The sequence below is a fragment of the Tachypleus tridentatus genome, chromosome 7 (genome assembly GCF_004210375.1).
Source record: "Tachypleus tridentatus isolate NWPU-2018 chromosome 7, ASM421037v1, whole genome shotgun sequence".
NCBI classification, from domain to species: domain Eukaryota; kingdom Metazoa; phylum Arthropoda; class Merostomata; order Xiphosura; family Limulidae; genus Tachypleus; species Tachypleus tridentatus.
In genome coordinates, this window is record NC_134831.1 from 77,833,383 (window position 1) to 78,060,039 (window position 226,657).

A 226,657-nucleotide genomic window follows, 5' to 3' on the forward strand; every position below is an offset into this window, starting at 1 on the left:
CATTTGACCTACTTACAAATTGTTTCACTTTCGATCCAAAATAGCCTCACGAAAAAGTTACTAAATAAAGAAGCATTAGAGTTGTATCGTAGCAGTTGAAATACTTGGCAGTCAACAGGTTAAACTCCCGTCTCTCACTCTGTTCTTTTAGTTTTCTGTCTCTTTTTTTTTTTTTCTTTCATGGTTTCCTTTAAATTGTTTCATCATCCTTACCCATATTGTCGTCATTTTAAACAAATTAAGTTCAAGTCTTGTTAGTCAAAGCTCTCTTATATCACTACCAAAATGATCCCACTTCTTACAACAGTTATTATATCGTTTTCTTTCATTGAGCTGTTTCTTTTGAATAATGCTTAAGTTCAGTCCGTGTTATAATAACACTTTAATTTATTTCTTCAATAAGCGTTTGCTACAGCCATGTTTACTTACAGGCCTAATTTCATAAATAAACTTTTCAACAGAAACTGCATAACTTCAAATACAAAAATTCTACATAAATTACGAGTTCCATACCCAACTAATTTAGCTTCAATATAAAAAGAAACATGAAACGCGCCAAATAACTGAATAGCAGATTATATATGGCAAGTTTTACCACTAACATTGAACTTTTTCACTAACACTGAACCTCACTCGACCATTAGCTACTTGTTTTTGTAGCAAACTATCACTTCTATCAAACACAGGAAGCTACTCATTCTAAAAATATTTTACGAACTTTATTGATATTATATTCGTGAGACCTCAAGCAAACAGCTAAAGTAAAATATTGAAAATAAAGCTTCAAATGCAATGTTGAAGTGGGCAGTTTTCTATATCGTATTCACTGATGTATAAGATCATAGTTTTTACTCTTAAAATCAATATCTCATTTTAACTCTCCTCTTATGTACAGGTCACAGACAGAATTCCAATAAGATTTCTATGGTTAAAAACATATTAAACCAAAACCAATTTGTTTCATTTTTCTTTTGTTTGCTTTTTTAAGTAAGTGCGTGGACATCATGTCACCTACATATCGGTAATTGTATCATTTATCTTCATTCTTCATAACAAGAAGTTACTTATCTCACATACCAGTCAAAAATAATCAAGACATTTTTATTTAAAATGACTGATCTCATCCATAATACCAAAATATTGCTAATATTATATCAGAAAATTTTGTTTCTGTAATTTACACTAATTATGTAAACATGATTTATAGTATAATACCATACATTTCTTAAAGTTTAGTTTTTTGTCACAGAAAAGAGGTTCAGTTGTGATGAAAATTATTGAGATGTACGTAGCTTTTGAAAAGCAGGAAAAAACCGCAGTTGTGGTTTTATTGATTACCTCAGAGTGCAGATCAACACTGCTTAAAAATAACTTCTAAGCATTTCTTTAAAAAACTAGCATCCTAAACTTACTTGACATTAGAAGTTGTCCTGTACACAACACCTCAAAGAAATACACTTAATTTGCTAAAAAATCCAAGGTCTTCTTATACACCAATAAATATACAACACATATTAATATTGCCAGTAAAATCTGATTCATCTATCCAGTTGCATTCTATCACTTCTCTATGATTTGTTTGTGTGTTTCCTTTTGAACTTCGCGCAAAGCTACACGAGAACTATCTGCGCTAGCCGTCCATACTTTAACAGTGTAAGACTAGAGGGAAGGCATCACCACCTACCGCCAACTCTTGGGTTACTCTTTTACCAACGAATAATGGGATTGACCGTCACTTTATAACACCCCTACGGCTGAAAGGGCGAGCATGATTGGTGCTACAGCAATTCGAACACCCGACCCTAAGATTACGAGTCGAACGCCTCAACCCACTTGGCCATGCCGAGCCTACTCTATGATTTACTCGTAACCCAGTCAGTAACAAGTTTGGACTATAGTGGGGAGATAGTACACCGTTAACTTTTCCCATTACTCAATGTAAATAATTAACTGATGTTACTTGCCACATTTGACTACATCTGACTTTTTCCTTTCCATTAGTGGTAGTTCGTCCCATATATAATTTCATATCCATATTTGTAATTTAGATTAAATTTGTTTGTTACTAGTTATGATTTTGTCGAGATGGCGTAATTAAACGTTACTAAAGCTCCAATCATAACTTACAATTTCTGCATAAGAATATTGTATTTGCCAAATGAAAATCTTGGGATACCGTATTTATTATGATGATATCTAAAACTTTCTCGGGATCTAGAACTGGTACGGCTGAGGGATAGGGGTAATGTAACAGTATTTAGAGAATTAGCTAACCTGAAAGTACAGTAGTTAGTTTATGAATGGTTTGTTACTGTTTTATCAACTGAATATCAAACTAACGGATGTGTTAGTGAGCCAATTTTAAGTTGTGTAGCAGAAATTAAAAGATATTTGACAATTAAGTGACTGTTAAGCTTTTTTTGTGAGTTAGGCCTATCAAAGAATTTTGCTTGTAATGTTTGTATAATACAATCGCAAAAATAAATCGCTTTCGTTATCGTTAAGTGCTCTGGATTTTGCATTATTTTTATCGAATAATTAAAAGAATCTACCCACAATAAAACTGTTCCAAGACTGATGTCAGGAGTGACATTTTGTTGGTGTGAATAGAATCTTCTAAATGTTACTTGTCATAAAACGTCGTGTTTAAAATTCCTTTCAGCAAACAAAAAAATGTAAATTAATTATTAAAAACACAGCTTGCAATAATATATTTTCGAATCACAATTTGATTTCCAATTTGTTCTTTCATAGTTTTAAATTATTTGTTTCTAGTTACATTCGAGGATGATGTTGCAAAGATTACCCCAGGTATTGAGACTAATGTGACCCCTTTCCAGTTATTGCGGTTGGTGAAGTTTTCTTAATTTTTTGACACTATTACCTATCTGCAGTGTTTTAGATTCTTTTATCCATTCCACATTCCGTTTAAAAATACAAATAAGGACAGTCTGAAGCGCTGTTTCATCACTTGCTTTAAGCACTTGTACAGCTTTATCACCCACTCTAGCAACTGTCTCATTTCAAAACTTTCTAATAGTTTTTGTAATTTTCTGCATTTTAGTATCTCTTAAAACGATAAAAAAGATGCAGATAGGCCTTCTGTGATATTCCAAATGATTAACTTGCACTCGATCTGTTTAAAACACCTAAGAAGTGGACTGTCTTTCTTTTTTCTTTTAGAGTAAAAGCATTTCCATTTGCATCTTTAATAGGGTCACCAGTACTGCTAAGCTTTCCTTTTAACTATCTGATTCGCTTATATATAGTTGTAAGATCACCTATTTGGCTAGTATCTTCTCGACATTTGCTATCAATATATGCCATTTTATGTTTTCTGAAACTTTTTTAAATCTCTGTTTAATGTTTTGTATTTTTCTTGCCACTTGATTGTCTTTATATATTTTTACTCATTAAATTCTTTACACTTCTCTTTTTCGTGTGTTATTTTAGAATCAAGTTTGCATATCTTGCATTTTTTTACAATGTGCAGTGCATACTTGATATATATAGAAATTTTGCCAATAAAGTTACAGAAACAAATACATTTACTTCACAGATAATATCTTCACACTAATGATTCAGAGATGAGTATGAAATAAAAATCCTATAACCCGAGCGCTTTCAAAAGCAGGACATTTCTTCTTCAGTTTGCCCCTGAAGAAGAAAGGTTCACTTTTCGAAAGCACTCGGGTTATAGGGTTTTTATATTATTTCTATCAAGTCTTCTTGAACCTACGTGTTTGTATAACAAGAGCAATAAGAATGATGGGTTATAACTCTAAATCCCGGCTTTTGATACCAGTGGTGGACTCAGTACAAATAGTAATTTATATAGCTTTGCACTTGACAAGAAACAAGCACGTTCCAAATAATACTATAATAGAATTAATGCTTGATGTGTAACCCCTAATTTCGCGAAATTTTTATCCTGTGTGCATATAAAATTTCAACAGGTGTAACGATTTTCCCGTTTTGCCTCCGTTTATTGTCATGGAGAACTTTATTTTTCTCCATTCTCAGGGTGCAGATATGACGTTATGGATAAATCACACGAAGATTTAATGCACTGGTACCATCTATATAAAGGTAATAGTACTATCTGTTTTATGTCCAAGTAAATATACTTCGCAGGGCGTAGATAGATCTTCACCAAAATTAGTATGCAGATTCGTTAGAATTCATGAGGAAATATACAGAAATTTTTAATTTTGCGGTTCTTTTTTTTAACCACTATTTCGTCCCCGTTGATGGATCTTCATCAAATTTGGCATGAAGGTTCGTTGGATCCACAAAGAATTAGATTCAAATTTATGGTTTCACATTTGATGTTTTGCTGTTTTATGAGTATTTTGGTTGTTTAAAAATTATATATTAAGTTGTTGTTATTTGTTGAATTTCGTGCAAAGCTACATGAGGTCTATCTACGCTAGCCGTCCCTAATTTAGTAGTGTAAGACTAGAGAGAAGACAGCTAGTTATCACCGCCCACCGCCAACTCTTGGGCTATAATTTTACCAACGAATAGCGGGATTGATTGTGCCATTAGAACAACCTTACGGCTGAATGGGCGAGCATGTTTGGTGTGACGGGGATTCGAGCTCAGGAACCTTGGATTATAAGTCGAGTGCCTTAACCAACTGGCAATGCATAAAGGAAACGATTTTTTATATCCTAAGATAACTTTTCATTAATTATGAATTTACATAACTTCCGTCCAGGATACGGGTACCCCAGTTAGTAATAGTAATAAACTTTATTTCATCTAATGTTTCACTCTTGTAGCTTTATCAAAACAAATGTTTCTTAAAATAAATACGTATCATCGTTATGCGTGTTGTTCTTTTTCACAATTAATTTGAATTTTAGCACACATTTTGCAGTATTAAAAATGTCAAGCATTTTCACACATCTTATAAACGGGTGTATATTTTGTAATATAACTTTACACTTAAATAAAAGTAATACTAATACTATAAATAAAAAATACTCTAAATACAGACTACCAGTGTTCCATATTTTTTTTTCCGGGTTGTTCCGACTTTCACCGATTGTTGCCGATAATTATATACCCTCCATCTTTGTTGTTTAAAAACAATCCAGAGATAAAGAAAGCAGAACTTCAGCGAAACTAAAGACATCTAAGTTTTTTATAGGGTAGTGACAGATGAAAATGCTCTGGCTGTGTTCATATAGGTAGAAATTTTCTTTTTAAATAAACCTTACATTTATTCTAAAAGTTTTAGTAGGCCTACCAGTACCCATTACACAGTAATTTGAGTAAGACTATCTCATTTTCAGTCCGACAGTAGCTAGCTCTTACTCTGAGTAACTGCTTCAGTGCTCGGTATTAATGTTATAATATTAATAATTAATAATATACTTTTATAAAACTGCTAATATAAACTTAGATAATTGAATTTGTAACGTTAGTACCTTTAGTGTGTGGGTCATACTTGGATTAGAAGTTTGAATTGGAAACAGAAATTATACAAAATTAAACTTAATTTTAATAAGAGTTAAAGAAAAAGAGTCCTGCTTTTAGTTAGGCTACGCAATTTTTAAATAACGCTTTTCCTAGTTTTAGTACTCTTTTCGGACATAGAAAAAGTTAGCAATAGTAATACATTAATTTGACATAAACTTGAAGAAACATAAAATGTCTGAATGTTAATGTTAGGCAAACTATTGCTATATATTATATAAGCAATAATATGTTAAATTTTTTGGCCTGATTCCAGAAACCTTATCTCCCATTGTCATTATACATTAACTCTCCTTTTATAACCTATTATTACTAATTCGTATTAAAATACTGCTTTATGAATGAGTTTTTATCAGATTTCCATTTACTAAAGCATAGAGTTGACATTGTTTTTAAATAACATAATTCTTCATTGTTTTGTGAATTATTTAGTAATATTAAGTGAGGAGAAAAATAACTTTTCATGGTTGATTTATAGCATAAAGCAATTAGTAATTATCTTACTGACCATTTTCTCATAAAATTTGCAAGTCTTTCCAAGTCCATGTTTTTTAAATGGTTATGTTCTTGTGGGATCTATTGGTAACTGATGCAGGGCTGAATTTAAGATCTACAGGAATTTCCCATAACTGTCCACCAGACAAGAATTAACTTATCTCATGATTGCAACTATATTTGTGACATCCAACACTGTTTCTTTTTCTTTGACTGCTAAATGGTTAAATCATTTATAGGAGTTTTTCAGATTGTATCATGCTTTTTTGCATTTGCTAACTAAAAATTGTAAAAATAAAATTATAACATTTTCAAGATAAGTAAGTATCTTGTAGAAAAGAAAAGGTGGTTATAAGTGAAAAATCAGATTGGCCTACAAAGAGTCCAAATAATGAAATGAAGCAAAAATTATAAAATAAAAAGTTTTTAAATTGATTGCAATGGTGGGAGATTTGGAGAGCTAAAAAGTCAAGAGAGTTGATCAGCTAGAAGCTTAGGAAATGAAAAATAAGAAAGCTATATGAAAGGAAGATGGATGAAAAACTATAAATCAGTTGCAAGTATTTTTCTAAATACATTAAGGGATAACCAGAATTTTAGAATCTTGGAAGGATTATACAGGAATGGTGATATGTGATTACCGTGGGATGGCTGTGTTATCAAATTCTACTTTTCTTTCAATTCTTACTTATGAAGATTAAAGCAGTATTCCTTATTCCTGAACAGTTACTAAACAGAAACAAATCACATTAATTATGGGTTTGTGAAGAACAAATTGGGATGTTTAATGAACGATAAAGCTTCTATGGTAGATAGTATTTTCCCAAGGGTTTTAAAGAAAGTTAAGGATTGTAAATCTAAACCACTTGCAATGCTACTGGGTTGTTTTTTTTTATGTTTGTGAATAGCAGATAGGTGCCAAAATGTTGCAGTTGGCTAATATTATCCCTCTTTTAAAAAAAAAAAAAAGAAAATTGTCTCGGTAATTATAGGCCTATTAGTTGTACAGCAGGACTAGAAAGGGTTTGTGAAAGTGTAATACAAATGCTTTGCAAATTCATTTAACAAGGTTTAAAGTTTTGTTGGATAGTCGACAGGGTTTCACTGTGGAAAAATCACTCCTTACTAACCTTTTGATATTGGTTGAAGAGATTACTGCTTGTGTACCAGAGGGTATGAATGTGGTGTATTTGGTAAGGTGTCACATAAAAAGTTTATAAGTAGTTACCTGAATATGTCCGTATGGAAAGTGGAAATGGGGTGGCTCATTGCATAGAAAACTGACTGGATGGAAGAAGGCAGAGGTTTGTTCTAAATTGGAGTTCAGTCAAATTAGATTAACAACATAGGTGGTGAACCTTGATGCTAAGTGTTAGAACCTTTGCTATTTTTAACTAACATCAATGACTTGAATGAAAGAATAGTCAAAGTATTCAAATGTGATGCTGATATTAAAATATTGGGTGTTGCTGGCTATTAAGAGGATGATGCTTCTTTATGAAAGGATTTGGATTATTTTGCGAGTTGGACAAATAAATGGTATATGAATTTTGGTTATGATAAATCCAAGATAATATGTTGGATATCACAATTTCAATTGTGAGCATAATTTTCATGGAAATAACCTTAACAGTGTTATGAAAGAAAAATATCTTGGTGTTCCAGTTAATCAATCACTTCAGCCATCCAAGCAATGTATTGTTGTTAGTGGTAGTGCAAATAGGAATTTATGTTGTTTCTATAGAAATATTAAATACAAGTTTAAAATGGTTATAATTTGGAGTAGTGTGTTTAGTCTTGGGCTTCTTAAGAAAGGACATCAAACTGTTGGAAAGGCTTCTAAGGAAGACTACTGTGATAATACCTGGGATAGAAAGCTTGTCATAAGAACATAGATTAAAAACTCTGAACTTATTTTCTTTTGAAAAAGAGAAGTTAGAGGTGATCTGAATGAGGAATTCAAGATTGTAAATGTAATTTGTAGTGTTGATGCATCATCTTGTTACGTATGTAATGGAAAAAATTATAATATTGGAGGAACATAAATTTTAGGAGTATAGAAGTCATCTTCAGGTAAGACTGCTTTACTTTATTTTTCTAACGAGGTTGTTGGTCTTTGGAATAAATTGCTTACAGTTGTGGTAGATGTAGATAATTTAAGAGCTGAGACCAATAGGGCAATCCACATTGGTCTCAGAATGGGTTAACTGTTAATGTACCTGTAATCTAATAAGGCAGGAAATCAAAGAAAACAAGATAAATGGGATGTAGACAGCCTCTGCTGTATAGGCTGCTAATGATTGAAGCAAAATTCTGTTCTGACAAAAGAAACTGTAAAATCAGTTGGTGTGTATATATATATATATATATAAAGCTACAACAAAAGAGAAAGCTTTCTTAATCTGCTCTTTCTCTTCTTTTTTTTATAAGGATATTACTCATTAAGATGTTACACATGGGATTAGCTAAGAAAATCTTATTAGTGGAGATTGGGCAGAAAGAGTAGTTAATTAGAATTAAAGTGAAGCTACATGAAAGGAAAAATTACTATCAAGAGCCTAGTTAAAGTGAACTGTTGTTATTAGTGATACACTCATGCTTTAGTGGCTGGTCCATTAATTTCTTAATTACATTAAAAACATTGATATTAGCATAATTATAAAATAGTAATTGAGTGATTTCATAAGCATACTGGTAATTGGAGCTTTTGTTTATATAAAGTTGTTCTACTGTGATAAGTGGCTTTGGGCAAACCCTGAGTTCTAATGCAATAAAACCTAAATGAACCTAAATTTGAAAAGTGTTGGCTTTAGTTGTAAGAGTAAATAGTATCTAATTGATCTGTCACTATATGGAGATCATTATGTAAAATGTTACTTCTTTATTTCTTACTTTTGAACTTTTTATTTTATTGTCTGTAGTTGATTTCACTTGAAAAGTACATTTTTAACATTTAAGATGTTTCAGAACATATTCAAATGAAGTATTTTTAAAGTATTTTTATTCTTAATATAAAATCCCTTGCATTCAGACTGGCTTAGTAGTAGCTTTGTAAATTTACAGAAAAATCTTTAGTAAAAACACTTTATTAAAACCTTGTGTGTGTGTACAACAGACTTGTAATGTTTACTAAAAGCTTGCCAAATTCTGTATGTGTATATATATATTGTACATTCACAGTTATATATAGTTTGGTGTGTAAATGGTGTTTACAAGTTGCAGAAGTTGTTGAGTACTACCAGCAACTATCCAATTCTCTTCAATCAGCAGTCCAATAACAACTACAAACAAATAAAACATTAGTGTTGGGTTTTGTCAGCCAGTTTCCTTCCTTTTAGTCAGCTGTTCATAATTAGTGGCAATGACACATAGCCTCAGTACATTTTCCATATCAAAGAAGAGGAGAACAAGCTAGGTTGTAATATTTTATTTGGATAGTTGGGATAATTGGAAACCCTAATTTTGGTTAATTTTTGTTGTTGTTGTTGTCAATCTAATTATAACTTAGGTTGGAAGACCCTAAAACTTTAATAATTGGTAACACTTATCTGATAATTGGAAAAACTAATTGTTAAAGTGATTTTAGGTAATTAATTAGGTTTAAATAACTGTGTTACATGAACTCTGTCTCCCACTCCAGCCACACCATTAAAAAGAAGTAAGGGAGTGAATGTACTTTCATAACTTGTTGCAACTACTCAGTTATTCAATTGCTTTTAACCAGTAAAGGAAAATGGATAACTATAGGATTTTATTTTTTAAGGAAACAAATATTTAGTTAAGATATGAACCCGATATTTTTTTGATATTCTTTACATAGTTTAAATTTAAAGTGACACAGCATAAATATTAGAATAGTATTTATTTTGTAAAATATATCCTAATTGTTATAAGGTTTGAAAACTAGAAAGTCTATTCAGGTAATATCAGATTAACTGTTAACACGTAACAGTATTCAAATTCTTCATACTAGCAACAGAAATGTTTCATTTTCACAGTAATACTGTGATAGCAGTTTTAGTTTTCATATGTAACACTGGTCAGATTTTCAGTATTTTTAAATGTGAGAAAAGACTTAATCAAAATATATATTATACTTTAACATTGACCATACAGTTCTGTAGGAACCTAAATAAATCAAAGTTTAAATAATGTAAATATGTATTGTAAATGATTAATTCAGTCAGGTTTTGATCCAGTAAATTCAAAGCTTATTCCTTTATTTCCAGTAATGTGATTGATATAAAAAATAAAAACATAAACAAATATTTCTAACTATTTGATTGGAATTGAATAATTATATTTATTTATAATATTTAGAAAAAATATATAGTACTTGTAAACAGGGTGCATTTCATTTTATTTATTTAAGTTCTACTTATACAGTCATGCCTTTTGTATTTTAACTTTATACAACAGGATAATACAACTTGTAACAATGAAAAAATCAATTCTGTAACAACTACAGTTATGAATAATACTAATTTTAATGAAAACAAAGTTCAAGTCCAGATGCATTGTTAGTATTTCTGGAAACATTCACAGAAACTTACCATGGCAACATTTAATTCCCCTCAATGGTACAGCAATACATCTGCAGTTTTATACTGCTAGAAATTGGGTTTTGATACCTGTAGTGAGCATCACAGAGAGCCCCTTGTGTAGCTTTGTGCTTAATAACAACAACAGCTACATTTAATTGACACTTGTTGTATCAGCTGAAAAACAATCAGTTATTGGCTAAGGTCTTGACTAGAGTGTTGTCAACTATGGCGTTATTGATTTTAGGAAAGCTTTTGTAGCAAGTAATAGACCAGTAAAGTAAAAACACTGACATGTGTTTCCTTTTGATACTGTATGAGATTTTAAGGGCATCTGGCTGGTGTTTTTCTTTAATTTCTGAAGGAAATAAAGATGGTTTTTGACCTCTTAGGTAAACATTTTATACCACATTAAATAATAGTTACTCATTTCTGAAGAAACAAAATGGATAGAAGTCCAGACACCTGAGAATCCTCTAATAAATCCATAGCTGTTTATGCAGCAGGAATACAATTAAACATTATAAATTAGAAGCATAATACAATTATTATAAAAGAGTAAATGTTCTCTATGTAACACTTAAGTAGCCAGAGGTTTGATGGTGGGTGCTGCCAGACAGTTGCCTTTCTTCTAATCAGCAGTTTAAAATTAGTGACAGCATCAGAGAGCCTTAGTATCTTTGCAATAACAAAAATAGGTTGAAAACATTTAGTGAAAATAGGAATCAAACCTGATTCCCCCAAATCCTGGAAACCCCTTTTACCTTCTTCCTCCAATTATGTAGCTTTTGTGCTCAAAACAAACTTAATGACAATATTTGAATCACTTGGACAGTTAAGATATCCAATGGAAGAGAATGGACTGTTTGTCTGTTCAAGGCCTTCCTTGTACACCCCTTTTTAGGAAAAGGAAAACTTTAAACCCATTTTCTGCTTTTTAGGAAACTATTGGTTCCTACTGTAATTTTTTATAAATTTCTGACATCCACTTCTTCACTGAAACCAATTTTCACTTCTTTATTTTGCATAACTGTTTTAAGACCTAGTGCTTTGTTAAAACCAAAAATTGTTCTTCAGTGCAATTTGAACATATTCAAAGTACTTATAATCCACTACTGATTTCTTTATTTTATTGTGAATTCTATTTCTTACTCAGTGACCAGTAATCATTCAATATTGTTGAATTCAAAACTTACTATTATGACTACTGATGATATCTGTGCTCAATAGGTACAGTATTATTGGCAGAGGAAATGTTGGCTATAGTTTGTCAGGAAATGACTTCTTTGCAGGCTGAGAGATTTCATAATCTATTAGCAGTTCTGCCACCACCTGAGGACCTTGTGGGTGTGGACAGCTACCTTCTCCCTTTTCCTTTGTTGTGCAAGCATATTCACAGCCTGTTGGAGTAACTACACCTCAGTCACCATTTTTTAAGACTCAATATCATGAGTATGTTGTGACCCATGTCATTTAATCCTTCCTATACCTTATTAAATACAGCACCTAATGCTGAATATTTTAATTTTCCTCCCTTTGCCTAATATTGGGGGCTCATGTTGAACATTTTGAAGGTCAGTGATGTTGAGAAAACCCACTTGTAGAGAAATATATATGCAAAATCGGCTCATTTGGGTTGAGAAAATATTTTATGTAGAAGAGCGAACAAAGTTATTTGTATTTTTTCAATCACATTAACTCTATACATCCCAACATTAACTTCACATGTGAACAGGAAGAAAGCAATCAAATATCACTTCTTAACCTCAAAATTACAAGAACCGACACACAATTTAAAACAGAAATCCACCGAAAAATCACCCATACTGGACTATACATTCCTTGGGACTCAGCACATGAAACAAAACAAAAACTCAACATACTAAGAAACCAAAGAAACACAGCCATAAAACTATGCTCACCAGATAAAATTAACGATGAATTAGACAAAATAAAACAATACTTCATCAACATCAATAAGTTTCCTCCACAAACCATAGAAAGCATTATATGCACACACCTAGACAGAAAGCAAAATCAACCAACAAAAGTAAATATATCTCACGAATCAAAAATCACGAAACCATATACTGCTGCATACCATATATTCCCAACATCAGCAGAAAAATAACCAACATTTGGCAAAAACTAATAACAAAATATGACATTCCAGTTAATACTAAATTTATTCAAAAACCAGGCACAAAACTGAGGTCTATATTATGTAAAAACTACACTGACAAACACCACACCAACATTATTTATAAAATACAATGTGATAACTGCCACGACTTCTATATTGGAGAAACAAGTAGAGAAATGGAAACCAGATTCAAAGAACATAAAAAGTCACCTTCACACATTTTCAAACACTGCAAGTCAAATAAACACAATATAATCATAGAAAACACTCAGATACTAAATAAAGAAACAAACATAAACAAATGCAAAATTAAAGAAGCCTTACTTATACAACAACTTAAACCCAAAATAAACCAATACAAAGGAATGCCTTTATACCTATATTAAATACAATAAAATAAATAATATAAAATTATATATTCAAACATCTAACACTGCCCTCTACATTTCAACACTCAGTTACACAACCCCTTCCAAACATGTGGTCAGCTTCCGGTCAGTTACCTTTTTCTTTGTGAACCTGACAATGACCAAAGAATGCCGAAACGTTATTTGTACCTCTACGTAAAATATTTTCTCAACCCAAACAAGCTGATTTTACACATGTATTTTGAAGATCATTTACATGTAAGGGTTAATATGCCATGCCCCCATACATACTACATAGGCTCTTGCTCTTGCATATCATCATTCAGCAAATCCTTGTGTCATTCAAGTTTTGTTGGAAGGACTTTCTATTCTTCATACTTCCAGTCTAATCATCTGCTCCAGTTTCTTCTCCCCTCAAGATCTCATTTCCTGAGCATCTTTCAGAAGGTTTCTCATGTGTTCTGTGATAATATTCCCCACATTTTGTTATCCTTAAGAAGACCAGGTACTGGCATCCTGCTCTTAGTCTCTACCATCTCAATTGCTTTCTCAATGTAACTCTTTTGACCATGGAATCCTACCTGTCTCTCAGATTGTCTTTCCTTCCAGTACTTTGAATGAAAGGACCCAATGTGACTTATGCTTATTTTCACATCCCTGTTCTCCAGGCTTTGTGTCATTGTATGTTTTGTCCACAATTATCACATTTATCAGTAACAAGCTCTTCCTTTCAGGCTGGCATTGGCACCATAGACTGTTTGTTGGGTGGTCCAGTCATCTGCACAATTCCTACATTTTTGTGGGCTCAACATCTTTATATGGACATCTAGTTTCTTCACACTCCACATTTCACAGAATGTTCCACACTCATCCAACTTGTCATCTGGAAAGCTGCTTGAGTGGGTCGGATTATCAAGGTGAAGTCTGGCACCAACCTGATGTGGATTCTCCCCATCCTCACCTACCCTTGTTCCGATATTTGATTTTTACGTGGCCCTTTAAGAGAAGTTTGTGCATTTCAAACATTGCATGCTTTTGGGTGGCCTTATCATTTGCTTTTCATTTTTTAAATTTTTTTCTCTCCAGTTACTTTCCTTTTATTTTAATCTGTGTGTCTACATCTTCCTCCCTGGACTGCTCAATTGCCAGACTTTAATCTCTTGTTCTCGATACCCTCTTCCTTCCTCTTATGAATTACTAGACTTATGTTATTTATATCACCTTTTCGTAAAGACATATTTTCTTCTACTTTTGGCTGGTGAACATCACCAGTCAGTCTTGTTTGCTATTGACAATCGCCATGTTTTACACCACAAAACGTATCCTTTTATATTCTGACTGTTCCTTCCTTTCCAAAACATCATCTACTCACAAAGGAGATATATTCACCTCCAATTCTTCCCTTCCTTCAATATCTCATATTTCTTCTTGCTCTGGCCCAGCTTGTCTTTCATGTGAACTGCATGCTTTACAGTGTTACGTATGACATGCAGTGCTTTTCTTTGGCTTTCACTCCCTTTCTCCTTATCTTTTCTTGTTCTGTGTTTTGTCATCAGATCCATCACATCCAAATATCCTTGGTTGTTCATTTCCTTCATTGTTTGGAGGAGGTTATCCAGGCTGGGATGTTGGCCACTCCTCACACCTTTGTGTCACTCTACTTGCATCATCTACCATTTCCTACTCAGTCAGATATTGTTTTTCACTTGTGGCTGTTTTACCTATCTTGGTACAACTGAGTGAATAAGTTTTTCTTTTTTTTCAAGTGCATACTTCACATTATAGATCTCAATGGCAAATTGTGCTTGGATAGGCATATTGATATCCAAAATATGCACTGTAGACCTATAAGGTCTATTACAGGTTCTTCCTTGTGGTATATTGTGTCATAAGTATACTCACACCAGACCAAACACTCATGCACTAGCATGAGTAAAGCAAAAATATATTTATGCTCATCTCCAGTGTTCCCTTGATTGCTGGAATTAGGAAAAATCTGTCTTTCAAAATAGAATTTCATGGTCACCCACTTCTCTTTCTCCAATTTGTTCTTTCCTCATCCTTCCAGTGAAGTATAGGAGTGCTTACCTCTTTTCAACTCCTAACTGCTTAGTTAGTGGATCATGGAGGAATCTTCATGAATATGTATAATTATACTCAGTAGATAGTAGGGCAGTGTTGTTCTGCCTGTGTGGAAAGTATGACTGCCCTCTGATGTTGTATTCCAGGTGATGCCAGTCTGAAATGGAATTTTTTGTCAATTTGCTGTTTGCTCCTTTAGCTGGGAATCCTTCTACCTCTGCCTGTATGTTGGTTCCTGGGTGACTCATTTTGGTTGGAGCTACACCAGCCAACATAATTCCTCACATGTGAGTGGGCTAGGAACTTCCTTCAACCTCAGGCTGGTTGTTACATACCTTAGTGCTGCTTGTTACTGGACTGGAATTTGACCCTCCACTTTGCATTTTTAACTTTCTGACATCTTCCAGATATACATTTCCAGGGCTTTTTGTTGCAAGTTGTGCTGGATTTGCACATATTATTGTTTAGGTTTTTGAGAAGGAGGCTTTTATTCCCTTAAGGTTTTTAGACCTGAAGTGAATGGTTGAGGATCTTTCTCCTACCATGAACAGGTCGACTTCTTTTAAGTGCCACTAGTCTGTACTGGAGTTATTTTCCAATGTGCTGTAACCACTTTACATACATACCTCTTCACTGTGGATTTGAAATTGTTACTGTATTCTGCCCATTCATTGTGAAACTACACTTGTTGGCTTCACCTGGGTGAAGGGTATACTTAGTTCAGATGTGATGGTGTTTCTCATGTGTATTCCCTCTTAATAGAAAGAGATTACTGCATGGGTACTCTTAAAACACTTTTGAAGAGTACTCATTTTGGGAAATTTACACTAGTCCCTGTAGCTGTAACTGTGAGAGAGGTAAGTACTTGTAGTAGAACTTAATATTTTCCTACACTGAAAATCTGTTTCCATTAGATACTTATTTCCACTTCTCACACTTCCCACCTGTTATACCCACTTTCTGTTGTTTTTTGTGATGAATGTGAAAGTGATAATTGGGTCCAACTACGTAGGAGAGGAGTTAACTGTGGTAAGAGGATTTGTTGTACACCTTTTGCATGCTTATATGCAGCTCAACCATGTGGTATACACAGAATTAGGTGGGAGTTTCAAACACAAATTTGTACACTAGAGTACAGACAAATTGAAAATAGTTGTAACTATGACAGGAGGTAAGTTTCTGTAAGAATTCTTTTCATTCTAGGAAAATATTAATTTTTGATTGATTCAAGGTTGTGCAGCTTAATTGATTAGTGTCATGACTCGCAAAGCAATCACAAATTGAAATTACTATCTCAGGTTATTACTATTTTTATTATATTGGCTATTCAAGTTTCATGTAAGAATAATTGATTAGTTGAATGTAGTTAGTTAGCTTGGCAATTAATCCATTGGCATATTCCACTATTTTTAAGTCATTTAGTTATAAGTGATATTGAAGATACTATGCTGTCAGTAAATTACAAAGTGTATAATATGTAATAAATATTGTTTATCTGATGAATTACCATTTACTCACCATTAAGATATTATTTTTTTCACTTTCAATATAAAATAATGATTTCCAAGTATTTACCAAGAAAATATCCAATTTTTACATTACCCCCTTTCTGATGCTTTTAATTAATTATGAAATTTACTAACTTTTAATTACATTTGACTGAGTACTCACTCAAGAATCAATATTAAATGTAATTTTATTCACAAGTTAAACAGTAAACTTTGTTCTTTCTGTACTTTGTGACAGTACCTCTTTTGTGATATACACTGTTTAGTCAAGATGTCCAGCTAGTAGCTGCAATTTGTGTAGGTTAAGAAATACTGTGCAGCAACATTAATAGATCAACATTCTTTGTGATAATATTAACCTGAATTAAAGTTTTATAACCAGGTTATTAAATGAATAGAATGCATCAATCACTTCATACATCAGTAACTCTTTCAAGTAAAGCTATGGGTTTGAAAGTTAATGGGTGATATTTTGTCAGTAATTTTCTATTTATGTATGATTTTTTTTCTTTAAATAGTTTTTAGCACTAAGTAACAGATTAATATTAAGTTATTACATTTAAAATAGAGTTGGTTATTAACCTACATGCTACATAAGTTCCTTAATATTCTGTAGGTAAAAGTCTTTTATTGTAAGATGAAAGTTACATTAAATCTGTTTATTTGGTTGTACATTTTCATGTTTTGTTTCTTATTTTATTAGCTAACAAGATGGAAAATGAGAAATGCGTAAAACTGTCTAATATACTACTTGGCACTTGTTTTATTAATATAAATTTGGATGATGCTATAAAAGCAATCAACTAATAAAAATTAGTGTTTCAGATTATTCTATCAAATTAACCAAAATATTGTCATTACGGTTTCTTAGTATTATTTTTGATTAATACAAGATTATCCACTTAATCAGTTAATGTCATGATTCATGAAAATATAATAAATTCATTGATATTCATGTTTTCCATTTTCTATTTTAGCTATTCCAGCTATTCAGATATTTTTGTTTATTTGATCTTAAGTGTATGCCACACAGTGGTTGTCTTTGTTATGCCCACCACAGTATGAAAATGTTCTTATCCACCTCATGATAACAGTTCAGTTTTTGGGTTTTTTGTTCTTGTTTTAAAGCTATCTGTTGATGATAATTGATTTGTTGAATGTTATTAATGAATAAGCCTAATGATAAATCAGTTATCACATATCACTAATTGTGGTATAACTTAAATGAATAAATATATTTTTTTGTATTTGTACTTAAAAATTGTAACTAGCTATGTTTGCTTTTTTTGTCTTCATATGTGAATAAAAAAAGAGATGCAATGTAGAATGGTTTTAATTGTTATAAATCTGTCTAAATTATATACTTTTGTTATAATTTTTATCTGCATTTTACTAATAATTGCCTTTCTTTCCACAGATAGTTATTCTGTGTGGTAACACCCAAGAGTGGGAATATTTTTACCACAAAAATTTCACTAGTTTCAATCTTGGATGTGTTCTCAACCACAGATAACCTGTCAGTTGAATTCAAGATGTAAGTGATCATTGTTTGTCACATATACTTGAACTAAGCTGAATATTTCATACACAAAAAAATGTTTGATAGGTACAACAGTTCACATAAAAATGTGTGGTTTTATATCACAAAACGAAGTCATTATAGAAACTAAAAGGGGTAATTTAAATTTATTTCAATTTTAGTTTAGGTGGTTATGAAGTTTTACTGAAAAAAAATATGTAATGTATTTAGGAAGTCTTAGAGATTACAGAAAATAAGTTTAAGATTTTTTAGATAAGGAAAACTATTTTTGATTTTAAGATGAAAAATAACTTTGCACATGGAATATTCAAAACAAATACTCAATACACTTATGGGAAAATCTTTATTTTATTATATCAGAAATACTTCACTAAAAATATATTTTGTATGTTAAAGAACATTAAGTGAAATACTGTCAACTTTTGCGAAGATATATATACAGTATATCTAAACTTTGAAGTATTAACCCTTTTGCTACAGATTTGGTAATGTATTTTTATACACGAGTTGATCTACACATTTGTACTCATTAAGTATTTATACTATAACTTTTGATACAGCATGTATGTCTTCACAAAGTATGGTGGACTTAGTAAAGATTACAAATATTTTGTATATAAATAATCAGATTTTTTAATGAAATATTTCTACTAAAGATTTGTTTGTGAAAATAGTCAATTTCATTACTAATCTGAGGGCAAAGTGGTTTCATGTTATGGTTAAAAAAAATATTCTTCATCCCAAAAATCTAATATTATTCACATAGTTTCAAAAACTTTCTAAATACATTTCAAATGTTTGTTTTCAGTAAGACTTTATATTTTATGCTAATTTCTATACTCTATGTAGGATCTGTCACTTGACAAACCTCGTAACCGTCATATATAAAAATTAGGAAATAAACACATTGTTTTGTTTTGTTCTAGAATGACAACATATTATAACACAAATAAAAATGTTTAGTTTAAGTAGCTTAAGTCTCATAACGCTATATATTTACATATATATAAATATTTTTTTTATTATATTGACTTTCCAGTAATGCCTACCTAACATTACACAATTTGCATTGATGTGGTGCACATACACTCTTTAAGTATTCAGTAATATTAAACTAACCTTCAGTCTTCCTTATCTTGGCTGTGTTTTAGTGAACTAATATTTTGTAATACAAAGTCCCATTTCAGTTATTCTACATTAATATGTATATAGATTATTACCATTTAGAAATAAATTAAGCTTATTTTTTATTAAAATATAAAACAATAAATCAAGGAGTTAAACAAACAATGATCTCTTCTCACTACAACTTTTTTACTTGGTTGATGCTAGACATAGGTTACTAAGTCTTAAAAATTTGCATGTGGAAGATGTGAAACAAAATTTTTTTTAGGCTTTACATAAACAGTAGAATAGCCAAAAAAATCATAATTAACCATACTGATACTGTAGAATTACACTATAATTTACTTAGCTTAGTAACTAAGATGTATTTAGATTTTAAAAAATATTAAACTTCAAGAAGACTAAAGACACAACTTGCCTCCATGAAATTGTGGATCAAAAGAATGTGATAGCATTTTCACAGATTAAAATTGCTGAGAAAAACCACTCTAGGGACATTATAAGCTGTTCATTGGTTATTCACGTGTTATATCTTGACAAAATAAAAAAAATATGAGGTTCTAATTTTATATTCTAGTGCAATAATATCAATATTTGAATTCCTAATTTATACGAAACTATAGTTTAGTATTTTGACATCATGGTCATCTCATTTTAAACACTGCTGCATTCAGCATACCAGCTATGATCATTTATTAATTTAAATGGAACATCTGTTGTCAGTGATGTATTCATATGAGGTAAAACTCTCTTCATTTAGAAGTATCTGCTGTATTCTGTTTTCTGATTTGGGTATTTGAGAAAGGACTTGTTTCTCCTATGGTGGCTTTACATAAGGCAGCCTTAGTCACTATTTTTAGGTATTTTGAATATTAAAAGGGTTTTGTATCCCCAGTTTTATCAGGTCTACTGAAACTATTTTGCATTTTTTGGCTCAAATAACCTTTTTAATTAACAAGTTGAAATTTTACTGTTGTTTTATGTGCATTGACTCATCCACCTTTTGAGTTCTTAGCTTCATGTTCTTTGTTTCATCTCTCTCTTAAATTATATATATATATTTTTTTGTTGACTTGTGGGCTTTGCTGATCAGAGTTTGGTTGCAATCCATCGGCATAGGACTCTTTTTATAATTCCATTTTAGTCTTGTTATTCCCTGATAGATCTTTTTCTTTTTTCCCCAAGGATCTAGCAGCCAGGGAAGGCAAAAGATCCTTCTCACCAATCCATTTGCCAGCTGTTTCTCAACTTTAGGACTATGATGATTATGGTGACTTGTTATGTCCTGTCAGGGCTTTCAAGTGTTATGTGGCTCATACGAGCTCCTTTCAAAGTACTGGGAACAGATTGCTAATTCATTGAGATCTTTATGTTTCCCATGACTTATCTCCCATCATCCTCACAAAGTGGCCGTGTAAATTGATTCACATGGCATATAATGAATTATCATTACAGAAGAGGAATCCTTTTCATGTCACAGCTTATTAGATTCATCATATCTGTATGTTATTAGCCACCTACTTTAATTACCCTCTGGAAGACATTATGCAGGCTAGTATGTGGACTACTAATACTTTCCTGTCTTATTACTTAAATGATCTTTTGAGGGTTTTCTACTACCCCATATAGCTGTTTTGACCACATTTGTTAGACTTTAATGAAGGTAGGTATTTTCTTCAATCATGTACTCTTGTTTTATTCTTTTATTCCCAAGGTCCATTTATTTTTTAGTAGATCCCACTCTGTGGTGAATGCTTCCCAGGCAGGTGTGCTTTCTTTTTTCAATTCTGCACTGCAAACTACTTTCATTATAATTACTACAGGTTGCAAAAGTCTCTGTTGAAATGGGATGTTCCATAAAACCATTCAGGTGTGTACTGAATGGTATTACCTTATTATGGATTGCCACTCATGGACAATCATGAGTGAAGCTAAAAGAGATCCTGCCCATTCCTGCCAATCTTCAGGTTGAATAAATTGGGATAAGTTAGCTTTTATAAATGTAGGAAACTTGCTTCACCTGTTACACAGTTTCCAAAGCACTGTTCCTCAGGACTCCCTAATGTGTTTTTAACCCTCTCTCAAACTCGATTAGTGAAGCTTGAGACTGCTTACTATACCATCAGTTTCCCATTGCTGGGCAGACCGAGGCTTTTTCTCCAGAGTGTTTGAGTGTGTTTTTCCACTCTTGGAGAAGGGGAAGTTTGAGGACCTCCTAATGGGGTGCCTGGTTATTTTTCCTAGATGTCAATAGGAGTGGCATCAGCTTTCTCAGGAGCCTACTTGTAATTCCAATTTAGATTTGACTCAAAGCAATCCAGTTGAGTAGTGCATGGTCTTTCTCTTTGATTAATGTTGTTTTAGTCTAGTGGTCATAGAAGGTAGTTCACTATCTTCTCTTAATTTCAAATGCAGTGTGGTTCCCTCTTAGGTCCTTGGTTGAGTACAGGTTCCTCATCCTCTCCATAATTCTAGGAAGCAAACAGAATATTCCTTGTTCACTTAATTGGGGTGTGAGGATCAATGCTCATAATTCCAGACCAGATAAGTTCTGTTTCTTTTGGTCAGTATGGCATGAATGATCCTATCATTCTGAGCCTTGAGTTTTGTCTTTTGGACTTCTGATGGAAGAGAAAGTTTGTCCACTAAGGTGTTGTTTACCTTTTTATCATGATTCTGGTGGTATGAAATGCATCACTCTGTAGCTACAGGTTGGGATCCAATCAAAGTATATATATCTGTATATAACATTGCAGTCCAAAAGCCCTAGTAATCAGTGTGGAATATAGGTACCAAAACACCTTAATTTCAACACCGAGTTGTGGAACCATGGCTGTATGGTTGGGGCTAGCCGATACCAATGATTGCTCATATTCTATTCCACCTTGGATATAGGACTTAGATTCCGTGTGAAAAACTTATCTTTTCTGGATGTAGTGTGGTTCCCCCCACTTTTGTATCTATTTTATGTTGATACACTTCTGTTCTATGCAGAACTTTCTGTGTGGATCATGCCTGCATCAGTTGCATAGGATTCTAGACACAGTGTCATTGGATGATAAGTATGTTTGGGAAGTTAACATTTTCCTAAACTGAAAATGTATTTCCAATAATATGTACCTCTGCTATGTGAAGGTTTCATCTTCCACTTATGGTCATACAACAGACTTTGATGTGGCTTTAACTTGTAAATTTTAATCATTTCCCTTTTTTTCAGAGCCTTTTTTTTCTGTTTTATCACACAGATCTTGAAGTGTTGTGAGTGGTGTCTAATCATATATTTTTTAATTTCAAATTTGTACTGTAAGCCATGTTGACTGACACCTGACAGCTTTGCGTGATCTCCTATTATAATTTGCATAACTGTGGAAGTAGATCCATTACTGTACTAGGTTATATGGTCTCTTTATACCATTTATAGTACTGGTTGTTGTTGCTTCCTACTGCTATTTTACACAAACAGTAGACTTGATCTGTCACCTTACTAGGTGATGAAGCCTCCTATTACACATTCAATACACACTGAACTGGTTGATGTGGTCTCCCATTTCTTAGTTTACACAAACAGTAGAGTTGATCTGTCACTTCTCAAGGTGATGAGGTAATCTGCTGCATGTTTGGTACATACTGGAGTTGAACTGATGCAAATGCAGTTCATCTCTTTGATTGGTAGCCCTTATCCTACCTTCATTAACGTAGGTTCCCATCGTTGAAGTTTTGGATTTGAGTGAACCAATCATCAGAGGTTCTCACAAGTTGATTCGATCCTCTCAATGCTGGATTGGGATTCCTGAATTGATGAAGACTGATGATCCTTGTGTCATACCCAGTAATCAGTGCAGGTTTTAATCCCTGATTCTTTGGTTTGAGTTGAGGATAATAAGGTCATCATCCTTCACTTGGATGAATGTTAGTATCCCACATGGAGATTTTGGAAGTAGTTGCTTTCTGAGTACAGTTTAACACACTGTAGCCATTCTACATCTCACAAGTTCCACCTTTGTGTTTTATGAGTTAAACACATGGGAGAATAGTATGTGTGGTTCAGAAGTGGTGCAGTTCCTCTTTTCTGATCTTCAGATCTATTTGTCTTATTATCAGGAATATCCTTTAGATGGTTTCAAGAGTGTCTTTGCTGTTTCCTTGCACTGCACTTCCTCCTTTTCACTGTACGATTCCAACTAATCTTGTGAGCAGAGATAAGTTTTGTATTAGAAGTTATAATTTTCCTACAGTATAGGAAAATTATATATTTAAGGTTTTGTGAGACAATAAAATGATTGTCTACTTAAATATTTGTATAACATGTATGTTTGTTAAAGTTTGTGTCTGTACTTATTTACTATATTATGTATAATGTTAAACATGAAATATTTGGTTCTACAAACAAAAGTGATCATTGTTTGATGACTGAAATACTATTATGATTCATAGCATTAAGTTTCCTACCATAAAAAAAAAACATTTCTCAAATACATCTGAATGTTCCATTTTATAAATTAGAAATTGGAAGCTAAATTAGTTGTAAATTAGATTATCCTTCAGAGTAATAGCAGCACAACCTTTTGTTTGGTTCCTCTAGATATACTATAAACTAAAAAATATAGGAGGAAATTTAAAATCTCAGTGTTCAGCTGATATCCTTTACTTGCTAGTACAACATACGCATGCTGTATATACAAGCTTGAGATTATCACTGATGCTATTGAGAAAGGTTAGAGAACATGCAACTAGCTATTTCAGTTTGAATTGTTCCTTTTTCATAGAAGGTAAAGATACGAATATTCAGTTTTTAATAAGTATATTTATTTAAACTGTACATACATGCAATTTTTTTTAACTATTATTGTGACCTGAAAGTTTAGGTAGATGTTTAAAATATGTAAATGCTACCATGACAGATCAGTTCACACTTACAAAAGAATGTACTTGTAAATCTTACACCCTAGGTGTTTCTTTGTTTTGCAAATTGGATTGAAAAAGAATAAGATGTTTCTTTAAAGTTTAAATTTGGCTTGGTATGAGTTATAAGACAGATCTTTCTCCACCTTTGCACTTTTATGTCCCTACTACTATAGGAACTTAGTGATGCCTTTAAATCAGTTACATTGCTGAATGCCAAAATATGTTAAAACATCAAAGATCATTAGGTGAGGATTTTTAATTAAAATTATGGCATGCTGTATACTTTTTTTAACATTATACTGAATTTCAAATCATGGTTGTATAAAAATACTGTTGAAAACCTGTCTTATCTGCCAAAAACCACTGGTCAGAAGATTTCTGTATTAGATCTTGATAGTAGGGAAACATTTGTTTGGTCTAGAAGTTATTTTCTCAATGTTCTGTTGGTTTTCACTGCTTCACCAGTTTTCAGTACTCAGTGTGGCAACACTGAAACTTTCATAAAAATGATTATATGTATGTATGTACATATAAAATGTGTTTGTCTGTGTGCATGCACACCCACAAAATTATTAAACAGTCTGTTGCATAATACTGAATAACGAATTTGAAATGTCATAACATTGTTCACATACTCAAATTAATGTAGGTTACTATATCATATGGTGAAATGAAACATTCAACACCTCCATAGAAAAGATATTTCTGTGATTTACTAACATATTTGATTCTATCGAATATTTGTAAATTTTGAATTTTTATACTGGAGATATAAATCTGTATGTATGTTTGTGTATCATGATTTCAGGTATTGAAAATATGGCCAGGCAAAAAATGGATCTGAAATGTTATTTTTACATACCTCTGATTTGAGGAAGGTGAATAAGTCATAAACAGTGAAACACAATTTTTGTGATGTATATTACGAAATATGGATATTTTTACTTTATAAGTAGAACATGCTCTGTGATAAAACTACATTTTTCACATGCATAGAGTGATAATACTATAGATACACATAGATAACCATTTTCATTATGTCCAATAGCTCGTGCTAGTAGAGAATGGTAATTTGATTCCTATATATTATTTTCTTTGCTGTATTTTTGTTGTAATTTGTTGTCTTCAGTCTACATATTTTTACATTTTTATTTTTTGTTCTCAAGATATTTAGTGTAAGGTTTTGCATTATTTGAAACATATTTGTATTCAGTGTGTAAATGAATGTTTTATTTATAACTAAGTAACTGTGGAAGTTACTGGCATGTTTGACTGGGATGAGGGGGATCGCTTTTCATTTGAAGACAGTGATCGCTTTGAAGAGGACTCTCTGTGCTCCTGGATAAGTGAACCAGAAAGCTTGTGCAACAACTGGAGAGGGTGGAAAAAGCCAAATGGGAACAATTATGGATACTATTATAATCATTCAGGTCATTTTTGTAACAAAGGTACGTAGATTGTCTTTAATCAATAGTTATAGAAGACTTTTTTTATTGAAACCAGAAATATTATCTGGTTGTATGTGAAAAATATAAGAACTTTCCATGTGTTACAAAAGATACAAAGATACGTGAACATAAAGTTTATTTTATCTACATCTGTTGATGTGAAATGGAGTATACTTTTTGTTGTTGAAGTGATACTAACATGGTTTGTGATATGGAAGTCCCACTAGTGTCTGAGGGTTATTGTGATTGTATTAATAATGCTGATTATTCAACTTCCCATGTGACTTGTATATTTTGTTTTTATTCTGCATCTATAATTTTTGGACATTCAATGTATATCATGGTATCACTGAAAAGGTTAAAAATTTAGTGTTTTATGCATTATGAATCAATTTAACTTAAATTCATTTTGACCTGATTTAAAGAAACGTAATTCTCTAACTTTATGTTCTTGCAAAATACTAAAGATAGCTGAGTGATCAGATTATTATTACTAAGAAAATAATTTGGCTTGATAAATAGTCTGATAAATACTCCTTGTAATCTAAAACAACATTGCAGTGCAAGTGACAAAGAAAACTGTAATTTTGCATAATTTATACCTTTTTGTTATTCAATTTATCATTATTAAGTAAGAATATAAGATAATTGTTTCTTTTTTTAGTTTCGTTATAAAACTCCTATGTACAGAATCATCAGTTTTGACAAGATTTTTTAGGATTAAAAAGTTACAAACCTGGTTTGACATTTTTTGTTAATTTTGATCATTTACTTCTTTTCATTGAGCCCTGAACCCAAATGCTTCTGATTAATCAGTGTGTGAATGGTGTCTGTAATCATCAGTATAACTCAGTTCCTGGTACTGTTTTTCATGGTCCAACTGCTAATACAACAGTTTTTTTAAACAAATCATCATTTGAAATAAAGAAAAAAATTAGTAAAAAGTTCAAATACTAGTTTCTGCACAGCTGTGACAAGTATTGCTTGTAAACAAAACATTCTTAAATTATTTTCAAATTTTTTAAAACATAAATGTTTTTAGTTGCTAAGAAATTATCATCCCTTGGAAATATAATGATTAATGTCTTGTTTTTCCACATGATTTTTCATTTCTGTCTATTGGTATTTTTTCATTGTTACAATCCAGTGCTGTCACTATGATTTCTCAGTACGTGGTCTGAATAATTACTAAGTTTAGTTTTGAACATAGTTAGAGCTAATGGCTAAAAATGATTGTGAAAAAGAGATTTTTGTTTATCTACATTGGTATAGGTTATACAGAATAGTTTTGTGGCCTTAGTTAATAACAAATTAGCTTCCATGAACTAACAATGGGTTGTATAAAGGATTCTAATATAAAACTTACAAATCGAAAATTTGAAACTTTTTGTTTTTTGAAGTTGTTTTTTTTCTTGAGGATGTTTTTCACTTTAATTTTGTCTGTTTGAAAACTACACGAACATTCTTCTATGTCAAATTAATGTTATTAGGCTTAGTGAGTTTGCTAAGTAACTGGTCTTTTATTTTTGATTATACGAAATTTCTTGTATTCAGACAGTACACAATAATAAAATAATGTATAATTAAAAAGTTGCTACAATAATTATCTATAAATTGGATTTGACAAAGAAAGAATACTGATGGCAAATGTAACAGTTAGATGAAGTCATAGGTCATCTGATAAATATTTTTGTAACAGGGAGTGTTTAGCAAAATATCAAAAGAAAAGCATAACTGATTACCAAACAACTTCACACTGATTGGATTTATCAAATGCAACTATCTGATTGATGATTAAAGCAACCACTAAAATTATAAGACAAAACAAACTACAATTTTGTTTTTCTCAAAACACTGTCTTTTAAAAATTTTATTTCCAGTGTAAAAAAGGTACAGTTCATAGGATATCAGTGACATGTATGTGGTCTAGAGTGTGTTAGAATTGAAATGGCCTTATTAGTACATAGCATCACACATTTATTAGTGTTTCACAGTACTAGCCTTTTTTTGTTTCAATTGATTTTTTTAATGATAAATTTAGTTCAACTAAATGTTTGACAATGACTTTTACAAACTTTTGTATGAAAATCTTTTATAATTTGAATTATGTACTTTCAAATCTTGAGCTAGTCACAAATCTACTTGCAGAAGGACAGCATTTGTCTCTGGTGGAACTAGCAGCAAAGGAAGTTGCTGCTAACATTCCCTTTGAAGTTGTAGAGAGAGTCTATCCTCCTGTACCTGAACAGTTGCAACTGCGTATAGCATTCTGGAGTTTTCCTGAAAACGAAGAAGACATTAGGTAAATTGAACTTTTTTTCTTTTTTTTGTGAACAAAAACTTATCATCAAGATGTGTGTTTGATGCTTTGGTATAGTATTAAATTTGTTCTAATACTGACCCGTTTAATAATTTATGTATATACTAGAGAATCTTTTAATAATTTTGGAACTAGATATTATTTTGAAAATATGAGACTGAAGATAACTTTTAAAGGTTATATATTGTATATTATTTAATCTTAATACTTTAATTATAGGATAGTAATATAACGAAAATCTAGTTAATTTGTTTTGTGTGACAATTAAGTGTCTATATGATGTAGTAAACACAAATAATGGTCATTAAATTGTGAAACCTAAATTTTAAACTCTAATAATAAATGTGGATGGATATATATGCAGAATATTACATATTGGAAGGTATGGTTTATTTTTAATTATTCAAAATTGTTTGGCGTTTCAGCATCTTCATGATATTTTATCATTATGTACAGGTTATATTCTTGTTTGGCAAATGGAAGTGCAGATGAATTTCAAAGAGGAGAGCATCTTTTCAAAGCAAGAGCTGTAAAAGAGTTACTACAAATAGGTATGTTTTACCATTCAGCTTTGTTTTGTAAAGTTTATTAATACATATTTATTACAAGATTATTAAAAATTAATTTGAAAATAGGGAATAGGGATCTTGAAACAAATTACTGAAACAAGATAGCTTAAAAGGAAAATCCAGTTGGAAAAAAGTAAACAGCAAAGCTTAAGTTTTGAGACAAGGTGTTGACATCATTTTCTCAAGCTACAAATCTATTTGTACTTCATATTTAAAGTTGTTGTGTCTAGGAGAGTCAAATTGGATGGCTATTGCTCCTGATATCACTGCCACAATGTTATTGTTAATAATGGTACTGAGTGTATGACAGCTGTGATGCATGGAGATACATATCACATATTATGTACATGTTTGTAAAATAGATGTGGCTACCATATTTATACCCTATAGCTATATGGGGAGTCTGTAAATATTGGATTGTAGGTACTACTGAATTGTACTGGAATGGTGCAGGGACTGGATTTTGTAACCGCATGAATTTTATTTATGCATGCACATACAATGGTGATGTATTAAAGGTGTGATAATACTGTGATGTGATACAAGTATAATGTCGTGATATGATTCTATCAGTACATCTGATACAACATGACTTGTGTTTCTTCACAAAATTTGGCAAGCTTTTGGTAAACCTTAATCTTTTTTACAGAAATAAATCAATTTTTAATGAAGTATTTTTGCTAAAAACTATTGATTCAATGAAGGAAGATGTTTTCTTCACTTCTTTTATCAAAACCATTACATGAAAATGACACAACAGATTAACAGTAGCAAACTAGATATTATTACTATTAACCTTTATTATTTTAATTCTCTTGCCAGTCAACATTTAGCTGATTAAACCAGATAATTTGAAAAAATACCACTGAAGTTAGAAGTACTTAAATAAAACAATATTAGTAATAAAGATAATAAATTAACAGACAAGACTGTCAAACTTTGTGACAAACTGTTGTAACTTCTGTATCTATATACATATATTGTAGTATGATATCTAGATGTATATCATATTGACTGCTATGATGTGATATGCACCCTTATATATATTCAGTATTAATAGTTTAAATTGCAAAACTATATGTATGGATAGCCATTTGAAGTTTTCAAATTGTATAGATGCATGTATGTACGAGGTCTGTTAAAAAAATATGCGGACTGTTTGAATTGCGCAGCTCCAGTTGGTTCCAGGGAAATTCGCTTGGTGTTGCTAGGTTCGCACAGATCAGCTGATTACGACGCCATTTCCCAATTGCAGAGATCTTCATTTGTGTATTAGCTACACGGTTTTAAGTGAAGTGCGATTTTTTTCGTTTGGCGGATTTCAGAATGAATGACCTGAAGGAGCAACGACTTGCTGTGAAATTTTGTGTTAAACTTGGAAAATCTGCGACTGAAACTTTTGCCATGCTTAACACGGCTTACAGTGATGTTGCTATGAAGCGTACGGCATGTTTCAAGTGGCATGAACGTTTTAAGGATGGTCGACAGTCCATTGAAGATGATGAGCATCCTGGACGTCCTTCCACGTCAACTGACGACCCACACGTCAACATAATCAACACCCTGGTGCAGGCAAATCGACATCTGACTGTCAAGGAGCTTGCTGAAGAGTGTGGGATATCAGTTGGATCTTGTTACGAGATTTTGACCGAAAAATTGAAGATGCACCACGTTGCTGCGATATTTGTGCCTCAGAACTCGTGAGTTTTTGGCCAAACACTCGATCACTGTTCTTCCCCACCCCCCTACTCACCTGACCTTGCTCCTTGCGATTTTTTCTTTTTCCCCAAACTCAAAAAAACCTTGAAAGGAAGAAGATTTGAGACGATTCCCAAGATTAAGGCAAATGCGACGAAGGAGCTGGAGGACATTACAAAAGAAGCGTACCAGGACTGTTTCAACAAGTGGAAACACCGTTGGGATAAGTGTGTGCGTTGGGGAGGAGAGTACTTTGAAGGGGTCCCAGACCTGTAACTTCTAAATAAAGGACATTTTGTTCATTGACATAAGTTCGCGTATTTTTTGAACAGCCCTCGTATATTCATTACAAATATAAATATTACGTGTATGTATAAATAATCATTTTTGGTATTTCTTATAGTTGTTATATTTCCTCTTGCTTGTTTACACTGGCCAAAGTAAGGCCAGTCATGGTTTTCCTTTAGCTGGCCAGATTTTCTATCAGAATAACATTCTTTGCATTCTATGAAGTCAAAAATATGTAAATTAACAATTATGAATTGATTAAATTTATATACCCCACTTCCCATTTCTGAAACAGTTTGGGTTGTGACACTTCTACACTTCTCTTCCACATACTTTATCAAAAACTAAATATTTTCTAATCAGAATATATTGCAACAAAGTTTCTGCCTCAGTTTCCTTTATAATCACCATAATTTTCACTGTCTCCTGATTTCATGATTCTTGCCACTCTTTATAGACAGTTCAAGCATGGCTACTCTGTCTGCACTATCTATAAAATTCACAGTCCTGCAGTTTTGGGTATAATTCAACATTTGCCATCACCCATCATCATGATTGCTGATATGTTGCTCGAAACTGAGCTTGTTGCTAACTTTTAAACTTTAGCTTAAAGATTTCTGTTGTGGAAGATATCCTAGACATTTGTATGATGTTTTAGACAATTCTGCATCATATCTGGTAAGGCAGGAACTCCTTTAAGTAAGCAAATGATAAGTGACATCAATAAACTTGCAACTGTAAGTTAATCACTATGGTATGTGTGTCATGCCTGCAATATAAACATTAAATTACATCCACAGCCTGCATACTTCTATGTAGTAGTAGATTAGAAGGCTTCATATAAACTATAGAGTATATTAAAATGATTGGATGCTAATGGATATATAGCCACTGTTATTTGCTAGGTAATCAAATAAACTTAACTGCTCTACACAAGGTGAAATGATAAAGTTAGTAACAATGCTCAGGTTTTATTACAATACTCGGCCATTTTTGCTGTAGACTGGCAGAACAAATTAAATAATATTAAGAAAGACAGATGAATAATGTGTATTTTTAACCATTACTATTGTTCATAATATTTTGTTTTTGTAATCTCTACTATTATGTTTATATCTATGACCAATTTGTTGAATATGACAAACTTGTATTTAAAACTTATTGCTCACTGTGTTATTTTTGATGATTAAATATTCATCTTTACAGAAATAAGTCTGTATTGAAGTTTTTCATTGCTATTCATTAATTATCCTTTATAAGGATTCAAAACAAGCTTATATTTAACTCAGCTGGCAGGCAGGAAATTATAGTTGTAATATGTTACTACTAAATGTAGTATATTGACAGCTCAAGTGTTTTACACTTTTAAATGGGAAAATCAAAGTCAAATCTTGATTTTTTTTAAGAGTCATATTTTAGAATTTTTATTAAATAACTTTATTTTCAATGTACCTTAATAAAATTAATATCAAAACATTGTCCTTCGAAATGGATTCCTGTAGTTGGTGAGGGGGAACTCTCAGGGAAGGTTCTGTGTGTTCAATTTACCTCCTCTGAACATTTACCCCTAGGTTTGCCATACATATCAACCTGTGAAGGGTAGAATATCCTGGTGGTTGAGTGGTGTCTTGGGTGCTGCAACACATCATGTTTTCTTTAAATTCCTTTATAGAGGTGGCTTTGGCTAGGGTCAACTGAGTACTAATGTTGGTAGTACTAATATTCTCAACAGTTGTTGTGGATATTGTGAATGAGGCTGTTTAGGTATGGTGCTCATAAAGCCCTGGTATTGCTTCAGTGTCCTTGTTTAGTATTGTACTGTCTCCTCTTAGGACTTTGTACTGGGTTGGTGTCAGTGGGCACTGAATCATTCTTCATTTATTTATTATAGATCTTCTAATCCACGAAAAAAAAAGTAAAACAGCTAATTGGTAGCTGTTGACACACAGACAACTTTATTATGCAATCACCACCACAGACAGAACTCATGCATCAGTTTTTAATTCTTCATGTGACAAATCCTTAGGGCAAATGTCTCCCCTTTTTCATTAACCTGTTCAGTGCCGTAGAGGAGATAACTCATCCAAGCCGATCAGTAACACAGTGCCACGGACGAGTGAATTTGTTCTCAGTAATATCTAACTTCAACGCTAGATGTCAGAACCATACATGCATTTGACCTACTTAAAAATTGTTTTTGATCATTGTGGATATACCCGTTGATGTTACTCCCCATACTACTTTGAATTCCTTCCAAGGAGTGGTCATTGGATCATTGAGAGGAATTTGAAGAACATTTCATTGTCAGACATTCTCACTGGTATATAAAATTAAGGCACTTCTGCTGTGCACCATATCTCCATTTGCAACGATGAAATTATGCTGCCAACAAATGTATTAATTTTTACATTTATATCACTGCATTTATCTGCCTCTCCTAAGGCAGGTTATCTGAAATGTAAGGTGAAGCCATACATTCCCAACCCTCTAACATGTTTTTAGTGTCAATAGTTTGGACGTTCAAGAGCATTTTATCATGATTCTCTGAAATATGCTCAATGTGGTGACAAAGACCATGATGCCTATGAGTGTTAGCTGGACCCTTGCTGCATTGGTTGTGGTGGTTTCCTTCCCTTTTAATACCAGTTTTGCCATAAGTGGATGGAGGAGAAAGAAGTGTAACGCTTATGTACTATTCATTACATGTCTTACTCCATGGCTCAGAAGTATGTTTGTTTGTTTTTGTATTTCATGCAAAGCTACAAGAGGGCTATCTGCACTAGCCGTCTCTAAGTTTGCAGTGTAAGGCTAGAGGGAAGGCAGCTAGTCATCACCGCCCACTGCCAACTTGTAAGCTACTCTCTTACCAACGAATAGTGGTATTGACCGTCACATTGTGACACCCCCACGGCTGAAAGGGTGAGCATGTTTGGTGTAATGGGGATTTGAACTCACGACCCTGGGATTACAAGTTGAACGCCTTAACCCATCTGGCCATGTCAGGCCTGGCTCAGAAGTTATTGTCTCCTACTCCATCTCAGTCATATGCTGCTGCACTATGTTTCACTACTACAATGAGGGTGCAGGCAGATCTTTCTGTGCTTCTAGTGGAGCTGTATTGTGTTAAGAGTATTTTGCCCTCAGTGTATGATAAACAAGTTGACGTTTGTTCCTATCTCTGTCCTCACCATTCCTTTCATTGACTGCTTGGGTTCATTTCCTTGTGCCCCAGTTTCCATTGTCTGCTCGGGTTCATCTTCTTTGGTCTTGAGATTATTCATTCACACTCTTAGTTGTTGGAATCTACATCTACTGACAGAGACCTGCCACTTGAGCTAGGACAGGATCCAATAAAGAGAAATAGTGTGTTTCATAACCAGAAAGGTCCTGCACCCAGTTATTTCCAACACATAAAAAATAGCCACTTTGATACAGTGGAACTGACAAAGTTTCCTTTCTAATCTGGATAACATTAAGGTCTTGTTTGATTCCTGTCATCTTATGTGTCGTTCCTCACAGGAAACGTTTCTGAAACCTGCAGATCCAGTCCCCCTTTGGCACTTTTCTTTGTATAGAAATGACAGGTTCTGTGTTGTATAAGTGCATGAAGGGGTGTCACTGCTGGTCGACCAGCATATGCCCATCTTGTCTGTGCCACTCGATACACCCTTGGAGGCTGTAGCTATCAATGTTTTATTTGGTTGTGCCATCAATGTTTGTTCTGTCTCCTGGAGAGACAATCAGTCAGACCTATATGCTCTCACAAAACAGTTGTCATCCCCTTTTGTAATCATGGGAGTCTTTAATGGGCATTATCTCCCCCTGGGGAGAGGTTGTTTTGTGGAATATATGCTCTTGGGTCATGACCTTTCTCTCTTCAATAGTTTTTTTTTTTTTCTTATCACACTGCAGTGATCATTTTCCTGTTGTTTTGAGAGAGATTGGCCACAGTCAAGGCTACCTGACTTGAGTGCCATGGTGAAAGTTGTACCAGGCCAACTGGCTCTCTTGATCCTGCTGTTGTCAGTCTTTCATCTGTTAGTAACTGTATGGAGGCAGGAACTGAGTGCATATTTCAAGCAGCTATTTGTTTTATACCTAAAACCTTGTCACATTTCTCACAGTTTGCCATGTCTTTCAGGTTTAACTACTAGTTTATTTTAAGTGTTAAAAATATTTTACACTATATTTAAACCAATAAATAAGATAAAACAAGTTTTAATTAATAGTAGAGGTAACATATAGTTAGTGGCAGCAGCTGGAATATATAAAGTTTGAATGTGTGTGTGTGAAAGCATTTATGTTGGACAGACAAAATGTACTTTAACATTTTTTTTAGCAGAACATAAGGAATGTGTAAGAAATAGAGATTGATAATTCCACCACAGCAGAGCATGTACAAGAAACAGTTATATTAGCACAGCCACAAGGTACAAGGGCCAATAATATCCCTGAATCTTTGGAAATAATAAAGTATAAAAATGATTGTTAAATAATAGAGATAAATATTCTATCCAGTAAATGTGGGAGTAAGTATTCGGCAGAAATGGTAAACCTACTCAAAGGTTTTATGGGAATCCTCATTAGCTGTAGCACTTGAAATTTTGTTAGGCAGTTTAAATGTATTCTCAAGATGGCTGATATGGGTATTAATGCTTTAATTAAAGTACAGGACAATGTTTCAACCTTTATTTTGATTGAAGTACTAACACCCATACCAGCCATCTTGAGAATACATTTTTACTTCAACTATGTTTTTCGTCATCATGAATCAGTTCGGCAGCATTTCAGTAACCTATAGTTCTTTTTTATTAGCTATATTTTGAGCATCAGTAATACCCAGGCATGAGGTGCATGTATATCTGATTAAATTTTACTACTCAACAGGATCTCTACCAGTCTACCTTTTAGTTGAAGATATTTTAGGCAGAAATAGAAATATTAATGTACAAGACCTTAGATGTGGTTATATACATCAATTGTGAAAAGATTTAACCTCCTGAGTTCAAAACTATAATTAGATTTTAAATTGAACAAGAGATGATGGAGCTATGAGCTAAAAGTTTGTATTTTAAAAGAAAAAAAATATAAACTCAGAGCTATTCTGTAAGCTGCTATGCCATGTCTAAAAACATATGTTTGACACTATTATGTTTTGCAATTTCTCTCTTGATCGTGACATTAAAAACACTGAAACATGAAGAGCCAATTTTTTTGAAGATCATAGACTGGCATGAATTAAAAATGGTTTTCATTATTTATCTGTTTTAACATTATCTTGTATATTATTTTATCATGTTATTAATTATTTTTTCAGGGTTTCATTTAAGTGCAACACTTCTCCCTTCTCAGAACCTACCAATTTGTAAAGGCTCATATAGTGTGGCTGTGACATTTGATCGCTGTCGAATTACATCTTGTACCTGCACATGTAATAGTGCAGCATCTTGGTGTTCCCATGTTGTTGCTGTTTGTCTTCAAAGAATACATCAAGTAAGTCATAAAGCTCATTCGTCCTTTTTTTTTTTTTTTTAACACAATTATTCTTAATGCATTAGCCATTAAGGTACCAGTAGAAATATATTTTTGTGGAGTGAGTGTGTTTCATGAACTTGATGTTCCATGATTATCATTTTGTACTTTGGTTTAGGGAAGTAATTAAATGTGTAATTAAAATTACATAGTAATTAACTTTTAATTTTTATTGACGATTAAGAAATTGAAATTCAGTACCACCTCATTCTAATTTTTTTTAATGTTTGTTGTACTTCACAAAAAACTACATAAGGACTATTTGTGTTACCCATCCCTATTTTTGATATGAACGACTAAAGAGAAGATAAGTAGTCAAATACACCAACTGCCAACTCTTACACTATTCTTGTGAAGCCTAACAAAAGGATTTAATCACCACTCTTATAATGCATATATCTAGCTAAATAGTTATGAACAACAAAATCTGTATTCTGAACTTAGATATTGGCATGATATAGTTTATTTGGCATACTGCTATCTTTCTAAAGTATTATTTCTGTGTAGTTTTGAATCAATGTATATTTCACAATTTGTAAGTAAATTAAAATTTGGAAGTTTTGACTCAATTTTTTATCCTAAAATTTTAGATATTAGGAAATCATGATATCTATGGTTACAAATTTTTTTTGTGTTACTTCCTATTCTTGCAACATGCTACCCAGATTACACACATACTGTAAATACATGTTTGTCAAAATATCTGTATATTTCACATGTATTGTAAAAGTTTTATTATAACTTATAATTATTGTGATAAAAGAATATTCTCAAAGACACAGGTGAATTGGCATGTCAAATATGTGATTTTTTTTTAAATATTTTTTATGAGCAACATATCAACCTTTGTACTGTTACTGTTGTCAGGTTTAAAATAATGTTGTGTAACACTAATTGATAAGTAATTTAAAGTTCTGTTATCTGTGTTGTAACTTGTTTTCATACAAGCATCTTTTCTGTGAAGGTCACAAGGTTTTACTGAGTTACATTTAAATTTTGATTCAACTGTTTTATTATCATGGTGAATAAATAAACATTGCATCAAAATATAGCTAATAATCCAAAGTTTATGTTATTTAAGCTTTAACTTCTTAATTTTATAAAGCAATATTAAATAAAAAACAAATCATCTGTTTCTCCTAATATGAGAATTGTACACATGATTTCTAGGTCTCTTCTCTAACTTGTTTACCATCCATTGCAGAAGTGTGGAATTTAATGTAAATTACTTATAATAATGTAGTTATTACTTAGACCAGTTGTAATTGTTATAGCTTTTAGTTTTGTTTTGTTGCAGAATCATAAACTAAAAATTATATCCCTCTTGCCATGACCATATCTTGCATCCTGTTTTTAACATATTGCCAGTAGTTGTTTTTTTACATTTAATGTTATTTATAACCAATAGAAAGACAGAGTTGCATTGTATCAAATCACATGTAATATTACATTGTTTTTTTTTCAACAAAGAATTATCTATTTCATATCCTGTTCAAAATTTATTACCACAGAATACACATTGATGAGCATAGCTCTTATTGTTGGAAAAAGTTAACTTGCTTTGTAAAACCTAATCAATATGCTTATAATAGGTGAAGTCCCAGTTACGTAGTTTCAAGGTACCATAGTATAAATTATAATTTATGTAATACATCTGAAACAATTTTAGTGAACATGCAAGATCTGGCATTCTTATACTAAAATTTACAAGTCTATTGTCCATAAGAAATCAAATTTTTCAGTAAAGTATTTTCACTAAATATTTTTCTGTGAACATAGAAGCCTTTACTAAGTCAGTCAGAGCGAAAGGCAGTCTTCATTCATAGAGTAAAATTTTTTATTTCGTTCTGCAATTTTTGTATTTCATTTGCTTAACCTCTAGAACCTCCTATATGAGAACAACAAAAGGTTTTTAGTAAAACTGTATATTGTACTTCTTATTTCTGTACCCCAACATTAACTTGACATTTCAGCAATATATGGTGAAAATGGCAAGTCTCAAATATATAATGAAATTAATAATACTTTTTTCTTTCTCCTCTACAGTAACAGCAATATTTACCAGAATTTTCTAACTTAATGATCTATTTATTATATTAACATTTCAACATCTACTTCCTTTTTAGTTTTTTTCTTTCCATGTTTGTACTACTGGTACATTTATTATCTGTTAAAAGCAATGAATTACAGTGAAAGACCATTATCTGTTTCTGTAGAGCTAAAGTAATGAGTTGGATTATGTTACACATAAGACTATTCTCATGGAATCTTGAACATTTTATTTTAATAACATCCTGTTAGGCTAAGCTGAGAAGTTACTAGCTTTTACGTTATTTACTTTTATTCAAATCATATATAGCAATAAATAAATTGTATACATAAAAACAAAGACTTGTTCTTATTGATTTGCTGCACTTACTGTGCAGTTCAGCTAGTTGGTTCCAAATAAAAATTCAAGATATGCTTTTATAAGCCTTCTTTTAATCTTGCATGTTTTTTAGTCTTAGAAAAGTATTTGTGTAGCTTTCAGATATGCATTTCAGAATACCAAAAATATATCATTCACTAGAATAGACCATTAAAAAATACTGTAATTTATCTGGCTTTTTAAATAACTTGTAAACCAGTTAAAAACAATGTCGTCAGATGTTTGCACACACACACACACAAACTATAACAAACTTATTTTGTGAACAAAGAACAAGGTTGTAATGAGCTCCTTTTCCTGTTGAACATAAATGTCAGTCAGACACAAAGTTGATTAACAAAGCAGTCTCGAAAGCAGAGAAAAATGTGAGTTAATAAATAAGTTATAAATTATCTTAGAAAAACAAAGAGGTGGGAGGCTCAACTTTTTAGATTCTTGCTTTTATGTAGTCATAGTTCTTATTTGTTATATATAATGTTTTAAATTACAATGCTAAGATTTGTATTATATACAAATTTGAATTATGAACTGTGTTTTCATGCTAAGGTTTTTAACATGCATTGATAACAAAATTGTTTAATTAAAATTTATATGTATTACCGAAAAGTCATGACAAGTGCAAAAGCACTAAGCCTAAATGTGATAGGTAAAAATTAGTTAAATTTTGCTAACTATTTTCTAAAGTACTTGTTCCTAATTAAATAAACTGAAATATGTTGATTTGTTTAGATTTAGTTGAAGTTTTCTGTTTATTGTTATTATTTTAGTTAGAAAAAAAATGTTATTATGCAGGTGTTATGTTTCAATTTACACTTGATTATGCCTTTATACTTTTATACGCTTGAAATTAAAGTCACAAATACCGTTGACAAAACTAGGAAAATTACAAATTAATTTTTAAATTAAAGTAAGATTTACCATTTTTACCTGCTAAAACATAAATGAAGTTATAAAGAAAGAAATAAGTTTATAGTTTTGAAAAGTAACCACATGGATGCAAGAAATGGGAATTTTGTGATTCATTCTGTTGTCATTGAGTCAGATCTTTAAGAGAGACTATATCATTTCTGTTTTTAGATGTTTCATCATGTTAGCTTATATTCTATCCAAATCCTTTTTATAATGTTAATTATTTTGTTTTAAAAAACATTTGTGTAAATACAGCCTCTCGAATATAATCAAGATTGATAGCTTATCAGTCAAATGACATTATTGATTTTTAATTTAGGCTTGAAGAAAATAATTTGTAGAATCACTGAAATAGACTTTCAATCAATTTTGTAATTTTATTAGATTTTGTTTATTATATTTACTGCTTCTGTAGAACATTTTTTCAAACTAGAAATACTAATGTAACAGATTCAAACTTAGTTTGGGTCTGATAAAAAAGTTTCCATTTTTGTAATTTTATTATTACTTACAGTATGATACAAATATCATAACATGACCTCATATATGTAACTGCTAATCTTGTAGCCAAACCAAGTACGGCTTCGAGCTCCAGTGTCAGAATCTCTATCTCGTCTCCACAGAGAGCAGCTTCAGAAGTTTGCTCAGTACCTGATCAGTGAACTCCCTCAACAGGTAAATAGAACCATAAAGTTTAAATAGATAACATGAACACTAAATTAATAAACAGGTTTTATAGATGTACTATATCTTACTTCTACAGATAATTAGAATTTTATACAGTGTACCTTCATCAGCAGTGTAAAATAATCGCAAATTTCAAAGATCATAAATATGCTGTATAACTCTGTGTAAGTAAGTAGGTCTGGTGTTTTTATAATATATTTATGGGAATGTAATTATGTATATTAAAACCAAGAAAAGCTATGCTACAACATCAGTGAGAAAACATGCAAGTTTCTGAAATTGTAGTCTTATGAGTTGTGTGTTTTTTTTTGTTTGAAAATAATATTTAACAGTGATGGAATTCTTTAATTTTTTGGCAGATGTTTATTATTTTCTGGCACTGTGAAGTTTAATTTTTTGGTTATTTGTTGGGTTTTGAACAAGCATGCCAAGAACTCTAAAAGTTCTGGACCAAATAAGCAGGAATTGTATTATATTCAAGACAGATATGATGCTGTTCTAGCAGCTTAAATAATCATTTAAAGAAATAAGTGTTCGATTACTGATATTGGTTCCTTATTAATATATATTATAAATGATATAAAATCATTTGTATACCATATTCAGTTTTGTTTTTGTACTAAGTGAATGTAGTTTTCAAGTTTATCTTTCTGAGGTCTTGTTCTTGTGAGTTATATTACCCATAATGCACTTCATGTCTTTAGGCTCACTATATCTTGCCTCTAATTGTATTTCAGTCATGCAAAAGCTGATGCAGTTTGCCATGGTTAATAAGAATAACTAACTTGTATGTTATAGTTCAATCTTGTTTAGTAATAAATATGATCATGAAATTGAAAACTAGGGATAAAACCTCAGAAAAGTAGCCAGTGCTGCTTTCACCAGAGTTTTAAAATACCAAATTTAAAATGTTTTTAATTAATATGCTGATGTGCTTTCACATGAGAAAAATTCTTATAAATCATTTTCTTCCTTTTGCTTGGGAAAATAATAGTGTACATTTGTATGCTTCTTAAAATGCAAGTAACATTTGGACTGCAGCTGATTTTAAATTTCTATTTCTATTTTATTAAAGCTATCAAAAGCATTTCTTTGCATGAAATATATAATGATAAAGCATCTGCTTTAGTTCTTTCTTTTTTTAACTTTTGTTTTGCTAAATAATTGCATAATGTTAAATTAGGGTCATGCAAGAGAATCACAAGTCAGATTCTTTACAGTAGGTGTCTTTAACTTTTTGCCAATAAAGAGATAGCACCCAGTCCACTTTTTTTTAATGTAATATATTTAAAACAATTCAAACATGTACAAACATTCTTTACACTAGGATATCACAGTTGTATTTAAAAGTGTATAATTTTCTTGTAAAAATTCTGGACCAGCAGTACAGTAACTTTAGAGCCCAATTGACAAGAAGAATTATTTCTTTTGTATTGTTGTATGATGATAGAATTGGTGATAGGTTCACTTATGTCACCCTTTGGGTCACCCCTGTTGTATCTAGAATTTTAAATAATTCTCTTTTTGTGGCAAAAGTCCACATAGGCTGATTTAGTTAGTTTAGAACTCCACTGACTAGATGAACTGTTCTTCTGTACTCTGTTATTACAATAATCTGTGAAACTTTCTCTTTAAAAATCACCACCGTAAGTGTTGATTACCATAGTTATATTCAGAGCTTTAAATAATTCTCTTTATTTGTCAAACTTTACACAGGTGGATTCAATAGTTTTAGAACTCCCTTTGACAAGACAGATCCTTCTTCTCGCCTCTTTTAAGCTGGGAAACTCTTTAAAATATTGCCCACTATTGCTAAATCAACAACTGTTTAGTCTAACTTCACTTTCACGAAGTTAACATTTCATGACATCATTTTACTGTTAGCTTCTATAGAAATCGCCCATCATGGCTAAACTGCAAAACACTCTTTCTAAATTTATTTAATTACTTCATGCTTAACTTCTTTCTCTTTTAGGCTTTGTATATGCAGGTATTTATAAAAAAACAAAATAATTAGCTCTCTAGTGACAACAGTATTACTATAACCTAGTACAACAATTAAGCTGTATGCACAATCTATGACTCGCACAGAGTTCCATAACAAAACTTATCACAACTGTAGCTTTTAAAATGATTAACTTTTAACACTCTTGTTAAGAAAACTAAATAATCATTAAATAAACCAAATACTAGCTCTTAAATTAAACTGTTTTGTATATCCAATAAGCACTATAAAATTCATCCGTACTCCATTTCACTAAAGTAGCATGGCTAATCACTCAGGAGCTTTATGTTCAGCAAATCTATACTTCACATTTCTCCACTTCCAGTAATTTTAATTCAATTAAATATGAAAGTTTATAAGAGGAAAGTTTTAATATATTGTTCTTTCAGCCACTCATTATAGTAGTCCCTCAGCACCAAAACCAAAGCAAGGGAACTAATGTATTTAAGATTTTTTGTACTTTCATCCATTCAATAGCTGGATTTTGTTGTTTTTCTCATCTACACACTTTTTAGCAATATAAAGATTAAAATAAGGTTCCTGGAAAGTGGTCAGTGTTTGAGGATCAGAGATAAAATTCTACATTATACCACAATAGTTATGTTAGTTGTAATTAATCAAGAAATTCTATAATGAAGGTTTTCTGGTATTTTTCATTTATTGCTGTATTGTGTGAGTTTCCAGTTTTTGTTGATAATGTAATAAAGCAAATACTTGACTTATCAGACTCACAACATTGGATGTAATGTTATTTTTTACAATTCCTAAATAATGTTTTGTTTTATTAAAATTTAGATTAGATTTAAAATATTTCAGTTTTAAAAGTTTCTTTATCATTTCAGATTTTGCCAACAGCTCAAAGGCTGTTAGATGAGCTTCTTTCAAATCAGCAAACTCCTATCAATAAATACTGTGGTGCACCAGGTAAAAACAAAACTTATAAATGTACTTTTTGTCGTAGAAGTCCATTGTGATTAACTACCTACGAAATGTATGTATTGTTTATTGTAATCTTACAATTTTTGGGCTTCTTTCTTAACTTGGAAAAAATTTTTAGTTTGCATTTTGTAGTTTAAAAAACCAAAAAACTTTTAATGTTAAAGAATACCTTCTTATGTTTCACCAGATCCTACTGCAGGAGCTTCTGCTAGTGAACTGACCACCTGGTGTCTAGATGAAGGAACTCTTCATGAAAACATTAAGAAAATCCTTATTAAATTGTGTGTTCCATCACCCATGGTTTTTAGTGATGTAAACTACTTGTCCTCTACAGCACCACCAGCTGCGGCTGAATGGTCCAGTTTACTCAGACCTTTACGAGGTCGTGAACCTGAAGGGATATGGAACTTGCTTCTTATCGTACGAGAAATGTTTTGCCGAAGTGATCGCAATGCAATTCCTTTATTACAGATTCTAACAGAAGAGGTTCTTGCTTGTGACCAGGTAAGTTTTAAGTTGTTAAAATAGTACTGCATGCTACTTGATGCGTTTCAAGTTGACAAAACATTAATGTATGTACTTTGCCTTTGATCAAGCAAGTTCCAAGTTTCTGAAGCACAAATGCATTTGTTTTGGCATGTGTTCATGTAAGTTTCTGTTTTAAAGAATACAATTGCAAATGTCTCAGTCTGTTATTAGTCATTTTTAGGAACATACTTTTAAAAGTAAGATGCTTGAAGTACCATGTGCCTGAAACTTAAAACATCTTACTTTTAAAAGTATGTTTTAAAATTGCTAAATATTTTTTAGCGTATTTTTGCACATAATAATACCAGGAGAACTATCTTAAAACCTAATTATGGATGGTTGAAGAAAAAATTGTGTTTCTGGACTTTCACATTTCTGAAACATGATTTTAGATTTAGGTTAAGACAGTTTGATTATAAAAGGTTGTCCTTTGACTTTCTTAAAAATTGGTACACATTCTAGTGTTATAATTGTGTTTTCCTGAACATTTTAACTGCATAAATTGGCTGTAAATCCATGGTTTATTTGAATCTTAATAACCAACAGACAATATGTATTTGCAAACTGTTACTGAATTTCAAATTATATTTACTGTGTACCTAACTTGTGTCTTGCTTAAGGATTATTTGAATAATAATTTTGCACCTCAGCTACATTTTAAGTTGTGAAAATATTTTATATGCTTTGTTGTAAGTTTAGATGATTACTGAATTTAGCTAATAATTTGCAAATACTTTTACTAAGACATTTTGTTTTCCCTATGAGGTGTATTTCAGTTTCTAAAGTAAGAGTAAGTTTAGCTTACAAAATCATGATGACCTTCATTCACAGATTTTGGTATGGTGGTTCAACACTAAAATGTCACTCCACATGGGTTGTGGTGGGCATGGCAGCCGAGGAAGTGTTCATAGTAACACACATGCTTCTCAACAAGCCTGTAGCAGTTTATGTGATGAAGTGGTGATTCTATGGAGACTTGCAGGTCTTAACCCTGCCTTGTCTCCACAAGAACGTCAGAATTTCTTTTGCCAGGTATATATTATAGCTCTTTAAAATCTCTTCATAACATATGACATCATCCTTTAATTCAACTTTGAGCGGGAGTGATAGCACATAGCCAAGTTTAATTTCCTTTCCTTAAATGTACACTTAATATTGAACAAACTAATTTAAAACAAAAACAGTTCTGCATTGTCAGTTTGTAGAAAATGATATTCAGAAGTAAGTATTAACATCTACCTTTTATAATTGTTCACAGAAGTATTGACACTAGAGAAAGTTATTAGTTCTATTTTCTCTGAAGTTTAAGTATTGAAAAGGATTTAATATATAATGAAATTAACACATGATTCTTTGTTACTTGATATTAAACAATTTTAAATTCTTCCAAAATAAAGTAAAATGAAGATGTCATAATCTTATAGTTCACAGAACAGCTTTTCTTTTAATTATAAATATTTACCATTAACTGGTAAGGGTGAGTAAATGAGTGATTTTAAAAGCATGAAGATGTGGGTGGATATAACAAACAAGCAAGAGTGAAGAAGATGGAAGATTTTTGTTTTAAATTTAGTCTTTAAATATGTATAGTCAATATTTATAATTGGTAAACATTCTGAATCACTGGTAGAGAGGTAATTCTTCTTTAGTATCATTACTGTGTATCTAAAATTAAGTTGAGCAGAATACAAACGTTCATAGAAGTAAGCTCAGATTATAAATGCCTTATGATAATTGTGTCTTCATCTGTTTGAGTCCCATTGGCTATTAGAAGCATGGTCATTTTGTTCAGTTTTCTCAAAAAACTTGAGTTATAATGAATTAGTGTAATTTACATCTTATGTTTACAAAAGATGTATTATAAATTACCCTTAATTTTGCAGCTATAACTAGATTACCTACTCTTCTTACTTCTATCCTGAGTTAAGAAATGATTGTTTCAGCTAGGGAAAATAATCTTGACTTTTAAAATGCATATGCTGCCACTAATGTAACTCCTTCATGAATAGTATGTTGTTTGTTTTATTTCTATTGTGATAGCAGCAGTAGCCCTTAATTTTTTGTACAATATTTAGTTTTAATATTATTGAAAATTATATGCCTTACATTACAACTGCAGCAAAAGTTTGACAGTTCATTTGTTGTGTTCCGTGAATATTTTTTCTTTCATGAAACCTAATAATTTTAAAGGTATAACAAAAGTATTTTCATGTTAAAGATTAGGTATATTTAACTCTCTCTTTTATTGTAATTACCTTGAGTTGCAGCAAAATTATATAACATTTCTGAATTTGTTTTATGTCCTTTTAACTAATAAGAGTATTTGTTTTTTCTAAGTTGCGTGAATGTCATCTAAAAACATTGGAAAGAGTGTGGAAGGTGAGAAACAACAGTGGTAGTGGAGCAAGTGGAATCAAACGGTCTGATATCGACGTCTTTACCGGCTTTAAACCAGCAATGGAAGCTTGTCTGTTAGACTGGAGTGACTATCCTATTGAAGGTGTCACTTACACAGGAAAAGGTGCAAGCCGTTGGTATGTTCCCTATACCCAAGGTCGTGGCTCTGATCACTCTGTTTCCTGCATGACTTCAAAACCATCAGATTTTTGTCATGTTAATAATCGAAGAGGGCGATCAGTAGATGTGAGTTCATGCATTGAAGGGCGTCTTCATAGCAGGTTGGCTCCTCCAGTTCATCGCTGTTCACAAAATTCTGGGAAAATATGCAGTGAGAGTAATCGAAGCTCCCTGAGCAGTGAAGGATTTTGTGAAAATGAAACGGAGCCAATAGAAAATTTCACTCAGTTTTCTGGACCCATACCATCTGAAACAAAGGTTCCAATCACTGTAAATATTCAACTACCTTATGGCGAGAACATGTCTAATGATTCAAGTGGTAACTTACAGCTTCACTTATGTGAGGATTCTTCTAGAAAAACAGAAGTTTTATGTACTGGTATTGTACCTAAAATCCATAGTGAGTTTTCAGATCTGACATTAAAGAGTAGTTGTATGGATGAAACTGGGGAATCTTCAAATCCTCCAGAAGTAGGCATAGCCAAAGAACTTGAAAAATCCTCTCCAGAAGAAGATTCTGACTGGTCAAATCCACCTGAAGACAACTGTCAAGCTGGAAAGTCAAGGTATTTATCTGTTAATGCAGAAAATATAGTTGGACTAATGAAAATTTGTTAAATAGATGGCAGTTGCCTGTTTTAGAAACAGAAGTGTAGAAGACTACATTTTGAAAGTTTTTTCCCCCTTTCATATTCAGGTGAACCTAAAGGCAGAAGACTTCCAAAACATTGTCCTTTACACTTACGTTTCTACAACATGCAGTTACTATCCTTTCAATTAAGTTTTATTATGAATACTCTGTCTAAACAACCTATCAAAAAATAGATGGACTGGTAACTTGCACCCTAATTGTATTTCCAAATTTTGAATGAAGTGGCTTTTGTATTTATTTTGATCTAAAAACTAGCAAAAATCATAATGTGAAAACTGCTTTTCACAGCATTGGTGTTTTTTGGGTGTGAAGATCATTACCAGTTTGACTTCTTTGTATCCAAAACATACTTGTGGTAATTTAGTGTAATATAATAAAACAAACTAAGAAATATGAGGGCTGTTCAAAAAATACGCGAACTGTTTGAATTGCGCAGCTCCAGTTGGTTCCAGGGGAATCCGCTTGGTGTTGCTAGGTTCGCACAGGTCAGCTGATTACGACGCCATTTCCCGATTGCAGATATCTTCATTTGTGTATTAGCTACGCAGTTTTAAGTGAAGTGCGATTTTTTCGTTTGGCGGATTTCAGAATGAATGACCTGAAGGAGCAACAACTTGCTGTGAAATTTTGTGTTAAACTTGGAAAATCTGCGACTGAAACTTTTGCTATGCTTAACACGGCTTACGGTGATGTTGCTATGAAGCGTGCGGCATGTTTCAAGTAACATGAACGTTTTAAGGATGGTCGACAGTCCATTGAAGATGATGAGCATCCTGGACATCCTTCCACGTCAACTGACGACCCACACGTCGACAAAATCAACACCCTGGTGCGGGCAAATCGACGTCTGACTGTCAGGGAGCTTGCTGAAGAGTGTGGGATATCAGTTGGATCTTGTTACGAGATTTTGACCGAAAAATTGAAGATGCACTGCGTTGCTGCAAAATTCAGCCCTCAGAACTCATGAGTTTTTGGCTAAACACTCGATCACTGTTCTTCCCCACCCCCCCTACTCACCTGACCTTGCTCCTTGCGATTTTTTCTTGTTCCCCAAACTCAAAAGACCCTTGAAAGGAAGATTTGAGACAATTCCCGAGATTAAGGCAAATGCGACGAAGGAGCTGGAGGACATTACAAAAGAAGCGTACCAGGACTGTTTCAACAAGTGGAAACACCGTTGGGATAAGTGTGTGTGTTGGGGAGGAGAGTACTTTGAAGGGGTCCCAGACCTGTAACTTCTAAATAAAGTACATTTTGTTTTATGAAGTCAGTCTGCGTATTTTTTGAACAGCCCTCGTAGTTATTCTGCAAATAAAATTCTAGAGACTTCTACTGATGCATTTATAGGTTAAAACCAGTACTTAAGTATAATGTTAAGCTCCACTGTATACCAATTTAAAAGACAAAAAATTTGCAGTTTCTTCTGTTAACTCTTTTCAGATCAGTTGGGTGTGATAAGTTCTTTGAGGAGATAGTTAATTAAACTTCATGAAACTTCATTCTAAATGCTTGCTTAAATACTAATTTGTAGGTAATATGTTTATTTTTTAATTTGATATATGAATTTATAATTTTGCCACTGAAAGGAATAATAACTGGATATTTTGAGACAGTGTATGGTTTGTTTGGTAGATTGTTTTATTTTTAAAAGTTTGCATGTTATAGAATGTAATTAGGGGGATAACCATAACTTTGTAGAATGTCATGAATTTTTGTGTAAAATCAGAACAGATATTATAGGCTCTGTTTAAAAGATTTGGAACAATTTTATGCTTGAAAGAATTTGATATGAAACTGTCAAAATGAGTGTGTAAGTCAGTAAATATTTTTTATTATTATTATAAATAGATTAGACAAAGAGATTGCTTATTTTGTTTATTTTAATGTCCATTTCAAGACTTAAAATAAAAATATATTTTTCAACTAACAATCTGCACAACTCGTACTAAAAGTTTCAGGGGTGCTTGTACTGGATATTGAGAGAAAAACAATCCTGGATTTCTTTACATCTCTAAAGTAAAATTTGAAATCATTTGTGTAGTGAGTTTTTCCTGTAATATTTACCTTGTCCTTTTATTTTTTAATTCATCAGATACATACTGAAAAGGACAGATTTAAAAGAATTTGTTTCCATGTTACTGTATGTGTTCACAGTTCTTTTGCCAAAGGCTCATAGTCTCAAACTGCTGGTTTTCTTGGAAAAGAATTGAAAAAAAAAATAATTTTAAAGGACTTTCTGCAAATTTTTTTTCAATATCATTGTTAAATTACAAATGTGTATTAGAAAAGTTTTTCTTCATATTAGTTCCCTGCTGGTACAGCGGTAAGTCTTTGGATTTACAATGCTAAAATCCGGAGTTTGATTCCCCTTTGTGAACTCAGCAGATAGCCCAATGTGGCTTTGCTATAAGAAAACACATGCACTCTTCGTATTAATATTTACTACACTATCTGTAGTTTGGTTTTATAATAACCATTCACTTCTACTTTTGATGTAACTGTATTTTTTGTGAAATCTAATTGTATATGATGTGATATTTGAAGTAAATTTTAATTTTGTAATTTGGAATGCTTATTGTGGATAAATAGAACTCAGGGTGATGAAAACAGTGAACAGAATGAATCTCAGCAGTCCAGTGATGAGTACCAAGTATACTACTACAGTCCTCAAGCCATCCTGCCAAGTCCTGAAAAGGTTTCAGAAACAAAGACAGAATCAGAGCGCTTCACTGTGTCAGTAAAAAAGATAGAAGATCCACTTGAAGTGAGTAAAAGATTCAGTAAACTTAGAGGTCTTTTGACAGTATAAAGTGCACATTGTTATTGTTTTACCAACATTATCATTAATGTCTAGTATCTTCTAATAATAATAATATGGAGGATATTATATGTGCTGCTTTTATTTCTCAGTATTTTAATGTGTTAGGCCAGGATATTCTTATGCATTTTTAGCTCAATGCACTTCTGAAAAAATTCCTTAAGAAGAATGAGGTTTGCATAATTTTTTTTTTTATATCGTGAACAGCTTTTCAGTGGAAATTGACTTTTAATTTCTTAAAATCCAAATGTTTTAGTCCATACAAGTGAATCATCTCCAAGCTGGTCATCCAATGTGATTTTCGTTTTGACCTCTCTATTCAATCACAAGTGTGTGATGATGGGGTGGGGCTTCTTTGATGATAATATTATTAAAACTCTTGCTCTGGGTATCCTTTACTGTGTGTGACACAAAATGTTAGTGTCTTAAATTCAAAATTGTCAGAAATGTAGCATAAAACTTTAACTAATAATTTATTTTAATATTATATAAGTTTTAAGTTCTTAATTCTACAAGACTATATTAAAAAATTTCTTAATTTCTCCTAGCATGATATGCAACTGTTTTCTTTAAGCATGTTCTCTGTTTTTCTACCACTCCTTCAAAAAAAAAAATGAAATGTGAATTACTAACTATAAAATTTTAATTGCTCAGACAAACTATAATTTTTTATAGCCTTCAATTTTGTTTGGTTACAGAGCTATCGAATAGACAATCAAACCCCTTCAGCTACACCCACCTGTCACATCCTCCCTTTCATGATTTGTTAATAGTTATCTTGCATATAATTATATATTATCTATAACCAATAGAAGGTTAAGATTTTCATCTGTCAAATGATGTGTATTGTATTGCATTGTGTTCTGAATAAACAAGTGTCAGTATTGTTAATAATACAACTTAGATTCCCACAGAAATCACAACGGTTAGCTTGAATGAATTTATAGCGGGTCTACTTTTTGCACATTTATTAGTCTACATTGGTGCAATGTTCTATTAAATAAAATATATCAAGTTCATTACTACCATTAGAATAAAAAAATGAGCTTAAGAGACCTTCACTGCAATGAAAGAGAAAACTGGGTTTAGTGTTTTTCATGTTTATTCTATTGGTATTATTATTTTAAAAGTAACTAAAATGTAAAAATAGTGATTTTTTTAGGTTAGTTTAATTTAGATTAGGTAAAATAAATACTGCAGTAGAAAGGTTTCATGAGGTATGCCTACAAGCAGTTCATAGTAGCTCATGGGAAATGTAATTTGATATTGTGAGCTGCATGTGTCTTGAGTTATTTACAACTTACAATGGCACAAATAATAGTTAGACACAAGTCAAAAGGCTATAAAAAAATAAACTTTAATTATAAATAGATTGTATGCTGTCACAAGCATAAAGCTTCTTAGGGTAAACAAATGTAATTTTATGTTATAATTCGAAGTCATTCTAGAAAGAAAAAGGGTATTTTATATTTGTTTTGAATTTTTTAGGGGTGGTTACAATGTTGATCAAATTAACCAATCCTATTTTGAGTTATGGCATAGAAAATAACAGATAAAATACAGCTTTACTGAAAAAATAAATGTTTGAAATGTATTTAGGAGGTTTTAGGGATTGAACAAAGGAAATTTGAGATTTTTGAAATGAGGAAAAGTATTTTTAATTTGAACATGAAAATTATTTTTAACACAGGTTATTCAAAACAAATACTCAGTATATTCATGAAGAAATATTTATTTTAGTTTATCAAAAATATAAAAAAATATCTTTTTTAGTGAAGTATGTGAAAGACATAATGTTAATTGAAATACTGCCAAAATTTGTGAAGATATGCTTGCACACTATATTAAAAATTACAAATATTAATTTTATAAAGACTTTAAATGAATACAAAGAAGGTTACATGCTCAGTTAAACTCGGCCCACATTGAGCGAGTTAAATCCAAGTATAGTCCAAATTAACCCTCTGGACATGGGTAGGTAAACATATGTCACAATTTTTTTGCAGTGTTGTATACAGAATTCAATGAAGCTAATATCAATAAATGTCATTAAACTTGGTATCAAAATGTGGGTAATGAGTGAAAAGTTGATCTTGTATAATGTTTAATTTCAAAAAGATATTTAGATGCACTCTCAGTCTTCCCTTCTCTATATCCCATGATCCTTTTTTGATCTGAAATCCTCAGTTTAGATATTTTTTCACCCCTATCTAAGGTTCGTGTTTTAATACAAGTTAAAAACTTATAGTATTGGTATTGCTAAAACAGAATGTAGACTTGACTTTAAATCATCTTCGTTTACAGATATATAAATTAGAAAAAAAAAGCTCATATTACACACTCTCTATCAATACTGTCTTTCAAAAAAAATCTCATTAAATCACCCTGACATTGGCTATTACATTATTTATAAGCAAGAAAGAGAGAAGATAGTAATATACTGAAGGTTAAGTCATTCAGATGACAACTTTTTAATTATTTGGCCTATAGATTAAAATTTGCTATGTCTGAATTCACCTTTACCAAATAAAAGAAATATTAACACTTATAGCTTAGCAATTAAATTATGTTTGTTATAGGTCACTTGTATTCTTTGTGTATTCAGTAAAGTGCTAATAATAACCCTTCCAAAACTTGAGGTTAACTTGTATCAAAAATTCATGACTTCAACTGCACAAAAAATACAAAACTTACATGTAAGTACTAATTTATTGTTTTTTATGTATATTGTTATAAAAGTAACTAAAAATGTAAACATTAGAATCCACCTCGGTTAGATAAGAAAATGAGATAAAAATCTCAATGAGCTATGAACACAAGTTTCACATGCATTACATTAATTGGTGTTTCACTTTGCCATAATTTGAGCTTTGGTAGCTTTCTTATGCATGTTTAATAGTTACACAGTTTAAAGAGTTATAAGACAATAAAATTAATAGAAAACAGATGTAAGTTGCTCTGAGCCTAAAGCTATATAGGATAAGTAACTGTTATTTTCTTCAACCTGCAGTCATTCTAGAAAGGCTAAAGAAAGGTAATTTAAATTTATTTTTTTTGTGGTGGTTACAAGATTGGTAAACTAGACTGAGCCCACATAGTTTATGGTGAAGGAAGTAATGGATACAGTATAGTTTAGGTAAACATTTAGGGAGGCTCTTGTGGCCATGTAAATAAAAATTGGAACTTTTAAGATAGAAAAAAAATTTTTTTTAATCTTAACATTAAAAAATCACCTTGCACTCAAAACACTCAAAGTCTTGGTGAGACTGGAATTCCTAACATTCACAGTCTAATCTTTAGTAAATATACTCAATTAAAATGTTGACTAACTGCTTGCCGAATTTCATGGAGATCCACTTACTACCTTAAAAGTTAGTGTGCATAGTTTCATGATTACTTGAATGTTAAAAGCCCAGGTGGTCGTGTTTATTGACTTGAATTCAAAATTTCATTGAACTACTATTTCATGAAGTTGTGTAGATTTGGTATCAAACTGTAGATGTATGATACTAAAATTTGAATTAAAATTATTCAATTTCATAATTTAAAGTAAATATTAAATGCAATTAAATGTAGATTTTTGCATGTCAGATGGTATGTTGAATGGGGTACTGCTTTGAATTAGATTTTTGTAATAGATAAATACTAAGTCTATAGTTTTGTATGAATTAGGAACTCAAATTGCCAGTATTCACAAGCTGTAATATAAAATAAGAACCTCGTATCTTTTTGTTTTGCTGAGATGTGACGTGCATACTCAAACACAGTGGCCCTGTTCACCACTTTCCATTTTTAGAAATGGAACTTTATATACACTTACATCAATATATGACATGATTAACATATTCACAGCTTATAATGTCCCCAGAGCAGTTTTCTCAGCCATTGTAATGTATTAGAAGTCCATCTCATTCTTTCAAACCAAGATTTCAAGCAGGTAGGTTGTCTTTTATTTGCTTGAAATTGTATCTTTTTTTCAGACCTGAGTACAGCTTAGTTACTTAGCTGGATGAATTGTAGTGGAATTCTGTAGTATCAGTACAGTAGTTCACTTCTTTTTTATTTTTTGTTATTTAACTGTATATATAAAACATGAAATAATTTTTTTTTCATATCCTCCATGTGGTAACTTTTAAAAGGCTAAGTGGCCTACATCAAAGCAGCAATTGAATACAAAGATCATAGCTAGAATAGGTAACTGTTCGCTTTACTCTTCTGAAAAATAAGTTTAATAACTTAGTAGTAGTACTAATTTATATACTCACATGTTATGTCTAAGTGAGAGGGTCACATTTTAAGGACTTAAAAGTTCAGTTTTATGTTATTGGATATGGTAGCATGAGTGCCATGTCATTGTAACTTCTGTATTGTTTGCCAGGAATGGATTAAAGGTTAGTATAATAAAAGATAATAAATGTATATAAATGTTTAATGTTATGTGATTTCAGCTACTTAAACTAAACATTTGTTTTCATTTTATAATCTGTAGTCATTCTAGAACGAAAACAACATAATTTATATTTATTTTCTAATTTTGTGTGGTGGTTTTGAGATCAGTCAATTCTACTAAAGATTATTTTTGTAGAACTGATCTTCTGAATGTGATTATTTGTGTGTGTGTGTGTATGAGGTACTTCATGAATTGAAAGAAATACTTGTCATACAATTTTTTTCTGAAATTTATACATGAGACATTTACATGTTATGTACTATGTTACATTTTTACAGAATGATTTCATAGAAACTAATTAATACTTTTGTGATGCTTTCTGTAGGTGTTGTTTGCTCGAGCAGAAGCTCTTCATGCACATGGTCATACACAGGAAGCTTGCAAGTTGGCAGTGAAACTAGCAGAGGAACTACTGGCCAACCCTCCAAATTTTGTGGTTGACATGCCTGCTCAACCAAACCGTGGGAAAAGAAATCGTCGTTTTAATCCTGCATGTCATCAGATCAGTCTACATGCATCTGCTACATTGTCCAAGGCTGCCTTTCTGTGCTCAGTCCTTGGAGAAAATCCTGACCATTCTCATCTAGCCTTTCGTGTTGGACTTTTTGGCTTAGAACTTGCAAGACCACCTGCTTCTACCAAGGCTTTGGAAGTAATACTGCTTATTTTTATCTGCTTTAATTTTAGACTATTTTGAATTATCTGAAACATTTTCTTTCCGTTCCTGAGTTCATGAACATGCAATAAAATATTTGTTGTCCTTCAGTGGCTCAACAGTATGTCTGCAGACTTACAACTCTAAAAACTGGGTTTCACTGCCTGTGGTGGGTAGAGCACAGATAGCCTATTGTGTAGCTTTGTGCTTAATTCAAAACAACAACAACAAAATATTTGTTTGTGTATAAATCTGAGTTTTTATGGTGTGTGTGTACCTTTATATATAGTGGTGTAATAATAGCTATAACAATATTCTTCAAAAAGTACTAGTCATAATTTAACTGTTTTGCAGTCACGTTTCTAATCAAGGATGATCGCACAATAAAATTAATCTGTACTATATGAATTGTCTCTGTTTATGTATGAAAAATGGTGAATTCCAAGGAAACAAGGCATAATTATTTTGAAATTGTGGCAAACAATTAAGGGAAAGAACAAATTTTGGAAAAATTGTTTGAATTTAAGGAGCACCTAATAATTCCATTGATAAGAATATATCTGAGTAAGCAATGCTGCTTCATTATTAAATTCTTCAGAGGTACATCTGATTTGACTTGACATTTTCTGTGATACTATCCTGCTGTGTAGTGTAAAAATACTTGTATAAGAGTACCTTATCACAATACCGTATTTTGGGCAATAGTCAGACCTATTATTGTAAGCTAACAACAATGATAACATCTGCCATTTAATTTTATTAGCATGAGTTGAGAAACTTTATCAGTTATCTGTTATTATAGTGTAAGTTACTCTAGTTAAATATATTAGCTGGCATATAACTATGCTACCTGTATCTGTTATTAATGTAGATTAAGAAACACCTGGATAAATGAGATTTGTATTTAGTTTGTCATTAAATTGTGTTTTAATACTGTGTTCAGTGATCTGCTGTTTATATGATTAGTTGATGCTGTAGATAAAAGTTATTTAATTTGTTACTTATTATTGGTTTGTACTAACTTATTTGATGACTTAGGTATTATTCATTTTAATATCAGTACAACTACTAAAAGCAAATTATCTGAATGACTTTCTGTGTAAGTTTTTGTATTTATTAGGCTATTAATGAGCACCTTGATGATGTATTTATTCTGTAGGTTAAAATGGCAAATCAAGAGCAAGAATTGGTTGGCTTGTTAAAACGTATCATGTTAACTGATGCTGAGCTGAAGGTGGTTAGAGAGCGGGCTGAACAGTTACGGTCCGGACTGCTTCAGTCAAGAGGGGAGGCACTTCTACCTCTAATGTTGTCCAGTTTCATATTTGATGCATTAGTTCTGTGTGGTATGAATAGATAAGCATTTTTGACATAAGATTGTAATAATTCATGGATAGTTTCGAAATTGGATTTTTTTTGTATAAAGTAATACAAGGTAAGTTTCAGGAAAGAGGAATACATTAATTACAATTGCTATAATGATTTTTGTCTTTTTGAAAATTTGTGCTTGCCTTTACAAGCATGCGAGATAGTGATTTTATAGGTTTATGAATAATTTTGTGTGTGTGTGTGTGTGTGTGTGTGTGTATATTCTAAGTATTTTCTTTTTTTAGGGCTTTTATATATTTCAAACATTTTGAGCTTAATAATATTTGAGTCCTATGTAAAAGTTTCAGACATTGTTTTTAAAATATTTGTAATGAAAATGAAATTATTTACCTAAAACAATTTTACTAGATTTATTTTTCTGTCATCTTTATATATGCATCAAACATTTTGTTGGGAAGTAATTGATTCTTTCCAGAACATGATTTTGTTAAATAAAGCATGTATGTATGTATGTATGTATGTATGTAAAGAAAGAAAGAAAAAAAAAAAGGAAAGTTTTATTATTATAATTCATTTACATATACCTGAAAGTGTATTTTTTTAATGATTTCTAATACATATTTTTATGTTTTCAAAGGTCCTTCATCAGGAGATGTAACTAGCATGTCAAATAAGTCTGTCAGTGATGAGGAGTTAGGATTTGAAGCAGCAGTAGCAGCTCTAGGTGTGTGCTGGTCAAACTTCACTCTTGGTGCCATGTAACCTAGGCCTAAAAGGAAAACATTGCCCAGTATATAAATATATAACACCTTCCAATCATTTTATGATTTTTGTGTCACCTAGATTAGTATGAAAGACATGGAAAATCTTGCATGAAATTGTTGTACGCAGAGGGAGATGTATTTTCATTATTAAATATGCACATTTTTCATTGTAACATTATATTTTAATAGTAAAATAATATTAACTAATGAAACTGTTTGGATAAGCCATTATTGCATAATACTTATTTTACGTTTAAATTAAATATGGAAAAAAATCTGAAATTTCTACTTGGTTCAACTGGAAACCATTGGCCCTAATGGCTTCAACAAGCAGTTTGGTTTATTACGAAATAATAAATCAACATACGCCTTTTTTTTTTCTTTTTTAAGTTAAAATAATATGCCCATGTTCTATACTTTTCCTGTATTCCTACATTTCTTATGATGTAATGATTTAAATATTTTAAATATAACACTTGTGTAGAATATCTACCTACAATTAAAAGGAATACAATGTGAAAAGTTACACAATAAATTGTTTTTAAAAATAAGGACTTGACAAAGAAAAACGTATAATATTTTGATGTCTTGTAACATCATCATCAGTAGTAATGGTAAAATCAAAGTTGTGATTTACATAATAAAATGCCAGCTAGACTGGTATTACCTAAAGTTACAACACATCTGTCCAGTACTCCATTATTTATATATCTGGACTAGCTTCAATGTATAATATAATATTTTTGTTTTTTCAGTTTCAGTAGTTTTTCTGATAATTATTTCTCTTTTAAATTATCAAGTTAATATTATTCCAGTCTATAAGATGAGATGTTTCTCCCACATGTTCTGCTAATACAATTTCATTTACTTTGTAATTTTCTACCACACTTTTGTATTCCATATGACTTTGGCTGGTGGTTGGACAAGAACAACACAACAGTAGGTGTCCCTCTACTTCCCTACATTCTAAGAAAAACCTTTCATAGGATGCTTCTTTCCAAGAATAGGACTTTAATATAGGTGATATGGAATGCAAGGGCCTCTGGATGGTAGAGATATCTTCTTACCACATCAATTTTGTGAGCCTCTAGCAGTTCATACGAGTTGTCTTGGAATTTCCCGTTGTTGTGAGGGAAGGATTTGATGCTTCACTTGGACAACACAATGGTGATCTCATACATTTGCAAGCAAGAGCACATTTAGAGGGTTCTTTGTTTTCAACATTGAATCTTCTCTTATGGTCCCACAACCATAAGATTGTTCTCCTTGCTCATCATGTTCACATTGTAATGTAATTAGTGGCCAATCACCTTCCAACAGATTTCTTTCTGTGGAATGGATACTTCAACCAAAAGTTTTGTTTGTTGCATCTGCTCTCATCTTGATGTGCCTCAGACCAATGCTTTGGCATGCCCAGCTCTCATACACCTCATTCTCAGGTTGTGGGCATAGATGCTGTCAGTTGTTATTGGATAAGTCTTCATTTCTATGCATTTTTTCAGATTCCATAGTTTTTGCACTGATTAATACCTTGCTAATCCTGTTGAGTTTTTCAGGTTGAGTCGCATTGGCTAACTCAGCCTTAGATTCCTCTCTTTTAGTATTTTCAGGAGTGCAAACCTTTTCCAGTTCATCTCTTATGTCAGCCTCAGTCAAACATTTTTTTTCAGCAATCACCATTTTTTGACTTCATGTGTGGCTTTTGTGCTGTCTTTTGTGCAATGTCTAGGATTAACCTCTTCTTTGGCGACATCTGTTAACATGGTTCGTTTGACGTTTAGATGTTTATCAACAGAAATGGTTTACTTATTCTCAGACATCGTTTTAATCCTTCTCATCCCATCATTCCACATGTTTCTCAGTTTTTGACAAGGTTATTTAACAAAGGTTTGGTGCCTTTATCCATTCCTTTGTATAAGACAGCTTTGTAAGCTTCTTTTAATTTTTTAGGAGAATAAAAATTTTTGAATCTACAGTCTTCCTTTTCTTTGAAATCTTTTTGGTATTAACTGTCCTTTATATCCTTTCCAGGTTCTTAATTGGGATATCTTAGTGATTCTCATTGCTTAATATGTCACATCAGAAACTAAATCAATGTATTTCTTATTTGTCCCAAGCTACCTGAATAATGTTGACATTAAACCCTAATATTTATTTTTTTCAGCTCATCTGGCTTTTTACCAAAACAATCTGTGTTTTTATTATTTTGGTTATTACAATACTGCAAATTTAACTGTATACACCTTATTAGTTCAGAGGGAATTAGATAGAAATGTCTTCATTCACCAAGGTATTTTTTCATGTGATCTAATGCACGTGATGAATGAAGTAAAAGTAAGTTTCTCTCTGAAATTGGTTACACACACGTTCAATGAAGTAGTGTTCTACAAAAAATACTGGCCAGTATATTTTTGTTACAGTCTTTTGTCCACAACTGTAAATAGGTGTTGTTTTGCTTGTTCTTAATATTACTCAAAGTTAAAAAAAAAAGGAACAAATGGCAAGGAATATATGACTATTTAATGAGAAATACATTTTGCATTAAGTATCTGATTTTATTTTATATTTGTCCAGTTTAGTGTCCACTATATCAGATTTCTTCATGGTGTTTTTGTTGGTCCATCATAATTTTGTATTGGATTCAATATTGGCACATACTTAACCTAAGATCCTTGAAATTTGGTCAGTGGTACTTAAAAAATTTGGGAAAATCATGAAATTTTTTGTCTTAAGTATATGAACTCTAATTATATACTGTTTAAATGCTGTGTTAGTAGTTGTTAATAGGATGAATGTGGAGTACAGAGAGACTGCTAATGATGAAAACCTTAATATCAGGTCATCTCTTAAGTAATGTTCGATTTTAGGTTCAGAAAAAGAGAAAGGACTTCAAACACTTTTAATGTTATTTAATCAATAATATATGTTCCATTATTATTAATTACTTCCTGCAAATGATTCACAAACTTCTGAATGCCACTTTTGTAAAATTCTTGGGGTTTGGAGGAGAAGAATGTGGACAGGGTAATTTTGACATCTACATGTGTTCCAAGTTTTTCTTCATCAAGATAGTTCTGCAAACTTCAGAATAGATGATAATCAGATGGGGCAAGGTATGGAGAATAAGGAGGATCTGGAAGTTTTTCCCAGTCTAGCTCTTCAGTCTTTGCAGGTGTGATCCTTGCTGTATGGGGTCGTGCATTATCCTGGTGTAACACAGTTGATCAAAGCAAGCCTCTTTTCTTGTAGTGCACCATTCAAGCTCTTTAAATGTTGATAGTAGAAGTCTGTTGTAATCGTTACATTGAATGGCAGCAACTGAAGGTGGATCACACTAACAGTATCTCACCAGATGCTTAACAAGACTTTTCTATGGTAGAGATCTTTTGGGCTGTGCATTAGTCAGAGTATCTGCACTAAGCCATTGTCTGCAGCACTTAACATTTTTATAATATATCCATATTTCATCTCCAGTTCCTAACCTGTCCAAAAAAGGTGAGGTACATTTACGAGAGTGCAGAGGAATGCAAAAGTCCACTCCTGCTCTAAGGTTGGCTTCTGTCAAATCATGGGGACCCATTTTCCAAGTTTTAACACCTTTCCAAGCTGTTGCAGATGAAAGTGAACTGTGAAATGGGTTGAATTAAGCTTCTGTGCTAGTTCTTCAACTGTAAGAGCACGTTCTTCATCAAGTGCAGCCAGCAGCAAGTCATCATTAAACTCAACAGGACAATTTGAACGTAGTGCATCACTGTAATCACCTGATGTGAACTTCTGAAACCACCTTTGACATTTTCTTTAATCGAGAGACTCTGCATCATAAATACCTTGAATGTTTTGTGTAGTTTCTGCTACACTATTGCTGTTTTTAAACTTATAAAGTATTATATGCCTAATGTGCTCCTCAGACACATCCATGTTCATAAGGGTTTATTTGATTAACGATCTGATAAAATGGAGTTGGGTTAGTTTCTTTTATTTGTCTGAAAACTTTTATACACGTCCTACTACATATTTTATTTATTAAAGCCTTCTACAAAGACAGAAATGATGATGCACTTTCTGTGTTAAATTTTTGGACATTACTTATGGGATGAACTTTCTGTGTTAAATTTTCGGACATTACTTATGGGATGAACTTTCTGTGTTAAATTTTCGGACATTACTTACGTGATGAACTTTCTGTGTTAAATTTTCGGACATAACTTGTGGGATGAACTGATAGTTTAAATGTTTAGTTCCAGATTTTTCTTTTCAGAAACTGATAATTTAAAACAATCCCTTTTTAAATTTTTCTTAAAGACTAAAAATACTAACACACAATGCTATTCTCTCTGTACATTTTGGTGTCGCACTTGGCAACATTTCTTATCAGTTGCCTTATACTTTAAAGAAAGTAATGATCACTTTGAATTATAGATGATTATTGTAGATGTTTTCTGTTTGTAGGATTAAAAGCCAATGTGTCTGAAGCTGACCATCCAATCCTATGCGAGGGAACACGTCGACAAAGGGGAGAACTGGCCCTTACTCTACTTGTTCATTATAAAGATGATCAGCAAAAACTTTCAAAGGTAATATAACAGTTGTAATAACTTATTTATTGACATTTCCTAACTAACTTCTAGTTGGTGAGTTTCTATGATAATACTGTGGATCAGAAATATTAGCAATTAGTGTTCTTGGAATGTTATAATCACTTGAATAGTGATTAATATTTCAATTTACCAACACTGTTGTATACCCCTTATTAGTTTGGAAAGAATTACTTAGAAATTTCTTCAATCACTATAGTATTTTCTCGTCTGATCAAATGCATATAGTGGAAGAAGTAAAAGTGAACTTTTCTCTGAAATTGGTTGCACATACGTTCATTCAAGTTGAACTCTACAAAAAGTACTAGCTATTTCATTTTTGTTTCAGTTATCTGAGACAAGGTTGATGTACTTTCACTATATTGGGAATGATTAGTGTAAATAGCTCTTGTCTAGCTTTGTGCAAAGTTCTATGAAAACTAAAAATTATTTCAAATAAAATATTAAATCTATGATTTGTAGTTTCTCTCTTTCTTGCACATAATCAGTTTCAGTGCAGTTAGTGAGTTAGTAAAGGTTTGTGTTTGAACTCCATTTAAGGAAAAGCTTATGGAAAATTTAGATTATTTTTAAATTTCAAATAACATCTTGTATTAGATTATGAACAAGCTTCTGGACAAGGAAGACTCCCAAAGCCATAAAAATCAAGCACAAAGTACTTATTACACACCAACATCATGTACAGATAGCACTACAACAGTTCAGGGATCTCATTCGTTGGAACATGGTGAAGGAGAAACTAATAAAACTGCAGTGCTCTTTGGTGAAAAAATTGAAGATGAGCAAGTACAAGAAGAAGCTGGAAATGTTGTGACACCAGAAGATATTGTTTCTCGAAGAAAGGCTACAAGTCACTTGGGCTTGCCAAAGAGCCATAATAAAACTAGTGGAGCTCGTGCAAAAGAGTCCCACCGTCACAGAAATCGGTACTTATTTTTTAATTACCTATTTTTATCCCTTCAAAGAAAAAAAAAGCAATAAATCTTGTTATTAAGTTAATGTTTAAAGGTCTGTTGAATAATAAAAAGTCAAAATAACGTTGTTAAAGTTATATTGCATTTTTGTGATATAGCTTGCCTTTAAGAATCACAATTTTATATAACCTGGTATTAGAAAAGTTTTAGAATTATGAAAACTTGCTTAAAGCTCAATTTAAGACATCATGAAGTGATATATCTTGGGTATTAGTGCTGATAGATGTAATGTGTTGAAATAAAAATACTGTTGAAATATTAGAATATTTTTAAACTTGTATATTTTTATTTACCAACTAGTGAACGTGGTGATAGTGAAGGGGCCTCTAGTCCAGGCTGGGAAGAGGATTATAAAGCATGGGAGGCAAAGTTCCGTTGCACTAATTTCCACACAAGTAAAAAACATTCTGCCGGTAAGTTTAAGATCAAGTTTTATGCAACTCTATACAAGCATGTTTGTAGTCTGATCAAAGTGACAAACTGATTGACTTACATACCTAGTAAGAGATGCTAGATCTATCAATGCTTTTGACTCAAGAGTCTTGAGCAAATGTATTAAAACATGGTGATATTGCTCCCAGGTCCTTACATAGTGGTACTATTACTCTTAAATATCTGTAACCAAATGAAGAAATTCATAAGTGGTAAAACTACTGTTTGAGATAGGGTTCTTTGGAATGACCAATCTGTTTTTCAAATATCTTTCCATTTGCAATGCATAGTACTGTCTTCACCCATCCCTTTCTTATGCATATGGTGATACCATCTGTACTTTCTTACTAATAATTTAATATTTGTAAATTTTAATGAAATTTTAAAAGCTTTCCTTGCATGTATGAATGTTACTCTCTTAATTATGTTAACTTTTGCACTATCAAGAAACTTAAATAGAATGAATTCAGACATTTCCATGGATCATGATTTTGTGAAGCTGTAGAACCACAATGCATATAATTAGGGACAAGGAGGGACCTGGAGGTCCATCTCGGCTGCCCTATCCTCAAAGCCAAACTAAAACTATAAGATAAATTTTAAAACATTTTAAAGCCAGCCCTTATCACTTGCATATCTCTCAAGATTTCTTTTAAATTCACTCAAATATACTGCCTCCACAACATCTGAAGGTAACCCATTCCATAGGACAGCCACCCTATTTGAAAAATGAAATTGTCTTAGCTGAAGACAGCTTTTACCTTGTGTGAATCTATATTTGTGTCAAAGTTCTATAATTCTTATTGTTAAGTATGAAGAATGTTGGTGCATCAGTTATCAGTTCCTTTTACAATATTAAACACTTCAGTGAGATCTTTAAAAACTTTTTTTTTTCAAGATAAAGCAATAAACATTTTGCATGCAGTGAATGATTGTTTTAGTTCATTACATTGCTGATAATATGAGAAATTAAGTAGCTGACTGAGAACATTATTGTTGCTTACTTCCAAAGGTATGGCCAGTATAGATAGCAGTGCTCCAGAAACTACTTCTAGTGACAACTCTCCAACAGTTGTGAGAAGAAGTACCTGGATAAAAACTGGAGGGCCTGGAAGTGACAGTGGCAGTAGTGGAGAAAGTAGTAATTCTTTTGTTTCCAGCTCTTCAGGTGACAAAGGAACTCGGAACAAAACCAGGGATTCTGAAAGGTTGGATGAAGCACTGTTTTTTTTCTATTTCTGTTGCTAATCATTTGTTTTCCTTCTCTCATAATATAGTGTAAACAATATCATCGGTTTGTTTTACTTCAAAAGAGCAAACAAGAATATAAGCACGTAAGTGTTGTTAAAAATGTACACGGTTTTCAAAACTTCTAAAAAAATTTTATTTCACATTTGTGTTTTGGTGTAAATAGCTTAATATTTATTAAATACAATCATCTATAGTTAAAGCAAGTGTTTGGACAGTTGGAAACATTTTTCTACATATCAAGTGATAAATAATTGTTAAAAAAAAGATAGGACATATTTTAATTTGGTCTGTGAGCTTATTTACCCAGTGAAAATTATTGGTTTGAGGATCAAATAAAATATTTGTGCTGTTCCAAATTTTAATTTTTTAAATAATGAAAGTTAACTCAAAATTAAAATTTAATATCAGCTGAATGAACACTGAATGAAAATGCCAACAAAAAGTTTTATTAACACATCAAAGAAAGATTTATTGTAAGATTACAAATAATTTGCTCATATGGAGTCCAGCTCTTATCACGCGGGATGCTTTTACTACACCATGTAGCTCTATAGAAGTGATAAAGAATTTCCAAAATGGTACAAAGGATGTTAAGAAGGTTTATTTTATGGTTACTGGAGACACATGTGGGATTAAATGTACATTAAAATTAGTGTTTAACAGGGTAAAGTAAATGTACAATAACATTTCACTGAATTGTGGAGAATGAAATTGGCATTCCAGCACCCTCCATTTTCTAATACATCTGTCAACTGTGAAGCCACAGATATATTTCACATTATCCAGTTTTAAAAAATGAAATGAGTGTGATATGCAAAATGCAAAGAGGTTACACATTGGCCAATTTAAATTACTAAAACAAATCTGGTTCTGAAATATAGTAGAGACTTGATGAGTTAGAAATAGCTTCTAGGTTTAGATGCAAGTATCAGTTCTGTGGTATATAACAATTTTTGTAGTTATGTTTATTAAAATTTATAAATATTGTTGTTATCAGCTAGATGTGGAAACTGAATGTGTTGTCTTGTTTCGTACCAATATAGCCCATCTCAAGTTAATCGTTTTGAAGGGGGTTTTCCTGCTGGAGACAGTTTAAATCGACACGTAACAACTACAGTGAAGCCAACAAGGTAGTTTTGTTTTTTATATGGTTTTGTAGATGTTTGTTGTTTTTTTTATTAGGAAACGTTTTGAGATGTTACAGAACTGTAACATGTTACAAATATTAATTTAGCCCTGAAACTGACTTGTAATACTATAAAAAATAAAAGATGGCAGTTAAACAAGTATTTTATATGCTGGTTCCAAAACACTGTAACTGGTATATTTCATATAGAGATTTCCTAACATTGGATGATTTTACTAAACCTTGTATGTTTAATAACAGATAAATTAAAGCATTTTCATTAATACATACTCAGAAAAATACATTGGCACTGATATTACATCTTGAAAAAGAAAATTTATTTTAAACTGACTGCTCTGAGGGATAACTATTGAATCTTCTCAGACAATTATGCATTTTTTTCATATTATGTATTGGCAGACATTTCCTTATTGTATGTCACTTTCCAGACATGTATCAGTAGGGAAGTTTGGACTTCTGAAAATCTCATAAGACAATATTTTGAAAAATCCTGAATTTCCCCTAGTATGTGAATGATAACATTTTCTTTTTAATTATTCTCTCTTCTTTATTTAACACCCCTTGAATAAGTATGAAATTTAATATAATTTATGTATAATAATGTTATCATTGCTCAGGTACAGCATAATTTTATAGCCTTCAATCCTATATAGTTATAACTATAACATAGAAAGTCACTTGTCTTCCCATACTCATCTATCACATTCTCTCTTTCAGGAGTTGTCAGTAGTTCTGTCTGATGTGTATTATTTAAACCCAATAACAAGCCAAGGTTTTAGTCTATCAAAGGACATATCACACTACTTTGTTTTCTGTAGAGAGAATTTTCTGTTTTGCTTTCAGCTCAAACTTTATTGCTACAGGAAATGCATCGACCAAGCATAGATGGATTTTTGACAGCTCTTGTTGCACAGTTAGAAAGCCAGTAAAATAGTGATAATTATAAAACATCCTCTGTTTTTTGCATGTTATTATTCTGTGTTTTTGGTGCATTATTTGATTGAATATAGAATTATTTGGTGCATTAATACCATGAGTGTAGGAGCTTAGGGTTAAGTATCATCAACAAGGAAAAGAAGGCCCAAGTAAACACTTTATTTCTTGTGTTTTACGTGTATTCATTATTTATTATTATAAAAGCAACTAAAATGTAAAAAATTAAGAAATTTGTTATATAAAGTTAGATTAGATAAAGAATAATTGGCTATTCACAAGCACACCTCATGACTTTTTTTACAATGTATTATTTAATTTTATAAGGTAATATGGGATTTATATTGAACAAAATTCACATGAAATGGCATGAAAATTAGTCATGGTTCAAAGGCAATAAAACAGTAAAAGCCAAGTGTAATCAGATAAGTTACGAGTTTAAAGGTAATTAGGGTAAACAAGTGTAATTTCATGTTACAGTTTGGAGTCATTCAGTAAAGGAAAAAAAATGTAATTTAGATTTATTTTGAAATTCATTTCAATGATTATGAGGTTAGATTAAACAACCTTGTATTTAGTTAGAGCAGTTAGAATAACAGATGAAAATTAAATTTTAGTGAAACAAAAGTTTTAGAAGTTATGCAAATGAAATTTGGTATTTTTTTTGTATTTTTTTTAGATGAAGAAAAGTATTTTTAACTCTTAACGTGAAAACCTCTTTGATTTTGGAGAAGTCAACACTGACTCCATATATTCATTTAGAAATTTTTATTAAACATTCTGATTTTCTCTCTACAATTGTAAAATGACTTGACTGTTGTGAGATTTCTTGAAGATACACAAAACATTATAATTTGTAGCATGGAAACTGTAACGGTCAATTTGTGATCACGTTCTTGGCCAATTCAACCAAGCCTGTAGCGAGAGAGATAACTAAGTTAACATTATATTTCAGATTCAAAGGTAAAAGAGCATATCCTAATGTTCCAAACCAACCAAGTGAAGCCTCGGCTCATTTCATGTTTGAACTGGCCAAGACTGTACTTACTAAAGCAGGAGGAAACAGTAGTACAGCTGTCCTATTTACACAACCATCTGCAGGTCAGAACCACAGAGGCCCACATCGTGCTCTTCACATATGTGCTTTTCAGATTGGGCTGTATGCTCTTAAACTACATAATGCTGTTTCTCCTAACTGGCTCTCCCGAACATACTCTTCACACGTATCGTGGATCACTGGTGTGTATTGTTACTTTACTGTTTGACTTTTTGCTGTGTATCTAATCCATTTTTATATATTTTCAAAGAAGAAATATACTTCCTTGTTGGTTTATTCAAGTTGACTGCTATAAAGATAAGTGTGGAAACACATCAGACATTCTACATATTCATCGTGACAAACAGTAAACATATCTGAGATTTTAGCTGAAAGTAAAATTTGATATTGTTAGTGATTTAGCTCACAAGTACAGGTAATAATCTTGTATTTTAATATTCAAGAGACTTCTGTATGTGGCTAACTGACTGTGAAACAGTAAAGGTTTTTTAGAAGATAATCAGTTTGCTTATTTGGGCCTATGTACTTTTACAACCTCACTCCTCTGAACTAAAGGAAAAATCAGGAATATAAATATTTTGCATGGATTTGATGACCTGCTTTATATGTAGACAAGTATTAACAATTTTTGAGGCAAATTTAAGTTTATTCTCTTGTTAAATTGGAATAAAGTATTTACAACCAGAAATTAAACATATATATTTTTCATGTTGTTACTGGTATGAAAGATACAATCACTTAACTCATCATTTATATATATATATATATATAAAAGTGAAGTTAAAATGAATTATAGTAAAATTTATCTGGAATTTTTATTTATTCATTTTTATAATTACTTTTTATTTTCTTTAATACAACATTCTTAGCCTGAAAATAATGATTTATTTAACAAGTAATAACCCTATAATCAAACTTTAAAATAAATAATGAGATTGTAGTAGTGTCACTTGGAAGCTTTATATTGAAGTATATTTTGCCTACTTTTTTATAAAGGTTTCTGTATGTAAAATGTTTTATATTTCTAGATGTACATTCACATTGCTACCATTTTATATTTAATTTCATTATGTTGAATATACATGTGTTGCTGATGTGTTTTTAGAACAACTGAAAAAATTTGTCAGTCACATTTTCAGTACTTTGGAATATACTTACACAATATACCACATAAGATTGTAGTTTTTGAAACATCCTTTACCACGAGATATTCTGAAATGTTTACAGCTGTTTTAAAAGTGATTGATGCATCAGGTTTGTTTCATGCATTCTGGACCCAGTCTTTTACAACACTGTAAAATTTCATGATAGAAAACCATTCATCACAATTTAAGAAAATACTCGTGATTAATTTCATATTACGTTACTTTTGTTTTCACCCTCTTCATGATAGGTCAGGCTATGGAGATAGGTAGCTTAGCCATCAAGGACATCCTCATTGACTCTTGGGAAGGTCATCTAACACCTCCTGAAGTAGCCTCCCTTGCAGACAGGGCATCGAGAGTCAGAGACCCAGCAATGGTTAGAGCTGCAGCTGAGCTAGCTCTGTCCTGCCTTCCTCATGCACATGCACTGAACCCTAACGAAATTCAGCGTGCTCTCATCCAATGTAAGGAACAGTGTGTTGAGATGCTGGAACGTGCATGTCTAGCGGTGGAGTCTGCAGCCAAGGGAGGAGGAGTGTATCCTGAGGTTTTATTTGATGTTGCTCACAGGTGGTAAGTCTGGGACTACTTCTGTTGTTTACTGATAAATCATTCACAAATACTTTTTGCTGTTGGTCAAAATACATTTATTAAACACTGGAAAATAGTTCTCTAACAAATTGTTTTGTCTGTAAAACAAGTTCTGGCCAATACGATATTGCATGTAGTGTAAACATTTTATCTTTTGTTTCTCTTTCTTGGTTACAGTTTATGGAATACGTTTATAAAGAATGTTTTTAAGACAAATGTACACCACCTACATAATATTAGAATTCTGTTTATAGAACAGTATAGTTTGGATAATTTTATATGTTTGCTAATTAATGAAGTTAGTATTAACTTTAAAAATATAAATGTTTCTTTGCTCTAGGTATGAACTTTATGAAGAAACGCTACAAGGCCAGCAAGATCACATCTCCGAACCCCATGGTTTTTCTGCTGACATGACTTTTGGACATTCGACTACAGAACAGTCTGGAACACCAGTGTCTTCAGCTGCAGAGACATTAGCCATGTTGACTACTTGCCAGGTTGAAGGAATGGTTACCACAACTCCCACTGTTCAGGTCTTTCCACAACTTAGTTGTCAGCCTGTCTCGTATTCCCTTCCATACCCTGCACCTCCTTATGGCTATATTCAAGGTGTCCCTAGTCCATTTCCTCATGGCCCTGTACCCCTTCACCCTGCATATCTTCCACCTCCCCCTACTTATGCTTATCCAGCACTGGCAAGTGCTTCTTACTATCCTTCAACCTACACATCAACAGTAGCAGGTGCAGTTCATGTACGACACACTACTCCGGGACTCTATACTGGGCAGCTGTTAGGTGTGCCAGTGACACAGGCAGCAATGACCCAACCACGGCCAGTCTTGCCTGTTAGTCCAAGTCCTCCACCTTCTGTCCCCCCACCTCAGCAGCCTCAAGTAAGTTATAAAATAACTTTTTTTTTTTTTTTTTTGAATAAGGAAGGTTACACGTTATACGTGAAACGTGTCGTAGGTATTGCAAGATCAGAGCTGTTATTATAGTACAAGTATAATTGTGTTTAATTTTCAACATAGTGTATCATTTTTAAGTGGAAATTCTGCCTGCATATTAGTGTAGTTTAATTTATGATATTTTATGCAATCCTAGTGGGCAGTTGGGCATATTTAATTATGCAAATGTGCACACTGTTGTGCATAAACAGCTTAAAATGTTTTAATAAAACAAATTACACAGTGTTATGAATACAAGACAATTGTTTTTCATATGTATGTGTATGTTTTAGAGAAGTGGTGTTTTTAGTTCATTGTTTTAATTAGTATTAAAGCCATCCTTAATTATGTACTATCTTGAATCTGATATTCATTAAGATAGATTTTTGATGAAACTTTGAAAAAATTGTGTAAAAGTTAAAATACAATAGAAATGTATTATTGTATTGTGTTTTGTTTGTTTTTGTTGTGGTAAGAAGCATTTTTTTTTCTCTAATCCAGTCACTAAAGTATGGTATTGTGTTTCAGTTATTCTTATATTTCTAATGCCTGTTAAGTTTAAATGAAACATTAAAAATTCATACAATAATAAAATATTTTGTTTATAGTTCAGTTGAAATCTAATCTCTATGTAAGGTAAAATGAAAAAAAAAATTAAATGGCCAGTTTTCACAGTTTTCAGAAGTGAACAAAATGCATAATAATTATTCTTTTTTTGTTATCCAGATTATAATTCTTTACACATTTATTTCTAAAATCTTAGATGTAGATTTCAAGTGAGGAAGTTGGGTAAACGAAATGAATGTTTAAAATCTTTTTATCCAAGGTTCACAACCCAATATCTCAGCTAAATCAACGACAGTTGAACTACTTGTTAGCAGCGTATCGTGTCGGAATGTTAGCTATGGAGACCTTAGCCCGTAGGGTACATGATGACAGACCACAGGCTAAATATGCACGCACACCTCCATATGGTGAAGATGTGAAATGGCTTCTTGGAGTTGCTAAAAAATTGGGTCAGTAAAAATTGTTTATTACTCTGCCTATATTGTTTTATTATATTTAATTCCTTGTTTAGAGATTTAGAAAGAAACTTAGAAGTACATGGTGTGCTATATTTCTTCCTTCCTGGTGATATGTATATATTTTTCACTGGTCATAAAATTATATGGGTCAAAGAAAATTAAAAATTGCAAAAGTTCTTAAATCAAAATATATATACATTTATTTTTTTTATTTCCACCTGATTAAGAAAAAAATTAGCTTCATGAAATTTTGATTAGTTTTTATCAGTTGATAATAACAATATTTAATAGTAAAATATATTTCTCAAATGAATAACAAAACTATTAACTTTAAAAAAGTGACCCAAGTGGTTTTCATTGTACTTCATTTTGTAGTTGGTATTCATAATGTGTTATAATTAAAACCATTTTTAAGACATCACTTTATATTCTTCTCTCTACAGGGACATCATACCTTCATGATTTCTGTATCTGCACAGTTAATAGTGTTACCAGCCCTTTTGTTCTTCATGACCTGGTTCTGGATGCAGCTCACTATCTCTCTCTGTCAAGTTCATCCCCTATGGCTCAAGGCCTAAGATCCCATCTCCTCACCCCCCTTATTCAGAAATGTCAACAGATGTGAGTTTATTTCTAATTGTTTTCAAAAGTTGTCTAAAATTTTATTACAAAATGTTTTCACAGAACAGACATGATAATGAATGAATATTTCTATATAAAGAATTGATATTTTTTTTATAGAATGTGAATAGTAGGTTTAACTGCCTTTGCATCTGGTGAAAGTAAACACATCACTTCCTTTTCCAGAAATACCTTCAAAATTTAACTAAAATTTATAATGAATATATGTATATATAAGAATGGCATCAGAATATAGTTGATAAATGAAACTGTGATATTACATAAGTGTTAATGTCTTGTTTACAAAAAGAAATATTTAAAAATCTGTCATTGCTTCTCTGTATCGCATGAAATTTCTTTGCTATGAATTACCCATTTTAGATTTTCTTTGCACCCCCAATGACCTTCTGAGTTTGACAGAAATATTTTTCGTTCTTCATGATTTACTAAGATATATGCAAGAAAGTCAAACTCTTACTTCCACACCCAGCCTTTCAGAAAATGTCAACATTTCCCTGGCATTTCTGTTAGATTACTTATAACAAACAGAAAGAGAAGGTCCCACTTTACTGAAGTTCCTATAAGACTAGCTCATTCTGGTGATAGTTTATGAATTATTCAACATAGTTTTATTGCAACTATCTTCAGTATTATCTTGACCAGCTAACAGAATTATTTTAACCCATCTATAAGTTAATTAGAAAGCCCAGTTACATTAGTTTTATATTTTATGTATGTGTTAATATATTTTGTTCTTAACTGCATACTTGAAATAAATTATTTTAAGTGCATCTGGAATCGGTACAAAAAAGTCTTGTTGGGGGCCTGAGAGCCAAGGAACTACCTCCAGAAATAAGAGATAAATTTATTTTGTTTTTTTTTACTAAAAATGTGTTTGACTAGATAAGAAAATTAAACAAGATAGTTGTAATAGTTTTCACAGAACACTAGTGTGATTGTGTAATTTGATGGTAACTTGGTTGTTTGGTTTATTTTAAGTTGTTCCACTATGATAATAGCCTTTGCCATTTTCTAATATAACTGTGCCTAATGAATGGAAAGCAACAAAATAAGTGAGCAAAAATTTTGAAAGTATTGGCTTGACTGCAAGAATAAATAGCCTGTTACAATGTGCAGCCATTCTAGAAAGAAAAAAACGTAGTTTAGATTTATTTTGCATTTTACAATACCTTGTTGATTTCCTTACACTTAGTGTTAGGTTTGAGAAAGTAACAAAGAAAGTATAAATTTTACTTGAAGAAAAGCTTTTGATATTCATGTAGGAGATGCTAGAGGTTATATAATTAAAGTTTAAACTGTAAGAAAGAGTTATTTTATTTTTGACGTGAAAATAATCTTGCACTCTAACTGACTCAGTAACGGCTTCATAAGTTCACAAACAAATCTTTAGTAGAAATGATTTTTTAAATCTACTCTCCCTACCCTAAAGAGACTTGTAATGCATACTAAACGCTTGTAAAATTTCATGAAGATAGATTCGATACATTAAAAGGTTTGTTTGACCTCTTTCTCCATATAATGTGTCCCTATCTTTGTCTTTTAAAAATTGTTAATAATTACCTGAAATTGTTATTGGATTGTTTGTAATCAACAGAAAGAGTAGCTTTTTCTTCATGATATTCCTTTTACTGTTAATTCATTTTTCTTCCCTTGAATGAACATTTAGCATCAGTTTCACTGTTTGTTTATTTTTGCTTCAAGTACCTAACAGAATGTTTAAACTCTGCTTAAAACTAAGTTAAAAAACAATTGAACTTTAATATTTATGAAAAACTAGTATTAAGGAAGTATGCTCTTGAGTGCAAGTTTCTGAAATAGGTTTTCAACTCTGCAAGCTTAAAAGTTTTTATTTTTAATGTATATTTTGTAATTACTGTTATCTAGCTTTTCAACAGACATAACTAAAATATGAAAATTACAAACTTATTAGGTGAGAAACAGTTAAACTTTCTTGAGGTCAGGATCAACTAACTGAATTACTGATGATTGTAATCTGATCAGTTGTTTATGCTAAGTTCTCCAGCTGCAGTTAATTTCCAGGACTCTTAAATATGCCTAAACAGCATTGTAAAGTATTAAAATTAAAAGCAAGTGGATGTGGAAAAATTAGCTGGCTGAGGATATTTGAATCAGTTATTGTATTTGTTTCTTACAGTCTGCCGTTGCTTTGCAAAAAGAGAAAGGCATTAGTTGTTTTGTATTTTTCAGATTTTGTGTTAATGATTTTGCTACAGTTAGTGTGTTAGGGTAGATAAAATGAGATTAAATATAAAAGTTTTACCAAATCACATCATTATGTGCAGGTAGGAGGTTCTAGTGATTTATTATGCAAATAAAATTGTAAGATGAAAATATTTATTCTGAGCAATTAATTCACTGTTTACTAAGAATTATTTAGTAAATGCTTTGTAAATTTAGTAAAAGTAATTTATTAAAACATCTGAAATCTTTGTGTACAACAGACTGGTAATCTTTACAAAAAATGTTTCTAAATTTCATAAAGATAAACTGAGTACATTCATAGTTATAATATGCATAGTGCCTTGATTACATGGCGATTGCAGTGTTTAACCCATGAGTGAAGATGTAAATGAACATTTTTAATGTAACTTTATAGAATGGGTGGCAACTGTGTTGTTGAGATGCAAATGTTAAGGATGATATTTGTATCTCAACAACAGGCAGTTGCCATCCATTCTACAAAGTTTCATCATGAATACTCTGCCTAAACAATCTATCAGAGAATATCTTTAATGTAATTGTTTTAGATTTCTCATTATGTTATCAAAATATTTTTATTGTGTGTTAAGTATTATAACCTTTTTTGAAAATATTTGTGGTTAAAGTTCATCACTGAAATTACAAATTTATGTATAGAAAAGTTTTGTACCTTCAGTATTCTGTGTATTGAGTTATTATAAACACACTTTGAAGCAATGAATATTTATTCTGAATTGTTTTGTTCCTGAATATGTATTTGGTATTAATATGTAGGTTTATAGCATGCACTCACTTCAAGATGTACCACATTACACCTGCTGAGTACGAAGAATTTGTGAACATCATTCGAAAAGCAAAGTCTGCTTTTCAACTCACCCCAGGAGGGATGGTTCAGTTTTCAGAGCTGTTGCAGAGTCTGCGTCGCTCCAAGTCTTGCAAAAAAGAACTGTGGCAGAAAATTTCAAGTGTTCTTGTTACATCAGCTATTTGATGATAAATAACATAGCATCAAAACATTTCTTTAAGATAGCATATGTTCTGAGCTATTTGTTGTCTATGTTTTAAAGCATGTTCTTTTCTGTTTCAAAAGCCACTGCAGTATCTGGATTTGCTGTCATTTTTAGGGTATTCGATTTTTCACATCCTCGTTTACCTCAAGAATGACTGTCCAGATACACCTGTTGGCTCAGGTCTCAACATGGTCATCAAAAAGTGCTCAAACTCATTATGAGAAAAGGTTTTAACTGTTTGTACATTCAGTTGGTTTGTGTTTTCTAATTTCTAACTGTACACCAATTACATTATTATTATTGTTGTGGAGTACTCTTAAAATGAAAACAAAACAATACATGTTGGTGGTTTGTTGTTATTAAATGCAGCTTATTCATAGAAGCATATCTGTAAATGTATGTTACCTACAAGAATCCACTATCACATTATTTTTCACTGACTAATACTGTTGGGTAAAATCCATCCATAAGATAATGTCCCACTGGAAATATTTTCAGCCTTTTTTAAAAAAAAAACTATTGTATTATTACAGGATTTTATTACAAATTCTTGGGTCCTGTTTGTTTGGTAAATAACATGTATGCAGTATCTTTAAAATATGGAAAATTCATTCATCAAAATTGTTGCTTTTTTAGAGAAAGTATAATCACTTCTTTAGAAACTGATTGACACTTAATTTCAATTTTTATCATATGAAGTTATCAAATGCAAATGAAAACTTCAGTGAGGATATTTCTATAGAAATTGAGAAAACTATAGAAGACTATGGGACTTTTTAATACTATTTATGATTTGGAATGGGATGTAGAAATATGACATGAGTAATCCTATATGAATCCCTTTATGTAGCTGAAAGAACAAGGTGCAAAAAAAAATCCCAACTTTTATGTTAGTTTACGAAAATTAAATAACGTTAGAATATTAGGTGGATGTACTTATCTTCACTGTCAAGGTGGTTATGCTGTGAAGCAAATATTGAATATTTTCATTGACATTTCACTCTTGACAAAAAATATGAGATGTGTTGTATTTTCTTCCATTTTTGCTTTATTTTTATGTACTAATGTAATGTAAACTAATTGTGAAAGGTTGTATCTGTTATGTAATGTTACTGTATCTAGTTTTGTTTTTTTCGTTCTTCATTTAGGCTTGTCAGTCACAATTGATAATGAAAGTTGTAATATAGGAGCCAGGAGCAGAATAATATCAGTTTATCAGGGTTTCAATCTAAGAGCAATCTGATTTAGTTTCATATTAAATCTAATAATTAAGTTAGGTATTAAACTGGCTGTTTCTTTATCATTAGACTTTTGTTTTAACCCAACTAACAGTCTTATAGTTTTTGTCCTCATTTTTGAGTAATCACTAAGTGTTTAGTATTTTTATGCATTAGCGTATGACATTGTTGAAAATCAGTAGACTTGTAGACATAGATGAAAAATCTGTAATGTTGACCTTGATGGTTTAAAAGTCCATTGTTGTTTCTAGAATACAAGTGAATTTATTATGACATTTAAGTGTCATTTAGCTTTCACTGTGCTAAAATATTATGCATGATGTGATTATATGTGTAGACATAAAAAGATACATGTTTCTTTGGTTTTATCAAGAGTCAGGGGTAGTTGATATACATGTTTTTATCTGGTAGATATTTATACTATTAACAGCATTGTGAAAACTATTTTATTACTTTCCCAAACTCTATTATTCAAATAAATACAGTCTCTGTTTGTCATCACACATTTGGTGATTGTTTAAAAACTGCACATGAAGTGAAAGAATCAGTCATTCTATTGAAGATTTATAAACAAAGCTGTTTTTTCATTTGTAAAAATCAAATATAAAAAGAAAAAAAAACACTCAAAGCTCCAGTTTTTATATTCCAGTTCTATGGTCTCCAACCTTTCCAGAAACATAGTTGTGATGTTTTATCTTAGACAGAATGTATGCTCTACAAACATTTTAAGTTGAAGAAACTAATGTTTGAGTGACATGTATATTGGTGGTGGTGTCTTAATTACTTATTGTAGTTTTGGTACATGTTGTCTTAATTACTTATTGTAGTTTTGGTATATGTTGTCTTTATTTCTTCAGGAAAAAAAAATAGTTCATCTGTTGCTTGCTCATTAAAAACTCTCAGAACAAAAGTTGTTTCAGCCATTGCAGAGAAAGTTGTGAGCCAAAGTACAAGACATGTTCTTCCTTGTCATTTTATCTAGTAACAACAAATTGTTTATGCACAAACTCCAAGCTTTCACGTGGTGGTGTTCTTCATAGAATAAAGAACTGAAACAAACAACAGTACAGGAGAATCGTTGTCAGTAGTTTTTCCTAACAAAACACTAACCATTGTTGAGGTTGTTAGTGTATACTAAAATGAAATGTTTTATTTTATGAATGTTGAGGGACCGTGCCAGAATAGCTCTGAATTTAATAGTGTCATAATAAAATAATTTATAATTTGCTCACTTTTAAAAAAATTATTGTATAATTAATCAGCCATATTTAAGACCATTCTACCTAGTATATCAGTTATATTAGAAGTGAAACATTGTTTATTAGTTTCAGTTGATTGCAATTTCAATTTGTAACTAAAACATTTAATTATAATATATTTAATATTTTGGACACTTCTAGCAAGGCTAAACATAAAAAAAAAAGCTTTAAAATGGTAAATTTCACAAAAATCTCACTAAAATGATAGCTCTCATTGTTTTACATTAAACGTGTTAATTACATTTTTGTAACTAAGATTTCATTTTAGAACATCTTTATCTGTTGTGGTAGGAATCTATGTATACTGTAGTTAATAGACGTGTTTAAAACCATTATGGATCAACAAACATGTGTGCATTTTCTGAAAGTATAGATGAACTGACTGACTCTTATCAAATAATTTTCTTTCACAAACGAGTCAAGTCTATTTCATAATTCTGCATATAATGAGTAACTTACATAGGTTCTCATAAACAGTAATTTGTGACATAAAAATGCAATAAATAGAATAGCTTTTTATAGGACTGTCACTTTTAAATAACATACAACAGACGCACTGGTAATTTTCGAATAAATTTATGGATATTTGAAAATTTTGGCAAAATCATTTTAAATTCATCAAAAATAGAACTTTGCATGGAACGAACATAATTAGAATAAATAAAATGATTTGCTACTATAATCCTTAATGTTACCGTATATTAACGATATTATAAAACATTCTCTATGGAACAGTAAATTTATTTTATTAGAAAAAACCGTTATTGGCATCGTTTCATAATCTTATCTCCAGTGGGTTTTAATTCAATATTTTGAGCTGAAAACAGTAGTTTTCTAATGTGAAAATACAGTATTCCAAATATTTTTGCATATGAATAACATACTTGCCAAAAGAATTTTGTTACCACATTTATTCTGTTCACCTATTAAACATGTACTGTTTTACATATCTTCTCAATATGATATTTAGATAAACCCAAAGTTCAGAAAAACAAATAATTTATTTTAGCAGTATGTTTATAAATTTACCCTTCTTTGAAAGTTATTTTAATAATTACTAAAACTATTGTGAGAATGTGAAAAGTATGGGCCCTTACGTACGATACTGATAGGTTTGATATTTAGTAAGTGTGTTCAGATGACAGGCTCCTACTCCTTTGTAAGTAACTACCACCCTCAGAAACAACTGTTATAAATTATTCGACTTTTATTTTGCGTACTTCGTCATTCTGCATGCTCTTTAAGTTGCATCACAGCATGATCATGTTTTCGACATGTCAGAGAAACCTAGTACAAGATTTTATTACTCTTAAAAGGAGGAAAGACATGTATATAAACACAACTATAATTTCTCAATATTAAGTTTTTGATTTGTATATTTCTTCATAGCTCCATTGGTGTTGAGGCCAGATAGTTTCACTATATGACTGTGTTGTGAAAACTAGATAAGGAATCGTATGTACAACAGTTTTCTTTTCTAAAAGTGTTCAGATGTTGAGAATCAAATACATTTACCCCAAAAATAAAACCTAAGTATATGATATTTTTAGTGAGACTACAACACTATGAGATGTATTTATAGTAACTGTAGTTGAGTGTCGGTGACGTCTACTGTAACAGTTGATTCAGTCTACATGTGATTTTGGTCCTTTTTATCAATAAAGTGTGATTCAGAAAATGCTGTTAGTTTATTAGTGTTTAGATGAACGTTTAGTAATGACTTAGCTACTGTAAGAAATAAAAGGTAAGTCATGATCTAGGATATATTCACACCAAAAAAATGAGTAGGGAGCAATATTATGTAATTGTTCAAAGTGTTAAAGATTTTTCAAAGTGGATTGCCCTAATTTAGATGTTGAGTTAGAATAAGTATGGCCGCTCTTCACATTTATATATATAGATTTTTTCTGTCGAATTACGGGATAGTTTGTGCCCCAAATCTGTTTTTCATCCATTTTTACAGCTTCCGTTACAAAAGACACTACATTTCTCTGATGAAAAACGAGTTGATGCAATTTCTTTGACAAACTTTTTCTGTCATAATGTATCACAAACCAAGAACTGAAGCCTGTTCATTGTTTAAAAGAAAACGAGCAGTAGTGCTATAATTCATACTGAGTTCAAAATAAATAGTTTTTTCCATGTACTTTATTTATATTTAATATAGCTTTAAAACTACTCGTATTTGGATTTCTTCATTTTTACCTTGCTAACTACTAAGATTTCTTAAGCAATAACATTACAGTAAATTGTATGAAGGCATGGTGTTAGGAAAGAGTTTTATTCAGTTATTGTGTCAAGATCGCCATTGTGTCAAAAGTATCGGTTTACTTTGTCATAACCTCACGATATTCAAATGAAATCCTAGGGGTGGTCCTGAGCAGTTAACACTTTGCAATTCTATATCTCGATTTAGATTATTCTAATTATTCAAAAAAAAAAAACAGAAACGAAAAAAATAGTAGATGTCTCAATAAATTATACATGAAAGAATAATAATTTGAAAATGTGTTTCATTGATAAATAGAAAATGGTACATTATTATTTTGTCTTCTCGACTTCTCATATAAGCATTATATATGTGTGTGTGTGTTTGTGAGGTATACAAGTTCTCACTTTGTATCTTTGACTAACAGGTTCTATTGTGATTTAAATTGGGTGCTCTGCTGCACTTAAGAACGTATTTTTATAGTGTTTGTAATAATAATAATACTTATCAAGTTGTTTGAGATAGATTCTGGAATCTGTTTCAAGCTGGGAAGTGTGTCTGTACTTGCATTGCTTCAAGAATTACAGATCCTAGAATAGCTTGACATGTAAGTGCTTACAATGTTTACCCATTGAATTCACTGACATAACTTGTAGATGTTGTCTGGAAACTTGGGGGAATCTTCCATAGCTGTTGCACTTGAAATTAATTTTGGCAGGATTATAGTAAATTATTTTTGTTTAAATTTCGCGCAAAGCTATAAGAGGGCTAGCCATCCCTAATTTAGCAGTGTAAGATCAGAGGGAAGGCAGCTAGTCATTACCAACCACCGACAACTCTTGGGCTACTAAAATATTTTATCAACGACTAGTGGAATTGGCCATGACATTATAGCGCCCCCACAACTGAAAGGGCGAGCATGTTTGGTGGGGTAGGGATTCGAACTCACAACCTTTAGATTACGACTCGAGTGCCTCAGCCGACTTGGAGTTACGTGTTATACATATTGGACGAGCCCGTGATGTATTATTTTACGTTTGTTACGTGTCACAATTTCAAATAGCCGGAAATTTTAACTTAGAAGCTAATGAAATGTTGATAAGTATTGAATTTATAATATTTGCCAACAAGATTGTCACACGCATTTTTTTTTATCAATACTTATATATATTTTTGTACATTAAAATATAACATAATAACGGTTATTACTAATAATTATTACAAATGATGGTTTATGTACAAGAGTTTTGGAAACTTGTAAAAAAAAAAAATTACTGAGATTTGTGTCTGGTCTGGAACTTGAGCCCAAAAGTGTGATTAGATATGAAATTAGTCAAGACATAAAGGGGGCTATGATCTAAACGTTTGTACTTGAAAACTCGGAACCACTCTACCGCGGCTAAAAAGAATAACCGACGAAAGTTAACAAACGTAATGTAATTATTTAGCATTAAGATTTTTAGTGCACAAGTTGACATTGAAAAGAAAGAATTTTTGTTTCTTTTCTCGATAAACGCTATAACTGCGGTATAAGATAGAAACAGTAACTACTAGTACTTATTTGTATGTGAATACACAAATAGCAATCATCAAACGATATTAATTGAATTCAGGTGTAGATATTAAGCGATATTTTAAATTACGTTTATTTTAATGATCAAATTTCTATTAATCAATCAGCACTACTGGTAAGTCCGGCCTCTTCTCATTTCAGTAAGTAAACCTGAATATGATGAAATACAATAATGCTTGAAAGTAAAATTTAACTAAAGAATAGTGTACAATGACAAATAAATAGTCTAAACTTTTAAAGGAATTGGAAAGCTGTAACTGTTCAATGAAAGAAAAACTGGAGAAAAAATCTCAATATATGTAAAATAAATTATCAAAACCCGAAACCATCAAACGTTTATTTAGAAAAAGTTGGAAAAGAGAATTGTTTGGTAAACAGAAACTCGCTACATATACTGAAATGTACTTAGAATGAGATTCCTTAATAATTTTAAATATGGTGGGGGGACCGTAATATTTGGACAACAAAGGAAACATTACTATTACCAAGAGAAAAAATGCAACTCTCGGAAGCAAGAGCAGAACAGCATTAGCGATAAATACAAACCTTCAACAATTAATGGGAAATAGTACAGCTCCAATCATTCTACGCAATTTCTTTGATGACCTGCAATAATCTGTAAAATAAATACAAAGTTGCAGGAAGAAATAAGTTACTGAAAGGAAACGGAACAGAAGTTTGCAGGCGTGCAGAAATGTTAAAGAAAAGTTTAAAATTATGCTAATAAACGTATAAAAGAAAAGGACTTGAAGATATTGAGGAATACACATAGAAATCTCAATTCCTGGAAGATGAAATTAAAAAAATAAATTGCTTGGAGAGAAAAACAAAAATGTTTTATAAATGATCAAAAAGCAGTTTTTGTAAGGTGAAACTGTGTTTAACCATTTTAATGCAAGCTGCGAAAAGTAGAATACAAAGAAACAAAACAAGAAAAATGTATTGGCTGTGGTATTTAGACAAATTGAAAAGTGTAAAACGAATATTCGAGCAGAGATTTTGCAGTCCGTAAAGAACGGCCTGGCATGGCCAGTTGGATTAAGGCGTTCGACTTGCAATCCGAGGGTTGCGGGTTCGAATCCCGTCGCACCAAATATGCTTGCCCTTTTCAGCCGTGGGAGCGTTATAATGTTACAGTCAATCCCACTATTCGTTGGTAAAAGAGTTGGCTGTGGGTGGTGATGAGTAGCTGTCTTCCCTCTAGTCTTACACTGTTAATTTAGGGACGGCTAGCGTAAGTAGCCCTCGTGTAGCTTTGCATGAAATTTAAAGAAAAAATAAGACACAAACTGTAAATAACACAAAAATATAGTATTGAATTCTAAGAAGCTGGGATTTGAAGAAAATAAATCTCAACGTCTTTAAACAAAATAGGTAGTCAATATGTAATATTTTAAAAAATGATCTCAACAGTCAAGTAGCTGGGTATAAAGCTCTTCACGTATTTGCTATACATATTAAGCCATACATACGGTTGCGGCAAGTGCCCTCTATTGAAGAAACTAGTATTCTTCGTAGACACATCTCTTAAAGGAGATGACCGATCGAGACCACACTCGACATGCTAGCTTTGTTATCCAAAAGCAAACCAATTTAATATCGAAATTTCCTATCATATCAAAATGTAAAAAAAGATGAATTTGAATAAAACTTACAACAACAATATTATAGAAGTCAAATATATTCTAAATATAATTTTCAGCGTTTTGATTTCTTTTTCACAGTAGACAAAATATGCAGCAATGAAATATCCACACCTACAAAGCGGAAAATAAAGATATTGGTAGGTGTTTTTAATTTTTTTCCTGATTCACACCATTTAACTTCTAGTTTACACAAAAGTTAAATAAGTTCTTAAGCATGAACTAGAGAAGAATTTCATGATTAAAATATTTTTTAGGATAGTTCATGCTTATTGATGTGAAATATAATTATTTATTGAAGCAGAATACGAGTTTATTATTAAAGTTAATGTACCAACTTCGGACAGTGTAAATCTTGACCACATTTTTACTGTAAAATAGGTTGCTTTAAACATGAAATGACACAACTGTTTTACCAGTTCTACTTATTTTCTCGACTCAACTGCTACATCTCATCATTTCTGATTTTGTCCCCCAGTGGATCAGCGGTGTGTCTGCGGACTTACAACGCTAAAAACCGGGTTTCGATGCCCGTGGTGGGCAGAGCACAGATAGCCCATTTTGTAGCTTTGTGCTTAATTCAAAACAACAACAATAACATTTCTGATTCGTTTCCCTTATTTTACGTTTTTCTTAGAAAATAAATGTTCACAGATATTTTATTCGCAAAGTTGTGCATGTTTTCTGCATTTTTAAAGAAAAAAGATGGAACGCAGTTTCATTTGAATAACATGCAAAGCTTTTAAGATAAAATATTTAACATGTGTGTGTTTTGTTTTTCTGCTGAGCCCACCGAGAGGAATCGAACGGCTGATCTTAGCGTTGTAAATGCGTAGACATACCACTGTACTAGCGGGAAACCCTTTTAATATGCATCACAAGAGCTTCAAAAACTCTCCCATTATAGGCTCAGTCCTATCCGAGAGTCAAAAATACTGTGAATTAAAAACTAAAAACTTAGAAATCGAACCTGAAAGCCACCAAAGAATTGTATTTTTTTCCTTGTTAAACTTTTTAGGATTATTATAGTAATTTTTAGGTTTATTATTTGTTGGTTTATTTTAAAGCAAAACCACCTCAGTCTAACTCTTGTTTTCACTATGAGGAACCAACCCTGACATTGTAAATCTAAAAGTTACCACTGATCCAAATGAGAAATACATTTATTAAAAGTGTAAAGTTAGCCATTAACAGTATCAATTATACTTTTTGACAGTTTAGATTATAATGCAGTGGAAATTATGTCTTCTAAATATGTGACGTTGTTACAGCCAGTGTTCTCAAAATAGGTTTTATTGGACGTATAACTTCGTAGAATATTAATTCAGATACTTAAGCCAGAATCAATTACAGTTCCTATTTTTATCCACGTACTTTACTCAGGTAACTGATTTTGATTAAAAATTGAAAGGTATTGTCGATATTTGTTTAACAATTTGACATTGATACCAATGTTGTGGAACTTAGATCTGAAGAACAGTGCCAAAGAAAACGTCCAACACCTTTCAGCTTATTACAAAGAAAATCAAAACATACTGCAGTTTAAATATTATCATCACTTATGGAAGAAGTCATTCAAGAGTAAAAACATAATATCATAACTCTAATGAAAATATATAGCAACTAGTTTTGGTAATTTTTATTCTTCTATTATGTAAAGCAAAGTCTGTTTCTGGAGGAAAAAATATCTTTTTTATGCGTTTCCACATTTTTTGATCAATCAGAACCAAAATTGACCGTGATATAGGATGTCACGAACAGAGTAAGGGTTTCCCCATCTTCTGTATAAATAAACGTCGATATTGTGTGTGTCTGTTCCTAATACGTATGCACGTTTCTTAATCTACGAACACCAAACTTGATATAGGATGACATGAGAGAGTTGGATTCCTCCTCCACAGCTAATTTCCGGAAACACTAAAAAATCAGAACAATTAGACAAAGTGATACAGAATGACACGAGAGGTCTCTGGATCCCCCATCTAATTTTTATTGACATAGTTCTTGAGAACCGTATTTATTTATTTTCATCACCTTTACTTATTTTATTGCACTTTGAATGTTTATTATTTTAAGGAATCAAATAACAATTTCCTCTCCTCTGTTGTAAATGAGTTTTAATTTCTCCTGTCCAACGGACAGGTACTCCAGTTAGTGTGGGGATATTTTTAAGTTTCTCAAAGTCACAATAACTCTAGTCAATGCAATTTTAAATAAAAATAAGATACGTATTTGTAGTAATGAAATGCAAGTACACATTTTCGGCTCTTCAACAAATAAATTTACTTATTTTGGCTGTTTTACACAGGTATACGTTTAAAGAGCAGATCTTTCGATTTCTCGCTCTCGCTGGCTAAGCGATGATTATGAAAATTTATAATGCTAAAAATTGAGTTTTCACGTTTACGATGTTCATAACCCAGACATTCCATTGTTTAGATTTTTGTTTGAAATATAACAAATATATCTTGCAAAACAGCAATTGATTTTGACACGTTCAATTTTTATGCATAAGTGCTGTGTGTCCATTTATTTTAAGTATACATATCGACTTGGTCCTTAGTTTTACTGTTTTGTATAGCACTGTGAGAGGCTTTCAGATTTAACATGTACTGAAATATACGTAATACTGTAATGACTCAAATAGTCATGAAATTCAACCCACCATGACTAGTTCAGAATATATTTTGACATATATGGCGATGACAATTTTGGTATATGTGCGCATAGGTACGAATTTGGATACATACGCGCTCAGCCACGAACCAGAGAACTATTTTATAATTAATATGTTTGTTAGGATACTTCCCTCTGTGATGTATTTAAGTTATACACTATGGCAACTGGTCGACCATCTCTAACTCTTTTTAAAAAACTACCAGCTGAGAAAAAATATATAATTTTACAATAAGAATATCAAAGGTACATTAGTAATATAGATATTAAAACATCTTATAAAATAGAACAGTAAGTTAAATCTGCACTTTAAGTGATAGATACTGTACAAGTAAACACTTAGATGTAAAAACTAAATAATCTGAACTATGTTTAAGTCAGAACAATAAGATTAATAAACGTTACAGGTATTTTAAAGATGGATAAACAATAGAATTAAAGCGATAAGTCTACAGATTCACAACGCTAAAATCAGGGGTTTGATTCCCCTCGGTGGTCTCAACAGATAGCTCGATGTGGCTTTGCTATAACAAAACACTTCCACACATAGTAGAATCAATAAGATATCATACAATAATATTAATATAAAAAGATTACAATATAATAACATTTTTGAAAAAAAAAACACGACAAGACATATATAAAAATATATATATGTTCAAGAAGTTACGAGAATACATAGGTTCGAATAGTTACTTTAGCACAAAGATACATAAAATTATAACCGTAACTCTTTCGAAAGATGAACGATTCTTCATCAGGGGCAAACTGGGAACTTCTGATAGCTTGTCGCTGATGGAGAAAGATCCATGTTTCGAAAGCTTTAGGGTTATATTATTCTGTAATTTGGTGCTAATATATCCAAAAATGAGCAACAGTTCAGTATCAGAATAGAAATCATACCAAGCAACATGGATCAGAGCTTAAAACAGTTGAGAAACATAATGGTGCTAAAATGAATAGAATAATTAAGATAAGAGTCCAGCTATAAATTGAGGGTAAATTTTAAAATAACATAATAGGCAGAAGCTCATTTAGGAATTTTCGAAAGCCTACATTTTAAGAAACACAGGCAAGAACATTCAACAACATTTAATGGAAAACTTTATTTACAACAAGACAGCAGAGGGCAAAACTTCTTTCAATAAAGAACACAAGCAACAATCGCTAATGCTTCCTTATTGTGACAGAAGATATGTGACAGTACCGCCTTACAAGCTCGAACATAAGGAGTTGATGCCTTATAGATCAGTTGGAAATTGGAATTTGAAGAAAAAAAAAGAAGTTGTCGCACGTAAGTACCAATTAAGTATATACAAATATCCATGGACTGTGGTTAAAAAGTGGGTGGATGGGGTGGAAAGTTGAGCAAAATTAAGTCAAAAACGGTTAGTTTTCAATGATTAACTTAGTTGCATGTGGAAAGGCAAGGCTTAGCTTTGAATATTAACTGAGAGTTGAGACGAGTAAGCATGTAAATAAAAACAAAACAGTAAGGTGAATCATCTGATTTTAAGAATTTTACTCTTAATTAACCAAAAGATTAATATTACTAGTCCGCCTATCATTTTATCAGTTTAACCATTTTACTGTTCGACTGTAGTGTACGTATTTTGTAGTGGTTGGCTCGTTTTTGGTATATCTGAGTCCGACTTTCCACTCTAATTTATAATAAAGTTCCACTGTAAAATGTTAAACAAATATTTAGGAGAAAGTTCGAACGTGTAACACAGACAGTCACTTACTGCACTTAGCTTCAGAATAATTGGTATTTGCTCAGTTGACAGCGGAACACGTCATCTTATTTTGAAATTCGGAATAGGTGGCTTAGATTAAGATAACAGAGCTGTATCATCTATGTAAGCTACACTAGGGCTATTTGCGCTAGCCGTCCTTAATTTAGCAGTGTAACAGTAGAGGGAAAGCAGCTAGTCATAACCACTCACCGCCAACTTTTGTTCTATTTTTTTTAACATTTGGTGGGAGGGAATTCGATCCCGTGACCCTCAAATTGTAAGTCAAACACCCTAACCACCTGGCATTGTTGGGCCTACTTAGTAACCAAACGCTCTTTTCATTAACGCTGTTCACTGGTGAGCAACTTGTTATCAGTGTTTAAGCGCAGATAGTCCTCGAGTAGCTTTGCGCGAAATTCAAAAGCAAACAAACAATTATCAGTGTTTACAGATGGGTCCTGAGCCTTCTTTAAGCAACACTGACCTAAACACCTAAGAGGATATATATATAATCCTTCCTGTGCAACTATCAGTAGCAATAAGACAACTTAGGCCACACGTATTTAAGTAATTATTTCAAATTAAATGTTATGTTTTGTTTGAAAGACCAGGCAGCTTGAAAACAGTTTTCAGGAGAGTAACATAACAAGCGAGAAGTGTGACATTATAGGGATGAAACTGAAATGTGTAACTTTAATTTGTAAACTGTAATTTTTATGGTTTTCCATGCATGTAGATTTAAATATATAGACAGGAATTGGACGTCGCGAACATTACGCTGCTACCCTGAACAAGTTCGACCTTGACTTGAGTCTCAGGTAATGTCCGGGAGTAGTGGGTGGCATTTTGTATATGTACTTGTTTGTTTGCAATTAAGCACAAAGCTGCACAATGGGCTATCTCTGCTCTGCCCACCACGGGTATCGAAACTAGGTTTCTAACGGTGTGAGTCCGCAGACATACCACTGTGCCACTGGAGGGGGCTTATATATAGACCTGCAATCTGTTCATTGCTATTTGCTGATGTGGATTGTTCAAATAGCTGTTGGGTTCTACTCTCGTTTGAACATCACTTCCTTCACTCCTCTGTTGAAAATAAAACGTTTTAAAATGATTGTAAGTTTTAGTTACATGTCTCACACTTAACTTATACAGCAAACATAGGGTATAGAAGTTTGGAAGTAAATCGAATACGAACGCAGGTTCATTTTATTCTTATATATAGATAACAAGAATGATGTTATTAAAAATGTACATTTATTATGATAAAATCGTTTATGAGTTTTGTATGTGTGTGTTATAATCATATTGTTTTCTTTCAATTTTTTTTTTCTGTTTCGAATATTGAAGTACATTCACGGATGCGTTGGCGTAAAGGAAGCTCTGCCTCGGACATCTAACACACATAAATCAATTTCAATTGAGTGTGGGCTTTGTTTTGTTTTCTTATAGCAAAGCCACATCGGGCTATCTGGTGTGTCCACCTAGGGAAATCGAACACTTGATTTTAGCGTTCTAAATCCGCATTTTGTATGTGCACTTGTTTGTTTGCAATTAAGCACAAAGCTACACAATTGGCTATCTGTGCTCTGCCCAAAATGGGTATCGAAATCCGGTTTTTAGCGACGTGAGTCCACAGACATACCGCTGCGCAACTATGGGGCAGATCATTCTGTGCCACATCTGCCTTCTGTGAACTGGGTATCTTTTAACTAAAATACAAAAAAACTAGTTAGGCATAAAACAACTAGCCATCACTACTGTTAGGGTATTAAGTATTAATAATACAATAATTCACTATCTATCACTAGCGTAGTTGAAACCAAAAAGCATGCTTAGGGATATCGGAATTACAATAGTAAAAACTATCTCTTATTGTCAGTACCCTAAAAAAGGTGAGTTCTATGAAAAAAAACCACTTTTCCATCTGAATGGATATCATTATTTATTTAGAAAGACGTTCCATCCCCATCAGAAAGTAAAGAAAACAAGAATATTTCGTATATTTATTAAGAAATAAAAACTACAGCGGCGGGTCCGAGTCCCAGTCACACAAACATACTCAACCTTTTAGTGGGGGCGTTAATATGACGATCATTCTCACTATTCGTTGGCAAGAGTAGACCAAGAGTTGACAGTGTTGACTACCTACCTTTTTTCTGCTCCCCAGTATGTCTGCAGACTTACAACACTAGAAATCAGGTTTCGACACCCGTGGTGGGCAAAACACAGATGGCCCATTGTGCAGCTTTGTGCTTAAATTCAAACAAACAAGTAAGATCTTTGTTCTACTTTATCACTGGCAAATTAGGAACGGTTAGAACAGCTAGCTCTCGTAAAAAATCAGGAAACAACCCTAAGAACACCTCTGAACACCATCAAAACCTCAAAGGAACATCAACACAAATGAACAATCTATAAAATATTCATATGTATAGACACCAAACACCCAACGTCAAGACACACCAAACCAAACGAAGAACACACGGATTAGGCGTACGTTCAAACACAACAAAATAAAACAATAAGTAAAGTAACAGAAGCATCCAAAAATATATTTTATGAAAACCTAGCACAATACAAAAACCATGCTGACAGCATCACACTGATCACACACTCAACGTGAAAACAGCTATAGAACACCTAACACCATTCTTACCACGTCATACAATCACCTGCTTCCGAAAACATTACAGAACACAATTTCGTAGAGAAATACATAACTTGATATCATAAAATGAACAATGGACATAGCCATGGAAATGGAAGTAGTAACAGTATAGACATTCAAACCAGCTTATCAAATCTCAAGTGTAGGACATCAAACAACAACAGCTTAGTTGTATACAGTTTTTACTAATGCACGTTCCTGAGAGTAACAAGAATGTGCGCTTATTTTAATGTTCACTTCATGAAATTAAAGTTTGTCACTATATGAAGAAGACGACACATTATAATAACATTTTCCTGTAGCATGTTGAAAAGTTCTTATTACCCTCGTAGTCGTTAGCCAATTGATTTTTTTTCACAGGTAATCAAGTACTTCATAGCTTTGTCCAACGCTACAACAATCTTCCAAAGTTTACCTGCACACTGTTTTTTTTTTGTCACATAATTTCTCTCTCTCTTCGCCGTGTTTTAGGGGTAACTTATTCTCACGTGGTTTAATTCATTAACAGTATTCATAAATTATCTTGTGTACATTTGACTGAGATATATATAACCATTAAAAAATCATTTTCAATAGGAGGTGAATTCGTGAGCGACAAGTTGGAGGTGCTGTTACATGTTACAGAGAATTGTCTTTGAAATCAATGTTCCCCTGGCTTTCAGTCTCTTTACGTTTTCTATATAAAGAATACTTCCTCGGAAAGGCTGTCACTAAATCTTTATTTATAGCTCTACTCAAGGTGGCACAGCAATATCAAACGGTCTTAAATTCGCCATGAGCCAATCACGTGACTTCCATCTGACAACCAAGAGTCAGTTGCAGATTAAATCCCTGTAGAGTTTGTCAAATTCATGTAGAGATGCAAATAAAGTCATCGGTGACTGTGTAACACAGACTATTAATAAATAAATAAACACTTCGTATATGTAAACGGTTCATATAAAGGCACACCAATTGGAATATTATCAAACGTTTTATTTACGACCATTATTTAACATAGATCCTTCTTTTCATATACTTCAACACATTGTTGAAGTGTGATATCTCTTCTTCACACCGACCTCGTTAAAACATGAATTTAATTTTTTAATAATCAGTTCGACGTTTCGTAAAATAAACTACCGAAAATATTGCATTTTATTTGGTAATATTAGGTTGGCATGTCCAGTCTAACGAACACGAATGTTAATCACACTGTGTTAAAACATCACATGAATTATGTGTTACGAATGTTTATGCAAAGGAACACATTGCATGTTTGTTTGCTATTGAATTTCGCACAAAGCTACTCGAGGGCTATCTGTGCTAGCCGTCCCTAATTTAGCAGTGTAAGACTAGAGGGAAGGCAGCTAGTCATCACCACCCACCGCCAACTCTTGGGCTACTCTTTTACCAACGAATAGTGAGATTGGCCGTCAGATTATAACGCCCCCACGGCTGAAAGGGCGAGCATGTTTGGTGCGACGGGGATGCGAACCCGCGACCCTCAGATTACGAGTCGCACGCCTTAACGGGCTTGGCCATGCTGGGCCCACATTGCATGTAGCATAACCTTTGATTTCTCTTTTCTAGGTTTGGTTAAAAGAGGAATAATAGAAAAAAGAGACTCATAATTCAATAATTTTCTTATTCAACACGAAAGGTTCGGTGTGAAAATGGTGTAAACATTTTTTTCTAGATCAAGGACACTCGTACGGATTTTTGTAATTCCACTTTTTATCTCTGCCCTGAACAACAATTTATATAATGAGAGTCGTGAGTTGGTTCTTATCATAAATGTTTATCTTATTACCAGCGAAAACTAAAAAAAAAGCCCTTAAAAATACAAAAGCTTGTAATATGCGTTAGTATTCAGGTATAAGTGCTTCATATACTGACAAGACACAGGTATTTATGGTTAGATTGAAATCATAAGCAAGTGATATCTTAAGCCTGTAGAAAAATATCAAAAGAACAGAGTCATGATGGATACAAGGAAAATGTGAAATGTAAAACATTTTGAAGAAAGTTTACAGCCCTCTGAGTAAACTAGTAGATAACCAAACTTTCTTCAACTTTCTTTTCCACAGAATTAACTAACGGAAATAATGAAACTAAAAGTCATTATTGAGATTGAAGTTTTGGTTGTTGTTTAACAAAGCAGCTGAGATCCATCGGGGAATACCATCCTCCATCACGATCCCTGAAAAATCATCATAAAATTTATTTCAATAGTGTAAATATTTCAAAAGTACTTTAGTTTTCCTTTACCTGAGAACAGTTTTAAAAACTCAGAGTGGAGTGGAAACTTTGCTTGTTTTATTACACAATTCATATTTATTTTTCAGACCTTGACATGTTCTTGTTTCTTTTTAAGGTCAAATCTGATAGGTTTTCTCAATCTATGTGTCGCTCCACTTCAACGAAGGCAAACGCGTTCCTTGCTTTGAAAGAATGTTCTCAAGTGCTATTTACTGTGTTGGGTTTTTAACTTATTGTAAGAAACATGTAAAAAAAATGACATTAGAGTGGTATTAATCCTCTCCATTTGACATATTGTCTTGCTTTTTATTTATTTACCAGTTCCTATCATTGGTCTGAAGAATCATCCAAAATTATTCTTTGTTTTACCTGTAAAACAGTTCAAATGAATTGGATGACCATATAAACTGTTCTGTTGGATAAGAAAAATGTTTCTTAACTTTGGATTCATCAAGTGGGCTCATTTTATTCCCAGATAGATATACATTAATAGTTTCTTTAATCCACTTACTACTTTAAATGTTTTGTTTACATATCAGTAGGTATGTGGATATATCTACATACAAATAGAGGATCTTTTAGTACCATATTACAGCAACTGTAATGTGTAGGAATGATAAATGTATTGACAAAAACAACAAAATATCGCATTCAGAAGTGAAAAACAAAGCATTTGTGTGATATCTAAACCACATTTTTTTTCAATCCATATGTACACATCTCACTAATTAGTATTGCTATAAAACCACAGGAAAGTTTTCGAATATAAACGGACAGAGCTCATGTGGCACAGTAAAGATTAAAAGGGCTTTAGACTCGTTTGTTTGGTCTTTAAGCAAAATAAGCTACAAAATGGGCTATCTGTGCTCTACCTACCAGGGTATCGAAATACGATTTTTAGCGTGGAAAGCTGTTAGACTGACCTCGGAGCCACCAGGGGTCACGAAGACCTTCCAACTAAAACTTCGACTCTTTTATGTAAGGCTGAACTTCGTAGTTCAACAAAGACAACATGGTTAAAATACTGTCGTATCTACTTTACACAAGTCAAGCATACACATGTGTAAATGGGCGCAATCCGGCCGCATGGCCTGGTGGATTAAGACGTTCGACTCGTAATCCGAGGGTCGCAGGTTCGAATCCCTGTCGCACCAAACATGCTCGCCCTTTCAGCTGTGGGGGCGTTATAATGTTTCGGTCGATCCTACTATTCGTTGGTAAAAGAGTGGCTCAAGAGTTGGCGGTGGGTAGTGATGACTAGCTGCCATCCCTCTAGTCTTACACTGCTAAATTAGGGACGGCTGGCGCAGATAGTCCTTGAGTAGCTTTGGGCGAAATTCAAAAAACAAACAAACAATGTGCGCAATCAGTAACGTTTTTTTTTTTCATTTTGTAAATTAAAGTTTATTTGTATTCAGTTTATTGTGCACTAAGTTTTCTTCGTAATCCAAATTATATGTCGCCATTTTATTAACCCTTACATTCCTGTCCTTATTAATTAAGTCTGTAAATATTTCTGTAAATACAGGGTGTATTTATAAAATCTTAACTGTTTGTTGTTCAGTATAATGGTTTGCATATTCTGAAGGTAGATATAATATATATACACATATATATGCCAATTTTTATATTTATTTAATACACTCTATCTTCTTTTATAAGTCAAAAAGTGTTTCAAAACCAAGTTCAGAGCTCAAAAATTCGCTTGATGAAGCTAATAGGATCACAGTAAACTGTTACGAACGATAGATGTTTCTTAATGCTAGACACCGAATGGCTATTAATGTAACACTATTTCTTTATTGGTTGCGCACACTCTGTATTGCAAATCTTTTTCTTTTCAAAGCCTACCTTCCATCTATAAAGTTTTATGATTTTCGTTTACCCATGAAGCTTACAAACCATATTAAATATGTAATTGGAAGATTAACAGAAAACAGACTAATCGGTAGACCGAAACCAAGTGCAGTAAAATTTCAGGACGAATTTATTTTGGTGCAGAGAGAAAATTTAAATTTTCTAAACTGAGTTCTCTGATGAAGATTCCACCCATTTGTTGTATATTCTTTATCCTGTCGAAACGGTTATTTGCATCGCCAAACGTTTTATTTAGTTATTTTGTAATATTTTCTTAAGTGGTTTCAACCTGTGTTGTTATATAGATATATTTATTTCGATGATATTTTATTAATTTAGCCTAAAAGTGTAAAGGATTTGATTGCTGTTAGGTGCATAGCTTTGTGATGGGCTATTTGTGTTGTGCCTATCGCAGGGATCGAACCGTGTGTTGCGGAGTTATACTGCATCATATTATTCAAAGCGATTGCTGGTCATGCGTGAAATTCCTAAGCAATTTGGGTCTCAGGGGGATAAGATTGTGTATCTTTCTCTACAGTGGAGGTGGTTGAAATGGAAGACAGCTTGCTGAACGTGGGGAATTCCCAGTGGACCATTCGAGGACAGCCCCTGTCGCTAGTCACGTTCTTCGTGCCTCAACTTAAACTATAAAAGTTACGAAACCTTTAGGTAAAGCATTCAAACGTTGGGCGTGAAGTCGCGTGGAACCCAAGTGAGTAACGTTTTATTTAGTTTTACTGTCATAGTTAGATATAGGCAATATTTAAATATATAGTTGCATTTTTTTTTCATCTTAATAACTTGCTCTCTCCTTCTTGAATTTTTTCTTTTCCATCGTAGACTTGATATAGCAAGAACAAACCAGGCATCACTAACTTTTCTCCACTGAAAATACCTCAGTTATCGCTGTCTCTTTAAAGTTGCTACAATGTTAACATCTATCATTTATTTACCATAACTTTACATCAATTTTTGAACCTTATAACTAAACGCATCTTCTTCCCATCATATTCAGTTTATTCCTTTAATGTCTTATTTGCGGCCAATATTTCTATTCTTTTTGCGCGAGAAAGAAGAAAAAATATTCATAATAACGAATTCAGTATTTATAAACCAAAGTTGCTTAAAGGGGTAAAATCCAAAGTGTATATTCCTTCAAGTTTTACGGTCCGGCATGACCGGGTGGTTAGGGCACTCGACTCGCAATCTGAGGGTCGCGGGTTTGAATTCTCGTCACACTAAACATGTTCGTCCTTTTAGCCTTGAGGGTGTTATAATGTGACGGCCAATCCCACTGTTCGTTGGTAAAAGAATAGTGGAAGAGGTAACGTAGTCCAAGAGTTGGCGGTGGGTGATGATGACTAGCTGCCTTCCATCTAGTCTTACACTGCTAAATTAGGGACTGCTAGCGCAGATAGCCCTCGTGTATCTTTGCGCGAAACTTACATACAAACTTTAAGTATCAAAATAGTACCTGCGTTACTACCTTCGCAAATGAATACTGAAAATACATTTATCTCAAATTGTGTTTTTTTCTGCATACAAAATTAAAGTAAGGAACTAATATAAATGTACACTACTTTACATGATTTATGACATTTCTCATAGTATTTAACATAAATACTGTTGTTAGAGCTTTACTTCTTAGTGATTTTGTTCATACTTCCAAAGAATATAAGAAACTGGAAACATATAAAGAACTCATTATTTATCTTGTCTGGAAAATAAGAATTGGAATAACCAGTTCCTGGAAAAAGTGGATAAGATTGTCGTAAGTCGAAAACTCAACAAGGGAATATTGAAATAATTATTTCAGAATATTTTTAATTCAGCGTGTAATTAAAAAAGTGGTGACTGTATGCTTTACACACAAAAAATAACGTTTACTTTCGTTCTATTTAATAAGAGCATTCTAGTCGACAAGTTAAAGATACTCCAATAATAAATCATAACTTGAAATTTGAAGATCACGTACAACTGCAGTTACATTTACTAAATGCCAGTAAATATTTTAAGATTATATTTTGCAAATTGGAGCTGTTGTTTCTGAAAGAAAAATAAAAACAAGTTAAATTTTTGGACAATCGAAATATCAGTATATTAAACGAACATGCTAATTTTAAGTTGTTTTGGAAAAAAACCAACAGTAGTAGTATGCAGTGATACGATTGGACATGTATTTATTTTTTTCAAATGTATAATTTCGTCTTTAGAAAATTTTAATTCTTCGTGAAGGAGTGGAAGCTAAAATCAGACGTTTGAGTTTCGTTCATTCTAACTTTTTAGCGCTCAAAGAAATATTTTCGATTATACGTAACGAATACGTCACATAAAATATATGTCAGGAATAAAAATAATAAATTATTTATATTATTTTATATTTAAACAATAAAATTATTATAAGAATGTATTTTATAATATACCTACATATATTTAAAAATATTTCGATTTTCAGCAGTCAGGATTTATATTTGCTAAAATCAAAGTGACTGCTTCAGTGATCTACATCTAGACTGAAGTCACGAATATTTAAATATTCTGCATGGCGCTTTACTCGCAATCTAGGGTCGCGGGTTAAAATTTACATCCTATCAAATATGCTTACCATTTCAGCCGTGAGAGGCACTATAGTATGACGGTCAATCCCACTATTCGTTGATAAAATAGTAGTTCAAGAGTTAGCGTTGGGTGGTGATGACCAGCTGCCTTCCCTCTAGTCTTACACTGCTAAATTAGGGACGGCTAGCGCAAATAGCTCTTTGTAGCTTTGCGCGAAATTCAAAAACAAACAAATAAAAAATAAAAATAATTCCGGAAGTAGTAGGCAATTTGAGGACATATTCTGAAAAACAAAAAAACAGTAAAGAAGCTAATATTATCTAATAAACTATATGTTGTGTACACGACACAGCTGTTTCAAATGCAGAATGAAAACTACCCTACTTTCTTTCCATACACTGTTAAAAATGTATGGTTCAGTTTGTTTACAGTTAAAAACAAAGCAACCTGTTCTCTGCCTCCAACGGGTATCGTAACTGGTTTTATAGCGTTTTAAGTTCACAGACGTATCAGTGTGCCACTGGGACCTTGGTTCAGTTAATATCAAGTGAAAATTGAAAGGTATTATTAAATGTTGGTTTTTGTTTGTTTTGTTTTTTTTAATTTCGCGCAAGGCAACTCGAGGGCTATCTGTGCTAGCCGTCCTTAATTTAGCAGTGTAAGACTAGAGGGAAGGCAGTTAGTCATCACCACCCACCGCCAACTCTTGGACTACTCTTTTACCAACGAATAGTGGGAATGACCGTCATATTATAACGCCCCCATGGCTGAAAGGGCAAGCATATTTGGTGCGTTCGGGACTCGAACCCGCAAAAATGTTAGCTTAAACAGAAAGTTGGGTAATTAAGTCAATGCACATTGTTTTATTTTTATAATTCCCTTAAGCACAAACAATATCTCTACTTTGGAAATTCTCGTCTTTCTAACTGGAATCTTTGAATATTTTGCATCCAAAAAGGCTCCACAGCGATTTATCTTCGGTGACGTCACGCTACCCATGAAATGTAGTTCTGATACAATCCTTTCCACCCTTATATAGTTTTGGCTATGATTGTCATGTGGCTCGCTATTTCTTATACTTTAAATCTTTTTCATATGAAAATCTCAGTCCTATAGTTTCTTTAATATCATTTTAATTTTGATGCTGTTCTTAATTCAGTAATGCTCATTCGGTGTTAATTTTATCATATGAGTTGCTCTCTATATTACCAATATTTTCCTCACTACAATTATGCTACCAAAATAGAGGCCCGACATAACCAGGTGATTAGAGTGCTTGACTCGTAATCCGAAGGTAAATTGTTTGATTTTTTTTTTTCACGTCAAACATGCTCAAGCTTTCAGCTAAGGGGGCGTTATAAAGTGACGATCAATCCCACTAGTCATTGGCAAAAGAGTAGCCCAAGAATTGACGGTGAGGACTAGCTGCCCTCCCTCTATCTACTCTTACACTACTAAATTAGGGACGGCTAGCGCAGATAGCCTTTGCGTCGCTTTGTGTGAAATTCAAAATCAAAGCTACCAAAAATTCACTGATAATTGGTGCGAAGTTCAAAATCAAAGCTGGTAACATTCCATGATAATTGGTGTGAAATTCAAAATCAAAGCTACCAAAAATTCCCTGATAATTGGTGCGAAATTCAAAATCAAAGCTACCAAAATTTCCTGATAATTGGTGTGAAACTCCTTCAACTTGAGTCCCTGAAAATGACTTGGAATCTGGTAAATGTATATTGTACTAGAAGTGAAAAATGATTATATTTTTTTAACTGTACAAATTTCCACTGAGGTCACAACATTACACGATTCAATATATCTGCGTATGTCTCATTTGTTGTGATAGATATTTGATATACATTATGTCTTTTGATTTTTAATTAGTAATTACAATATATCTCTCCACAGCGGGTAAAATTGAGTACGAACTGTCTACAGTTTACAATTTCATCGTATTAAAAGCCCGGCATGGCCAAGCAAGCGTGTTAAGGCGTTCGACTCGTAATCCGAGGGGCTCGGGTTCGAGTCCCAGTCGCGCCAACCATGCCCACCCTTTCAGCCGTGGGGGCGTTATAATGTGATGGTCAATCTCACTATTCGTTGGTAAAAGAGTAGCCCAAGAGTTGGCGGTGGGTGGTGATGACTAACTGCCTTCCCTCTAGTCTTACACTGCTAAATTAAGGACGGCTAGCACAGATAGCCCTCGAGTTGCCTTGCGCGAAATTAAAAAACAAACAAACAAACAAACAATCGTATTAAAATCCTTCAATAAACGCTTTCAGCTGACTTATAAAGAATTACTTAAAACTGACGAGAAACGCTTAAAGAGACTGTATTCTATAATATGTTGTCTTTAGAGACTAATTGATAAAATCAGAGATTTTATGTGAACATGGATTGTGTTGATCAACTTCAAAATGTACCTGTCAGTTTTCTTTTGTGCCGTCATTCAATAACTTTATCATAAATCATAAAAAATTTAATGTTTGCTATTGTAATGGTTTATAACTTGAATACAGAAAGAGAGGGTGAAGTCGGGACGTCTTCTAGTTATCTGGGGAAGTCCCCATCTTTAGAAAGATATGTTGTTTTTTATTCTTTATTGGAATATGTGACGTGGGTAATTTGATCGTTTTATTTATAATGTAAAAGCAAACTCGGCGTTTTATTTTTTCTAGTGCAAAGCTACGGAATGAGCTATCTGCAATCTTTACACTGTCAGAAATCGAACGCTGGATTTTAACGCTGAGAATCTGTAAATTTACCCGCTGACTCACCGGTGGGTTTGTGAAAACTTAGTTTCAATTTTGTCTGAAATGACTTGGTCATTTTGTTGTCTCCCATTGAAAGAGCAGTTAGTTTCTTTGGTTTGTTTTGAATTTTGCGCAAAGCTACACGAGTGCTATCTGCACCAGCCGTCCCTAATTTAGCAGTGTAAGGCAGTTAATCATCACCACCCACCGCCAACTCTTGGGCTTAATTTAGCAGTGTAAGACTAGAATGAGGGCAGCTAGTTATCGCCACCCATCGTCATCTATTGGGCTACTTTTTTACCAACGAATAGTGGGATTGACCGTCACATTATACGCCCCCACGGCTGGGAGGGCGAGGATGTTTAGCGCGACGCGGGCGCGAACCCGCGACCCTCGGATTACGAGTCGCACGCCAAACCAAAAGCAACTTAATACTTTGACAGAAATAAACAAACTCAGTAGACAATTATAAGAAAATTGTTTGACGTTTCGGAATTTAAGTTGGTAATAATTTATAAAGTTGTTTGGTTGTAGAGTCATCGCTAGGCACTGGCACACGATGCCCCTGCTCCAAATCCCCAGTCTGTCTCTCTCTCTGGTATTTGGGTATATTTATTTGTATACCCAGGAGGGTCAGGTACACTAGACCGCTTCCTCCAAATCCCCAGTTGATTCTTTGTTTTTGTTTTTTTGAATTTCGCGCAAAGCTACACGAGGAATATCTGCGCTAGCCGTTCCTAATTTAGAAGTGCAAGACTAGAGGGAAGGCAGATAGTCATCACCACCGATCAACAACTTTTGGGCCCCCAGTTAATGTCTTGAAAAGTCAGAAAACCATGACCGATATCATACTCTAACGCTTAAATTTCCCGCGCCCATAGGCCCAAGTCATGGGTCGTTTAATCCACCTAGATGCTTCTGTTTGTTTTTTCTAGAGCAAGGACATATTAGGCTATCTTCTGTGTCCACTGTGGGGAATTAAACCCTGGATTCTAGCTTTGTAAGTCCATATACTTTCCGCTGTTATACCTGGGAACAGTTTAGGAAGAATAATTACTAAAACAAGAAAACACGCAAACCGTTATAAGTTCTTGGCAATATTGTAAAATAGGAATTTACGTGTCACCGTTTTTATTGATTTCAAAACACAATAGGCACTCCATTCTTTGATACTGTGCTTAAATAAGTATGAAAAAAGATAACAATCTATCGTAAACAATTTCTGCTCTCTTGGACTCAGACATACTCGTATAAGCACAAACGTAATGGGCTATTAGGGTGTGCAGTTGGTATAAACACAGCAAGAATGAGTGTTTTGACACCATGCTGATGTGAGCTCAGTAATGTGGATGGACTTTGTTGTAAGAAGGCTTTATAACAGTATGGTGTTTCAACACATTCTTCCTCCACTGAAATTAATGTTTGTGTTTGTTTTCTGTATTTCGAGCAAAGCTACACTAGGACTATTTGCGCTAACCGTCCCTAATTTAGTAGCGTAAAATTAGAGGAAACGCTGCTAGTTACCATCACCCACCGCCAGCTCTTGGGCTACTCTTCTTAACCAATAAATAGTTGAATTGACCGTTACATTATAAAGCTCTCACGGTTTGAAAGGCAAATGTGTTTGGTGTGACGAGGATTCGAACCCGCGACCCTAACTATCTGGAGATGCCGGGCAAAACATTCATGTTTTGGTGAGAAAAGGAAAGTAGACGCCCTAATAGAGATGTCACGGTTTTCTAGTAAATATGTGAAGTACTTTAATGCTATACAACTACAGTGTGAATATTTATTATTGCTGAGAATTGATCTGACATTAACAAGATGTCCGACTGATATGATTCGAGTAACGGAACAAGTTGGTGTACATTTATTCTCAAGACGGCTGGTATAGGTATTAGCACTTTAATTAAAATAAAGTACTGAACAACGTTGTTCTGTACTTTATTTTCATTAAAGTGCTAATACCTGTACAAGCCGTCTTGCGAATATATTTTTACTTCAAGTGTGTTTCTCGTCATCATGGTGTACATTTATATACATTACCTAATTATATATATGTTTCTTCAATATACAAAACTGCAATTACCATGAACTGGTAGGTTCAAATTATACATCCAAATGACTTATCTAATTGATTTTACTCAGTCTCACTTAACCCATCGTCACAGAGTGTTAAATTCTGTTAGGTATCTGAGTCATTGTCATATGGAACTGATTAGAGCCATAAGTTTCAGAAATGGAACCAGAGACTATTATTATTTCGTTTTATCATCTTCTAATCCACTGCTAGTACAGCGGTAATTCTACGGATTTACAATGCTAAATTAAGTCTCGATTTCCCTCGTTGGACTCATCAGACAGCCAGATGTGGCTTTGTTCTTTATTGAAGGATTAGTACAAAACAAGATTAGTGAGAGACTGTTAAGGGAAAGCATTTGTACTGAGAGGCAAATGTTTATAGGAAATTATATTGAAAGAATGTTCTGTATTGAAGAATTGATACAAATACTGATCTGTGTTGAATGTTCGTACATATATTGATTTGTACTGAAGATTAATACAGATACTGATTAGTAGGTGACTATTAAATGGAAGCATTTGCACCGACAGACAGATATTTATAGGAATTTCTAAAGAAGTATTAATACAGATATTCATTTGTATAGAATGAAAAATGCACTTACTGACATACGTAGCAATGAATAAGTGTACTTGAATAGGTTTCGAAAAATGAATACAACGAATATTTTGGATATAATATTCGTACATTTTTATTAGCGCAGATAGCCCTCGTGTAGTTTTGCGCGAAATTCAAAAAACAAACAAAACAAAAACAAGCATTTTTATTTTCTGAAATGTTTATTTATTCAGTTTTGTTTATTTGCTTGTGGGAAATTTTTAACATCTAATAGTTCTGTTATTTCAAAAACTAGTATGAAGAAACGAAGGCTGGTGATAGGTGGTATACCAGTTTTCAGAGAAAGTAATACAATCGCTATCCTTATGGGAAAATTTCGAGGCCGAGAAGTAGCCGACGGACGTGACGTCCGGAAAACGTCGTGTTCCATTATCTCGGGCCAAGGCCGAAAGCTTTTGAAACAACATTTTTGATGTTAAAGAAATCTTATGCTTTTCACGTATGTAATTAGGCCAGTGAGTCAGTCTGCATTAAATTGTTCAACATTATTGGTACGTTATCACATGTGAGCCATTTAAAGGGATTCTGCAAGTTGAAAAAATGGTTCAATAGTGTTAGTACGTCAGTATATTCTTATATGGATTTTATAAGTTGAAACAAGGGTTAAACAATATTGGTTTGTTTGTTTTGAATTTCGCTCAAAGCTACACGAGGACTATCTGCGCTAGCCGTCCCTAATTTAGCAGTGTAAGACTAGAGGGAAGGCAGCCAATCATCACCACTCTTGGGTTACTCTTTTACCGACGGATATTAGGATTGACTGTCACATTATAACGCCCCCACGGCTGAAACGACGAGCATGTTTGGTGTGACATTTGTTCGAACCCGTGACCCTCAGATTACGAATCGAGTGTCTTTTCCACCTGGCCATGCCATTGAAACTCGTGAAAATGTCGCATTTTTAGTACTTCAAAAACTAAACTTAAAAACAGAAATAAATAAGGAATTCCTATTCAAAGTTTATCAAATGTTTCTGTCTAAGAACTATTATCGTGAACGACATCGAAGGCTCGGAGTTTTGTAATATGACTCAAGTTGCACTAGTGCGTTTGAAAATGAACATTGTGCGGCACTGTTCTTTTTAAGAACGTTGTTACAAATACACATTATATACTTGGCTCTTGGTGTTAAAATAAGCTACAGGTGATTAACAAGTGCGCAACAACACAATTGGTATAACACTGTAATTCATCAACACAGACTTTAAAAAGAAGCCGTTTGTCATTATTACGCTGCCAAACCAACGAAACGAAACTGCAACACGTTAAACTATTTATAAATGTTAAATGGTTTTATGGTGCATAACAGTAGCAAATAAAACATAAACAATAGAGGGAGTGGTGTGTGTGCCTTGAACAAGCCGACAAAGAATAATTACTGTTATGCTTATCACAAGACATTAGTACAAGGCCTATTACACTTTTAACCATACATTCTTAATGCAATCCCTTATACATTTTGAATAATTAGAATAATGTGTAACAATAGTGTTCCAACCACTGTTGTGTTTGTTGTTTCTCAGCCAGCATGAAGAGCTCTGGATTGAGCGGAATGCGACGTCGACAAAGAATAGAACAATTATAATGTGTGTGGAATAGTAATATTATAAACTCTTCTATTTCTTGTAAATCCCTAAGGGACGAGAGTATATTTTAGAAATGTAATAGATTTAATTATAACAAGTATGATAGAAGAAGTGACAGGTTGCACCTCCAAGTATCTCATAACAAGTGTAATAAGAGTGATACCTTGCACCTCCAAGCATCTTATAACAAATATAATAGAAGGAGTGATAGGTCGCAACTCCAAGTATCTCATGTTTATAACAGTAATAAGTATACATATTTATTTTCTGTTTTGTGCTGACTCACGCGGATTTCTAATAACGTTAACAGAACCAGCAGCTGGATTTATAAAGTTAGCTAAGAGAACAGCTACATAAACTAAGTAGGACTCAAACATCTTATTATATTTTAGGGCAGAAGGTGGTCTTTATAAAAATAATAACACAACTAAATATATTTTGATGGTTACATATTTAGGTGAAATTGTTTTTTTTCATAGATTTAAAGATCAATAGATAATACATCCTTTCTTTGAACAATGCTTAAGAAAGTGAAAAGAAATGTATTATTTTTAAGATGTTAACAGTGCCTTACTTTGTGAGAATCTGAGTTTTACTAAACCTAATCCTTTTCAACGTGTGTGCCTTATGTGAACGGGATTTAAGATTTTATAATCTAATTATAGGTTTCCTTGTCACACACGTATGTTTTTCGTAAATATAAACTGGTCCCTGAATTGTCAGATAGTAAAATAGTTTGTGTTTTTTATATGATTGTTTTTTATAGTGTGTTTTTTTTGCAAGTCGGAACCAAGAATGATGTTTGGCAGTCGGGCACGAGTTGACCTTCTTCTGGCTGTCTGCGGTTTTTTTACCATTTATAGCAGTACTTTCTCTGAACGACAAGAATGGTTTCGTTTCCTTCCCGCCCCTACAGGCCGACGGCCAGCATGTGCAGAATCTGGAAAAACGTACTGTGAACATGCAATCAACTACCCAACGTAGGACATTGAACATCTTATACGATAATGTTAAGATATTAGTTTAAATCATAAGACATCCTTTTAAGCTTCCTCTTATGAAGCCCCCGCTAGTACAGCGGTATGTCTACGGATTTACAACGCTGAAATCGGGGGTTGGATTCCCCTCGGTGGGCTCAGCCTTAAGAAAAACACAAACACCTGTTAAGAAATTATAAACTTTTCCATGATATTTGGTTTCTTTGAAATGGTAATGTTTTTATGTCGTTGTTTTTTTCTGAGATGTTTGAACATTGCTTTTAAATAATTTGTTTGCTTAGGATTAAACACAAAGCTATGCAATGCACTATCTGTGGTTTGCCCATCGCAGTTACCGAAATCTGGCTTTTAGCTGTGTGAGTCTGCAGATATACCGCTGTGCCACTGGGGGACTGTTTTTAAATAAATTTGTACAAAAATTACCTGACGAACACTTTGGTAGAATTTGGAGTTTACAACACTTCTTTCAAACTTAGTTCGTACAAACAAATATGTGTCTGTCTCATTTAATATAAATGTTCTAATATCTTGTTTGTTTCTTTTCTTATAGCAAAGCCACATCGGGCTATCTACTGAGTCTACCGTCGAATATCTTAATATTTATTGTTTTTATTTTATTTTTATTATAAATATATTTTTAAAAAATCAGGCAGTCATTTCAAAATATTTTCTTTTTTTTACTAAATAAAAAATTACACAAATGCTTTGCTCACGGCAGGTATCTTAACCCGATTTTTTACGTTATAAGTCCACAGGCTTACCACTGGGAATATTTAAACGTTTCAGGCTTATTTTATTTGCAATCATTGAAAAATATCACACCCATCTTGGGCCCAGCATGGCCAGGTGGTTAAGGCATTCAACTCGTAATCCGAGGGTCGCAGGTTCGAATCCCTATCGCACCAAACGTGCGTGCTCGACCTTTCAGCTGTGAGGGCGTTATAATTTGACGGACAATTCCACTATTCGTTGGTAAAAGAGTAGCCCAAGAGTTGGCGGTGGGTGGTGATGACTAGCTAGCTACCTTCCCTCTAGTCTTACACTGCTAAATTAGGGACGGCTAGCACGGATAGCCCTCATGCAGCTTTGGCGAGATTCAAAACAAACAAACAAACGATGGCAAAGTAGTTAGGGCGCTTCACTCGCAATATGAGGGTCGCGGGTTCGAATCTCCTTCCCGCTAAACATGCTTGCCGTTTCAGCCGTGGAGATGTCATTTTGTGATAGTCAGTTCTACTATTCGTTGGTAAAAGAGTAGCCTAAGAGTTGGCGGTGAGTTGTGATGACTAGCTTTCATTCTTCTAGTTTTTCACTGCTAACTTAGGGACAGCTAGAACGGGTAACCCTAATGTGGCTTAACGCGAAATTCAGAACAAACAAACAAATACACCCATCACACCTAAAATTACTGATAAAATATTAGGTTGAGGAATAATTCGTGAGCGTTTTTAAATAATTTCATTCAAGCATTACATGCAAGACTATACAATACTTCAATGCATGAACACATTACACCCAAAACATTTATTATGATACTTTATTTCATGTAATACCTAGGTATATAGTATGCATTGTTTTAAACGAAATTGCAAGAAATTAAATGCGAAAAGCAGATGGTGTCGAAAATGCTCGATTTTGTCCACTTGACATTCCATTTAATGAGCTGAAAATGAAAGCAAAAATTAAAGACATATGAAAATCAAACACACCATCTATTAGAGCAAAAAATTATCTACCAAATGACATGAAATATTTTGCGAAAGCGTTTCATTTATGAATATACTTTTTTAACTTGAAAAACGCTCACGAATTATTCCTCAACCCAATATAACATCCATTTAATTTACAATTACTGAAAAGTATGATACCCCTTTCACTTCTAATTATTAATAGGTACAGCACCTACATCAGGTGTCTTTTTAACCTAAACGGCCCATTAAGCCGGATCAAAGATCCAAGGTTTCGACATGGTTCTGCTAATAAAGAAAAGTCAACCAATCAGAGTGACTGTCGAGGTTACAATGCCCACAACTTCATAATAACTCAAACATTAGATCTTCCAATCCGCACTCGGCATACTATTAAACCACTCCTGGCTTTAATTGTCTTCAGACATGAAATTCAACTAATTTTTTCACTGAAGTCAATCTTCACTCCCGTACAAAAAAGACAACAATAACAATGCATATTAGTTGTAAAGTCACTTAAGTGACAAACCGTCCAGTTCGATAGACAGTTGCTAAATTTTAACATATATTAACACTTTCCTTACAGAGATGTCGTCACATCAGTGTTAAGAGGAATTTCGGGGAGAAGATTTAACGTGTCTTCCATTTTTGTGGACGAACGAGAAGGACTACAGGAACCACCAGAAGATCTTCTAGGTGGACCCCCGAGTAAACCTAAATCAAAAAGATCTCTCTCCATTGGCACGCAGGGATCGCAAGCTTCCTCGTGTTGCCAAAAGAACACGCTTTCTCCGAAAGTTGCATTAAACAAACGACATCAGTGGCGCTTTGTCGCGTCCCACGTTATAACAGCACGAGGTATTGTCGAACAGAAAGTATCTATTATGCCATGCCAGTGAGTATTTTTTTAAAATTTTGATCTGAAATTACTCAAGTTTTAGGTTTATTTGATTGTTGCCGAACACAAAACTAAGCAATCGGTTATCTGTGCTCTGCCCACCACGATTTGTTTCGTTACAAGTCTTCAAACGTACCACTGAAAAACTGGAGGAACGTGGTTTATGCTTTAAACTAAATAAGACCAGAATTTCTAAGTTTTAATATTCGAACTTTAGAAATTAATAAGGAAAGCTATGACATCAGACAGCTTAAATTTTAATGTTTTCTGACTCTAACTTCTGTTTAATCACACGATTCAAATCTAGAATTATCGTTGGGGCTGATATGAAAAAATCTCTGGGCTCATTAAAAACATTTTAAACATTACTTATGCATCAAAGTGCCTAGGGATCCATTACTTTCTTAACTACGGGATCCCTTATAACATAGAAGTTACACAAATATGATGTGTTTTACATAGAAAATGAGTGATTTTGTCCAAAAATTTGTTTGCGAAAAGAATAGACATGGAACTCCGTACCTTAAAATAATCGATACGCAGAATGTTAAAACTGGTACACAATTAAAATCGTTTTGAAATGTGTATCCATTTTAACGTTATGTATTATTTAATATCTTAACATATACAGAAGAGTTTTCGTTCCACACTGACTTTATAAACAGTGGCTTGTCACTTAAATTACAATGGTTTGTATTGTCATGAGCCAACCCTTTAAACTTAGGAATGCTGTAAGATTACTGGTCTTTTTTATAACTTAAAACAAAGTGTCATGAAATAATGATATGTGCAGAAAAACAACAAAAATGTGTGGACTGATAAACCTCGAATGATTGTGAAATAGTTAAATGTTATTTCTGTTATGAGCAACGGTTTGTCCTTGCTTTATGTAAAACTGTGGCTAGTGAGAAAAAAGTGCAGAGTGCCATACAAATGATTATGAAAAAGGGCGGAGTAGGTCAGGATGGGCGTGTACAATAAAGAATTGTAAAAACTTTACAGGTATTTGGGTGGGTAATGATTTATAGAAAAATAACATTTTTCTCAACGTTAGAAGATGCTTATCTTCCAGTTACGCTATTGGTCAGTATTAAATCAGCAGTTTTGTTGTTGTTTTTTTTAAATAATGCTATTGATTGGTGTCTAGATGTGGTTAAAAAATTTAATCTTTTAACAAGAAATATTGTCTACACGTAATTCGTATAGTAAGTAGCTGTTCGATTTTTTTTCACAGTAAACTTTTATAATCATTATTTTTACTCATTAAAATAGAAAATATTTTCATCCTTGAGCAGTTGATGATGTACGAATAAAGTATTTTTTTAGAATAAGCTTTGTTTCTCTCCATATTACTAAGGATGCTATAGTTTTGTGAAGAAAATCAGATTACTTTAACAAGACATCTAACGTTTTTGCTGTTTGAATAAGAAGTTGTTTCCTTGCTTAATAACCAGGGTACTCCTATAGGTCGAAGCTTGTGAACACGAAACGCTGATTCTATAAATGTATATACATGGGACGAGCTACCAACTTTTCATCAGTGTTACAGAAAATTATGGAACTCATTTTCTTTCATAATTCATGAAATATAGGTTTCAATAACAAATAGCAATGATAACAGTTTATATTATATGTTTTCCCAACACGAGAAACTGTGATTAATCTGTCGTAATTGTTCTTTTGAATTTTAGCAAAGAGTTACATTAAGGGCTATCTGTGATCTGCCCAACGCGGTATCTATTAATATAAGTAAGCAGGCATGCCGCTGCGCCACTAGGGGACAGAAACTAGGATATCTATCATTCAGTAATTGAACAATATGTGATAAGACAATGGAACTGATTTTTCTATTAATTTTTTAATATAAACCTCATGACTTTTAAATGTATATTTGTTTATAGTTGTGTATAAAATTTTTCCCCAAAGTCTTGCAAAGCAATTTGAAAATAAAAACAGGAAATTGACATATAGCATGAAACGTTTAACTGGCATGTGTAAATACAGATAGAAACGGTTAAGTGCTTTATGTAAAAAAAACAAAAAACACTTAAATAGGCAAATAAGTAAGTCTCGTAACAATTACAGCCGATATAAACTCGCTTTAGAACAGAATGTATTATAACTACATTTTGGCATTGTTTGGAGTTCGTAGGTAGCGTAATGTCACCGAATATTGATTACTGTGGAATCCTTTCTGACGTAAAATATTCAAACACTCAACTAATAAGTATGTATTCAAATCAGAGATTTGGAATTTTCAAGATCTGGATATCGTTTGTGTTTAATGGCATTGGAGAAGAAATAAATGTTGATGAATGTATGGTACCTGGGTCATCAAGGAAGAGATCTACAACAAGTCTTACCCTAACTGTGGTAACCTCTGTATTGCGTCTTGTAACAAATGAACATATAGATACAGATAGATCAGTGGAAAAAGCTGTTTATATGCTCCATAATAAAAAAAATAATCCCGCCCGTTAAACTGACATTAATCACATTTACACTAGCTGCTTTCATGATATATCCGTTCAGGTGTTGCATATCTCAAGAGGCTGGCGAATAAAACGTATATTCCTGCTACTCCATACTTGGTCAAATAACGAGATTAAACGCCTGTGGATTTTTGTGCAAGCAGGGCCCAGCGGTGTGCTTTAGACACGACAGTCTAAAACGGGACTTTTTGAAATGGACACAACATTGGAGGAATATTGCCAAGATGCACAGTCGTCATATAGAGTTTGACTGGACATGGCGACAACGACTGTAACAATTTGTTGAGACTCCAAAAGCGTTTAAATATAACGTACTCACCCCATGTGTATTATAAAGTTGAAAAAAGGTTAATGGGGAATCTTTATAAGAACGAGCCGTAATACCATGAAGCACATCTTTAGTACTCGCAGTATATATTCGCTTTACAGTGCGTGTGCACTCGATAGTAAAATGCCCCACAGGTAGGCATAGGGAAGTAGAAATATCACATCTCTTTTCGAGGATAGCGAGATTGTTAAATCATATCTAATGAATAAAAAAAGCGGACTATCTAACTAATGAATGAATATTTACTGTATAGTTAATACCAATGCTATATGTGTGCTTACCAGTCTTGAGTTCATTCATTTTCAATGCTTTTTTGGCCGCACTTAAGGTATTTGTGATTACATGTCATGACTCTAGTTTTCAACACACACCAACAAATCACAGCAAGTAAGAAAGTGACACTCGATAGCAACCAACATTAGCTTTAGACTCGTAGCTCTATTATTTGGACCAGTCCTATACTTTACAGAACCAGACCAGATTCTTTAAAATATACAGCGGTAATTGCCCTTTCTAAAACACCTTTCTTATCCAAATGACTAGAAACTAAATGCGATCGACTTTTAGCTTCAGATAAAACTGTGGTAAAAATGTCAGACTTATAGTTTACGCTAGGGGGTGCAAAAAAGTAGGTCGAAATTAAACTGTTTTTGTTGGAAAACTTTGCACGTATGGTTTACATTCAGACCAAATTTTACAGCTAATTGTATGTTATAAATATGTATCAGTGTACTAAGCTTGAAAAAAATCCATAAAAGTTAAGTATGATTTTATCAAATCATTTTTCGGTGTGACAGTTGCGAAGAACAAATATGTAAAGAAATTCAGTCAAACCTGGAGACGTTATATGTTGTGTGTTTTTTAATTGATTGTCTTGAAATTTGGCAAGTGAAGTAAGTGTCCAGTATAAGTGTTCTACACTTCTGGATTATCACATTGTGAACTAGAGAAAGTTGCTAAACTGTCCCTACTGTGTGTCTTGATTTAGGCGTTGCTTCATATATTTCAAGAATAAATATAAGTTAAAAGAGTTGATAACTTCTTTTATAGCAACGAAATGGAAACTATGGTAACAACTTCTTGTCGTCATCCGCATGCAGTCGGTGCAGTCGTATCAAGCATCGTTGTTTAGGCTAATCGCTTAAATAAATATTAAGCTCTTTAATTTGGATAATTTCATAAAATTTAACAATTTGTGCTTAAAAGTTAGCAATAACAAATAATCGTCCGCTCATATGATTCTTTTGAGAACTTGAACTAGAAACTGCTTATCTAGTTTGCTTAGTCAAACTAATATCTGCACGTGCTTTCAACTTATCGTAGTTTTTGCCCTAAATCAGCCATCTTTAACCTGAAAGACAAAAGCTAAAATTCATCCACTTTTAATGTTAGGTGAATCTGTGGTAACGATATTAAATCGATAGTTCATGTGACGTTTTGCATGGAGTGTGTAAAACGTTTGTTCAAATTGAGCTGTTTTTGTTGAATAACTTCTTACGTATAGCTTATATTGGGACCAAATTTTACAATTACTTGTAGGCTGTATGCGTATATCAATGTATCAAAGTTTAAAAAAAATTCATCGAACTTAAATATGTTTTTTATCAAATAAAGTTTCGGTGCGATTGGTGAGAATAAAACGGAAGAAATTTAAAATTGGAGATTTTAATGGAATTGACTTGAAATGAAAACTTGAAGTGTCCACTAAAACACTTCCAATGAAAATATGGAACAGTGTTATTTACCGCAGCCCGATATAAAGGAAGTGTAAAATTGCTGAACCATAAGTTCTGTTAATAACACACTTTGTTTTACGGATTGTTTTGGCCATATGATACACTACTGTGTGTCTTCAAAGAGCCAAAATGCACAGCACGTTAAAGAAAAGAAATTTTGTGTTATTTTTGGAAGTGGAAAGACTATCATAAATAGAGCGCTTAAACATAGCGGGATCCAAAACCACACCCAAAAACCTGCCCTAAAACAACACTATCTTTAGCAAAAAGAAGGCTATAATTTCTAAAGACAATGGAGTTGGACATATCTCCTTAATAAGACAATGAAACAGAAATCAAAGTTAATGAGAACTAGCAAACCAATAAGCTTCTAATCACAGCTCGAAATCAAAGAGGTTTTCATGGAAAAGTTGACTGGAATCACAACAATACCATTGTACAAGACCACACAGACGTTTTGTCACTTAATGTATCTCCGATTAGCATCTATGCTTCCGGACAGGAAGATTCATGGTAAGATGCGTATTTGATAATGTGTAATTATGACAGTGAGACTGAGAACAACGGAAGAAGTGCTTACACGGGCAACATTGAACCATAGTTTTATATATGGCTTTTTTAGTAGACGTTGGAATGTTTGAGATGATAATCCTCTAACTGGTTCCTTTTTGTTGCTGTTGTTTAATTAAGATGGTATTCGTTAATTAAGGGATCTTATTTGTTGTAGATTATCCTATAATCTCTACAAGACTGAATATCAACTGCTTTACACGTATTTTATTTTAGAGTAGAAACAAAAAGTTATAGTATCTCATTCCTATAGTTTTAAGAAAAGGTCCTAATTTTTTGGGGTTCAATCGTAAATAAGTAAGTGTATTTTCTGCAGTTTTTGTTATTTTTCCATCAACTCTAACAAATAGTTTTCTTTGTTCAATAAAAGATTTTTTGGACTGGGTAAGACATAAGTGGGAAAGGCGGTTTTACTGTTATGAATAAGAAAGTATAATTTTGTAACTGCTCTAGTTACCCGGCAGCTAAACTATATAAATTAGCTTGGATTGCATTCTGTTGGCTAAAATATATTGTTTCAAGTCGCGCTCAAAATAGCTGATTAATTATTAAATATATATATATACTAAATTACACAAAGTTATCTTATGATTTTGGCACATTTTTTCGCAGGTTTCTGTTCACGCAACATATTTTAATAAATTGCAGCACGGATTAACTAAGAGAGCACAATATATATAAAACTTTGATATCCAGCATCTCGCTTTCACAGACTAAAAGGCCCCCATTTAATCAAACAAAAATACAATTATTGGGTGACCCGGCATGACTAGGCGGGTTAAATCGTTCGACTCCTATTCTGAGGGTTGCGGGTTCGAATCCCCATTGTACCAAACACGCTCGCTCTTTAAGCCGTATGGGCATTATATAATGTGACGGTCAATCCCACTATTCGTTGGTAAAAGAGTAGCCCAAGAGTTGGCGTTGGGTGGTCATGATTAGTTGCCACATCTCTAGTCTTACACTGCTAAATTAGGGACGGCTAGCACAGATAGCCCTTGAGTAACTGCGCGAAATTCAAAACAAACAAACAATAAAATCGACGTAAACCTAAAGGCTAATAAGAGTGCTTATATCAGTAAATGTGCATGTTATCCAATTGAGATTTGAAGAAATACATTTTGTAGACAAGTAAAAGGAAAATGTTTATTTTTTGTTTGTTTTGAATTTCGCGAAAAGCTACATGAGAGCTATTCGCGCTAGCCGTCCCTAATTTAGCAGTGTAAGACGAGAGGGAAGGCAGTTAGTCATCACCACCCACCTCTAACTCTTGAGCTACTCTTTTTACCAAGGAATAGTGGGATTGACCGTCACATTATAACGCTCCCACACCTATAAGAGCGAGCATGTTTGGTGTGACGGGGATTCAAAGCCGCGACCCTCAGATTACGAGTCGAGGGGCCTAACCACCTGACCAATACATTTAAATATACATCTTCCGGTAAAACATTTACCTTTTACTTGCCATTAACAATCGAATGTTTTTACTAATCGTTTATGAAAAACAAAATGGAAATTTTGTTATTAAATTAAAATAGAGTAAACGTTAATTATATGATTCAAAGTATTGTCCAAATAATAAAAAAAATTTGGTATGTTATAAGTGAGACAATTACATGGTCAAGACAATCCTGACCAGCAGTTGCTAGCCCAAGTTACAATGTATGTTAGGAAGGTTGTAATACAACCTTTCAGGTGTTATATGGGCCAGTATGGGTGTTAGGTCGGTCGTAAGTATGAATACACACCTAAGACGTTAGTTAGGGTTAAACAAGTGTGTTAGGTAGTTCGTAACTATAGATAAAACCCATTAGATGTTGCTTGAATTAACATATGTATTATATATGTGAGGTTACTTACTGTATATATGGCTTCAAACACATTTTTCTATTATTAGTTGAACCTCAGGTTCATTTTCTTAGTGTATTTGACGAATATTGAAAAGAACATTTCCACATGTTTTGGTTACTTCTTTTTTTCAGGAAAGGATGCCACGAATGTGACAAAAAACTTGTCGATCGACAGTTAATCAGTCTGGATCCATTGGGACGGCTTGTGCCGGACTTATTCATGTTTCCCTTCTGCTGTCCATGTCTTTCTTAAGGTGTGTTAGCAAGCACAGCGTTGAGAAACATCACGTAAAATCACCATTGTTCTATATACAGTTAACCACTTGTTATTTTCGTTAGCAAGTTAAATAATCACAGGTAATAGCAACCAACAGTACCTCTTTGAACTTCAATATCAGTCTGCCATAACTGGTACCAATGTAATGTTCTGTACAAACATTTTATCAGTTTTTTTGTTTATTAAAAAATACTTTGTTACACAATTTGAAGATTCCTGAGAAACTGGATAATTCTGGTAAAGGAAGTTATGAAGGTATTAATACCACATTGGATATTTCAGTAAGGTTTATTAATAGTACCTCATCTTGTACCGAGTATTTCATGTTGTTTGTCTTAAGTATCAACTTTTTAATATTCGTACTGTTTCCAAACTGTTTACAGAACTGATAAAAGTGCTAGACACCAAACCTTTTATGTTTTATAATCACCAGATATCGTAAACCTAACATAATATTATGTATATTTTGCATAAGTATTGTAGCGGAAATTAATTTAAAACCTTTATTGGTTTTAATAACGATTTAAAGACAGACATTTCGCATTCATAATGTACCATTGAAATGTATATTCACTGGAGAAATAAGTACAAAAAACTGTATCTTTACTGAAACATAATTACTTACAGTGAAAACTTTGAAACTAAAATTAATAAAAACTAGTTTAATTTAAATATCACACTTCTTTAATTTATATTTAATTATATGGATTTTTACATTTTAACCTTGAATGACTGGGTATCCCACATTAATTCAGTTGATAAAATTCTGGATTATATGTATTACTTGTGTTATGTTTTACTGTACCTACAATACTTTGAAATTAAACAAAAGAACAGTTTCTAAGTCGTCAGTCAACTAGGATATTTTCAATAACTCTTTTTGGAAAAATATGTATCATGTTAGAAACTAAAACTTAGTGTATGGCTTGGTGATGAGGGCACTCGACTCGTAATTTGCGGGTCGCGGGTTCGAATCCCCGTCACACCAAACATGCTTGCCATTTAAGGTGTGGAGCGTTATAATGTGTCGGTCAATCCCACTATTCGTTGGTAAAAGAGTAGCCCAAGAGTCGGTGGTGGGTGGTGATGACTAGCTGCCCTCCCTCTAGTTTTACACTGCTAAATTAGGAAGGCTAGCGCAGATAGTCCTCGAGTAGCTTTGCGCGAAATTCAAAATAAACCAAACCTTTACTCTCCACTTTTATTTATGAATTATTGACTATAGAACCAAAGTGATTCAGGCAAAGCACAAATATTTAACATCTGTCAAAGGCCAAAATAATATTTTGTCCAAGTGTCGAAGAGAAAAAATAATATGTTTTAAATGTAAAGAAAAATTCTTTCATCAACGCTAGAGGGCTTTGTGTCTTTAAACAATAATTAATTAAGGTCAGAAAAAATAAATTATAAAATCTTGTATCTATTAATTATGTAAATTGTAGCTAACAGCAACATGACGTTAAAAGTAATTTTTTTCAAGTTTCTTTTTTTTCATATTTAAGATTTAAGTTGCTGGATACGTTAGAGTTTCAGAATGTTTTGTGAGAATTATAGCTTCCCAGTAAAGCCATTTTTCACCTTTTCACCTTTATTAGTCTCACAGTAGAATACAACTGCTACAATGTATTGAACATCTTAAAGTTTATTCCTTATCCACGTTTTTGTTCGTATCAATGCTTTAAGCAAGAAAGCTAAAAATTATTTTTATTGTATCTTTAAGGAACTTCTAAAAATTATTGAGATTTTCTTTTGTTAGCAATACATTTAGATTGGTTTAAAATAGTTACACAATATTTTAGAATTTTTTGTTAGATTCCTTTTTTAGAACAAAATCATATTCAAATAGCTACTGTGTCCACTGCGAAGGATCGAACGCCGGATCTTAGCTTTGTAAGTCCATAAATTTACCGTTGCCACACCAGGAACATCCTTTAAAAATCGTCGGCTATTATTTTGTGTTTGTTTAATGACGAAATCTAGAAAAATGTACTTCAGAAAGAAATATTACAAAAATGAGTTGTTGCTTTTTGTCTTTTTTCATTTGCTCGTTTGTTATCAAAATAATCGAAACCCAGCTTTCAGCGTTATAAGCTTTTTAGACTTACCGCTTAGCCACTGAGGTCGCTACTTGTAATGTGATTACTCACCTTCAGTTTTAGCTGTTATATATATTACTACGTAACGTGTCGGGAAACCTCTTGATTGTGCTTGTGAAACACATGGAAGAAAATCTTGTCGCTTTTTGTATCGTTTGGATCAACTTACAACAAATAAATTGCAAGCTAGTGTCAGGATTTAATAGTGTTATTATACAAGTGAGGAGGTACTATACTTATACAACGATGGATAAAAATCATATTAACAAAAAATATCTTATTACAGCAATTCTACTTATTGTTTCAGCCATCACTACTAAGGAAGTGGAAGTTCAAACGCTTTACTCGGTGCTTTTCTAAACAATTTAACCAAAGAAATATTTATTTCACACATACTGTAAGGAACGTGGACAACAAATGGATTTTCCTCAGAATAAATCTAGAATGCCTGGTGGTTAGAGCCCTCGGCTCACAATATGTGGATCACACGTTTGAATCTAATTACTAAACATGCTCGTCCTTTAATTCTGGGAGCATTATAATGTAATTATTCGATTAGAGTAGCTCATGAGTTGGCGATGGGTGGTGTTGACTGCCTGTTTTCCTTCTAATATATAACACCTAAATCAGGAATGGCTAGTGCAGATAACCCACGAGTAGCTAGCTGTGCGCGAAATTAAAAACAAAACAAATCGTCAAACTAGACTAAACTAAAACTTACGTGTGTATACATACATATATATGTGCCTTGCGTGGCTAAGTGGTTAGAGCGCCTGGTTCGCAATCTGAGAGTTGCAGGTTCGAACTTCAGTCCCACCACAAATGATCGCCATTCAGCTGTGGAGGCAGTAAAATATGACGGACGATCTTATTATTCGTTGGTAAAAATATAGCCCAAAAATTGGCGGTTGATAATAATGGCTAGCTGCTAAATTAGTGACGGCTTTGCGCGAAATTGAAATAAACAAAAATATATATAATATGTAGGTTAAACCTCGCATACTAAACCACAGGCGGACTTTTGCATTCATACAGCTTTAGAACTAGAAATATTACTAACCAGAAAAAAAAGTTAAACCACCACCGTTTTAAAGAAGCAAGAACTGAGAAAAATGGGATTCGAACCACATTAAACACAGGTGTGCAGAGCTATTTAAAACTTACAGAGAAGGTTTGATATCACATCCAGAAGGTACATTTTTAGAATATATTACAATGGACAAATAATTTTAAATTTTCCGAAATGCAAAATAACTGTGATTACAATACTGCGGCTCTACGATGTCTTCTGAACTCAAACAATGTCAACTCTGGTTAGACCAAAAATCATCTCTACTGAACTCAAATAATATCCACTTTGATTAGATCAAAAATCATCTCTACTGAACTCAAACAATGTAAACTCTAGTTAGACCAAAAATCATCTCTATTGAACTTAAACAATGTCAACTCTGGTTAGACGAAACATCATCTCAGCTAAGCTCATACAATGTCAACTCTGGTCAGACGAAACATCATCTCTGCTAAGCTCATACAATGTCAACTCTGGTCAGACGAAACATCATCTCTACTGAACTTATACAATGTCAACTCTGATTAGACTAAACATCATCTCTACTGAACTCGTACAATGTCAACTCTGATTAGACTAAACATCATCTCTACTGAACTTATACAATGTCAACTCTGATTAGACTAAACATCATCTCTACTGAACTCGTACAATGTCAACTCTGGTCAGACCAACACCACTAATGTTACTAAACATGCCCAATGTCAATTCTGGCTAGACCAACACTGTCACTAAGGTTTCAGAATGCTTAGTCATGTTAGTTACATAATTATTGTTATTATAGTAATGGGTTTACATTGCGTAAAAACAATTGTGATATAATGCACACGTTTCATAACATTTAAATTCAATACAAATTTACATATAAATTGTTGAAAATTTATCTCTTTGGTCACAATTGTTAGTTTGTAAAATAACCAAGCATGTCAACTAAATAACTATCGTTTACATAAATATCAATTTGTTTAATGTATTAAAAATTCTTCCACTTTAATCCGCCATGCTATCATATCATAAGCTTCACAAGTACTAAACCTTTTAGATAAATTGACAGTTGTTTAAAACAACAACTGTGTTAAGACCGTGGTCAATTTTTTTAATTGTGTAATAAAGCTCCACCTTGAGAACAAATACTTTTGCTTTCTTTGCCAAATCATACGTTAACATACAACACTGAGCTAGTAAAAAAACAACAACAGGTGAACCTTAGATACAGCTCCACCTCGAGAAAACATAGCCAGGTGGTTAAGGTGCTCGACTCGTAATCTAAGGGTAGCGTCACATCAAACATGCTCACCCTTTCAGCCGTAGAGGCGTTATAATGTGACAATGAATTCCATTCTCTGTTTGTAAAAGAATTAGAAACGACTACAGCAGATAGCCCTGTTTTAGCTTCGCGCAAAATTCAAAAACAAACATTGAAATTACAAAGTAGTTTAAGTCTTGTAGATAGATTAGCACCGTAATTACATTATTAAAGAGTATGCTGAACAAAAGCGAAACTTACAACAACATTGTGGTTTCATGTTAATATTACACCAAGTTCGTACTTGTTAAATTATACTGGTATGATGAGAACACCATAACAATTTTCGAGATTACAAAGTTACTGAAAACGTAACGCGTTGACTCTAACGTTTAAATATATCAAAACAAAATAATGTGATTTATAACATTAAAAATGATTAAATATGAGAGTTTCATGGCTACAACATTAGGTTTGTTCCATATTCAAACTAGTCACAACATCAATCGTTCCTTAGCCATACCTTTCTACAACGTCCAAATTTATCGTATAAAACAGCGTCGTATACTCACAAGTATTACAGTACGAAATTAAGATTTATTAAATTACAGCTTCAGGTACATCTTAACATTGACTTTTAGAAAGTCGCTGCAGTACTTACAACGTGTAATTCTGTATATTTTTATTAACAGCACCAGTTTTATCATTATGTTAAGCAAAAAACATTTCGGCCAAAATATTAAAACTAAACACTATTTTATGCTGTTAATATACTTAGTGTTACCTTATCCAATATTTGAATACAAAACTATAATCATGTATACCAATTCCTTCCTTCAGCCTAACTGTATCACCTTTGAAATTTCTCTGTTAATCTCTTCGTGGAATACTTGTTTGTGAGATTATTGTGTTCAATGAAAAAAGAAGGCAGAAGCAGTTGATGAAACAAATTAACTTATTATAATTAGACAATCTAAATTAGATACACATCATTGTAAACAAATAACGTAATGTGCTTTCATCACGTCTAAAAATGGCCATCCAAAGAGAAGAAGATATTGTACAAATAATTATAGAAATGATTTTCATGAGATCAGTTTAAAACAATGGAATTGTTATATTACAGTGTTTCTATAGTGCAGAAAAGAATTTGAAGAAAGGCTTAACAGTTTGTTCTTATATTTTTGGTCCATTTTCTGCTAGTTCTCCTTTTCAGTTGTATCTGATAAAAACTCAATATTCTGTTCTAGTTTGACTTAGGCAACTTGTAATTTATCTTTCTAGGAAAAATAGTTTTACCTTTAATCGTATAAGAAACTTGAGCAACTAAGAAAACCGATCCAATACAAATTAGTTAAATTCACCTTTAAAATAATTTTAGACAATACTGTCAAAACAACTATACATTCAGAATTTTTAGGATAAAACCGTATGACCTTCGAAACAGTTACATAAAATTATTCTGTTTTTGTTTGTTTTCCTTAATTTTATAAATAATTTTGAAGACTACTTGTTGCTGTCTAATGTGTGTTAGGAGAAAACGTAAAGTTTAATAATGGCTGATCGATCGACGTAATTAACTAGAGAACGTCCAACATTTTTTTATCCTGTCAGTTAGTCCTGACGTAGAAAGGGGATATACTAGAGCGTAGTGACTAGTTCCTATATAAAACGACCACTAAACCCAAAGATGTGGAAACTTTTATCAAGGATAACGTCAGGCTTGTAAAACGATGACCTAGGGTAAAAAAAAGGGTCTTGAAAAACTGCTGATAATATGAATAATAAAGTTCTTAGTTCTGCGTGATCAACATTAACTGACACACGCAGCAAGTAGGGACAAAGACCTGGTCTTGACTGGTTCCTTGACCATCGCCATCCAAGGTTACGAGTGACTTCTTGCTGTATTTCTGTTTACATTTACTTTCATACCCCGGGGGGAGCGAAATCTTGCTCGCGCATGCTTCTTCTGGGGAACTGAAAATAAATTGTAAAAGTTATAGATGAGCAATTTGTCGCAAAAACATTAATTTACATGAGAAAAAAACAAACTAAAGTTGAGTATAGGAATGTTGGCTTTGAGTTTCAGCCAGTTTTCATGTTTAAATTATATTATTAAAGGCCCTTTAATTATAATGTTAATTTATGCGACAGTAGTGTTTACGAAGTGCAAGTTCATTGTTGACCGAACAGGTTTTAAAAAATATTGACTTATAGATGATTCGTATTTTAACACAACGTGTCTATCTCCTTGTGATCAGATGTTAGTTAATACAAACAAACATTTTGACAATTTTACGCAATTTCGGGTTAGAATTAAGTGATTCAAGTTAATACAAGTTAACAGTGTGTTTATGCGGAATAGTACGCTATTATACCTTCATGCTTTAGGTCTATATTACAATTATCTTCCAAGACATATTTATAATACATTACAATTATTACAACACTACGACTACCCTACAGTATCGAACCTTTCTATCATGTGTGTACTGTCTGCGTTCTGTCATTTTATGTAGTAATCACTAAATTCTGAAACATAATTTAACAATTTCACGAAGTTTGATTGTTCAGGAAAATTTTAAGATATCAAAGTCAATAAACGGTAATGATACATTCGAAAGTATAATTACTTAATATTAGCACTAACTGATATCGTTAGACTGTTTGTTTGTTTTTTTGGAATTTCGCGCAAAGCTACACGAGGGCTATCTGTGCTAGCCGTCCCTAATTTAACAGTGTAAGACTAGAGGGAAGGCGAAACGCCTTAACCCACCTGGTCATGCCAGGCCGTAGGTGGTTAAGGTACCCAACTCGTAATCTGAGTGTCGCGGGTTCGAATCCCCGTCGCACCAAACATGCTCGCCCTCCCAGCCGTGGGGGCGTATAATGTGACGGTCAATCCCAGTATTCGTTGGCAAAAGAGTAGCTTAAGAGTTGGCGGTGGGTGGTGATGACCAGCTGCCTTCCCTTTAGTACTATATAACCCTCGAGTAGCTTTGCACGAAATTCAGAAACAAACAAACAGTTTAAGTTATACTTTCTTGTAAGCATTATGTTAGATCGATAAATCTCGGTCTATTTGTAAAAAAAAAAAAAAAAAAAAATACTGTTTTCACACAAACACACTCAAACGGACGTAACTTTATTTAATATAACTATACCTAAAGTAAATAATAATGCACTGATATTTATAATAGCATATCAAGTATTTAACAATTTTCATCATTTAGTGTATTACACCGTATTGCATGTTAAAAAATTAAACTCAAAAAACGTTTTTCGTACTAAAAAAACGTAGCTAAAAGTTGTTTATAGCAGTATATGAAACGAACCTAAGCTAAATTATTGTAAACTAAAGTAAATGTGTGGTTCTGATGATGGCAAATTTAGCTGATTTTGCAGAAACATTTGAATGTATGTACACAAAGTAATAAGCATATGGTTTTGAACGAAGTGCGCGTGTGTACTTTGGGCCTCAATAAGTCGGGAAAGCAAATATTGAAAACTCAGTATGTTACTAAAAATCCTCGGACAAACGCCTTTAAAACGATATGTGATCTGATTGATAAATGTGCGAGAAAAATTCCGGACAGACAAACGGAAGCGTATTATTTATATATGTGATATAAATATAACGTTGTGCGAAAAGTGAGCATAGCTTTTTCTATGTAATCGCCAGATATGCCAACCATTACGACTTGAGAAAATCATTACGATTTTGGTGCATACATTACGACTATACAGACAAATATTACGACTTGTTGCAACTCCCAAATTATTATATACTATATAGGCCTATACAGTAAAGTGATAAATTGTTCCCCAGGGCTTAAAAGGGGTGGAAAGAAAATTTCTAGTGAGATGCAAATAAATTTTGATAATAAATAAAAGACATAGTCCAAATGGCTACTTGCGATAATCATGTTTGTGCTTGAAATAATAAAAAATATTTGTATCTCCGACGTCTTCCAATAGTTTGAGTGCGGTGCTTCTCCATATGGATACGTGGGGGAATCCATAATTATGTCATCAGTGCTTGTCAGCCAATCAGCGCTCACGTAGATGGGTATTTCTCGTTTTCTAAGCGGCATAGAAACAGCAATGCGATCGTTCACAAGATGGAAAAAAAAGAGGCCTCGTTCACCAGATTCTCTTGTTTCTGACAAATCTAAAAGGACTAAAACTGTGAATCAAAAATTTAGGAAAGAGTATGGTGCAAAATATCCGGTCATCGCATCAAAAGTCAGTGACAGTCATGCGATTTGTACAGTTTGTCACATCGATTTTTCTGTGGCGCATGGCAAAATAAACGATTGTTCCAGACATACAAAATCGGCATCTCACCAATAAAAGGCTGAGGCGAAGACAAAAATGATGCAGATAATGACATTTATGAGTAAGAATTCAGAACATGAAACCATAAATGCAGAAGTGATGTTCACGCAATTCGTCATTGCTCATAATTTACCCCTAGCTGTAGCCGATCACGCAGAACATCTATTCAGAAAAATGTTCCCAGACTCTGATATAGCAAAAAAATATGGCTGTACTAAAATCAAAACTACAGCCATTGTACAAATATTGGGTTTTGAAGATGACAAAATGATTTCAAGCATATTTACTAACAGTGTTTACAGATCCACAGACATGGATGACTCAAAACTGTATCCAGTGGTTGTACGATATCTTGACCCTTTGCTTGGAAAAATTGTTTGTTCTCTTTTGACAATGGTGGAATGGAAAGAAGCTTCAACGGGAGAGAATATTTTCAAGCTTTTGGACCACGAACTGACAAAAAGGAAACTTCCATGGGAAAACTGTCTTAGTTTTTCTTCAGACAATGTCTGAGTTATGTCTGGTATAGGTAAAGGTTTGATGGGATACATCTCAAGACGACAAACTAGCATTTACTTCATGGGTTGTGCCTCTCACCTCATGAATATTGCTGGCCACAAAGATTCCAGGGAACTGCCCTGCCCAGTTTCTGATATGTTGATATATATCTACTATTTTCTGGACAAAAGTTCTAGCAGAAAACAACATTTCAAAGAGTTTCAAGGATTGCATGACAAAGAAACAAGAAAAATTCTACAACTTGTTAACACAAGATGGCTATCACTTGGGGTGTACCTCAACAGAATATTGGACGTGTGGAAGCCATTGAAAAAGTATTTTCACTGTGAAAAGGAAAAACTATATTCAAAAGGATCTAAACGTGCAGCTCAGTGAGGCAGCAAGACTTTAACAGTCAGGATATCCTCTCAGCCACACAGGGACACAAGACAACAGTTTCCAAAAGCAGACAAAGAAACATTTGATATAACTCAATATATGTTTAGGCAGTCTGACCTTGAACTAAAGAAGAGACAATCAATGAAAAAAAGAGAAGAAAACGAAAGCTAGCAAGGAAGTAACCAAGAAAAGTTATGCGCAAAGCAGGTTAGATAAGTTAATAGTTTTCTTGGACAACAAAATGAACTTGTTATTTTGTCTTTTTTCTTCAGTCTGCAATTCCTCTATTTGAGCAAGTCAATTTGACATTGCAAAGAGAGGGACCTTGCATAATGTGTAAGAATTCATGTTGCCTTCAAGATATTCTTACACAAATCTGATGAGACAGTTTCTATTGGAAATGCTGCCAAGGAATACATTGTTAAATATGAAAAGGATCTGGACCTGATCAGCTTCTACACCAGTGTCAAGAAATACTGTATTGCAGCTACAAATTACATGATGAAACATTTCCCTCTAAATGATGAACTTCTGATTCACACAGAGGTTGCTGATCCAAAACTGAAAGTCAGCAAAGATTTCTCTTCTCTACGCTTCTTCACAGACAGGAATCCTGTCCTTGTCAATACACATCAGCACGACACTATTGACAAGTTGGAAGGGCAATATTTGAACTATCAAACTGATACTTTCTCAGAAACTGTCCTTCAGTTGAATGTTGACAAGTGTTGGGTTCAGCTGTCTAAGTTGAGGATGGAAATGGCAACCAGAAGTATGACATTCTGTGTAGGGTTATGCTTGAAATTCTTACAATCTTCCATTCTAATGCTGACAGTGAAAGGATATTTAGTTTAGTGACTAAAAACAAAAGCAAATTCAGACCAAACTTGAGCACCTCAGTTTTGAGCAGTATTATCACACACAAGATATGTATACAGTCACATAGACAATGTTGTTATAACTCCCAACCATCCGGAGACATTCTCATGAAAGCAAAGGCTGCAACAGCTGCAAAACTATTACAATAAGCATCATAAACATGATATAAACTAGTCCTTACACAAAGGCTTTTTCTGGTTACTGTTTGTGCATGTTCAATGTTGTTTTACCAGTATGTTTGTTACTCTGAACTAAATAAGACATAATTTCAAAATACTTTTTTTAATTTATTTATTAAATACATAAAACACAGTCGTAAATGAGCTAGCTATAGCAGTAATAAATAATAATATTTAGTTATAATAACAATATAATAATAAACAGCTTGGAGCATTGGTTAGGCCTAGTAGCCGCAAATGATAACGGACTCTGTCTACAATCATTACGCTCGGTCATTTGAAATAGATAGCATCTCTGAATCGCTAAATGTGTGTCTGTCACGGTCTGTATCTCCGGAACAGTTAAAAATAGGAAACAAATGTACACATATATAAAAATACCTTTTTTCTGTTAAGAGTAAATTACATGATTTTTTTACAGTTTTTAAAATTTCACATCAGTAGCAAAATCTATCCGTCAATTTTTGTTCAAATGTGTTGAACGGTCAATCTGAGGAAAACGTACTGAGAACAAAACCAAAATGTTTCTTTCAGTGAAAGAGATTCACGACAAAAATAAAAACAGGACTGATTGAAATAAATATTTCGAAGATAAAAGCAAGAACTATTATATTCATTAAAAATGCTTAAAATAATTGGAATTGTCGACGTATCTTTCTCAAGCCAAATGTGCTTACTAAATCGAGTTTTCTTAGTATTTATACGCTCAGGCATCATAAAGTAATGGAACTCTTGCTTATATGATACTGGAAAAACTTTTTTTATTACGTGATATGCGACCCCCAACTTCGCGAAAGTTTCATCCTGCGTGCATGTAGATTAACAACAAGGATCACGAATTTCCTGTTTCACTTCTGTTTCTCGTCACGGAGAACGTTATTTTTCTCCATTTTTCAGCGTGCAGATAAGACATCAATGAATATGTCAAACGCGGATCTAATACGCTGGCGTCATCTGTATAAATATAACAATACTGTCTGTTGTATGGCCATGTAAATACTTCGCAGGGTGTGGTTGGATCTTCACCAAAATTGGAATGAAGATTCATTAAGTCCATGAAGAAATACCTTCAAATTTTCAATTTTGCATTTTGCTGTTTTTGCGGTTTTTTAACACCACTTTGCCCCTATTTATAGATCTTTACCATATTTATAGATCTTCTTTGGCATGAAGATTTGTTGGGTCTACGAGGAGACACATGCAAATTTAAGGTTTCGCATGTTGTGTTTTGCTGTTTTTATAGGCTTGGTTGGTTTTACATTATATTTAAGGGAAACAACTTTTCATGTCCCAAGATAATCTTTCATAAATCATAAATTTACATAACTTCCGTCCAGGATACAAGTACTCCAGCTAGTGTTCCATAATTAAGTTACTTGGTGTTTGACAAATGAATACGAAGATATACTTTCTTTTTTTGAGTTTCATGTATAACACTTAGTTTGTGTTTTCGCAAATAACTGAAAAAGATGGTGCTATTCTACAACTAAATAATCGTTTTTATTAGCTTTTTAATGGTTAGAAAAGAAAGGGTTAGCGAAGTGTTATGTATGCGGTAAATGTTACAATTGTGTTATTAGTGAATTATATAAATTGACGTTAGAGTGACCTAAACTTATTATGTGTAAGTCATGAACTAAATGTATTTAATATTCCAAATTTGGATGCTCTTAAAACCTGACTTTTATACAAAATTGTTTCTGTTTTAACCTCAAACTTCATGTGACTTTGTCAATTCTGACGTGTTTCTGCAAGTCGGACAATTAAAAGTGTGTGATTAACCCAATGTCAATGAATTCAAAAGGAGGCCTAACACTTTTCAGGTCTAATGAACAGAAAGTGGCTGTTCAATATAATGCAAATAAAATTTAGAATATCTTATGACTAACTAACAGGTCAAGTGGATGTGATATGATCGTTTAAAGATAACGTGGTCCTAGGTGAAAGACAGGTGAAGATCATGTCTTCATCAGTGATTAACTGAGCCTAGTGTAGTAGGAATACTATTTAACTTACTTACGGAACAAAGAAGCGCCTTTTTTTTTTTTTTTTTTTTTTTAGGAACCTGACATCAGTATACTCAGGACTTCATAGTCCGTCATAACAACACCTTGAACAAATGAAAGACATTACACAGCTCCAACAATGTAACTTCAGAGTAAATTTAAGTATAAGAGAAATATGTTACTATTTAGACTTGGATAGCAGGACAATACAGGTAATACACAAAAATTATATGTTTTTTGAAAATAGTGAATAATAATAAACAATTAATTAAACGAATAACAGAATTGTACAAAAGCGGCAAGAAATGTAATAAATATTCTAAACATTCTGTAAGATGTGTCTAAAACAATTAACCCAATATTAATACAAAACTCAGAACAACACAAGCACATAGAAAAGACCGTAACAACTACATACGACAATTCAAGCCGTTAACATCAATTAAAGTAACTTGTATAATGACTTAGCGTTTTGTAATAAAAAAGAAACTAACAACAGTGTATGACCATTCGAGCCATTAGGAACAAACAATATAACTTATCTAACGGCTTTGTATGCTATAATGTGTTTGTTTGTTTGTTTTGAATTTCACACAAAGCTACTCGAGGGCTATCTGTGCTAGCCGTCCCTAATTTAGCAGTGTAAGACTAGAGGGAAGGCAGCTAGTCATCACCACCCACCGCCAACTCTTGGGCTACTCTTTCACCAACGAATAGTGGGATTGACCGTCACATTATAACGTCCCCACTTCTGGGAGGACGAGCATATTTGGCGCGATGCGGGCGCGAACCCGTGACCCTCGGATTACGAGTCGCACGCCTTACGCGCTAGGCCATGCCAGGCCCCATTATGCTGTAATACCTATTGTATATCTAATAAATGAGTTATCCAACTTAACTAAATATTCTCAGTAGACACATTTACCGTGAGTGAATAGACTATATTGTATTATTTGAGATTATGTTTATAGATAGGTTAATTAATAGGTTATAATTGTGTTGAAGATACCCCACCCAATGATTACAATACTAAGTATGTCGCTTATGGTAACAGAGCAGATAAAATGCAATTAACTAATTGTATGTTTCTTTGGTGTCGTTTAAATCTGATCAACTGATTATTTCATTGTATTTGTATATAAAGTTACGGTATTTATTGTACTTAAGAAGTAGTTGAAATCAAGTTCTTGTATATTATTTATAACTGAATTATTGTGATCGTTAGTTATGTGCGACATAATACTTTATAACCATTGTTCCAACAGTTACCTTGAGAGTTTATAGTGCTAAATATCGGGGTTCGATCTCGACAGTTCAGTTAGAACAATAAGTAGTTTTGTGATTGAAAAAATAAAGAAAGAAATTACAGGTTTTCTTATTTGGGTTTATGGTGTTTATCCTTAACCCACACAACTAACTTAAGGTAACTGAAGAATAAGTAATGTTTATCACTGAATTTATTCATAAAAAATATTAACTAAAATGAAGGTTAGAATTATTTGTCATTCATATGGCGGAATTACTGGTTATGAAATTTAAAAAAAGGCCATTAAGTAACTAAATTACCTAACAAGATATTTTAGTAAAATTCCACCATTTACTAAATACATTTTAATACATATTAAGGGCCCGGCATGGCCAAGCGTGTTAAGGCGTTCGACTCATAATGCGACAGTCGCGGGCTCGAATCCCGTTCGCACCAAACATGCTCGCCCTTTCAGCCGTGGGGGCGTTATAACGTGACGATCAACCCCATTCGTTGGTAAAAGAGTAGCCCGAGAGCTAGCGGTGGGTGGTGATCACTGCCCTCCTCTAGTCTTACACTGCTTTATTAGGAACGGCTAGCGCAGATAGCCCTCGAGTAGCTTTGCGCGAGTTTCAAAAAACAAACAAACAATATACGTTTAATTGACTGCGTTAATGTTAGGGCCTGGCATGGCCTAGCGCGTTAAGGCGTGCGCTTCGTAATCTGAGGGTCGCGGGTCGCCAAACATGCTCGCCCTCCCAGCCGTGGGGGCGTTATAATGTATCGGTCAATCCCACTATTCGTTGATAAAAGAGTAGCCCAAGAGTTGGCGGTGGGTGGTGATGACTAGCTAGCTGCCTTCCCTCTAGTCTTACACTTCTAAATTAGGGACGGCTAGCACAGATAGCCCTCGAGTAGCTTTGTGCGAAATTCCAAAAAAACAAACCTTATTAAAACAAAGTATTGAACATTTTGTTGGAACAAGGGAATATTACAAGAGTTTGTATCTTATTTCTTTAAAAAAATACTTCTGTAATTAAAAACAGTTCATTGCTAAAAGAACTGTGTTGTTTAACTGATCACCATATAAAATTAAATATTTAATCAAGGAAGTTAAAAGTAAATGTGTAAATTGTTTGAAGTAAAAGTATTGGCTTCGGTAATTGCATCAAAGGAAACCGTGGCGCCATCTAATGAGAACAGCTTTTCTAACCACTACTCGTTATTTTTCAAGAAATAAATCAAAGTTTTGTTACGCAAAATAGCTCAGAATGACACACTTCTAAATATTTACAATAACCTGTTATGGATCTTTTCGAATTAAATATATTATACAATATAAAATCATATAAATTTCTTAAGAAGAAACTTTTTAGCACACGTTAAGAACATGTACTAACGTCCCAGTGTTTGAGTAAAATTTTCATAACGTCAAGTGTTGGGAATATTTTGGATTGCATCCGAATTCTCACGATTAGCTCATTTCGTATGTTGCACAACAAATCTCATTCCATAGATGAAACCAAAGGTTTTTATGTCAGTTTGGAGTAAACTTGAATGATGCTATAAGCTTAGTTCTGTAATGGCACTTATCTCAATCCTCTACTTATCGAAAGTTCTTATCGGTGACAAATATAATTCACTAAGAACTTATTCGCAGTTATTATTAGTGATAACTTCAAAGAGTCCTGCTTTGTGTCCATATAATTTTCTATAAGTCCAATATTTTCTCACCTGCAAACATCGACTCTGATGACCTGTTTAAATCGAGGATCTCTGTCGGGTACGTTAATTACAAACTTCCACTGTGACCGATCTGTTAGGCCAGCTTCTGGAAGAATGAACATTGTTCTAACTGCACACAATGGTTCTTCGTCTCTTTGTCTGCGACTTCTACAAGAATAAACAGTATTCTTGCAACACTTGTACTAGACAAAAGTATTCAATAACAAAATCATATAGTAATTATGTGCCGGTACATTAAATACAGTTAGCGAAAGGCTTTTGTAAACTAAAATTTTACCACATTATGCTACAATTTATTTAGAAGTTAAAATTTCTTAATGTAAAAAAATTACTTTAACAAAATCGGTCAACATTTTATAGCGGAATGATAATGCATTATTATATATTACTGTCATAGCCCTTAAATAAAATCTATGGAAATATTTCATTTCTATAATAGACAATAAACATTTTTCGCATTTAGATTTTTTATTTCTGTATTTAAGAATAAAAAAACTGTTTATTTCAAAACACTGCATTTGGTTTTGTAATTTGCTTTCAATAAAAGTAAATCTTACTTTATCACAGAAAACTATACATAAAAAAACAATCTTTTATTTCCAATATTCCATGTAACGTACTCCATTTCTTGGCTAAAAAAATCAAACAAGCCATGGTACCGAAAGAGACAGTACTGTCCGTCTTGAAATAAAAGAACACGCTGAGCCACATTTTCCTTAAATGAAAGCCAGTACATTAAATATCTGGTAGTCAACGCGACATTGCAACATGGTTTCGTTCATTTCGTCCTTTAGCTGTTATCCAATAAAAGAAATCATTGTCCGTCAACGGTATAGGATTATATTGCTTTATATTGCATGAGAACAGCCAATCAGTTTATATTATATAACAATCCATATACCACAAATAATTGCAAATCGATGCCCGTCATAAAGAATGTTACACAAAAAACTATTAGCGGAAGTATTTCTAGTTCATTTTGTCACACCTACCTTCATAAATACATTTATAAAATTATTTGACATTATCGAGCTTTCCCGTTAGAACTATTAATCTTAACGTACACTCATTATAATCATCGACTTAACCTTTTGCTAGCCTTTGTAAGGTCATTGATAATTGAAAGGTCAACACACTCCAGTCCGAGCTAGCAAACCTTCATTCAAAATTCATTCAAATTGAATTAATATTTCTAATTTTGTTGAAGTGAAATATTATTTAAAATAACATATCTTAGCTGATAATTTTAAATCAGGTTTGAGATACAATAGAATACTTACCACAACAGTATATAAAAGGTTGTTTGTCAGTCAGTATTTGATTCAGAGACCCTAGTGGCTCAGCGGTGAGTCTAAATGATTATACCTTTAAAAAACAGATTTCGATACCTGTAGTGGGCACAGCAGAGATAGCCCATTTTGTAACTGTGTGCTGGACAAACAAATACAAACAAACTTCATAGATAATTGAGTGAAAAACAAAAAGTCCATGCAGAGAGGGTTGACTAAACATTGATTAATATATAATTGAGGAAAACTTACCATGTCGTTATATCCATTCTCGTGTTGGATGTAGAGCTGAGAGTAAATTTCATTTATTAGAATTGACCGATTACGGTGTATGAGAGAAACAATATACCTTACTAGAGAGGACTGAGATAAACAGGATCAGTATATCCTAACTTATGTGAAGTCCGTTAATCAAAATAATTAAAGGACAATCACAATTTCTAATATTATAGTTAAGGCAAGAGAAAATTATTAATTCTTATTCAAACAAGATATACGAGTGTAAAATATGTGATCAGGAATGATAATGATTGGTCATTCAGTCCTACTGGCCATTTAGTAGATATAGTTTTACACGTTTAAAGTTGGCGCCATTACAATTCAATAAAATGTATGCTTACCACAAAAAGAACTCCTCTAAAATAATTCTTTCAGAGGCATATTTAGTGTCAGGAGCCACTATACGGAACGTGATGCATATTCCAAGAGCATCCCATCTTTAGTGTCAGTGATAACTAGATGGAACATGAGGCACATCCACAAAGCATCCCATGTTTATTGTCAGGAATCATTTCATGGAACACAATGAATGTCCCATGTTTAGTGTAAGGAATCACTAAATGGAATGCGATGCACGTATATAGATTCGATGGGAGTGATCCAGTGAACATAAAGACCTCTCCATTTGGTTAACGTTTAGCACGTGAGGATGGGTGTTATCACCAATTAGGATGACGTTAGGGCTAGTTGCACCAGAATATGGTAGTACAGAGGACCATGAGATATGCTCCCTAATACAAATGGTATTACTATGCCATTCTAAAGAATATAGAGATTAATACATTTACTAATGCTTACGGGCCCGGCATGGCCAAGAGTATTAAGGCGTGCGAATCGTGATCTGAGGGTCGCAGGTTCGCATCCCCGTCACGCCAAACATGCTCGCCCTTTCAGCTGTGCCTGTGATTGTTGATTGAATTCCTCACCTTACTTGATACAGAAATGTCTGCAGTGGTATAGCTGTCTCTGTGATTGTTGATTGAATTCCTCACCTTACTTGATACAGAAATGTCTGCAGTGGTATAGCTGTCTCTGTGATTGTTGAATGAATTCCTCATTTTACTTGATACAGTAATGTCTGCAGTGGAATAGCTGTGTCTGTGATTGTTGATTAAATTCCTCACCTTACTTGATACAGAAATGTCTGCAGTGGTATAGCTGTCTCTGTGATTGTTGATTAAATTCCTCACCTTACTTGATACAGAAATGTCTGCAGTGGTATAGCTGTGTCTGTGATTGTTGATTAAATTCCTCACTTTACTTGATACAGAAATGCCTACAGTGGTATAGCTGTGTCTGTGATTGTTGATTAAATTCCTCACCTTACTTGATAGAGAAATGTCTGCAGTGGTATAGCTGTGTCTGTGATTGTTGATTGAATTCTTCACCTTACTTGATACAGAAATGTCTGCAGTGGTATTGCTGTCTCTGTGATTGTTGATTGAATTCCTCACCTTACTTGATACAGAAATGTCTGCAGTAGAATAGCTGTGTTTGTGATTGTTGATTAAATTCCTCACCTTACTTGATACAAAAATGTCTGCAGTGGTATAGCTGTCTCTGTGATTGTTGATTGAATTCCTCACCTTACTTGATACAGAAATGTCTGCAGTGGTATAGCTGTGCTTGTAATTGTTGATTAAATTCCTCACCTTACTTGATACAGAAATGTCTGCAGTGGTATAGCTGTGTCTGTGATTGTTGATTAAATTCCTCACCTTACTTGATACAAAAATGTGTGCAGTGGTATAGCTGTCTCTGTGATTGTTGATTAAATTCCTCACCTTACTTGATACAAAAATGTCTGCAGTGGTATAGCTGTCTCTGTGATTGTTGATTGAATTCCTCACCTTACTTGATACAGAAATGTCTGCAGTGGTATAGCTGTGCTTGTAATTGTTGATTAAATTCCTCACCTTACTTGATACAGAAATGCCTGCAGTGGTATAGCTGTGTCTGTGATTGTTGATTAAATTCTCACCTTACTTGATACAGAAATGTGTGCAGTGGTATTACTGTCTCTGTGATTGTTGATTGAATTCCTCACCTTACTTGATACAGAAATGTCTGCAGTAGAATAGCTGTGTTTGTGATTGTTGATTAAATTCCTCACTTTACTTTATACAGAAATGCCTACAGTGGTATAGCTGTGTCTGTGATTGTTGATTAAATTCCTCACCTTACTTGATACAGAAATGTCTGCAGTGGTATAGCTGTCTCTGTGATTGTTGATTAAATTCCTCACCTTACTTGATACAAAAATGTCTGCAGTGGTATAGCTGTGTCTGTGATTGTTGATTAAATTCCTCACCTTACTTGATACAGAAATGCCTACAGTGGTATAGCTGTGTCTGTGATTGTTGATTAAATTCCTCACCTTACTTGATACAGAAATGTCTGCAGTGGTATAGCTGTCTCTGTGATTGTTGATTAAATTCCTCACCTTACTTGATACAGAAATGTCTGCAGTGGTATTGCTGTGTCTGTGATTGTTGATTAAATTCCTCACCTTACTTGATACAGAAATGTCTGCAGTGGAATAGCTGTGTTGGTGATTGTTGATTAAATTGCTCACCTAACTTGATACAGAAATGTCTGCAGTGGTATAGCTGTCTCTGTGATTGTTGATTAAATTCCTCACCTTACTTGATACAAAAATGTCTGCAGTGGTATAGCTGTCTCTGTGATTGTTGATTGAATTCTTCACCTTACTTGATACAGAAATGTCTGCAGTGGTATAGCTGTCTCTGTGATTGTTGATTAAATTCCTTACCTTACTTGATACAGAAATGCCTACAGTGGTATAGCTGTGTCTGTGATTGTTGATTAAATTCGTCACCTTACTTGATACAAAAATGTCTGCAGTGGTATAGCTGTCTCTGTGATTGTTGATTGAATTCCTCACCTTACTTGATACAGAAATGTCTGCAGTAGAATAGCTGTGTTTGTGATTGTTGATTAAATTCCTCACTTTACTTGATACAGAAATGCCTACAGTGGTATAGCTGTGTCTGTGATTGTTGATTAAATTCCTCACCTTACTTGATACAGAAATGTCTGCAGTGGTATAGCTGTGTCTGTGATTGTTGATTAAATTCCTCACCTTACTTGATACAGAAATGTCTGCAGTGGTATAGCTGTGTCTGTGATTGTTGATTAAATTCCTCACCTTACTTGATACAGAAATGCCTACAGTGGTATAGCTGTGTCTGTGATTGTTGATTAAATTCCTCACCTTACTTGATACAGAAATGTCTGCAGTGGTATAGCTGTCTCTGTAATTGTTGATTAAATTCCTCACCTTACTTGATACAGAAATGTCTGCAGTGGTATAGCTGTCTCTGTGATTGTTGATTGAATTCCTCACCTTACTTGATACAGAAATGTCTGCAGTGGTATAGCTGTGCTTGTAATTGTTGATTAAATTCCTCACCTTACTTGATACAGAAATGTCTGCAGTGGTATAGCTGTGTCTGTGATTGTTGATTAAATTCCTCACCTTACTTGATACAGAAATGTCTGCAGTGGTATAGCTGTGTCTGTGATTGTTGATTAAATTCCTCACTTTACTTGATACAGAAATGCCTACAGTGGTATAGCTGTGTCTGTGATTGTTGATTAAATTCCTCACCTTACTTGATACAGAAATGTCTGCAGTGGTATAGCTGTGTCTGTGATTGTTGATTGAATTCTTCACCTTACTTGATACAGAAATGTCTGCAGTGGTATAGCTGTGTCTGTGATTGTTGATTAAATTCCTCACCTTACTTGATAGAGAAATGTCTGCAGTGGTATAGCTGTGTCTGTGATTGTTGATTAAATTCCTCACCTTACTTGATACAGAAATGTCTGCAGTGGTATAGCTGTGTCTGTGATTGTTGATTAAATTCCATATCTCACATTATGTAGAAATGTCTTCAGTGATGTAGCTTGTGTAACTCTTGATTGAATTACAGTGAAGTACCTGATTATAATTGTTACAATGGTGTTCTATTGATTATTATGTTACTCATCATGTTTCAGTAGTAGTTAGAAGAAAAATTAAGAAAAACGTTTTGAATTAATCTGCAACAGAATTAACATTTGAAGTAACGTTTAATGTTATTGATAATATATATTGTGTAAAAATATAGTAAATTTATGCATCGTTGTCAAGTAATTATTGAAATAATCCATATCTTGTTTGTCTTACAAAAAAGACAAGTAAATTACATTTACTTTCTTATACGGTTTACGTCATTGTTTTGATGACATTTAAATGAGTATATGACGTTCCTTTTCTAGCTGCCCATATATTCAGTTTACTTAATGAATATAAAGTATTAATACAACTGTACAATGAATAGCTACGTATACTACAGCACCAACATGTCATCAGAGATGCAGGCCTTTATATCACAGGAGATCAAGTATAGCATCTGTAATTTGGTTTCAGGGCAAATTTCTATGCAAAGCTTTCACAGCTTGGCTTAAAGCTGGTAAATTTTACAAAAAGTATTTCCCCAGAGAATCATACATCGAGATCACTGGACACAGATCTTTAAAGAATGGAACCTTTATTGCTTTCTTTGAATGCGAAATATAACCCAGAGCAGCTTCCTCATCAAGCATTACAATTAAGAAAGGTACCATCACCATCATGTCAATAATTCATAAACAAAATCTTCTCGCATTTCCAGACAAACTTTAGAATCAAAGGATATTTTGTGGGCTATGTTCATCCCAATTATTCGATCACACTGCGATGAAAATGTGTGGTTGTTTCTGAAAGAACATATATAGTTTGGTAATATTAATTACATTGCTATGAGGGTGTGTGGTGCTACAGTAAAAAAACGTTTGTCACTTGATGTCCATTTTTAAGTGAATTATGCAATGTAATTTATATAGTTATAAATCAATGTTCATTTGGTTTTTCTGTTTGTACTTAGGTCCTAATGATCAGACTTTAAAATATTTATTAACTGAGACGTAAGTCTATTCTCTTAATTTTTCATGTTACAGGTGAGAGTCTCGCCACAGGTAACTACAAATCAGTCACACTGCTCATCACAGTAATGGTGAGATAGTGTGACTGTTTATCGAATTATAATCCTTAACTTAGTATCGAATCCACTGGAAGTGTCTGTCGCTGTGTGGCTGTTGACTGAAACAACAAACTAAATGTATTTTTACGGGAGTGCATAACTGAAGCACAAACAGTAAATCTGGCTTGAAAATATTAAAAACATTTTTACGAGCAAGTATAGGTGTTTCTAGAACAATATATGTGGTTTTGTAAATTTAATAACGTTGTTATAAAGATCCATAGCAGTTGATGAAACAATATACCTGGCTTTGTAAGATGAATTACACTGTTGGAAAGGTGGATGACTGTAACTAAAACAATGTATGAAGTTTGATAAAAATAATCAAATTATTACGAAAAGGTATGACTGAAACTGTAAATGTCTATCCTGGTAATATTAATACTTAATTAAGAGAGGCTTGAATGTTGTTGAAAGAACACATCTGGTTTATCACATTCAATTACATAGTTATGAAGTTGGATAGTTGTTGCGAAAACAGCATGTCTGACTTGGTCAAGTTAAATACATTATTATGAAGATGCACAGTTGTTGCTGAAATAGTAAACCATTGCTTAGTAAGATTAATTACTTTGTTATTGAACAAGCATACGCAGCTTGGTAAAACTAAATACACTGTTATGGACGTTGTTGTTTTTTTTCTCTTGTTGAAACAACATACTTGATATGGTAACATTAAACATATTGTTATTAAGGTGTATAGTTGTTGTTGAAAACTAAATACACTGTTATGGACGTTGTTGTTTTTTTTCTCTTGTTGAAACAACATACTTGATATGGTAACATTAAACATATTGTTATTAAAGTGTATAGTTGTTGTTGAAACAACACACTTGATATGGTAAAATTAAACATATTGTTATTAAAGTGTATAGTTGTTGTTGAAACAACATACTTGATATGGTAAAATTAAACATATTGTTATTAAGGTGTATAGTTGTTGTTGAAACAATATACTTGATATGGTAACATTAAACATATTGTTATTAAGGTGTATAGTTGTTGTTGAAACAATATACTTGATATGGTAACATTAAACATATTGTTATGAAAGTGTATAGTTGTTGTTGAAAGAACATACTTGATATGGTAACATTAAACATATTGTTATGAAAGTGTATAGTTGTTGTTGAAAGAACATACTTGATATGGTAAAATTAAACATATTGTTATTAAGGTGTATAGTTGTTGTTGAAACAACATACTTGATATGGTAACATTAAACATATTGTTATTAAACATATTGTTATATTGAGGTGTATAGTTGTTGTTGAAACAACATACTTGATATGGTAACATTAAACATATTGTTATTAAAGTGTATAGTTGTTGTTGAAACAATATACTTGATATGGTAACATTAAACATATTGTTATTAAGGTGTATAGTTGTTGTTGAAACAATATACTTGATATGGTAACATTAAACATATTGTTATTAAAGTGTATAGTTGTTGTTGAAACAACATACTTGATATGGTAAAATTAAACATATTGTTATTAAGGTGTATAGTTGTTGTTGAAACAACACACTTGATATGGTAAAATTAAACATATTGTTATTAAGGTGTATAGTTGTTGTTGAAACAATATACTTGATATGGTAACATTAAACATATTGTTATTAAGGTGTATAGTTGTTGTTGAAACAACACACTTGATATGGTAAAATTAAACATATTGTTATTAAAGTGTATAGTTGTTGTTGAAACAACACACTTGATATGGCTGATTGTTTATAATTAAGCACAAAGCTACATAATGTATCGGGTATCGAAAACTGGTTTCTAGCAGTGTGAGTCTGCAGACATACTGCTAAGCCTCTGAATTCACTTGGTATCGTAACATTAGCCATATTGTTGTGAGACTGTATGGCTGTTGTTGAAAGAATGTACTTGGTATGGCAACATTAAACATATTAATATGACAGTGTATAGCTATTGTTGAAACAATATACTTGGTGTGGTAACACAAAATATATTGTTATGAGAATGTATGGCTGTTGTTGAAACAATATACTTGGTGTGGTAACATTAAACATATTGCTATGAGAGTATATGGCTATTGTTGAAACAATATACTTGGTGTGGTAACATTAAACATATTGCTATGAGAGTATATGGCTATTGTTGAAACAATATACTTGGTGTGGTAGCATTAAAGTTACTGTTAATAGAGTTAATAGCTGTTGTTGAAACAATATATTTGAGGTGGTAACATTAAACATGATGTTATGAGAGTGCATGGCTCTTGTTGAAACAATAAATTTGTTATGGTAACATTAAACATATTGCTTTGAGGGTCTATGTCTGTTGTTTAAACAATATACCGAGCTCAGTGGAGTGAACAAGAGTGGCATGACGTTGGCTGTATGTTGACTGACGTACCTGTGTCGGTTATTAGGACGAGAGAATAACGATGATTGGCTGTTGGCTGAAACAACAGATCTGTGTCGGAAATATGGACGACAAGGGTATGACGATTCGTGGCGGTTGATCGACACAACATACCTGTGACGGTAATACGGATGAGCACGTGACGGTGCATAACCTTTACCATACCCTTGGTTATGACCATAGTAGTTCCAGGGGGGATGGGTTGACTTTGGGTTGTCATCGCTCATTTCGTCATTGTGTTCGTGTTCATCAGAGTCCGGTGGCTCATCAGGAAGAAGACTTGTATTCGGTTCAGCGTCCCCGTTTCGTTCGTCAAAGAAGACCGAAGTAAAATTGAAACGCTTTGCTTTCGTGCCTGCCACCACGTGAAATATGTAGTCACTAGGGAGAAAAGTAGTTGAGCAATTAGATGTGTTTCGTAGGCATCTTCCATTATAGCGTCTTTTATTGGAAAGACATACATTTGTAGTTTACCATCTTGAACACGTGTGCAAACTATTACTTAATAATTATCGTTGTAAAGAATTGTTTTTTATTACATTATTATATGGCTTCAAAGAAATAATACGTTTTTGTTGTATTGTTGTGATTGAATTTATTTTAAAAAAATCATAAAATTAGTTGAATAAATAAATGGATGGAATAACTTTTCTCAATTGGTAGTTTGCAATAAAACTCACATCAAAAGTTTGTTCACTCTTTGCATAGTCAAATTTTTCAATTATTTTCACAGAATTATCTAATATCCACATAGTACTAAAAATATTTAACATCCCAGTGACGAGTATATCATTGAACTTATGACTTTAAATGTACGGAACATCAGTTATAGTCCAAAGAGGTAAGAAAGAAGTAAAATATGCTCGCCCTTTCAACCATGGGGGCGTTATTATATGACGGTTAATTCCACTATTCGTTGGCAAAATAGTAGCTCAAGAATTGGCAGTGGGCGGTGATGACTAGCCGCCTTCTTTCTAGCCTTACACTACTAAATTAGGGACGGCTAGCGCAGATAGCCCTCATGTAGCTTTGCGCGAAATTTAAAAAGAAACCATACAAGAAAGAAACCAATGTTTGGTCAATCAGGGATTCCAACATCTTGATCATAAGATACATTATTAGAGTGAATTGTTGCTTTTTTGTTATTCGACCGCTTTTGGACATTACGATAATCCCTATCACTAAAAACAATTATAATACAATCTATGGAATACGTATGTGTTTTGCATAGCTTTTTGAGAATGGTGTATAAAAGACAGGAGTTCAACGAAAAAGAAAAAAGTCCTGGGAATGTAAGAGTGAAAAAATAATCCGAGAAAGAAACGAAGTTGAAAAGTAATGTGCTGTCAATAAGAAACATAGCTAGCTCTTAATCTCTGTGCTGCTGATTATAGTAATGAACATAAATTTGTTATTTCATATTGGAATCAGTAAATTCCTGACAGGGATAAGTGGAAACCAAATAAAGGGAAAGCGAAGCGCGAGTACAGCACGATCGTAGAAAATGATGTCAAAGCGATCTAGAACAGGGCTCATAGCATTTTAGCATATACTCAAATGACTTTGGAGACAGATTCATCCTTCAATTAATGTGCTAACTAGAGTAACTGTAGACAAAAACTTTCGTGTGTGTGTGTTTTATTCTGTGGTTATTGAGGTCAAAATATTTCAATTATTTTATTGTTTCTAATGATATTGTGGTTCATTAGTTAAACATTTTAAAACCAATTATTATTATTAACCAGGCATTATTAACCAATACCTCTGAGCAAGAAGTTTATATCAGTTGACCATCAGCTCTGATAAGTTGATAGACTTATAAGTTCCTCTATGAATATATTATGCGTTTTCGCGTTGATTATTCTCTTGGGATAAGATGTGATAAACTGATCACATACACAGTTTATGCTGACGACAAAAACTAAAATATGTGACAATTTGCTAGTATAGTTTACAGAGTGTTACACGTATCATTTTGATCAATTACAACTTATTTTTGTGTAAGTTCTCGCCGTGTCGTGCAGTAACTAACCACCCATTATATAAACTTCAATAAGTGACAAGACTTTACTGTTGCTCCAGTAACCTCTCTCTGAAAGCAGAACCAAGTAAACACAAAAAAAACCAACGCTAAGTTGAAGTCGTTACAATAACAAAATATTAGGATAAGAGAGCTTAGCAGATTCAAGACTTAAAGGAATGATACGCGCTAGTTATTACGGAAATAATCATTACACTGAAAAACCAAAGAAACGAAAACTAGTGCACATTGCTGAAAGGATGCAATAAAAAAAAACAATCACAACTTAAAACATCACATGTACGTACCCTGGGTAATAAGAAATATTTTGACAAACTGTTCGCCCTGTTTCTGGACAGTACTGTGGCTTTGGGAGGAACGTGGTCTTTGATGGAGACGTCTTTGGGTATATATAATCGGAGTGATAGTGGTCAGTACTAGTATGTGGGTGCCAGGGTTCTACATTTTGAGGATATGGTAATACCTGAGGAGGGAAGCCAATTAATCCCACCAGCAAAACATAAATCTGAAAGAGAAAATAAAATTACAATACATTTTGTGATTTACTTTTTAACACTATAATATTGAGAATGATCAATACTGATGGGGCATGTGGAAGAAATTTATGGTTCAATATGCTATAGGTTATTTCTTAAGTTTGGTGAAGAAGTCACTTACTATAGTTGGACGTAGGAAAAATCTAATTCAAAATATAAGATGATATACATATACGACTAGTCATGAGTATGTTACAAAGAAGCGCGAAAAAGCAAACAAAACTTTGCGAAGGAAAACGGGAAAAGGTGTGAATGGAGAAGATGTGAGCAAATGACATTGCATTACCAAGTTCATGTAGGCTTAATGTAAATTCTACCGACTCTAACTGCTTTATGATACACCATATACTTATGACCTATATTCATAATAGATCCATTAAAGCGAAATGAAATACATGCTAAATCGTTTCAAATGCCAGAAGCAAAACTTTCTCTTATGCATAAAAATCCGTGTTCTGTACATAAGTTGTTTGTATCAGCTGCACCATTTTATAAAATCGTGAACTATAGGTACATAATTATGTACTATAGGTGTCAGAGAAGTTTTTGCCTGTCTCAAACACATCAGTATTTTTAGTCTGTACCTGTTTTAAAACAAAACAAAATGAAACGGATTCTCCTAAAATGTAAAAACAAAACAAAAAGCACGCTCTTAATTTGAATTCATGTCTTTAATAATTGTTGGAATTTAGTTTTTACTTCTTCAAACAATGTATCACTAAAATCAAATCATGTATCGCCAACTTGTTTTTTCCCACCAGTCTACTTATTAGAAATATATTTCTATGAAATTATATTACATATATCGTTCTTTAAAACCAAATAAAATATATATTTACAAAAAACTGTGTTCATTTTCTTCAGCTGATAATTGGTTTACGTCAATACCAAAAAAAAAACTTGCTTTAAAAATTATTTTAAGAAATACGTACGATTAGATTGAATAATTTTATAGACTACATCTGTTTGACACGTGAGAATTATTCTTACAAACCATACACGCTAAAACCTTCGATTATTACTGCGATAAATTTTCTCCCATTATATGTCTCAACAACCGATTGTCAGTGTTAAGTAACATATTCTAAATATGTTTCATTTAAAAGCCGAATTTAATATCGAAAGCGTCTAACTAGTTCAAGAATGGTAAAAAACAAGGTAATATTTGGCGAATTGATTACATTGTTCTGATTATATAGGATTTCTAATTATGCTCTCTTAGCTACAACAATCAAAAGTTAAGGGTCGGCATGATCAAGTAGTTAAAGCACTCGACTCGTAACCTGAGAGTTGCAGGTTCGAATCCCCGTCGCGCCAAACATGCTCACCCTTTCGGCCGTGGGAGCGTTATAATGTGACGGTCAATCCTACTATTCGTTGGTAAAAGAGTAGCCCAAGAGTTGGCGGTGGGTGGTGATGACTAGCTGCCTTCCCTCTCGTCTTACACTACTAAATTAGGGACGGCTAGCACAGATAGCCCTCGAGTAGCTTTGTGCGAAATTCAAACAAACAAACAAACATTCTTCATCAGAAATATGCAACAAAATCTATTACTGTAATTCACGTCGTAAAGACACATGGTTTGATTAAAAAACAAACAAACAATCAAAAGTGAAATCCTTGTTCGAATTATTTAATTCTTACTGCTGATTAGCCCCCTGCTAGTACAGCGGTAAGTCTACGGATTTACAACGCTAAAATCAGGAGTTCGATTCCCCTCGGTGGGCTCAGCAGATAGCCCGATGTGGCTTTGCTATAAGAAAAAAACACACAACGCTTACCGCTTGTTCAGTCTTTTAAACATTTTTCTTGATCCAATTATTCACTATATGAGAAAATTTCGCATTTGCCGTTTTCTTTTTATGGAAGAAAATAAACTGAACAGATATCGATGTTGTTAGAAATATAAATGTAAAAAATATCTCTTCACGTAAATATACGGAATTTGTAATAAAATATATATTGTTTTATTTAAACTTTAAAAACTTACTTTAGGGACATTATCGACTGCAAATTATTTTACATAATATATACGAGGTCTGTTCAAAAAATACGCGGACAGTGTGAATTGCGCGGCTCCAGTTGGTTCCAGTGGAATCCGCTTGGTGTCGCTAGGTTCGCATAGATCAGCTGATTACGACGCCATTTCCCGATTGCAGATATCTTCATTTGTGTATTAGCTACGCGGTTTTAAGTGAAGTGCGATTTTTTCGTTTAGCGGATTTCAGAATGAATGACCTGAAGGAGCAATGACTTGCTGTGAAATTTTGTGTTAAACTTGGAAAATCTGCGACTGAAACTTTTGCCATGCTTAACACGGCTTACGGTGATGTTGCTATGAATCGTACGGCATGTTTCAAGTGGCATGAACGTTTTAAGGATGGTCGACAGTCCATTGAAGATGATGAGCGTCCTGGACGTCTTTCCACGTCAACTGACGACCCACACGTCGACAAAATCAACACCCTGGTGCGGGCAAATCGACGTCTGACTGTCAGGGAGCTTGCCGAAGAGTGTGGGATATCAGTTAAATCTTGTTACGAGATTTTGACCGAAAAATTTAAGATGCACCGCGTTGCTGCGAAATTTGTGCCTCAGAACTCGTGCGTTTTTGGCCAAACACTCGATCACTGTTCTTTCCTACCCCCCTACTCACCTGACCTTGCTCCTTGCCATGTTTTCTTGTTCCCCAAACTCAAAAGACCCTTGAAAGGAAGAAGATTTGAGACGATTCCCGAGATTAAGGCAAATGCGACGAAGGAGCTGGAGGACATTATAAAAGAAGCGTACCAGGACTGTTTCAACAAGTGGAAACACCGTTGGGATAAGTGTGTGCGTTGGGGAGGAGAGTACCTTGAAGGGGTTTCAGACATGTAACTTCTAAATAAAGTACATTTTGTTTTATGACGTCAGTCCGCGTATTTTTTGAACAGCCCTCGTACAGCTAACGTTTTAATATTTTTTTCCGGTTCTGTGAACAATACGAATGTTTTACAGCTGTAAATATTTTAAGCCAAAGTCGCTCTTATAAATTTGATATTTGGGTCACAGTTGGTAAATAAATTAGGTTTCTTATGTTTAAATATATACATATATATACTTAAGTGTAGGCGATGAAAATAATTTTAAGAAAAGCAAATACTGTAACCGGGTTGATGAAAAGAGTTATAAGTTTAATGAACCGTTTCAAAACAAACGGTGTTATATATATACATATACTTAAACGATAAGTACAATAAAAATGCAGTATTTTCGGATATACGTTATTTATAAGTCACTGCAAGTGCATTGTGTACATATAACGTCACAAAATTGTGCATTAAATAGATTATTATCTACTTAAACATAACAAAGTCACAAGTTATTTCAGGTCCCTTTTTATCTCGGTAAGTTACACTATAAAAACTTATTATAAGTATGAATACAGCTCAGTTGTTCTTATTGCTATAAGTATGAATACAGCTTACACTATAAGTATGAATACAGCTTACACTATAAGTATGAATACATTGTATATTTAAAAACGGCTGGTATTGGTACAGAAGGCACTAGTAGAGGAGAGAACAACGTTTCGACCTTCGGTCATCGTCAGTTTCACAAAGAAAGAAAGGGTTACTGACCGATAGCCGACCACATGTTTGAAGGCGGTTTTGTAATTGAGTGTAGGAATCTGGAGGGCGTGCTTAGATGTTGGATATATTTATTAATATAGGTATAAAGGTGTTCCTTTATACGGGTTTATTTTGGGCTTGAGTTGCTGTATAAGTAAGGCTTCTTTAATTTTGCTTTTGTTTACGTTTGATTCTTTATTTAGTATTTGAGTGTTTTCTATAGTTATGTTGTGTTTACTTGATTTGCAGTCTTCGAAAACGTGTTCTTTGAATCTGGATTCCATTTTTTTACTTGTTTTTCCAATATAGAAGTCGTGGCAGTTATCGCATTGTATTTTATAAATAATGTTGGTATGATGTTTGTCAGTGTAGTTTTTACACACTATAGACCTTAGTTTTGTGCCTGGTTTTTGAATAAATTTGCTACTAACTGGAATGTCATATTTTGTTATTAGTTTTTCCAAATGTTGGTTATTTTTCTGCTGATATCAGGAGTACATGGTACGCAGCAATATATGGTTTTGTGATTTTTAAATCGTGGGGTATATTTATTTTTGTTAGTTGATTTTGCTTTTTGTCTAGGTGTGTGAATATAATGTTTTATATGGTTTGTGGAGGAAACTTATTGATGTTGATGAAGTATTGTTTTATTTTGTCTAATTCATCGTTAATTTTATCTGGTGAGCATAGTTTTATGGCTGTGTTTATTTGGTTTCTTAGTATGTTGAGTTTTTGTTTTGTTTCATGTGCTGAGTCCCAAGGAATGTATAGTCCAGTATGGGTGATTTTCGGTGGATTTCTGTTTTGAATTGTGTGTCGGTTCTTGTAATTTTGAGGTTAAGAAATGATATTTGATTACTTTCTTCCTGTTCACATGTGAAGTTAATGTTGGGATGTATAGAGTTAATGTGATTGAAAAAATTAAGTGTGTGTTCTGTAGATGTGAATCCCGCAACCGTGTCATCTACATATCTGTACCAGTATAGTGGTGGATGTACGTAATGCTGTGTTAATTTCTTGTTTTCAATTTGTGTCATAAAAATATTGACTAAAGCTGGTGATACTGGGTTGCCCATGCTTAGGCCATTTGTTTGTATATAGTTGTGGTTGTTGAATATGAAGTTTGTTTTCATCGTGGTGAATTTTATGAGGGTTGCTAATTGGTTGCTGGGAGTGTCTATTGATGGGTTAGGGCCTCGGATATAGAGTTCTAAAGCTATCGTGCAGACTTCAATGGTTTGGACTTCTGTAAAGAGGGATATGAAATCGAAACTGGTCATTAAGGCTTTATGATTAAGTTGATTAAGGTTAGATTTGAAATTGAAGGAATACACACAATGTGATAACTGCCACGACTTCTATATTGGAGAAACAAGTAGAAAATGGAAACCAGATTCAAAGAACACAAAAAGTTACCTTCACACGTTTTCAAACACTACAAGTCAAATAAACACAACATAACCATAGAAAACACCCAAATACTAAATAAAAAAACAAACATAAACAAACGCAAAATTAAAGAAGCCTTACTTACACAACAACTCAAGCCCAAAATAACCAATACAAAGGAACACCTTTATACCTATATTAATAAATATATCCAACGTCTAAGCACGCCCTCTACATTCCTACACTCAATTACACAACCGCTTTCAAACACATGGTCAGCTACCGATCAGTAACCCTTTCTTTCTTTGTGAACCTGACGATGACCGAGGAAGGTCAAACGTTGTTCGCTCCTCTACATAGTACCTTCTCTATCTATACCAGCCGTTTATAAATATATAATTTTCTCTACAAGTGGGTTTTCTCGTCATCACGAAGTATGAATGCTGTTCAGTTGTTCTTGTTGCTATAAGTATGAATACAGTTCAGTTGTTCTTGTTGCTATAAGTGTGAATACAGTTCAGTTGTTCTGGAAGAGGAATAACACTTATACTCCGTGTATATATGTACCTCACAATTGTATTTTAGAATTTAAAGGTTCTCAAGTACAATAAAATGTCTTTTTGGACATTTTTAACCTAAAAACTTGAAACATATGCTTCGTGTGGAATACTTAAATACATAGATAAATGTTATTCCTTATTGAAATATTATGCAATCTTTTAGAATAATTAAAAATGCTGATATACAGGTCATCTTTATTATCAATAATCGCTTTTATTTAGTGTTGTTGTTAATAATAATAATACCTGTAATTAAGAAATAAGTGCTTGTAATTGTGTTAGTGCCGCTATACCGAGTTGCAACGAACAATAATAAACCTCCCACTTCATTATTTCGCTACTGACACGTACAGTTTTAAATTGGTACAATCAATGAGGTGACATTCTTTCTCGTCAACTAAAGTCGTGCTTTGTCTCTCTTTTCACCTTAAGGTGATTTATTTTTCTAAGTCTTTAAAAGAACCAGTTAGAAGTATTTATCCTCTGGTGCATACAATAAATACGACACTTGCATCAGTTAATTCATAGATCAGGTTTCATTCTCGTTTTTCGAATATGTGAATATGTGAATTACATCTATTTGTCTTTACCTTTGTTTAATTATTATAACATTATTTTCATTAATAAGCCATGACCGGACACGTAAAAGTACAATATTTGAAACCCTGAATGAAAATGCTGACTGCATCCAAATACCGTCGATAGCAAAATATCCTTAATATAAAAAATGAGTCACCGAAAGCTGGATTCTATAATAATGACCGTACTAAATGTCTGAATGATTTTATTTGGTGTATGCAAGATACGGGTGTTCTTGAGTTATACGGAGTCATGACATGGAGCGTCGTCAACAAGAAGTCTTAGGAATAGGGTTAGACGTACAGAGGAAACAAAGCAACAAAGCATCGCTCGTGTCATAAGACTGTTTACGACATACCGTAATATGATACTTTCGAAAGCAACCAACAACGCACACGTACAGGAGTAAGCCGACTGAACACCTTGCTCCAGTAATATATATGTGGCATTTATCAGTCTATGTATCTTACAGTGTTTACAATAAGAATTCTCCAGAGTAATAAGATTGCACTTTGAACCTGTTAAAAGGTTTATTACACTATATATATGATTCGGAGCCAATTTAATGAACATCGCGAGTGTTTGAATATTGGTCATCCTTCTGGGATGTTTTGGAATTTAGCAGTATACCATACAGGCATATAGAAGTAACTGTTCGCTTTATCAAAACCCAAATAGAGAACAAGACTGAAGACACTGTCCTTAATCCTGGATATTAAGGTACCCGTTGTTTGAAATATTTATTCTTGTTACAAATAGTGACAACAAAAAAAAAGGTCTGCCGCTAATGGCGCTGTGCTAATTAATCGAGATTCTACTGTAAAAATGAAAAACGGGAGAGACTCGATTTCCATTTACTATGATAAAAGTGTCTGAGTCGTCATAATTTTCTTATAGTTCACACGCTAAAAGCTTACTTTACATGAACCTTTACGCAATACAAGATTGACTTTAGTTACACTTCATAACACCTTTCCGCCTAAACAACCCCAATAGTTACATATTATATGTCCAAAATGGGAATTGTGAAACAAAGATAAATTTTTAAAGTGAAATTTTGGGCACGTGATGTTACTCATTCAAGAAATAATTGGGGGAGAAACAAGAGAGTACCTGTATAATAGCAAAACCCCCACAAAGGTACTAACTATTAAAAATAATGTTACTACGTCCTCTTTGTCATGCTGTCATTTGGGTAAGTAGGACTAAGCCTCAAAACTAAAATAAAACGATGTGTAACATTTGTGGTCACATTTGCCAACGTATCTTAAATGTACTCATGCGCCGTCTCACATAACGCTCCAAAGATGCTACATAAACATTTTATCCGTGTGTAGATAGCCTATAATACAGTTTATTAATTCAGTAGCTTTAGCAATTATCATCAGAATGAAAACATTTTTTAAAACTATAAAAGGAACTGAAAGTTTGGTGCCGTAGGCCTGAAAACGAATGAAAACGTGTAATCATATCTGCCATGTTCCTTACCAGGGATGCCCGGCATGGCCTAGCGCATAAGGCGTGCGACTCGTAATCCGCGGGTTCGCGCCCGCGTCGCGCTAAACATGCTCGCCCTCCCAGCCGTGGGGGTGTATAATGTGACGGTCAATTCCACTATTCGTTAGTAAAAGAGTAGCCCAAGAGTTGGGGGTGGGTGGTGATGACTAGCTGCCTTCCCTCTAGTCTTACACTGCTAAATTAGGGACGGCTAGCACAGATAGCCCTCGAGTAGCTTTGTGCGAAATTTCCAAACAAACAAACAAACAAATCCTTACCAGGTCTGCATTATAGTATATTTTTCATAACATAGATAAAATATGTAAGAGCATCATAGATCAAACTTAAATTTGGATTTTAAAATAATATTTGTACAACTAAAAAAGCAAAAGATGGATGTAAATTATTTATGAACACGTAGCATGCTTTGCGCAAACAAAAAAAGAAAGAAAATTCTCTTTGTGGCACATAACAAATTCTCCGATAAATTAATAAATCTAATTATTGTTATCATACTAGACTTATGAGCTAGCGCTTGAATATCTATAGGATTCTCGTGATTACTCTTACACTTAAATATCCAACAAATATAATGATATGTTCTGAAAAGCCAGTGATGAAAATTCAAAGTTATTGTCATCATGAACGTTCCTGAAAAGGTCAGTTTGAAAATTTTCATTTGCAATGTGTCAAGGAGAATCGATGGGAATTCTTTAAATAACTAAAGGGTTTTATGAGGTAGATAATACTAAGTAAAAGTGAGAAACAGGTATTCTAGTTTGTTCTATACAACCATGACAGAGCTGTAAATGTTAAATGTTAAAACAATATTGAGTTTCTTCTCATAAACCAGATGGCCTTTGTTTAAAGTTTGTTTTGTGTTTTTGCAAATATAAAAGCTTTTCTTATATCAAAATGTTACGAAACTTCCAAAAGTTTATGTTTCTTACATTTTGTTAATCGCAAATTTAATAGCTAAATTTCTTGTGGCAGCTAGTGTTCGTTTTGTTTTTTTTGGTGGGGGGAATTTTGCGCAAAGGGAAGACAGCTAGTCATTACCACCCACTGCCAACTCTTGGGCTACTCTTTTACCAACGAAAAGTGGGAATGACCGTGATATTATAACGCCCCCACGGCTGAAATGGTGAGCATGTTTGGTGTGACGGGGCTTCTAACTCGCGACCCTCAGATTACGAGTCGAACGCCTTAACCCATCTGGCTATGCCGGGCCTAGCTGGAGTGTTACGTTAATGTGCTCATGTTATTTTACTGTAAAATGGGACATATGATATAAGAAATCCATTCCTGGAATTCAGAAGATTTACCCAAAGTGCCTTGTGTAAATACAAACTAAATAGGGGATGCACCTTATAGTCTGAATTATCTGATATTTTCAACTTTTAATTTATTCTTTTCTTGGTAATTAAAAATAGTAGATAGAAATTACTGTAACGACTCCAACGTTTATTGTCTGAAATAGTTTCTCTGTGAATTCAGACAAAACCTCAATGAGTTCTTTATTCGTCGAATTTCCTCGGTTTTATCCATGAAATTTGGATAAGGTACTTCAATGTATTGGATGTCGGTTGTTTTAATAAAATATAACTCATGAAGTTATACATCTTATCAGGGTTTTCCCAGTTTCTTACTGGCTTTAGTCCAACAGAAAGTGGGTTTTCCTCAAATTATCTATATCATAACAAACAAAACTGTTTTAGTGACTACTACAAAAGTTAACGATAAATATCGAATGCCAATGTTTCGTTGAACATTATTTGTTGATGTGTTAAAGTTATTCTCTTAGGATATAAAACAATACTTTTATATCATATTGCCTTATGATAAGCTGCTGACGGTGCAGTTTGATTAGAACAAAACACAAAGCTAAACGTAAACAAGAAATTTGTAGCACAGTAAAAGTAATAATAGTAGAACCGTATGTGAGCTATTAGAACCACACCGTCAAAAATTGTTTTTTAGGACACAGAAACCTTTAAAGAAGTTATCAATTGTTGTGATATCAAAGTGAACCCCTGCAAACAACTGTGTCCACTCTTACGTTTGTGTTGTCAGTGTACTCCTTTCACAAGCTTACCAATGATGATTGGTCAATATTATTTCAATAAATTGACACTGCGTTATAAACAATCGATGGAGAGGTTAGTAGCCTTACAGAGACTGGTGTGCAGTTGGTTTTTGAATCTGAAACGACGTAAAAAATATTGTAATATCCATTGTCATTCTACCAGTTGCAACACATATAAATGTACTTTATCTGTGCAGTAATTGTTTCTAAGGCTCAGTGATCAATACCCGTCACTGAAGCTGGCCGTGTAACATAAATTGACTTTGCAGATGTAACGTTCGGCCATCAGATGTCCTTGTTTTTGTGTAAAGTTAAACACAAATCTACACAATGGGCTATCTGCGCTCTGCACACCACGGGTATCGAAATCTAGTTTCTAGCATTCTAAGTCCGTAGATATACTGTTGTGCCATGGAGGCCCATTAGATGTCAGAAAACATATTTTGAGTTAAGGCATTCGATGTCTTTTTAAAAACAAACGTCTACAGCTAGTGTTTAGATTGTGTTGTGTTGATGTTCGCATTAGCTATGAAGAGGGCCCGGAATGTCCAGGTGGTTAGGGCGTTGGACTGGTAATCTGAGGGTCGCGGGTTCGAATTCCTGTTACACCAAACATGCTCGCCTTTTCAGTCGTGGGAGCGTTATAGTGTGACAGTCAATCCCACTACTAGTTAGTAAAAGAGTAGCCCAAGAGTTAGCGGTGGGTGATGATGACTAGCTGCTTTTCCTCTAGTCTTACACTGCTAAATTAGGGAGTATTAGCGCAGATAACCCTCGCGTAGCTTTACCATAAATAAAAAAATAAGCTTTGAAAATTTGATAAAGTGAATTGAAGGTGAAAGTACCGTTTAAAAACATCAACAATAATTTGATATTATTTTAAAGAAACCTTTAAAATAATATCGCCTTTGGAGAAGGGAGATCCTTTGAAGGAAATATTCGTTGACGTACGCGTAATGGAAATATTTCACATTAAATAGCCATAGACCTAAATGACGCCTCAAACATAAACGTAATTGATTACATTTATTAATTATTAAAAACATCCGAAAAAATATCTTGAAACTATAGTTCAATAGTTTAAAACAAGCTAGTTGTTGTTAAGCCCACACTACACAATAGACTATATTTGCTCTGCCCACTAGGGGCATCTAAACCCAGTTCCTAGCGTTGTAATTCCGAAGATATGCCGCTGTGTCATTTAAAATGATATAATTACAACTGAAGAATGTATAGCACTAGCGAATTTTATTAAATAGAATATTTTTATTTTGAGAAACCAATATAAAATCGTGTGACCTATTTAACAGAAATTGTAGAGGTCGTTATATAAATTGATCACAATTACTGGTACTGAACTTTATTTATCACGGCCACGTGTAAACCCATTTTCAAGTGAACTAGTTTATTTTGATTGCAACAGAGAACAGGACTTTCTTGTCTACAAAGCGTGTAAGATATAGACAATGTATAAAAATAACTCCGTTGTTAAACAGTTATAAAAATGATGCTTTAAGCATTGTTTTAATTTATATTATTTTATCCATCGTTAGTTTCTGAAACTAAAATAGACAACTGATACATTACGAAACTTATCTTCGGTTACAGACACAAAATCGAACTTAGTTAAAAAGCTTTGTTTAGTTGTTTGTCGAGGTTGAATTTTTAAAATTATTTCTTGTTACGTGTTATAAAAATAATGGTCTGTCCTGTAATGTTGAAAAGTAATGTTATTATTTGTAATAATGTTTTACAAGCCTAAAAAAATAGCCAAAAGTCTATCATTAGTTAGCGTTCAATGTTTAAACACATTATGACATTTCACAAAAAAACAATAAATAATGAAGACAGTTCGATAATTTCCAAACGACAGTTTTAGTTCGTATAAATACGGAAGTTGGAGTAGTCGCGACAATTAAAAAAGCATATCAAAATTCGAAGTAAATACAGAAAATCAGGCTTTTTTAACGATCAAATACTGTCAATGCTTAGAGTTTATGTCAAAAAGAGGCTTTATAATACTGTTTGTTTGTTTTTGAATTTCGCGCAAAGCTACTCGAGGGCTATCTACGCTAGCCGTCTCTAATTTAGCAGTGTAAGAGGAAAGTCAGCTAGTCATCACCACCCACAGCCATCTCTTGGGCTACTCTTTTACCAACGAATAGTGGGATTGATCGTCACATTATAACGACCCCACGGCTGAAAGGGCGAACATGTTTGGTATGACGGGGATTCGAACCCGCGACCCTCGGATTACGAGTCGAACGCCTTGACCCACCTGGCCATGCCGAGCCATATGTTGATACTGTTTAACCATTAAATATCAAAATAAAACTGACAATTCAAATAAATCATCTGTTATAATAGATGTAAGATGCATAACTTCGACAGTTTTTCTGTGCATTGTTGGCAATATAAGAAAAAGAGAGTTGATAATAATAAATTAGTTTCAGGTCTATAAGAAATGTTCAAGTTTTTCTCAGTGAAGTTTCCAGTCATTTACGAACCCATAGTTAAAAGTTAGTTGAAAACTTGGTGCAACAGTTGAATTCATTTTTCACACAACACCATGCCTCTGCTAGTAAAGCGGTAAGTATACGGATTTGCGACTCTAAAATCAGTGGTTCGATTCCCTTCAGTGGCTCAGCAGATAACCCGGTGTGGCTTTGCTATAAGAAAAACACACACAGCAGTATACGTTATAAAATACTAAAAGTATCTCACCAGCATATCAACATATTGCTCTAATCTGAGAGTATTTTGAGAAAGGCATATCTTGGTTTACGTACTGCCTTCATCGTCTCTCGTTTAGCTTTGTGATTTTACAAAAACCTAACTAGTCTTCCAACAATAACTCTTATTTTTTTCTTCGATTTTTAGGTTTATTTCTTTTTCCACATGGGTCTTGATTGAACTTTCACATCTTGAAAGGACACCAACTTGCACACCAACGGACTTACAAATTTGGTTTAACCGTTGGACGAAAAATATGTTTATGAATAAAAACCTAAATAAAACCTTAAAATTAGCAAGAAAGTTAGATTTATGAATTCCATCAGAATCCATAACCCTGTGAAACCCAAAGTCCATCAAAACCACAGTTTTGTCGTGATCACAGTTGTCATAACCACAGTCCAACAAAATCAAACTATCGTGACCATAATCTTGTGAAAACCCAAATCTTTCAGAACCAGAGTCTATCGTTACCACTCTCCAATCAAAATCATAGGTTAACAAAAACTTAATATTCTCAATACCGTAATCTATCCAAATCATCGTCTGTCCAAACCACAGTTTATTTAAACCACAGTCTATCAAAACTATGATTTGTCAAAACCACAGTCTATGAAAAGGTCTGAAATGAACTGGACCCTTCCAGGTCGCGCACGGTAGGGTGGACTACGTATCAGAAATACAAAACGATTTCGCTTAACTCGCCCCGGCCCGGCATGGACAGGGGGATTAAGTCACTCGACTCGTAATCTGAGGGTCGCAGGTTCGAATCCCCGTCGCATCAAACATGCTCGCCCTTTAAGCCGTGGGGACGTTATAATGTGACGGTCAGTTCCACTATTCGTTGGTAAAGGAGTAGCCCAAGAGTTGGCGGTGGGTGGTGGTGACTAGCTGCCTTCCCTCTAGTCTTACACTTCTAAATTAGGGACAGCTAGCGCAGATGGCCCTTTAGTAGCTTTGGGCGAAATTCATAACAAACAAACAAACTTAACACTCTCCACACTTTCAGCTGTATTATAAAAGTGACAGCCAATGCCGAATAAAGTTATTGCACCAACAGACCTGCAGGATGGCTGCCTCTTCACGTCTTTAATTCAAATTTATGGAATTATATCTGAACACTATCGTTTAACTCAAGTGCACATAATGTGGCGTTCAGGTAAAAAATTTCTTTTCTATTCTATTTACTCTCACCTGATTATACTGTAAAAGCTACTCACATTGTAAATGTTGTCGTTTATGCAAATTAATCTGATCACGACTTTCAAATACATAAACATTAAGTTTTTTTTATTTAAAAATTTTAAAGCAAAACCAAGCAGAATCCGATAACTTTATTTATGTACTAGAATCCCTCGTTTCATATTGTTCTTTTTTCGTTGTTGTTGAACGGTTACAAATGTACCTTGAATTAAAATGGATCTCGTATCTCGTAAGAAAGTTGGATTTATTTGGTGAAAAAAAAAAACACGTGATAGTCATCACCACCCACCACTAACTCTTTTACAAACAAATAGTGGGATTGACTGTACCATTATAACGCCCCCACGGCTGAAAGGGCAAGCACGTGTGGTGTGGCGGGGATGTGAAGCCGCGACCATCACATTACCAGTCGAGCGCCTTAACCTTCTGGCCATGCCTGGCCTGTAAGCTTTCTAACCTATCGCTACGTCAGTATTGTGATCTTGTAACGTGAGGAAATCACATGAATGAAATATTATTTTAGTGTGAAAGCTGAAAGTGCTTCGTTATTGAGCAACGTTAAGGAGGAAAGACGCCTCCAACTCACAAACAGTTTTTAACTGTAATTATTTTGCAAATACAACATTTACTCAGCGTGATATATATCGTAGACAAACGTGTGTTGAGTATACGTGTTTGTCTACAACAAATTAATGAAAATGTTGTTTTGGGTTTTAAAAACATAGCCAGTGAAGAAATCTTCTTTCAGTTTTAAGCCAGAAACCGTGTTTCGATACCCGTAGCGAACATAAACGGATAACCCTTCGTGTAGCCATGTGCTTACTAACAAACAACCTTTTTTATTTTAACTTTGCACGTTCGCCATCTTCAACCATATATAATTTGTAGCTGTGGCACAGCGGCTTATAGAACGAATATACGTGTTTGTGTTTTTTCCAAGTATAATATATAATTACAGTTCTGGACTGGATTTATAACGCTAAAATTAGGGGTTCGATTCACTTCAGTGTGGCTTTGCTATAAGAAAACACACACAATCCCTATCGACTGATGCATTTTAACACGCCCAAGGTTTCATATATTAATTTACTCTAATCTTACCTAAATGAATTGAAATTCATTTAGGTAGACTGGTAGGTTTCTAGATGAGTAGTAAAAATGAGTCGGGTATACGCTCTCCTCATGATTGGTATTACTGACGCACAAAAATATAGCTAATAAAAGGGAAAAAAAAAGTATGTTAGACAAATATACTGTAATCCTGCCTAAACGAATTTTAAGTGCCGTGACTATTGAGGATTCCCTCTTATTTTCTCATCGAAGTAACTAATAAAATCTTAATTAATTAATCACGCGCTTCCTACTGACTACCCGTCACGCGAGTATCTGAGAATTGTTTCATCATTTGTTCAGCTTCACATGATATTATTATTATTGTCATTATACCAGGAAAGACAACCAAACAACAATAAAGATAAATGTTAGTACCTGTATAGCACAGATAGCACATTGTGTAGCTTTGTGCTTAATTCTAAACAAAAAACAGTAGCTGCACAGTGCAAAGAAAGGGAAAAGAAATCCTTCCCACGTATTAAAAAGCACGCACGTTTCAAAGTATGAAACATTGGAAATTAAATCAAAGTAAAACGAAACTGGTAAAACATTGGAATTCGTGATATAAACCGTATCCTGATATAAACCGTATATATAAACAATATAAACCGGATTCGTGATAAAACCGAAACTGGTATATAAACCGTCTCTTGATTTGTGATATAAACCGTCTCTTGATTTGTGATATAAACCGTCCCTTGATTTGTGATATAAACCGTCTCTTGATTTGTGACTTAAGTTAATAACGTTAAAGGATCCCCTGTTCGCCTACAATCTACCGTAAAATCGCCTATCTTTCTCAGGGATAGAAGATGTTGCCTTAGAATATAAAACTCTTTTGGACTATCTTTGAGGTTAAGAAAACAACCAATCATTTTCAGGTTCATCCTTTAGTTTCTAACCCATGTAACACGAATTTCCTTGACTATTAGTAAAATAGCAGTTCAATGAAGTAGGAAAGTGTCTATTTTACATGGTTATAAACATTGGTCTCTTAGTGATTCTGACTTAAGAAAATCCTTAATATCCGCAGCACTTGGAATTCATTTGGGCATAATTAGGTTAAATTATTCTATGAGACTTTTTTTTTTACCTTTTTATCAGCTATATTTTTGTGCACCAGCAGTACCAAGCGTGGAGCATGCGTATAACTAATTCAGTTTTAGCACTCGTTAGGATTTCTACGAACTTACCTTCAAATTTAAATTCTTTTAAACACTATGATACTAAATTAATCTATGAGATCTTGGGCATGGCCAAACAAATCAACGAGATGGTTTGATCTCTTCAGTACAAAACTGCAATTGGACCTCAAATCGGGCAAAAGATAATGGAGCCATTAACTAAAAATTTGTCCTTCGAAAGATTAAAACTCAGAACTATTCTATGAGCCGCTATTCTGCGGCTATAAATTATATTAAATTTGTCAAATTTCTATTTCATAACTATTTCGTTGTAAACTTGAAATCAATCTTCAAGCTTTATTCAGCTTTTATAGTTTTTAATATGATTCAAAACTGTAAAATAATATGTGAAAAAAGAAAGTAATTTTAATATGTGTGAATGTGTAAAGCTGCTTAAAATGTGCTATTTTATTACACTATCATATAAACACGTCGTACTAGGGACACTATAAGCACACAGTCCCATGTTTACACTATTGTATTCTAAGATCATAATGCTGTAAGATGGAATTGCCTAATCTCACTGCGAGCGTATCTAAATGGAATTATGTTTACTATCCGTACATTATAACCGGATGGTTCTGTGGTTGCTCTGGTAAACTCTACATTATTAGCACACGATATTGTAATAGCACTTATAAATGATGTGTTTTAAAAATATACTTTTGGGATAGCACTGATAATATATAGACTTGTTTTGTTTGTTTGTTTTTGAAATTCACGCAAAGCTACATGAGGGCTATCTACGCTAGCCGTCACTAATTTAGCAGTGTAAGACTAGAGGAAAGGCAGCTAGTCATCGCCACCCACCGCCAACTTTTGGGCTACTCTTTTACCAACGAAAAGTGAGATCGACCATTACATTACAACGCCCCTACGGCTGAAAGAGTAAGCATGTTTGGACACTTATGCATATTATGTTAGGGAAACATTAAGAAAACAGGCTGGTATGGGCAGGAGGTTAAGGCGCTCGACACGCAATCTGAGGGTCATGGATTCGAACCCCCTTCACATCAAATTTGCTGGCCAGGCATGGCCAGGTGGATTAAGGCATTCGACCCCTAATCTGAGGGTCGCGGGTTCGAATCCTCGTCGCATCAAACATACACGCCCTTTTAGCCGTGGAGGCATTATAATTTTACGGTCAATCCCACTATTCGTTGGTAAAAGAGTAACTCAAGAGTTGGTGGTGAATGATGGTGACTAGCTGACTTCCCTCTAGTATTACACTGCTAATTTACGGACGGTTATTGCAGATAGTCCTAGTGTAGCTTTACGCGAAAATTAAAACAAAGATTAATGAATTCTATAGTTAAAGTATAATGGGCTAACACAGACAAACTCTAAGCAATAACCACAAATTGTTCTTATAGAAGAAACACTTACATTACTTTGCACTGACGTTGGTTTTATTTTACATGAACAAATATTTTATGACATTATCATAAACTCCCTTCAGATTAAATCGTAGTAATTAACATTGCACTTGTCAGTTTAACGACAGAGCATCATCAATAACAGGTAAGAGATCATAAAATCAGGCTATTAGCCGGAAATCCGGGCATTCTGATGTATAATGAAAATATCGGGTCCTTTCAAAAACCCTTTAGTTTCAGTAGTTTCAAACATGTTTCATCACATGTCAAGCAATCCAGAAGAAGAAAACAAAATCTATAAAAAATGTTAGTTAAAACACTGCTAAGGTTGTATTATTCAAACTCACTAAAACTAAAATTACTTACCCTTCAGATTAATGTTTACCATACATTTAAGTACCTTTCACTAAGTACAGCACGTTCACTTCAGATGCATTTATATCCTGGAAATTAATTTTCAGAATACAGGAGAGGTATTTCTAAGACTTCAGTCCAGGTTTTCATTTGTCTCGATGACTCTGGTTTGTTTACACCATTTGAACACATACATAGACATACATATACTCTCCTCTCTCCCGCAGTAAGAATCCTGCCTAAAATGGTGTCGCTTTTATTAAAGACATACATCGTATAGAGACAACGAGATAGTTACAAATTCATGTCATGGCCAGGTGGATAAGGCAATCAACTCGGAATCTGAGGGTCGCGGGTTCGAATCCCCGTCTCATTAAACAAGTTCGCCCTTACAGCCTTGGGGGCGTTATTATGTGACGGTCAATCCCACTATTCGTTGGTTAAAGAGTAACCCAAGAGTTGGCTACGGGTGGTGATGACTAGCTGCCTTCCCTCTAGTCTTACACTGCTAAATTAGGGACGGCTAGCGCAGATAGCTCTCGTATAGCTTTGCGCGAAATTAAAATACAAACAAACAAACAAACTGAATGAGCACATATTTATATCAAACTTAGTAGCACATTACATCAAACTACCAGTGTTTGTTTACTGTAGTTGATTAAATAAGTATAATGTAAAACGAAGTATTGTTTCTATTAAACAAATATAAAAAAAACCTATTCTATTCTCAATACAGATTGTTCTAGCTTGCAGATACAATTTCATAAATATCTGTATATATTACTAACTTTATTGATTTCTGTTTTAATAGATATACCACAACCTTAGCCTTTTCAGCGAAGATAAACTGCTGGCCAAAATCGTAAGGCCAATGAACATAAAGAAAAAATATGTATTCTGCGTTGTTAGACGCAACCATTTATTTGAGTAGAGCTTAGAAAGATGAAAATAAGAAAAGGGAAAATAAAAATAAAAAAACCTTTTTAGCATTTAATAGGGAAAATGCAAACATTATGAAATTAGCCTAAATACTAGCTGGTCAAAAGTTTAAGACCATAACAAAAAGATGTCATAAACAGGGTAGGAAATGCACAACAAGAGATCTCAGTTGTGAGTTTCACGGCTATCATTGCAAATAACTTCAAACATTCGCTTTGGCATGGTCGATGTAAGCGTTTGCAGAAGGGTGGCTGGAATGTTATTCCAAGTAGTGAAGATGGCATCACGAAGATCATGCATTGTTTGGAATATACGTCCATTTCTATAGACTTCCCTTGCCATCCATCCCCAACATTTTCAATGGGGTTCAGTTCGGGCGAACACGCTGGATGATCTGAAAGAGTCACATTATTCGCCATGAAAAAGTTCTTTGTCCTGAGGGCATTGAGGATTGCAGCGTTGTCCTGCTAAAATATCCATTTATTTCTACACAAGTGAGGACCTTCAGTCAATAAGGATGCTCTCTCCAACATGCCAATGTAGCCAGCTGCTGTTTGATGCCCCTGTATAACCTGAAGCTCCATTGTTCCATGGAAGGAGAAAGCACCCCAGATCATGATGGAGCCTCCTCCACTGTATCGTGTAGAAAATGTCTCCGGCGGGATATCCTTATCATGCTAGTAATGTTGTAAGCCATCTGGACCATTCAGGTTAAATTTTTTTCTCATCAGAGAACAAAACCTTCGTCCACTTTTCTACGTCCCATGTTTGGTGTTTCTCAGCAAAATTTAACCGAGCTGTTTCGTGGTGTGAAAGGAGGCCTGACCTTTGAAGACGTTTACGGTTTTTAAAACCTTTCTTTCCGAGACGCCGTCTTATTGTTCTTGAGCTGAATTATACGTCCGTAAGGGACTTAATCTGGTTCGACGATCGTCTAGTGTATTGTCAAACAACCCGTCGAATCCTCCTGCTCAACACTGGCGAAATTTTCTTGGGCCGACCACTTGAAATTCTCGTTCCGTATCCCTCAGGGTCTTTTAAGAAACTTGTAACAACAGTTTTACTACGCCCAATCTCACCAGCGATGACACGTTGAAAGAGACTTTGCTTTTGCAGCTAGACAATTCTGCCACGTTCAAACTCTGTCAAGTTTTTAGCCTTTGCCATGTTTTTTCCCAATGTAACACAGGAGATGTCAGTGGGAGATGTTGGCAACGCTAATGTTTGAACACAAATGACTAAATTTTGTTATGTGTTTACCGATTAACGCTTCGTTTCAGTATGGTCTTAAACTTTTCACCAGCTAGTATTTAGGCTAATTTCATAGTGTTCACATTTTCCCTATTAAATACTAAAAAGTTTTTTGTATTTATTTTCCCTATTCTTATTTTCATCTTTCGAAGCTCTACTCAAATAAGTGGTTGATTCTAACAACGAAAATGCATATTTTATATTTATATTCAATGACCTTAATATTTTGGCCTGCAGTGTATAATGTTTTTCATACTGTTACCTCTTTTGCTGTAGACATTTCTTTAGAGCTAGTAAAATCGACTGACAATTAACAAGCAAAGTTTTATAAGAACCCACCTAGCGTGTACTTAACGAAACTGACTTAGCTTTTACTCCATAGAACATTCTAAAATACTGTTATTCCCTTACCAACAGATCAGTCTACAGTTGTCTAACTTAAGTGTGTATAAAAAAACTGTAGGTAGTAAAGTTTTTTAATATCTGATAATTCATGTTTATCTGACAACACATAGTGTTTATCGATTGTCAGAGAAAAATGTGGAGCGGGCGCTAAATGGATGTTTGATACGCGATTAAGTCGAGAGAGAAATCAAATCTCGGGAGACGAGAATAGTCAACACTTTGGTTTCGAGTACTTATATATAGACTGGGTTAACGCCCTATTGCTGGGCATGAAAATAGAAACAGGAAGAAAGTATATGTAGTTTTAACCACTCCATAGTTCACGCAGCAATGTAACGAAAGGAAAAAAAGGCGAAAAAAAAAAAAAAGTTTTCCAAGTTTGGCAATCGTCAACAATTGTACCAGCTTCCAGAAACAGATGTCGTTATTGTAAACAAAGAAATAATTCACAGCTATAACGTACATGGTACGAATTCTTACGTTTTACAAGCAAGCTACCAACGTGACCACTCGAGTGAAGAAACGACTTTTTAAATTATATTTTCAGATATTAAAAACTGAACTACAATTATTGTTCGTCAATCACGACAAAGATTTTAGTTTCGATTGTCCTGCCACCTGACTTTGTTTTTACTATTTTATGAAGTTGTTTTCGATTTCGATAGGTGTTATCCCATTTAATTACAAATTCAAATTTTATTTCTAACTGGCTTTAAATAGGTTAGAACAAAATTCCAACCTTGTGATGAAATGTTGTAAATATAGTCAACGACAATAACTTATATAAGTGAGAAAATGTGCAGAAACAGATATGGGAGATCTTACATTTAAAAGTAATGAACGAGTAAATAAAAACAATAAGAATGTGTAACAGGAACATTCCGACTTACATGCACGAGGTCTGCTTCAGTCTTAATGAAACTAGAACTACTCACCCTTTAGACTCGTTTTTTAAAATAAAAATTAGTTTCAACTCTTACGTTATGTAACAATAAAGGTTCCATTTACCATCAATTAAATATTGTACTTGAAGGCACAACAAGCATGTCATGACTAAAGTTAGACTAACTGAGGTTTATCATAACCTAGATTATAGGTTATTCCCGCTGATTTCTCCAAGCCCGTTCCCTTGGCTGTGGTTTCGCTAGATAGTAGATAGGGACAGTGGGAATCTCGTTAATCCATTCATGCGCGTCACTAATTAGATGACGAGGCATTTGGCTACCTTAAGAGAGTCGTAGTTAACCTAGATTATAGGTTAATATTCCTTGTTCGTAACCTGCGTACAGGGTTAATTACTATCTACAAATATAATGTCATATTTTCTACTGTGTGGAACATTCGTACATTTTATGACCATAGTCCGTTAGTAACAATCATAAATAACGCACACTATTTAATTTCTCGAGAAAAAGATATCAGGCCAGGATTTTATCAGGTTTTGAAAATAATGATTTAAACGTTATTAAAATTGCTATTTGTGGTGGAATAAAAAGTTAGTTTGTTTGTCTTTACAATAACCAGATATTGATTCTTAAAATGAATTTTATATTATTTATTTAGTTTATATTATTTACTGCCTTAAAATGAAAAATATATCCAATCAAGACCTCTGTTCACCCACCCACCAGCGGCTTATAACGCTACAAATCTGGTTTCGATAAACGCCGTGGGCAGAGCATACCTAGACCATTTTGTAGTTTGCGCTTAACAACAACTAAAACAGATTCTTAGGTCTTGGCACATCCTACATATATCAAGCACTATTTAGTGTATAATTTTTGTTAAAAAGGCGAAATAAAATAATGTTAGAGAAAAGACGATGACAATTATCTTCTGCTATCAGATAAACATTATCCGTATAAATATGTTGCTTATCTCCTTTGATGATGTAACACTATCCGTATAAATATTCCTTTTCTTTCTTTTTTGTTCTTGTGTGATAAATAAATAATAAATAAACTTGTCATTCCAAAAATTGTTTCATCTCGAAGTCTACATTCAACGTTCAAAGGAGGTTCATTTCAACCTACACTCTGTAAACGTATATTATTGGATTATACTGGTTTTGGAGAAATCCATTTCTCATCAGTAACCCTGAACACAAATTAACCAAGGAGAGATATGCTTTGTAGTCACACCATTCGTACGTTTGATACTTTCCACTGTGATATAGGTCCGGCTTATCTCTCTCTAGTTAACTTGTGTTGAGGTTGATTGATAAAGAGTGGAATTTTTCGACATTAGCATAACCCAACAATACACAATGAACGTCGAATTCGAAACTACACAATTTTCGGAATACTAAGTATATTTATTGTATCTGCTATTGTGCGGCTATATAATGTGAACAACTGAATAGTGGCCAATGACACGTTTCCTTCACTTCACCTATCCAGCGTTATAGGTTTTTCTTATAGTGATTACAAAGCACGCTCACACCATTATAATACGTTTTATTTTTGGATGATGAAACATTACCCATAGAAACGTGTTCTTGGATGAAGTAGTTAACATAATAATGTGAAGTTTGGTATTAGAAACAGTTACTACAATATAAGAGATGGAAATTGTGCATAACTAAAGATATATGGAAAGAATGTATTGTACTTCAGATAATTAACATTTTAGGAACATTGTTCGATGTAATAGATTAGGCTTAACTGAAGAGTTCTGGTACTTAATCAAGCGGTTTCTGAGAAGTGGCTTGTAGCGTACAAAAGATAGACATTAAATTATACTTTTACATATATCACTCTCAAAATCTATAACCTACTGATTAGACAAAAGAAGAAATAAAGCAAAGCAGAACGTTATTTTATTTTTTTTCGGTTTAAAACGCCTCATTACTTCGTTGGCTTTGATGTTTAATATTATTACAATAGCAATAATCAATTGAGAGTAGTGGCAATAATAATTACTATAAGTTCTACCTAAGTTACCTACTCCCTAAGTTCTAAAAGATTTTGTAGTTTGTTGTATTTTGGAATTTATAACCTATATATAATAATAACATCTAACAGTTGAGATTTTTATTTCGAGATGATTGAATACCCTTTCTGGTACAATACAGAAGACCATTAATACTACCTTACACGTCCTGATGATAACCGTATTGTTTTGTGATGTCACATGTTCTTCCTAGAGGAAACTGGATTGCTGAGTACCTTCTCTGACATAAACCATATTCTTATTCTATTCTGTTTTGAGTATTCCCATCACTTTTGTCTTCTGGTGAATTTTATAAAAATAATAATAACAACTACAAAAATGATAGCAATTTATATAGAGCTTTTCATACCATATACTCTCAAAGCGTTTCACGTGTTACATTGAAACGTATTATTTAATAAAGCAGTAATTCAGAAAAAAAGTTTTAATAAAATAGTAAATTTTTGTTACAAGCTTATGTACACTGTTAATGCTATTTACGTCTGTGTGACATTAACAGTTTTATTTAAATTTGACTTTTGTTAGAGTGTAGCATGTATTTAACACAGAGGGTAGGTTATCTGGTTAAACAACCCAGACGTATTACTTATATGAGGATGAGCAGACTGTATTTTTGATGTGTAAGAAAAGAGAATATAAAACATCTCATGAATAATGTATGGGTGTTACTGAATGAAAGAGAAACTCTCATTTTGTATCGTTACTACCCTAAGTTGAAAGTATGGATGTCATTCTATCCACAAACAGGTGTAGATAAAACTGCCATTATGTACCGTTACTACACTAAGCTGAAGGTGTGTATGTCACTGTATCCACATCCAGGTGTAGATGAAATTGCCATTATGTACAGTTACTACACTAAGCTGAAGGTGTGTATGTCACTGTATCCACAACCAGGTGTAGATGAAATTGCCATTATGTACCGTTACTACACTAAGTTGTATGTCACTGTATCCACATCCAGGTATAGATGAAATTGCCATTATGTACCGTTACTACACTAAGCTAAAGAGAGATGGTAATTAATCAAAACGTATATTCAGGTTAGAGAAGCAAACATTTTTTCTTGGATAGAAAATAGACATGACATTCCTTTCGGAAGTGAATCACCATGGAAGACAACAAACAAATCCCTATGGAATGTATCCGGACAAATCCTGAGGTACTATGTAAGGAAGTGGAAGTTGTCAATGTGACAACTCCATGGGAAATATACAGCGACGTTCCGTGAAGTCTAAAATATATTCACAGTATAAAATATAAAGTTATGAAAGAACGTCACCCTTCAGGCAGCAGAAAGACAGAACAATGCAGATGATATGTGGATTGTTTTGAACGTGCTTTATGATAAAATGTTTATGCAGCAGGTTATAGTTAGGAAGCGCAATCCTCCAGGTGTGATTTTATATTTAGAAAAGCACTTTTAAAGACGGAAATAATTTGCTATATTAGTCTTAGTGGTAGACAAAAGGTTTAACATTGATGTATTGTTTTATTATTATGCATGCGTTCCAGAGACTCTGTAGCAGTAGTATGATTTTCATTATTGGTTATATAGTTTCTGTACTGTCATAACGACACTATGTGGTCCAAGTATTATCTTGTTATAACAACCCTAGTCCTTCGTTTGTCTGCTAGATGACGTCTCCTGTACATTAAGATGTTTTAGTGTACTTTTAGCCTGGATTCAAATTATTTAGAAGTGGAACATCTTTTGCTGGTTGAAGTATCACGTCACTGAACTTGACAGCTAACCAATACTGCTGGAAAACAGAGATTACGAGATATAATGTCCACTGGATGAAGAAAAAACAAGCTGATGTGCAAATTTCGGGAACTTTCTTTGTGTCAGTTTTACTCCCAGTTTTTTTGGTTTTTTTTCCAGAATGAAGACCCTTAGAAATCGGTTCAGCTTTTCAGTGTTGAGGTCATCCATCTTTGAAGAAAGAATAATTAAAGACAAAGGTCAGATAATGTAGAGAAAAGACTGTTTATCGTCGCACGTGGATACGCTCTCAGTTTTAATGTTTCTGTATTGTAGCGAATAAACATGTTGTTCATTTTATTTAAAGTGTTCACGTTCTCTTGTTTCCATTATTTCGAAATAATGGAAAACTCAGTAGAACGCCCTCACTCGGGAAGTTTCCTTGGCCGAAGTTGCAGTTATATGCGGATATTTCAAAAAAATTTTCGATTAATTGTTTTTATTTGAAAATACCACAACAAGAGATCCACCGGTATTCCTTGGTTCCATATATTTACATCGGATGGATAGTATAAATACACCATATCTCCTTCATTCTTTTGAAGTCCACATTTGAACTTCGCAACTAAGTTAAACCTGAAGAAAAAAATAGGGTTATCGGTTCAAATGAAGAACATGCTTGGATGAAAATAATAGAGTCCGTCCCCAGTGGCACAGCGGTATGTCTGCAGACTTACAACTCTAGAATCCAGGTTTCGATACCCGTCATGGGCAGAGCACAAACAACCCATCGTGTTGCTTTGTGCTTAACTTCAAACAAACAATTTTTATAGAATCATGTTTTCTGAAGCTGTCCCCTTACTTTGTATTAAGTAAATACAGTAAAATATTAAACACTATCTTCAAGACATTGTCGGAATGAAATCACAAAAAAGAAAATATAGATAGGCAAAAATAGTTTTTGGAGGTGATGCATTGGTCTCATGTCGCGATGAATATTCCATTGAAAAGAAGAAAATGGCCTTAGATCTGCACTATAAGAAATATGGTCACGATTCTGTTCACTATTTCAAAATTAAGCTTGTCCCACGCTGAAGAAGTAATTAATAAGTCCAAGAAAAGTCCAGACGTTGTTTTCCTGTAGCTGGATCGATATCAACTATGAAATTGTGAACTACTTTATTAACATTTCAATCGAATGGAAGGCTCAAAAACTACCTAAGTATCTGATGTTATTGTAAATTTATACACTGTAGAAGAATTAGATGGACAAAGTAATTATGTTATTTCAAAAGAGTGCGAGTACAACCATATACTCCATGTAGTGTGCGATGGTAAAACAACAAAAGGAAAAGCGAGAAGCCTGCCTGAAATGTCTTCAGGCGAAGAAGCCTGTGAAAAGTAAAATATTGATTGCATCTTACAAAATCTTTCTGCTATTATGTATATAAAAACGGCTGGTATGGATAGAGAAAGCACTATGTAGAGGAGCGAACAACGTTTCAATCTTATTCGACCATACCAGCCGTTTTTACATATATAATTTTCTTTACAAGTGGGGTTTTTCGTCATCACGAAATCTTTCTGCTGATGGTTTATTTGTTTGTTTTTTGCAATTTCGCACAAAACTACTCGAGAGCTATCTGCGCTAGCCGTCCCTAATTTAGCAGTGTAAGACTAGAGGAAAGGCAGCCAGTCATCACCGCCCACCGCCAACTCTTGAGCTACTCTTTTACTAATGAATAGGGGATTGACCGTCACATTATAACGCTCCCTCGGCTGAATAAGCGTGCATGTTTGGTGCGACGCGGGGATACAAACCCGCGACCCTCGGATTGGAGTCGAACGCCTTAACCCACCTGGCCATGCCAGGATCAGGGAATTTATATAGACGTGCGAGTCACAGAAAAGATCAAGGAATTAATATAATCCTGCGAGTCACAGAAAGGATCAGGGAATTAATATACAACTACAAGTCACAGAAAAGATCAGGGAATTAATATAAAACTGCAAGTCACAGAAAGGATCAGGGAATTAATATAAACCTGCGAGTCACAGAAAGGATCAGGGAATTAATCCAAACTTGATTTAAGAAAAATAACAAAGACTGTGTTTTCTATAAAATCAAATGTTTATACAATTAAAATCGTTCCTCGATGCATGAGGCAAAATTAATTAATTAATATATTTCTTGGTGCATGAGACAAAATTAATTAATTGATATATATCCTAGTGCATAAAAAAATTTATTTATTTATTTATTTCCTGGTGCATAAGAAAAAATTAATTAATTAATTAATTTCCTGGTGCATAAGAAAAAATTAATTAATTAATTAATTTCCTGGTGCATAAGACAAAATTAATTAATTAATATACTTCTTTGTGCTCGTTCTAACATCTGAAAACAAAATTATTTTTGTGTTAGCTAATATTATTCCTCTACACCCTTTCTTAAATTATTTTGCAGTAAACTAAACCATTTGTTAGTATCCAAAAATATTCTTAGATCGAACTGCTAATTAACACCTGTAAATTTAACAGCCCTTGTTGGAACTTGTTTGTAGTCTTTATGAATGGCATTTAACATTACCTGAAAGATTTATTTTAACGTAACATAATGGCTCAGATATACTATTCTTAGAGTGAATACTACATATGTTTGTATTTACGCCGATAGTTACGTGACTAAAATGTTGACACGAGTTGAAACTGTTTGCATTGTCTCTAATTTATAGTAGACTAGTTTGGGTTGAAATCATTTAACGGGAGCTAAGAAAATAAATTTAGAAAATGCAGTTAATAGTTACAGATAAGTTAATAAGTTTTAGGTCATCATCAGATTTTTATCTTTCCAAGAGTTCTTTGATTTGAAGACCGTACGTTTTTAAATTCACTAAATTATATTACGTAAGAATAATATTCATATTAATAATTGGTTTTTACCTGTTTTGTTAGAAACATTAGCATTTAAATAAGTTTCGTAAGTACGGTCGGTGAAACATCGTTCTAACAAACAGATGAGATGGTTGTACATTATTTACACATGAACATACAGATATGTGTGTAATACTTGTCAAGCTACATGAAATCGGTGATGACGTTGTACGAACACTAAACGAACAGGTTTATGCGAGAAAAAAAAAATCCTCATTGGTTGGAACTGTTGAAATACCTAACGCAAAAATATCCTAAGTAGTGAAAGAGAGTTATATTCCAAATATACCTTAACATATTTACCAAAAGAGAGACTATAAGTAGAGAAAAGGTTTTTTGCTGGTTATTTAATTGAAGCATGATTAAAAACTTCTAAAAGGCTGAATAAACTTTAAACAGCTCAGAGCTCTAAGGCTTGACACGTTGCCCTATGTTCGAAACAAGTATTCAGGACGTAGGGCAATGAGGAAGCAGTGAGTAAGACGTGTTCTGGTCGGCCCTGACCATGGCACTTCACACCTTTCAGGGTATAAACCTCGCGCATTCTCTGCCGCATGAAATGGCACGTGCCTGTAGGTTATCAACAACTCATCAGACATGCTGAACAGTAGCTTCGTTCTCCTATAAATCCTACCTTCTCCATGAATATTTGGTTTTATGTGAGTATGCTTAGACAGCAGTGTTTTTCTATTAAGTAGATAATTAAAGCTCGCTTTAAGATTTTAATTAAAAAATCCTCATTTTTTTTTTATACACGCGCCACTTAACTTTATTTTCCATAAAATACTATACGCAGGAAGACCTTTCAACATACATTAAAAACAGCGTGTGTCAACGAAAATCAACTATGTTCAAATGTTATTTTACACCCAAGAGAAACCGAAATACTCTTTTCGTTTTCTTTGTTTACTTGATTAGCGTAACAAATACGTTTTTAATACGTGCTGAAGACAATATTTATTTGTTTGTTATTTTGTGAATTTCTTGCGAAGCCACTAGACTTGATTTTGGTTTTTGAAATTCGCGCAAAGCTACACGAGGGCTATCTGCACTAGCGTTTCCTAATTTAGCACAGTAAGACTAGAAAAAAGACAGCTAGTCATCTCTACCCACCGCCAACTATTGAGCTACTCTTTTACAAACGAATAATGGGGATTGACCGTCACATTATAATGCCCCCACGGCTGAAAAGGCGAGCATGTTTTGTGTGACGGGGATTCGAACCCGCGACCCTCGGATTACGAATTGAGTGCCTTAACCACCTGGCCATGCCGTGTCACCAAACCATTTGAAGGCTATCTCCACTAGTGATATCTAATTTTGAAGTGATAGACGAGAAAGAAAGTAAATAGTCAACACCGCCCACTGCCAACCTGTGGAATAGGTACTCTTTACCAACGTATGGTAGGATTGACCGTCACATAACATCGCTCCCATGGCTGAAAGGGTGACTTATTAGGTTTCGATCCCGCGGCCCGCAGGCTGCAAATATAAATACAAAATAATAATAATATGTGTGTGTGACGTTCCAGCTGTAACACTAAATTCAGTATTCACCCCTGTCTACGCTAATAAAAGAAAATTGACATCCGAAAACAAATATCACATCAACATATCAAAGAAATAGGATAAGTAACAAATTAACTTAACTAGAGAAATTACGATAAAGAAACTACATCAACTATCTTATTTAAAACAATGAAATACATTTGATAAATAGCTCTCTAGCTCACTCTCTCTCTCCTACTTTAAAAATGTAATAAATTATTACATATTATTATTTAGTTTACTCAAGGACGCACCCGACATGGCCAGGTAGTTACGGCACTCGACTCGCCATCTGAGAGTCGTGGGCTCAAATCCCCGTCACACCAAACATGCTCGCCATTTCAGCCCGTAGGAGCGTTATAATGTAACAGTCAATCCCACTCTTCGTAGGTAAAAGAGTAGCACAAGACTTGGCTAGTCTTACACTACCACATGTGGGGTGGCAATTACAGATACCCCTCGAGTATTCTTGCGCGAAATTCAAAACAAATACTTAAGGACAACTGTATTTACGACTACTTTGGAAAATCATTATTAAATCATATAATAATGCATTATTTCATAGTTATTATACTGTGAAAAAATTAATATACCAGTTATATAAATAAAAAAACTGGCCACATGCTTGGAGGCGGTTGTGTAACTGAGTGTAGGAATGTAGAGGGCGTGCTTAGATGTTGGATATATTTATTAATATAGGTGTAAAGGTGTTCCTTTGTGTTGGATATTTTAGGATCGAGTTGTTGTAAAAGTAAAGCTTCTTTAATTTTGCGTTTGCTTATGTTGGTTTCTTTATTTAGTATTTGGGTGTTTTCTATGGAGCGAACAAATAAATATATCCAACATCTAAGCACGACCTCTACATTCCTACACTCAGTTACACAACCGCCTTCAAACATATGGTTAGCTACCGGTCAGTATCCCATTCTAAATAAAAAAAACTATCTTTTTTCATACTGATTAAGTTAATCACCACTGCATTAATTATATGATTTATCCTACTTACTATACGGTAAGATTGAAACAAATACTCACCCAGCGAAGGGTATGGCCAGGTGGTTAAAACACTCGACTAGTAATCTGCCGGTCGCGGGTTCATATCCCTGTCACACCAAACATGCTCGCCCTTTCAGGAGTGGGGGCGTTATTATGTTACGACCAATCCCACTATTCGTTGGTAAAAGAGTAGCCCAAGAGTTGGCAGTGGTTGGTAATGACCAGCTGCCTTCCCTGTAGTCTTACGCTTCCAAATTAGGGACGACTAGCGCAGATAGCCCTCGAATAGCTTTTCACGAAATTAAAAAACAAACATCTAGCGAAATATTTTATTCAAGTTACTCAAATTTTACCTAAATTCTATAATCGTAGATTATCGTTGCCAAAACAAAAATATATTTTACTTTATAAAAGTAACAGTAAAAAAAAAGAAGTAACCCAGGGATTCGCAGCTGGTACTGTGAACATGCTTACTCCCTTTCTACTAGTTTTTCAGTTCAAAGTTAGGAACAGATATGCACAGATAGTTCTTTGGTAGCTTCTTCTGTGCATGTGTCGAAAATGTAATAAATATTTTCATCATATCAAAATAGTATAAAAATGATATTAAACTCTTCTTAACATATTCGAGGGAAATTTGGTTTGATGTATTGTAAATATCAAAGATGCATAACATTCAAAAATTATGTTCATGTATTCAATAGAATAAGAATGTCAAAAGATAAACGTTCGTAAATTATGTCACTGTATTCGATAAAATAAGAATCTCAAAAGATAAATATTCACAATGTCACTGTATTCAATAATATAAGAATGTTAAAAGATAAATATTCACAATGTCACTGTATTCAATAATATAAGAATGTTAAAAGATAAACATTCACAATGCCATTGTATTCTGTGACATAACTTGTTCACTTAGTTTATCAGATTCTTTAGGTAATGCTTTACCTTATTTTTTATGAATGAATTTCTCTGTTTTTTATTAAATATAAAATTACACAATGGTCTGTCTACACTGTGCCCACCACGGATATGAAAAACCCATTATTATCAGACTTACATTTGAGCCAGTGGAATCTTCAGAATAATTATACAGGGTGTTCGGAAAGTCACTGTGCAGTTTTGTAATCATATACATATATAAGTACACAGTGACTTTCCGAACACTCTGTATAATATTCAATTAGCGTAAATTTACAGCTATACGTCTAACGTACAATGTACGGAAGTTAATGAGGAACAAAACGGCCGTTTTTGCATATAAAAGTCAGCTATTCTTTAAAGTGTATTTTTTTTATTTATTACACCTTTTGTGTGTGATCCTGTGTGCTATTTTATCAGGATTAAATAAAAACTAGCTGTTTAGACAGCAAATAAACTCAAGTTTAGTTAACTATTTAAAAATCAGCCAATTGACAGGTTTCTAAACAGACTGTCTAAAACTATACCCATCTACTGTTTTGAAAATCAGAAACACCTAAAGCAAAAGTTACTTTCTTACAGAAGATACTGAGGTAACAATATACAGCCATGTTTGATTATTATTCGACATGGTTTATCAACAAAATCATTTTCAGTTGAAGGTTAAACTCAGCCTTGGCAAGTAACTAGCACGATAAGGCCGAATTATCATAAAATATTCAGTTGTTGTATTGTTATTGTTTGCTTTCCTATAAGTATAAAAAGAAAGAAAATAAAACTACACGCTCGTGCTTTCTATGCTTACCTGAGAAAACATGCCGGTGCCGAATGGATGAAGTCCACGAGCGCTCTGTGTGTCAGCCAGCATCACTGGTCGTTTTACACAGCAAGCGCCCGTGGCCCACTTTTAAGCCCGCTCTATTTCGCTGCATTAAGCCTCAAGGCCATCAGCTTCAAATACCTGTTGATTTCTCTTTCTTTCAGCTTCTATCTGATCACCCGTGACACGCAATAACATGCGGTTAAAGTGTTGATGAGCCACTTCTATAGATAAAGATGTCAGTAGAATAGTGCGACGAATTTGAAATTTATGTGTGTGTGTGTATATATATATGTATATATATATATATATACATATATAACTTACAAGACAGCGGAACTATCCTGGATGATTCTGACATGAAAATGTTGGATCCATCGATGAGTTCTATATTATAAAAGGTGAGGATTTTTCTTTTGGAGATTGCAAACTTATCTATATACATATAATTAATAGTTTTAATTTGTTAAGAAAACGGCACCAAACGTCTGAATCGAGAAGTAAAACAGAAAAGGAGCTTAAACATTTATAATTAGTTATATGTTAAAACCAGAGACGTAGCTAGGGGGAGGCAAGGGGAGACATCTGTCACCGAGCGCAGCATCGTGGGTGGGGGGCGCCAAATTAATGTTACATAATTAGGAAAATTGTGTAACGAGGGGGCGCGAAAACTGACTTTGTCCCCAGGCGCTGAAAACCCTAGCTACGCCTCTGGTTAAAATCAAAACATTCCCAGGCAAAAGCAAAGTGAAGAAAATATGCTTTATGTAGTGTGAAAGTTTTCAGGTAAAGAGTGCCTCTATCATCACGATAAAATAACAAGAAATTATTTTAAACACGTTTTAATAGAATGTAAATCAAATGAATAGTAAGTATTAAAGCTGAGAGTATTACGTTAATATTAAATTATACATATATATATACAACAAAATAATTTAAATCAATAATTATGTCGCTGTAGCAACATGCAATTATACTCGAAGGAAGGCATAAAATCAAAGGAGGAAGACCAAGAGGTGGTCGAGACTTCCTTCATTGGGTCGAAAATGGGTTAACGATGAAAAGCCTGACTTAGAGAAAATGACGATTCACATAAAACAATGTCTTTTTTGTTTGTTTGTTTCGGAATTTCGCACAAAGCTACTCGAGGGCTATCTGTGCTAGCCGTCCCTAATTTAGCAGTGTAAGACTAGAGGGAAGGCAGCTAGTCATCACCACCCACCGCCAACTCTTGGGCTACTCTTTTACCAACGAATAGTGGGATTAGTCGTCACATTATAACGCACTCACGGCTGGGAGGGCGAGCATGTTTGGTGCGACCGGGATTCGAACCCGCGACCTTCGGATTACGAGTCGAACGCCTTAACACGCTTGGCCATGCCGGGCCCTAAAACAATGTAAACCATAGTTTCGACCCTTAATTTTGGGGAGGTTTGGTCGAGGACTATCTGCGCTAGCTGTCTCTAATTAAGCAGTGTAAAACTCATCACCACTCACCGCCAACTCTGGGAATACTCTTTTACCAACGAATAGTGGGATTGACCGTCACATTATAACGTCCCCACGGCTGAAAGGACGAGCATGTTTGATGTGACGAGGATTCGAACCCGTAGAGTTAAGTGGCTTAACCACCTGGTCATGTCGGGCCTAATTTTGGGGAAGACACCACGATTGATAGCTATAGCAAGGCAAAATCACTGCTTAAGATGACGTCAGTCACGCCCTCAGTTTTCTGTGCGATTCAGTACTCTGATGATCCATTATGTGAGAGATGCAAATCTTTGGTCATTCAGTCCACGTTTGTAACTGAGCTTTTGGTGGAGATGGGTGGCATCTTTACTTCAAAACGAAATTGCGCAGCAAGAGCTTTAAATCAGAAAGTTTAGGAAGGTCTTGTGTTTTCTTCGACCAATCGTGGAAAAGAACAATTATCAGTGCATTTTCAATGTTTCTGAAGTCACTTTATGAAATGTAACGAGTTTCCGATAGAACATCTCATATATGCTCAAAAGAATTAGAGTATAGTAAGCAAGTAGCTCACCAAAGTCTCAGCGGTACATATGAAGACTTGTAACGTAAAAAGTCAGGTTCAGATACCTTTGCTAAGTACAGCATAGATAACCTATTATGTAGCTTTGCTCTTAACAACAAGGTTGCTTCTTGCCAAACGAAATATCTTACAAATTGTTCAAGGAATTATTGACTAGTTTATCTCGTGAAGTGGGCAAGTGGCCGTTATCTCCTCTTTGACTGATGTCAACATATGGCAACACACATATCTAAACCACGTTTGTTCACCAATGCTTAGTACAGACAATGCTTATACCCTGTTTATGAAAATGAGTGAGATTTAGTTCCAAGGTTTCTTTAAATGATTTACATCTGTTAACTGATAACATAGTGAAGACAATTTATCTGTAAAATAGTTTTGCTTCGTTTTTTTAGTGGATGTGTTCGTGGTAGGCGAAATATTTTATGTCTACAGATCAGCCGAATGAAGTGACTTATACCCGTTTATACACTCATAAGACGTCCATTTATGGCTGCGAAAATCTGATTCAGTCATGGAGCAGGTACCTTATCATTGTTGCAAGGCAGAATCAACAGATAACAGGCACCTGCTTTTGTTGTAAACTATGCGCTGCTATATTCAGGTGTCAAAGGAATACTACCTTTAGCCAGGATGTGGTTTCACATTCTTTTAATGGCTAACTTACCTTCCTCTGGCGAGTTTCCACATGAATAAAACACTCAAATATTTATTTGAAATCTAACCATGAATTGTGAGCAATCTGTAATTCTCTTAAAACTCTCAACTGAGACAATAGTGTACGAGATAACCATAAATATACAGCATAGATGAATCCATAATTGTCTACATTTCAGATCACATGGCTACTCATCAGATGCCTAATTTGCAAAAATAATGAACTGAGAAGGATTTTTGTCATTACTCTATAATAATAATAACTGTGGTTTTGTCATAATTATAATAATAAAATTTTTCGTTTTCGTTGTATTAATCTGTGCAGTATAGTTTGAAGAAGTTTCATATAATGAAAATTTGTAAAGATGAAAACTATTAATACATTAACGTATCTACTGCTATTATTTTGCAATAAGATTGAGTAAAACACATGAATATTTTATTCTGTGGCTCTATAGTCCTCAAAATGCAAGATGCAGACTTTAATTGTGACATGTGGAATGACTGAGAAGATAAATAACATCTGTGTTTTACGGAAGAAAGGAACCGCAGTTTACAGAAGATACGAAGTCATCTGTTTAACATAATATATACAAGAAAACAATTATATTTTAGAGGCAAACGTGCTTTCTGTTTAGGAATGCAGAGAAATGAAAATTCTCTAGCACTTGATGATAATCAGGGGCTTATTTATGTAAGGTATATAAATCAGCCTTTTATTATGTGATGCATCTGTGTTTATTTGTTCGTTTGTAATTAAGCACAAAGCTACACAATGAACTATCTGTACTCTGCCCACCAGAGTATCAAAACCCGGTTTCTAGCGGTGTGAATCCGCAGACATACCATTGTGTTTGTTTGTTTTTTGGAATTTCGCGCAAAGCTACATTAGGGTTATCTGCGCTAGCCGTCCCTAATTTAGCAGTATAAGACTAGAGGGAAGGCAGCTAGTCATCACCATCCACCGCCAACTCTTGGGCTACTCTTTTTACCAAGGAATAGTGGGATTGTTTGTTTGTTTGTTTTTGAATTTCGCACAAAGCTACTCGAGGGCTATCTGTGCTAGCCGTCCCTAATTTAGCAGTGTAAGACTAGAGGGAAGTCAGCTAGTCATCACCACCCACCGCCAACTCTTGGGCTACTCTTTTACCAACGAATAGTGGGATTGACCGTGACTTTATAACGTCCACACGGCTGAAAGAGCGAGCATGTTTGGCGCGACGGGTATTCGAACCCGCGACCCTCAGATTACGAGTCGATCGTCTCAACCCACCTGGCCATGCCGGACCTTCAAGAATTAACCATAACCTTTACCTAACCCGTCTTAAACATGTAAAACACCATATACTTTTTCAAAATATATTTTTTTAGCAATGGTGTTACTCACGTTTAAAGCTTGGACGTGAGTCGTATGTTCATGTTACATATTTATATTAGTATTTTCCGATAACATAAGTAAAAATAAGCTTAACAAAAACGTATCATAATAGAACATTCAGTGAGCAAAACACACAATTTACTACAATTTTTGTAGAGAGAATGAAATATCATTGTGCTTAATGTCCATTCTCATTTTTGTTATTTCGTTAACATTAAAGAACTCGCCGAAGTGAAAGAAACCCAAGATTTCATCACATTAGCTGTGTCTCGTTCAAGCACACTGAATGTCTTATATTTACTCACATCAGATGCTTCAACGTACAGGTCGACTTATGATGTCCTACGTCTAATGCTCGAGAACAGAGAAATGCCTAATGCCCCAATCTATTGATTTTCTTGTGTGCCCTGCATCGGATATACATCACGCACGAAGTCCGTCCATATCAACATATTGGCTTTATGTTGCTCTACTTTTGATACTTCGGCGTGGTTGAAGCTTAAAGTCTCTCACCATCACGTTGTCCAGTATTTTGTGTACTATTTGTTTGTGCCACATCGTATATCTGAATGCACCGGATATCTAATTTTCTTGTATATACACCAGGTTCTTCAAAGTTAACGTCTCTTATCCACCCAATATCTAATGCTTCGATGCAACAAAATCTGATGTTTTTCCTCGTTATTTGGCCAACAAAGCGCATTTATAAATATCAGTTCTACAACTGATTCAGTTAGTCTGAAATAAACGTCACATCTGATATCCATTTCAAATGTGGTTCAGAAGTTTGTTTGTTTTTGAATTACGCGCAAAGCTGATCGAGGGCTATCTGTGCTAGCCGTCCCTAATTTAGCAGTGTAAGACTAGAGGGAAGGCAGCTAGTCATCACCACCCACCGCCAACTCTTGGGCTACTCTTTTACCAACGAATAGTGGGATTGATCGTCATATTATAATGCCCCCACGGATGAAAGGGCGAGCATGTTTGGTGCGACAGTGATTCGAATCCGCGACTCTCGGGGTTCAGAAGTACTGAATTTATCTTCATTCTGCATCTTAAGTAACACCAGTTCTTTTGGAATTAAAACAATAGTATTTCAATACTTCAAGTACACTGTGCAAGCCAAGATTGGTGACCTCAGTTATTTTTTAATAACAGTTCTTAAAATAGATATGATTAATGTATTCTGTTTCTGGGAAATTTGAAAAGGAACTCGTCACATAAACTCTCCAACTCTAGTTTCATTTATACTGTTTTACATGTGTTTTTCTTTTAGCAAAGCCACAAAGGCTCAGCCCACCGAGGGGAATCGAACCCCTGATTTTAGCGTTGTAAATCCGGAGACATACCGCTGTACTAGCGGGGGGCACTGTTTTACATATCCCACTGGAGGCATTATTTATTTCGTATAGCGTAAAATGGTAAGTAAAATCAAGTAATAAATTTTAAAGTGTGTTTGTAGATTTGAATCAATAATAAAAATTAGTCTTGTTATAGCACTGTTATTAAATAACTTAAAACGCTTTATAAGTTTAAACATTAAATGTGTCCTGCTCATTAAATAACCTCGCCACTGTAGTTTCAAAGTTACGTGCAGCATACTTCAGAATGTTTATTCTACTTGAAAAAAACAAAAAAAAAACCGTTAAGTTTGATTTTAATTTTTCGCAAAGCTACCCGAGGGCCGTCCCTAATTTAGTAGTGTAAGACTAGAGGGAAGGCAGCTAGTCATCACCACCCACCGCCAACTCTTGGGCTACTCTTTTAGCAATGAATAGTGGGATTGATCGTAATATTATAATGACCCCACGGATGAAAGGGCGAGCATGTTTGGTGCGACAGTGATTCGAATCCGCGACTCTCGGGGTTCAGAAGTACTGAATTTATTTTCATTCTGCATCTTAAGTAACACCAGTTCTTTTGGAATTAAAACAATAGTATTTCAATAATTCAAGTACACTGTGCATGCCAAGATTGGTGACCTCAGTTATTTTTTAATAACAGTTCTTAAAATAGATATGATTAATGTATTCTGTTTCTAAGAAATTTGAAAAGGAACTCGTCACATAAACTCTCCAACTCTAGTTTCATTTATACTGTTTTACATATTCCACTGGAGGCATTATTTATTTCGTATAGCGTAAAATGGTAAGTAAAATCAAGTAATAAATTTTAAAGTGTGTTTGTAGATTTGAATCAATAATAAAAATTAGTCTTGTTATAGCACTGTTATTAAATAATTTAAAACGCTTTATAAGTTTAAACATTAAATGTGTCCTGCTCATTAAATAACCTCGCCACTGTAGTTTCAAAGTTACGTGCAGCATACTTCAGAATGTTTATTCTACTTGAAAAAAAAAACAAAAAAACCGTTAAGTTTGATTTTAATTTTTCGCAAAGCTACCCGAGGGCCGTCCCTAATTTAGTAGTGTAAGACTAGAGGGAAGGCAGCTAGTCATCACCACCCACCGCCAACTCTTGGGCTACTCTTTTAGCAATGAATAGTGGGATTGATCGTCACATTATAATGCCCCCACGGCTGAAAAAGCGAGCATGTTTGGTTTGACATGAACTCGAACCCGCGACCCTCACGCTACGAGTCGAGTGCTTTAACCACCTGGTCATACCGTGCCCAAAAACATTCAGAAGGACGGATTTGTTTAAAGTCAAAAACTGGTAGTCCTTTTCGAAGATATACTCAGCTGTTTATTTCTAGTTCCGAACCACATTATTAGTAAACTATCAAATATTAGTCACGTCAGACTATCAGAGATGTAGCTGAAAGTTATGAACACAAAAGTACCAATAATCGTGACAGAGATTTTAAGTCATAGAAAAAGCAACTGTTAAAGCCCATCAGTCCCTGACACACTCTCAGAAAACCGGAAAAGCACGTGGGTGTAGTCAGAAGACGTTAGTTAGGTCAACATGAACTGACCTCACGTTCTCAAGAGTATAAGGGTCAAACATGTAAGGAAAGAAAACAGCGATATTTGCTTGTAGTTGGGTGAAATTATATTTTTCTATACTTATTATTCAAATCCTTGAAGAATCTTGATGTATGGAATTCTTTGGTAACTTTTCATCAGAGAGTGAAAACCACTTCTCTTTCTACCTAATATGTGAAGTTTACACTATTGCATTATAACAATAATAACAAAATTAAAAATAAATTAATAATTATCATGCTTTTGAAAAATAATTAATGATCTCGTAAGACTAAGAAAAGAACGGCATAAAAATTAAGTAATATCTGTAAGATTGTTTGTTTGTTGAAGTTACGAAAAACTAGTCAACGACTATATGCGTGGCTGTCCCTAATCTTGAAGGGCTAAACTAGAGGGAAGGCAGCTAGTCAACACCAATTCTTGGTCCTTTACCAAAAAAGAGTGAGATTGACAGCCACTTTACAATGTCACCAGTGAAAGGTGGAGCATGTTTGGTGTGACAGGTATTTGGACACACGACCCACAGATTAGGAGGCAAGTGCTCCAAACAACTAGGTCATGCAAAACCGCAGATGCAGAAACGAGTCTTACTATAACATAGAAGGAAATTGGATAAATTGTATTTTTTGTTACATCAACTGAATCAACGTAAATTCCTGTAGAATCTTTTTGAAGTAAGTGATGGCGCTGGTGAGCTCGTAGTACAAGAATATCTCTTTTGAGAATTCAAACATCATCAGATAGTCGTGGTATCTGAACACGTCAGAGGATACTAGCGAGTACCAAGAACAAAGAAGATACTCATTAACTTTAGAACGTTAAAAGCTACCTTTGAACAATGAGAACGATAAACGGCACTTGTGAAGTAGAAAATATTATTACATGATGGTTTGAACTGTTAAAAATTATGGTGCCATGACCAATATGACAATTATTAGCTTGGATTTTAGATCAGAGAAGAAAACGATAAATCCATCAATGTTGTGCTTTAAAACAACAACAATAACAGCTTTTAAAATACTTTGAAATAGACTGTTCAATAAATGCAGTTAAAAAACTTTGTGCCATAACACGGCTCGTCAAGACGCCTAGGATGCAACAAGGAAAACCGTCTTTGAATTATACCTTGAAATGTAAAAACCTTTCTGCATTTGTTTGGGTTACTAAAATAAATTTTTGGTGTAACGGAGATTCAAACCCGCGACCCTCAGATTAGGAGTCGAACGCCTTAACCTACTTGGCCATGCCGGGCCTCATTAAAAGAAAAAAAAACATATATACTAAAAGGTTACAGCGTATATTATAGTTGACAACAGTATCGTAATATTTGTATTTTTAGTTAACTTTAAACGTAACTAAATAAATCATACATATAATAAATAGTTTATAAAATAAACTTTAAGCGTTTTTAAAGATATCATTGCTCTCATGATATAGTACATTGAATTTCAAATGTATACCTCTTCAGAAGTTTTTTTATTAAAAAGTGGTATGTTTATACTAACATAAAGTCTTGTATCACGACACTAAATGTTTTTGCTATTTTTAAAAAAAGTTTTGAAGATGGAGTATAATAATTAAATTATTTATTATAATAAACATGAAATTAGTTAATAAATATATTATAATAATACTCAGATTTTATCTGTCCTGAAATCGCGCGAGCACCTCTTTTCTACAGCTGTAAATAAGAGGCAATTGTAAGTACAGTGTACACTTAAGTAAATATTTTGTACAAAATAAATAGCTTATGAAAGTTTCGAAAAGATCTAATGTTAGGTTAGAATCACATTTTAAGTTTATTGATAGTATTAAATACAGTAAAGTTCAGTCCTAACTGAACTAATGCAGAAGACGTACACAAGTTACAGCGTTACTTTATCCTTTTATCGAATACAGTCCGTGCTTAATGATGGCTTAACTAATGTTAAGCCTAACACAAGTGAACTTAACAATTTCGGTATCTGCGATTAGAATTTTTTCGTATTATTAGAGAAATGCTGTATTTAAAGAAGTACTGTTGCATTAAAGGTACTAATTTTAAAGCATATTTTTAAAAGTCACTATTATAAATGTATTTCATAAATATTTAGTAGGAGTATTTGTGAAATGACTGATACAAATAATATCAATAATTTAAACGCAAAATTGCATTTCTAAATATTTTTTTAAAACGAAACACGATTTTGATGAGCTTCCTGAAACAGTGTTTTAATGTATTAAGTTGTTTTTTTTTAAATTTCGCACAAAGCTGTTTGTTTGTTTGTTTTTGAATTTAGCACAAAGCTACTCGATCGAGGGCTATCTGTGCTAGCCGTCCCTAATTTAGCAGTGTAAGACTAGAGGGAAGGCAGCTAGTCATCACCACCCACCGCCAACTCTTGGGCTACTCTTTCACCAAAGAATAGTGGGACTGACCGTCACATTATAACGCCCCCACGGCTGAAAGGGCGAGCATGTTTGGCGCGACGGGGATGCGAACCCGCGATTCTCAGATTACGAGTCGCACGCCTTAACATGCTTGGCCATGCCAAGCCAAATATATTAAGTGTAAATAAATGAAACTTTTAACAAATATTTTTGTTTTATTAATTATATCTATACATGTATATATATATATATATATATTGTAGCTATTTTCTAAATGATTATTATCTGATCAGACCTAGTTAATTTATTGTCAATTATAATAGCGAAAAACTTTACAGGTGTACATCTTTCAGCAAAGACAAAGATTGGCTTGAAACTTATGAATAAAGAATACATTACGTAAAATCGATTTTAATAATCATGCCAGCTCGTTACGGTACACGCCATCACGTCCAATCATGCTGTATTAGACAAGCATGCATCTTGATAATAGTCCTATAGCGTAATTTTAGTATACGACAGTCGTGTCCAAACTACACAATTTCTCCTTGCGAATCTTTCGTAAGCAATTTAGTGTAGGAATAATGGTTTCCCAATGCCCATTTCAAGTCCAGTCGCACAGAAATGCATAGGCGCTGTGTCTTGCGACTTGACCTGTAAGTCTTTCTATGGAATAGCTTGAATATCCATTTCATTCCTTAGCTCTTTGACGTATACGATTGTTAAATAGCTATGTTTTGGAAGAAACTTGTGTGCACGTGAATTTTCTCGCTTTTCCAGACAGGTTCTTCTTGAATACGTCGAGTACTGTTGTCTAGGGTATGTCGACCAGCACTGTCTGGATTCTCAACTATTACAAGATGCCAGTGCACTTGTTGCTTGTCTGCTTTCTCAAGACGAATCTTTGTTTTCTAATACCATTTGAGTGCGTGGGACATATATTCCTAAGTTGGAAATTCTAAATCCCGGTTTGAACACATCTTTTCTATATGAACATTCTGCGCCAGAAGGGGTTTGCTACCTACCCTTCCTAAAATCAATATCTTTTTAATGTATTGACGTGATCTACAAATACTAAAAACATGAAACTGTTGTTACAATAGATTCCAATCTTCCTCAACTTTATATGACTGTGGTTTTCGTATGGCTTACTGATTTGTTTGTTTATAATCGTTTTAATATGGCGTTGTATTAGGCCTATGTTATAAAGTATCAAAAAGGTCACAGTATTGCAAATTCTTAAATTTCAAAAGAAAAATATTCTTAGATCAAGGAATATTAATTGACAAATAGCAATCGAAGTTACAAACAAAAGGTAAAACAAGGACAAGTGTTTATTCTTGATCAAGTGAGAGACAGGTTAAAGGGTATTTATCACTCACAACGCCAGTGTGAGTTACACAAGAAAAAGAGTTAAACTATACACTATGAAAAACTCACAGCTGAGACAAGATAAACCTTTCAAAAAAGCAGAGTTCATTGAACGCTTCTTGTATCTGGGACTGATGCACCAATATGTTGTCTGTGTAACACTCAGGTCACAATTAGCCACATTTTACTGTCTTGCCGTCGTTACGACTTTCAACGACGACACCATTTTAAACATGTTTTGTCCTAAGATTTGTTCATAACGTTAGATGGGGTAATTGGTGATTGTGACACTGTCCAACATAGAAATGTTTTTTTAGTTTTTTAAAGGCCATTAATGTTTTTAATGTTATTTAAGTTTTTTAATTTATACATTAGACTTTTTAATGTGTTTTTCTTTTAAGAATCAAAGTAGATCTAGTTCAATTTGAAATTAGAAAATGGCCATAACATCAAGTAACTCGAAACTGGGACTGGAAATTCCAAATTCAAGTGTGTAAAGTGATTTTAGAACTTACTCGTTTGTCAGCCTGGCGAGTTATAATAATTAAAACTTTGCTACAGAAAGTATTTTAAAACTTCTATTATTGTAGTTTTTCTCTTACCACTGTAGACTACATGTAAAAATTGGATTTAATGCTACATATGTTTTTTAATTCAAAAACTCAACTTTGTTTTGTTTTACCTTAATTTCCTTTTATGAATTTTAATTATTTTATTTTAATTTTAACTTTTTACCCGACGTTTAGCGCTGATAGCCTAGTTGCTTTGAGCTATGAAACACCAAAGTGTGTGTGTGTGTGGGGTAGTTAACATATGGTACAGACATATCTTAAAGAAATGCTGCAAATAAGCGCTGACCGGTTGTTTATTAAGGTTTTGTTCTACCTTATAACTTCATGAACAATTGATGCAAAATAGAAGTGTTAAAAGATCCTTAACTATATTCTGAGCTTTCGTTTGTTTTGTATTTAATTAAGTACAAAGCTACACAATGGGCTAACTATGCTTTGCCCACCACAGGTATTGAAGCCCAGTTTTTAGCGGTGTGAGTCCGCAGACATACCGCCATGCCACTGAATGACTGAAAATAGAATATGTGTGTGTGTGTGTAAAAATAAACACAATATTTCTCTTAGAATTTGGGTACGACAGAGTGGACATTATGTAAAGAGTTTCAGAATAAATAAATAAATACATGATATATTCAGTCATAACTGCCTAACTTTGATAGATAATGGGGAAGCGATACAAAACAGAAGAAACAAACCTAAACCAATATAACATAGCCGTTAATAATAATAATATATGCACACTGACTGGAAGATTAGAGGAACGTATGCTCCTTCTAACCTACGAGCTAGGCGTCTGCTAATTCAACTGGATTTAAATTTTCTCACGGACCCTTGTTTCGGATAATTCAAAAAAATACAGTCGAAACTTGGCACGAAAACAAACGTAGCTATGTGTTAAAAATATGACAATACAGAAAAACTGAATTGAATTTACGGCCATTGAACTGAGAAAATAACGATTAATTTATGTTAAAAACGATATCATGCAGTTAATGAACGTTAACCCAATTTTAAAATGATACTGATTAAATTCGCCGTTTTCTTGCAGTTTAAAGGCGGGCGGAATTGTGAATCTGAGTGGTGGAAATACAACTTCATGTTGGGTCCCTATGCATGCTGTAAAAGTGAATATCGAATTCCACTATTCGTTAGCCAAGAGAAGACTGGAAACTAGCATTAGGTGCTATTTGATTGGCTTTCTTTTCTCTGATCAGTTAATTCACAAGTACGACTACAGTGCAAAGATAATCCTTTTATAACTGCACTTGAATACCCGAAACAAATAAGAGGCTAGAAAGAGGGCGAGTAGTTATTGTTTTTTGTTGTTTTTGAATTTCGCGCAAAGCTACTCGAGGGCTATCTGCGCTAGCCGTCCCTAATTTAGCAGTGTAAGACTAGAGGGAAGGCAGCTCAGCTAGTCATCACCACCCACCGCCAACTCTTGGGCTACTCTTTTACCAACGAATACTGGGATTAGTCGTCACATTATAACGCACCCACGGCTGGGAGGGCGAGCATGTTTTGGTGCGACCGGGATTCGAACCCGCGACCTTCGGATTACGAGTCGAACGCCTTAACACGCTTGGCCATGCCGGGCCCAGGGTGAGGAGACACGAACTTTCGGATTCACAGACCGGCACACTACCTATATGGCCAGGACCCGTTCACGTAAATGAAAATACAAATCAAATCATCTTCAGTATGTAGAAACATATTAAGTTAAAACTGATTGTATCTGAAGTTACTGACCTATAATTATCAAGAGACACATTAACAAATGAAATTGTAGTCTTAAACAGAGGTTTGCTACTTATTTCAACTGACGAGTTTTATGTGTTAGTAAAATCTTTTAAGAGAAGTTTTCTGTTTAAATTTTCAGGAAAACTTGACAGTTTGAAACTCCAAAAAAGGGACAAAACCTGATTTAATGAGCTTTAGAATCTATGCTACTGTACTTAACCTTTGTTGACATAGCTCCTTGAGCGACATTCGTTGTTTAAGAAGATTACGTCGACAACCACTCCTGATGATGTTGTAACTACAAGTTCGAATCGTTTCGTTTCTGTATACGGCACGAAACATTAGCGTTGTAACGTATACATGCACATAACTGATGACACCAAACATTAGACTGTGCAATATACGTATAACGTGTATATATTGATAGTACCATACGTTGCTTGTTGATGAATATAATTTGGAAACTCAGTTAAGCACTTCATACGTGGCTCATGTGTTTTGTGTAGTTAAGCTGAGTATAGATATTAGTTACAACAAATATTTTATCATCATTCGGATGAGTTGCAAAATTATGAAAGGAAAAATGTGTTTTGTATTCCGACATTTCTATTTTTAAGAGTGACGTACGTAGCACATATATTAACTGTTTTTGTTCGCTTGAAGTTAAGCACAAACTACACAATCTCTGCTTATCACAGGTATCGAAACCCGGTTTCTAACATTGTAAGTCCACAGACATGCTGCTGTATTATTGCGGAGAATATTAACTGTGTCTACGAAAACGGAGAGAGAGAACGACGTTTTATCAACGAAAGCTTATAAATAAAGAGGTCACATTTAAACGTAGTTTTTACGGTTAAAAAGTTTAAAATATTTTGATAACTTGCTTTTATATACAAGTCAGATCATAAACATATAAATATACTTTAGAAACGAAATAGAGCATATGATGGTGTAAAACTCGAAAATATAGATTCATTGAAAAACGGTTTTTGTGAGTTTTACAAAACAAAATCCAACAAATTTCTACAGTGGGTTAGCATTAACTTTACAAACATACAATGCTAAGATCCAGTGTTCATTTCTCTGTGGTAGGTAGACAGCATATAGCCGATTGAGCAATTTTGCGCTAGAATAATAACAACATTTTAAAAATATGTTAATTAATAACTTCTACAGACAGATTTTGTCATTTAATAAACCAGTGTTTTGCCTTTTGACTTTATATTTAAGACTTGTTCCGGAGAAATAGTAACTCATAATGCTAATTAATCGCCAGTAATAATCAGGCATATGTAGATTAGAGGATAAGGAATGAAGTTAGGTAAATAATTATGTAATATTCGCAATGAGGTTATTAAACATCAGTTGGGAATAATTAATAATATGGATTATTAATATGAATGCAGAGAATAATTAATAGAGAGGCATAGAATATTGATTGCATCGTCCAATATGGCTGCTCTCACGGATGTGCTCATTTTGCCAGGTTTGACGTTAAAGGGCAAACGGATGTATCACGGTTCGAAAGTAATATGAGCAGAGCATCCTGTCACACTGCTGGTGACTTGAAACAACATAAAAGTACTTATTTAAGGTTGCGATAAAATTTGTATGTAATGAAGTTCAAAAGGATACCTAAATCATAGCGTTTGATTGATGATTAAAAGACATAACTGTCAGACTATTCAGTGGGATTTTATGTATAAATCGCGATGCGTCGATCTTAAACAAATGTATTAAACTTACGATCCTCAAACGATTGCAAATGGTAATATTTAAACTGTGTATGCGTGTCTTTAATTTCCTGGTTAAAAAGTTATTCTTAAACTTAATCGGATCTACAAATGTAGTGAACATAAACTGTCGGTAGCGAATACATTATATGTGTTTGTTTGTTTGTTTTGAATTTCGCGCAAAGCTACTCGAGGGCTATCTGCGCTAGATGTCCCTAATTTAGCAGTGTAAGACTAGAGGGAAGGCAGCTAATCATCAATACCAACCGCCAACTCTTGGGCTACTCTTTACCAACGAATAGTGGGATTGACCGTCACATTATAACGTTCCCACGGCTGAAACGGTGAGCATGTTTGGTGTGACGGGGATTCGAACCCGCAATCCTCAGATTACGAGTCGAGTGTCTTAACCACCTGGCCACGCCGAGCCCATTACATGTGACAAGATTTGTACTGATAAGTTTGAAATCGGTTTATGACTACCAGGAACAAGTTGAAAATCATGTAGAGTTCTTGTTTCTAGAAACGTGTTTTCATATAAACAAAAGTTTGTAAAAGAGTAGTGAGAGTTTTACCTAAGCCTAGATTATTTTAATAACTTGTATAACAATTTTACGTTCTTGGTAGATATAACGTCTCTTCACGTTCACTTGCACTAGACGTGTATATACTTTCTATTTTACATGTTTCCAGTACGATGGTCAGACAAAAATAGAAACACCCAGCAGAAACAACCTAGTAACGTGTGGTTCCACTTTTGCTTCTTAGAACTGTTTCGATTATACACTGCACAACAGTTTGTTTTAAGTTTTGCTTCCTGAAAAGTTTTGCTGATTGTGACTGGTACATGCACAAATATAGTTTTGGTTTTGTTTCATCGCGTAGGAACTCTGAGAAATAGGCAGTTAACTGTTTGCTGGCAATAACATTTAATTGCGTTTATGTTTCTATATACGCTATTAAGTTCAACATGATTAAAAGTGTTCTGTTCCTGATTTTCGTTTGTATTCAATGTCCAGTGCATCACGTTGCAGTGTCCAACAGTAGTCAGCAAGCATTGACGGATTCCAGTTGCCCTGATATCGTTTTCCCATTGTAGCAAAACTGAAGATTTCGATGAAACGGTACGTGATGGGCAAATTTGGATGTGGGTTTCGTGATCAGCAGCCAAAAATCTATAAGGAACACCCAACAGTGTTCAAGAAGCAAAAACTTTGTTGTGCAGTACTCTTTGTAGTAGATAATATTTAGATCATGAAAAGTATGTTGAGGAATTTGGTTCCATTTCTCGAGGATGGAATTGTAAAAAAAAAAAAAGGATACTTGTCATACTATTGGCCAAGAATTATGTATAATTACCAAATTATTTAATTCATTATTGTATTAATCATCAGACAATTTATAGTTGCTCTATTAATTATATGTTTTCAGTAGAATAAAATTTTGTCTAGTCACTTTGTGTATCGGCGACACCTAACGAGCATGAATTTGTGATAATTCATATGCTTTTCGATTACTAAAGATTTGTACTAATATTACGCGTCAAGTTTCCTGATCAGGGCTCCCATATATTCCAATTCAATGTGATTGAATCCAATTCAAATTAGATTCAAAATAGAATCATTCTAGTTGATACGTAGTTATTCTTCAGAAGTTAAGATTGATCAAGACCGTAAAATACATTTGATCTATTTTTCGCTTTATTCTGAATGTAAGCAACATATTATCAAAATAATGAATATAAACATGTTATTCAATACATTGCTGTAGCCAGACATGAAATTTGGGATGGGTCCGGAGCTACGATGTGTGAATGAGGGGTTAGGGCACTCGACTTACTCGCAGTCTTCGGGTTGTCAGTTCTAATCCCGTTACTGGGTATCTTTCACCCATGAGGGCTTTATAACGTTATAGTTAATCGCTGGTAAGAGATTAGCCCAAGAGTTGGGGACGTGGGTATTGACTACCTGCCTTCCCCCTAGTTTGTCACTTTTAAATTAGGGACGGCTAGCGTAGGTCGATAGCCCTCAAGCAGATCTGCAAGAAATTCATAAACAAACAAACTTACCCCGATCCATCAGATAAAGATTGGCTGAAGTATGAAGATATAGCAGATGTCTATGCACAATTTATATCATCAGTTAGACGAGCAACTGTTATGATATGAACTAGATTAAGTAAGTAAAGTGTTACTACTATAAATTTAAGTAATTTACAAATCAGAATTAGAATAAGGATTAATAACACAATATATTTTGATATCTAACACCAATTATTTAATATTATTATGGCACTCAATGGTTTTTAGTGACCCTTGGCTACCCCTAGTTTAGACTACTTTTTCTATTTTATTAGTTAAGTGAACTTATTTACTCACAAATCAAGCTGGAGCAGCAGTGTGGTATATCTTCTCTGTATCAAAACAGTTTTTGGTTTTTAAGAGAACAAAACCAATTCAGTTTTCTGCTAAAGTTTAATGAATAGAAGAATTTTTTGAGGAAGACATAGAATATTTACCACAAAATAATGAATATTTCTCATTAAGGTTACACCCAATTGCTTGTTCAGACTATTTGGTTCCTTCAAGTCTGTTTGCACCCTTGGTTGCAAATTCGCTAGATAATAAAACTGGTTGAGTACCTTATATTAAAATGATTTTGGAACCTCACCATTTCGTTACACTTCAAGTTGCTACGTCAAGTCGTGCATTATCTAACAACCTTGCATATTGAAAATAGCTCTTTAGCATAGTTTCCAGTGCAAATTTTTCGTCTTAATGCAATCATTTTTAAGGCAAACCATTACTTCCTGAAAGGTTTTCATGGACCACCTTAGTACGACTAAAGCGGTTTTCAAACGCTTGTTTCAACAATATGGTCGCAAGTAAATCTATAAGCAACATATGAAAGGGAGGGCGCTAGACTGGAAGCCATACCCATACCCTGTTTATCTCGTTTCCAGACTAGATCTTTCTTGATTTCGTTGCCTGTGGCATGTGAACGTCTTTCCTCGCTGATCATGTGTTCGTGGATTTTCAGCTGTTGCAACACACTGTTCTTTGCTTACCACGACTGGCTATTGTAGGTCTCTTTTTAGATGGTCCTGAACCCCAAGTTAATCCATATTCCTTTATATTACAATGTAGATAGGGGCGCTGGAGTATCGTTAATCCATCCACACACACATAGAGAGAGAGAGTACTGTGCAAAAATATTAGAATAAAGTCAAATATTAGATTTCAGGCTAAGTTAAAAGAAAACTGGAAGGTTAATCACAGGTGAAACATCAAAGTTGTGTTGATTTTCATATTTAGTACAACAGAAACTGAATAGATGTGCTTGAATTCAGCAAAAATTAAATATTTGTGTATTCTTATTTGTTTAATAACCGTAGCCAGTCTTTCAGGCATTATTGTAACATATTTAATCAAAATGTTATCCTTTGGGATTTTGCTCCAAATGTTTCTAATACACTCTTGTAAAGTTCTTTTAGAAGTAACTTTTGATTTGTTAAATTTTAGATCTATAAAATCACAGATTTGTTCAGTTGAGTTGAAATCGGAGCTCTTTGGGGCCATTGCATCATTTGAATGACTCCAGCAGCTCCTTTCATAGCTATGTAATTTCTGATTGGATTGAATGAGTGTTTGGAGTAATTATCTTCTTGGTAGTAGAATCCATTGGATATACCATAACAGATCAGTATCCAATGATGATTGTACTGGTCCATTATTTCATCTATTTTGCAAATATCTCCTGTTGCCTCAACAGAAAAGCGCCACGAAACCATCACACTGTCCTGTCCTTATGTTTCATGGGATGTGCTATGCATTGAGGTAGGTATCTTCTTCCACCGGACTACAACCCACACTTTGAATCAAATATTTCAAAATGGACTCATCTGTTCATAACTCCCTTTAACAATCATCAACAGTCCAGTTTTTGTACATTTTAACACATTTTAGTCCCTTGACAATATTTGGAGATCGAAGGTTTTTTAAATGTTATATGACCAATTATTCTATTCTCTTTGAGTTCTATTCACATTGTAGATCTGAACACTTTTCTGGCGTGTGGTACGTGGTTGTTTATCTCATACTTGAGATTATTTATAGTCTTCCTTCTGTTCCAAAGACTGATTAAACAAAAATACTTAACATCAGTATTCCTGAATTTAGGTGTTCTGTCTCTTACTTTCCTGTTTTAAGATTTACTTGTCTCGGTCTCTTGATCTATTGTGTACTCAATTGGCATTGTTCAGTGAACATTTTAAGTCTTTAACAATTTCTCCCATGGTCCAAACAACATCACGTAGAGCTTTTATGCGAACTCTCTGCTCTGCTGACAATTTTCTACACTTTGTGTGACGTGGCATGACAACAAAACTTAATATATACGGTTAAACACTGTTTTTATCAGGGTTGTTTGTGGAGTACTGTTAAAGTTATTTCTTTTAGCATGTGCTGGTAACGTATGCTAGCTCTTTGTTAGCTTCTTCCTATGTAGTAAAGACACTGTATGGGATACCATGGCAGTTATTTTAGACCCTAACTTTGATCATTATATTCATTCAAGCAGAACCCTTGTTACATACCCTTGGCACACGTATATAGAAATTCTAAAGAATAATAAAAATTCTCACCCTGTGTCATTCAGATATCAGCAGGGATCAGTGAAGTTTTACCATAGTGTGGAAATTTACATTTTGTAATGGCATGGAAGAATTACACACATAAAATGGAAAGAATGGCGAAATATTCTCATGTTCTAACACTTTTGCACTTTACTGTATAAACATGAGTGTAAAATTAATTTTCAGGTTTGGGAAATTTAATAAGTAGTAAGAACCGTATGGCGACCACCAGCACGTTTACCTCCTGTTAGTTGACGTTCTTACTGTAGTTACTGCAAGATGTACCACCGTGTATCATTTGATTGTATAGTGAACATTATAGTCTTCTAGAATATAACCAATGACATAGAACTAGGCAAACAGTTCGTAACATTATATTATTCTAGAGGAAAATCAATGACACAGAACTAGGTGAACAATTTGTAACATTCTAGTCTTTTAAGGTAGAATCAATGACACAGAACTAGGTGAACAATTTGTAACATTCTAGTCTTTTAGGGTAGAATCAATGACACAGAACTAGGTGAACAATTTGTAACATTCTAGTCTTTTAGGGTAGAATCAATGACACAGAACTAGCTGAACAATTTGTAACATTCTAGTCATTTAGGATAGAATCAATAACAGAACTAGGTGAACAATTTGTAACATTCTAATCTTCTAAAGTAGAATGAATGCCGCAGAACTGGGTGAACAATTTGTAACATTCTAGTCTTCTTGAGTAGAATCAATGACACCGAACTAGGTAAACGATTTGTAATATTATAGTTATCTAGAGTAGAATCAATGACACCGAACTAGGTAAACGATTTGTAATATTATAGTTATCTAGAGTAGAATCAATATTACTTTAGGTTGTGTATAGAGATTAGCTAAAGTCGGATTAAAGATGTAAGATAAACCTCATAGCATCTTTAGTGAAACAGTTTTTTTCTCATTATATTTATCTTGGTTATTTTAATTAAAGTTTCAGTATTTTAGTATATATTTTATGGTTTTTATTCAGTTTTTATCTTAATAAACATTAATTTTGGGTTTTGTAAAGTATATTATTTTTAGTGTTAGTTTGATTAACAGCATTGTTTAAATTGGATAAGATTAACACATATGCATATTTTTATGTCGATGTATGCATACATATTTGCATTATATAATTAATTGTACTTTAACGCAGTGCTACACAGTCTGTGACTTGTACATTACGGTGAATGAAACCCAGAATTTTATCGCTGAGCCACGAGGGAACATTAGCTTCATATATGGAGTTAGTCTAAATCTCCAAAGATGGTCAAACCTCGTGAGATATTATCGTGTTTACAGCCAAAAATATCGCTGACAGTTATGGTTGCTTATTGAATGAACTATAATTATTATGAGTAAGAGCAGTATATTCATTACAAGGTTAATATTTTAGCTTTCATCTATGAACGTAACATATTTTTATCACAAGCTATACACAATATAGATATCATAATATCCTGTTATTATTAGGGCGATTAAAACAACATTCTTCAAAATATATTCTACATGAAATTTGGAGTTAATATACGTATGAAATTCTTACTATCAATCCTGAAAATTCTCCAGTTTAAACTGTGAACAGTCTGAAATGTAACATGCATAGTTTTTATTTGAAGATAGGTATAACGTATACACAACCAAAGTAAATAATTTTCATCTGTCACAAACCTTAAACCGGGTACAGACATAAAATTATAATTAATTCAAAGAAGGATAAATATGTTATTGAAAAACAACTTTTGCTCTCATTGTTATTTAACCAACAACACATTAAAAAGCGTGTGGCGTTAAGAACTTGAAACTCAAGAATTAATTACCAAAACGGCTTGAAATATATTGGGTCTTTTCCACATTTATGTTGTAGTTGTAATCGTTAAATGATCACGTATACAAATATCTGAATCAAATTAATGACGAATTGACCTCGATACCAGTCATTCGCAAATCATGCATGATCTAGAACTGTTCGAGGTCACGGGGATTTTCCTGGGTGATTAAAGATGTTTTTTCTCAGCTTGCATTTCCGTGGTATGCCTGGTTTAAACTATTTTTCAAGAGTGCAAAACGCGTTATGTATTACTTGTCGTATAGCTGCTCAAAATATATGTTCAAAGATAAACTTGAAACTACACAATCAGCTGTTTGTGGTCTGTCCATTACCGGTATCGAAACCCAGTTTCTATCGTTGTAAATCCACAGATATAATGTGACAGTCAATACCACTGTTCGTTGGTATAAAAATTATCCCAAGATTTAGCGATGGGTGGTGATGACTATCTGCCTTCTATCTAGTTATTCACTACTACAGTAGAGATGGTTAGCGCAGATAGTCCCCGTGTAACTTTGCTCTAAATTCAAACCAAACCCTGAAGATATTTAGTGACAAATAAGGAGTAAAATTTATTCAGTTATTAGTTCATATAGTTAGTGATAACTATGTGTAACTGTTTACAATATGTCTGTCTAACTTTCTGGGAAAGAGAGGGTAGGCAAAAAAATAACAACAACAACAAAGTTAATCTTGCGTAGCTGTTAAAAATAATGTATCTAAACTACCTGTAAAAGTGTGTGGGAGCATGTGTCCATTCTGCCCTATGTGTTAGGCGTCTGTGCTTTAAACGTTTTTTTTTTATTTCTGAATGATTCATAGTCCTAAATAATATATATTAAAATAGTTATATTTTATAAACATAATTATATTATACATGGGTAATACTTTATCACAAATATAAAGTTGGATCTAAGTTTCAGGTTTTCCCCCGAGACTGCATGTAATGTAAAAGTGATGTACGAATCAAATAATAATTATATTAACATGGGAAGCAACTTTGATGCGTCATCTTTTGTAATAAAAAATGTTTCAGAATATCGTTTAAAGCAAAACCATAAATATTAAACGAAAGTTTAATGTAGACAAATAGCATAATTTTTTATGTTGTGCGATAAAATAAGCTCTCAGCTACAAAGGTTTTGTTTTGAATTTCGCGCAAAGCTATACGAGGGCTAGCCATTCCTAATTTAGCAGTGTGAGAGAAGAGGGAAGGCAGCTAGTCATTACCACCCACCTCCAACTCTTGGGCTACTCTTTTACCAACGAATAGTGGGCTTGTCGCTCCTACGGCTGAAAGAACGAGCATGTTTGGTGCGACGGGAATTCGAATCTGCGACCCTCGGGCAGCTGCAAAGGAGACATTACTTCAGAGTCATATTCGTTCTAATATGATATGACATAATGTAATTAAAAGCTACGATTTTTTTATGGATACAGTGTATGTTTTTTATTTCAGAATTGTCATGTAAAGATACACAGGACTAGCTGCGCATAGTCATCTCCAATTTTAAACAAATAGGCCAGAGGGAATGCTATTAGTTAACAGCTCTCACCGCTAACTCTTACAAAATAATGGGATTCGACCATCACTCTCATAGCACACTCCTGATACCAAAGTGCGAAGAGCGAAGTAACGAACCGTGAAACATGAATTATTGGATTCACTGTCTTGCACGCTAACGACCGAGAGATGTTGTAAATCTATAAGTTTCTCAATTATATTTGAAAGATACTGGTCAAGTGATATATATTTACGATCTTTTTAAGCGTTCTTACAGTAGTTATATCTCGTTAAGGTCATATAATTTACTATTTAACGGAATTGAATAACATTAATTGTCAACATTTATTATTCTACATTTTATACGTACAAAGAAAGTGAACTTGACTATTAAGTACTGTGTGTGTTGTGGTTGAGACTTTTTTTTTATTCCAATGTAAGTCATTTTGGAAAACTGTACAAGTAAATATATATATATAACTACTAATATTGTTTTCATATTTCATTTATATTATCTTTTTTGAGTTTAGATATAATGAAAAGTATCTAGACATATTGTTATTGAGAGGGATCTAATGGCTCTGCCTGAGTACGAGGTAGCTTCTAGTAATTTTGTTTGTTTGTTTAGAATTAAGTACCAAGCTACACAGTGGGGTATTTGTGCTCTGCCCACCCCATTTTTTAGTGTTGTAAGTCCGTAGACATGCTGCTGTGCCACTTGGGGTGCTCCTGGTAATGAATAACAACTGTCCTTCTCTGACCTGTACTCTCAGCTAAGTTTCGACAAGCGTCTGGTGCAGTTTATCTCAACTGGAATATTGCATAGGCCTGCTGACTACAAATCTACATAACAGTTCTATGTCGTCTGCTTGCGTCCTCACTGCTGATGGCTAGAGACCACGGTTTGTAGCATTATAACATTTTATAGGTTCTTGTTTTTTGTGCTTTGTCCATTGTGCGAATAACAGTTCTCCACTCTCTGATGTGGTTAGTTCATCTACTGGGCTGTCGTCTACGTAAGTGACATCCTACAGTCTTTTACAGTTTTTTTTGTGTTTTGTTTTTTTGTATGGAGAATTAGGTGAACTGCTTATTTGAAGATAAATATTTATTCGGTTATCACTTTTTGAAATTGGGTGAAGCGGGATGCTATCCACAACACAATATTCACGACCACGTTAAGATTCCAGTGTTGATGAGCTTTACACCAAGCAAAAAGATGCATGTTATACCACTTATAAAACATACACGTTATAGAGTTTGTTTGTTTCCAATATTCGCGCAAAGCCACACAAGAGCTATCTACATTATCCGTCTTTAATTTTAAAACAAATTGATAAATTATGGGGAAGGCACATAATCAACAGCATCCATCACCATCTCTTGGGCTGGTATAATCGAACAGTAAGGTTTGGTTGTCAACCTCATAACGGATCCACAACGCCAAAGTTCGGTACACAATTCTTCTTTTCTTCTTTTCCGATAATGGTTCAACGGTAAATCTCTGGACTTATGATGCCAAAAATCTGGTTTCGATAATCGTTGTAGACACAACACGAATAGCTCAGTGTGTACATTTATGGTTAATGTCAAAAAAGTTTATCTTCAAAAGTGAATGCCTTGCAATATTAAGTCAGTATTTTCACAAAAGTTTTTAAATATTGTTCTGTGAAGTTTCTTATGATATTTAATAGTTTTATGTAATAGAGATCCCCACTGACCAAGAGCTCACTGAAGGTCATATATCGATTTTACACACTTCCACACCAACATATCCCTCTATATGTTTCAGCATCCTCCACGTGCTTGAAAGACCACTAATTCGCCAGTTTATCTATGTACTTATACTTACTGTGTCCCCTTGTAGGACGTGGTAATTGTACTAATTCATATCACTACTTCTGCTCCGACCTTTGCAGAGCTCTGGTATTTCAGTGTTTTCTGTTTTGTACGAGACGACCGTTAAGCCAATACAGTTTCAATTTTATCTCGAGTTCATCTCTCGCTTTCTTTGAAGTCTCAGTTACAATATATTCACCACCCAGTCCTTTTTAGGACTATTTCTTCTCTGCATATTTTAGTGTGTACCACTAATGGCATTAATCGAGTTAAGAAGAAAAGCATCTAGACCAACTACACGCCCTCAGTGAAAGCTGTTGTCAACACCCATTGTAGATCTTGTTAATTAAACTAATTTGTATGGATAACTTTGGAACGATAGTGGAAACAGGCAGTCAGCAACGTCTTATCACCCGTCATTCATGCTAAGATATCGACTGCTACTCTTATAACGTACCCACATCCTAAGTGCAGGCAATATTTTCTTATATCGCACGGGTTCAAACCCAGATCGTTAACCACATGAAAGCCATAGAACTGTACCAAAGGGCTAATCCGCGCCCTTATTTTATATTAGGTAATGAGTAAGTACTAGCTTGTAAATGAATAAAAAAAGTCCTCAACTTGCAGATTACAAACTTAAGAATGTCTTTCACGTAAACTCACAATCGATTGTAATAATTAATTTGGTTGTTTCCATAGATGACAACTGTATAGCAAATTTCCCCTTTATTAATTTTTGTTACAGTTTGTTATTGTCAGGAAAGTCCTTTTGATGTATTGGAGTGGGGGAGAATTTACTTTCTGACAAAGATTCACAACTGTTTTGTCGGTATTCCTGGATTTGTCACTTCTCTTGCGACTTAACTTAGTTATATGTTTCCGTCTTTATCTTTCTATGTAGACTTGTTTACAGAGTAACGTGAGATGCAGGGTTCGTATTGTGCACGAAATACAACTTTGTAACCCTAAAATGAAGTATGAAAGAGCAAACATCGTTCACCAGGTGTCAAAAACACCATACATAAAATGATAATTACTTTTTGTCTGAATACGTTCAGAAGATCAACACGTTTTGTTTGTTTGTCGTAAAACACAAAGCTGCGCAGTGGGCTATCCGTGCTACGTACACCGCGCATGATGAGAACCGATTTTTAGTGTAATGAACTATCAGACTTATCGCCAACCCAATGTGGGTTTGTAACAAAAACAATATAAAAATCATACCACTGAATCATCGTGAAGGTTGGCTCTAAACACAAAGCGCAGATTCGACTATTGAGTCAGGAGATCAAAGTCAGTGGCGCTGAAATTTTGAGAAAATTCATTTAAATATGTATTATGTGTTTTACTACTTCACTATTCAAAGCTTAAATGAGAGGTATTATTAGTAATGCTTTTAACCAAGAATCGTGCCACAACATTTGAAAAGTCATTTAATACACTTTTGTGTAAAAATACATAATTGCGTAACGTATAAATGTTTCATTTTAGAATATTTATATTACATTTAGATACAATTTCTACTTTGTTTCCTTTGTGTGTGTTTTTCGTTTTGAAGTACTCTGATGTTATGATTTAACATCATAGTTTCTTCTTAAACAACTTTTGTTTTCTATGTTTTTATGTTTTCTCTTACGTCGTTTGTTTTATAGCAGAGTAATATTGAGCTATCTCCTGTGTCAACGAATCGAAAACTGAAATTCAGTGTTGTAGGTCTATAGACTTACCACCGGGTCATCGGGAGACTTTCACGATTAACGAAACACCTCATTACACTCACGGGACTTGTTTTAAGAGTTAATCCTACAACTCCCGTTAGTAAACGAAGCATTTCTTGTTATCCTCACCAATTGGCATAGTGGTGCGTCTCCGGACTCACAATGCTAGAAACCGAGTTTCGATACCCGTGGTGGGCAATGAACAAATACCTCATTGTGTAGTTTTGTGTTTAACTTCAAATCAACAAAAAGTATTGTTATGTAGACTGAGCTTTTGTTTTGGTTTGTTAACTCTAACTTGTTTCAAACTCTTTCTGTGATAACACAATTATTCATATCTTGGGAGGGGTGGTCTGTATATTCTCATACTGACTAAAACTAAACGAATCAAGAATATTCCAAAGAGCATAAATGGCAGAACACAAAGCTGTTGCTGTTCCGTTATTAAACTATTCTGCTTTATATGTTCAGGGTCAAGAGGTGTGAAGTTATTTATTGCCACACATGATTCAACAACGGTATACTGTTTGTCAAATTGGTAACCTATGAAAATCAACAAAATAATAGTAATAAACAGAGTAAGTGAAATCAAATAGCGAATCTGAGAATAAGTTATTGGAGTGGCGAATCTAGGGAATAGAGAAAATTCGCACATTAGATAATTTAAGATAGTAATGGGTCCAAAACTACGACAGAGCAACGCCCTTACCCAAAATGTGAAAACTATGGGCACGTAAGACTTTTGTTTGTTTTGAATTTTATGCGAAGCTACATGAGAGCTATTTGTATTAGTCGACCCTAATTTAACAGTGATAGACTAGGGAGAAGCCAGTTAGTCACCACCACCCGCAGCCAACTCTTGGAGTACTCTTTTACCAACAAATATTTGGATTTATAAAGCCTCACAGCTGGAAGGGCAAACATGTTTGATGATGAGGATTCGGATATACGATCCTTAGATTGCACCCTAAACACGTAAGATAATTATTTATTCAAAAAGCTACTACAGTGAAGTTGACAGTAATATGGTGATTTGACTGTTGTGATTCCAGTTTATTCGGCTATATTTCTCACGAAAATAGTCGTTGATTTCGAGGTTTGGCTACAAGCCAATAATTTACAATAAACTGGAATCACAACAGTCAAATTATCATATTACTGTCAACTTCCGCCATTCAGTTCCAATGGACTTCCGTGCCTGTGATCTGCTGAACGATATCTTGGAAGCTGACATCCGTGTGCAGTGGAGAGTCTATGAGAAGTTTACTAACATGTGTGAACTAAAACCGACCAGAAGCTTATTACTGTGGAATCTACAGTGTTTAACACTAATGTGTAATGGTGACTTAACCGCAGCACGAGAATGCAAAACATATTAACTAATGCAAATTAGACGTTAACCCTATTTTTTGAATCTTGTTAATACGATATCAGGTATGCGTACTGAAGGAAATGAATCTTATAAAGACCGATATTCCAGGTTTGGTGCTGCCCTCGAAACAATTTCCCTGTTTTTGATGGTGTTTTACAAGAATTTTTAACAATGATACAACACTGGTATAACCAAAAGGAATGGTGTGGAATGTTTGGGAATATTCCAGTACAGTATTCCTGGTTTCGACTGGAGGAATAATGACACACATGTAAACTAACCACACATAACAATTAATGCTAGCAGATGCTCGAAAAACATTTGCGGTCAAAATAGTATCTTTGTTGCAATTGTACTTCTTTAAATACAAAATTCCTAGAACAATAGCAAAGAACTGTAATCGCAGACACCGAAATCTATAAGCCTAACATTAGTTAAGCCTTTATTAAGAGCTAAACTTTACTGTCTTTAGTACTGTCAATAAGTACAAATACAACGTTATTCTGCTACTTAATCTTAAACCTTTAATAAGCTTCCCATATGCTGTTGTACAAAATGTCTACTTAAGTATACTTACATCCAAGCGCATTTAGAGGACAGAGAAAAACTAAGTTTTATTATAATAGAGTCCAGTGTGGTAGTCCTGGTTTCGACTTGAGAAATAGTAACATACATTTAAACTATCATTGAGTAACAATGAATATTCCAATGTGGTGTATCAGCTTCGACTAGAGAAATAATAGCACACAGGTAAACCAACCCCGCGTAACAAAAGGTTCGAAGATTTGAATGGGTGTAACATTAATGTGAGAACACGTGTAGAAAAAAAAAAAAACAAGCAAATTTAATGAACGTGACGAAGAACGGTTTATTTCACGTTCCTCAGTTGTATCACATATCTTGCAGGTTGAGAGGTGCAAGGAAAATGAAAAAAATAATTGAAATTACAGTGAAATATGTGTGACGAGTAGTTTCATATGAAGCAATACAAAGACTAAACTGTCACAACGAATTGCCTTCTTCATCATTGGGATTCAGTCCATGTTTTGGACCAGGGAGGGTCTGGTCCAGCGTTGACCTCTTCCTCTCTCTCTGGAATTGTTATTTTTGCACTGTTACTGAATCATAAATTTCGTACAATGTCCACAGTTTCAATTAATATACCCTTTTCGTGTCACTTCCATTTCATATTAACGTGTGTGTGTGTGCGTATTTTCTTACAGCAAAGGTACATCGGACTATCTGCTGAGTCCACCGAGGGGAATCGAACCCCTAATTTTAGCGTTGTAAATCCGATGACTTACCCGCTGTACCAGCGGGGGACATTAACTTGTGTATATTGACTACTTTCACTTACGTATGATGGCACTGTTAGGCCGTGTTCAGAATACAGTTCCAATTGGCAGTCATATATACATGCACACATAATCCTACTTTTAACATACAAAACCCTTTTAAACTAGATCTGCATTCGTATTTAGAATTCACATAACCTAGTACTCTTTGGCCTGTAAGTTTTTTTTTATTTGTGATGTTTAAAAAGCGAGATACTTAGGGCTTGATTAATCACACCTTCCTCGAAACATGAAACAGTTCTCATTCTGAGGCCGTCTAGACTATATTCACAATACACTTTCTCTCTGTAGCTGACCAATCAGAAGAAAGAGGTCGAGATGTTGAAGTATCTTTACATTAGGTTATGGTCTCAAGATACCCTCCATATACAAAGTCGAGCAGAACAATCTATAATTGTCCCAAAAATCATCAAAAAAGTTCCTTGACCACTCAATCTATAAAAAAACGTTATCGCCTCAGGCTAAATTTTGCATAAGATCTTAACGGGATTTCATATTTTCCTAAATTATAACTTAATACAAAATTACATATTTCATGGATAGGAAATGCGTATTATGTGAGGGTGGAATGTGTTTTACTCCCTTGCTACACTAGTTTGTTTTCCTCAGATACGAAGATAACAGTTTTCTTCATATAAAACTGCATTTTCTCTCTTTCAAAACACCAACAGTCTGGTATGGTAACTTATCTTGTGATACGTGGAAAATATACCACAACTGAATAGAACAAACTTTCACGTTGACTACTTGCTGACATTTTCAAACTAAAAAAAAAACGCAGTAGCTTATTTTCTATTGCAGTTAATTTATGACACTCACTCTCGAATTTCCAGTTACTAGTTTTAAATTCTTTGTGTGCATTGTAATATAAAGCTAAGATTTCTTCATGTACAGAATTATTTTTTTTCTATTTGCATTCACTAGATGGTTTGTTTGCCTTCAAACTGGCATTTTTCCAGTAATGGGTGCTTATTTAGTGCCAAGTCCAAGTAGAAGTGCCTGTAAATCTTCTGTAATTCGTCAAAGCGAATAATGTTTTCAGGTAAGAGCGTGTGGAACGACTTATCTGACATTTAGCGGTAAGATAAGTGGTTTCAGTTATGTGATTGCGGAGCTGTTTATTTGCCGATACATCTGGTTTCAGTTGCTCTATACCTGATACTCGCAAAATCATAATACTCTGAATTTGATAGTTCTAAGTTGTATTTTAAAACAAAAAAAATGTGCTTATGAATTCCAAGACTACACGTACCGAGCGTGAATATATATATATATATAAAGTTGAAACAGCTTGGACTGTTAACACGAAGGTTTGTGGCTCACGTCCCCTTATTGCAAAAAAGGCGCTGTGCAATTTAGGACCTTGGCTGCAATATAAGAGTGGTGGTCTACTTAGTGTGTTTTGTGTGTTTTTCTTATAGTAAAGCCACAAAGGGCTATCTGCTCAGCCCACGGAGGGGAATCGAACCCCTAATTTTAGCGTTGTAAATCCGGAGACATACCGCTGTACTAGCGGGGGGCCTGCTATTAGTTTATACAAGGAAAGGCGATTGGTGCTGTTGACGAGCTCCCTCACGTTTATGAGTTCGAGCTTAGGATAGTGTTTGTGTAACTTTTCGCGAAGTTTGTGAACTAAGTAAACCCAGGTTATACGTTAAAAGAAAATGCGTACTTTTTTATTTATAAAACTTATGCTGTTTTATTTTTTTTTTTCTTGTATGTTTTGATGTAAGTGAAAAAACAACTTTTATATGCATGATTTTAGTGGTCAGTCTGATCGATCCCTGTAATTTATATTCATATTCCAGTAAATGCGACATCGTAATTGATTGACTGTGGAATCCATTCATGTGTATTGTCCGCCAGTGGCACAGCGGCATATCTGCGGACTGACACTACTAAATACTGGGTTTCGATATCCGTGGTGGGCAGAGCACAGATTGTCCATTGTGTAGCTTGGTGCTTGATTCTAAAGAAACAAAATCATGTTTCTTAAACAGATTTTATGGGGACAAAATAATAAGAAAACTTATTCCATTTGATTGGCTAAGCATTCTAACATGCTCGGTTGGAAAAATACGTTATTTTAGAACAGGCTCACAACTTTCTAAACCTCCTATTATTATGGAAATCTTTTCGCGTATCTTTCACTTCAGGCCTAATTAAACAGAGAATATACTTGAAAAACGTATGTTAAGTGTGTTAAGGCGTTTGACTCGTTATCCAAGGGTCAGGGTTCGAATCCCGGTGCTCGCCTTTTCAGCCACGGAGGCGTTATAATGATACGGTCAATCCGACTATTCGTTGGTAAAAAGATTTGGCTGTGGGTGGTGATGACTAGCTGCCTTCCCTCTAGTCTTACGCTGCTAAATTAGGGACGGCTAGCGCAGATAGTCCTCGAGTAGCTTTGCGCGAAATTCAAAAACAAAACAAATACTTGAAAAATAATCAAATGTATAAAAATAACTCATTAATTTAGTTCATTTGTTAAATAAAGAAAATTTGTTCTTGATGTTCTGGTGGTGGAGCCAGTCTGCGACTGAGAAATGTGACACCACGAGCTTCGATGCGAAGTCTCAGATACCTTAAAGACTGATTTTATATAAACCTACCGCTAATCAATCGAGGGATCTATGTAAAGTAGAAAATGTTAGTATATCATAGCAACAATATTCTTTGTTATATTCCACTCTGTTTGTGATTGGAAAATTATATTTTTATTCATCGAGAAATATCAAGGAATAAAACGTTTTAGTCTCTAGTATCTTTGGTTTGGTTTGAATTTCGCGCAAAGCTACACGAGGGTTATTTGCGCTAGCCGTCCATAATTTAGCAGTGTAAGACTAGAGGGAAGGCAGCTAGTCATCACCACCTACCGCCAACTCTTGAGCTACTTTCTTACCAACGAATAGTGGGATTGACCGTCACAATATAACGCCCCCACGACTGAAAGGGCAAGCATATTTGGTGTGAGGGAAATTCGAACCCGCGACCCTCGGATTACGAATCGAGTACCCTAACCACCTGACCATGCCAGGCCCTCCGATATCTATGTACAAAAGTATAAATATTTGATATTAGTTTATGTAAACACGGGTGTTTTTATTTTGTTTGTTAACGGAGAAATAACAGTGTATGGGTGTGATAATTGGTTATGGGAATCACGAAATGGATAAGGAAATAAAACAGCGTGCAGTACCATAAGCCTACGTGTTATTTCAAGGACAAAGCAGTTTCCTTCAATACTTTTCCTATGAAGAACTTATAATATTTTTCTCCATGCTTGACATTCCACAAATACAAGGTGTGCTAAAATTTATCCCACACTTCACTTCTTTAATATTACAAACATTTAAATGGATATATAGAACAGGATAATGATTCTGTCCTTCTTGTATTAATTGCAAGAAAATTAGAAGGAAACTAGTTTTTGCATATTTCACAATGATAGCTTTTGGCCGTAATCTTATTTTAAAGAAAAAAAAAGGTTAAGTAACGGCGGGAAGTTTGAATACCTATTATGATTTAGGAGTGACGAACACCAACTTGTTTGGTTTAGTTTAGGCTTCCGTATAATATGGCTCTATTGTTCTGTTAGCACTAAAGAGGTCATTACAGAAACCAGAAAGTTTAAATAGTGCGAATTTAGAAATGATGAATTCAGTACACACAAGCAATTTATATGTAATGAAGCAAAGTGTCGACACAGATGCAAGTAATGGAGCCATGGGCAACATATTTAGTAGCTATGTATTTCGTTCAATTAGTCGACAGAGCACTGCCGTCAGGATGGATCCGTTGTCGAGGGTTGTATTACATATTAATTTTCGAGGAGAAGTATTCGTTAATAAATATTTTTAGATGACGTAGAGACAAAAAAAAAGTTTCGAAGAAGTGAAACTTCGCTTTTATTCATGAAAACGGGAACATCTCGGAGAGAAAATCGTTTCGGACAGTAACGGGTTTTGATGCTACACAACAGACCAATCTAGAGGACCATCGTGTTTAATAAAGAGAACACTACGTTTCAGAAAAAAAAATATTCTTTGATCTAATACAAATACTGCAGTGAAGTTAAACATATATCTTAACGACATTCACAAGACAGTATGCAAAGGTTTGTAACTAAGAAAGGCTTACAAGCCAAAAATTCACAAGTTTCCAGCCACATCTTGATATGATTTGCTGTTTTTCTGAAAAAGAAAGACGAAGAATTTAAAATTATAACTTCTTTAAATTTCGCGCAGGATACACGAGGGCTAGCTGTCCCTAATTTAGTAATGAAGGCAGCTAGTCAGCACCATTCACTGTCAACTCTTGGAGGTCTCTTTTACCAATAAATAGTGGGATTGACCATCACATTGTAACGTCTCTACATTTTGTAGGGCAGAGATTCGAACCCGCGACCTGCCGATTGCGAGTCGAACGCCTCTAATCACTTGAACATCCCAAGCTACAGCTGTGGTGTTCCATCATCTCGCCCATTGAAGCAGTTCCAATGGACTTTTGTTCTTTTGATCTGTTTAAACGTGGTCCTTGATGCCAACATTCATTATATGAGGATGTTGTACAAAATTGCCAAGATGTTTGACTCAAAATTGACCTCGCCGTCTTTAGCTGCAGCTTGTTACAATAGAAATTACGACGTCAGGCGGTTATAATCATAGCCTTCGAAGTGAACACAACATTAAATGGAGAAAGCAATCAGAATGGGCAACACGGAACTTCCTTCTTATAATAGCCAGGTGGTTAAGGCACTCGACTCGTAATTCCAGGGTCTAGGGTTCGAATTCCCGTCACATCAGACATGCTCGCCCTTTCAGCCGTGTGAGCGTTATAATGTGACGGTCAATCCCACTATTCGTTGGTAAAAGAGTAGCCCAAAAGTTGGCGGTTGATGGTGATGACTAGCTGCCTTCCCTCTAGTCTAACGCTGCTAAATTAGGGACGGCTAACGCAGATAGTCCTCGTGTAGCTTTGAGCGAAACTAAAAAAAACAAACAAACCTTTTTATAAAGTGCGATTAACCTCAATTTTTCTAGTAAAAGAGATTACCGTGTAGCGCATTAAGATAATAAAAGTGTACTTTCTATGAAATACACCCTTCTTCAAACTACACCTTGAAGAATGTTCCTCATCCTCAGAGTTCTAAAACTTTTAACTTCTACATTAGCACTCGAAAAGTTGTTACTTTAGTCATTATATCTTTAAAATATGCATTCTTTCTCGAATTTCTATAGTTGATTAAAGTCTACATTTCTATAAAGTACATTACATACCACTGTTCTACGAAATACAGTTTCTTAAAATTTCGGCCCGGCATAGCCAGGTGGTTAGGGCGGTCGATTCCTAATCTGAGGGTCGCGAGTTCGAATCCCCGTCACACCAAACATGCTCGCCGTTTTAGCCGTAGGGACGTAATAATCTTACAGTCAATTCCACTATTCGTTGGTAAAAGAGTAGCCCAAGAGTTGGCGATGGGTGGTCATGACTAGTTGTCTTTCGTCTTGTCTTAAACTGCTGAATTAGGGATGACCAGTGCAGATAGCCATCGAGTAGCTTTGCGCGAAATTCAAAAACAAACAAACAGATAATTACGTCATAAGAAGTTTAATAACATACTTTAATTTACATATGTTTTCATATTAAAAGAATGTTTCTGATAAGGAATTAACTGGCTAAAGTACACTAATCGTATTCACCATTATTGTTGTTTTGAACTAAGCACAAAGCTATACAATAGGCTCTCGGTGCTTTGTCCGCAACGGGTATTGAAACCCCAATTCTAGCAGTATAAGTTCGCAGTCATACCGCTGTGCCAGTGTGGATCATTCACCATTCACTTACGTTTCATTATGTAACTATAGACAAAGGTTGTGCATATGTTGTGAATGTGTTTATTAATAGATATTGAAGTTACATAAAGTTATTATCCCTATAGCACAGCGGTAAGTCTGATAGCGTGTTATGTTAAAAATCTAGTTCGGTTACCAGCCGTTCGCTTCTTCTTGGTGGGTATGTTGGAAAGTTTTAGATACCCAGGAGGGTCAGGTGCAAAAGATCTCGTCCTCCGTCCCTAACATTCATTTTAGCTGCTACTATGTTATAGTTGTAGTGTTTTAGGGCCAGAGTAACCCACTGTAGTCCGGCCCTTTTCAGGGCAATGTCCATATATTGCCTTGAGTTGCCTTTTATTTATTTTTTATTGTTATTTTAAAAAAAAAATATTTATATATATATATATATATAAAACTATGAATATTATACTTGATTTCCATTTGTTAAATACACTGCTGGCCAAAATCTTAAGGCCAATGAACATAATGAAAAATTATGCAATTTGCGTTGTTAGACTCAACCACTTATTTGAGTAGAGCTTCGAAAGAAGAAAACAAGAAAAGGGAAAAAAGGCATTTAATAGGAAAAATGTGAACACTGAAATTAGCCTAAATACTAGCTAGTCAAAAATATAAGACCATACCAAAAAGAAGTCCTAATCAGGGTAGGAAATGCCCAACAAGATGTCTCAGTAGTGAGTTGCACGGCCGTCATTACGAATAACTGCAAACATTCGCTTTGGCATGGTCGAAATAAGCGTTTGCTGAAGGCTGGCTGGATGTTATTCAAAGTTGTGAAGATGGCTTCACGAAGATCATTCCTGCATAGGTGAGGGACTCCAGTCAATAAGGATGCTCTCTCCAACATGCCAATGTAGCCAGCTGCTGTTTGACGCCTCTGTATAACCTGAAGCTCCATTGTTCCATGGAAGGAGAAAGCAGCCCAGATCATGATGAACCACTGTGTCATGTAGAAAATGTCTCCGGTGTGATATCCTTATCGTGCCAGTAACGTTGGAAGCCATCTGGACTATTCAGGTTAAATTTGTTTCTCATCAGAGAACAAAACCACTTTTCTACGTTCCATGTTTGGCGCTTCTCAGCATAGTTTAACCAAGCTGTTTCGTGGTGTGGTAGGAGGCGTGACCTTACGGTTTTAAAGCCTTTCTCTTGTAGATGCCGTCTTATTGTTCTTGAGCTGCATTCTGCGTCTGTAAGGGCCTTAATCTGGTTCGACGATCGGCTGGTGTCTTGCTGGACAACCCGTCGAATACTCTTGCTCAACGCCGGCGAAATTTCCTTGGACCGCCCACTTAAAATTCTCCTTCCGTATCCCTCAAGGTCTTTTAAGAAATTTGCAACAGCAGATTTACTACGCCCAATCTCACCAGCGATGGCACGTTGAGAGAGACCTTGCTTTTGCAGCTCGACAATTCTGCCACGTTCAAACTCTGTCAACATTTTAGCCTTTGCTATTCTTTTACCCAGAGTAATACAGGAGATGTTGACAACGCTAATGCTTGAACACAAATGACTAAATTTCGTTACGTGTTTACCGATTAACACTTCGTTTCAGTATGGTCTTAAACTTTTGACGAGCTAGTATTTAAGCTAATTTCATTGTGTTCACATTTTCCCTATTAAATGCTAAAAATGTTTTTTTTTAATTTTACTTTCCCTTTTCTGTATTTCATCTTTCGAAGCTCTACTCAAATAAGTGGTTGAGTCTAACAACGCCAAATCCATATTTTTTCTTTATGTTCATTGGCCTTAAGATTTTGGCCAACAGTGTATATATTCATTGGAGAGAGGTACGTAGGACTATGTTCATCATGTACCCCGTATCTGTCGAGATCACACAATAAATTATTTTTATGCCAATTTTTTAAAAAATAATTTAGTGCATTATGCAAGAGTCTATCGGATACTGTCTCTTTGTTTGTATACTTGTGCATAAATGTGGATGAAGTACTGCGGGGTACGTTATAAGCTGAGGTTGTGATTGAATTTTGTAGTTTGTGTAGTTGTTTTTGTGTTATGTTTAACCAGGCTGAGCATGCGTATTCAAAAATGGGGCTAATGTATGTTTTGTAAATTTTTATTATATTATCAGGTGATGTGCCTTTATTTTTACCCGATAGGCTTCTTGCATACTAGGCCTGGCATGGCCTAGCGCGTTAAGGCGTGCGCTTCGCAATCCGAGGGTCGTGGGTTCGCGCCCGAGTCGCGCCAAACATGCTCGCCCTCCCAGCCGTGGGGGCGTTATAATGTGACGGTCAATCCCACTATTCGTTGGTAAAAGAGTAGCCCAAGAGTTGGCGGTGGGTGGTGATGACTAGCTGCCTTCCCTCTAGTCTTACACTACTGAATTAGGGACGGCTAGCACAGATAGCCCTCGAGTAGCTTTGTGCGAAATTCCAAAACAAACAAACAAACTCTTTCTTTCTCTCGGGTTTTGGGTATCATATGTACCCTGGAGAGTCAGATGCTCTTTGACCTCTTCCTCCTTCCTTTAGTTATATGGTCATGCGGTGTTGGTTGGTATTAGTTACTGCTTCAAGGTCAAAGTGGGCTGAACTACTCCGACCCATTTCAGGACAATGTCCATGTATTAGTATACATTTACAGATATTCTTTTGCCCTATAAGTAGGAAGTCTAGTTTGATGGTGGCCTTCTTTTTCCGTCTCTCCATGTATTTATTATTATTTTATTTTATTATTTTTTCATTTATATATTTTTGTGTTTAAAGTATATGTTGATCGGGGAGAGGTGTTTAGGACTATCTTCATCATGTATGAGGTACCTGTCTGGTTCGCATAATCATTTTTATCCAGTTTTTATCAAAATACGTTATTGTACTATGTAGGAGTCTATCTGGCATGATTGGTATGTTTGAATATTTATTTATGAATTTAGATTATGTTGTTTTGGGAACTCTGTATGCTATTGTGATGAGTGTGTTTTGTATTTGTGTAGCTTGATTTTAATTGTTTTGCCACTTATTACAGTTATCCAAGCTGTAGCTGCATTGTCTATTTCTGGTCTGATGTATGTTTGTTAATTTTTAGTATATTGTCTGTTGATGCTCCATTGTTCTTGCCAGTTGGACTCCCAGCATAGTTGGTTCCTCGCCAGACTTTACTTTATATTCATTTACATGGTTAATTTATGTTAATTTTGAGTCATAGGTTAGATCTAGAAATTCTGCCAATGTGGCAGTCTGAAGCAGTGTTCCATTCATATATATTTCAGGTTGTATTTTTATATTTTGTCAGCTTTGTAAAGACAAGTTGTATTTTTACTGTGTTTATTTTTATTCTTATTTTTGAGAGTATTCGCTTATTCTATTTAGTCGTGGTTGTATTTTTATATTTTGTCAGCTTTGTAAAGACAAGTTGTATTTTTACTGTGTTTATTTTTATTCTTATTTTTGAGAGTATTCGCTTATTCTATTTAGTCGTGGTTGTATGTTTGTGGCTGCTATTGTTGGTGTTGTGGCACTTTTCCAGACAGCAACATTATCAGCGAACTGTGAGGAGAATCCATGATTAGGATCCCTCAGTGACAAATTGTTTACATACAAGAAGAGTATAAAGCTAACCACCCCTCCCTGAGGGACGCCAGCTTCTGGAGTAAAGCAGAAAAGGTTCCCTCTACATTTTCTATTTTCCAGGTAGTCAACGTCAAGAAAGCAGGCTACAGTGCGTTGTTTTTTGTTAAAGCTATCTATTATGTCTTCAGTTAGTCTGACTAAATGGTCAGTTGTTTGTCTAAATTTTCTGAATCCATTTTGTTCTTCTGGTAATTTTGATGTTATCTGCAAGAATGTGGAGAGTCTGTTACTGATTATTCTCTCAAGAATTTTGCCTACACAGCTGGTCAGGCTGATTGGTAGGTAGCTATAAGGTTTATTTGCTGGCTTTGCTTCTTTATGGAACAAAAATATATTAGCATGCTTCCAAGAAATTGGTATATATCCTGAGGATAGTGATAAGTTAGAAAGTGTTTTAGGTGGTCAAACAATTTCGGAGTGCCCTTTTTTAGGAGGATGGCCTGTATCTCATCTTTACCCGAAGATGTGTTTTTTATATATTTTATTGCTTCAAGAAGCTCATGTATGTATATTTCTTTCGTTAGGATCGTGCCTTCGTAATTTGTTGTGTGTCTTGTATTTGTCTTAGATATACACTGCTGGCCAAAATCCTAAGACCAATGAACATAAAGAAAAAATATGCATTTTCGTTGTTAGACTCAACCACTTATTTGAGTAGAGCTTCGAAAGATGAAAATAAGAAAAGGGAAAGTAAAAATAAAAAACTTTTTTATCATTTAGTAGGGAAAATATGAGCACCATGAAATTAGCTTAAATACTAGCTGGTCCAATGTTTAAGACCATACTGAAACGGAGTGTTAATCGGTAAACACGTAACGAAATTTAGTCATTTGTGTTCAAGCATTAGCGTTGCCAACATCTCCTGTATTACTTTGGGTAAAAGCATAGCAAAGGCTAAAATGTTGACAGAGTTTGAACGTGGCAGAATTGTCGAGCTGCAAAAGCAAGGTCTCTCTCAACGTGTCATCGCTGGTGAGATTGGGCGTAGAAAATTTGCTGTTGCAAGTTTCTTAAAAGACCTTGAGGGATACGGAAGAAGAATTTTAAGTGGGCGGTCCAAGGAAATTTCGCCGGCGTTGAGCAAGAGTATTCGACGGGTTGTCCAGCAAGACACCAGCCGATCGTCGAACCAGATTAAGGCCCTTACAGACGCAGAATGCAGCTCAAGAACAATAAGACGGCATCTACAAGAGAAAGGCTTTAAAACCGTAAGCGTCTTCAAAGGTCACGCCTCCTACCACACCACGAAACAGCTTGGTTAAACTATGCTGAAAAGTGCCAAACATTTTTTTTATTATTATTTTCCCTTTTCTTATTTTCATCTTTCGAAGCTGTACTCAAATAAGTGGTTGAGTCTAACAACGCAAAATGCATATTTTTTCTTTATGTTCAATGGCCTTAAGATTTGGGTCAGCAGTGTACTTGTTGGGAAAATTGGTTCAAATCATTCTTTATTATTTAGTATATAATTTGTGACTTTGTTGTAAAAATAAGTATTCATATCTGGATCAGTATGTGTTTTAAATGTATTCTGTAGTTGGTATTTGAAAGCTTCGGCTATTTCTTTATTTGTGTATGCTATTGTATTATTGTGTTCAAGTGTAGGGTACTTCTTTGCGGCTGAATTGTCGTTCGTGAGTCGTGTAAGGTGTGCCACAATTTTCTCGCGCAGTTCCTCTCTCTCTTTAGTTGGTTGGGTATATAAATTTTGTGTACCCAAGAGGGTCAGGTATACTAGATCTCTTACTCCTTCCTTTTCGGCCCAGCATGGCCAGGTGGGTTAAGGCGTGCGGCTCGTAATCTGACGGTCGCGGGTTCGCATCCTCCTCGCACCACACATCCTCGCCTTTTCAGCCGTGGAGGCGTTATAATGTGACGGTCAATCCCACTATTCGTTGGTAAAAGAGTAGCCCAAGAGTTGGCGGTGGGTGGTGATGACTAGCTGCCTTCTCTCTAGTCTTACACTTCCAAATTAGGGACGACTAGCGCAGATAGCCCTCGAATAGCTTTTCACGAAATTAAAAAACAAACATCTAGCGAAATATTTTATTCAAGTTACTCAAATTTTACCTAAATTCTATAATCGTAGATTATCGTTGCCAAAACATAATTATTATTAAAACTATGCAATAAAAATGAAACATATGAACTGTTTTGTGTTCTCGAGATATATTTCCAAAATAGTATAAACTTGGCCTGAGAAGTGTTAAATAAAGCTTAAAATTGAAATGTTCCTAAGGCAGATTGTGTAAAGGATATCAAATAATCGCTGGGTAACTGATCTGGGTAGCAGTTGTTATCATGTCATGTTCATCATTTGGTACTTAACGTATTTACGTGTCATTAACATGTCCTCTGGTTGGTCAATGGTAAGCTTAAGAACTTATGAGTGTTCACGTACTCGCTATATATAAAGATAGCCCATTATGTAGCTTTGCACTTTAATAAACTCAAACTCCAACATACAGGATAGGCCATAACAATGACGACGAAAGTATATTATTTTCCAGGCAACTTTTACAAGTGAAGATTGAAATTATTCACTTCGAAGACTGGTGCTTTGGACATTTATAATTAATATTAACTTCTGATAAAAAATATTTACATATATCAGAACTAAAAATATCTCGTAATCTGAGGGTCGTGGGCTCGAATTCCCGTCACACCAAACATTCTCGCCCTTTCAGCCGTGGGGGCGTTATAATGTGACGGTCAATCCCACTATTCGGTGATAAAAGAGCAGCCCAAAAGTTGACGGTGGATGGTGATGACTAGCTGCCTTCCCTAGTTTTACACTTCCAAATTAGGGACGACTAGCGCAGATAGCCCTCGAATAGCTTTGCGTGAAATTCAAAAACAAAACAAAGGAAACCTTTCTTTTCATTTTTAGGGTGGACTACTTAGTATATTTAAAGTTAATATACGAGGGCCAGAGTGATGAACGTTACTCAGTCCGTTTTTAGGGCAATGTGTATGTATACTGTACTTTCAGATTCACTAAGTCTAGATCATAGGTGGCCTGTTTTATTTTAGCACTAATTTATTATTATTGTTATATATATATAAATATTATTTATTTTATTTATTATTATTTTATTGCTATTTTTATTTATTTTATTATTATTATTATTTTTTACTTAATTTTATCTTAATATATAAATTAATCGGGGAGAGGTGTTTAGGACTCTCTTCATCATATATATGTAATACCAGTCTAGTTCACATAACAGCTCATTTTTTGTCCAATTTTTATCAAAATATTTTGTTGTACTATGTAGAAGTTTATCTGGTATTGTTTGTGTATTTGAATAGTTATGCATAAACTTTGAGGAGGTGGTTTTGGGTGCTCTATATGCTGTCGTGATTACTGTATTTTGTACAGGTTGTAGTTTGGTTTGCAGTTTTTTTTTTTTTTTTACATTAGTCCATGCAGGAGCTGCATAGTCTACTACTGGTCTTATATATGTTTTGTATATTTTAAGGATATTTCCAGGCGTTGTTCCATAGCTTTTACCAGTTAGACTCATAACATAGTTCATTCTTCGCCAGATTTTAGTTTTTATGTTATTTACTTGTTTTATCCAGGTAAGTTATGAATCATATGTTAATCCTAAAAATTTTGCAGATGTAGCAGTCTGGAGAAGCTTTCCGTTCATGTAAGTCTGCGGTTGTGCTTTTTGGTGTTTCGTTGATTTTGAAAATATCACAAATTGTGTCTTCGCTGTATTTATTTTCATTCTATATTTTTGTCAGTATTCACTTATTCTGTTTAGTTGCGGTTGTATGTTAGTGGCTGCTATTGCTGGTGTTGGGGCACTTTTCCAAATTGCTACATCATCAGCGAACTGTGACGAGTATCCATGATTTAGGTCTTGAAGTGGCATATTATCCACACACATGATGAGGAGAATAGGACTAACCACCCCTCCTTGAGGAACGCTAGCTTCTGGAGTGAAGAACTCAGAGAAAGTTCCCTGTACGTTTACTCTACATTTTCTGTTTTCCAAAAAGTTAGATGCGAATAATTCCACGCGGTAGTCCCTTTTTATTCATACGGAACCGAAGACCATTGTACCATACAGTGTCGAATGCCTTCTTGACACCGAGGAAGCAAGCGACAGTGCATTCTTTTTTATTAAAGCTATTAATTATTGTTTCAGTTAGCCTAACTAAATGATCTGTCGTTTGTCTAAATTTTCTAAATCCGTTTTGTTCCTCAGGTAATTTTAAAGTAATATACAAAAATGTGGAGAGTCTATTACTTATTATTCGTTCAAGAATTTTACCTACACAGCTGATCAGGCTGATTGGTCGATAACTATTTGGTTTATTAGCTGGTTCACCTTCTTTATGGAACATTAACATATTAACTTGTTTCCAAGAAACTAGGATGTATCTACAGTAAAAAGATAAATTAAAGATAGCTAATAGGTGGTCAAATAATTTCGGAGTGCCTTTTTTGAGGAGAACTGTTAGTATGCCATCATTTCCTGGTGATTTCTTTTTTGAATATTTGATTGTTTGTTTGAGTTCAGTTAGTGTGATTTTTTTGGTGAGTAGTAGAGTATTATAATCATAAGTGTTAGTAGTGTTACTGTTAAGAATATTGATTGGAAAATAAAGTTTGTATAATTCTATGTTATTTGTTACATGATTGTTTACTATGTTGTAGAAATAGTTGTTCTTCTCTGATTCATTGTGTGTTGTGCAAATGTTTGGTAGTTGATGTCTGAAGGCTTCTGCTTTTTCTTTGTTGGTGCGCGCTAATGTGTTGTTATGTTCTAGTGTGGGGTATTTTTTTGTGGTGGCTTCGTTGGTGAATCTTTTTAGGTGCGACCAAATCTTTCTAGGGTCTGTTTGTTCATTTAGTTGGGAGCAGAAGGTTTTTGTTTTAATAACTTAGCTTCTGATACTGTTTATTTGTGTTTTTATTTCTTAATCTATTGCTGTCATGAACTGTCTTCTTGTATTTCTTGCTGTCATGAACTGTCTTCTTGTCTTTGTTTTACCAGTGTTATTAGTTGTGTGGTTGGTTTCCATGCGTTATTTATGATTATTTTCAGAAACACAATAATTTTTTTTAATGTAAAATCGTTATACAAGGAAAAGTATTTTTGTACTCGGCACCTTCACCGTGAAAAAAACACAACCAAATGTACGTTATTATTAATGTTTACGTCAGTCATTTATCTTGGATAATATATATATTATGAAGCAACAACTGCATGGTTGTCAAAGGCAATAAAAATTATTTTGTTCTAGATTGCGAAGTAAAGTTTGATCTTGCGGTATGTTAATATCTTGCTAAAAATACTGAAGAGTTACGTTAATTTGCATGTCAAACGGACACCATGGTTTATTTTGTATTGTAATAATACCAGGAGTGCTTTTATAATATAGTATTTAGTATTGAAAAAAAAATGCATGATAAAGGTAGTGGTAAAAAAGTTGCTAATAAAAACATGAAAGGAAAGAAAAACTTGTACAGTGGGAAAAAAAATAAACAAATACCGGTAAGATGTAAAAGTGAAAACAGAATGATTTAAAAATATCGAGTCATAAAACCAAAAAGCGTACTTCAAGAAAGTTTAATATTCAATTTATTAATTAGTAACTTGAAATATAATATTACATTAAAATATTATTAAAGTTTAAATATTACATTTATCTAAGTTTTTCATTAAATTTGTTTGACTTTTATTTCATTCTATTGTAAGTAAGACTACCAACTATTTACAAGCACGTGAGGGGGCGATAATTGAAAATTATCATTTTTATTTCGTCTTTATTTGCCCTCCGCTAGTACAGCGGTATGTCTCCGGATTTACAACGCTAAAATCAGGGGTTCGATTCCCCTCGGTGGGCTGAGCAGATAGCGCTTTGTGGCTTTGCTATACGATAAACACCCACACACACACTCATCTTTATTTGTGTAAAATAAGCTCTAATATTTACTGTTAAAACTAAATTCTAAGAAGTCCGTCGCTCAATAAAATCACAAGTGGTTTAACAATCCCCTAATCAACTTTGAAGCCGTTTGATCGTTGATATAACAGCCCCTGTTACCAAACAACTTTATGAACTGGTTTTAGTCACTTTTAATTATAGTTAGATAAGCGAAGTTACCATATATTTCAAAATAACGTCTTGGTTTTGGCAAATATTTCTTTATTTTCAGCAATTAAAATCTTTGGTGTGACAAAGGTTATTATTTTCTAAGTTACATCATTTTTAGGTGTTTTTTTTTGTTTGTTTATTTCAGAAAAAGAAAAGCAAATGAGTCAGTTCACACACTTTAATTTTGAGCTTATAAAAATAGACGGGATGCAGCCAGTTAGAAGCACTTGTCAACTGGCGGGCTACTCTCGTCTGATTGGATAGAGGAATTTGTCCATTAATTTTATGGTGCACCCATAGCCTCAAAGTGCAAGCGTGTTTTTGTGGCAACAGGCCACTAACTTAGAATCCTTTTATTGGCAGTCTAAGCATGAACCTGCTAGTTCACAACTAGCCCTTCAAATATGTAATTTCTCTTGACTAGCATGTTTATTTCCTTCATCGTAAAACTTCGCTTTCGAAGGTTGTGATTCCTGGAATGACCTTGTGGTCATCCACCTACTGTTGACAAAGAATTAGAAATGAAGGTTTAGGCTACTTGAATATTTAATATTTGCCAAATGAAAAGAAATGTCACAGCCTGAATTAATGTTATATGAAACCTGTTTATCACTTTTGATTAGCCTCCTAGTGGCACAGCAGGTATGTCTGCAGACTTACACTGCTGAAAACTGGGTTTCATTACATATCATGGGGAAAACAGATAGACTATTGTGTACCTATCTACTAAACTATAAATAAATAAATCAATTTTAACTAAATAGTAGTTTTTTATTTGATTTTTTTCGTTGTTGTTTGTTTTGGCAGATTAACTTACCTTTAATTGGCTTTCACACTGTTTTTCATGACTCTAGTTTTACGTTCTGTTTTTCAGAGCTTTTGGAGTTCCTCATATGTGTGTATAAAATATTATGCTCAACTTTCTAATTTTGACAGAAACAGTGATCCAAAGTCTAGAATAATAACCAAGAAAACTGCACAACATTAAGATGTGCAAACCGGGTTTTAGAAAATTTATTAATAACAGTCTTGTGTGAAAGTTGTGTTAGTGTCAGTGAATATTATGTATAATATCCTGTTGATGGCATTTGTGATAAATTAGTGAATGTTTATTATTATTAAGGTTTTAGATGATGTAATAAACGAACCCTTCTTACCAGTGGCGAGTTCCACACTCCTCTTAAGGCTTGTCGTATATGGAGAAGTTTTACACTAAAGGTTTAGTCGAGTACGATTCGTCGTAGTTACCTAGTTATTCTTGGCAGGGTTAACGGGAAGTGGGGCGCTGCCCAGAGGTACGGGCTGCAGGATATTACAAAGTTCACTAGAAGTGCATACTGCTTACTATACTGAAATGGCTACTGCTTTGTCGTGGATTCATGATGGAATTTCTCATCTAAATTTCTTTCATGAAAAATCAGCAAATAGTAGTAAATAGAATAAAAGAGGATCCCAGTGACGTTTCTGATTCTGGACTGGCTCTCGACGACCCTGATGCTTTTGTGTATTATAGTAATACTTGCAAGAATTACAACAATAGTTAAGGGAAATGCAAACTTTTAGCGCGCTTCGGCGTCGATTTTTAACTTTATATTAAGGAAGTAATATGTAGGGAAGTTTTAAGAATGGGAAATACAAATTCTTACGGTACTCTGGCGGCAACTTCCGAGTTCTCCTTAGAGCTAGAAGTATATCGATTTGTTTGTTTGTTTGTTTGTTTTAAGTTTCGCGTAAAGCTACACAAGGGCTATCTGTGGTAGCCGTCCCTAAGTTAGTAGTGTAAGACTAGACGAAAGGCAGCTAGACATCACTACCCATCGCCAACTCTTGGGCTACTGTTTTACCATCAAATGAGATTGAACGTTACATTATAACATCCCTACGACTTAAAGGGCTAACATGTTTAGTGTGACGGGGATTCGAACCCGCAACCTTTATATTACGAGTTCAGCACTCTAACCACCTGATCATGCCGGACCCAGTAACATATCGAAGAGTTTTAACAACGGAAAAGACAGATTTACGTGCTTCGCTGAGGAAGTCCACGTAGTAGAAACTTAAGTTCCAGACTCAACTTTCTGAATTTTCTAGCGTGATTCTTTCTCACAAAATAGATAATATTAGTTCACCAATTTAATTAGGATATTACCTTCTGTCTGGTAAGCTTTGTTTGTTTGTGGTTAAGCACCAAGATACACAATGGGCTTTCTGTGCTCTACCCACCACAAGTGTCGAAACTAGATAATTCCACATTCATACCATTGGGGTCATTTAGTAAGCATAGAATGTGACAGCCTACCGGAAGATAGTTTATTGTGTTTCAATTGTTTACAAAATGTTTTGATAGTAAATTAACTCTTTCACCTAAGTTGGTAAGACATTCTAAAGCGTTCAAGAGGTCTCGAGCTCTGTCCTACTTGTTGAAAGTGCTCCACCATGACTTTATTTCAATGTTAGGAGAACAAACAGAGGTGTATTTATTTAATATAGTTAGAGTTTTGTTTCTAGTATAACATGAGATATGTGATGGATAAGTTGTTACTTATTTGAACTCAGGTTACAATGTATAGTATTGCAGCATTAAACAAAATAGAAATTTTTGCCAGTCGAGCATAGACATTATACACTTCAAGTGTGTATTTTTATATACTTAAATAACAGCCGATGAAATTTGTTAGTCAGGTGCGTATATGTGTGGAGGGGTCGTGAATTCGAACCCCCACAACCGAACATGCTCAACCATTTACTGATCTGGCCACACGGCTATAAAATTTGTTAGCTTACAAATATTACCGGCTGACCCCTAAAAAATGGTACAAAAGTCGAAATATGGGGGGGAATAAGAATTATTCCGTGTGTATATATATTGAAGAAGTCGCCTAATTTGCACGCCATCTGTACCTTCAAGATTAGCACTAATTTAGCATAAAAATATTTAATTCCCAACATGATTTTAAACAAATACCGCACAATATATACATATATATAAAACAAAATACTACATATCCTTATAAGCGTCACTAAAAACGTTTTGTGGAGGAATATATTGTTTCAAACTTCTTTTTAAAAGTAATAGACCATTTTCCACACAATTTTTTTTTAATTTCATGCAAAGCTACACAAAGGCTATCTGTGCTAGCTGTCTCTAATTTAGCAGTGTAAGACTAGAAGGAAAACAGCTACTCATCACCACCCACCGCCAACTCTTGGGCTATTTTTTATCAAAGAATAGTGGGATTGACCATCATATTATAACGCCCCCACGGCTGAAAGGGCGATCATGTTTGGTGCGACTGGGATTCGAACCCGCAACCCTCAGATTACTAGTCGAACGCCTTAACCCACCTGGCCATGCCGGGCGTTTTCCACATTGAAACTCGTTTCTTGAAATTATTTTACCTCGTTACTAATTATACATATCACTAAAGTTTTTTACCAAAAATAGTTCAGATATAAACTATCATTTATTATTTTAGTCTGATTTGACTTTGAATTCATTCTAATCATTCTCTCTCTCCCTTTTTTTTGTTTTTACTTGCACTTTGTTATAAGTTTCTTGAATATGCTAATCTCATCTATGAGATTGTAGTTGAAATAATAATAGAAGGACGAGGTCGAAAAGTCCAAGGTTTTTAACCCTGGGCCAGTCCCAAAGCTGAGATGGAAGAATGACCTTGTTGACAAGGGGTTTCCCCACAATGACAGGCCATGCTTGGGTTTTCCAAAATCTTAGTCAGTAGTTATCACTGATTCAGAGTAATAAACACACGCCCTTATCTGTTGTATTTTTTAAAATTGCTTTTAGCAAACGCTGCGATCATATTCGTCTTGTACTTTCTTTGAATTTCAGGTGCGTAAAATATTTCTTATTCGTAAATAAAGTACAAAAGTGTAAACTTAAATATATCGGTTCTTTATAATCAGTGTTAAGAAAACAAGCCCAACGAACGAATACTGTAAAGTGGCCAATGTCAAGATATCAAATAACCTTGCATACAGTAAAGGAGATACATACATATATATGTGTCCCACGTTGAGCTCTAATTATCGCATTATTCTAACATCATCAGTCACACCTTCTCTGCATTCAAGCTGCCCAGTGCTCCATAGTATCATGTAATCACAGTAATAGCAGTAGTATCTTATTGACTTGATGGTGCTGCCATCTCAGTCAGGATGAGTGAAATCGATCAAGTTAGATGTTACGATCTTTCCTGTTGATTTTTGATGAAGACAGTTGATCACTTCAACCCTTGTATAAGGGTTGTTACTGCGTCATTACTGCGCATACTGTTTGAACATCCTGTGTGTACCATTAGTATACATATTGTGTTATGTACCGTACATACACATATAGAATGGCACTCTGAATTGAACTGTGATACCTGCACAAGAGTTATCTATGCTAGCTATCCCTAATTGGCAACTGATATAAAGGAAAAGGCAGCTAGTCAACAATATAACTGTTGATTATTGGCGAAAAGTGATATTTGACCGTTACTCTTATAGCGCACCCAATCCACCAGCCTTAGGCGTGGATCATATTATTGCGACAATGGGATATGAACCGTAAATTCACAGTTCGGTACAGTAAGAACTAGGCTGCATCTGGTCTACTACCAGTTGTTAACGAAGCATATTTGCTAAGAAGAAAGCAACGTAGAAAGGTGTTCCCAAGTGAATTGTAGTCCACGGTAGATTTTTAATGCTTAAGTGAGTGAATAAGTTTCCTATTTTTACTCAAATATGTTTAGTATGTTAACAAACTGCAGTCCTTTTTTTTTTTATTCATTGAAGTACTACATATGAAGTAATTACAAACATGAAGGACGTGATGAAAACACAGGTATGTGTCAGTTGTGAAAACCATTTCATTAGAGAAAATAATGTAGGCTTAGAAGGACCTTCTTACAGAGCGCCTAGCCTCAAGAGAAATTCTCTCAAAAAATTTCGATAATTGATATTTGCCAAACTACGTTCAATTAATGTTTTACAATACCAGATCAAAAAATACTGAAATAATTCGAAAAATTCCATTTCATTTCAGAAACACCGTCAAGGGCAACAACCTCGATGTCTTTTAACACTTTGACGAAGCTTTGTTGAGAAGTATTTTGGTGCGATAACCAACATCTATCAAAATCAACTTGGATTAAACCAGTAATGTATCATTCGATAAAATAAAACAGCGAGTGAAAATTTCCATAAACGTTCAAGATGAATTTCGATAAAAACTGTAGAAATCAAAGAGTGAATTTCGAAAATATTACTTCTCCTCCGACTCTAACGTAAACAAATTGACAAAACCCAGTTTTAAAAACGTTGGATCTGGAAGATCACAAAACCCAACTAACTGACCCAATATTTGAAAACAAACTATCAAGTCTAGTATATGTATTTACATCGAAACCTAAAATAAAGTATGTTACTAAAGCATAATCATTTGCTACAAAACGTATCTTTAAATACCACCTATTCAACACGAATTTAAAACCGTATTTCGCGGTCTAACATTATTTTAACAGTAATTTTGTGTTCTGTTTTATCCTATTTAAAAATTTACACAAAGAAATGATTTATGTATTAACTAGCTTTTCGCAAATGAATCGAATGCGAGTTTTTGATTGTTAATATATAACTTTACAGTTTCAAAATTAATTTAAGAGGATCTATCAACTAGACAGTTAACGTTCTGTTTAATATTGAGTTTTTACCATAACTACTACATGTAGGCAGGTAGGTATTTCATGTTTATTGGCACAAAGCTATTAGGCTATCTGTGCCAAACAAGATGCAATATACTATAATAGTATATGGAAATGAAATTAAAAATACGTTAAATAAGTAAAATTAAGACCCACCAGGAAGACAAATATTAAGTTCAAACTTGCTGTCAGTCACCTGAAGTTGGCCTTTCCAGTCCTGGGTTCAGGTTAAAATAAAATTAAAATGTGTAAAAGAAATCATGCTAAAACAGTATATAGTCCAATAAAAACCTTAAGTTAAAAAAGATCAATAGCTCTTAAAAATGTAAAAACACGAGTGACGCGGCCAGTATCACCTATGATATTGGCTAATGTCAAGGGCAAACTTAACTGAGAAATATGTTTAAAATAGCGTCGTTTTTCTTGGTTGTAACGATGGTAATGATAATAAAATATGTATGATTGTGACCTGAGGACCATACATTGGTGCATCAGTACCAGATAAAAGGAAGTGGTGAGTTAAAAAACTGTGACTAATGCATAGCCTAATCAAAACAACTTCCTCCCTTCGATCTTTACAGAAACAAGATGGCCAAAGAGCTAAGGAAGGTTTGATTTGAAAATTTTTATTATTTCATTGCTCACTCCAGGTCAACTGCCAACTGGTGTACAGTCGAGTTTTGATAACTGGACCATAGTCCATGTATGGAACAGGGTCGGTGGTAACAGAGCCAGAGCAGATGGACTTTACCGCTATGTCAACTAGCTCATTCCCATGAATACCAACATGGCCTGGTATCCACAAAAACTGGACAGAGATAGATGATAGAGATGGACGTTTGTTTTGGATATTGATAAGAATAGGGTGGTAATTAACATGGAATGATGTCAGGGCCAATAGACAGCTGAGTGAATCAGTATATATCGTACGATTCGCATATTGCATAGTTTCAATATGATTCAGAGCAATAGAAATATCATACAATTCGGCAGTGAACACAGAAACTGTAGAGGAGATTCTGTGTGCTACATAACTGTAAGAAACCATGGCAGAGCCTACAGAGTCACCTGATTTTGAACCATGGAATGGATGGATCGTTCACGAGATGTTCAAACTTTGGGCTGGGAATCTGCCTTCCTCAGATGACGCAAAGACCCAATGCAAAGCCGAAGCCCCTGATGGTGGATAGGATTCAACATTTTCAATGCTGAAGTTCTGGCAGAATCATAAATCGTAGATCCATAGGCAAGCTTGGATCAGATAAGGGCACGATAAATTTTGAGCATAGAGTATCGATCCACTCCCTAAGAGGTGGAAGAGAGGATACGGAAGATGTTCAGTGCTCTTATACATTTGACACAAAGTTGCTTGATATGTGAAATAAAGTTTAATTTACAGTCAAGTATAAGACCTAAGAACTTTGCTTCAGGGATGACAGGAAGTTCAGCACCATCAATATAAAGTTCTGGATGTGGATGAAAACCCCATTGGCAGCAGAAATGTACAGAAACAGTTTTAGAGAGAGAAAGTTGAAAACCATATGCTGTGGTCCACTTAAGTATATGATTGATTGCAGTTTGTAGCTGCCGCTCAATGAACGTCATGTTTGATGACTGACATGAGATGTGAAAGTCATCAATGAAAAGACCATTTGCAACTGGAGGGGTGTAGCTGTTCACTGATGGCATTAATCTTTATAATGAAAAGTGTGACACTTAGAACACAGCCCTGAGGGACATCAAGTTCCTGTGGGAAAAAATGGGAAAGTGTTAAGCCCACACGGACCTGGAATCGGCGGTTCTTTAAAAATGCTTAATAAAAAGTGGCAAATTGCCACGCAATCCGTATGAATGCAAGTCTCGCAAGATGCCATATCTCCATGTCGTATCATAAGCTTTCTCTAAATAATAAAAAAGAAACAAGATGTTGTTGCTTCAAAATGGCTTCTCTGAATGATGTTTTAAGGCGAATTGAGTGGTCTATTATGGAGCATTGCCTTCGGAACCCACATTGAGTGGGTGAGAGAAGTGTGTTTGATTCAAGGAACCAAACAAGACAAGCATTAATCATTCTCTCTAATGTCTTACTTAGCCAACTCGTAGGGAGTACAATAGCTTGGCGCCAAGCATCAAGACAGACATTCTCCTGCCATATCCGGTTAAAGACAGCCAAGAGAAAGGTGGCGTAGCATCTCATAATGTATATCATCAGGTCCAACTGATGTATTGCCAGACCAATGAAGCGCACGTTTGAGTTCCACTAGTGTAAGAGAACGATTGTAGTCATAGGGATGATCAGTCAAAAGGGAAAGATGCAGATGTTCAACTCATGTTTTAATAGCTAAGAAGGAAGGGGATGAGTTTGAAGAGCTAGATACATAAGAGAAATATTCACCAAAAGTATTGGCAATACTCTGAGCATCAGCAACTTCACGGCCATTGAATATTAAGATAAGGAGGAGGGCAGAAGTATATTGTCCACTCACCTTCATACGGCTTTTGAAC

General features: G+C 34.0%; 3 protein-coding genes and 1 long non-coding RNA gene across 8 annotated transcripts; 3 read left to right on the forward strand and 1 right to left on the reverse strand.

Annotated features, from left to right (window-relative positions):
* The first annotated feature begins 5,048 nt into the window (after positions 1-5,048).
* Positions 5,049-78,934, forward strand: LOC143256032 (zinc finger SWIM domain-containing protein 8-like). The gene is made up of 26 exons (XM_076512612.1): positions 5,049-5,195; positions 18,039-18,155; positions 25,436-25,639; positions 27,788-27,941; positions 28,416-28,510; positions 35,832-36,007; positions 39,951-40,058; positions 42,918-42,999; positions 43,202-43,518; positions 44,374-44,574; positions 45,880-46,685; positions 49,361-49,535; positions 54,365-54,691; positions 55,854-56,040; positions 56,661-56,747; positions 61,237-61,361; positions 61,980-62,308; positions 62,657-62,769; positions 63,801-63,996; positions 65,083-65,169; positions 67,075-67,358; positions 68,570-68,894; positions 69,253-69,808; positions 70,689-70,878; positions 71,331-71,508; positions 74,524-78,934. The coding sequence occupies exons 2-26, from the start codon at positions 18,113-18,115 to the stop codon at positions 74,738-74,740; spliced, it is 5,562 nt and encodes a 1,853-aa protein (XP_076368727.1). The 5' UTR covers positions 5,049-5,195; positions 18,039-18,112; the 3' UTR covers positions 74,741-78,934.
* Positions 78,935-94,421: 15,487 nt separating this feature from the next.
* LOC143256034 (uncharacterized) lies at positions 94,422-116,588 on the forward strand. Of its 2 annotated transcripts, none has more exons than XM_076512619.1 (4): positions 94,422-94,574; positions 104,241-104,437; positions 106,730-107,038; positions 114,150-116,588. In XM_076512619.1, exons 2-4 carry the CDS (start codon positions 104,253-104,255, stop codon positions 114,268-114,270), a joined length of 615 nt encoding a protein of 204 aa, XP_076368734.1. In that variant the 5' UTR covers positions 94,422-94,574; positions 104,241-104,252; the 3' UTR covers positions 114,271-116,588. The 2 variants fall into 2 exon arrangements, with proteins under 2 accessions (XP_076368734.1, XP_076368733.1); XM_076512618.1 differs by having other exon boundaries at positions 94,427-94,574; positions 104,224-104,437.
* A 3,809-nt stretch (positions 116,589-120,397) lies between these two features.
* LOC143256033 (uncharacterized) lies at positions 120,398-187,195 on the reverse strand. Of its 4 annotated transcripts, none has more exons than XM_076512614.1 (5): positions 187,092-187,195; positions 141,378-141,595; positions 139,041-139,430; positions 129,988-130,146; positions 120,398-120,685 (listed from the first exon to the last, which is right to left on the reverse strand). In XM_076512614.1, exons 1-5 carry the CDS (start codon positions 187,101-187,103, stop codon positions 120,502-120,504), a joined length of 963 nt encoding a protein of 320 aa, XP_076368729.1. In that variant the 5' UTR covers positions 187,104-187,195; the 3' UTR covers positions 120,398-120,501. The 4 variants fall into 4 exon arrangements, with proteins under 4 accessions (XP_076368729.1, XP_076368728.1, XP_076368731.1 ...); XM_076512613.1 differs by lacking the exon at positions 187,092-187,195 and adding an exon at positions 173,771-173,919; XM_076512616.1 differs by lacking the exon at positions 187,092-187,195 and adding an exon at positions 173,771-173,918 and having other exon boundaries at positions 139,164-139,430.
* Positions 173,902-223,886, forward strand: LOC143256035 (uncharacterized). Its single transcript, XR_013030967.1, has 2 exons — positions 173,902-174,186; positions 223,495-223,886. It is a non-coding gene; the product is annotated as an uncharacterized LOC143256035 (long non-coding RNA).
* Positions 223,887-226,657: the final 2,771 nt, after the last annotated feature.

Excerpts from the sequence above, each read along its gene's own strand:
- LOC143256034 (XM_076512618.1), top strand. Across the intron at positions 104,438-106,729 it reads CATGCAATCAACTACCCAAC|AGATGTCGTCACATCAGTGT; the intron begins GTAGGACATTGA and ends CTTTCCTTACAG. Across the intron at positions 107,039-114,149 it reads GTATCTATTATGCCATGCCA|GAAAGGATGCCACGAATGTG; the intron begins GTGAGTATTTTT and ends TCTTTTTTTCAG.
- LOC143256033 (XM_076512613.1), bottom strand. The coding sequence starts at position 173,833 with ATGCTGGCTGACACACAGAGCGCTCGTGGACTTCATCCATTCGGCACC. Across the intron at positions 130,147-139,040 it reads CGTCCTAATAACCGACACAG|AAGTCGCAGACAAAGAGACG; the intron begins GTACGTCAGTCA and ends TTATTCTTGTAG. Across the intron at positions 120,686-129,987 it reads ATCAGAGTCGATGTTTGCAG|TTCCCCAGAAGAAGCATGCG; the intron begins GTGAGAAAATAT and ends ATTTATTTTCAG.
- LOC143256032 (XM_076512612.1), top strand. The coding sequence starts at position 18,113 with ATGTGTTCTCAACCACAGATAACCTGTCAGTTGAATTCAAGAT. Across the intron at positions 36,008-39,950 it reads GTCTTCAAAGAATACATCAA|CCAAACCAAGTACGGCTTCG; the intron begins GTAAGTCATAAA and ends CTAATCTTGTAG. Across the intron at positions 65,170-67,074 it reads ACTACAGTGAAGCCAACAAG|ATTCAAAGGTAAAAGAGCAT; the intron begins GTAGTTTTGTTT and ends ATTATATTTCAG.